Source organism: Acartia tonsa, chromosome 4, assembly GCF_053477335.1.
Source record: "Acartia tonsa isolate MP-2025a chromosome 4, ASM5347733v1, whole genome shotgun sequence".
Classification (NCBI taxonomy): domain Eukaryota; kingdom Metazoa; phylum Arthropoda; class Copepoda; order Calanoida; family Acartiidae; genus Acartia; species Acartia tonsa.
The window spans coordinates 36,544,397-36,832,754 of NC_137263.1; the positions used below are offsets into that span (position 1 = coordinate 36,544,397).

Sequence of the window (288,358 nt, forward strand, 5' to 3'; positions counted from 1 at the left end):
AAAAATGAGATTCTAAATTATTTTTTGTATTTTGAAACATTTGTATATTCAGGGATCTCAATTTACATCCCAACTTATGATGAACAAGATTACCCCTTCTGTAGATTATAATCATTGATGAAAGAGTTTATTCACTGATATGTTTTTTTACAGAGTTGCTATTGCTACGCATCAACCGACACATGTCAAATACCTAAATGCGTAAATACCCTAAAAATAGAAAGTAGGGTACAATTTCACTTTTTCTTGTCAAGCATACAACTTTGAATTAGGCGCGTAAGCTGATTCTGAAAACTTAAAAGATATTAACAAACTATGAAGGATTATTATTATAATTTTTGATTATGGGAGAAAACAATTTATCTACCAGTGACATATCCCTAAATCCCCAAGAAAAGTTATATTTTTTTTCTTAAAGTATATTCTGAAAAAAATATTCTTAAGATATAAATTGTTGTACATCCTCAATGATAGATAATAGAATCACCCTTTCAGTAGATTACAATAATTTGTTTAAAAGTTTGAACACTAATGGATGGAACCAAACAATCCAAATTAAATAAAAGTATTTGAGACAGCGAAGCAGATATCGTGGAAATATTTAGATATTTTGGTTCAGTGTAATTTATAGTCCAATGTTCCACTCCCTCCATAGATATTAACAATTATAAATATTTTTATAGTTAAATTTGCGCAAAGATGGATGTAAAAAAAGGTCTTTTACACATGTATTTGGACCATGGCCAAAGATGTCCAAAGGGGGGAGTATAGTGGGGATTACACCCCCCCCCCAAAAAAAAAAAAAAATTGGGGGGAAGGTAAAAGAAATTTACCACTGCCAAAAGATTTCAGGGGGGCAATTACCCAATTACCCCTCCCCCCCAAGAAAATTTTACCCCCGAGGGGGGGGGGGGGGTAAAAAAATTTACGGCTTACTTCGCGAGCCATTTAAACCCCCCCCCCTAAAAAAATTTTACCCCCCCACCCCAAAAAAAAAGCTTGGACGCCCCTGACCATGGCCAAAAAATGTGCTAAGAATGTATTTGTAAAATATTAAAGAAACCATCTAGAATAACCTGGACATTGTAACTTGAGATAAAAACACAAAGAAATATTTTTTGCAATGTTGTAATAAAATGAGAAGTCCTGAACAGTAGCGTTCACAGTTTTTTTTGCAGAAGGATTGGGGTGAAAAAAAGGGAAGGTTGGCCTTTCAATTTAAATTTTATGGTTATGTTGAGCTTCACATCCCATTTCAGCACGCACATGATGAAAAACATCCGTGTTGATAAGTTATTTTTGCTAAAATAAATAGTGTGTGATTTTTCAACCCAAGAAAACTTTTTACATCCTCATTAGATTAAAGGTTGAGGTGAGATGAGTCTGCTATGTGGGGAGGAGTAATTGGATAATCAGAGGGGGGGGGGGGGGGGGATTAAGGGAATTTTAAATTAGTAAAAAGAAGTTTTACATCATACTCTATTGTATGTGTCCAGTAGGACCTTGTGAACGGTTGGAATGGAGTCACTTTTAAAAAAATTTGTATTAATGCAAGGTAAGTTTGATATTTTGTTGTTTTTTTGGGGGGGGAGGTGATAATTCATAAAATTGGTAAGTAAGGTAAATTTGATATATTTTTTTCTGAGGGTATGTCAACACATATAACCCTACAAAAAAACTTTTTTTGCATGGAAAAGGCTAAGATTGGAGGAAGGCACCAACCTCTGAGCATAGCATGAGCATAAAAATTATAAGATATTCATACATGCACTTTAATTTTTTTATAATTTTTATCCTATAAACCACAGATTTTCCTAGGAATAATGACATGGTGACACCATTTAATGCTGGTAATTTCTAGTTTTTCCTTATTCCTTCTTCTCACAATTTGCGCAATGACATCTGCAAAAAGACATGTTTTCTTATTTAAACCTTTCTTTATCCCAAATTAATCCCATTATATATAAGTACATAGTATGAGTTTTTGTCTGATGAAGTTTTTCAATGTGTTTATTTACAGAGAAGCTTTGTAAATGTCAAAGTGTGTGTTTAGGCTATAATCTTGACCTCCACCGCCCTATCCTAAAGTATCGGGTTAAAGCAACTAGTTATCTTATATACTACTATTGACTTCGCCCCTAACCTTTATGTGCTTAGGGGGGGGGGAGGCAGTTAACCCCAACATTCAAACCACAATGGAATGCATCATACTACTTTTATAATAGACTTTTTCTTTTGGTAATTATATATTTTAATTTGCTAGTTTGTAGATTTATGATGACAGGAAAAGTCATGGTCCTATTTTGTACAGTACATATTTAGAACATTTTTGTTTTTATCGAGTTTTACAAATAATATTATATAGGTTGGTTTAATAAAATGTGGAAAATTAAGACGTTTTTAAAATAATTTACCTTTTGCTAATCAAAAATTCGTGCATTATCAGACTAATGGATCTATTAATTTTAATTTCTGCGCGGGGTTGATAGAACACCATCTTTAGAATATGTAGATTTAGATGAATATTAAACCGGTTTTAATTGGTTAATTTCCATATTAACTAACTATAACCATAACTAACCATTAACATGCTCCTTTCAGATTACCAAACAATAGATTGATTAAAGAGGGATCTTAGAGGGTTAAGACAATGGGCTTGATGTACATCCCATTTATGATAAACAAAAAAATCTTCTTTATATTAAATTTTTGATAAAAGGTACCCAACCCAATCAATATTCAATCAAAGTACCCAAAGTTTTTGATCCAATTGATGAAAGATCACATTTATAAAACTTTGCATACCAATAAAATTTATTAGCCCCCCTAAAATATCCTTGAAATATACAAACTTAAGTCAGTTTTCATGGAATAAATTGACAGTAAGCACCTTATACATATGGTAAGTGTACAGATAAACTGTTTTGAAGCATTTTTGAAATGGATATCAAAAATATACTCTGACTCCTGTGGAATCATACTGCACAGTTAAAAATAAGAACAATAACCCACATAAATTTTTATTAAGATTTTAAATTTAATTTTTCTTATTCATTTATAGGTCTCTTGATGTTTATGTGTCTATTCTTTTCGGGTAAAATTCTTACTATCCAAACTATTCTACTGATAATTTTAATCTGCAGAAGGGGTGTTTATCATTATTTGGCATGTATATTAATGTATCGACCATTGTTTTATACCTTATGATCTCTGACACATATAAATCATTCCTTAACAGTTTTTCATTTGTAAATATATTCTACATTACCTTTTTCTTACAATTTATCTAGCTCTACTTTTTCATTAATAGACGAAACAAAAAAAAACTAATCAAGACAATTCCATTAGATGATTATATGATTATCCTGTTGCATTCTATCGACTATATGACAAGAATAAAAAGGGCTTATGGTTGACATATTAGCGACAAACCATTGTACAAATGACAAAATTTTTATTCATATTTATGTATCCGCGGATATTAGTCTATCAAATAGTAAAATTAATAATATATAGTAATATTTCATTTTATTTCAAATTTTTATTATTGTCTTATATTTTTAATTGGCTAATCATTATGAAATCTTTATTATCAAGAGTTATTGTTCAACTTCTTGTTTTATATTCTTTAATACAAGGATATGCTAATAAAAGATAAATAAATAATGGATATATTATTACTTGGATCTTACTGCAGATTTTCATGTTCTCTAATAAAGTGAAACACATAGCAGTCTAAAATAAAGATTCCTCACTTACTCCCTTTACCCTGTCCTCTCCCCTCCTACTGGATGAACGAATTGACCAATAAATGAGTTCTAAGCTAAATTGGCGACAATTTTTCTCCTGTCATAACATCCATTAAATGAATATTAAAGTAAAACACTAGAGTGGGAAGAGATTAAATAACTGTAATTCCATATTCTAATGACCTCATGCCGACTCTCAAATGGGTCGTCGAAAATCAACCAAAGGTGTCGGGAATATTAACACAGCCAAGTAGCAGAAAACAATTTGCTGGTAGACGAAAAGGGTCATTGGAAAATGGGGAGGGAGGTAGTTATCTGTATATACATCTATACTATAGATCTGTTAAATGAATCCTGACACTTTACCTTAAAGCAACAATAGGATACTTCAGCAGTGTAAAAATTGGGCCAAGATTATTTCTTCTTCCATTGCCTATGCCCAAATCCCAGATTAAACAAACAAACTTTGGAAAATCCAAAATCTGATATGGAATTAACTATGTATGTATATGTCATGTATAAATATCAAGATTTCAAATGCTACCAGGGATCTGAAGGGGTTAGACAATTAAGACTAAATTAATATACATCTCCAATAATTTTTAACATAAATATACCTTCTGTTAGTTAAAAAGTTAGAACACTTCTAGTTTAGAACTAACTAATTACATTCAATAAAAGTAAATAAGTTTTGAAGCCAACGAAGAATATACTGTGGTTATAAAACTTTGGGTACCAGTGTAATTCATTAGTCCAATGTCCCCTCCTCCCTGAATGCTAGATAGTTCTACTTTCTATGTTACTAGTGGCCCCGCCCCTTACCTCTAAAAGCTCCGCCAAACAGAAAATGACACCCCTGTCAAAGTTTCTGCTGCTATTATATTAACATAAGATTATTATCATTATTTTAATAAAATTATGTAAATGATATAGTTTTATAAAAGTTATGTTTTAATTTTGTCATAACATCAACGTATATTAAGTCATCCAAGGTAACTTTTATTAAAAGCAATATAATGTCGACATTAAAGTGTTAATTTGTATTTTAAAATGAAAACATATATTCAAAATTGGAAACGTGTTCCTGAAATCAAGGAACTTTTTCTATTTGTTATGAGCATTTATTATGAATATAGTCATCCTTGTTTTTTTTATATATTGAAGTAATTATATAATTTACATTAAAGTTATATACATTATGATAAACTATAATGTGAAAACGAATGTTTTAACCTAAAAATAGGCATTTGTTGTCAACCCATTTAGAAAAGAATTTCTATTAAAAATGCAAAAAAATATTTGATTTTATAGCCAATTTAAAATTTTCTTTCAGCAGTTTCAAATTACTTTTCACCACCTTTAAAACAACACAATTATTTGACATTTTTATGCAAAGACTAATAATATTAATTAAATTTTTAAAGAGTAAAGACATCGAAAATTGTAGGTCAAAATTTTGTTCAAGTTTTAACAGGGCAAATTAGTTATGGACGATAATAAAAAAAACTTACAATTATTGTTGTTGTGTTAATTTAACTTCAAGCAGTTTTAAGAAAACACCTAGAAGTCAATTTGATGACAGTTAAGTAACAAGGACAAGGTGACCCGGCTCAAAGGTCCTCGCCGCTCCTCCGGTCAACCACTTCTTTTTTTGGGGAGGGGAGAGGAGAAATAAAGGGAAAGGGTAAAAGGGCATGGTTTAGGGGTCAGAGGGGAATTTAAACTATGCAGGATTAAATGGTAAGTAGAGTAGATTAGTTCAAAAATACAATAGAATTTATTTTTAAAATATTTTTAAATATTTAAAGTTTAAGTAGTTCGATTCTATTTTAAAAATATTTTATAGAAAAGAATGAAAATAAAATTAAAAGATTTTTCCAAAAATTGTTGAATATTCAAAAGTACCCCTTTCAGCCTGCCTCTTTTCTAGCCACCATTGGCGCAATGTAATCTCTGAGATCTAACCCTCACCCCTTACCAAATTGTTGGGGCTCTCCATTCCCCACCAAATGCATTCCGGTCCTTTCCCCCCTGATTATGAGTAACGGACCCTCCATGCAAGTGTTTCCCCCGTGACTTAAAAAATAAACAGCAAAAATTAGAATTTAACAGTAAAACTTTAATTATTGTTAAAAAAAGTAAATGTTTTTCACTATCAAAACTTTTTTAGGAATCTACTTATCATATTGCTGTCAAAAGTTACACATTATCATAGGTTTTTTTTCATTTTCATTATTGCAACTTTCAGACTTTAGACTTAACCTAAGTAATAAAATTTTTTTGATTCTTCAATAAGATTGCAATAGATTAAGTAAGTTTAAAATTTTTTTTTTTTTAAATTGAGGAATGAAACATTGGTCTTGGAAATTATATAGTTTCCCCTTATTTGTTGGCTTAAATCTTTGGGGCTTCTTAGCTTTGGTGATTTTTATAACCCTTGATGGTAATTGTGGCTGAACATGGATTTATTGTCCATTATCCTATCCTTCTTGCTAGATTTCCGAATTTTAAAAATTAAAAAAATTAATACTATACTCGTAGCCAACCATGTTCTTGACGAAGCCCAATCTGTACCACTTTTGACGTCATATTCTCCATCTCTTTTTTAGGGGATTTCTCTCTCACTTCTCTTCTCATCTCCCTCATTTTATGCCGTCACAGGAATCAGAAGTGGTGCAAAAGTGGAACTGATTGGGCTTCGTCATCTTCTTACAAAATTTGCTAAAATGTGTGAGCACCAATTTGAAGACCGAACGTAGAATATGCCTATGGTGTATTATATATTTAGTAGATATATTATTTATATTTAACTAATACTAGACCTTATATTTCGGTGGAGCAAAAAAAGAACATCTTAAAGTAAAACATTATATCTCAATTGAAAAAAATGGTTTTGTTAAAATTATTTTTGATTAAAAGCATAGGTATTAGGTATCAAAGTTTAGATAAATCATCAGAAAAGTGTCAAATATGTGATGTACCAAAGGTATTTTTTTATGTTTGTTGTCAAATTTTTGGAAAAAGTAAATTATTTTATAAAGTCATTCTAAAAGTTGGACTTAAATTTATCCACCAGTGACGTCTACACGTCTAAATAATATGTCTAATATACATATAAATATATATTTACAAATAAGCCCTTCTTTAATTCTCTCCTCCTTTCTTAGAACTTCAAGATTATATTATACGTGTGTGGGGGAGAGGGGTGACTCCTCCCCCCTTTCAAGTTATTTAAACAATTCATGAACCACCACCTGCGATATTTTCATTCCAGGGATTGTGTAAATACGAAAGAGAAAAGGAGAGAGAGAAAAAGAGATAGATAGAGAGACAATATACAAACACATACCCCTCCCAAAATTCTTGATTCTACACATACAAACTCACACACACACACACAGGCATCTTGGAACTCCGTCTTCACCGTGGAAAACCATTCAATTCAGATGGTTAAAGGAAGCCTGCAAGAAATACCACGCTTTAACTGCTGAAAGACTGCCACAAGTAGACCAAATACCCTAAATTTGAAGCCTTTAGCTTCTATAACAAAAAAGTTCTAGGCATTTTAAAATGACATTTTATGTACAATGGAAATTTTGAAAGAATTGCAATGCTCATGTTGAAAACTTTGAAATTAAACTACGTGGCCTAGAAACAAAATTATAAGCTTATTTTTGTCAAAAATTTAGGTTTCCAGTAACTAATTATATTTTTACAATAAAAATACCCATTTTTATAGTCAAAATCATTAAAAAAAATTAAGTTTTACTTGCGTTGTACCGAATGTACTGTAGCCAATCAGAAGGCTGAATCAGCTTAACAACCAATCACAGCTAAGCTTGTATTAGTTTACCCCTTTGTTTCCGCTATGATTTTCGTTTAAAAATGCAATTTAAATCGAATTTTTTTTATAGATTTTGACTATGAAATGTGGTGTTTTTATTGTAAAAATATAATTAGTTACATGCAATCTAAGTTTCTGACAAAGATAAGGTTATAATTTTGTGTCTAGGCGACGTAATTTAATATTGTTTTTTTCTTTTATGAGCATTGGAAATCTTTCAACAATTCCATTGTACATAAAATGCTATTTTGAAATGCCTAGAACTTTTTTGTTATTGAAGCTGAAGGCTTTAAATTTGGGGTATTGGATCTTCTTGTGGCAGTCTTTCAGCAGTTAAAGCGAGTTATTTCTTGCAGGCGTCCTTTAATATTGAAAAGAGAGAGAGATACAGAGAGAGTATGTGAAAGGGAGAGTGGAGAGGGCGCCGGGATGACACCTATACACACACACACATACACACTTGTATTTAAGACATATAAGGTTAGAGAGTCAGAAACTGGTAGTAACTGCGCCCCTAGCATCTCGAGATCAATATTTGCAAGGTAATAAAGGAGATTGAAAAAGACTTAAATTTGATGATAAAAAAAGTTTAAAACTCTTGGAACCTATGTAAAGCTTCCCTGAAATTGAAAACTCAAACTGTTCAATAGTTAGCAAGATCTCAATCAACAGACCAAAAAGCCACACTACTGAATAGGAAAGGATGAAATACAGATGTTTGACCATTAAGATGAAGTAAAATCTTATCCAATTTGGAAAAATCAACTTAATTACATTCCAGCAACAAAAAGGAAATTATTTATCATTGATTGTTGCATTAAAAATAGTAAGAAGTTTAAAATCTTTATAGCAGAATTTTAATACTTTCAACTTTGTACGCTGTTTTGATGGAGTATTTATCATTTATGATTAACTATTTCGTAGAGGAGATTAAAAAAAAGATTTTCTAAGAGAGGGTTGTATGAAAATCTATCATTACAACTTTACCTTTATTTTCACAATTGATTAAGGTCATCAAATTTTGTACTAATTCATATTCTTATTATCTACAGAACATCAAAAAATAATTACTCTATATCTTTATAAACAGGTTACAGATAGTTCAAATATGTAAAAAAAACTGTTGTTATTACTCACAAAAAAATACTTAGTTATTAGTTATCTTATTTAATAATTTAATAAGGATCTAAAAAAAGAAATTGTCTGGCTCCTTTTTTTGGTGTTTCATGAAAATTGTACAAAAATTTGAGTTTTCAAGTCAAAAAGAATATTTCAAGGACAATATCCTGGATTTTTACCTAACTTTTTTTCTCTTCCATTTGATTATTAATTCTAGATTTTATTAACAAACTATCAATCTGATGAAACATAACAAAAAAATAAAATTCAACTTTTCTTTCAATAAAATGAATTTAAATAATTTAAATTGTTAATTAAGATTTTTTAACCTATATTAGAGCTTATATTTAAAATGGCAATTTTTCAAATTTCTAAAAAATAAATCTCATGCTGTTTCGCCACTTTTTTAGGTAAAGTGAAGCTTCCTAAAAAACTAAAACTTAGTTCAGTGTTTATTGTCAAACAAGAAAATCTTTCCTATGGAATAAGATTATGCCTTACAAATCATATTTTTATAATTTTAGAATTCTAATTGTACTTAGGTAATGATTTTAAGATTAGAACCCTCTAAAGCTGCTACCTTTATTATTTACACACCTGAGTGAGAGAGAGAAATAGGAGGGAAGGGGTAACTACACACAGAGAGAGAGATTGACAGAAAAGAAAGGGAATGGAGTGGGGGAGGGGGATTCTCCAAGACCAGGGGGAATTTGAAAGATGTCGATTTTTGAAGGCATTAGGAGAAAAGTGGGGGAGTAGCGGCGCGATGGGTAATATAAGATTTAGTGGTACGGTGGGTGGAATGGGGGGGGGGCGAGGGGGGCGTGACGTGACGTCAGTTTAGATGAGTAGGTCAGATCACGAAGAAGTGAAACTCTGAAAATCTGTGCATGCTTCTTTAAATACATTTAGTTATTTATTTATATATTTATCTCATTTGGTGAACTATTGGAAATATAATTTATATTATATGTTACAAAGTTTTTAAAAATGCCTTGGCTCTGAAAATTCTAATCACTCTTCCTCACCAACCTTCTCTCTCACTCCTTTTGAAACTAAAGGAAAGCTTTGTGAAAGTTGAGAATGAAAATGATTGTAGATGAAAGTTTGAGAAGCATGCCAAAGATATGAGTACAGATACACATTCAAGATGAGTGGGTTTAATTAACCTAGTTTTATCAATATCTGAATTGACCAAGTGATAATTTTGTTACACTACAGTCAAAAAGATTCTGTAGAATCGGTTAAAAGTTATTATGAATTAAACAAATAAGTTATAGTTATATTTTAAAATTTTTTATTGAAAAAAAAACACAAACAAAATGGGTTGTTCTTTAGGCATAGTTGATAACGTGTTGAAAAGGGCATTCAGTAGTTTAGGTCGGGCTATTGGCAATAACCCCGGCTACTTTGTAATTATACCCGTCCTGTTGACCGCTTTGTGCGCCTCTGGGTTCCAGAGGGTCAAATTCGAGGCGGATCCCGAGTACTTGTTCAGTCCTGTGGACGGAGAGGCCAAGCTAGAGCGAGCCATTCTTGATAAGCATTTCCCCACTAACTACTCACAGTTTGACCCGACAAGAACCTCCAAGGGCGGACGGTTTGGCCGGCTGATCATCACAGCGGCTGATGGCGGTTCTCTACTACGGACCAAGGTTTGGAGGGAGATTAATTTTCTGAATATGATTGTGACAAACCTTACAATTGAATGGGAGGAACAGAAGAACCTGACCTACAAGGACCTGTGTGCCATCAACCTGGATGGCTACTGCTGGAACAACGAAGTCCTGGACCTTGGAGCTTACATTGGCCGCATTGAGAGGCAGGAGATCAATCTGACCTACCCAATTTGGTTCGACCAGGACTCATTCCGTGCCTACGCATTCCCCATGTTCTTGGGAGGGTTTAACCTAACCGAGGCGAAGACAATTGAGTCTGTTGAGGCGGTTAGCCTTTACTACTTTCTTGACACGTCGGAGGAATGGATGGTGGAGCGAGGCTCCGCCTGGGAGGCTTCCTTCCTGGCCTCCATGGCCGCCCAGGAGTTGCCTAACATCAACATCTACCGGTTCACCTCCCTTACTCTGGAAATGGAATTGGAGGACAATACAAACTCTGTGATCCCCTACTTCTCTCTGAATATCGGCATCATGGTTCTCTTCTGTATAGTCACGTGTATGATGACGGACTGGGTCAAGTCTAAGCCGTTGCTCGGACTTCTCGGCGTCATCTCCGCCATCCTCGGCTCAATCTCCGCCTTCGGCCTGGTCATGTATCTGGGCATGGACTTTATCGGCATCAACCTGGCCGCACCCTTCCTCATGTTGGGTATCGGCATTGATGACACCTTTGTCATGTTGGCCTCGTGGCGTCGTACCTCAGTCCACGATTCTGTCGCCGAGCGGATGGCCACGTGCTACAGCGACGCCGCAGTCTCTATTACAATCACCTCGATCACGGACATGCTTAGCTTTTGGATCGGCGTGATCACGCCATTCCCCTGTGTGCAGATTTTCTGTGTGTATACCGGGGCATGTGTCGTGTTTACCTACTTCTGGCACATTACGTTTTTCGGCGGGTGCATGGCGATTGCCGGTTACGCCGAGAAGCAGAACAGACATGCTATTACTTGCTGTGTCGTCATGCCCAAATCTACTGCAGGTTAGTAATTTTTTTTCTGTGGGAGAGAGGGGGGGGGGGTGATAGTTTTGTTTAACTATTTTATCTATTTTACCTATCCCTCGAAAAGTACTAAAATTAGCCCATTTTTATATTTAAATACAATGATAGATATTTATTAAGATAGTTTCTAACTATTAAAATAGATTTTCAATTAGAAGAATTTAGTTTATTTTTTGCCATTACACTACTCTCTTTTTTATTTCAAAGGCTTATTCAAACGAAAGAGTGAAAAAATTGCTTACCAAAAAAAGAAAGTAATTTTTACCTACATGATTACTTTAAACGGTTTAAACTTCTGGTTTAAGTAGCTTCACGCCTAATTAACAAGTTCACTATAAAATCTTTACTAAAGTTGTTTTAAGAATGGCTAATTCGTTTTTTATTAAACATTTATTACTATTGCAATAATATGCAGAATATAAAACATTTTGTAACAATAATGTTTTTGTTTAATGTTGAAAAAAGGTGGGGACACTGAGCTATGAATTATATTAGTACACAAAGTTGGGTTTACAGCATTTAATCAATCATTATCTTATCCCTTAGATCCCTAAAAATAGCAGACATAAAAATTTTAAAATAAAGTATCTCTATTTGATACCTATATATGCTTTAGAAAACTGAAAGGTCTGAATTAGTTTTTATTGTTTTAAAAATCTTATAGCTTTTTTACAGTGTCCCACAAAAAAGATTTGTCATGATTGCAATTAGACCATGATGTTAAGTTTAGAAAGGATTAGAAATTTTAGTTTTTTTTTACCACGTAAATACAATTCATTTGGGTAGTTATATTTCACGCATAACTTTGTCAATCTTTTCTCATAATGTTATAACGACATTTCACAAACATGTCAGTTATAACCACATTTATTTATGCTATTCATACAATGGATGGACACAAACCTTTTGGTACTTTTAATTAATTTTTCTCGTATTCATTCGAATCCGGTGGATAGGAACCGGTTCTCATCCATACGAAAAAACTATGTCTAGCATCGTATTATATCCAGTTTTCTACGAATATAGAAATGTACAATCATAAGATTAAAACTAGTTTTTTAGCCACGAGGTGCCGAAGGCACCGGCTAAAAATACATTCTATATCCGCGGAAAGCCGTTTATAATACGATACGAGAAATAACTATTATAGGGTATTTCCAAACTAGTAGTGACTAAACTTCTCAATCATAAATTTTAATCTACAGAAGGGAACATTGTGTTTATCACCATTGGGGATTTATATCATTTTATCTACCATTGTCTTATCCCTTAAGAACCCTTTACGAAAAAAAATAATGAAAGTATTGTAAAAATTTCACGTTTCATAATCAGAAAAAATTACCAAAATGAAGTTATCTTGCCGTGGGCATAAAATTGTTTTATTATTTATAGCTTTAGAAATTTGTTATTATATTTTTAAAGTGTACAGAAATGTTCAATAAAGATTACAAACAAGGATAACAATATCCAAAACAAGATGACTTTTGTTAAATTTACTAGCTGCTGTACTAGTAGTTATAAAGTGAATTTAACTAAAGAGTTGATATGCTTCTTTCAAGTTGACAAAATTATTAAATTCAAAATTATTCTTGAAGATGTAAATTACATGTTTGAAATTGTTTTTTTTTGTTACAAATGCTTGACGTCTATAGCAGAAAGACTTACTTCAAATGTAGAGAAGCCTCGCCTCGCTGATAAAAAGTCACCACATGGTTAGTAGTTATCTCATTTACAAAAACGAGATAGTTAGAAGCAATTAAAAAAACTTTTAAAAAATATTATTTAATAACAAGGTTTTAACTTGTATTAAATGAGCTATTTACCAAAAATATCATATAAAGTGTTGACAATAGAATCAAAAATTAACTTCAATATCCTTTTAAATAATATTTATCAGATTGTTTGTTTCAAAAAATAAATCAAAGAAGTTAAAAATGAGCATGTTTTCAATGGACGTACGGATATTCTGGTAACTATTAAAGTGTTGCTACGGTTTCTAACTTGTACCTAACAGTACCACGAATCATCATGCAAAGTTTGAAATCGATAGGAAAATTTTAACATGCCTAATAAAGGATCAGAGCTTATCAACATATGGACGGACGCACAGGCCCTAATTACAGAAAAGCTTCGCTTTAAAAAATGGCAGCTGATTTCTTTAAACTCTTTAACAGGGAAGAAAAAAACAAGCAATAAAAATGTTAAAGTCTATACTGTAAAAGATATATTTAAAGGTTAAATTGAATAAAAGCCGAAAGGTCATGTTTTAAATGTTAATAAAATAAGCCTTTCAAATAATCCTTTTAGATATAAAAGATTTTTTTATATAAAATCAAAATACTTTAAAAAAACACTTTTTAAGTTTCAAACATTAAAAATTGTGATTAATAAAGTATATACATTTTAAAATATAAATCCTTATAAAAAGCTTTACATTTCAAAACATAAATACATATAAAAAGCGTTAAGCAAATTAATAATGTATTTATAGCTAAAAGGTAATATAGTGCATTTTATAATGCATACATAGTATATCTGTATTATAACAGAGGATTTTGAACTTTTTATTTATTAAACATATTTTTATGTTTGAACTAAACTTTATTAACAAAAGACTTTAGCTTTTAAATAATCTATATAGTTTTGACGATTAAAAACAACCATCTTTTAAAAACTTCAATGAAACATAAAAATTAAAATATTATTTGCTTTAAAGAACCCATACTATCCTTTCTTATAACCATACATGCTATAAATGGAATCACAGTAGCAGGCTACACCCACCAACTGTGCTGTGATACCTTTGCTGCATATAACCTCAGGAACAGCGCAGTATAGTCTAATGTAATCCATATGCCATGTTTATTCATAAAAATATTTGTGAATTCAATGCTGCAAAAACGTTTTTCCAAGTCGTTTTAAAATTTAAATTTATCCTGATATTAAATTAAAATAAAATACTCTTTCTGGATAGTTCAATTGTCGATGTAAATATTAGGGAATATAATTTACATTATTGTTTCGAAACTGATAAATATGCAGTGGATTAAAATCGGTTCTCAGCCATACTGAAAAATTATGTTTAGCATCGTATTATATCCAGTTTTCTACGAATATAAGATAAACAGATTAAAATAAGTTTTTTAGCCCGTGCCTTTTGGCATCTCAGGACTAAAAAACTAATTTCAATCTTATAATTGTACATTTTAATATCCGCGGACAGCTGTTTTTAATACAATGCGATAAATAGCTATTTTTGTAAATAAAATGACAGTAATGACCACTTCCATAGAAACAGTAATATCAACGACGTAAACCATTGAAATTTGTAGGTCAACAAAATGTTTATTAGTCTATAAATGACTAATAACATTGATATCGTTTATTAGTGGGAATGTACTAAAAAATATTTCCTAGTCATATGTTGCTTAAATATGACCATTGAAACCTAACTTAAATATTGGAATCAATTTATTATCAACTATCTATTCAAGGTACTTTGTTCTTAGCCTTTCTGGCCCTTAAATTGAACTCATATACCTACCTATGATTATGAAAATGAAACTAAAAAATTATATTTTACTACATAAAAAAATGTTCATCCTTTCAAGGAGCTTTTAAAAATTGTTTATCTTATTAGGGGCTGGGGGGATGGGGGGTGGGGGGGTATATAAGTATTTGTTAAAAGCGAAGCTTTTCTATAATTAGGGTCGGTCCGTCCGTACGTCCGTCCGTCACGGATAGCTTTTTTCGTTAATTTAGACATGTTAGAATTGTCCTATCGATTTCAAATTTTGCATTGTGATTCCTTTAGTAGTTAGGTACGATTTAGAAAGCGTAGCAACTCTATAATCATTACCAAAATGTCCGTACGTCCATTGTAAACATGTTGATTTTTTTACCTTTTTAAATAGCTTTTTTCGTTAATTTAGGCATGTTAGAATTGTCCTATCGATTTCAAATTTTGCATGGTGATTCCTGTAATAGTTAGGTACGAGTTAGAAAGCGTAGCAACTCTATAATCATTAACAGAATGTCCGTACGTCCATTTTAAACATGTTGATTTTTTTTACATTTTTAACAACAAATTTGTATGTGACCTAATTATCCGATTGGTCTGATTTTTGGTATACTTATTCCTGGGACAACAAAGTACAATTTTATAAGCGAAGCAACTCTATAATCAAGTCCTAAAAATGTAAGTATGTCCATAATCATTATCCTGTATCAAGCAGTTTTTCAACAAATTTACTTCCAATTTTACTTTTACTCTTATACATTCGCATTCTGATTATTCAGTTCTGACATTATACAAGTGTTAATGTCCGTTTGTCCTACCGTTTCAGAGCTTCGCTTTTATGGATGTTGTCATCCTTGTTTTACTTTTAAAGGTTAATGCATTGCTATTGTAGAAAATAAATAATAAAATTCTTTTTAAAAATTTCCCTTTTGAAGTTACTTTGATTATTCTACCACCGAATTACATTTTGCATTCTTACACGTAACATTTAACCCTTTGATTTGATGATCTTTGTTTTTAGATCTTAACACGGCCTAATTATGAGTTGTAGTAGTGATCATTAGATAATAATTTTAACGTTTCAATTAAAAATTAGTCTTGTTTCAATCATGCTTCCTTTATTCTAACAATTTAAGAAGTGTGGGTTGAAATTTCAATGACTTTTGAAAAAAAAATATTTTTTTTATTGTCATCGTCTTAATTTCTCTTATTTTTTTCCCCAAGGATAATTTGCTTAAAGCACGAATGAAAAATGCGCGAAAAAGGGATTTAAAAATCATTGATAGAGCCTTTCTTGTGTGTATATTATAAATTAAAACCCTGTATAAAAGTAACTAGATGTCTCTCTGTTCATGCGTAGAAAAATCGCGATAATCGAAGATCCAATAAGGTTTTTTCTTTACATTGTAGCTTCTCATATGTCTTGGAAAGGTTTATAGCTATTATGGGAGACAGTACCTCAAAACTCTTGTAATCGCCCCTAAACAAAGACTCCCTCCCCATTTTTTTAGTTTTTCTTAATACTAAGATTGAAAGTACCTCAAGTGACCTTAAAGGCCTCTTAGCATTGGCGCGAGTTTGTTATAAATAATTTATATAAAACAGAAACAGATTATTATTAAAGCTTCCCCAAAAATATGAAATGTTTCAAATTAATAGCACAATTTCATCATGCTCAATTTTTATAAAATATAAATCAGTAGAAAATACACCTAACAATGCGAACAAAGCTAAAACTTTACTTTGTGTATAGCTTTAACAACGAACGGAAATACTTTAATTTTAAGACCATTACTTAGAGGCGTACTACTACCAGAGGTGTTAACTATAGTGAATGGATGTACAATATGCGTGGATTTTATGACAGGGAAATTTTTTTTTATTCGGTTGCTATTTCCCATGACATTCATTGGTCAGTTCGTTCATTCAGTAAGATGGAAGGGAATTTGGTGAATAGGGTGGAAGTAGAGAATCATTATTTTACCACGCTTCGTGTTTCACTTTATTAGAGAAGATGAAAATCTGGTGCTCTATCCAAGTAAACATATATCCATTGTATTGTGATATATCAGTGACAAAGACAATACGATAATCAACCATGTTAAAAATGGAGTCGTTATTATGTCAACACAAGTAAGTAGTCATGTTAATATCATATCAGCCATTAACACTTCTTGATTAATCCTTATAGTCGAGTCGTAAATATTGTCAAAAGAAATTATGGTACATAGTCAAAAACAGCCAAGAACTTGAGATTTATCTATACAAAACTTTCCTGAAAATTATAGGCCTATCATTTAATTAGTTATCAAGATCTTATACAACACACAGGACATCCAAATTCGATGTGGCATTTTAGAAAATAGGAAATATATAATGCTATGGCTAAGATTATAATCATGGTAAGGTAGGGTGTCCCATAGAGTAGTGGTTAGCGCACTACGCTGTGGTTGGGAAAATCCGAGTTCAAGTCCCCTCATAGATATTGCACTTGGATGACAAATGCTGTTGCAATTTGTCAGAATATAACCACACAACCTTCCCTGAGATGCCCTTAGGTTGTAAGGAGGGAGATTTGTAGGAAGTTAGGATCCTACCTATCAAGTAACTGTAATCGTGCTTTCCCTCGTCCATGCTCCTCATTCATATGAGAGTGCCATTAATTAGGGTGGCTTAATATGGAGCACCTGCCAAAACTCTAGGCCAGGGTGATGTATTAATTGAGTAGCTTCCACGAGAATTGCGGGTCAGCTTGTAATGTAACATAGAATACACTCAGCTGTGCGGAAGCTTACCAATCTATAATTGGCCAAAGGATTCTCACCTCCAATCTCCTCGTGCATCTGAATCCTAACTTCAGAGAATCAAGGCTACATACATACATCATGGTAAGGTGCATTAAACAAATAGTACATACATTCCAGAAATATGTTAAGGACCAAAAATAGGCCTGAAAATGTGAAGCAACAATAAACAAAGTAAGTTCAAGACCTTTTTAGTTTATGGTTACTTGCTAATGGCCCTTTTAGAAGAATGCATTTTCTAAAATTTACTTTTGTCGTGTATCTATATTGTAGTTATAAAATACTGCCTATTTAGTTTTTCAGATGCTTACCCACTCCTTTCATTTGCAATTAATTGAAAAATATAAGGATTAAGTGTTATAAAAAGCACCGTAATTTTATATTAACCTTTTATTACCTTTTAACAGATTACTACAAAATATTAGTAAAGCTTTTTAGGGGACACTAGTTTGCTGGGATTTATTTTTAGTAATATAGAAACTTAAGTTTTCAATCTATTAAATATTTATTTCTTAATACATAAATTTTCAGGAATTTGGGCAAAGTATTTCTTTAATATGACATTCATGGCCACTCTTAATAAATGCCAAATAGTCGAAATAAACCACTAAATCTTAGCTGACACACATACAGACAAACATTATGTTACATCAATTCAAAGGATTGTAAAAATCGAAATAAAAAAAATAATGTAATCTAAGCTAGTGTCCCTTTAGGACTATGAAAATTAACTGTTTTATGTATATATTGCTTCTTAGATTTAACTGCGTTTTATTTTTCCTACTTTTTTTTAGAGTACTAGCGGCTACGCCCCTAGTAGCCACTAGGGGCAATTGCAAGATTTCCAGCAAAAAATAACCTATATATTTCAGAAATTTATGAATAACAGTAAAATTTTAAGCAAAATTAAAATTTTCAAAATTCCCTGAACGATCTTAGCTGTATATTATTTTGGTAATATCTATATAAGGACGACGCTTTTAGGGTTATATGTATTTTTAACTTATGTATAAACTAAACAAAGCTTTTAAACCTGCCTTAGGTCTTTCTTAATACAAGAATGACATCATACAAAGATAACGAAGATAAAAAGAATAATAAATAGACAACCCAACAAACTTTAGTTTGTTTAAAGGTTTAGCTTATAGTTTAAAACCATTTATAAAAAAAGTTTATCTATGCAGGAGAGGGCATTTGAAAATTGTATTTTTCTAGCTTTTTATTTAATTTCTTACTTCTCTGTATAGGTATTTTCATCTTTTTGCCTTTCTATTCTTCTAACTCTATCTTTCTATTTCTCCAAATCTCTCTCACTTTCTCTCTCTTTCCCCCTCTCTCACACATGTTTCACCTGTATGTTGAAACCAGGGATAAAGGAGGGGGGAGGGAGGCAATGTACCTAAAATATTCTACATTCCTTTACCCCCCTAATAACCTTAATCTCTCACGACTAGTAGTCAGGGAGGGGGGGGGGGTACTTTTTTATTCATTGTCATATCCCTTCATTCCTTGTGAAAACTGACCAAATCTAACAGGAATTTCACCTTCGTACACTTTTATATATAAAAAGCAGAGATAGACATACAGAATAAAATAAATTGTAGAACATGGCATACAAAAGTTTATTTTTGTTGATAATATGAGAGGATATTTCAAAATATAAACAAGACAGCCAAATAAAACATTATTTGTATTGATTTCTTTTTTAAAAAATATTTCCTGAGATAGATGGGTATGATTTATAAAATTTGGCCTTTCAAATATGTTTGACGTTTTACTAATGACGTAAAATATAAGAAATATTTCAATAATCATCCCTGTTTAGCAAAAAGATTTAAAACATCCAACTTTTTGAATTTTTGTCTGTGTCCTCTTATAGAAGAGGCCTACTTCCAATTTGCTTGGGGAAACTAAGGGGAAAGTTAAAGGAAAGTGGGCTTATACATTTGGGTGTCTTATACCACCCACCTTTAGTTTTTATTATTAGCCCAAGGATCAGGGGGATCTTAAGGGACAGGATAATGAAAGATAAATTAATGTCCACTTCTAATTATCATAAAAAGTCAACAAAGTCTATTTTTTAACAAAGAAAGTGTTTTTTTTATATAAAATTTTAGCGACCATTTTAATGTACAGTCCAACTGAATGACTTTAAGCGGTAGTGATGTTTTACCATACATTTCTTGGGGGTAAATCTATGTGGGGGGTTATATCGTGGGGAGGGGGCCATCATTTAAGGCCTAGACACTTTCATTTAGACTTTAAAGTCTCATATTTTGTAGTTTAGTAAAAATATCTTTTTTATAATTGATTCAAAACTGTAATTATATGACAGGGAAGCTTCATATTGGTCACAGGCTTGGTTAAATAAAAGGTATAATATACAAACACGTCTAAAATTTTAAATACATTTCAAATCTATCTATTATATAGTCAATTAAAGTATTTTAAATAAATTCAAAAAGCCAACAAATTATTTTATTGAAGAGAGACTGATAAATGTTTACGGTCTGCTAATTTACATATTTTCCAAGAACTTTGCATTTTTTAAAGAGGCAAAGCAGTTTTATAACAAGGTTATGTTCGTCTGTTTAAAGACATTAGGATTACCGGCTAAACAACATGATTATTGATAAATTTTCAAGATTAAAAATATGATTTGCTTAAGATGAATAAGTCATTTAAATTCTACTATTAATGCCATATTCCTTTATTTTCTTACAAAAGCTGAAAAAAACTGGGGTGTTTACCCACCATAATCAAATTTTTTAATTCCCTATACTCATATGCCCCTATAAAATTTTCGGAGGTAAACAAGATAACCCTTCTACCCCCCCCCCCCCAATATGAAATTTTTATTAATCCCTTAATAATAAAAAGCTTGGACGTCTTTGTCCTTGTTTGTATATAGTTTATTTCAAATTAAAACCAGTGGCGTGCGAACCGAAGGGGGCATTTGGGGCAATCGCCCCCCCCCCCTAGCGACCAAAACGCCCCCCCCTGCCCCCCCCTAGCCACCGCCCCCCCTGCCCCCCCCTAGCCACCGCCCCCCCTGCCCCCCCCTAAATGTTGAAAAATGCCCCATTTTGCCCCCCCCCCTAGTCAACAAAAATGCCCCTTTTTGCCCCCTACCCTACAAAAAGCAAAACTATCCCAGTTTCCAAAAAAAGATCAAGAAATACTAAAAAAAAATTTTGGCGCTTCGCGCCAAACAGACAGTTACTGTTTATTTAACCTTACTAAAATTTTTAATTAGTGTAGAAAGGGGGGGTTTTTTCATGCAACCATCTCGTAATCAGTGAGCAAATGACACTTAGAATTCAAATTTCGATCTGAACTTTTGCATGAGTAATCCTTGGTAGGTCTATTTTCCCTAAATCGAACAAAAAGTTGGAAAAGTAACGGCTAGCGGCTCAGCCGTTCAGCCGTTTTTTGTCTATTTTCAGGGTAAATCCATCATCAATTACGTAGGAATCGACTTTTTAAAACATATTTTTGGTTTAATTCATGTTAAATGATAGCAATAACCAATTTTAAAACTTCTAGTACCAACAGCTACCGTCTAGAACCGTTTGATAGCGTTTTGGAGTAGAAAAGAGTATTGTGTTGAGAGAGGTTTCGTGACTAATTTGCAATATAGATGTCAAAAAAATGGCAAAACAGCTGAGCCGCCAGCCGTTAGCTGTTACTTTTCCAACTTTTTGTTCGATTTAGGGAAAATAGACCTACCAAGGATTACTCATGCAAAATTATAAATGGAAATTCGAATTCTAAGTGCCATTTGCTCACTGATTACGAGATGGTTGCATTAAAAACCCCCCCCTTAGGTTATAATCTTTTTTCACTGAACATAACAAACCAGGTAATAGGAAGTATTTTATTTTGTATAAAATAAACTTTTTACCAAAGAAATTTTGTACATCCCCAATGATGATACACTAAATTACCCCTTATATAGATTACAATTAGTGGATGAAATGTATGGAAACTCGACTTAATAAACCAACCAATCAAAATTCCATTAAAGTCCCCAAAGTTGTTGAGCCAAAGAAAAAGAAAATTTTATATGAAATATTGCGGACTAGTGTAATAAATAGCCCAAAAACCCCTCCCTCCCTGCATATTTGAAGAAAAAAATTTGCGCTTCGCGCACTTCCAAATGGTTTCTGCTTTTTATCACATTGCATTGTATATTTTGTTTTTATTTCTATAAAAACATTTGTAAACAACAAATATTTAATCAAAAAGTTATTTTATATAAAAAAGAAACAGCGTTGATATTTATCTAAGCCTTTTTCTCAACACTATATGTCTGTCTAAATGAATAACTATATATGATGTCATATTATTTTCAGGATAAGTTTATCATTTTTTTTGTGTACATACCCTTACAAAAAGACATGTTTTTATGGCAATTTTTATTAAAAACCCTTAAAACTAACTACACTCTATATTCCTAACTTGATAAAATACGCCACTCTTGCTGTCTTTAATTGATTTTAGTTCAAAGGGGGAGTAAATATTTTTAGGTGCGCTTCACGCACCGCCCTTATAAATCCTTGGAAACACCACTTAATGAAAAATTAACAGAGTTTTAAAGTGCCATTTAAAGAGGGTAGGATATGTTGGTTATAACTTTTTAGCTTCTCTATAATTCACTATGGCTGTCAGTACGTAATGCTAAGGGGGAAATGTGATTTTTTCCACTGCAATTAAAAATAGAAGGCTAGAACTTAATGTTAACATTTCCATCATTATGGAGTATAATTAACTATTAAAAATTCATGGATGTCGGACTGCTTTTCAGGACGTTTTTGGCTATTTTTGTATCTTTTAAATTTCGGGTATAGTCCCTTTTGTGACATTGCCTCTTAAGGTGCATTTCGTCGTATTTTCACAGTAACTTTTCCCCTATTTATAGCTCCTGTGGGGCCAATTGCCTAACCCTGCGGGGAAATCACCTGACCTAACTTAACCTAGAATAACCTATTAAAAGCTACTATGAAAATACAACGAAATGCCCCTTAAGAGGCGTTGCCACAAAAGAGACTATATCCCAAAGTTTTCCATATTTCTAAGAGATTTTTATATCTGTATATGAAAGGACAAGTATTTTTTTTATTTTTTACATAGTTCTTTATATCTTGGGTTTTTATGGTACGATAAATTTTTTTGTGGATTATAATATAAAAAAAAATAAAATTTTTCGCTGTTTCAAGCATCCAGTATGTAATTTACTTTGACTGTCATCACACAACATACAAGAAAAAGGATTTGTGACTTTTTCTACCTAAAATATATATTTATTTAAACAGATGCTCTTTAAATCTACTTGTCTGTATTCTTATTAATGATTTTTTTTGTTTTGCTACTTAAAGATGTTGTCTTCCTTGTTTGGTAAATTATTTCCAAAATTAGTGTTTTATCTCCCCCCCCCAAAATTTTTTTAATGGTGTTATTCATCCTTCCTGCTGAGATTTTATAACATCTCCTTCCACCCATAAAAAATGTTATGTAATGGGGGGGGGGAGGAAGGTTAAATTATCTTCTGTACTTTTTTTTCGAAGATGCTTTCTAGCTCCCTTACCTTTGGTCATTGCAGGGTGGGGAGAAGGGATGGGGGAGAAGAGATGGGGGGGGAAGAGATGGGGGATATAAATGGGAAATAGGGATGGGGGAAGGGATGGGGAAGAAGGGATAAGGACTAGAAGGCCCATAATCAAATAATCCCACCCCTTAAAACGCCCTTATTTAAAATTAGTATATATAATCAAAATGCCCCCCCCTAAAGCAAAGTGCCCCCCCGGGGCACTTTGTTTTAGGGGGGGGCAAAATTTTACAAAATCTTCAAAATGCCCCCCCCCTAGACAAAGTGCTTTGCACGCCACTGATTAAAACATTCTAACATTTTTCAAATTTTTGATTTATTGTGTATGTTTTATTTTTTTTCTGTGCAATACATGTTAAAAATGTTGTTTATTAAACCATATTAAAATAGAAATATAAGGCAAAAAAATTGGTTTAAACATCTAAGGGTTGATAAAAGTAAGGAAATTTGATTTTTTATAAAATTTTAACATAGTATTGTTACTTAAAACTAAAACACACTTAACAATTAGATAGGCCAATAAACAATTATTTGCTTAATTTGTATGCCTTCAGAAAAAAGTATACTTAATTCATAAAAAATCTAATTTTACAAATTAATATTAGAGTAAATCACTATAAAAGGAATATTTTAATAATATAAAATTGATATGCTTATTTATTATTATTCCTTTAAACAACTAGATATGGATATACAATAAATTTTCTTAAAAACTTAATAAAGTTAAATTTTTCAGCCGTCTGCTTGAAACATAGGCATATCTATCTATCGGCCTGATTAAATCCAGTTTAGTAAGTTATATTAGCCAGAGGTCGGGTGTTCACAAAAACTAACAGAGAATTGGAAGATTATTTTGCAAAAAATCTCCCGCTAGAATTTTCGTGTATAAAACGACTGATGGTTTTAAATTTAGTCATAATTTTTCAGATGCTCAACTGCATATGGATAAGTTTCTTTGAAATTTAAATTTCAGTCAACATTCGCTATATAGTTTTCGCTATAACTGATTCCAACTATTGGTATGATCATGGAAACATCCCCCATAGGCGTTATTTAACTCTCTCTGAAACTAAAACTAGCTTGATTAAGGTTTATGCCTAACTGCAATTATGCCCTTGCTTTCAGGAAATATTTTTGATTCATTTTTTATTTAAAATAATAAATTTTTAAAGGAATTTTTGATCTTGAAATATCGAAGCATTAATTGAAATTAAGGTTTTATTTGACCTTAATTATTTTTAGCGGATAAATAACTGGAATAAACTAATTAAATCTAGAATTATTGAGTTTTATCTTTAAATTAGAAGCATTATATTAAGCTAATATGTTTATATTAATGAAACTGCTTAATTTTTTTTTAAATCAAAGCTTTTATACAATTAGAGTTAATCCAGAGTATTCTAAAAATATTTTTTTGGCAAGATAGATTATTGGCAAAAGTGCAAAAACATAAATTTTTTGTTGTTATTACATACATATATACTATTTATTATGCATATATGCCTTAAGTAAGTAGAACATACCAAAGAGAAAGGGAAAGGACAATGACTGATAAATAAAATTTTTTTTCTTAAAATTTCTTGGAACAAATTAAAGTAGAAAGTAACACATACAAATTTGGGGAAGATTAATTTATTGTCAATTGTCTTATCCCTGTATCCTAGATATAAAATCAACCTTTACATTTTTGAGCAGGTTTTTCACTTACAATACATTTGTACCTTTCACACTTTTAAATATTCTTAAAAACATTTACATTTACTTTTAAAATTGCTACTGAGTAAGCTGTTTAGGAATTCTTAAGTAACAAATATTAATAGCTTTTTTTCTTTCAATGTAGACTACGACAACTTTCTTTACCGCGTTGAGTTCCCAAATTAGAATAAGTTTGAAAATTATTTAAAGGGAAAAAAAAAGAATTTGGTAAGCTTTTAAGGTTTAGGTTAGGTTATGTGAGGGTTATTAGACACACTCAGGGGCTAGAAGTAAGTTTCATAAAGTTGAAAAGAAAAAAAGTTGGGTTTTCTCTGTGGTTCGTGGGATAAAACGAATTTCTTTCTGAATAAGATACCTTGAACTGCTTAGCCGATTTTTTTTATTGCTTTCAAATAAACCTCTTTTTTTTGGAATAATGGTGGAAGGAACATAAATTTATTAAAAACTTGTTTAATTAACACCCAATGTACCGATATTTCTTCACATTGTCAAAACCTAAAACTTTTTATTATCTTTTTCATAACTTTTTACAGGTATGTTGTATTGAAAAACAAGCAAATTCAGAGATGAGAATTTTAAGTGTTTGAATTATGGAAATAGCTGTATCAGAAAACATTTATGACTTAAAAAATTATATAATGTTAAACAGCCGAACACCAAGCAGAACAGATCATTATTAAAAAAATATATGGGGGGGGGGGGGTGAGTGATTGGGGTTCAGTGCTCGATAGGTACCTTGAGGGAAAGCACGTAAATATTTTTGTTGTTGGGTCGTGGACAGAGCCCCTTCAAATTTAAGTATAAAAATATACATAAAAAAAATCTTCAGACAACTAAATTTTTTTAAAAAAAGGATAGTTTTTGAGAATTTTTAAAACTATTTAAATGATAGAAGTTTTGTGTCTACTTTTGAATCCTCATACAAACAATTAAAACTTGAGCAAATTCTTTAAAATTAAGTAAAAAAAACATTGCATGATAAAAGTTGTAAGCCATCTTTTCCTTCCAAGTATCTCTCCATCTATATATGTCTATATATCCATCTATCTATCTATCTGTCTATTTCTATGCCGGGCCTAGTCTGACCATATGGCACTGAACTTCTCCCCCTACCCCCCTGTACACCCCACCTCCCCTCCTATACACATACGAGTGGCCTTGTTTGATGTGCTTTAATTCACCGTCATATGATGTATGCTTTACACTACCAGCCCCCCCCCCTCTGCGCCCCTGGCCCCAGCCCACTTAACTCTTTTTCTAAACTAATATTGTTAAAAATCAAAATTACTTTAAAAGAATTTTTGCTTTGCCAAAATTTCAAATATTTTTATTAAACACTTAAGACATTATGGCGTTGATATTGATCTACATCTCTTTCTTCCCTTTAATATGTACAGCCCACTAAAGGCAAAAATTAGAGGAATTATTGGTTTAGTTTCTTGCTTTAAAGAAATGATTTTTGTTACTTTATATATCATAAATTCCAAAAACTGATTTAAGTTACCTTGAGGCTAGTTGCGAAGTCTTGTTTTCTATTTTACATAATATCAGGCCTTTTATGTTTGTCCGTTAAGATGTCGCTAACTACTGAAAGATAAGTTCTTAATAATAGGGAAGCTGTACATTTCCCCGAATGAATTTAGGTCTTTTTTCCACCTACCCCCCCCCCCTATTGCTTTTAGAGATCTTAAATGCTAGGGGCGCAGCAGCTAGTATATTTCTAAAGTAACACTTCCCTCCTCTAATATTAATATTTTACTACGTTCTTTTAAAAACCAAAGTTATAAATTTTTATGATTCCCAAGAAGGTTAAGAAAAAATCCTCTAGTTTATTGCAAAATGTTCTGGTAATGCGAATTTAATGCTAAATTTTGAGATATATTATATTATAATTATTTCCTTAACATATTAATACTGTTGCTAATAGATTTAAGCCAAGCTTCCTCATTGCTTACTTTGTCTCTATTAATTCTTATATTTATTATCAATATCGTCTAAATTACGTGAAAAATAGCCTTAAACTATCTAAAGACCTAAACCTAATGTGAACTTACCTAATATGGTGAACTTAATCAGTTCAGTGGTTGACTGGATCTTATCTGGCAAACAACAAAAAACCTGACTACTTTTTACAATAGAATTGTCCTTGTTTTGCTTATCAATAAGATCTCTATAGGTACCTTGTTAGTTTTCTATTTTATTTCAACTTCCTTTTATTTCGTGTCAAAATTTATCAACAAAAAAATCTATTAAAACTTACTTTTGATAACTTTTGAAATTCAATTTTATCATGGGGTTATATCAATGAAATTGCATCTAATAAAAGTAAGTGTAGCTAACATCAATTTATTGTCATATTATTACCTTAAGAAATCTATATTAATATGGCAACACTTTATTTAATAGTATGAAGACCGTGGAATTTACTGATGTAATAAAAACAACTTAGTGATTTGAATTTTCAATATTTCAAATTATGTAAATATCCAAAAAGTATTTATTATTTTTAAACTCTATGATCTAAGTAAGTAAAATAATATATTCGATATTTACATTTATGAGACTTATCAATAGATTTATCTTCTATTGTCCTATTTTTTTCCGTAGGTGAGAGGGGGGGGGGGGGAAGGGGGGAATAAAAAGTGTCACAGACATAAAAAGGATATTATCAGAAAATCTGTTGCTTTTTCTTTCCTTTTGTTGTTGATAAAATTGTGGCATGTCATGTTCTCAAAATATAGTGTCCATTCTAACTCGCGAGATATATTATTTTTGTAAATATAATTTTAGCAAACTCACATTAAATTTTATTGATTTCTGTCCCCTAGAGTGTTGATATTAGTGTGACTAATCATAATTGGGTACAATGCTAAAGTTTACCAATATTCATTATATCAACACTTCTTAACCCCTTTAAAACTAATGTTTACAATATGAGTTTTGTAATGTGTACATTAATTTGAAATGCAAATTTTGCCTCTTTTGAGATGCTTTTATTTTTTTTATTGTTGGCTTACGTTGATGCTTCTAAATATTAAATTAGTAATTTGGCGACAGTGGCGTGGACAGGGTTTTGCCAGGGGGTATAATTCTGGAAGGGATGAAATAGAAAAAAATGGCGCCTTTTCAATTTAAATATTTAAGTTGTGTTTGACATCCCTCTACACTCCCCTCGTACTTGGCTAAAGTGATATTCATGCTATATTGTAGAAACACTCTAGACCAGGAAGCCGTAAGAGTTAAAATGTTGATTCAATAGTCAATTTAATCTTTATCATGACAGTATAATTTACATCCAATTGAACTTGCAGATGCATTGTGATAACAATGTTTTCAAAGACTGTAGAAATGAACTAAGACTTGGATAAGTTAAGGGAAACCTGCTATTATACAGTGTTTATACAAATCTGATAATAATCATAAAATATTGGGAATTAGCTAAATTTTAGTCACTTTGTTGGATTATGTTAGAGGGAAAGAGTATTTCTTGTTATTGACGGATTAGAAAAGTTTGATAACATAGAAATTTAAAATTTAAAACGCTATCTTACGAATATGTCATGATTAGGGATTTATTTACAATACCTTCTTTAGAAAATAATTAAGCATGTTAATTTTAACAAATTTCAATGTAAATTTTAGTCTAACTTGTAACATTTATATGGTTAATGAAATCTAGAAAGCTTTTATAAAAATACAATTATTTATGTTAACATTCTAAAGACACTTTTAAAAACCCAATTAATATGCACTAAGAATTGGCTTTTTCATTCTTAAATTTAAATTAAAGCATAGCATAGGTTGTTTATTCATTTTAACCAAATAAAAATCTCTTAGTTTTGGACATGATAAAAGGTTATCTACCCTACTACAAAAATACACTTTTTCTACCCTGTATCAATATTAAGCTTCCCTTTAAAATCGAATATAATTTTTCTTACCGTTTATGATATTTTAATGAACAGACCAGGACCAATCCACAGCTTACCTTAATATTGTAGGTCTAGCATTGCAGTCGTTATCAAGATCTTAATGAATACACACACACTCCTTGTCATATAATATTTGATATTATCAAAATATCTCTAAGAAAAACATTTATCGCTAAAATTTTGCAATCATTTGCAAATTTGAATAAATATAAATGTTGTATGTATAAAAAGGCAAGGACATATTAGTATCTGACCAAGCGGTCTCCAGGGGTGTAGGGACATTAAAGTAATTAACCTAAATACTAAATAAACATAAAATATTTTTTTTTCAAATTAATTCAGTTGTTGGTTACAGCTGCAGTTTTATCCAACCCCATTTCTATTGTTTTTTGGCAATACTTTTTCCTGCAACCAACCATTTGATTATACGATCTTTCTGTTATTTTTATAAACATCACCCCATCCCATTGGATTTTAAATTTTCCTTTCTCCCTGTAGTATATTGGACCAAAGTTGGCAAGTGTAAAAACATTGTATGCAGGGAAATATAGGGATAGGACATTGGAAATTATATTAAAAGAAATGATTTTACGATATTTGGGTGAGGATATCATGAGACAATTAAATTATCATCCATTCTTCCTTTCGCAAGTACCTAGATTACACTCAGGGAGGTAAGAGACATTGGATTACTGTACATTATTCAAGTTCCAAAGTTTTATAAATAAGTTTTCTCATTAGTTGGCTTAAAAACTTTGGAGACTGTTATTAAGTATTGATTGGGTATTACAAACAAGCAATGCCTAAACTATTTCAACAAAAATTCCAATCTACAGATGGAGAAATTTTTAAAAATAATTGGGGGTGCACATAAATTATCGTCCATTGTCATATCCCTTGAGATCCTTGATGATTCTACAGTATTGCTATTTTTTGCCTTTTTGCCTTGCTGCAAAAAATGTTTTGGCAGCTTCAGCTTAAAGTGGAACGTGCCTGTTTATTGATTAAAATCATAAGCTTGAGTCATAGTGTAGACCTTTTTAAATGTAGCTTCTGCTGTTATGTCTGTCACGTGACTTTGCTTCAAGAGTCATATAAATGTTTGAAGCACAACAGGATTTAATTCAATACAAAGGTCGTGCAATTAAATCTTTGGGTTGTTTGTAGGTTGTTACTTTCAAATTACTTTTAGAATATTTAAGTAAAGGTTTATCCATTGCTAAAAGCATTTTTTTGCAAACCTCATTTTGTACGAACATTGCAATTTCTTAGATAAGAGTCCCTTTGGCCAAGAAAAGGGTTCTCTTCCGGGCCCTAAAAACATCTTGTAACATTCAATTTTAAATTCCTTGCACAAGAATGACAACATACATTAAAGCGTATTATACAAAGCGAAAAATGCAAATACATATATAGCTAGTTTGAAAATAATTTTATAAAATTTACAATAACAGTAGGATAAGATCTCCCTAAGCTAACCAATTGACGATTTATTTTCACATTTACAGAGAAGTTTAATTGGAGTCATGGCCTGGGCAGGATTTTATCTATAGTGGTGGAATGGCCCCTGGAAAATGTTACCTTTCACCCTAATTCTTTGAGATTCCCCAAAAGTTGTAACTTAGAAGCACTTATTTATGAAAACAATATTATTAAAGCCAGGGATCAAAAAGGATAAGATAGTGGCTGATGAGAAGATGTACATATCCAATGATGATACACGAAAATACCCCTTCTTTAGATTACATTTAGTTGTTGAAACGTTTGGACACTCAACTTAATGAACCAACCAATCAAAATTAAATAAAAGTCCCCAAAGTTGTTGAGACAACAAATGAAAATCGTTATTATGATACTTTGGGGACTAGTGTAAACACCTCAATGTCCCCTCCCCCCATGAATTATGGCTCCGACTAACCAGTGCAGTGTAGAAAAAGCTACCTAACCATTTGTTTATAGCAATCAATAATCCATAGGATAGATTTGTATACAATTGTAATACTATACATGATTACAAACTTAGCCTCGAGCTACTTTTATAAACAATAGTAATGTAATCATCAGTACATACAGACAGACAGACAGACAAACAAACATACAATAATTTGAATAATCACTTTATTCTAAATCTATATGAAAAATACATAGACAAATTTTTATTTTGTTTTTCTCTTACACATTAAACGCGCAGAAGGGGGGCTTTGGGATTGTCAACAACCCCTTTAAAATTAAAGTTTGGAAGACCTACCCTTTTTCACTCTCAAACCTTCACATCCCCTTGGTAAAACCCTGTGCACACTACTTCAGTCTTGATTCTTCTCTAGAGCATTTTCAGGGGAGGGGGCAAATATTTAAAATCCCGTAATAATTTAAAATTGCTGTAAATTAATTAAAGTTTATATTCATGAATTACTGAAGAAAACCAAATTAATTAAAAGTAATTTAAGACTGTTAATTTGTGTACTGTTGTACTATTAAACAAAAATGATGTTTATACCCAAAGCGACCAGTCGCTACCCCTCCCATCCCCACAAAAATATGGAAGGGTGAAAATTAAAATTCTAAGGATAAATTCTCAAATCTTTCATATGACAAATAAAACGCTTCCCTAAACCTATCTTATTTTTTTCTTCTGTTTTTTTTTAATTTTAACGTTTTAAAGGTTTTATTTAAAAATAGATTTCTTAAATGTCATTTTTCTTTTTATTTTAATAGATTTCAATTAGTAGGGTAGAGTGGGGTATGTCTAATTGTCATATGAATAAAAACAAAAAATAAGATCTGGAAAAAGCGCAATGAAAGAATAGAATAGAAGAAAAATATTTATTAATTAGTAATTCGGCAGATTTTTATCAATATGTTTCTTTTTAAGTCAACTTTTAATTTATTAAATCAATATATCCCCCCGTTACCCCACAAGTATAAATGTACAAAGCATTGTTTGTTTACGGTCGAACGACCTTTATTTAAATTACTTGGCTATAATATTCTTCTTATATTTGAAATACAAGAAAACAAGAATTATTATCTCCATAAGTACGTAGCGCAGCAAATATAAGATAACAAATGAATCGTTCATATAGTGGCATGCAGAAGTAGGGAGGGGCAGGGGTGTAGATATAACCCTCTAAGGACCCAACCTTCTACATCCCTCTGTACCTTCCTCACAGTGGTCTTCACCCCCCAAAACAGCCAGCGCCAAGTTACCCCCCCCCTCCCCCATCTTCGCGCATCATCATTGCAAAAGACTGAGCACGCCACTGTTTCCATACATTGCCAAATTAGAAAATTCTAAAATGATAGAGTAGCTGGTTTTGCAAGATATGTAAAGATGAAATGACGTACGGACAAAACAGAGTAGCTACGCTCCTTTGAAGATATTGTAAAAATGGAAGGTCATTCTGTGTGACAACACAACCATTCTTAATCATGTATTGTTTTTAAATAGTAATTCTGTGTGTTTGTGTATTTTTATGTGTGTGTGTGTATTTTTATGTGTGTGTGTGTATTTTTATGTGTGTGTGTTTGTGTATTTTTATGTGTATGTGTGAGATGCAGTGTTGCTTGAAAGCTTTAGAATATTCACATGAATAAAAAGTATTTTGATAAACAAATAATTATAGAATAATTTTCTTTCAACTTTTCCGTTGCACAGGTCTCCTTAGCAAAACCTTAGATTAAAAAAAATCTCAAAAGAAACGGACAACGGGGCCTTCAAATAGGGTACAGTGGTGGTCAGAATCCGTTGGAGATTAAATCTTAGCTGCTCCTTCTTGCCAGATATTGCAATTTGAAGTTTTGTGGTAAAAATGCCTAAAATTACAAGAATTTCAAGGATATATGCATAAGTGATAACCTTAATTCTTCAAATTAAAAGAGTGAGTTTAACATTTGAGGAGTTTAGATATCTCTTCATATGTAAACTACACACTTCATCCCCATTTAGAACAATTTTTACTGCTATAAATGATGTTTTTAACCTCAAAGAGCTTAAAGAGGTTTGTTCAATTTACAACTTTATCCTAAGGCTGTTACCCTGGAATCAGTAGAAAAAACTTCAGTTTAAGTTTACATATGGCCCAAGTTACTTTTAGTAATTCTGCCCCCCCCCCCCTTATACTCTCACAACCTACAAACTTTAGGGTGGAGGGGGGGGGGGGCATAGTAATGCTATTATGTGTTTCTCAAAAACTAATTGAAGTATAGTGGGAAAATTTTTATGTAAGGTTTTAAGGCCAAATTTTGCAGAAATTATGTTGACCACCTTCTCTCCCCCCCCCCCTTGTCCTTATATAATTGGGAGGGGGGGGGGGTGTGGTGGAAGATCATTCCAATGTGTTTTAAGAAACTATTAGATATACATAAGCTTTAAGATTAGTATTGTTGTGGGACCAGCACTTTTACATATGTTGCTGACCTCTTTTAGATATCTCTTCATGTGTAAACTACACACTTCATACCTATTTAGAACAATTTTTACCACTATAAATGATGTTTTTAACCTCAATAAGAGTAATAAATAAGGTACTATTAAGCTTAAAGAGGTTTGTTCAATTTACAACTTTATCCTAAAGGCAGTTACCCTGGATCCAGTAGAAATAACTTCAGTTTAAGTTTACATATGGCCCAAGTTACTTTTAGTAATTCTGGCCCCCCTCCCATACTCTCACAACCTACAAACTTTAGGGGGGAGGGGGGGGGGCATAGTAATGCACCAAAATAATTGTACTTAGATTAGGAGGGTTGTAGTTGGAATTTATAAAAGTAAATATGGGCCTTCATAAGTTAAAATATTAACCCTGAATATCTCCAGAGGTTTCTAAATGATATACAATATTATTTACCTATGCCTCTAGCTACTATTTCCAACAGATGGAGGAGGGGGGGGGGGGGTGAATTAAGCAATATTTGTAAAAGTAACTAATATCCTAAAAAAGCTTAAATCCAAAGTTTGCTTAATATAATTCAGTGATTTCAAAGTAACACAAGAGTTCCTGAGTAAAACACAGGTGGTGAGGTTTTCTGGAGGGTAGCTGGAGAGGGAAGGGGAGGGAAAGCAATATTTTAATATTTTTTTATGGGGGTGGAGGAAATTGAGCAGCAAAATTTGTAAAAGTTACTTTTGACCTACCAAAGCATATCTCAAGCATATTGCTTTGCTGCTATAATTCTAGTGGTTTCTTAGTAACACACCATAGTAGTACCCTTTCAACTGCAATTCCCCCCCCCCTTTCTCTCTTTACAAAATGTTATATTTTGAATTATGAGGGGAGGGGAAGAGGTCAGCAATATATGTAAAAGTGCTTTAGGTCCCCCAATAATACTAATCCAAAAGCTTATATATATCTCTAATAGTTTCTTAAAACACATTGGAATGATCTTCTGCCATCCCCCCCCCCCCTCCCCAATTATGTAAGGACAAGGGGGGGGGGAGAGAAGGTGGTCAACATAATTTCTACAAAATTTGGCCTTAACACCTTACAAAAAAATTTTCCCACTATACTTCAATTAGTTTTTGAGAAACACATAATAGCATTACTATGCCCTCCCCCCCTTCCACCCTAAAGTTTGTAGGTTGTGAGAGTATAAGGGGGGGGGGGGGGGGCAGAATTACTAAAAGTAACTTGGGCCATATGTAAACTTAAACTGAAGTTTTTTCTACTGGTTCCAGGGTAACAGCCTTTAGGATAAAGTTATAAATTGAACAAACCTTTTTAAGCTTATAGTACCTTATTTATTGTTAAAAACATCATTTATATTTGATGAATTAAGGTGTTCACTTATACATATATCCTTGAAATTCTTGTAGTTTTAGGTATTTTTACCACAAAACTTCAAATTGCAATATCTGGCAAGAAGGAGCAGCTAAGATTTAATCTCCAACGGATTCTAACCACCACTGTACCCTATTTGAAGGCCCCATTGTCCGTTTCTTTCGAGATTTTTTTTAATCCAAGGTTTTGCTAAGGAGACCTGTGGTTGGTTAATAAAACAGTGTAGGTCGAAATACTTGTTTAAATAAACAGTACTAATTAAATAAGTCAAATATATCTTAAAACTGTAATTATTTTAATATTTTTATAGATGACATAAAAGATAGCAACCTTAACATTTTTATGTAGAAAGATTTGATACCTTTTAAGATAAAATAATAAAAATGAATCAATCAGGAAGTCAACCAACAATTAGCAAATAGCTTAAACCCTGCCAACTACAAATACAAAGCTTCCTTGAAATGTTTAAAAATATTTACTTTAGAACAAATGAAAAAACATTGAAATTTACTAAAATCTGACCATTTTACCGTAAAAACTAAGCAGCTGAGAAAAAAACATATTACATAATGTATTTGAACATGTACATTATCTTTAAACAAGAATAGTTTGACAAATAAGTAGCGCAGCAATCAAAAACAAATTAAAAACAAGAAAATAAAATGTTGATGTTTTCATTAAAAATTTACATGGAAAAATTAGTTTTATTACGTTCTGGAACGTATGGACGTACGGATGTTTATGCTTAGTTAAGAAGTAGCTTCGCTGATGTAAAATACATTCACATTAGCAAAGAAAATAAAATGCTTCTTGAGAAGTTAGTTTTTTAAACTGTTATTTATCACATGTGTGTGTGTGTGTGTGTGTATTGTTTACTTTTCACCGGCCTTCGATCAAATGGTTTCTTATAAATCTGTTTTTGTGTGTTTTTAAAGGTGGTAAAAAATTTGTCAAATGTCGATAATATGTCAGCCATGGTCACTTAAATTTAATGCCATACTAGTCGACATGATAATAGAAAAATTGTAATTGAACACATTGCTTTCTAGTATCACAGTGTGTCATAAAGTTTAACATTTTCATCCATTTTTCTAGCATTTTAATCAATCTTTAATTTTAGGGTTGTCTCCTTTCTATCATTAAATAGTAACTTTAAACACCAATTTAAAATAAAAATCGAGAAAATATTTTTAAACATCCTGTACTTAAAATCTTTATGATACTTTTAACACTGCGTAAAAATTGATAATAATAAGTATGTTTTTGGGACACACTGATTTCGAAAAGTGAGAATTTGATACTGTTTGGACACCCTGTATGTGAAAAAAAGTTTAAATAATTGCATCGATAAGTTCTGACTTGCAAGTCAGTTTTATTTTCTTATCATTTCTCATGCTTTTGTGTGTGTGTGTGTGTGTGTGTGTGTGTGTGTGTGTGCAATTGAAACTGTTTATTAAAATTATGCTTATTAAAAATTCGACATTGAGATTTAATTGATGGATATATAAGACAGTTCAAGTTGGATGTTTGGTAATATTAATCTTATCTTAAAAATAATATTATCTCATAACATAAAGTAGTAAGATTTTTTGTACGAAGCATAAGATATCTATAACTTTTGAGGGAGATTCACATAGGTCTTGGTATGATTTTAGGCTATTTTCTGCCGATTCCTTTCACCTTGAATAGGGAGCCCCTATATGCTATGGGCGGACTAGTTATTGATATTGGACTGATTGTCTGTATTACAAAAAAACTTCATTCTTAATATCAACAGGTATAGATCATCATTATATTGGAAGAGAAATAATTTCATCTTCTCAACTAAAATATATGGGAATATTGATGGTTTATTTCCCGATATTTAAACAGTTTTTCGGTACATTTTAAGATTCGTAGCATCTCCATAATTCACTGTTTTTCTCACTTATTTCTCTTTTATTAACTCTTTAAGTTTTTGTGCATGTTTTTTTTCGGAAGCTTTTATAGTGTCTATAAAAAATGACGTCATACTGGTCTACCATTAGTGAATTAAAGAGTATACTGGCCATTGCCAATTGAGTCCTAAAATTAGCCTATCATTAGTCATTTGTAGTGTATTACGTCATTTTTATAGGCTCTATAAAAGGCTTTATTTTTTATTATTATTTGACATCAACTCATTGTTTTAGGCACTCGTTTGGACTTTTTTCTTACACCATGTTAGCCTAAATTTTTTTCAAATTTGATTGATTGATTGCTGGGTGTAAATATTTTGATTTCTGAACATTTATGACCGCACACGGTCTTGTTGATTTTTAAAAGTTAGGATTATCTAAAAATTAGCAAATAAAGCTTTAAACATGCTGAGTGTGTTCTAAAAAGCATGGGTAACCTTACTCTGTATAGTTTTATGTAACCATTTTTAATCTTTTATTAAGTAACATGGTATTTATTTGTCTGTCTGTTTGTTTGTTTGTATGTCTATTCTGATAGATCTCGCTAACAGCTAGACTGATTTTTATCAATATGAAGAGGGGTACCTCCACCTTTTAAATACCACCCCCCTCCCCTGGAACCCCCTTCATCGCTATTTTTTGCCCTAAATTAGAAAAGTTAGTTTAATTCGTTTTCCAGAATATCAAAAGATGGTGTAATAACAATTGTTTGAAAAATCTTTCTTTAGAATTGTTTTTTCTTTTGTTCAATCATTTCTATTTTCTTCTTACTTTTATTACTTCTATGCTATAGGGCATTTTTAATTGACATTTGTTATAAGCTTTCTATGTTTTTTTTAAAGCAAAGCTTTTTACAATTGTGTTGTGTTCGTAAGAGAACCTTTTTCTTGTTTTCTTGCAAATTTGCAATAATTTTTTTAAGTAAAAAGTTTCTACATTTCCACTTCAGTAACGGAAAGCTATGTTAAATTTAGATATGTTAAAACTGTCCTATCGATTTCAAATTGTGATTTTGTATACTGTTAAAAGCGAAGCATCTCTATAATCAAGTCTAAAAATGTAAGTATATCCATAACAAACATCTGTATAAAAGGATAGATTTATACGAAATTTTCAAACTTATATATAATGTCGAATATAAATGCGTTGTAACTCTATATTTTTAATATTCGTTTGTCTGACTTTTGATACATTAGGCTCGCTTTTATCAATATTGTCATCCTTGTTTTTTTAATTACCTCCCCTTTGATGATGTTTTAACAAAAAAAAACTTGTCCATAGATATAATTTTTTTGTGTTGACATTACATTAGAAGATAAGTTTAAGCTATTTTGAATTTGTCAAAAAGAAAAAAAGAAAAATTGTCATTCTATAAAATAAATATTTACAGAAAACCGTCTTGAATTTGTGTATGTGTGTGCGTGCGTACGTGCGAAGTCATTTACGTAAATAAAGTAAAATTTCAAAATAAGCTGAATGAAGTTAAAACATACACTTAAACGATGCTTCACCCCTATCCTCTGTTTGCCTTTTTTGGTTGTTCATACCTTCTTCAAAATGGCTTTAATCTTCTCAGAGAATACACAAAATTTTCCCAATCAACCCTTCTTTTATGGATATTTTAATACACATACTTCTTTATTATATTAGAAGTGTATTAGAAATATTGGAAGATGGATTGATTGGGTTGTACAAATTAGCTGTGTCCACACGTTTATACCAGTAATCTAATCTACAGAAAGGGTAATTTGCTTATTGTAATTGGATGTGTTATTTTATCTTATTCCATAAGACCCCGCCAAATATAGATTTTAATATTTTTTTTTTGGGGGGGGGGGGGGTGGTCGAAATCGTCGCCAACCTGACCTTCAGGGGATATTGGTGTACGTACATACATAGTTTGAAATGAATATGACCACGGCAATTCATGCTTTACCAAAACTTCAAAGTGTTCATTGAATAACTTAAATTCTAAATAGAGTATCATAATAATAAGTTACCATTTAGTTAAATAGTTAAAACTAAAATAAAGTAACTAATCTGAAAATTTATTTGGTTTTCTATGTCTAATTCTAAAACTCAAAAGCAAATCGAACTTTCAAAATCAATTAATCTAAGGACCATATATTAAAGTAATAAACAAATTTCCTTTTCAATAAGCTTTTTTTGGGAGCTTTTACACTACTAAGGGTTACAATTTAGCTAAAAACTAAAAAGGAATATTTTACATGTTTAAAAAAAAATTGTTCATGCTTTTTGCTTTAATTGAAAGTTAAGGTTCAGTGCTTATTCTTTTACTTTCTTATTATAAAGAGGATCATGTTGATCGTGGAGACAGCATGCTGACATACAATCACAATGCAATGGCTGTTGTCGACTATTTTTCCAGTTGATCTTGGCTGACATAATATCGACATACCTTTGATATGACGTAATACAAATAATGAAATTCCAATATTTACATTATGACATTGTGTGTTTGTTGATATAACAGCAACACTAAAGTTTAATATGGAATATAAACCATGTACATAAACAGGATTCATCCATTAATATCATGGAGGGAGAGGACAGTCCACTGGAAATTATTTACTACTCTATTTTGGTACTTTAAGTTTTATAATCACGCTCTTGCACTCGCTGGGTGTCAAAACTTTTAAACCATTTATTTTAATCTTTGTTTATGATACAAAAATATTTAGATTTAGAAACCTTTAGTATTTTCTTTATTTTCTTTATATATTTCTTGATTTATTGACAAATTTAAAAAGTATTTGAAAGGCCACTTTTATGTTATTTCTGCTACGTGAAACATTTACAAATTAAAAAAAAAATGCCATTTAAGAATATAAAAGAAATTGACAAAAGAAAATGTTTCTTTTTATGCTTTGATATTTTAATATTTTTTGTCAAAAGAAGCTTTAAAATTTGATAAATATGTTTTATGGTTGGGGGGAGGGGTAGGATAACACACCTAAAAAATGGCATTATTAAATTAAGAAAGAACTTTCTAGAAAAGCATAATAATATACATTGATAAAAAGACAAAAAAATATTGGTCAGCTTTCGTAAGCTTTTCTTAATTATATTTTTTATTAAATTAGGGTCAGCTGACAAAAAATAACATTAAAATTACAGTTCTAGATAGATTATGCTGTTAATTAAAATACAATCCTAAAAACGCCCATAAATGTTATTTAATTCGTTCGAGTATAAATTTTGCAGTGAGGTAATTAATATAAAGGGACGCTATTATACTTTTTTTTTATAAAAACAAGGTGTATGATACGTGTCTAAAGTTTGATGGCTAAAGTTTTCAATTAGATTTATGACTTTTAGAAAAATAGTTAAATCTAAAAAGTAATATGTATTTTTGAGGAATAAAAACATAATTTGAACTGTAATTAAATTGATATGTATTACAACAAAGACATGTATGCCCATATGTTGCACAGCAATGTCAAAAAAGGTGTAATTTACTTAAAAAGAATTAAGAAAAATTGTCATGCAATTTTTGTTTTTAGTTAATATATTGCCTATTTACTTTTCAGAATTTTTTTGACAGACCATAGGACAGACAGACGGTATATATAACGAGTAGTTGCGCTATTAAAATAGAAAAATAAATCCTTTCATTAATAAAAAGATTTATTAGCTTATAAAATTTTATAATGTGTAAATTTATGTTTCTTTATTTACAACAGTTTTCCAACAAATAAACTAGTTCAGGCGAAAATTTTCTTTTATTTAAAGATTAGACCTTATATAAAAAAAATACAAAATGATACCTACTTTGTTTACTTGTAGTATGATATCTATTTGTGCGCCTTAAGACTTCAAAAACAGCTGAAATGATTAAATGAAGCTCAACATTGGTTCTTGAAATGTTCTAATTCTTATGGTTATACCTATTTACACTGTGTTTTATAGTCTAGTTTATTGATTATTTTTTGAAAATATCTTTATTGATTACTTATTAAGAGTTTAGTGTTTTTTTTCTTTATAAATTATATTGGCAGTTTGTTTCTACTTTTTTACAGCAACAATATTTTTTCACTTACCCTCTCCCTACACCGTGACAAATAGCCTAAAATATGCCCTGAATCTTTTTTTTTGAAGTTTATTTTATGATCTTAAAATATTTTTCTTTTTCAGTGTCCCGCAACTGGTTGTACCGCGTGTTCTGCAGTGGCGGGATCAACGCGAACGACCCGTACAACCCCCACGACAACAAGGAGAACGGCATGATGGTCTTCTTCAGGTAATACATTTTTTAAAAGGATTTTATCGTCCGCTATTTACCAGCGGCAAAAGCGCATCTTTGGTAACGTGTCGGCTTGCTTTCGAAAAGGTATTTGGTTTGAGGATGGACTACAATCGTGTTATGTTAGAGATGTTAAAAATTATACCTAATGCTTCAATGCTGGGTACTTTCATTAAAAGTAGGGGCAAGGGGAATGGTTTTTTGACATATCCGTCCGTTTCTCCGTCGTTATGTCAAAGTATTTTATGTAAGATGGCTGTAAATGACAATCTCAACAAAAAGGCTTATTATTGCTGGGCTACTTACAACATAATTGACAGAGTTATCACTTAAAAATTCACTATTTTTACTTTTTAGGGACGTGGTTGGCAATTGGTTGAACAAGGCCAGCTCCAAGGCTTTCGTGCTCGTCATCTTTCTTGTCTATGTCTCCTTCGCCGCCTGGGGTGTGACCAACCTGAAAGAGGGGCTGCAGAAAAGGCGGCTGTCACGCTTTGACTCGTATTCTGTTGACTACTATGATGCAGAGGATAAATACTTCAGGACTTATCCTTTCAGAATTAATGTAAGTTTTTTTTATTGTTTTTCAAACAATATTATCCAAGTTACTGGAAGCCATAAAAGCTTTTCAAAATAGTATTATTTAATATAGGAGGTTCGCCAGAAGTTTTTCGATGCATATTTTCAGGGAGGGATTTCCCACCCCCATCGAAAATAGCTTTTCACTAAAAAGCAGAGCAGTTATTTTAAGTTTCAGACACACAGACAGAGATGGTTCTATATTTTATTTTATATAAATAGACTAGATTAAACCAACCAAAAGATGAGTATTGAAGATTTTTATAGTGCGTATAAAAAATTACGTCATACTGGCCTACCATTAGTCAATTAAAATGTATACTGGCTTGCGATTGGTAATTTAGTCTGTGTATTGGCATATCATTAATCATTTTTATTGTATGACGCCATTTATTATAGGTACCATAAAGAGCTTCAAAATGTTCCCAAGATAAATACGATGCTCTCCGAACAAGATCAAAATCATTTTTATAAGCTTACTTTACAGCTTATATACTAGCGACTGTGCCTAAGACTTAAATCTAAAAAGAAAATAACCTAAAACCGTCCTGTGATCTATGTTTCTTAAATGGAAAACTCAGTAGTTATAAAAATCTTAAGCAACAGACATAACAAAACCTTACTACTTTATATAATTTGATTATGTCCAGGTTGTTATCAGCGGGGAGCACGACTACAGCTCTGTGGAGGTCCAGCAGGACGTGGAGAGACTCATCACTGCCATGGAGAACACCACATACATTGATCCAGATTACACGGAGTCATGGCTGAGGAATGGATTAGTTTTCTATTTGTTGGAAAAATTGACAATTGACTAAAATTAAATCTTACCTGAAACTTAATATACTAAATTATACCATATTGGTAGATTTTAATTGATGAAAGATTGGAAGAATACAAAGCAATACAAGAAATAAATATTCAATTTTAAATTTCCAGAGCAATTTTTTCACAAAGGGATGGGTGTTTGGAAGATAATTCTTTGCCGTTATTTCATAACATTTCATCCAAAGAAATACTATTTGCCCTCCAGACTTTTCTACCAATTGAATTAATAGAAATTTCATAGAATTGATAAGTAAATACCGTTTAATGATTTATATACCATATTGGTCTAAAAATAATTGTCTTTGACTGACTGAAAAACTAGAGATAGACTGTAAAATACAAGGCCCCATAGGTTCCTCGCAGGAAACTTAGTCTAAAAAATATAAGATTCTACATTTATAAAACAAAATCTAAGATTGCTACTTGGAGCATTTATTTTATTAGAATACAATTAGAGTAAAATGATAAAACATAAACATAAACATAAACATATTTATTTGGGCATAAAAATTAAACATAGTCATAAAATCAAAAAATAACATAAAAACACAATTCAAATTACTATAACAATAAACAATAAACAACCTAAATCCTAATCAGTTCTGCCCGGGTAGCCATGAATAGATCACTAAGGATCTGTCTACTTTGCCCAAAATATATTAAACAAAGGTATCCTGGATCCCATTAAACTTATAGAACCTAGGTAGTATCGCCAAAATATAAATAACATAAATAAAAAATTACAAAATTTACAGAGCTGGAGACTTAGATTATTTGATAAAAATAGCTATTGCAAGGCATTAATTAATTTAGACTTGATAGATTTAGCAAAAAGGTTTCTATCTTCAATAGATTTAAGGGGGAAGGAATTAAATAACTGGATGTTCTCACCCCGATTACCCTGTGTCGACTTTCAATTGGGTCTTTGAACATCAACCAAACACATCAAAGTCGCTACAAAAGAGCAGAAAGAAATTTGCTAGCAGACGAAAAAGGTCTTCAACAGGGGGATCAAGGTAGTTTTCTGGTTAATCAATTATATTTATAGATTTACTATTATAAAAGTATATTTTATTTTCCGACAAAAACAACCTTATCCATTTGCGAAGATCCCTGCTGGACTATGTGAAAAGATGGAAGGATTATCCCAGCGCCGACACTTCCACCCTCGACATCAGTGATGAACAAAGCTTCATCAGGACTCTTCAAGAGGTATTCATTTATCAGCTATTATCAAGTATTTTTAAGGAGGATGAATAAGGGAGGCGAACCCTTGTATAAATTGAAACATTTTCTGATATACAATTTCAATGTTTTATGTCGACAATTTGCCATTTAATGAATGACATATGACATATAAACAAGATTGTATAATTCTGACATAATTGATTTTATGAAAGGTTGTCTTTGCTGACATATTATCGAAATACCGTTATACTGATTTACAACTGACTTAATATGGACATATTCTAATGACATTGTGGTATTTAAAAAGGTTTACATTTATTCGTTAATTTAGGCATGTTAGAATTGTCCTATCGATTTCAAATTTTGCATGATGATTTCTGTAGTAGTTAGGTACGATTTAAAAACCGTAGCAACTCTATAATCATTACCAGAATGTCCGTACGTCCATTTCAAACATGTTGATTTTTCTACTTTTTTAACAACAAATTTTTATGTGATCTAATTATCCGTTTGATCTGATTTTTGGTATATTGATTCCTGGGACAACAAAGAACAATAGTATAAGCGAATCAACTCTATAATCAAGTCCTAAAAATGTAAGTATGACCATAAACATTATCCTGTATCAAGCAGTTTTTGCAACAAATTTACTTAAATTTTGCTTCGACTCTTTCGATACTTTTATATTCTAATTATTCAGTTCAGACGCTATACAAGTGTTAATGTTCGTTTGTCCTACCGTTTCAGTGCTTCGCTTTTATGGATGTTGTCATCCTTGTTTTAAAGGCATTAAGTAACAAAAACGCAATTAAATACTTTAATATAAAATTTTAAATTTACACAATAATGTTTTGTACAGTTCAATGTTCTTTTAAGGAATGAATTAAAATTTTTGCTTGCATAACTAGTGTTGAAGCTATTATATAACTAACTATAGCCTACATAATTAACACTATTCTAGCTTTGGTAAAATTTGATAACACATCATTTTAGTGTTTTTTAGTGATTTATCGACAATACTGCATTATGTATATATAAGTTTGACTTCATTAAAAGATTAGTATTTTTGCATTTAGGGATCTAAAGGGATAAGACAATTGACGCACATCCCCAATCATTATTTGCAAAATTACTCCTAATGCAAACTTATTATTGATGGAAACGCTTGGACCCTGCTAGTTTGCACCAACCAATTAAGATTTCATAAAGTCAAAGATTGAGAGAAAGTGCTTATCATATTTTAGGGACCAGTATACTTAATATTCCAATGTTTACTCCCTCCCTTCCCGGGTTGCATTACTTTTGGACATCACTTTTCTTGTCATAATGCAATCAATATAAAAAAAGCCAGTTCGTACGTTCGCTTTCTATAATACCATAACTCAAGATGTTTTTACTATTGCTAAGAGAAATTTTATTATGATCAAAAGTTGGCACTTTTTGTTTGTACATTTATAATTTTTTTTTGTAAAATTTCATAATTTGGGAGGGTTAAGAGTTTTGTGAAAACTCAACCGAAACTACAAGTTTTCTTATGCTTGACCCTGCAGGACTTTATTCTAGAAATTACATAACCTAACCTTGCCAAACACTTAAACACTGTTAATTATTAACAAGGGGAGAGGACATTGGAATGTAAATTATACTCGTACCCAAAGCTTTATACAATGTTCTCTTTGGGTACTTAATCTTAATCTTTAATCTAAATCAGCTGGTTGATACTAGAAGTGTCTTAACTTTTCCATCATTAGTTTTAATTACAGAAGGAATAATTTTGTATCCTCAATGTTTGGTTGGTTTCATTGACTTTTAAGCAGTCAGCATTATTATAATTTAAAAAAAAACACTGGATTTAAAAAAAATATTGGAAAATAAGTGCTAGCTCTAGGCTAAAATTGTATAAGTCATGTATTGCTTAAGAATGTTTTCTTCACACAATAGGTTTTATTATTCTTACCAATTTATTTTTATTTGTATTGGGTTTGTGAGCAAAGATTTTGTAAACGGCTGGACCGATGTTCCACAATTTTTCTTTTTTTGTCTGAAGCTAAATATCTCGGGAAATAAACTAGTCCGAATATACTTTCAGGGAAGCTTTGTTGGGGGTTATTGTATACTATTTCCCCCCCCCCCTCCATTCTTCCCTTGATGCTAGGGGTAAATCAACTTTTTGCCTTTAAAAATCAATTAATTTTTTTTGTTGTAAAGTAAGCACACTTTATGGTGAGGAAGAAACTGTTATATAAGAAATGGATTATAAGAAGATGGCGCCATAATAACGCAAGATTCATAGTAACGCCAGACAAAATATATAAACATTAAAAAGATAGAGACATATTGCTTTTTCGTAAGATATTACTAAATGCATGGTTTTATAGACAGTTGTCTGCGGATAATAAAATAAAAATATTAAATTATATTTTGTTGTACCTAAATATCTCCGGAATCAACAACCTGCAAAGTTTGAATTCAATAGGACAACTCTAAGATGCCTTAATTAACACTAAGGGCTATGTAGAAAAGATTAATAAGTAAAGGTCTAGTAACTTTTACGTCTAATATAAACAAGTTGAATCATAAAAAAAAATCAACTTTAACAGAGTTAACCAATTTTGTATCGGACAGATCTAATTCATTGATATTTATCTTTTTGTACCTTTAAGTTTGAGTTGAACAGCTTTTTTTTAAAGGGATAAGACAATCCTTATAATAAAGTAACAGGATGTTTGTCTGTGTGTTTGTATGTTTGTACCGAAGGATCTCGCTAACCGCTGAACCGATCGGGTTCTCCTTAACAGGGTAGCTTCTCATAGGTCCCGGGAAGGTTTATAACTATTTTCTTGGGGGGTGGGACTCCCCCTACCCCCCCAAAAAATGAAAAATCTCCCCCCCGAAAAAAAAATTTTTGTTTGAATTTTTTTAACTAAAATTAAAATTGAGGGTGGGGGGCACCCCCCCCCCCCCCAAAAAAAAAAAAAAAAATTTTCACTCCCCCCAAAAAATTTTTTTTACTTTTACTTTTAAAATCTAAAATAAGAAGTTTAATTATTAAATTCGCCTCTCTTCTCAAGTGCCCCTAGAGGCCTCTAGGGGCGTATCCGCTAGTTAAATATAAATTATGAAACTTTTGGGACCAGTATAATTTTCAGTCCAATTTCTTATTCCTCCTTTTTTTTATTGCTGTAGCAACTCTAAAACTAGCACCTGGCTGTTTGTCTGTCCATAAAAAGTTCTAGAAAAGCAATATGATGTAGATCAAGGTTTCAAGATGTAATGTTTAGCATTTCACCCTATTATCATAATAAGTTCGATAATATGTCAATAATGACCACTTGAATGAAATACTATTTATGAATACAAAATCATTAATTCAACGCTTATAGCTTTAATTAACAAAAGTTAGCTTCTTATATTAATTATGTGATTTAGGGTACATAGACGCTCATTTTTTCATACAGGCTCAAGGATCGTAAGGGACAAGACAGTGTAAAGATGTACCCCCCCCCCCCAATTGCAATCAACAAAATTATACTTTCTGTAGATTAAATTATTAGTTGAGAAGTTCTGACACTAAAAGTTTGTACCAAATAATTAGGATTTAATTGAAGTATACAAAATTTTTAAACCTAACGAATTAGAAATTGAGTATATAAAACTTTAGGCACAAATAAACTTTAAAGTCCAATGTACCCTCCCTTCCTCTACAAGCTAGAATCTTTATTTATTGAATATTTTTTATAAAGTCATTTCTTTAAACATAGATACATTTACAAGAACAAATCATTTATAGACAGCGAAGCTAAAATATAATTTGTTTTTAATTTAAGGTTTATAGAATTGTTATTAATTTTCATAATATATATATAGGAAGTCTAGTTGATCAATCCGTTAATTAGACTATTTGTAGCGCATACTTTCACATTATTATATTTGGTACTAAAGGAAGATTTCATTTCGTCCATCTATAATACATAGTAGAATATTAATAAGTCAGCTATTAGCAGTTTATTTTTTAGGATACAGCTTTTGTTGACTAAATATAAACAATTTCGTAATTTGGGACGTTCTATTGTGTCTGATTGACCATCTAGTGTAATACATCTATCATTTTTATAAATGTACTCTTATGTCTTATCAAAAAAACTATCCCTTCATGACTGACGGACAAGAACGCATTGTAGAGAATCTTTTCTTTGCAAGGGAGTGTCACACTATGCTTTATTCTCTATAACTGCCTATAACTACGAATACTGAATATTGATTACCCGACCAGTGGCATACTCAAGGGTGGTTGTAATTGTGACAGATACCCAGTAGTCAGAGAATGTACGAAAGCTTAAAAAGTACAATGACAAATAACCTCTCAAATATAAATTCTAAACGTTAAATTAGAATATATGATTTGTACATTTTAGCAAGAAATTATTTTGAAAGATATTTGAAAAACTTGAGGGAGCCCATATATATACAAAATCAGGCCCTGAATTAGCCTGTCATCGAAAAGCAAAACCTTTTATCCTTTTTATGTCAAATCTCTGTGCACGCGCCTGATAAGGACATGCTTTGAAGCCAGTTATTTTTTTCTTCAAATTCTTTAAATTTATCCTATAATGAGAAAATAATAATCTTAAACCATCCTAGAAAATTAATTTAAATACAAAATAGCATATAGATACTATGATCTTGAATAGATAATTCAATCGCTTCTTAACGGATAGAGAAAAATAACTGACATACAGATGAATGGACATACGAAGTATTTAAATTATAAAGTAGATCCGCTAAGAAAAACAATAACTCCAGACAGCCCAGTACAGAAACAATTAACTATTATGAATTAAAATGAATATTGATATCAATTACCACCGTCTGATGACTTATAAACCGTTCTCAATTGTTGTTATAATTTGTGCAGACACTCTACAATATCTCTACAGTCTAGTTTGTCTTAAATTAACGCCTAGCACATATCTGTGTTATCAAATACAATGTCAATGTTTATAACAAATTATATTTATTCCGACAAATTCTTATGGTAAAGCTTAATCCAATATGCAAATAGCTTTATTCTTATTTAACATAACTTTACTAATTTTTCGCTAACTTATATGATATATATTTTTTCCACAAATGTTTGGAGTATTTATAAAAAACTGTAATGAAAATTGATTATTAACCTCATCGAATTTATATTCTAATCCGGGGATAAGGGACATAAAATCTGAGAAAACAAAATACGTTGTTAAAAACAAGATTTTTACATTATATAAGATATAAAAATAGTGGCTGCTTCCCTAGAGTCCTATATCTTTTATGATATGTCTTCTCGAGACCCATAAGAAGCTTCTATGTAAAGCTTGTATTTAAAAGTATGAAATTTATCTTTCTTTTCAGGATTGTAAAGTTTAGCCAATCGAAAAAATTAAAATTCATGTTTCACATCCCTCATCCCTGCCAATATAATCTATTTCTCTTCTTTCTCACGATTAACAATTTTTTGTTTTCAGTACATTCAATAGTTTTAAATCATAATTCAAATTAAAAACAATATTATCGCGCGGTTGATGGCTTCAGGATAGCTTGTCCGCTAGGCCGCGAGTTGGAATCACAAACTTTGTCATAAATGCTTATTTTCAGAAGAGATATTTCATCAAAATAAAACTCATTTGACTTTACTAATCTAAACTAAAATAAGCATTTAAATTACGTCTTTCTAAATTTCATTTTTAGTCCATATGAATTGAGGAAAACCGCCTTTCTTTTTGACTGCTGGAAAAGCTAGGTGCAAAATATCTTTTTTATCAAGATTAAACATTATACTCTTATTGATTTTTTTATTTACAGTTATAGTTATTTAAAACCAAATTATTTATGTGCATAGCTTCTCAATAACTAATTTTGATTGTCTATTACTTTTGATTGGGCAGTATATTTAAATAATTAGAAAACTTTTTACCATAGCTAATTTTTAACAATTCATCAGCTTAATAGGTATCACATTAAAGTAAGGTAAACTTTTCAGCTGGGATAGGCTTACATATTTGATAAATTTAATTAGATTGTAATATTTTGAGTTATTTTTGATGGTCCTTTTAATGAGATATTTTTAATTTTGATTTTAATGAAAAGAAACATTTTAATTAATTCTTAAAATAAATTTTGGACATAATTATTCTTGTTAAAGATTAAAGTAAAATACACATAAAAGAATTTCTTTGTGAATATTTCTAATTCTAAATTTGGTTAAAATCCGTAGAAATAGATTAGATTTTATCATATTAAAATGTTTATTGAAAACAGCTAAAAGATTTGCAATATTTATCAAAATAAATTTACACAAGTCCTAAAATATAAAATAAATAAATCCAGGAACCTAAGAACTTTATGAATATAGCTTTATTAAAAGCAAGAACTCCATCGGCCCAGCGTTTATCAAGATCTTAAGTGAAAACAGAGGTGGATTCTTAAAAAAAATGCTCCACTAATCGCTTTTTGGGGCAAATATTTTTAAAGAATCCACCTCAGATATTAGAATGTTTTGCATGATTTTGATATTTTTAGCAATAAAGTATAAACATTTTAATATGTCCAATTTCTTTGTGTATTTATGTATGCTTCTTATTATAGACCCTGTGGCTTATAAATACACTTTTACAATAGATCAGTTTTCATACATTCTAATTATTGCCCCACTATCGTACTTTATGTGTATTAAGATTAAGATATGATTATTGTAGACCGTTTCGCTTATAAATTGACTTTTACAATAGATAATTTTTCATACATTATATCTATTGCCCCACAATCGTATTACTTGTGTATTTATATATGCTTATAGATCAAGTTTGATTAAAGAGATTTATAGAATTGATAATTTTTTTAGCTTTCATTTATTATCCTCCTAATAAACCCGCCAATTTAAAAATACTTTAAGGGGGTAGTTACACGAAGTGCATTTAAACTTGAATTTAGTGAACTGTATATTTTTTTATAATTTAAACTATATCTATAGTACATATACTTGAAAGAATGAAATGTTCTACCAAGAATTTTTTATAAATATAAAGACTTGAAAAATCATATTTTTTGGATATATGCAACATAAATGGCTGTCCAGTTTTTACAAAAACAACATGATGACTATTTTAGTGGTGCCAAATTGATTGATATTTATTGTAATACAAACTATATGATGGTATGCTTGCAATCAAACTTGTTAAATGCACTTCATGCAACTAACCCATTAGATAACTTTCTTGTCCATTTAATTTACTTATTCTCACATAAAAACAAGTAATCTAAAATGATAATTTCCAATTGTTTAAAACAAAATAAAGCTTCTAAGTATTATTAATGTCTTAATTTCGTTCTATCATTTTAATCTAATCTTTAATAGAATTATTAAAAAGTTTATGTTTTTTTTTAAATATGAAAATGATTTTGTACAACAATGTTATTAGGGCCAATTTTGAAAAGGCTGTTTAAAAGTAGCCTAAAACCTTAAACCTAAATGATTTTTTAATTTTAGGTGTACCTTACTGACACAGCATATGTTCAAGATATTGACTTCCAACCCAAGAATTGCTCAGCCGATGAGGTATAATTACTTTCTTAAGATTCAGGGATTGGTGAATAAGATCTGGAACAAGGTATAGCCAACAAGCGAAATAAATTTAAGATATATGGGGTGCAGATAAATAGGTCGTCTTTACTACGAAGATATGCTCCTTAAAATCACAAAAAAACAGCTGAAATAACCAAACATTTTTTCTAAATAATTCCGTTGTTGGTTACAGCTGCAATAAGATACTAATTCTTAAACTAAATTATATTTCTAAACTATCTTTTTTAAAAACGATACCTGTTTATGTTTGCGTTAAAGTTTTCATAAAAGTCAAATGTTTTTTTCTTCCATATATAACTAAATTAAAGTCATAACATCCATCTACCTAACTCTCTAACCAACTGTTTATCTATCTATGAATGCTCTGGCAAGCAGAATATCGTAGGTGTCAGGTTTCTCCTGCAGGGCCTCAATACCCATTACCAAAACCATCTACCCAACTGTCTTAGCTATATAATATTTGTTATGAATATGCAGGACTATAACATCCATCTATTTAACTAGCTAAACATATAACTGTCTATCTATCTTACTATCTACCCATCTATCTATCTATCTAGGACTGCGCTGGTAAGCAGAGTATCGTGGGTGCCAGGTTTATCCTGCAGGGCCACAACATCAGAGACGCTAACGACGAGGCCCAGGTTGTCAGGGACCTCAGACAGATATGCCACGACTCCAAATATAACATCACCGTTTTCCACCCCTATTTCATCTATTTCGATCAGGTAATATAATTATAGCGAAGCTACCCTGTACTTAAATGTCCGCCTGTGTTTCAAAACATTTGTAAGGAATCGTGATTTTCTCGTCTACTATTTAAGATATACTAATGAAACTTTTAGGGGGTATTTCTTACTCCAATAAGCATCCTGTATAGCTACTCATAGGTGTTGTCATCCCTGTTATAATATTATTAAAGATATTTCTCTTCAGTACGGGGATAGGAAAATGGACATCAATCTTTCTCTTCCTCGAGGGGGGAAGAGAACAGTTTTGGTTTGATTAATTTGTAAACTTTCATCTCCCAAGAAATTTCACCAGCCACCAAAAAAAATCTTAATTATAAAAATACGATATATTGAGCAGAAACGTTTTTTCATCCACTGTATTATTACTTATTTCTTGCAGTCTTACTATTAAAAATGCCCTTATTGGACTAAACTACAAATAAAAGACTACAATGAAGTTATAAAAAAATAAATAAAGAAAAATGAAATATTTTCTTGTGTTTGCTTGAATTCAATTAGGATCATAACCAACACATTTATCAAAAGAGTTTCCTAAAATACACAATAAAAAAAAATAATTTTAGTTTAGTATTATTTTTTTCCCCAGACAGGGGCTTTAACTAAGGAGGGGGTATGACTAAGAAGGTATCTAACTAAACCCTACATTTTGCTTTTAAATATGAGTGAAATATTTCTTGTCTCCTGGAAGTTGACTTAACCTCCACACAAAATAGCATAAAACATGACTTAAACGACGATACCTTAAAATTGTAGACCATTCAGTTCAGTTGATGATTTCTGAGATCTTAATGGACACACAATTAATGACAGTTTTGTAAAACAGAAAATAAAAGTATGTTTGAATACATATGTGTGTGTATGTTTGTGTGTGTGTGTGTGTTTGTGCCTTCCTTTGTGTTACATAATTAAAATGTAAAATAAAACCATTCATATTTTATATTCTTATTCTTGTGGTAAATTTTTTTTTAAATTAGGAGTGTAGCTACTCTATAATTATTGCATGTGCGACGTCCGTCCGTCTTAATTTGACATATTAAAAGATTCTAAGAGGCAACTTGCTTAGCATAGAATGAATCAACTAACAAAAATCCAGTGATTCATAGACAAAAGCTTGAAGTCATCAAATATATTGTTAGCTTGTATTTTGTGGGCTTGTAATGCACACTTTTTTTCTTGTTTATAATGCTTACAAAGTCAGCCAATCATCAGTCTAGGATAATTTTTACTCTCTGAAAAAAAATATTTAAATGGTCTATTATACATTTTGCTTTATTCTTTACAATATTAGAGTTTTTGAATGTCTATATTTTTTTGTTTGATGGACGTACTTTGGACATCCAGACATATATAGTTGCTTCGCTCCAAAAACATTACATATCCTTTTTAAAATTTATTTTCAAGTAACATATGTGACGACATTTATATTTTCATATCCTTAAATTATTTTTTTGCATTTTAATTAAGTTTTCATGGTTAAAAAGTATAACAAGGACAATTTCTTTAATAAGCAACAACAATTAGCTTAAAATAATTCATATTATGTACAGAATCAAATGTTTTGACATATTTATGTAGAATATGTAAGATTAACTATAGTAAGATGAAAGCTTTTTTCATGATTTAATAGAACCGCCTATTGAGTATTTTTACTGCAAGTGCGCTTATGTATTAATATTATAGAATATAATGAAAGAAATCCAGCCTATTTATAGAATCGCCTAATTATAGAGTACCTATGCTACTACTTAAAATATATGTTCATAGTCATAATTAATATACAGCACATGGTTATTTAAATGGACTTTTACAATATATTATTGTGAAACAAGGACAATTACAGCCAATAACATGGAAGCTTTTTCGCTTTCTTTACATTTTTTAAAATTTTGATAACTACTATACTGATTGAGTCCTCTATTTTATAAAAGCTTATCATAGGTCCGAAATGGTTTTATGTTATCTTATTTTTTAGTCTTTGGATGGTTTTGGTTTTTTTCTGCTTTTAATAATAAAAATGAAGAAAACAAAAACTAATATCAAACGAAGACTTAAATAACATTAAAGACCAACCACTGACTGCCAAAGGTTGCTTGTAGTGTAGCTTCTCTCGAAAGGATGGACATACGAACATTTCTTAGTTATAGAGTAACTGCTCTATTTAAAAATATAATTATATGTTTGGCTCCCATATGTTATAGTTTTGCGATAGTTCGATTATTTAGGTTCCAATTTTGTACAGTGCATATTTTGTACATTTCTAAAGTTTTACAAATATGTTTTAAAAGGTTTGCTAAAATGTACATAAAGGTATTCTTATAGAAGCAGTGCTTAATGGTATTTTACCTTGTACTTTTAAAACTTGCTTATATTCTTGGTCTAATAGGTGTCTATCATATTGTGCTTCTTAATATAAATGCTTCAAAAACTTACAGATATGAAAATAGGATATGTACTCCATTTTGAGCAAAGCAACTCTATGTTTTACAATAACTAACTTTTTCTACCATGGAGTTATAAAATTTGTATCAAAAAATGGTTTTAAATCTATAATATAAACATCAATTTTTTTTCTGATATCTAAAAAATATTAATAAGACTAAGTATATGTTATATTTTACTAAAAAAGTATTATTAATTTGCTATGCTTATTTTTATAAATGTAAATAATTATCCTTGGTAAGATTTGAATAAGTTTAAATTGTTGATTTACCTTTGTTTATAACCGCAGAAAGAAGTTGTATCAACTTTTTTTTTTATAGCTAGCCGGTTCTTTTAGTAAGTAGTAGATGTAAAATTTTTCATAGAATTCAGATATGCAATCGGTTTTTTTGTAGACCTCTTATTTTTTAAGTAATTTAAGTTTTTTAAAAAAATAATTAAGTCGGTTTTAAGGTACTAAAACGCAACAAAATAAAAGAAGAAAATGGCCAGTAAGAACAAAAATAGTAAGATCTTTAATTTGACACCTTACTTTTAAAATTCTGTTGAGTAATTATTGAAAAAATCTATTTTTTTAACCTCGGTATAATAAAAACTTTAGACCTAAATATTTTCTTAAACAGACATAAAAAACATGGGTTCATATATACCTTCAGAATCAGAAAAATATTACGAATCCATTGTAAGCAAAATTGAAAAAAATTAAAAAATTAAAAAATTAAAGAAATGGCCAATTATTTTTTTTGTTCAGACAACACTATTGTCTTCCCTTTTTTACCCCCTCTTTACCCCCTCTTTACCCCCTTCCCATTTTTATACTCAATTGAAGAATTAAGACGTTGCCTGTACAATATAATATGATATTTTCGGTTCCATCGGGATTCCTCCCACACGGGATTCCTCCCACTGAATTCCTCCCACGGGATTCCTCCCAAACGGGATACCTCCCACACGGGATTCCTCCCACACGGGATCCCTCCCACAGGATTCCTCCCACACGGGATCCCTCCCACGGAATTCCTCCCAAACGGGATACCTCCCACGGTATTCCTCCCACAAGGGATCCCTCCCACGGGATTCCTCCCAAACGGGATACCTCCCACGGTATTCCTCCCACACGGGATCCCTCCCACGGGATTCCTCCCAAACGGGATACCTCCCACGGTATTCCTCCCACACGGGATCCCTCCCACGGAATTCCTCCCACACGGGATCCCTCCCACGGTATTCCTCCCACACGGGATCCCTCCCACGGAATTCCTCCCACACGGGATACCTCCCACGGTATTCCTCCCACACGGGATCCCTCCCACGGAATTCCTCCCACACGGGATACCTCCCACGGTATTCCTCCCACACGGGATCCCTCCCACGGAATTCCTCCCACACGGGATACCTCCCACAGGATTCCTCCCACACGGGATACCTCCCACGGGATTCCTCCCAAACAGGATACCTCCCACGGTATTCCTCCCACACGGGATCCCTCCCACGGTATTCCTCCAACACGGGACTCCTTCTATAAATGTTTCAATTTTTTCCCATTTTCAATTTTTCAGGGTAGGGTGACCTTCCACACCCCCGTAAAAAAAAAAATTTTCAAATTTTTTTTTCATTTTCAAATTTTTGGGGTTGAGGTGACCTCCCACACCTCCTTAAAAATTTTTTTTCAAATTTTTTTTTTTTTTCATTTTAAGATTTTGAGGGGTGAGATGACCTTCCACACCCCCCTAAAAAAAAAAAATTTTCATATTTTTTTTTTTTCCATTTTCAATTTTGTTGAGGGTGGGGTAGCCCCCCACACCCCCAAACAGAATTTCATTAAAATTTTTTTTTCTTTTCATTTTTAAATTTTCGGGGTTGGGGTGACCTTCCACACCCCCCTAAAAATTTTGTTTTCTTTTTTTTTCAAATTTTTATTTTTTTTATTTTCGGGGTAAGGTGACCTTCCACACCCCCCTAAAAATCATTTTTTCAAATTTTCTTTCTTTTCTGGATTTAAAATTTTTAGGGGTGGGGTGACCTCCAAAACCCCCTAAACTTTTTTTTCAATTAATAAAAAAAATTTTAAATGGCAAAAAATATAAAATTGAAAAATTTTTCAGGGGAATGTGGGAGGTTATCCCATCCCCCTGAAAAGTTTAAAATTTAAAATGGAGGGAAAAAAAATTTTTAGGGGGGTGTGGAAGGTCAGCCCATCCCCGAAAATTTTAAAATGAAAAAAAAATTTGAAAACAAATTTTTTATAGGGGTGTAGAAGGTCACATATTTTCATTCATAGTTTGTCCTCTTATATAAACATAGTGTGGTGGAGGAAGTCACATCTATAGTAAACTGTTATATCCATTCATTCAAATTTTAAGTACTTGTGTTTTTATCCCACCTTTTTAAGATTATGGGGGGGGAGGGTTGGGTTGCAATTTACTTTTTTAGTGATTGGTAGAAGAAATAAAAACTACATTCTTCTTCAGGGGTACAAGGAGACATAAACAGACATTAAAATTTAGAGTTAAACATAATAACAGATAATTTTAAAAACAGTTTTATACTTAATTTCAAATTCTAAGAAGGTTTTGTTTTATAAAATTTTCTGTAAAACTAAAATTAGATGGACTTTAAAGACTGCTGTTGTTTTCTCAGTAAGTTAAAATAAATAATTGTTATTTCTTCAAATCTTAGAAGAAGAAGATAACATGCAAGGTGGAGATGCTCAATTTTCAGAGAGAGGAGGTGAAGTCCGAGTGGAAGGTGGATTCCAATATGTGTTGAGGAAAGATAGAATAGGAAGAAATGGTGAGAGGACATGGAGGTGCCGCATGCAGAGGCAACATAGATGCTCTGCATCTATCAAAACAAAAAATGGCATACTTCAGGGAAATGAGGCACCTGTACACTCACACACTGGAGATCCAGTGAAAAATGATGTTTTGAGAGTGCAGTCCCTCATGAGGACAAAGGCCTCTTCAACTCTTGACACAACAAGATCTGTTCTTGCAGATTGCCTTGCAGGTCTAAGTCAAGATACACTGCAAAGGCTACCTAAGCGCCCATCTTTAGATGACAACATCAGGGCTAAGAGAAGAGTGGGCAATCCTGTAGAGCCAAATCCTCAGAATTTAAGCTTTGAAATTCCTGAGAAATACAGGAATGTTCTTCTTCATGACACAGGTATTGCAGATCCTAACCGCATTTTAATGTTAGGCTCCAGGGAGCTTTTACATGTACTGGATGATGAGAATGTGTGGTTGGGTGATGGCACCTTTGCTGTTGTGCCATCAGTTTTCTACCAGCTTTACACAATTCATGCTAAGGTAGGCAACAACTATCCTCCAATTGTGTATTTTCTTTTGCCCAACAAAGAACAAATACATACATCAGGATGCTAGATGCCCTAAAGGAACTTCTGCCTGATTCTGTTCCACAAATTATGTTGCTTGACTTTGAAAATGCTGCTTAAAATGCATTCAGACTGGCGTACCCAAATGCTTCAGTAAAAGGATGCCTTTTCCACCTTAGTCAGTCTGTAATAAGAAAAGTTGGAGAACTAGGTCTAAAGAGCCAATTTAGAAGCAACCCAGAGTTCAACATGGCAGTCAAATCCTTAATGGCATTATCATTTGTTCCATTAGATGATGTGTTACCAAGATTTCATGAACTAGCTGATTCATTTCCAGATATAGAGAGAGTCAATGAGCTGATTGCCTACTTTGAGGTAACTTACATCCAGGGTAGAGATAGAGGTGAAGGCCTAGCAAGAAATCCTCCTAGGTATCCCCCTCAAGTTTGGAACCATTTTACAGATCCAGCTGATAATGTTCCCAGAACCACTAATGCTATAGAAGGATACCACAATGGATTAAATTCACTCTTTCTCTCTAAACATCCCAGTGTGTGGAAACTCTTAGATGGGCTTATAAAGGACATTGCACTCCAACATAAGGTTTATGCTGACAATCAGGCTGTCAACAATCCTGCAGTTAGACAAAAATACAAATTGTTGGCCCAAAGACTTGCTGCAAAAGTTAATACTTATGCAGCAAGCCCAAATAAGTTGATCTATCTCAGAGCAGTAGCTAACATTTTTAGCTCTGTCTGATCCTATAAGGAAACAATTTTTTATAAAAAAAAAATAAAATAAAAAAAAAATATAAAAAATAAAAAAAATAAAAAGATTTAAAAAAAAAGAAAAGCAAAAAAAAAATTTTTAAATTAAAAACATCAAAAATGGCTTGCTATTATACTTGACCTCCTCGTGGTGCAAGCTGGATAAGACAGACGAAGTATAAAAATCATATGAAACTTTTTCAGACATATAGTCAAAATAAAAAACCTATATTTTTAAAATCTTTAGAGGACAATTTATATAAAAAATTTGGAAATAATTTGGAAAAAGAATTTTAAAAATAAAATCTTGGTTTTCTTTTAAATAAATAACTAAAAAAAAGGGAAAATGTTTTTTTTGTAAAATGAACCCATGTGGGAGGAATACAGTAGAAGGGATCCCATGTGGGAGGAATCCCGTGGGAGGGATCCTGTGTGGGAGAAATCCTGTTTGGGAGGAATCCTGGGTGGGAGGAATACCATAGGAGGTATGTGACCTTCCACCCCCCCCTAAAAAAAAAATTTTTTTCTTCCTCCATTTTCAAATTTAAAACTTTTCATGGGGATGGGGTAACCTCCCACAACCCCCTGAAAAATTTTTCAAATTTTTATTTTTTGCCATTTAAAATTTTTTTATATGAAAAAAAATTTTTAGGGGGTTGTTGGAGGTCACCCCACCCCAAAAAAATTTAAATCCAGAAAAGAAAAAAAAATTAAAAAAATTTTTTTAGGGGGGGTGGAAGGTCACCTTACCCCCGAAAAAGTGTGGGAGGTCACCCCAACCCCAAAAATTTAAAAATGAAAGAAAAAAAAAATTATGGAGGTGAGGGAGGTCACCCCAACCCCAAAAATTTAAAAATAAAAAAAAAAATTTAATGAAAATTTTTTTGGGGGTGTGGGAGGTCACCCCACCCTCAACAAAATTGAAAATGGAAAAAAAAAAATTTGAAAAAAATTTTTTTTTAGGGGGGTGTGGAAGGTTATCCCACCCCCAAAAATCTTAAAATGAAAAAAAAAAATTTGAAAAAAAATTTTTGGGGGGTGTGGAAGGTCACCCCCTCCCCCCGAAAATTTTAAAATGAAAAAAAAAAAATTTGAAAATTTTTTTTTACGGGGGTGTGAAAGGACACCCCACCCTAAAAAATTGAAAATTGGAAAAAATTTAAACATTGTTAGGAGGAGTCCCGTGTTGGAGGAATACCATGGGAGGGAACCCGTGTGGGAGGAATACCGTGGGAGGTATCCTGTTTGGGAGGAATCCCGTGGGAGGGATCCCGTGTGGGAGGAATTCCGTGGGAGGTATCCCGTGTGGGAGGAATCCCGTGGGAGGTATCCCGTGTGGGAGGAATCCCGTGGGAGGGATCCCGTGTGGGAGGAATACCGTGGGAGGTATCCCGTTTGGGAGGAATCCCGTGGGAGGGATCCCGTGTGGGAGGAATACCGTGGGAGGTATCCCGTTTGGGAGGAATCCCGTGGGAGGGATCCCGTGTGGGAGGAATTCCGTGGGAGTGATCCCGTGTGGGAGGAATACCGTGGGAGGTATCCCGTTTGGGAGGAATCCCGTGGGAGGGATCCCGTGTGGGAGGAATACCGTGGGAGGTATCCCGTTTGGGAGGAATCCCGTGGGAGGGATCCCGGTTGGGAGGAATCCCGTGTGGGAGGAGTCCCGTGTGGGAGGAATTCCGTGGGAGGGATCCCGTTGGGAGGAATCCAGTGGGAGGAATCCCGTGGGGAGGAATCCCGTGACTACCGATATTTTCATATAATTCCTTTTATTGTAGTTTATATACTATATTGTAAACTTTTTTTTTCAATTTTGCTTACAATGGATTCGTAATATTTTTCTGATTCTGAAGGTATATATGAACCCATATTTTTTTATTTGTGAAATAATGAAATTAAGTTCAAAGTTTTTATTCTCGTGGGTTAAAAAAAATCGATTTTTTCAATAATTACCTGACAGAATTGAAAAAGTAAGGTGTCAAATTAAAGATCTTACTATTTTTGTTCATAATGACCATTTTCTTTCTTTTTTTTGTTGCATTTTAGTACCTTAAAATCGACTTAATTTTTTTTTTTTTAAACTTAAATTACTTAAAAAATAAGAGGTCTACAAAAAAACCGATTGCATATCTGAATTCTATGAAAAATTTTACATCTACTACTTACTAAAAGAACCGGCTAGCTATAAAAAAAATAGTTGATACACCTTCTTTATAAAAAATGAAACATTAAAAAAATAATTTTAAGAAATAAGCAAAGCATATGTATCTTTCTTAGAGGGAGGGAGGAGACATTGGACAGTAAATTATACTGGTATCCAAAATTTCAACAACATCTTCATTGAAATTTTCTTTTTTCACCATTTTTTATCTACAGAAGTAATAAATAATCACTATTTAGCATAAATGTATATTAATTATAAACAGAAGGAAATTTTCTATAGTACTATAATGTAATACTTATTTATTGCATCGTATTATAAACAGTTTTCCATTCCGAAGGCACGGGCTAAAAATCTGGTCTTATTCTTATGATTGTACATTTCATATTCGTAGAAAACTGGATATAATACGATACTATACATAATTTTTCAGTAAGGCTAAGCAATTACGTTTAAGTAGGTTTTTATTGTACAAATCTCAATGTCTTTTTCATACATTGACAAAGAAATTTGAAATTAGCGTAAAAATTAGAGAAATTTATTGTTAAAGCCAAAATAAGATAAAAAATAACCCCTTTAACCAAAAATTAGATAATTACATAGTTATCACTTGGAGCCATTTCAAAGTAAATTTAATTAAAACCACGGATAATGACAAAAGTAAATGACAAATAATATTCTTACATGTCGACGAATAACAGAGGTCAAAACTGACATACCAACGAAAAGCTCCTTTAACCTTTTTTTTTTATAAAAGTCTTTTGTAAGGTTTATGTGAATAGGGGTATTTCATCTAAAAAAAAACATTTCGCCCTCTGATCATAATCTCCTAAATGAATGATGGAAAAATAAAAAGTAAAATAATTTTCTTGTAAAAAAAACTCTTTTTTTAGTACCTATAGTTTGATTTTTTCATATGTAATAATTTGAAATTAATAAAAGAAAAAACTTTTTATTCAATTTATTTCTTACTCAATTCGTGGTTTAAATAGATAAAGAGGGGCTTTGTTACTAATTATTATGTTTATCACAATATGTAGTGGTGCATTTGAATATACCCAGTTCTACTTAATCTACTTCGCCCCAAAGAGGGAGTTCCTGCATTTAGTTTTTGGTTTACAATAAAAGGAAGGAAAATATTTGCTGGAGCATCTTTGTTAAACTTTGTGTTCTAGTATAATTTACAGTACAATGTCTCCTACCTCCTTGAGTTTTTATGCTTTAGAAAACAGCAGTTCAAATATATTCTTCACTAATAAACATCTCTTACAAAGCGTTTCACAACAAATTTTTAAATATATAAAAAAAAGAAAATTTTACACTAATTTAATTACCGAGGGGTTGAAAGCGCTTATTAGCGTTTAAATTCATTTTTTCAGCGGTTTTCAACTTTTCTTTTATTAATTGTTGCAAAAATGTTTCTTTTTGTTATTCAATAAACAAAAGATTTCAAGATAATCATTTAATTATGACGGACTTTTTCGGAAATTTTAAAGTATTAATTGTTTCACAAAATTAAAGTTTTAATTAGAAACTTTAACACTTTTATACAATTATAACCAAAATGGAAGTGTGTTTAGCAAGATCTCGTAAACGGCTAGACTTTTCCGTTATCAGAAAAGATATGTTGCATTGCACAATGATATGTTTTATGCTATTTTTTAGACGGGTTGAAAGTGCATTAACTTTTTGAAGCCACTAATTCTAAAATAAGGAAAAAATACTATTACGTTTACACTTAACTTAGATATCAAATACAACTTTTATGGCTTATAATCTTTAAATTAGATTATTGAAATTAATTTGAATCGAAGGCAAATAAAAAAAATAGTTTTAAAGCAGCCCCTCAGCCATTAATCGAAAATGTATACATTGGCAGGGGAAAATTTGTCATCAATTTAGCTTGATAATATCAACCAAATTTATTGGTTTGTTCGTTCTTCCAGTATGAGCGGAGGGGATGGGGTAAAGGGCCAGCTGTAAGTTTCGCTTTATCAGAGTAAATGAAAATATTTTACAACATCCAATTAATAATATATCGATTATTAAAGTACAAGTTAACCAAAATCTGTCGTGGCAAGAAAAAGATTGCACGACCTTCGTCTGGAATCCTTCGGTTAATACATTAATTTGTGTTTGCCTTCAAAACACAAAATACAAATATATATATTGTTATTCATAAATAATAAATTTTTTATTTAAGATTTTTGATTTGCAGTATGTTTTATGGAATGGCTTGAAATCTAGACATTTTAAAATATTTTCTAAAAATTCTCAACTGAAGGACTTTTCCTTTTTAATATTTCTCCTATGCATTGCATATGCAATTTTAATACAATTGAACCTATTAGAAAATTGGTTCCGGTTTCTTTCAATAAAATTAAAGGTTGTTCCGTTTTTTTCCTTTACAAAATAAAATTGTAACAGTCTTAAAAGTTCTTAATACTTTGGTATATATTAAAAAATCTTTAACGACAAGGTACAGATCTTAAAGACGAGTAAATTTATTGCTGCCCAAAACATTCTCAAAAGTAAGGTTGCCTAGATTTTTCTATTAAAAAAGAAAATAATTTTGGCAGATATTGTTAATAAATCACAGAACATGTCTAAATAGTTATTCTAATTGTTTTCAACTCAAAATTCTGAAGCCTAAAATATGCTGGTACCCAAGGTTTTATAAAATCAAATTCTTTTTTGATGGCCTAAATTTTTGTACTTTTTATCGAATCTTAGTTGATTTGGTCAAACTGGCAGTGCAACAAACTTCACAACCAAATATTTAAATCACAGATGGGGTAATTTTTTGAATGTGCTTATGTATATTTAAAGTCCATTGTCAAATCCCCCAAGATTCTTGCTAAAAAAATAGTTTTTCTTATTAATTTTGGATAAGCTATAACACTTGCAGATAAATTTATTTCCCGAGTGTCCCTTTAGGACTGTAGAATGGCTTGTAAAAACCTTGGGTGCATAGTATGAATAATAGCTGAGAAATTGGTTTGGATTATCATATTTAAAAGTCAATAATCATCATTATTTATACAGCGTTAATACGTTCCCGCAAATATTTATTTAAATAGCAAAAATATGAAGATAAAGATAGGAATGAAGGTTTACATGAAGGTAACAAGGGACAAAGTAATGTTCTTCATTATCAGCTTTAGATTACTGGATTAAGATGATAAAAAATATTTGCTATTTTTTACATTTCTTTGGTTGGTTTGATGTTAATATTTTGCCGCATTTCAAACTGCATTGAAATGCATTGACAGGGTTGATAACATTAGCTGCAGCGAATTTAAAAATTAGAATGCAAATTTTTTATACAGAGGTGGATTCTTTAAAAAAATTTGCCCCACTAATCGCTTAGTGGGGCAAAATTGTTTTCGTAAAAAATCCTCCAAAATCACATAAAAAATCTACAAAAATTAAATAAAATCTTATGTTATTAATTCTTCTATGATTGTGTTTAATTTTTGTAGATTTTTAATGTGATTTTGGTGGATTTTTCATGAAATCAATTTTGTCCACTAAGCGATTATTGGGGCAATTTTTTTTAAAGAGAATCCACCTCAGGTCTATTAGACTTATACACTATTATCTGCACGATACACATAAAAGCTTCCCTAGAAATATAACCCTATTATCAAGCTTGCTGTAAAAAAGAACCATCTCGGTTCTGCGGTTAGCTAGATACTTTGTTACACAGACAGACGAATATGGTGTTACTTTTATATAACATTATTTTCTCCATTTCAGTTCTTGATCGTGTTGCCAACGACCATCCAATGTGTGTTGATAGCCGCGCTGGTTATGATGGTCGTGTCCTTGATCTTCATCCCCAACCCCATCTGCTCGCTCTGGGTCGCTTTCTCCATCATCTCCATCGAGCTGGGCGTGTTGGGCTTCATGACCCTGTGGGGCGTCAACCTGGACTCTATATCTATGATTAATCTTATTATGTGCATTGGGTAAGTTTCATTTTTAGTAGAAGAGCTACTCTATGACGTGTACGTATTAGTCAGTCAGTAATATCCCGTTACGTTATCTGATTGGTAAGGTCCAGAAGTTTAACGACATGTTCCATGCGGAAAGGCACAAATCACAGCAAACGAAATGATTTTCTTAAATTTTTATTGCTGAAAATAATTCATCTTTTATTTTCCTATCCCCGACTTTAATCAACACATCAATAACGTCCTCTATGCATGTTCAACAAATTGTTTTCCAAAATATTTCTTCCTTACTTTTTTTTGCAGTGCAAGGGTCATTTGCAAATTTTCAATAATTATTTCGGACATTTGTTCAACATTTTTCTTTTTTTCAAGGGTGGGTTTTCCCTTTCCTAAGAAAATGGCTTAAAATCAACGCAGGTCCAATAGCTATAATCCCTGAAAGGAAATCTTAAGCTTTAAACAGACAGTCGGACAGACACCGTTCTACTTTGTATTATAGATTAATTATTTCTTTTTATGCATTGCTGAATACTAAGAGGCTATACATATGTATTACAACAATTTTAATATTAATTTAAATTCCAGAAAATTGAACATGAAATTTCCTTTATACAGAATATCAAATCTGCTAGACAAATTTTTGAAAATACTTCTGGTAGTCCTTTTTCATTTATCCAAATTGTGATAAGCATATAATAGACAAATAAATTAGAAAGATAGTGCTATACATATATTTTTCAAAGTTGGCAGTGATAGGTCATTGGCATAACAGATAAAAATAAGCTTTCCTAAATCATTTAAAAATGTCAATTCCTGCAAAGTAGTGAGATGGTTCCAACACGATAAGATCTTTAAAAACCCGCAGAAGTAGGGTCTAATGTATCTCTAATATTATAATAAAACTCCACGACCCGTATCAATAAAATATTCATTTCCTTATTAAAATAATAGATAACAATTTTATAAGGTTTTTTTGTAAGGTTAAATACTTTTAAATATATAAGGTGCGTCCCAGTGATCTTAAGGGATAAGACAATGGTCGATAAATTAATGTACATCCCCAATGATAACACACAAAATTACTCTTTTTGAAGATTAAAATGAGTGGTTAAAACGATTGGACACTTAACTTAATGAACAAACAAATCAAAATTCAATAAATGTCTCCAAAGTTGTTAAACCATTGAATAAGAAAAACGTAATGTTAAAACTTTGGGGATTTGTGTAATGAATAGCCCAATGTCCCCTCCCGAAGCAGCGAGAAATTTAATGCCATTTCTTAGTTATAATACTTTGCAACGACTATGTCACTCTTTGGTTTCCATAATATCCCGTTTGCTTATGTTAGGTTAGGCTAAGTAGTTGTTTGAAGAACCCCGCAGGGTTATAGCTAGCCCCCCTCCCCTCTCTATTGTTTGAGAAAATTATTTTCTTTAAGATAGGCATTGTAAGTTATTTTGAGAAAAATGGACAATTAATATAACGTAACGCATGTTTTGTATGAAAGGGTTAATAACATTTGATTAGAAGCCAGTATTATTTAAAATCTCTAAAATTATACATTTATGTACACTATTGATGACTTCCCCCTAGATAAAAGTGGATAAGGGGGGGGGGGGGTTAAGGCCCCCCAATTCAATTTTAGTGTTACAAATAATAAGTTTTCTCGTGGAAGGGTTAAAGTACCCTTCCCCAAAATAGTTATAACTTTCTCTGGAACTATAAGAGTCTTCATTGTTAAAGAGAGCCATATCAAACTACAGACAGAGAGAAGCATATCCTGTTACTTTTATATAATGATAAATGAAACGGAGGTTGGGTGGAAAAATCCATGTTATGAAACACACAATATCACACAATTGAAAAGATAATTAATTAAAACAAGACAGGAATCAGAATTTCTAAACATGGGCAAAATCACGTCTTTAATTTTGATATCATTGGAATTTAAAAAAAAAGGGTTTGATTGTCAGGGGAAGGGGGTTGACGTTTGATGCAAATATTATGCGGGTCAAATTTCATTAGAAGGTTTTAAAATAACCTAAATCGATAAAATTTTCATTTTTCAGATTTTCTGTTGATTTCTCCGCTCACATCTCCTACCACTACCTGGACAGCGAGGGACCACCAGACGACAAGGTGCGCAACAGCTTGTATGGCCTCGGTCTGCCCATTGTTCAGGGCGCCATCTCCACCATCCTGGGTGTCATCGGCCTCATGATTGCCCCGTCCTACATATTTATCACCTTCTTCAAGATGGTGTTCCTTGTGATCCTGCTGGGGGCCCTCCATGGTCTCTTCCTCTTACCCGTCCTGCTCTCCATTTTTGGTCCAGGTTCCTGCTCCAAAAATGAAAAGAAGCGGTTGAAAACGCCGGCTAGCTCCTACCTTTCCGACACACTGCCCTCGAAGGAAAAGCGTGGCGGTAAAGGAGGCTATGCGTTTGACTTCCCCGAGGCGGGCCTGCGTATTCCACGGCCGGCGACTACAATAAGTCTCAGCACTGCTACGCCGACGGAAATTGACACCAGTGAAAGCAGCCCTAGCTCGGCACAAGCAAGCAACAGGTCGGCGGACAAGCATAGTGAAGCAACTAGTGGCGGACGCCGCCGCGGTAGACCTTTGCACGAGATGTACCACAACAATGGGTATCTGTCTGAGGAAGATCTGGAGGATCAGTCCAACAATTGGTTATCTAATCCGCGCGGCGGCAGCGGAAGAGACACTGGCGGTATCGGCGGGGCTGCATCAAACAAACTCATTAACTATCCGGATTTACTCCCGTCGTTTAGGCATGGCGGAGATGATTTCCTTGGCGGCCTCGGAGACACGGAAAAGCGGGACCACAGACACAGATCCTCTGCTCATCAGCGCTCCTCAAGCGGCGTTCGACACAATACTCATCATCACACATCGGCGTCCAAGAGCAGCGGCAACGGTAGCCGCAAACGTGATGCTCGGCATTCACACTCACGAGAGAACAGCACCAGCACAGATATCCGTTCACGTTCAAGGACAAGAGAAAGCGGCAGCGGTGGTAGTAGCGGCAGTGGATCATTTGACCGCCACAATCATGACGGCGGTAGGACAGGGCATGGACACGGGCACAGCGGACATAGATCGGCGGGAAACAATGGCGGGCACTGTAAACGTAGCAAATCAAAAGAGCACACAAGTCGGAGGGATATGAAGTAAAATATAATATATTATTAAAAACTTGTTTTAGTTATAGAATTATTAAAAATGATAATTTAGATTTATAAAATCTAAGAAAAAGTGAAAAGAACACTATAATCTGTAAATATGAAGAAAAAACAGACTAATAATAATGTGAAAAAAACGAAGGGCAGAAAAGCGATTGTGTTAGTGCGGGCTTAAAAAGACACACATCAGCTTTTTAAAAAACATTAATTTCCATTCAGACAGAACTTTTTATTACTCCTGTAATATAAATAATATGTAAATGTAAATACGTAAATATAATTATATTTAATTAATTGATATTATGTAATATGAATATGTGTCTTATTAAAAATGTTGTTCTAACTAAAATCAAAATATTAGTAATAAATGGTTTCTCTCTCAATATTTTTTTTGGTTTTGAAAATAATTTGTAATTATCATTAATTAATCGTGGAAAGAAGTAGTGGGTTCGTCGTATTTTCACAAAAGCTTTCCAACTATTTCTATCATATATATAATCATGTATCTTTAAAGACAGCCGAGAAAATCACTTTTACCACTCAGTGTTACGGACTGACTGACCGGAAAATGGACAGACAAGTTGATTTATAGAGTTGCTTTGGACTAAAAATAAACACTACCTCCCTGTCAAGAAGTGCAGTTATTGTAAACAATACTAGCGAGACACTTTAAGGAATGTGAGGGTGGGAGAAGTCAACCCATCACTTTTAATTTTAGTTTAAGAATGCAAAAATGTTATTTGTTTTTTTTTGGGGGGGGGGAGGGGGAGTTGAGTCTATTTTTAATGATAATTTCTCTTGTGAAGGTGGAGATATGATCCGCCAAAATAGTTATAAACCTCTCCTGGACCCATAAGAAGCTTCACTGAAAAGAAGAACCCTAATAGTTCAGCGGTTAGCGAGATCCTTCGCTACAGACAAAAAAGTTTACTGCTTTATATAATACCAGCGGCTACGTCCCTAGAGGCCTCTAGTGGCACTTTGAATGTTTTTTTTTTATTTAAAATATCTAATTACAGAAATAATTGATTTATGTTTCGTTGGAGTCTCTTTTTCGAGAGAGGTAATTTTTTCTAGGGGCGTTTTCTCCTGATAGGGTGGTGGTACCCTCCCCCAAAATAGTTATAAACCTTTCCGGGACTTATGAAAAGCTACCCTGTTAAGGAGAACCCGATCAGTTCAGCGGTAAGCGAGATCCTTCGTTACAAACACACAGACATCCTGTTACTTTAGTATAAGAATGTAGGTTATCGATATACCAAATTTAACATTACACTAATGACATTATTTATATCGACTGTATGTCATAAAATAAAAGTGACCGTGGCTGACATGTAATCCACATTCCATTGACAGTGTAACTAATGTACTAATGTTGATATAATGATATTTTGACAGGGCTCAAGTCCAAAACCTTTCATCTGATAAAATATGATAAGGCATATTTTTAAATAGGTGTGGGGGGGTGAGGATGGGAGCTTCTTAACCCCTTCCTTATCCACAGACACTTGGTGTTCCAACAATTTTTTAAATATTTGTTTTTGTTGAAATATCCAAATCAGAGATTCAACACCTTTTTAACAATTTTCTAGTACGGCTTTGAAATAAATTGATATCCGCTGGATTAGAACCGGTTTTCAGACATATTAAAAAATCATGTATAGCGTCGTATAACAGACAATTTCCCATGAATATTGAAATATAAATCATAAAATTAATATCAGTTTTGTTAGGCCCGATGGGTCGCGGAAAGCTGTCTATAATACGATGCGATAAATAACTATTATCTATTTAAATGGAAATCTATGTTTTTTCTCTGTAAAAATTGAATGACTTGTCTAAAATAAATGTCTAGGAAATATTTGCACATACATCCCTGTTACCCCACCCAATTCCCTCCTACTGGATGAAGGAACTGGCCAATAAGTGATGTCCATGTTAGCAACCTAAATTGATGACAACTTTTCCCTTGTCATAATATCTTCTTATATTTTATATCCATTGACAGAGCACTTAATTTTTGATATATCTTCTAAAGACACGTAGCTTGGCGCAAAAATGATTGACATAAAAGTTAGTAGGCCAATTTGTTTAATAAAAATATTTTTACATTCTTAACTGTGGTCAAAAAGCTTTTTATCAAGACTCAATAGCCGCGCGCACCGAAATAACCGTTTTATGATTTTTTTTAATATAGAAAGTCTAGATCCTCATTCAATTAATCGTACCAATAGGAATACAGAGTAGTAACAAACCAATCACATATTGTTTCATACTTCTATAAATTATAAAATAAGTTTACAAGCAAGTGTACCCTTTTTTTGGAAAAATTTTTTTTACCAAAATTTATGAAAAATTTGCATAAATTTCTTGTAACTTTATATGAACAACGTCTTGCTGCTATATTTTGTTTCTCCACCTTCAATTTATTATTGATATTTATCTTGGCGGATTTTTCATTCATTCTTTGTCTCTACTGTCACAATAGAATAACAATCAGTAGGTGATCGATAAAGGGGTAAGATAAACTGTGACTGGGACCGTAGAACAAAAATCTTATCACTGACTTTGGCATTTCCATCCATCCAGACGTCCATCAGTCATTTGTGTAAAGTGCATGGTTAGTAAGTGAGATTTAGTCAGGCTGGTTGTTTGTTTACCATTGAGACAAAGTGTATTGTTTTTCTCTATGTTTGCCTCCAAATAAATTTTTAAATTCGAAATATTATTGAATTTGTGTGTGATAAGTCGTGTAACAGCAAAACCATAAAAATAGACTGCTATGAGATGACTGGTCATCTGTTAAAGTTATAGTTTGTATGAATTTTTAGCCTAGAGCCGCCTTTGCTAAAAAACGGCGGTCTTAAATTGCTGGCATAATTAATACATGTTTGCCTTTATGGACTTATTTTTACTTGGATCTTACACCAGATTATCCTGTTTACTTCCTTTACCCCTTCTCCTTATATCTCTATCTGGATGAACGAACTGACCAATAAGTGATGTCCATGTTTCCCTGTCATAATATCCACGTATATTCTACATCCATTTTTGCCTTTTAAAACCATCAGAAGATTTGCTTACAGGGATACTTTGATTAAAGCACTGAGTCTAATCACCATTCCATAAATCAAGATAGAATAAGGGTTTCTATTAGATTTGAAGTTGGTTTCTAAATAGTAAAAAAAAAATTAAATGTTTAAAATGGACGTACAGACTTTCATTTATGATAACAGCCATAAAAACGAAAGAGAAATGTGCAGGAAATGTGCATGATATAAATGAGTTTTACTATAAACTCACTATTATTAATTCCGTATTGTCCCCTTTTCAAATTATAAACGATTTTAACAAATACTATTAATTGCCGAAATCGTTTCAATGATTGTAATCGTTTTAAGAGTAGAATTGATCTAGTGTGTTCCTAGCCTCGCAAGACAACGGATATTTAGTTCTGGTTAAATGATTTGTTTAATATATTAATGCATATAGTAAAAGCATATAGCATATATAGCATATAGAGGCTCTGTATTGGAAATTAGATTAAAAACATTCCGTTACCTATGTGACCTACCATAAACTACAGAAAAAAATCCTTACTACTTTATATAATAGGATATGTACATGTCGTTGTTAAGTACTCGACGAACACTTTATATAGTCGACATAAACCCTTGAAATGGCATGTCCAAAAAATGACTACATTTTTGACAGTCCCGTCTGTCAGTCCGTAAGAAATAGTTCGATGCAGACGAACGTGATTTTCTAGGCAGCTGTTTAACTAAGTGGTCAACTTTATGTAAATAATTCTCGGTGCTTTCGCACAAAGTACCCTGTTGAGCATTGTTACCCCCCCCCCCTCCTTGTTTTTAAAATAAATTTCAAGTTATAGGGGGGGAGTTTTGTTTGTTTATTATATTAGGTCATGTTAGGTTAGGTTACATTGGGTACTGGGTAGCCCCCACCCACAGGGTTTAGGCAGAGGGAAACCCCCACACCCTCCGACTTATTTTCAATTGATTTTAAAAATGCTGGTCTGGGGGTTAGCACTCAAAAGGCAAATTGCGTGAGAATACCAAATTTCAGATCTATAAACATTTCTTTTTTCATCTGTCCACCTAAAAGCTGTTAGGGAACCATTAGATATGAATTTCTCGGCTATCTTTTACCTCAAATTTTAAATAAATAAATCGTCATTCTACAATACCGTTATAACTTAATAAAACAAAATAGTTAAACAATTTTGTATTTTTCAGATTGCACATACTTTGAAAAAAAAATAAAAATCTAATTTAAGAAGAAACGTTATGTAGGTACATACTGAAGTAATAGTGAGACAAGGCAGAAATTTTACAATGTCGTCTTTGTAAATTGAAATATTAGTTCTTTTTGTTGTTGTTATGGTGAGAAGATGTTAGTTATATATATAGAGCGACACTAAATCAAGTTTTATGTACTTATTTCTCCTCACATGCACCCCACAACAAACAATAGACAAAAGCTGTTGCTAAACCATTTCTGGTGACATTTTACATGATATATATTGCATTAAAATTTAGAGTACATCCCAAAACATTCAGTGAAAACATGTACTTTTCTGAAGAAACTAAGAATTTCTGATATCTAAAGTGTTAACAATATCATGTTGATATTGTCACAAAAACACAAATTTTAAATAATAAATAAACTATAAAGGGGTCATGTAAGAAGAGACCAAAAGGGGAACTTTTTTAAAGAGAGGGGTAATGCCTTAGGGGTAAAATTATGGGGAAGGTTTATTCATTTATGGATTAAGAATATTCCAAAATACTTTGGGCCTTAATATATCGCATTTCTGGACGGGTTGTCAGCGAGTAAGGAGGTCGGTCAAACTCTTATTCGCCCCCGCTCCAATATCAACCCCTGCGGGAAGCATTTATGCTCCCATAACAAGCACCTCTAATAGTTAACCCACACCACACCTGTGGCCTGTACCATGCTGGGTGTAAGGGCCAGCAGCTTGCGGCAGCCGTTGCAGACGCACAGACAAAAAACTGGCTTAAATGTGATTGTCGACTGTGGTGCACCTGTCTGGCGGTCAGCCCGGCGGCCAGTGTCCAGCATACCTGTGACCAGTCCCGGGGCCTATGCCAGGGACGGAGGAGTGGAGAGCATCCATATGTACTCCGTCAAGTGGCACAAAGAGCTTGGACCCATATACAGGTTAGATTTAGAAGTAAAATATTTTTACAGATATATGAAATCAAAATTAAATGTTAATTTCTAATATCTTTTGTCTTGTTTTTGCATTTTGCAAAGATTTACACATATAGGAGGCCTTAGGTGAGTTATGTTAAAATAATATTAATTTTTATATACTTTGGCATTTAAATTGATGTTTTTGTAATTTAATCAAAAGGTATTTTTTTGCTAATAAGTTGATGATAGTTGAATATTATAATAACTATTGAAACAATCCAATATTGTTTGTCAATATTATCCAATAACGAAAAAACGTAAAGGTTTTTTTTAGTAAGAATAGTTAATATGTCACGAAAGCCACATATTTTTTTTATTTCATTCAAATTAAATTCTTTTCAAAGTATTCTGATATCCAGAGTTTTATTAACACGATTTCTCATTCAATTGAATATAAAACTTTTGGGACTCTTATTAAATCGTTATTTTGTTACTAGTGTCCAAACTTTTCCATCAATGATTTTAATTTACAGTAAAGGTATTTTGTTTTATGTTATGTTTATTGGCTTTTTAATTCTAAGTTCAATTTAAATGAAAAAAAATTAAAACCTTAGATAAATCCTCTTTGTAATTTGGTGGGTTATAAGGTAACCTTTGAGATTTTAACTCGTAATGTTTAACTGGGATCTTAAGGGACAGGGCAATGGGCGATAAATCGATGTACAAAATAAAAAACAAAATTACCCCCTCCGTAGATTAAAATTCTTGTTTGAATGTTTTGAACACTAATAGTTTACATTATAACCAATCAAAGTTTAACTAAGACCCCAAAGATTTTAGGCTAACTAGTGAGAGAATTTTTGTTTATAAAACTTTGGGTACCAGCAGCCCATTATCCCATCCCTCCCTCATGATTTCTGAAACTTTCCCTTAATAATAAAATGGAAAAGTACACATATCAAAATCCGTACTTTGAAAATAATCAAATTCGTACTTTTTATATTTTGCCAGAAGTATGGGCCAAGGAAGGTATTAGGGAGGGGGAGGGAGAAGTATGAGTTACGGAACGGGGTAGGGAAGAGGGGAATAAAAGGGGTGTGGGGTACTGGAGGAGAAGTATTGTCGGTCATCTTGCCAGGCCTTCAAGTTATTAAACATGGGAACCAGACAAACCAAAGTACGAATATATAATTCTATTTTGTATTTTTGAAAAATAGTTACTAATACTTCAAAATTATAAATACTTAAAATAGTTATTTATAGCATTGTATTATAGACAGCTTTCCGCGGACATTGAAATGAAAAATAGTTAGACTAAAACCAGTTTTGTTCAACTTGTGAGGCAGTAGGCCCGGGGTAACATACGATGCTATATAGGATATTTCAGTATGGCTGAGAACAGGTTATAATTCTTCGCGCCGGATATTAATCGGTGAAATCTTGAAGTTAAGTGTCGACATAAGATTTTAATAGTTTTTGTCAAATATTGTAGAAGTTGGCCAATGCTAACGTCGACATGCCGTTAATTCATTAGAGTTGATATTATGATTTATAAGCAAAACCTACAATATTAAGCTTGTGATAATGTGCAGATGATGTGTAAGAAGGAGTCTACGCTCCCTTTACAATTTATTAAAAGATAAAAGGAAGGACTAATATTTAGGTACAACATATAGAATAACGGGAATCATAAATTTATTTTCTGAAGTATATTCGTACTTTCCAAGAAAATTTAAGTTTAACCCTTGTTCACGAAGTAAAAAAAATAATCTCCGCTCTCGCTCTCTTTAATCCTTCCGGTTAGAGCAATAGAATTAGGATAAAGGTTATCATGTACTTTCACACACACATTATTAAAGTACGAGTTAGTAATTTTGCAAGCACAGGACCCTGACAATTTAAATAAATAGAAATTAAAAGATTGGGTATTTTATATCCAAAGCCTATTTCATGTGGGGTTCCTAACACAGCGGAGCCATTACCGTGGACCCAATTTAACATAACCAAACCAAAACAAACACACGTAATCCTACCTCTTTTGTTTCCATTTATCTATCTATCTAGGGACCATGATATGAAAGCCATCTTCCTAAGTGACCCCGTGATGGTTGATCAGGTGGTCGGTAGGGGAGAGAGGTATCCAAAATTGTTTGTACCCGCCGCATGGACCCTACACGCAAGGAACAATGTCAAAATAATTATTTTTCCAACATAAAAAAATTTAACTTTGGTTATGAAGTTCAGGATGACTTCAATGATTAATTTTCTTGACTGGTTACTTTCTAATTTTATTATATGGTAGAAGGGGGGGGGGTATGCCTTGGCCCAAACAGGTCCAACTTGTTATCATAGTTAGGACTTACAGCAAAGACCGTGCAAACAAAGGTTTGGATGTCTAAAGAGCGGACGAAGCGAAAGCATAAACTTCATAAGCAAGATTTGGTTTCTAGATCCACTAAAATAAGATCTATTTTATAAATTTTATAGAGAGGTTATCCAGATTATTGAAACTTATTTTGATTTTGTATGTCCGTCCAAGGATTTACGGAGAGCAAAGGGGGTTGTTGTTTAAGGAGGGAGAGGAGTGGTGGCAGGTACTTTTCAGTATTTTTATAGAATCGTCCTATTGATTTCAATATTTTTAATTTTCAAAATTATTTTGTCTTTTACTAGTCAGTTAATCAAGAATAATATGAATAACAATCAAAATTGTATACTTTATGGTAAAAAGTTTAATTTGTCTGAAAGGTTATATTTTTTGTAAGTGGATAATTTAATCAAATAATTTCATATGAAAAATACCTACTGTGTTTTCAGAAGCGTAGCCACTCTTAAACAAGGATATGTCATTGTCCGTACGTCTGTCTGTCCTTATGTCACATCGTTAAAATAATGCAATGTTTCGTGATTTCTTAGTATTTCTTTATTTGTATTTTATGCAATTCTATGTATATTATTTTCTTAATTTAATCAGCTTCCCGTTTTTTTCTTCTGAATAACAGTTTACTGTTTTTTCTATACACGCCATTGCTTCTTAGGGACGCAATTGATCTTCTTATGTTTAATAGCTGTTTTCAAGATCTGTATATAAAAAACAACAACAAACTATTGAATAATTTTAGGCCCGCAGAATGGTGAACCCGTTTTTGTTGAAAAACTCTGCCCTAGCCTCCATGCATACAGTTCTCAACGAGGATATCGAACATTTTATGCAAGTTTTTAGTCGGGGCAAAACAAGTTTGGAGGAAATTGATCTTTACAGGTAATTATCAGGTAGAATGATATAAAAGGATAGGTATATTTATAAGAGGTAGTGGTTATAACCCTACTTTATCGTAAAGTATAACGAATCTGCTTTTTGACTTCATAAAACTAAAAATACACCAACGACCGAAAAAACGTAATGAAATCAATTTTTACTTTAAGGATATATAAAGTTAACCTTTTATACAAAAACATAGATATTTGTAGTTTATTAAAATAAAAATATGATTTGTTCATTTACATTGCATTTAAAATTTGTATATTTATTTAAATATAATGATACTATTATTTATTGTTTGTGCTAAAATCGGCCAAGAAACAAGTAACGGACATGCGGGATACCCTAATCAAAGAGTAGCTTCGAAGCTTTCACTCAAATCTATTCCTTTAACAACGACCACCACCCCCCCCCCCCTCCCCCGGCCCCCATCCCCGTTAATCTTTACTTTTTAGTCCCAGCGGGGCCTTTAACCTAACATATGAATGAAAAATACGTTTTTTTTTCTAAAGTTGGGTTGAGCTCCAGTTGTGATTAGGTAAACTTCCCTAGATTCAATTTTAAATGATTATTTACAAATTTTAACTCTAGGTGGTTAGTACAATCTATGATCAGAATTTTTATCGGAGACAATTTGAAATCATCGGAGAAAAGTATTCCAGAAATTGCAGAACAGGTAAAATCTTCACTTAGGGACTTTGTTCTGTACCTTACAATTATTGGTGGAAAAGTTTGGAATCTAAAGGTTTTTGCAATCCAATCAAGATGTAATAATAGTCCGAAAAGTTATTAAGCGTAATGAGATAACAGGACTTTGGGGACAATTATAATATTAAGTATAGTATCCCTTCCTACCCTGGCATATCTAAATTATTTTTGATTTAGCCTATTATGAAATAAAAAGATATATTTTCAAAAATAAGCATACAAAAAATGTGCTCGTTTACTAAAACTTACGGGAAATCATTTATTTGACTTTCAAGAAAGATTATTTATTCAGGTCGTCTTTGATGTGCGAGGAATTTTTGATTCAACGGCTGCTCTCATGCTGGTCAACGTAGAGGAAGCTGCTAAAAGGTAACATATTTGCAACGTCCAGTAGTTAGCTTCTTTTAAAGTTGTATGAAAAGCAGCTAAAAAGTAACACCACGTCTCTTTAAAGAATCTATATTAGTTTTTTTTTGATTGTGTGAAGATTTGTCATTATTGTCAGAAGTCAGTTAGTCAGGTGATTAGGCAGCATATCTAAAGACTGATAAATTTGATTTAACTGCAAAGCATCAACATACTGATTTAACAATAATAATTTCCCGCATTTTTTATTGAGTCAGCTGTGTTCTGCAAGCATACAAATAGCATATTTAGCATGCTGAAGAACTCAATCAAAGATAATGCGTTTAGTTGATTAACTTGCAAAACATGAGCATTCTTCTTTAACAATATTAATTTCCCGCCGTTTTTAGTGAGTTAGCTGATTGGATGAAGTTTTTGCAAGCATACAAACAGCATATTCAGCATGCTGAAGAACCTATTCAATAATTATTTAAATTGCAAAACATCATCATTCTGTTTGAACAATATTTATTTCCCGCCTTTTTAGTGAGTCAGCTGATTGGGTGAAGTTCTGCAAGCATACAAACAGCATATTCAGCATGCTGAGGAACCTAATCAAAGATGCTGGGGATAACCTTGGCGGTGTGGCTGGGAGTTTACTAAAGTTAGTATCAAAATTCCCTAGTACAGTTTTACAATTTTAGTTAAACAAGTAGATACAGATAGAAATAAACAATTGTACAACCAGTAAGATGTATTAAAATAATATGTATAGATAATGAATTGAAATAAAACAACAGTTTGAAACCAATATATTTTTTTTAATTTAGGGAAATTATTGAATTTAATAAGTAAGAGGAATTACGATAAAGAAAATTGCCCCTTATGTAGATTATAATTTTTGAGGTACACCCTAATCAAGATTCAATCTTATTCCAAGTAATTTAGTGGGCAGTATCTTTTACAGTCTCTAGTATTTCTCTGGTTTTAAACATTGAATCTATAAATAAAAAAATAAAGGATTTATATATTAAGGGGTGGCATGGACCGAGACGAGATAGAGAAGATTGTGGCTGACCTGATGTTGGGGGGGATGGACACCACCGCCATAACCTCCAACTGGATCATATACACACTGGCCAGCAATCAGACTGTTCAGGTTCCATCCTTACTTTATAATAGCGAAGTTACTATGTAATTCCAAATGTCCGTTTGTCCTTTTGTAGAACACAGTATATAGAAAGGTTGATTTTCTCGTCTGCTATTAAAGATAATCTCCGTTTTCATCTATGGTTTGGAGTTTGGACCTAAGACTTTAGGAATAGAACGAGACACTTTTGCATAGCCACTTAGGCCAACTCAAGCTCCACGTTCAAGTATATTATTGCCTCACTCTTGTCGGTTTAAAGGATTGGAGGTGTGGTTACTGTTTTTTTTTTATAACAATTGTATTCTATAACTCCAAATATACTTCCGTCCTCCCGTAGGAAACGACGAAGCCAAAAATACATTACTTTTGCAACACGTCGTCTTCATGTGACGTTATAAAATGAGGTAGATGAGAGGAGAAGTGGGAAAGAAAATCCCTAAAAAAAGAGATGGAGAATATGACGTCACAGGAAGACGACGTGATGCAAAAGTTATGTATTTTGGGCTTCGTCGTAGGAAACGGTAAGGATTAAGCGTTATTTCCTTGGTTGCTATAAATTATATTTTTGGTGAAGATTCCCATGACCAATTCACATGTAGTCTACAACATTTAGTACACGAACCATACTTTAATTACACTGTAGTGCAAATTATTTTTAAAGAAACTTTTTGATTGTTACAGGATCAAGTGCGTGCTGAGGTACAACGTGTGTGCGGCGATAGACGGAGCAGCTGTGAGTTGACCGCTGATATACCTATCACAAGGGAACAGAACATAGTCATACAAAAACGACATTTTCTATTGATCAAATATGATCTTATTGTCTTGCAACTAATGATTACAAAATGGTATTAGAAAATTTCTAAATTATAATATCCTCCCCTAAACAAAAAAAATATGAGGAATTCTAATTTTATTTTGGTAGATGGGGAAGTAATAACCCTTTTTTGTGAAAGAAATGTCAAATATTCAACTGATTTGTTAAAATTTAAAGCGTCCATAAAATTTGGTGGGTTTTAAATTTTCATAATACTTTGGGCACCACCAAAATATTTGGGGGAAGTAGGATAAGACCCCCTTTACCCCTTCCTCCTCTGAGAAGTCCTTGAATGGAGCGCAGTTACTTTACCACTATTATTTGAAGTATGAGTGTTTTCTTTTTCACAGAGGTTTATTGAAAGAGGTCATGAGATTATATCCTGTAGCTCCTTTTCTTACTAGAATTCTCAGGTAAGCTTTGCTTTGGTCCATAGAGGAATATTAAAAGAGGATATGAGATTATATCCTGTAGCTCCTTTTCTTACTAGAATTCTTAGGTAAGCTTTACTTTGGTCCATAGAGGAATATTAAAAGAGGATATTAGATTTTACCCTGTAGCTCCTTTTCTTACTAGAATTCTCAGGTAAGCTTTACTTTGGTCCATAGAGGAATATTAAAAGAGGATATGAGATTATATCCTGTAGCTCCTTTTCTTACTAGAATTCTAAGGTAAGTTTTACTTTGGTCCATAGAGGAATATTAAAAGAGGATATTAGATTATATCCTGTAGCTCCTTTTCTTACTAGAATTCTCAGGTAAGCTCTACTTTGGTCCATAGAGGAATATTAAAAGAGGATATGAGATTATATCCTATAGCTCCTTTTCTTACTATAATTCTCAGGTAAACTTTACTTTGGTCCATAGAGGAATATTAAAAGAGGTTATGAGATTATATCCTGTAGCTCCTTTTCTTACTAGAATTCTTAGGTAAGCTTTACTTTGGTCCATAGAGGAATATTAAAAGAGGATATGAGATTATATCCTGTAGCTCCTTTTCTTACTAGAATTCTTAGGTAAGCTTTGCTTTGGTCCATAGAGGAATATTAAAAAAGGATATGAGATTATATCCTGTAGCTCCTTTTCTTACTAGAATTCTAAGGTAAGTTTTACTTTGGTCCATAGAGGAATATTAAAAGAGGTTATGAGATTATATCCTGTAGCTCCTTTTCTTACTAGAATTCTAAGGTAAGTTTTACTTTGGTCCATAGAGGAATATTAAAAGAGGTTATGAGATTATATCCTGTAGCTCCATTTCTTACTAGAATTCTTAGGTAAGCTTTGCTTTGGTCCATAGAGGAATATTAAAAGAGGATATGAGATTATATCCTGTAGCTCCTTTTCTTACTAGAATTCTGAGGTAAGTTTTACTTTGGTCCATAGAGGAATATTAAAAGAGGTTATGAGATTATATCCTGTAGCTCCATTTCTTACTAGAATTCTAAGGTAAGTTTTACTTTGGTCCATGGAGGAATATTAAAAGAGGATATTAGATTTTATCCTGTAGCTCCTTTTCTTACTAGAATTCTCAGGTAAGCTTTACTTTGGTCCATAGAGGAATATTAAAAGAGGATATGAGATTATATCCTGTAGCTCCTTTTCTTACTAGAATTCATAGGTAAGCTTTGCTTTGGTCCATAGAGGAATATTAAAAGAGGTTATGAGATTATATCCTGTAGCTCCTTTTCTTACTAGAATTCTTAGGTAAGCTTTACTTTGGTCCATAGAGGAATATTAAAAGAGGATATTAGATTTTATCCTGTAGCTCCTTATCTTACTAGAATTCCTTACTATTTAGAATTCACATTTGAACCAAACAAACGAATAAACATTATTTTCTTTTTATATTAAAATTCTGAATTTGATCCACTGAGGAAAGTTTATTGCTTTTTTTAATAGCAGCTATCCGCCTTCTATTTGTATGTTCTTGTTGGTCCCTGAAAAAAAAAGAATAATAAGCCATGGATAGATTTATTTGAGTTCGGTGAAAAAAAGTTTTAATGAAATGATAGTTATTCATCGCATCGTATTTACAGACAGCTTTTTGCAGACATTAAAATAAAAATTCTACGCTTAAAACTTGTAATAGTTATATAATTTTTATTTTAACATTCGTGAAAAAATATCTGTACTACTATACATGGTTTTTCTTTATGGCTGAATACCGGTTTTAATGTAGCGGATATTAATCGGTTTAGATGCCATAATGTTTTAAAAGTGGTTATTTTCAATTCAATTACAAATGTGTTAAGTAAGAATAATTTTTGCATTATTTTAGTGAGCCTGTAGACCTGGAGAATCACCATCTGCCAGCAGGATCATTTGTAGCCATCTCCCTGTTTGTGATGGGACAGAATTCAGACATATTTCCAGATCCAGGACAGATTATACCTGACAGATGGATGAGGAACAGCAATGATGCAAGGTAGTTTCTGTATGTTTATCTTTCTCTCAGTCTATCTTTCTCTCTGTCTATCTTTCTCTCTGTCTATCTTTCTCTCTGTCTATCTTTCTCTCTGTCTATCTTTCTCTCTGTCTATCTTTCTCTCTGTCTATCTTTCTCTCTGTCTATCTTTCTCTCTGTCTATCTTTCTCTCTGTCTATCTTTCTCTCTGTCTATCTTTCTCTCTGTCTATCTTTCTCTCTGTCTATCTTTCTCTCTGTCTATCTTTCTCTCTGTCTATCTTTCTCTCAGTCTATCTTTCTCTCAGTCTATCTTTCTCTCTGTCTATCTTTCTCTCTGTCTATATTTCTCTCTGTCTATCTTTCTCTCTGTCTATCTTTCTCTCAGTCTATCTTTCTCTCTGTCTATCTTTCTCTCTGTCTATCTTTCTCACTGTCTATCTTTCTGTATGTCTATCTTTTTGTCTGTCTATCTTTATGTTTGCCTGTCTAAATTTCCGTCTGTCTTATTCTTTTCTTTTGTCTGTCTATATTTATGTCTGTCTTTATTTCTGTTTGTTTATATTTCTGTCTGGATATCTTTCTGGCTATTTTTATGTCTGTCTTTCTGCATTTCTAACTATCTTTCTGCATGTTTTTCTCACGTTTCTACGTCTTCTGTCTTCTGTCTGTCTTGACTGACTATTTGCCTGTCTATGTATCTGTCTATCTTTCTGTTTCTCTGTCTAACTTTCTGTTTGTCTGTCTTTCTCTCTATCTTTTTGTTTGGATATCAAAATCTGTAATCAATACTAATAGAAGCCGAGAAAATCACCTTTCCCCCTAGCGTTACATACTGACGAACATTTGGACAGACATATGAAAGAAATATAGAGTAGCTTTGCTACTAAAATATATAGTCCTAATATTTTTTATATTTTTTGCACGGATAGTTGGAAATTAATTCAAATTTATTTTAGAACCCGACAAACAATGGCATTATCCGCACTACCATTCGGCCACGGGGTCCGCATGTGCATTGGGCGGCGGCTGGCTGAGTTGCAGATGCTGCTGCTGGTGTCCAGACTGGTGCAGGACTACAAGTTGGACACTGTGGACACTGCAGAGTACATCACCAGGATGGTTGGAATACCCAGGGTCAACCCCAGGATAATGATACGACCCAGGAACTCTAATTAATATAGTAAAAGGATTACAGACAAGGACGTCCAAGGTTTATCCCCAACCAAAAAGTGGGGAAGGGGGGGTGAAGTAACAAAAATTTCTGAGCACTTGGCGCACGTTTTTACCCCCCCCCCCCCTCCTCACACGCACACCAAAATAAAAAGCTTGGACGTCCTAAACAGGGATAAGTCAATAGAAAATAAGATCAATTTTTGCCATTCAATTAAATATATCAGCAATGAGATTCATAACTTTTCTTGTCATCATCGTTTTATTTCTTTGTTGAAAACAATTATAGTATAATTATTCTATCATGTCAAAACAAAACCTCTAGAATTGTCTCCAATTGATCTATTCCTGAAATCTGCAACATCGCATAAATTAAATTTTGTGTAAATCATAAAAAACATATCTAAAATTTAATAAAATTACACCATATTCATAATTGTTTGTTCAACATGATTGTTTGAATAAAAGTTTTTTTTGAAATATATTTTTTTTTATTTTTGCAGCGCAGTCACTTTATACTCTCTTTATAATATAATCCGTATTTTAAGTAAAAGTTTTTTAAATACAAATTAACTCTTCACTTTCTTTTTATACTGACGGATACGCACTCAGATGCCTATTTGGGCACTTGTGGTCGACCCTCCACTTTTAAAGCTAAAGGATGAGCAAAGACAAATTACAATCTTTCCCGATTTTGTATTACTTTTGCGGAACATGATTCCCGTTACGTCATATTTTTCTTTCCCGAAAAAGGGAAGGGGGGAAGAAAAAAAGAGATGGGAGAAAAGGGGGGTTTCCCCATCTCTTTTGAAGAGGTTTTCTTCCCCCCTTCCCTTTTTCGGGAAAGAAAAATATGACGTAACTGGAATCATGTTCCGCAAAAGTAATACAAAATCGGGAAAGATTGTAATGTGTCATGAGCAAAAAATTGCGGACCTTTTTAAAATAAAAATTGGGCGCCTTGTGTTAATAATAGAAAAATGTTATGCATACTATTAGAACTGCTATGAACTCCAGTTTATGGAAAATGATTCCTTTGCTACGTATAGTTAGGGAGCTACGTGGTAATATGTCCCAACTGACTTAAAACTTGACCTGCAAGTAAATCAAGATTACATTATAGGGCCGGTGTGCAAAAGAAATGCAAGTCAAAGTTGGGACATTGGTATAAGAAGCACAGGAATCGTTTTTATGTTCATAGCGGTTCTAACAGTATGCATAACATTTTTCTACTATTAACACAAGTCGCGCAATTTCAATGCATTTTTTGCTCACCATTTAGTTTGTAAAAGAATAGTAAAAATTGTGGGTTGTCATTTTTTCTAGGGACGATTTCTCTTGGAAATTTGGTAGAACCTTCCAACAAAACAGTTTTATAACATACCATAGTTCCATGTATAAAGGAGAAACATAACAGTTCAGCGGTTAGTAAGATGCTTCTATAAAAGAAATATAAAAAATATATCGTATTTTTATCCATTTGCACTAAACTTGGATATCAAAAACAATCTCTATATCATTTAACATTTATTAATCTTAAACAATGTATAATCATAAAGAGAAAAAAATTATGAATTTTAGCTCAAACAAATCACATTTACAAAGTTATTTAATTTTAGTTTTTTTTTAAATTTATTAAAATCAAAATATCAATTAAATTGAAGTAAAAAAGTTCGAAATTAGGAGTCTGTATGCAAATTTGATGTTTATTTGTATCAATTTTTTTTAACAATGTGGTATTTCTTGAAAACCGTAAATAATATGTACATGTTATTTTTTTTTAAATACTTGAACTTTAATTTTATTTAATATCCGTAGTCTGTAAAACAATATTAGAATAGTTGTTTATCTTATCGTATTATAGTCAGCTTTCCGGGAATAGTAAAATAGAATTAAAAGATTAATCTCAGTTTTGTTGGCTTAGAGGGACCGAAGGCCCGTACCAGCACAACTGTTATAAATTTCATTGTTCGGAATATTTGCCCCCTGTACACTCGTTGAAATCAACAATTTTGACGTTTTTAGGAACATCGCATGGGGTTGGGTAGGTTATTCCGTTGTCCCCGCAAGCAAGTACCTAGAATAATATCACATGTGTTACTAACTGCTGCACCCCTAGCATCTAGCAGCTCTACGAAATGGGATAGATAATAGCCTTAGGCCATCCCAGGACCTGTGTAAAGCTTTATTAAAAAAAAAACACATTACTACTTCATAATAGAATGTCAAGTTTTCTTAAGTTGATTACAGGGATCTAAAGGGATAAGCCAATGGCCGAAAAAATCATCTACATTCCCAATGATAATACACAAAAATATTATAAAACTTTGGGCAATAAAGAGCCCAATGTCTCCTTCCTCTCTGGTAAGATTGTATAAATTTTTACCTGGATGCAAATTTGTCCATTTCTCTGTGCAACTGGAGAACAAGTTATAATCGATGCAAACAAGCAAAGGTAGGACAACACAATGATGATAAGTTTTGCGCTTGGTTGCATCTTATCTAACAATAAATTAAAATTTAATGAATGTGTAATGTCATATTTGTCATAAAACAAGGATGACAACATCCATAAGTAGCGAAGCTTAAAATTTATTGATAGACATCGGGAAAAAATAATCTTTTGAGTATGTTAAAAAGACATAAATGAAATAAATCACGAAACCTTTTAAAAATGTATAATATCTTTTGAAGCATCTTTTTAATAAACTTGGAGAAAATATGTATAATGTTGACTTAATTAATCCCTAAAAATTCCAGCTGTTTATCTTAAACAGGAGTCGAAAAAATCATGAAAACTTGAAAAACTAGGAATCGATCTAGCACCCCAACCAATTATCATATCTTTAAAAAAGCTTATAAAAATGTGTAGAATGTTGATTTAATTCATCCCTAAAAATTCTAGCCGTTTATCTTAACAGGAAATGAGATAATCATGAAAACTTGAAAAACTAGTAATCGATCTAGCACCCCAATCAATATACAAATCTAAATGAAACTTAGTAAAATTATGTAGAATGCAAATTTACTTAATCCCTGAAAATTTCAGTTGTCTGTCTTGAAAAGGAGTCAAGAAAATAAAAAAAAAACAAAAAAATCTAGGAATCGTTCTAGCACCCCAATTAACATACAGATGGACAAAACAATGTATAAATTAGATGCGCATATGTCATGGGAAGCTTCACTAAAAATTTCAGCTGTCTATCTTTAATAGGAGCCGAGAAAATCACGCTTCCCCCGCTTTGTCTCGGACAGACGGACGGACGGACATTTCGAATTATGGAGTAGCTTCGCTTCTAAAAAACTGTTGTCAAAAATGTTTAAATGGTTTAAATGACCATATGAACTTTTAGTTCACGATTATAGAGTTGCTAAGCTTCTTATTGGTGCATCTCTGAACCAAATCTGGCTTAATTGCTGTGATTATTTGGTCACACGCGTCCTGTAGACAACCAACCATTGGATTGCATGACCTTTGTCTGGAAGTCCTAACTGTGCATAGTAATTAGTTACGCCTGTTTTTGGCCAAGACATTCTCTATACTCTAACTATTTATGTTGCGCAGTAGTAGGAACTACTTCTAACGTCTTTGGTTATGACGCAGTTTTGGGCAGAGATTCGAACCTATCACCTTCCCGTGACATCGAGGAGCGGGTATACTAAAAATGTATAATACAAAGAAGTTTTCAATTTGCCTGTACAATGAATACTAAAAAAATGTTTAAAAACTACTTTTGGTCTCATCTTGTGACTTTCTAAAAAGTGCAGCAAGTATATAATTAGTTTATGGTCAGTCTGCCTATATGTTGAATGCAGATTATGGACAATTTGTTTGAATACCCAGATTTTAAGAAAAAAGTTTGCTTTAGAAAGAGAAGTAGCGACTCTATAATTTTTACAAGAATTTCTGTGCGTATTCTATTTAAAACATATTGATTTTTAACTTTTTGACAGTAACTTTGATATGATTTTTAAAATAATGATTTTTTGGACAACAAGCTAATATGCCATATTCAAGGCATTTCTATAATCAAGTACTATAAATGCTAGTATGTTCATAAACAGTATCCTGTATTCAAGCAATTTTGTAACAAATTTACATACGATTTTGTTTACACTTCTAAATTTGTATTCGGCTCTTTAAAGTTATAACACTTTTCAAGTATTAAAGTTCGTCTGCCCTACCGTCTAATTTTAGAGAATTACTTTAATGGATGTTGACATCCTTGTTTCTTTAGGGTTGAATTTATCGTTTAATTTCGCGTGGGCTGGCTTGCCAGTAATTAAAAAAGGAAAACAATACCTATTTGTTTTTAAGAAAAAGAAAAATTATCTGAACTAATATCTATAAAATAATTTATACCTGTTTTACTTTATGTAGGTGTGATGAACGCTATGACGATAAGTAGGGAATTAAAGCCCAGCTACTCGGTCAGTCGAGGATCAAATAGGAGCAAGTGCGTCTTGGACCAATAAGATGTAAGCATTATTTTTTAAAGCAAAGCTTATCTATAATTAGGGTCGGTCCGTCTGGCCGTGTGTCTGTCCAGAACGGTTAGCTCTTTTCGTTAATTAAAGCATGTTAGAATTGTTCTATCGATTTCAAACTTTGCATGGTGATTCCTTTAGTAGTAAGTAGTAACGTACAATTTAGAAAGCGTAGCAACTCTATAATCGTTACCAGAAAGTCCGTACGTCCATTTTAAACATGTTGATATTTAACTTTTTTAACAGCTAATTTTTATGTGATGAAATTATTCGATTGATCTGCTTTTTGGAATACTGATACTTAGAACAACAAAGTACAATGTTCAAAGCGAAGCATCTCTATAATCAAGTCCTAAAAATGTAAGTATTTCCTTTTATTATCATTATTAAGTTCTGACACTCTATAAGTGTTAATGTTCGTTTGTACCACCGTTTTAGAGCTTCGCTTTTATGGATGTTGTCATCCTTGGTAATTGACATATATCTAATGTAGACAACAAATATTACGTATTAGTTTTTGAAAATGCTAAAATTTTACAAGGGACTTGCAATCAATTTTTTTTATGTATATCAATATTCACGGCCAAGGACATCTAAGCTTTTTTTTGAGGGAGGTTTAAAATAACGGTTATAACAATTTTAGGTAAAATCAATGTTTTTTGAAAAATTTTGAGGGAGGGGAAAATTGAGGAGTTTCAAGTTTGAGGGAGAGAAAACAAAAAGGGGGGAGGGCCCCTTGGACAACAATACCCATAAGCGCCATCAGACCCAAGGCAAAGGCAAACAATGGGACTAAAATGATGATAAGAGAATTTGTGTGTTAAAAACTTGGGGTACCAGTATAAATTTACAGAACATCCTTTCCAACATGGATATACATGTTTTGTAATTGTTTACAATAATTTTAATATTTTTACGTTAATTTTGTTTATGGATATTTTAATTCTTGTTTGTTGTATTACGCATTAAATACTTAAAATTTCCAACAGAAGAGAAGAAATAACCAGATAAAAAGGGAGTAAATGAGTCCCAATAAAACAAGATTGAACAAGGATGACAACATTAACAAGAATGACAACATCCATAAAAGCGAAGCTTTAAAGCGGTAGGACAAACGGACATTAACACTTGTATAGTGTTAGAACTGAATATTAATAATCAGAATATAAATTATGAATGAACAAGAGTCAAAGCAAAATTGTGAGTAAATTTGTTGAAAAACTTCTTGATACAGGATAATGTTTATGGACAATGACATACTTACCTTTTTAGAACTTGATTTTATTGTTGCTTTGCTTAAAATATTGTACTTTGTTGTCCCAGGAGTCAGTATACCAAAAATCAGAACAATCGGATAATTAGATCAGATAAAATTTTTTCCATAAAATTCTAAATAATCCTAAACATTAAATAACAAGGGAAAAAAATTATAAATTATTTTTGTAGAGCGATGTCAATTATTAGTAAGACAGTAAAGTTTTTCTTCTAATTTTATTATTATTGATATTCTATCAATTTACATTTATGAGGAAGTCCTCTATTTTGACATTCCACTACTTCTATTATATGTAGGCTTAAAAGCCAGTCATGGTAAGACCTACGATTGTAAATAAATTGTAATAAATCAGACGAACGTACATCAACAATTATAAAGTAATAGTTGTTTAATTTCATATGGCAGAACTTAAATACGGGGTCCTTTTTTAAGTTTTTTCATTAGCGCGCACAGAGTTTTACCACAAGGGTGTTAACCATGAGGGGGTGAAAAAGGGAAGGCATTCCTACCAAATATCAATATTATGGGTGATATTGATACCCCCCTCCAGAACTTATGTATTAGGTATTTTACATGGGACAAAACAAAACTACTACTATTAGTATTTTGTTTAAAGAAAGGAAGGCCCAACCTCCAAGATCCCATGTGTATTTCATTTGTAAACACACACTTACACACACACACATACATACACACAATCCGAATGTTTGAAAAACAAATACGAGAATCTTTATTTTTCTCTGACTCATATTTTTCCCCATCTCCCCTCTTTCTCTCTCTCCCTGTTTCTTTCATATTCTCTCTCTCTCTCTCTCTCTCTCTCTCTCTCTCTCTTTCTCTCTCTCTCTCCTTGTTTCTTTCATTTTCTCTCTCTCTTTCTCTCACCAATGTATCATCATATCATACAAAGTAATGGGGAACCAAAGACAAAATAATGTATTAAAAGAGAAGGAGTGGGGATTAACCGCGCCTTCTATTGCCTACCCCTTTCTCCTCTTTCATTCAACTAATATGGCTAAAATATTAAGATTTAAAATAGCGAACTAAAACATATCCATAATAAATGAAGGCTCTGATAGCCATTCGAACACTAAATATCTAATGAAAAATTAAACAAAATCAAAGCTGAAATATTTCGAATAAGTCACAAAAAATTGATGAATTAAACTAAAATTTTACTAATCAATTTAGCTTTTAGTTGCAATAAAAGCAATACTTGTTTTTGATGTTGTGTTTTTTTGTGGGCAAAATTTGTCTCTTTTTGCTTCTTATGAATGCTTCACTCTTTTATTTAACATTAATTATTAAAAAAAATATTTATCGAAAAAAACTATTTTAACAAAACATTATAGGTCTTTTTAAAAAGTAGTAAGAGCTTTACCTGAATATGATTCCCAAGACAATTGGAATGCTTCCCTGAAAAATACAACCCATTGACTTTTAAAGCAACCTTAATAGTCTTGGTACTTTTTATTGCTAACAAAACATTTAACCTTTTAGTAAAAACACCCTTCTCTAACTTACACACATACACACACACACACACACACACAATCTAGAATAGTAGTGGTGTAAAGTTAAAATCAGACTCACTCAGTGCAAATTTTAGTATTTTGCCGGCAACTTGCACATTGCAAAAAAAAAGTGCTATTAGACGTCTTATGAGAAGTTTATATTTGATTCCTTTATAAACTAATTAAAGTTTAGGTTATATTTATCTACGTAAATAAAGTGTATTTTCTTTAGAACAAACGTAGACATTAAACAAAGGATCGACAAAAAATTATAGATTTTGTGCAATAATGAAAGTGAAAAGTGGTGGTTGACAATCATGTAAGAAATTGGGGTGTGAAAATAATCAATATTTCAGTTTGTCATATACAAATTATTGTGATTTAGTTAGAATTGACAAAATAAAGATTCTTATTCCAATAACATTAAAAACCCAAATTATAGTTTAAATGCCATAAAATAATCATATAAAGTGATTTAATAATGCAATGAAATTAAAAACTAAATTGTGAAATGATGATCAAAACCTAACCTAAGAATCTGAGTACATAATAATGTACAGAACATTAGTGAACATTTTTATGTTGTTGTTAATTCAAGTCCCGCGGCTGCAGTTTGATGGTGGAGGTGTTGGGTAGGGGCGCAGCACATTTTTAAAGCAAAACAAGGATGACAACATCATTCTTAGCGTATCAATACCGACCGATGAACAGACCAAATTATAACAAAAGACTAAACTTACAAAATTAATATTTTTTATTTTTTATGAGTGGATAATTTATATTTACAATTTTGATCTAATTTCCATCAATATGGCTAAAAAACATTTCCCTAATTTTGGGACATAGGCCGTTTTGACTTTAGGACATATCCTAGCGATAGAATAACTGCGCTAATGATGATTTATTAGTTAGGGTTGTTGTTGTTGTAGCCCTTTATACTTCTTGTTCATGGGTCTCGTCATCTGTTGCCAGTTTTAGGAATCTGGCAGCGTCAATAGGTTTTTTCCATAGGCTTCTGACATTGAGGGTTGTTATGTTGTTCTGACAGTTAAAAAGGTGATCTGTGGTATGGCATTCGTCACAGTTGGGGCATTTATCACTTGAACTGGGGTCAATACGAGCTTTATAACTATTTAGGTAGGTGCTGTAGCCGGATCTTAGTTGGGCTAGGGTCGATCTGGTGGTTCTAGGTAATTTTCGTTCAGATTTGTCAATTTCTGGAGGACGTGTATTTAACACTTTGTTATTTGAATATGTGTTTAACATATTCTTGACAGATCTGGTGTGAATAGTCTTGAGTTTGGTCTTATAGTTCTCATCTGTCAAATTTTTGGCCAGAGGTTTAACTTCCTTGCCAAATTTTGAAGTGAGTGTCTCCTTCATTTGACGGGGAGGGGGGGGTCTTTTCAGGTCAGTTTTGTTTGGGTGGTCCTTTTTCTGAGTGGCCAGAAGGAACTGCTTGCTGATCATCTCACAGTGTGGTTGTACTTTCATGATTTTTGTTTCGTCATGTAAATGATCAATGTTGGTCATTTTATGGCAGCCCGTAGCAATTCTTAGAGCATTGTTTTGAGCTACCTGTAATTCAGACCAGGATGTTTTGCTGAGAGATGGCGTCCAGATGGGACAGCAGTAGTTTAGCAGTGATTGACCTGTGGCTTTGTACGTGTTGATAATGACCTCTTTCTCTTTACCCCATGTAGATCCTGCTAAGGCTTTCAAGATGTTGTTCTTGGCCTGGATCTTGGTCTTGGTGTTGAGAACATGTTGTTTAAAAGAAAGAAGTCCATCAAACGTGATTCCGAGGATTTTAGGTTTCTTCTCAGTAGGCACTATCTCCCCATCTATATCTACAGCAAGCTCCAGTCCAATTTCGTTGGAGGAGGTGGTGAAAAGTGTTGCTGAGGATTTAGAGGGAGATATGAAGAGGTTTCGTGATTTAAACCAGGTGTTTAAGGTAGATAAATATGAGTTTATTTCTTGCACAACTGGTTCGATCAGTGTTCCTGAGTTTAAGATGTTTCCATCATCCGCATATGAGACTAATCTGATGTTGCCAGGCGGAGAGGGCATCTTAGACATATATAGATTGAACAGGATGGGAGACAAAACACCTCCTTGTGGTACACCCTGTTTCATTTTCCTGAATTTAGATTTTGAGTTTCTAAACAGGACATATGTCTGTCGACCACGTAGGTATGCACAGAGAAACCGTTTAATATAATCGTTCAGATCTAGTTGGTTGATATCATCGAGGAGGATTTGATGGTCCACCGTGTCAAATGCACGGGAAAGGTCGATGGCGACTGAAACGGTTCGTTGGACAGGTTTCTTCTGGTTGAGGCCGGTGTTAATGTGGTCGAGGATGGCTTGGAGAGCAGTTGTCGTTGATCTCCCTTTCCTAAAACCGTGCTGATGGTCGGCAAGTTCAATGGCATCGTTGACTAGAGGTAGAAGTAGGGCCTCTAAGATCTTGATTGCTGGAGACAGTAACGAAACAGGTCTGTAGCTGGGTCCAAGATCAGATGCTTTACCTGGTTTCAGGAGGGGGATGATCTTTGCTGTCTTCCAAATGCTCGGAATGATGGAACTCTGCATGCACTTGTTGAAAATCTCTGTCAAGAAATTGATGGCATGTGGACCAAGATTTTTCAACATGATAGGAGAAAGGTTGTCTGGTCCAAGTGCTTTAGAGTTCTTTGCCTTCTTGATTGCTGCAAGGGTCTGTGCAGGGGTAAAGTTGATGGGCTGGTGTTTAGACTTCTTTTTCATGGAGCGAAGTGTTTTTCTCAGCTGTTTGAGAGGTTTTTTGCTAACAGGCGGCGTGTACTGATGATTAAATTTGTTAGCAATTTTCTTGGCATCCATGAAAGTTTTACCATCAAATGTTATACCTTGATTATCAGGTTGTCGGGGACCATTGTTGAGACTCTTAATTGTTGACCAAAGCTTCTTTGAACCAGAGGGGCAGTTGGCTAGGTGTTCTTGCCATTTACTTTTCCGGTGTTCATTTATCTTCTGGTTGATCTCTTTGTTGAGGTCATTAAGCCTAGGGTCAGCAGGGTTGGTGTTTCTGATTTCATCCCTTTTATCAATCAGTTTAGCGGCATCGGTAGGTAGGGCATTGTAGATTTTAGGGAGTCTACCGGCAGGAATGTATTTTCTGGCAGCTCTTTGGAGGGTTTTCCGGAAATGTTTTTCAGCCTTGTGAACATTAGTGACAGGGCGGGCCTTTGCAAAAATTTTCTCTGTCAGGTTTTGGAAGCCTTGCCAGTCGGCTTTGGAGAAATTAATGTAGGTGTAAGGTTTGGAGCTAGATTTTTTAAGTTCTGCCGTCAAGCTGATGATAATGGGTAGATGGTCGGAGCTCATATTCTTTTCAACAGTCCAGTTGGTAACAGGAAGGAGATTAGATGATGCAATACTGATATCAGGTGATGTTGAAGCAGTGTTAGTGACTCTGGTAGGAAGGTCTTCATTGATGATACCAGAGTCAAGGTTGGCTATGGCATCGACAAGAGCATTTCCTCTAGTGTCAGGAGTGGATTCAGACAGCCAGAGATCATGGTGTGCATTCAGGTCACCAAGAATGTAGTAAGAGTCTCCTAGGTCTAGGTGGAGATCTTCAAGCTTAGGTGTGTAACCTTGAGTGCAGCTGCTTTGTGGGGGAATATACACATTTCTTATTTTAAGGGGTGATTCGTCCCCTGGAATACTGATGGTCATAATTTCCATGTGTGGATCTTGTGCCAAGCTACGAGGTGTTGCCTCTAGTGTGAACTGGACATCCTTATGGACAAGGAAGGCCAATCCACCACCTTTGTCAGTACCTCGGTCTTGTCTGACAAATGTGTAATTCGGTGTGTTGATGGATTTAGATTTAGCAGTCATTTTTGTCTCCTGAATTGCAGATATAAGGATTTTCTTCCGTTCCATGTAATGGAGCAATTCATCAATTTTTCCGATGATGCCATTGATGTTATACTGCAAAATTCTGGAGTTGTAGCCTCTGTTGGGGAGGAAGTTGCGTTGAGAGGGGTTAGGGGGTGGGGGTGAAGGGGGGTTACGTTGGGGGGAAGGGGGGGGTTGTTGAACAGGTGGGGGGATGTTGCAGCATGGTCCGGTCCAGTGGTTGAATCTTCTGCGTTCTTTTGATGTTTTAAATGTTGTACATTTGACGTGGAGCCAGGCCAGGCATGCTGAGCATTGTACTGCTGTGGAGCCAACAGATTTGGTGCATACTGGACAGAACCAAGGTCCTGGATTCTGTTCAATACCAGCGATGATAAGTAGAAGCCGAATAAGAGAGGCTGGTAAGATCTTATTCTTTGTCGGGCATATTAAAAACACTGTGCTGCTGAGGGAAGGTCCTCATTGTCGAATCTAGTGAAAAACCTTTTGACATGATGGTAGTGATGACGATTCCCATGTTGAAGTATGGGAGATTGTAAGCGTTGGCTCTTGGCTCCACGTCTGCTGCTGGTGGTGTTGCTGCTGATGTTGGAGGTAGATGTACTGCGTAGAAGTGGCCAACATAACATCTCTTTAGTTAGGGTTATTCTAATAGACGTGCAAGGGTGGGGGTAAATATGTGTTTATCCCCCTCAAGCTTGTAAACCCTCATTTTACTCCCCTCAAAATTTATAAAAATACATTTGATTAACCGTCTAGAATCTTTAAAACCCTTTATTTTATTCCCTCAAAATAAAAAGCTTGTGGACGTTCCTGTTTATCCTACAATGATTTTCTATTAAAAATGTGCTTCGTCAAGGTTGGAAACCATTTTTTCTACTGCAAGATATATTCGTCAATCTTCAGGAATTTATTCAGTGTCTTTTTTCATTTAGAGTGCTTGTACTTTAAGAAAGACTAGTGGCTGCGGCCCTATAGCACCTAGAGGCTCTGAATTGGTAGATTAAAAAATTAGCCTAATACCATTCAAAGTCTTAAATCTAAAAGTTTAAATAGTCTAAAACCATACCAGGACCTATGTTAAAGTGATCGCGAATTTGATTTTTCAAAATGCATTTTCGTTTACCTTTTCGTATTTTTAAAGTAATTTTCAAAGTATAATGCCTTAAAAGTTCAACTAAGTTAGAAAAAAATCAGTTTAAAATGGCAAGATTATTTCCACATGAAAATAATGTTAAAATTTGAGAATTAATTAAACTAAGAGAAAATTAGCCATTTCTTCGCTTGCAGATAAAAACAAAAAAAATGATACTTAGAAAATATTTTTGTAATATATCTTTATTAATATTTGTCTTCGAACTTTCTTTAAAATGTAATGAAAAAGTTTGGTTTATTTTATAAAATCATTAACCAAAAACCGCTGTGTTTATGCAGATATAGTGACAAAAGAAAAATTGTTTAAATCTCTAGAATCAATAACATTTAAGAATTAAATTGTTTAAAAACCAATGATCTATTATATTTGCTATACATTTACAGCAAAAATTGAGTCATTTTAATAAAATATTTTCATAAAAATGAGCATTCTTTTGTTCTCCCGATCATCGGAAACAAACCAAATTTTACCAACAACATTTACTATATTTAATCCCTAGATATCCAAAATATATTTTTTAATTTAAATTTTTGTAAAGCCTAAAATTTATATATTTATAATTTTAATAAATGTTTTTAACTTGTTTTTTTACAAAACATTAATTTTAAAAGAAAATTGAGATATAAATGAAAATCCAGGGCCCAAGGTATATTTACAATATATAAACATATGGATGATTGTTATTGTTATATGTACATTCAGAATAAACACGAGTGATATCTTACATACAATAAAATTGATTAACAATATTGATTGTATTTTTGTTCTTTTAAGATTTTTATTTGTGTTTTTTATAATCCCTTTTTATTAGTTAATAGATATACATAGCATCCAGGGGCTGACTCTGCAATCAATAGAGACATATGTTAAATAAATAGGCTAAAACCATTTAAAAATATAATAGTCCCAGGGCTTGTAGCTATGAAAAAAAATAAGCTTCCGACAAAAAATTATTCCTTTATTTAGTAGGATTATTTGATATAAAAAGATGATAGCGCATGATGTATTTTTTTACTTTTGCTTATACGCACACTTTTTATGAAATTCTGTATAAACAACAGAGAAATTTAGTCTATAACCTAACACCCTAAGTACACTATGAAAAGAAATTACTTTTAAAACCAAGTACGTCAAAACGAGATATGTGTTGGGGGAGAGTGATTGTAAAGGGATGACCTATATTACTTTAAATATTCGATATTTAACAAACTACAATTTACTTTCAGACACAAAATGAACATGCGTACAACTTTTTAGTGAAGAATTTACGTCTCTTTTAAGGTAAAATTATTTTATTGACGTACATATATGTTTATGATTCAAAGCTCAACAAAGGAAAACAATCTATAATACAAAGAAGAACAATGTCAGTCTTTTTGTCTATCTGTCCGTTTGCCTGTTAGTCTGTCTGTCTGTGTGAAGCATAAGATCTCAGTAACCAATGAACCGATTGGGCACTATTTTTCAAGGAATATACCTACTGGCCCTGTGATGGTTTTAAGCTATTTTCTTGGGGGGTGGGTGAATGTGCAGAACCTTTAATTCAGTTCCGTGCACAGGGTTATACCACGGGGATGGTGCACGAAGCGCATTCGAAAAATTTGACACCCTCCTTAAATTAGAATTGAAGGGAATAAATTAAAAACAAATAGTGGGGGTAGTTTTAGTGCCAGGGGATTGGATACACCCCCCATCCACCCACTCAAAAGTCAAACAATTATCCTCCATGAATTAAAGGGGGGGTTTTTAATGCAACCATCTCGTAATCAGTGAGCAAATGGCACTTAGAATTCGAATTTCCGTCTGAAATTTTACATGAGTAATCCTTGGTAGGTCTATTATCCCTAAATCGAACAAAAAGTTGGAAAAGTAATGGCTAACGGCTGGCGGCTCAGCTGTTTTGCCATTTTTTGGATATCTATATTGCTAATTAGTCACGAAACCTATCTCCACATAATATTCTTTTCCACTCCAAAACGCTTTCAAACGGTTCTAGACGGTAGCTGTTGGTACTTGAAGTTTTTTAAATGGTTATTGCTATCATTTAACATGAATTAAACCAAAAATATGTTTTAATAAGTTGATTCCTACGTAATTGATGATGGATTCACCCTGAAAATAGGCAAAAAACGGCTAAACGGATGAGCCGCCAGCCGTTACTTTTCAAACTTTTTGTTCGATTTAGGGAAAATAGACCTACCAAGGATTACTCATGCAAAAGTTCAGATCGAAATTCGAATTCTAAGTGCCATTTGCTCACTGATTACGAGATGGTTGCATTACCTCCCCCCCCCCCCCCCTTTAATAAATTGACAGGCAAAACTTGCATATTTTTCTAGCATCACTCATTATTTAAGGACGATGTGATTTTTAGTTGTTTTTTTTTGGGGGGGGGGGGCGGGGGAGGGGGCTCAGATCAGTGACGAGGAAGGTGTATCCAAATATATCCACTTAATTTTTCCAGGGGGTTGGATACACCCTTTTTTCTACATGCCTCTGCTTTTATTGTAAAATGGAAAAGAGTAGAAAAACTTGTATATTGTATACACTATACATGTGGACTTTTAAAATTAAAATCAGCCAAAAATTGACATTTATGTTATCTTCCAACCATCTAATACAAATTTTTTATTCAGGAGAAGGCATTGACCATGGTATCATTAGATAAACTGAAACTGAGTATTCAAATCAAGAAGAAATAAGAAAATATAATGTTCCAAAGACAATGGTTCAAAATTTTAACTAGATAATAGTACCTACTTTTTTCTGTTTAATAATGTCAATTTCATTTTAATTATCATGAATTCACATATATGACTATGCAGGAACGAGAGCAAATGATTTAAGCACCTGTTTTTAAAAGTGAATCTTTTCTTTAATAAGGGTCGGTCCGTACGTCCGTCCATTATGGATAGCTCTTTTCTTTAATTTAGGCATGTTAGAATTGTCCTATCAATTTCAAACTTTGCATGATAATTCCTATAAGAGTTAGGTACGAGTTAGAAAGCAAATCAACTCTAAAATCGTTACCAGAAAGTAGAAAAAAATAATATTTTTTGGACCTATAAAGTTTTTGGCAAGGATTATCTACCTTACAGGATTACAGGATTCATCATGGCAATTCTACATCAATAAAACAATATAACATGCCTAAATAAATTTTAAGAGCTATCCATTACAAACGGACGGACTGACCCTCAATGTAGATAGGTTTGTTATTGAAATTAAAAATAAGTTTACACTAAAGATGATTTAATTCTTGGATACAAGGCTTACTTTTGTGATTTCTTTGTTATATATGTGTTTATATTTATTGATATTTTGCAGGAATCTATCTATATATCCATATTGAACTTAAACTTCTTGATAAAGCAGACATAGAAAACCATTTCATATTCAATTTCTCTAAATTCCTAACTACATAATAACGTTATGTTCCTAAAGTTACCATTTGTAAAATTATCTTTTTAATTTAATCCAAAATCTATATAACCTTACTTTAAATCCTTCTTGTATTATATAGTTTCAAAAAATGAAATAAATATTTTAAATGTCAATGTAAAAATGTATATACAGTACATATTGAACTAAACAAAACATTTCATACTCTTTCGACGAAAATAGATTAGCATTTTTTATTTTTTTCTTAAAAAGGGGTAGTTACACAAAATGCATTTAAACTTGACTTTAAACTGCGTATTTTTTCCTGTTCAATGGATTAAATTACATTTATAGATCAAGCATATATTTTTAAAAATTTCAATTTTCTACCATGTAGTTTTAAAAATATCTAGGAAATCGACTTTTTGTGATAAATGCAAATTATAAAGCTGGCTTATTTTCACAAAAACAGTATGACGAGTAATTTAGTGATGTCTAATTGTTTGTTATTTATTGTAAAACAAAATCATATATGTTTTATAGTATACTGGTAACTTCTGCTTCACATCAATTTTCTTAAATGCACTTCATGCATGAATCCCTTAATTTAAGCCCATATGTTATAAAAAAAAACCTGGTTTATCTCTCTTTTACCCAGACTTTCGGGACATTAGTGAATTTTGATAGGTTGGTTCATTTGTTGGGCGTTGAAACGTTTCAACTACTAATTTTGATATTCCGAAGGGATACATTTGAGTATCATCCTTTGGAATAAACATCAATTTATCGGCCATTGTCTTATCTCTTAGGATCCTTGCTCTTACCTCTTTCTTTTATATGTATTTCAGTCAAGTCGATTCCCCTTTCTTGTAAATATTTTAACAATTCATATTTACCGTGTTTACTATGTTTTTATTAATGTTGTAAATCTTATCATTATATCTATTTAAAACATTAATGCAATATTTAATGGCTTTATCTTATCTCTTTTTGTTAATGGTAAATTCTACTTATTTTAATTTTAATATTATTAGAGTTTTTTAATTGAAAATTTATATCCAGAAACAATATAAATATTTTTCTAAAACCAACTTCTTGTTTGTATTTTTATTGAAGATTAAAATTCCTATTATATACATATATATAGATTTTTTGTGCTTTGATAAATAAAATACTTTATTTAGAAAAGGTTTTCTTGGTCTATACATTCTATACGTCAAGTTTAATTTGTTGGATTAAACCTATCCAACTTCTAACTTATTAGACGTTAATAACAAGGGTGAAAATATCCATAAGCAGCATAGGAAAACAAGGCCGGATGAACATCCATAGGAGTGAAGCTTTAAAATCACAAAAGGAACAATAACTCTTGGAGAGTGTAAGAACTTACTAAACAGAACATTAATGACTAAGACTAAACAAAATTGTTCCTAAAGGGGGAATTCCGTAAAGGTGTGTGTTTTAAGACATTAAAATAGGAGTAGAACTCTAAAATTTGGCATAGTAGTTGCTATAATGGGGTTTAAAGTGGATTTTAAAAAAAACGGCGGCGGAATCACTACTCCTGCCGAAAACTGCAAAAACAATTTCCGCATTTTCTCGCCAAATTAGACAAGTTTGAATCATTTGAGACAAACTTTTTTTGATAGAGTTGGGACATGTTTCTAAAATTAAAATCAAAGAAATCACAAGTGTCCAGAGCAAATAAAAGTTCAATTATTTTAGAAAATAATAAGTTTGTCTTAAATTATTCAAATTCGGGTAATTCAGCGAGAAAAAGCAAACAAAAACTTTGTATGGCATACTGCTTTTTTTGCCGGCAGCAAAGGTTTTGCCGCCATTTCTTCACAGTTTTATATAGTACCATATTAGAGCAACTGTCATAACAAATTTTAGAGTTCTACTCCTATTTTTAAGTCTTAAAACACAACCTTTACGGAATTTCGTGAAAAATACAGACTTTTTAATAATGATTATATAGTAGCTACGTTTTTTAGATTGTACCTAACGGTTATAGGAATCATCATGCAAAGTTTGAAGTCAATAGGACAATTCTAACATGTCTAGATAAATTAAGAACAGAGCTAAATGTCATGGACGGGCGGAGAAACACTAATTATCTTAAATAAATTAATTTTTAGCAGAATTTTGTAAATCCTATTACATATAGTAGTCAGGTTTTGTTGTCTGTTGAAAGGGATCTCGCTAACCGCTGAAAAGATTTGGTCCTCCTTTACATTGTAGGTTCTCTCGTGTCCTGGGTTGGCTTGTAACTATTTTGGAAGAGTTTACCACCTACCAAATATAAATCACTCCTAGAAAAAATGACAACCAACCAAAAATTTTACTCTATGAAAATGAGTGGAGGGGGTGGACTAATCACAACTCACCTCAAGAGCCCTCCATGCATAGCTGCTAGTACAGGGTAAATTAAAAGGACATATTTTAGTTTTAAGGATTTGATTACAGATTCCTTGCTTATAATATTATACCTTGTTGTCTTAAGAGTCTTTATTCAAAAAAATTTGATGAATAGAATAGGTAATTATATAATAAAAAAGTTGTTGTCAAAAAAGTTTAAAGCATGTAAGGACTTTCTGGTAACAATTAGAGAGTTTCTAATATATATACTTCCTAAAACGTACTTATCTGTTATAGGAATCAGCATGAAAAGTTTTAAATAAACAGGACAGTTATGACAGATCTAAATTTATGAAAAGAGGTAACCATTACAGACGAACAGATGGAGTGACCCTAAATATAGAAAAGCTTCTCTTTGCTTCTTTTCAAAACAGTATAAACTATCTCCACATGTCATAGGAATCTTCACTGAAAATTTTTGATGAAACTTCAATAACAGGCGAGAAAATCACATTTCCCCAATGAAGTAATGGACAGACAAATTAAATTATAAATTAGCTTTGCTACTTCTAAAATCGAATAATAATAAGCAAACAACATAAGGAAATATTTGATAATAAAAAAAAGGGATAGTTCCACGAAATTCATTTTTTTTAATCATTGAACTTGTACTTACAAGAGGTAAAACTGTTAAGACTTATAACTAATCCCTTAAACAAAAATGGACATTTCTTATTATAGAGTAACTTTGCTACTTAAAAATTATACATCACAAAAAGTAAATATCATAAAAACAAGTCAATCTGTTAAGAGCATTTTATATTTTAATTTCAACTAGAACAATACCTAGTAAAGACATTTAAATTCTTAATTTTCGAAATTTTCAAAAATACAATGAATATTATAAACTTTTTTTATTTCATTTCTTATTTCTTGTTCTCAACAAAAGATTGTTAACTTCTCAACACCTGAAAAAAAAATTAATAAAGAAGATTTGAAAAGATCTCGCTAACCGAAAAGGATTCTTTTTAAATCGAAGCTTATAAAAAGTCCAGGGAAGGTTGTTAAAAATTCTAATGAAATAAAAACCCGAACAAGACACATACACTTCAAACTACCATTCACAGATATGATTCTACATTTAATAACTACCTAGAATTACTAGAAATTATTTACTCATATTTATTAGAAACCGATTAATATTCGGTGGATTAGAACCGGCTGTCATCCATATGAGAAAAAAAACTATGTCTAGCAATCTAAGGTCCGATTTAATTACTCCTAAGTGAATTTCTTCCTGGCCTTTGCAGGGCCTAAACCCTGCGGGGCTAATGTAACCTTTGTTTAACATTCACGAAATTTAATATACTTTATGTAATGAAGGGTATTTCAAGTTTTTAAAGTTAAAAAACATTATTATATACGTATAATATTCATTTATCATTAGACTCCCCCCCCCCACCAAATAAAAGAGTGACAACATCCATAAAAGCGAAGCTCTGAAACGGTAGAATAAACAAACATTTACACTTGTAGAGTGTAAGAACTGAATAATCAGAATATAAATGTATAGAAGTTGAAACAAATTTTTCTAAATGCTGCTTAAATACAGGATAATGTTTAAGGAAATATAAAAATTATGTGATTTAATAGCCTAAATAACATGCTTAAATTAACGAAAAAAGCTATCTGTAAGGGACGGGGCCCTGATTATAGAAAAGCTTCGCTTTTAAGAGGGGGAGGGGGGAGAAGTTTCTGTACTTGATTGGGTTTGGTTGGTATCTTACCTGTTGTTGTGATGCCATAATGTTTTGTAGTTGTTGTTGCTGAGCCATCATATTTTGTTGTTGAATCTGCATTTGTGTCCTCTCTCGCCTTGGAAATTAAAATTATTAATCCTTTTTATAAAGTAACAGGATGTTTGTGTTTGTATGTTTGTACCGTAGGATCTCGCTAACCGCTGAACCGATCGGGTTCTCCTTAACAGAGTATCTTCTCATAGGTCCCAGGAAGATTCATAATTAATTTGGGGGAGGTTACCAACACCCTCCCAAGAGAAATCACAATAAATCATTTTTTTTCTCTCGAATAGAGACTCCTACATAACATTGCGAAGTATCGTATTTTTTTTTAAACACCAAACATTTAAAGTGCCACTAGAGAGAGGGGTGTAGCAAGTATTAAGAGTTTTTATGTCTTTAACTTAAGGTGTCAATAACTACTTAACAGATGGAGTTCTCCCTTTCAGGGAGGCTTCACATAGGCCTCGGGATGATTTTAGATTTTTTTTGTGCCCTTCCCTACTCTTTCAAATGTAAAGCCCCTAGAGGCTAGGGGCACAGCCACTAGTCTTTGTATGTGTTTGTATCAAAGAATCTTGTTTACTGCTAAAACGATTATAGTTCTCCTTTTTAGTAAAGCTTGGCAAAGGTCATAGGAAGGTTTTAACCATTTTGAAGGTTTGAGTAATAGGAAAAAATGACCCTCATGAAATAAAATATTGTCAAAATCTTGCTTACTACTGAACCAATAGAGTTAAAGTTGACAGATATATAACAGCGTTTTTAATTCAGAAATTTTACTAATACTAACCTTTAACAGTTTTTAAATAAACAGACTTCTGTCTTGCGGGTTCATGTTTAGCAGCATCTGTTTTTGATGTTGAGTCATCTGAATGGTATGCCTCTGTAGCTGGACAGTCTGGCCCCATTGACCAGTTGGGTTAGGTATTATCAGTCCACTATAAAAAAATAGTATTTATCTTAACAATCCTTAAAATAATTACCACTATTGGTATTTTTTTTTACAAATCCTCTAGAATACAGGTTAAGGCAATGACCGATCAATTGATGTACCTTCCAATGATTATCCACAAAATTATCTCTTCTGTAGATTACAATTAGTGGTTAAAACGTTTGGACATTTAACTTGAACCAGCCATTCAATAAAATTACCTAAGGTGATTGAGCTAATGAATAGGAAAACAATATTATAAAACTTTGGGAACTAATGTAATAAAAAGCCCATTGTCCACTCCCTCCCTGTCTAGAATAAGATTCAGTGACCGGCCCTATTATAGAAAAGTTATGCTTTTAAATATCTTGATTTAATAGATAGCTAGGTACGCATAACATCTATATAATTGTTACGTAAGTATGCGTACATATAAACATAATCATAACTCAAATTACCAGGTGGAATTGGGCTGTAAATTATACGTGTAAAAAATTATTAGAACGCTCTCATTCATTGCAAGAAAATTTTTGTACTTAAAAATGATTTTTATTGGCTGGTAAAAAATGCAGTGTCCAAACTTTTCCACGTAATTGAGATGCACATCAGATCATTTTCCATACTTTAATTTAATAAAAGATAAAAGCAATACATCCCTTGAAATTATGTATAGTATAATAAAATTACCTTTAAACAAGATTTTACTATTCTTTGTTTGACATATTTGCATTTTGTTAATCTAAAATAAACAAAGTTGGATAAAACATATATAAAAACAGATTATATCGAATATCAATAAAAAAGCAAGGTTTAACCAATCTAAAGCCTCTAGGGGCATTTAAGGTGAGTGTGAAAATGGCCTTAAAAACCTTCAATGGACCTATAAGAAGCTTCAGGAGAACCGTGGCGGTTCAGCAGTTTACTAGATCCATAGCTAAAGATAACAAAGCTTACAACTTTATATAATACCATACATATACCAATACATATAGTGATCAACACAGTTTAATTAAACATGTTATTTTTATTTGATAAGTCCAATACACAGGGATAAGATATTGTATAATAAGTTTTTTTAGAAAGCAAAACTTAGTTATAAATAGATGGGTCGACCTTTAATGTAGAAAAACCTTGCTTTTAATTAATAATGATAAAATAATTTGCGTTTAAATTAAATTGTTTCTAAAAAACGTTTAAATGCATAATTATTTCAATCTACTCTCGACAAACAGACTGGACTGCACTACAGCTGTGCGTTTGTTTTGTTTTGTTTTGTTACACACACACTAATATGCTTTCCTTTCCCCCCTTTCTCATTCAATAATATAATGGTGCCGAGATTCTCAATTTTATGTATTCTATCAAAATATTAACTAATTGCATTTATTTATTTTGTTAGTGGTTATATTATTTAATCATATATATACAAAGCAAATAACTGCCTTCAAATGATTTTTAACATCATATATCTATAGATATGTAATATTTAAAAAATTTAAAATAAATGAAAAATTGAAAATCCAGGGTCAATAATCAAAACTGTTTTTCTCCATATATGGATATATTTTTTCGGTAATCGGGAGAATTTTTAATCACCCCTAGAAAGCTATATACAACCTATTTTGGTTAGTTTAATATGTATGTAACAAAACCTTACATATTTTACTATTTTTCCATGAGTAAATTTCAAGAAAAATAAGCATTATTTGTCAATTTGATAGGTTTTAAGATATGTATAATAAAACACACAAAAAACATAAATGTTTTAATGTGGGAAAATTAATTTTTTAAAAGTTTAATTTATTTTGAAATGTGAAGTATATAAGACTTAATTCTTTTAAAAATACTCTTGAAAAACATTAATCTGTAACATATATCAACTATTTTCCAGCTTCGTGATCACTTTAAGCTTCCCTAGTACTCAATCGGTTCAGTAGATATCGAAATCTTAAGCTTCAGACAAAAAAACCTCATTACTTTATATCATAGGAGGATTGATGATTGCATATTTTACCTCAATTTTATCGAGTGGTAAATTAATATATTAAGATGACCATGTAAAATAATTGTGCCGTCACAGACAATCGCCGACACAAATCATTTGTCTTCTATTTACCTATCTTTGTATCTGTATGATATGTTTTACGCCTATGCCATGTTCATTTTTAGGATTGAATATATTACATTATAAGTAAACAAATGTCAGAGACAAAAAAATCCTCTTATATTTATTTTGAACCTCATTTGTTACATAGATATATGCGACATCGCACTGTAAATTACAATAATACCCAAAGTTATATTCGTTATCTTATTTGTTGGCTCAAAATCTTTGGGTACTTTTATTGGATTGTTATTGGTTGGTTACAAACTTTTCAACCAATAATTTTAATCTACGGAAAAAATTGTTTTGTTTAGCATCTTTGGTGATGTATATCAATTTATCGTTCTTTTTCTTTTCCACTAAGATCCCTTCTTTTTGATTATTTTATGGTTATGTGTCCTTTTTAAAGCATATATAGTCTACCGGTTGACCGCCCCCTTGTGATGTATAGTCCCTTTCTTCCTGTCTTGAGAGCATTATATGTATTTTGTATATTAGTTGTCAGTTCTTGTGTCAACCGTTTCGGAGCAAGACTTTGCTCTGCAACTCGGCACGAACCTAAAAGTGAATACTTGCTGTTATATTTAATATTATTATTGTATGTTTAACTTGTCTTGAATTAATACACTTTATTAGAATATTTAGCTGTTTATTCTTGCTATTACTACACGTCATTTTGGCGCAGTAGTGTAGTACGAACCTACGGCTCAGATTTTCTTTTAATTGTATTATTTCTTTGCTTTAGTTTTGTTCAGGAATTTTTGGACGCCATGAAGGTGGACATTGCTTATTACAGGAAGTTGTCCCCGGTGGAGAAGGAGGAGTATATGCTCGAATTGATGGCCTCGCTGCAGGGTGATATTCATTCCAATGGGGATAAGCTGGATAATCTGACTGGTCGAATGGCGCCGCTGGAGACGAAAATTCAAGAGTTGACGGATAATGTTACTACTAATAGTGCTGCGGTTACAGGATTAGCTATTAGTATGGACGATTTTGAAGCTCGAACTGCTAATGAAAAATTTTGTTTCCTTGAACAAGAAAGTTTGGTGGTGTTGCCAACACTTTCTATGGACAATTTCCAAGCTCCAATTGCTAATGAAAAATTGTGTTTCCTTGAACAAGAAAGTTTGGTGGTGTTGCCAAACAGGTTAGGGGGGGGAGAGTGTATAGGTGGAGAGGACCAGGTAACAGTCAAGGAGATGGTGAACCAGGTCGAACCTCTGGAGGAGGAGAGACATGTGATGCTGGACCAGGTCGAATTCCTGGACCAGTTATGCTTGAAGAATGGAGAGATGGTGAACCAGGTCGAACCCCTGGTGAAGGAGAGATATGTGATGGTTAAGAATCCTATGTCATCATCCTGTCCATTGAAGGACACCACGACACCATCCTGTCTAGTGAAGGACAACATGTGGGTGGAGGACACCAACATAATGTCCAGGGAAAGATATGTGCCGCCCTGGACATGTACTATGTTGGTGGAGGACACCATGAAAGGGGAAAAGGTGCCGCCCTGGACATTGCAGGACAACATGTGGGTGGAGGACACCAACATAATGTCCAGGGAAAGATATGTGCCGCCCTGGACATGTACTATGTTGGTGGAGGACACCATGAAAGGGGAAAAGGTGCCGCCCTGGACATGTATCAGCAGGGAGAGAAGGATAGACATGTGTTGTTAAAAATACATCCTTTTATAGTTTGTTTCTACAGGGAGACGAGGACAGTTGAGTATTGTTAAAAATTGTTAAAAATGTATTCTCTCTACAGTTTATTCCTTTCTACAATTTGCAGGGAAGCAAGGATTACATGTATCGTAAACAAGGACAGACGTATATTGTTAGACATGTATTTCTTTCTATAGCTTATTCAAGACAGACGTGTATTGATTAAACGAGTATTTCTTTCTACAATTTGCAGGGAAGAAGGATTTTCTCTACAGTTTTGGATTGTATCAGCAGGATATACATGTACTACGGCGATTTGACGGCGGTGTGGCGGCGATCGATTTTTGTAGTTTTGCAATTAAGATATCTATAATTGAATAAGTTTTGTATCTGATAGATTTGACGGCTTATAAAAATGTATAGAAGTTGTGCTTCTGGAAGTATTTTTATTTAGGAAATAAAACTCGCAGATGTTATGTTGACATACAAATCATATCAATTATTTGTGGAGCAACTTTCTCTATAATGAACGAAAATTTATCTGCTATTGTAATATCCATGTATATTACTGATCTAACTCGGAGATGTTATGTTACAAATCATATAGATTATTTGTGGAGCAACTTTTTCTAGAATGAACGAAAATTTATCTGCTATTGTTATATCCCTGTATATTACTGATCTTACTCGATTTTTTGGGAATGAACGTCAATTTATTTTCCATTGTTGTATCCATTGCTAAATCAATGTAGATCTCTGATATTATTCGAATTAGTGGGATAAATGTTAATTTATCTGCCATTGTGGTGTCCATGCATAAGGTTAGAATTTATAACATATAATTTGGAAAGCGCTGACATTGTTTAAATAATAAGGAGAGAAACGAAGCAACTCTATAAAGTTTGTGATGGAAAATAATTTGATTTATGGTAATTATTTGAATTCTGGAATATAACATTTTGTTAACTATTGAATACGAGTTTATGAGATTATGTTATTATGAAAATCAAAATATATGCATTTATTTTTTTTTGTTTTGTTACACTGGAATTGGATATTTGGATATATTTATTTTTGTTTCAGACTATTGTGGTGTCTAACAGAGATAAGAATAATAAAAAAAATTGAAGATGGATTAATTTCAACGAAAATAGGAATACAATTTTGTAAAATTGTTAATGGAAGAAAATTGATTTTATTAAATGTTAATATCGTGATTTTATGAAAATTGGATAAAAATTTGAAATTAGATACTTTAAAAAGTATTAGAATTTTGATGAAAGGCTGTAAATTGTTTTAAAAGTTGAGTCAGTTATTATGGTTCTAAGTATTTAATTTTAAAACAATTATATTGCGGTTTATGTATAAATAAGAGTAAAGCTACTCTTAAGTTTATATGTATGGAAACAAAATATTTTGAATATGGTTAAAATGTGCTATGAATAATAACGATTGTACTTGCGTGAAGATAGATATGTGATCTTTGATCTGTGATATATTATTCATAGTACGAAATTTCTATTATAGATAGAACAGAAATTTTGTTTGTTTTGTACTTGTCATCATGATCAGTAGAATGTGATATTTGATTGGTGGGCGGAATTTTTGTGGATTTAACTAGATTTATTTTAAACAATTAAATGGCGATTTAAGATTGGAATGCATAACTCAGCAAAAATTTTTAATGAAGCAAAAATTGTTATTCAGTATTTGATTATGATGTGAGATAGAGAGAGAGAGAGAGAGAGAGAGAGAGAGAGAGAGAGAGAGAGAGAGAGAGAGAGAGTGAGAGAGAGATATGTGTGTAGAATTGGATTGTACAATGGACATATTATATGTGGATTAATTATGATATGTGTGCAGAATTGAAATGTATAATGGACATATTATATATATATGAATGAATTATCGGAAATATTTGTATAGTAGGAAATGAATGTTATTGGAAATATTTGTATGGAGAGAAAAGAAAACTTGTTGATGTGTGTACAATGGATATATTATTTATGGATGTTTGTTGAAAATAAAACTTTGTGCAAGTTTTGACAATAGATCTATTATATATAGGATTGTGTAGGGAAGAGATGTCTATTGTGTATATCTATATCCAATGATGGGTGATGCAATATAGATTAATACTAAATGTGTTGTTTAGACTTGGTGGTTAAATGTTGCAAGTTTAGTTTGACTTATATATGACTTCTATTGTAATTGAAACGTTTTCGAATATGATGTATAAACCAAGGATATTAATATTCATAAAAATGGAGCATTAACACTCGTATAGTAAATGTTGATATATGATTTATATGATATATGATTTTTATTGTAATGAGGATATGATGTATAAAAACAAAGATGACAGCATCCGTAAAAACGAAGCAATGGAATGGCAGGACAAATGGACATCAACACTTGTGTAGTGTCAAAATTAAATAATCAGAATATACGCGTATAAGATTCAATGCAAAATTGTAAGCAAATTTGTTTGTAATAAACAAGGAAGACAACATTAATAAAAGCGAAGTATTGAATGGTAGGACAAACGAACATCAACACTTGCATAGTGTCAGAACTGAATAATCTTTGTAAAAAACAAGGAAGACAACATTAACAAAAGCGAAGCATTGAATGGTAGGACAAACGAACATCAACACTTGTATAGTGTCAAAACTGAGAAAATAAGTGTATAAGAGTCGATGTAAAATTGTAAGTAAATTTGTTAAAAAAGAACTGATTGATACAGATTGATGTTTTACTTACATTTTATGAACTTGCTTATAGAGTGGCTTCGCTTGTAAACCGCTTAACACGTAGCACATCTACTTGTCGTTGGGTAGGTGATAGGTTTAAATCTCGGTCTGACACTGAGTCATAACTAACAAAGTTAAAAATGGTTCCTACTGCTACTATGTGAGATGTGTGACGTAAAAGTTAGAGTGGGGGGGAATGTTTTGGCCAAAACCGGTGAAACTCGTTACCATGGTTCTCACTGCTACTATGTCAGATACTTGAAGTAAATGAAGTAAATAGTTAGAAGTAAATAGTTAGAGTGAGGGAATGCCTTGGGCTAAAACAGGCGCAATTCAATACCATGCACAGTTAAAATTTCTCGAAAAAGGTTGTGCATCTCAGAGTGTTGGTTGTCTGAAGGGTGATTGGATGCTTGACATTGTAATCATAAGTATTGTATTTTGTTGTCCCAGGAATCAATATACATCAAAACAATCGGATAATTAGATCATATAGAAATTTGTGGTCAAATCAACATGTTTACAAATGGAAGTATGGACGTCATAGAAATGATTATAGTGTTGCTACGTTTTCTAAATTGTACTTACCTGCTGCAGAAATCATCATGTAAAGTTCGAAATACAAAAAGTAGATAGATGTAAAGTTTGGAAGCGATAGGACAATGCTGACATGTATTAATTAACGAAAAAAGCTAAAAGGATTGACGTACAGAGTGACGGAAGGACGAACGGTCGTATGGATGGGCGGACCGAATCTAATTATAGAAAAAACAAATATATCAATAACACAGGGTGGTCAATCAAATTGCACTCAAACTTGAAATTGAAACATTATGTGTTGCTAAATTTTGGATGAATCAAAATAAGTTTTTGTTAAGGACACTCGATATAGAATAGTATATATTGCGATTTAGTGATGTTGATTCAGCAAAATTATTTATGAAGCTTAGAATTTCATGAAGCAAAATTGTTATAATGCATTAGATATTTGTGTGGAGCTGTCTCTCTTCATGGAGAAGGGGGGTGGGCAAAAATTTGGCAAGGAAAGTTTGCACTGTCTCTCGGAGTTGGTATGCGCAAGATGGGGTGGTGCAGAGAGGTAGCTGCAATGATGAGCAGGAGTTGGGCGTTGTATGCGCAAAAGTTGAGCTGCGCAAGAAAGTGCTCTCAGGTATAGAGAAAAATAGTTAGTTGTGCTTCAACTTTCAAGATTCTAATACATAAAAATAGTTGTGGATGATATAAGTTATTATTCAGATATTTCATAGAATAATTAGGTAAATTTTTTACTGTATTAGACTAATATATTGTATTAAGAATTATTTTTATGTTGCTCGATTATTGACAAACATTTGATTAATATTATATTTCTTAATACATTTTTAAGAAGACATGTTGAAATTTTATTTGTTAAGTGATAACATTTAAGTATGGCATCTAAAATAATTGTATTATGTTTTAGATTGGTCGAAAAGAGGAGTAGTTGTGATGGTTGAGATACAGTATTACCTGTTGGTGAGTTTTAGTTTGTTAAGATTTTATTTTTAATGATGTTCAATATTGATATACATTTGATTAATGTTATATATACTAATACATGTTAAAGAAATTATTTTATTTTGTTGAGTGAAAATAAAATATGTATTAAATAAGTTTTGGCATCTAAAATGATTGTATTTTGTTTTAGATCGGCCGCAAGAGAAGTAGTTGGTGGTGACTGAAATCTAGTTTTGAATTCGGCCATTGTTTTGTGTTGACATTGGTATTATTTGTAGGTGAGTGATTTGTTTTGTTTTATGATATAGTTAAAAGGTGTGAGAGAGAGTGGAGGCTGGTATATGATACACTTTGCTCTGACCGATTATATGTTGAATTGTTGGTGGAGAGAGAGTGGAGGCTGGTACAGGATACACTATGGTACATGACCGATTATATGTTGAATTTTATCAATATTAAAGGAGCATTATTTATGATTGTTTAGTAATTGGGTCAGTAATATTGTGAAACATGCTATTGCTGCTGTAGAATCTGTTTATAGATTAGATGTGAAGTCTGTTGAAGTTCAGAATGCTAAACAGGAAGCTAAACAGGAAGCTAAACAGGATGCTAAAACAGCTCTCAATAATGCGGTCAAGAAGCTTGGAGTATCACCAGGAAGGTAGATATCAAGTTCAAGGTTCCTGTATTCTCTGGCAACTATAAGGAGATTTAGTGATCATGAAAAGTACCTGAAGCTAACAACTGAGTGCTTGCACAAAACTCCAAAGGAAGCCTGTGCTGGATTGACAACATATTTGGAATGTAAGGAGCTGCTGGAGTTTATGGATGTTTATGGATTTACTGATATTCTGTCTATTGTGCAACAGAATATGTTTCCTCATGATGTACTAGAGCTGAAGAAGAGAGTTGAAAGTAAAAGGAGAGCTGATGATGTTACAGATTAAATACTTGCAAACAATGATTGATGAAGCTATCTTTGAGCTTGAATATGATATCTCTATATATGGGAAGACTATTACTGATCTTGGCAAGAAGAGTCTTAAATCAACCAGTAGTGGCAAATCATATGCAGCTAATGATAGTACTGGTGATAGTGATGATCATAATCCTACTGAAGCAAGTCAATCTGTTGGTACTGTTGTTGCAACCCTTTCTCAACCTGTTACAAATACTCCAATCAACAGTCCAACTGCTGCCAAGGAGAAGAAAAGTAATTTAGATTTATAGATTGCTAGATTTATAATAACTGTTGAAAAGTTTTGAAGACTTGGAGGTGTTAAATTTAAGCATTTAAGCAACAGTTGTGGATAATAAGACGTCGGAGAGTAGTTTTGAAGCTTAATTTGAAAATTGAGGATTCGTATGTCAAGGATAATGAAATAACATTGAGTTAAGCGAAATATGTTGATATTGTAACATTTTGAACAGATGTGCACAGTGTGCCAGAATAACGTAAATAAATGCACAGTGAGTCAGGTAGATACAAAGAGCTAAACGAATTATGTTGATATTTATTTTGAACAGATGTGCACAGTGTGTCAGGATGATGCAAATAAATGCACAGTGAGTCAGGTAGCTACAAAGAGATGTATTTACAGTTGTCAAAATGAGAAGTATTTAGTTGATAGATAATGATAAACAGAGATATACACCATGGGCTAGAAGCTATTGTGAAGTTGTGCAGAATTTTCAATAGCATGCATTGTATCTTAAATATATTTATGACTGATAAAACGGATATTTGTAAGTTGTTAATACAGTGGGCAGTTAAAGTAAAATGCTGGTTAGTGAAATTTTAGCTGTTCTAAAGAAGGCGGGGCTTAAAGATGATGTGGCTGTTGTAGATTTGACTGCCAGGTTGGATATCTTACTTGTCAATAGCTGGTGTTTTTGTCGATAGTTAGTATTGAAAAACGAAATGGATCAGATTTCGAATCAATCTATGGCGAAGGTTTTGGTTGCTTTTGTTCGGCTGCAGTTTTCTCTGTGTTTGTTGTTTCTGTTCATTGTTGTCAACGTTATCATTGGTTGGAGTGTTGACAGTAGCATCATTGTTATAACGAAAATCATTGGCAGTTTCTGTATTTTGAATGACATGTCGATTTTTGGATTCTAACAGAGATGTTAATAGCAGTTATTGTGGTTGTCATTATTAGGCTTAAGTCATGCCTGACTATGCAATAGATATAATCTCCTGGATGATAAATGTGAACAGCAGTTCTGATTTTTGACCTGAGACCTCAAACATTTGGCAGGTTTGGCTACTAGAATGGTTGAGTTAGATGCTCGGTTGGCTAACCTGCAGGATCAGCAACGTATTTTGAATCAGGAAAGGGTGAATTTTGGGAAGTAGCTAGAGTCGATGCTAGAAAGGATTTGATCCCAATTTTTTTGAAGAGATTGGAGGCTTCTTGTGGTGGAGGTGAATGGCTGTTGTGTTGTTTGAGAAAATCACAGTTGCTAAGTGGAAACCAGTTTATAACTAAGTTTATAACTAAGCTAAGGTCAACTGGTATGGTTATATCGTTTGTGGTGTTGTAGCATTGGTATGGTTATGTCATTTGTGAGATGTTGATGGATTGATGGATAATGATGGATTGATGGATATGAATGATACTACTATGGTTGGTATGGTTATATCATTTGTGAGATGTTGATGGATTGATGGATAATGATGGATTGATGGATATGAATGATACTACTATTATCAAGAAAAATCTGGCAAAAGAAAATGAATATTATGATCAAGAATAATTATAGTTTTACTGTGTATTAATTCATATTTTATTTTATTTTTATGTATCAATGTTTAAGTATTTGTTGAGGCAGTAGTAGTCTCGAAAGGTTTAATATTAATGTTTTTATAACAATGCATCTCTAATGACATGTTTTTAAATCAATGCATTCTGATGGTTATATGTTAATCAGTGTTTTTATTTATCATGCATTTATAATAACTATGTTAATCAATGCATTTCCAATGTTTATATGTTAATCAATGCATTATATGTTAATCAATGCATTTTTCAATGATTATATGTTAATCAATGTTTTTTTTTAAAAAAATATAAAAAAAGAGAAAAAAAAACATAAAAGAGTTCTAAGGAACCAAAAAAAAAGAAAAAAAAATGTATATGAAATGTTTAAAGATCTGGAAATAAAATTAAAAAAAAAAAATAAAAATTATGGCAGGTGTCATACCAGATCAATTATTATCTATTTAATAAGCATTCAATGCTATTTATAATATATTTGATAATTAACATGTAATAAACATATTGTTATATTCAATCTGTAATGTTACAGTTTCGAAATTTATGTTCATGTTAAAGCCGGGGAGAAATGTGATGTATAGTCCCTTTCTTCCTGTCTTGAGAGCATTATATGTATTTTGTATATTAGTTGTCAGTTCTTGTGTCAACCGTTTCGGAGCAAGACTTTGCTCTGCAACTCGGCACGAACCTAAAAGTGAATACTTGCTGTTATATTTAATATTATTATTGTATGTTTAACTTGTCTTGAATTAATACACTTTATTAGAATATTTAGCTGTTTATTCTTGCTATTACTACACGTCACCCTCTCCATCCTCACAAATATCTTTTTTAATAAATATGAATGTGGGGAGCGTAAGCTTCGATCATCACACTATTTTGGGTCTTTTCCAGGGGGGCAAAATGAAATAAAATGGAAATTGTCTAGAAAATGGTTTATTTATTTAGTAAATGTAAGCAATGTTGATCTTTCATGTTTCAATATTCAATAACATAATTCAGAGATATATCAACTGTTTTAAAAAGTGCCCACCATAAAAAAATCATTATTGTGACAAAAAGATTTTTTTTTTCTGCATATAAGTAGGAAAGTTGGATTTTGTTGGTAACGTATTTTTAGTATCAAAGCTAATCCATAATTCACTTTTTCTGTACGGAAGCCCGACGGAAATTTAATTTTTTCGGCTGCTTTTTTGATTTTATTTGACATCCCTCATCAAAAAGCATCAAGTATACAACTTATTTAATTCGTCAGAGTGTCGGTCATGCTACAAAATGAGAGTAATAAACCCCCAATTTTTTTTTTGCGGTGGGGGGAGTGAATTGGCCGACAATCTTGTACTTTTTACAAAAAGCCCGTAAAGGCTAAGGGCACAACCGTCTTGAAACAAAATTATAAATACAATTTTGTAAAAAGCGTAAATACAGAATGCAGTATATTTGTATTTTCTACATTACAATATAATGCAGTATATACAACATTTTAATACTTACATAAGTTTAATGATTACATTTTAAAGATAATTTTATGTTATTTTTAAGAAGGGTTTCAAAATAATCTATGAGTCGTAATTTTTATCTAAAGAAGCTGAATGTAAGTTTATTTAAGTTTGTATGTCCATTGATATCTTATAATTGTCTAATTTCACTTACATTCTTAAAATATCTAAGAAACGTTGTACATATTTGCCCTGCTAAGGTTTTAGGCTATTTTCTAAATATTATTTGCATTAAAATAACATTGAAATATTGCACAGAATCTGACGGATGGGTTGGGGATGAAGAAATCCAATATTTAACAAGATTTGGATACCTGGCACAATTAGGCAATGCTCAAGTCTCCGGTGACCAACTCAGCCAAGCTTTAAGGTATGTTTTTTTTCATAGCAGCTACGGATTAGACTAATTTCCGCTGGACACAAACCGGTTTAAAACCGTGAAGAACGAAAGCTTATGGATCCTCTCTCTATGACCAATACTCTCCTAAGTCACTTTCCTGTGCAGAAATGAAGCTAATTCGGAGCCAAACTGAAAAATATCTATAATACAAAGTAGAACGATGTCTGTCCGTCTGTCTGTCTAAAGCTTAAGATCTCAGTAACCACTGAACCGATTAGGCTCTACTCTTCAGGGAATATAGCTACTGGTCCTGTGATGGTTTTAAGTTTAAACATCATGGGGCAAAGCCCCTAGAGGCTAGGGGGAGAAACCACTAGTATAATATATTGTAGTTTTCAAAAACTACCTTTGATAATGGACGATAAATTGACGTACACCCCCAATGACTGTGAATACAATTACCTTTTTTTTAGATTGTAATTATTTTTAAAAGTTGAATCAACAAATCTAGATTTGATAAAAACACCCATTATTTTAAGCCAACGAATGAGAGAGTGTGTTTTTAATATCTATAAGGTACCATAATAGTTTAAACAATGTTCCCCTCTTCCCTGATAATACTATTTATTGATGTTAAGCAAAGACACAGACAGCCAGTTTATTGCAACATATTTGCAGATGGTTCTAGTCTACCAAAAAACAATTAATACTTTTGTTACACAAAATAGTAACTTTAATGTAAGTTTTAAATTTTGTGAACTATTAAACATTTTTTAACATTAAACAGATTATTTATTCTTTACATATTGAAATAAGGTGAAATTAGAATCTCATGTTTCAAGGGCAAAAGATCACAATTTCCCTTCTTGTTCAAGTATAGCATTCTAATGCCCATCCATACACAACAGGAATTATAAAAAAAGATTGTTAAGGGTGGAAGGTGATTGTTAATTACCCCCTCCAATGTAAATTTTATCCCCGAGTTAACAAAAATTCGGACGCATCAAGTGCAATTTCACCTGCCCTCATCCTTTTTAGATTTTTTACCACCCCCAAAAAAAGCTTGTTTGTGTTTAAGTCTTTGACAGGTTAGGTAAAGATATATATTGTTGTAAATTTTTACCTCTGATATTATTGGCTTTATTTATCTTTAACTTATTTTCAGATTTATATAGTATTACATTTTACTTATTAGACATTGACCACAAATTAATGACAAAAACTTCAAGTATAAATATTAATAAAGTATTTTTAAAATGGAAAAGAATAATATAATTGTAGAGATGCTATGCATCTTGAAAATGTTTAAACAGTAAACGTCAAACATTCTGTCTAAATTTTGAATTTTATATGTTTATACAAGAATAGTGTTTTCACACATAAATAAATTATTAATAGTTTTCTTTTTTTCTTTGCCTGAATATTTTGAAAGTATTTTCATATGTTGATCTATTCATTTTATTGTATAAAGTACGTCCAAGGAGAGGGGTGGCCGTGGAGTAAAACGTTTACCCAACCCATTCAAAAAATTTCTGGAAATAAAGTAGATAGGCATCATCCAAAATATACAATATATTTTATTTGAAAAATAGAAATGCATAACTTTTTATTAAAACCAATCTTGTTTGATCATAATTTATATTATGCTATACTAGTAGAAATTATTTAAATACACCTTTTGAATCATTATTTTCGGTCTATTAAACAGTTTAGCAGATAAAATGATAAGATATGCATTTTCTTATCTATTTAACGTTTCTCTTGATAGCATAATACACTTATTTTAATCATATCTAGGTAATTTTAATCTCCTTTAAAAGTTATTTAAGTGTAAATTATGTTTATATTAGGAAATACTGTTTATCTTATACTATTATGTCTGGAACAGTATAAATTGCGTTTCTTTAAAAAAAAGAGTCGGTTTATTCAAATTGTCAGCTTTCCGCGGATATTAAAATGAAAAATTATGAAATTAATAATTGTGATTTTCTTTTTGTTATTCGTAGAAATTTGTCTATAATACGATACAATATATGATTTTTCATTACATTATCAGACTTTAATCGGTTTTAATTTGGATGATACAAGATTATCTGTACTTATGTTCGTCTAGTTAATGATATCCAATAGAAAGGTAAAAACATCCCTGAATCCATGATTAAAACACAAGTTCATATTTTACCATTTAGTATTTTTATGTGGCATTATAGGAACATCTTTTTCTGAAAGGCCATTTGAAACAACTTGCAAAAAACGGAACATGGGTAAAACTCAGGTATAGGCAAATGGTAGATAAATTTGGCCTCATCAGTGTTAAGCACATGGGTTTGCTAAGGGGGTGGCCCCCTTAATGAGTTGTAATGAGTTGCAGCTCTTTTAGGGTTCCCCCGACTCTAACTATAAATGTCGCACAACTGACATGACTGAATTTTAACGCCGTTGGTGATGCTGCGGTGTTGGGCCGAGATTTGAACCCATCACCTACCCGACAACAAGCAGATGGGCGACGTTTTATGCCACAGTGCCTTTTTTTAAAAGTCAGACATCCATGAGGATTTAAGGAGTAGCTTTGCTTTTACAATCAGAGCTGGCTCAAAAGATCAATTTTGTTTATAGTAAAAGATTTGTATATTTTTGCAATTTCGCAGTAAAATTTGCAAATATTTACATTTAAAATCTCATTTTCTTTTCAAATTTAGTTTAAACCCCTGTCAAAATTTGTGTTGGTATTATGACATTGTAAGTATGAAGTCATCATATGGACATTAGAATATCGATAAGCGTATATTATGTTATGTATTCGACATAAACAACTGAAATCTTATATCTTATATATATATATATATGTATATATATCTTATATCTTAAATCTACTAAACAGTAAAGCTTGTTTAAGCAAAATCAGCCAGTAATGTTTTTTTTACACTTTTTATAATTTTTACCACAGGGTTAAATTAACCAGGGAAAGGGGTTCGTTTGCATGCTAAAAAAATGTTTCTGTGTTGATAGGTTATAATCTAACTGTACTTTGCTGATACAGAATTTAATATCAGCACTTTATCTAACTTTCGATAGCGCAGCTATTCTTCAAGGCTCTTTTCACTTACTTGTATATATCATTTTGCTTTTTGTACATATAAAGTTTTTCCGTCCATCAAACCGTAAAGATTAAATCTTAAAATTAATTTAGGCATGTTAGAATTGTCCTATCAATTTTTTGTATGGATATTACTGTAATAGTTAGGAGGATAATGATTCTATAATTGTTACCAGAAAGTCCTAAAATTGAGACAATATGAAGTTATAACACACAAAGATAGTATAAAAAGTTAATACAAGAAATAAAATAAATTGAATTTTAGTTTTGCCAAACATTTCAATGAAATTTTGTCGTCCATGTTTAGCTAGAAGTATTATTGGGTTAAATTCAATATTATTACTTAGAAACTACTATAAAAAATTCTTAAAAATTATCTTGAATATTATTAAGCATCAGCCAAAAAGGCGATGATTTAAAAATTTATACTTAATCTTAAACTAATTTCACTTTTTTCCTTTTCTCTATTTCCACTGAAAAATAAATACATTTGTTCGCACCTACCTTTATTTTCGTATCCACGATCAACTTTCTATAAAACCATACATAATGAATATATTTTAGATTTTATTATTTAGTTTTACATTGACATCTGAAGAGAGCAAACATGCTTGAAACAAATTTTTAATCTACAATTCATATTTTGTTTATGAGTTAACCACTTACATTGAATTTTATACTCTGACTCTTTCTCACTCTCTTCTACATCCCTCTTTATTTCCGAAAAATATTTTTTTTATCAAAATATTATTTTTCACTTTTTATTTTTGACGGTTAAAGGTCAATTTCTTAAAAATGTTTATGTCAAAACAGCCTAAAATGTGTGTAAATTTTATGCAATTACTTCCGCTTATTTTCACTTTATAAATCCGCATCAAGTTTTGCAATAATGACAAGACAATGGAAGATAAATTGATTTCATCTTCCCCCACCAATCACTCAAAATTATAGGCGGAAACGCTTGGACCCTTTTATTATGAATAGCCTCATCATGTATTTCAGCATTTTTTTCTGCTTTGCAGTTCTGCTGTTTTGCTAATTTGACACATGTGCAGAAGTGAATGCACACCCGTGTAAATAATATCGTGCAAAATAAATTTTGCACATCAATAAAATAATTTGGCACATTCATTCAGTGCTTTTAGCGGCGAAGCTACGCTGCAAGTCAGCTGTGAAGGTCAGTTTGTATAAAGGTAATTCTTGCATACACTTGGAGAGGTAGCGTGGTCTTTTTCTAAATTGAATAATTTGTATGTATTATTAAATGGATTTTTTACTTTTCTAATTATTTCTCAACTTCACTTTCTTGTTACTAATTTGTTTTTAATTTTATCTGGTTTTAGTAACCTGATTAAAACTATTTTTTCTTCAGGTACCCTATCCCTTTTTCTGATGAACAATCAGAAATAAAAAAAATAATAAACACTTCTACGAAAATTTTGTGTTTATTGGTAAATTTGAATTAAATTGGTGGAAATTATTTACAGATGTTCTTGATAGTTTTATCTTTTTGTGTTACTTTTTAAAAAGGCAGTTAAAAAATGGGGGGGGGGGTGAGGTTGATCTACCACTAAATATTAGTTAAAACGTTTTTTAAAAAGAAGCTTCACTGTAAAGAAGATCCATATCGGTTGATGAGAACTTTCGGTTTAAGCGTTCAATTTGTATCGGGAAATAATTATTTAAAATATATTATAATGTCAATCATCAATATTGATTGAAGTACAATTTTAGTATATGCGTTTAATTAAACAAAGCCATAATTTACATCATTAGGAACAAAAATAATGTATATTAAAGGCACATTATGTTTGGAATGGCAAAAAAAGCTTCATAGCTGAAAAACCTTTTTAATATAGGAGAAAAAATTTTGGTTTCAAGAAACATACATGCATACGGCTATTACTCATAATTTTAAATTTTTGATACCATCATTCTAAGAACTCATTTTATGGTATATCCAAATGAATAATTTTCAAAATATTTTGCACTAAAACACCAGTACACCCCCCCCTTCCCCTGCCAGGTATATTAGGGGATAAGAAAATGTACGACAAAAGGATTTTCATCCATTTGATTACCAATTCTAAAGATTAAAATAGTTGATTGAAAAGTTTTGATACTGATAGTTTAAACTAACCACTTAAGATTTGATAAAAGTATCCAAAGTTTTTAACACAACCAACGACAATGCGTGTTTTCAAACTTTAGGTTACATTAGGTACCACTATAATTTACAGAGTCCACTGTCCCCTTCCACCCTAATAGTACCCCACTCTAGCTATTTTACTGGCGGCTTCGCCCCTAGCCTCTATAGGCTTTGCCCCAAGAGGTAATTAAAAAAAAATTGAAATTTTTTATCTGGTGCTGCTAATTTTATGTGAAGTTTTTTCCCCAGAAAACTATTTTTTTGGGGTTGATGGAATTGAAGATTTTACTCATCCTTTTGTTTTTTTTTCAGAAACCTGCAAAGATTTGCTGGAATGACAGAGACAGGTCAACTGGACTCACAAACTAGGAACCTATTAACAAAACCCAGGTAACATATGCAATGCGATCGGGATAAGGAAAATCCCCACCCCCGCCCCCTTCAAAGTTTCTTTTTGTCTCAATTTTTGTGTTTAAATGATAGAAGGCTATAATGAACTGAGTTTTTAATAATTACAACGTAATGGCACTTTATTTTTGATTATCACCAACCTGGCGGCCACAGGATGCCAGCAATAGGGCTATTCTAACATTGGCTAAATTAAGCTACAAGTATATTATTGTGAAAAAAACGTATAAAAGTTCTTTAAGTGTGTAATAATTTTTGTTAATTTAGAAATACCTATTATTAATCCAATTTAAGGTGTGTCGCTCATTCATTAAAAATCTACATGGTTCAGAAACAAAAGTTATATCCCTATACAAAAATAACTGGATATGTGCCTGTCTTTACCGAATGATCTCTCTAATCACTGAACCAAATGGCTCTCCTTTAATGTGTAGCTTCTCAGCTTGTACCAATAACGAAATTAATTCGGAAAAAAATTACGAAACCTATACGTGTTTTTCCAGCTGTCGTTGGGGGGCAACACATCGTAAAATTGACGACCTCTCCATTTGCCCCCCAAATATTATTTTAGATTTTTTTCGCTTGTTGGTTATACCTTATACCTGGTACCTTCTATAGAAAAAAAACTCAACTTTTTTCTTTTTAAAACTAAAACTTAAAGTTTTTTTTTTGGGGGGGGGGGGGAGACGGTATATCAATATCTGTTTCATTGGCTCCTTCAGGCCGAAAGCCCAGGCCAATAAAACGAGGATTTTTTCCTATGATCAATCATTTTACTATCCGATGGGAAAATGATATGTATATGATTCAGTATGGCCAAAAACTGGTTCTAATCTTGCTGAAATTAATCGGATTGAAAGCCATACTGGATAGATAATACTTACTCTAGATGTGGTGTACATGATGTATCTACAGGGTTCAGAAACAAAAGACATACCTCTTTACAGGGTGAGTCAATTCTTTTGTCATTTTGAATTCATAATTTTGTCCTAACTATATACACAGCTTCATATTGAGGTTTTAGGGGCTAGAGGGGACAAATTATACTGGTACCAAAAGATTTATAAACACAACTTTCTCATTGGAATTGTCTTAAAAACTATGGGCACTTATAACAAATCTTAATTGGTTAAAAATTTTCAAAAATAATTTTTCAGAGATAATTGGGGATGTACATCAATTTATCGTTCATTATACCTATATTTCTGGCTATTAAAATAATATTTTAATGGCTAAGTTTTTAAAAGCGAAGCTTATCTATAATTAGGGTCGGTCCGTCCGTCCGTACGTCCGTCACAAACGGATAGCTTTTTTAGTTAATTTAGGCATGTTAGAATTGCCCTATCGATTTCAAACTTTGCATGGTGATTCCTTTAGTAGTTAGGTACGATTTAGAAAGCGTAGCAACTCTATAATCATTACAAAAATGTCCGTACGTTCATTTTAAACATGTTGATTTTTTTTACTTATATAACAACAAATTTTTTTGTGATCTAATAATCCGATTGATCTGATTTTTGGTATGTTTATTCCTGGGACAACAAACTATAATATCTCAAGTGAAGCAACTCTATAATTAAGTCCTAAAAATGTAAGTATGTCCATAAACATTATCCTGTATCAAGCAGTTTTTCAACAAATTTACACTTACAATTTTGCTTCAACTCTTATACATTTATATTCTGATTATTCAGTTCTGACATTATATAAGTTTTAATGTTCGTTTGTCCTAGAGTTTCAGTGCTTTGCTTTTATGGATGTTGTTATCCTTGTTAAATTACATTTTCTGATTGGTTGTCTTTGGCTACTTTTATCAAATTGGTCGGATCAAACCTAGAAGTGTTTAAATATTTAAACAAATAATTTTAATCTACAGAAGCAGTAATATTATTTAAAATACTTGGGGATGTACATTGATTTATTATTAGATAATATTATTTGACCATCTTATAAGAATAGTATTTTATTTAGTTTTTTAAAAATATGCTTTTTTAAAGGTGAGAAATGGCATAGAACAAACTTGTCATGGTCCTTAATGGATACATCCAAACTTCCTTACCAGGTAAAAACGTCTTTTATCAGCAAAGCTTCTCTTCACATCCGCGCATAGGTCTTTTTGTATTTATTTACACAATTTGTTACACTTTACAAGACCTAAATATTAGTCAATGAAAACTTAAATATATAAAAAAAAGATTTTACTAGTTAGCATGAATAGTCACCTTGTCGTTAAAGATTCAAAACCTTTGCGAAATAAAACTTATTTCTTAAGATTTGAGAAAATAAAAGAAATTGTATTTCAGAAAGTTTTTTTTTACAGAGAAGCTATTTACTACGGGAGCTGCACCATGCATTGACAGTTTGGGAGGTGGATTCAACACTAAAATTTTCTTTTCTTGGAGATAGCGAAGACGCAGATATCAGGCAAGTAAAATTATTTATATCCTTTAATTGCAGATCTTTGGTCCCTTGTTGTGTCTTATTTAATGTAAGACTAATGTTTTTACCAAAGGTTCTATAATATAGCAATCTATAATACAAAGTAGAACGATGTCTGTCTGTGTGTTTGTGTGTTTTTGTGTGTGTGTGTTTGTGTGTTTGTCTGTTTGTTTGTAACGAAGGATCTCGCTAACCGCTGGGGTTCTCCTTAACAGGGTAGCTTCTCATAGGTCCCGGGAAGGTTTAAAACTATTTCTGGGGAGGGTACCACAACCATATAGTCGACTTATATCAATAATTTCATTTTAATATTTGCATGTCGATAATTTGCCAAAATTAAGCACTTTTATTTAATGCCATATAGAAGAAATAAACAATTGAATTTGGACGTTAAAAAGTTTTTTTAGGGATAAAGTTAATTAGTATTTGAAAAAAAAAATATTTTTCAGAATTTCTTTCCATCGCGGCGCTCACGACGACGGTTATCCATTCGACGGAGTCGGTATAGTCCTAGCCCACGCCTTTTTCCCGGGCGGCGGGCGCGGCGGGGATGCCCACTTTGACGCTGACGAACGGTGGTCCATGACGTCGGGTCAGGTGCGGGAGGACGAGACCAGTTTGTATGCAGTGGCGCTACATGAGTTTGGACACTCGTTAGGTAATCATCTTAATTACGTACCTCCTCGGGGCGATAAAGGCGGGAAAATAGATTAAAACCAACCAAAGGTTTAAATTTAGAAATATCACTGCCTAAAACCATCACAGGGATTCCCTAAAATACTTAGCTTAACTAGTCATGTAGCATCTAGGGCCTCTTTATTCGGAGGAATGGGCCAGAAAAACATCACAATCACAGGGCTCGTTATGCATCTTAACAGAAAGACAAACAAAAACCTCACTACTTTTCTGATCTAACAACTGTGTCCCGAGAGGCCTCTGGGGACACTTTCATTCATTAAACTGCCACTAGAGGCTTCTAGAGGCGAAGTCATTCGTTATTTATATAACTCATATTTCAGGATTGAGCCACAGTAACGTACAGGAATCAATAATGTTTCCCTGGTACGGACATACAGAGCCTATATACCAGCTACCCAGACCTGACAGACAGGCCATTCAAGTTTTGTATGGTCACATACATGATTCTAATAGGTACGTTTCATTTTTACCAGTTTCAATCTTTGTAGACCAATTAATTTTTGTGTGTCTGCGAAACTACTGTATGATTCCAATTGTTCTTCTGTCCGTCCGTATGTCAGTAACGCGAGTTGCTACGCTGTTGTATAGATTTCCACGACCAATGAACATCTAATGTATGTATTACACACAAATTTTATTCTATGTTATTATAAATATTTATTATTTTTCCAAATATTGGTTTCTTAACAGTATTTGCAAATGTGCTAAATTAATCTATCATTCATTGGTCTATTCTCACATTTAAATTGAAAAATAAAGGAATCAAACTAAATTTCCTGATAAAAGACAATAAAGCTTCTATTCCAAAATGATTTTGATATAAATTAGACATTAACATGCAATCTAAATAGTTCCAAGTATACAATGACGAATATGTGCAATAATGGCGAAGCTTTAGTTTAAACATCTAGATCAACTCTCAAGTAGAATTAGTCAAGTTTTAAAGTCTTTATATGATCCTTATTATTATAGTCTTGAAAAAGTTTTTAAATTGTAAAATGTTAATTTCCATGAGGCTTACACGCGTCTGAAGCGCTGCTGCAGAGCCCTCGTTTTAAGTAACAATAAAATATGATTTTAGCAGAGAAGAGTATGAATATAAACCAACATCAGTCACAAGAACTCCTTACACATCCACAGTAAGTTATTTATAGAGTAGCTGCTCTTTAAACTAACCCTGTATGCTTAGTAGACCGACTCAAAATGTAAAAAATTTAAGCGCGCAATTCTAACCCATTTCTTTTATGATATAATGACTATTGATAGCAAAAAAGTGTTCTGTTAGCTTTTTTCAGCAATATGTCAATTTTGATTTTCATAAAAAAGGAGAAGGGTCTCCCCTGGGGAGAATTTTTTTCTTTCGAAAGAATGGCTTTATATACCTTCCTGAATTCGTCTTGAAGAGTACATTTAGGATCAAAAAACGATTTTTTAAAACATTGACCCAAGCAAAAGTTATCCTCAAATAACTGTCAAAATCAGATGATTTTGCTAAAATAGCCAAAATTGACAGTATTTTGAAGATAACTTTTGCTAGGGTCAATGTTTGTAAAAATCGTTTTTTGATCCTCAATGTACTCTTCAAGACGAATTCAGGAAGGTATATAAAGCAAATGAAAAACTAAAACTTTGAATATACTATAAACTTCAAATCAAATGAGCCAAAATCTACCAAAATTTTGATTTTATAATGCTTTGCTTATTTTATATGTAATTCTAGGCTAGAAATAGAATAACTACGGAACCAATAACAGAGAGTGCCCCGACAACAACAGAGCTGCCACCTGGCGGTAAATGTGGAACTAATCTGGACGCGGTGGCTGTTATACGCAATGAGATGTGGATCTTCAAGGGGAAATATTTCTGGCGCCGTAAAGGCGATAGTCAGCTGAAAAGGTTTGTTTCATGTCAGCTTGACTTAAGCAATGTATTTGACCATAATCTATTTTACCCGACAATTTCAAATATACGTGTTTATTTTTTAAAAGGTTCCTAAAATATTTTAGCCAACGATTAAAATAACCTATTTAAAAAACTTTTGGATCATGGAAAGAAAACGAAGTAGCGGGTTTCGTCGTATTTTCACAGTAGCTTTTGATAGGTCAAGTAAATGTTAATGATTGCCCCTTAGGTCTAGGAAATTGGTCCCACAGGGGCTAAAATAAGAGAAAAGCTACTGTGAAAATACGACAAATCCGGCTACTTAGTTTTCCTTCCATGATCCAAACTTTCTACTACAATTGAAATTTACAGTCCAATTTTCCCTCCCTTTCTAGGACAGGTGAATACTGGAAATATATTACATCAGCTTGACTTTAGTAAAACATATGATGTACTTGCTTTTTGTGTATTTCAGTAACGCATCAGAAGAAAAATAAGGACAATTAATTAGATTAAAGTTTTAAATTATTTCTACGATAAATTTATATTGCTTTTGTATAAATAACAAAAGTCAGTTTTAATCACTTTCTTGTTTATAAAAATCTAACTCATCTTTTCCGTTTTTCAGCATTTTTATAAACTTTTGTAAGCTAAAAGTTATAGTAATATCTAAATATATCATTCGTTCTCAGAGTTGAAGAATTGTCTTTTTCTTTAGATATTTAAAAACATAACATAAGAAGATATGTTTTTCATCAAATGACACAACTAAATAAAAACAAATCTTGATTCTAAAAATATTAATTACCAAATAACATTTCTAGAGCAATCACCAAGACAAACTTTTTTTTTATTGAACTTTAGTTATTAATAAATCAAAGAATATAATTTATTCAGCCCTGAACCCGTGGAGATTGCATCCTTCTGGTACGGGCTGCCCCGTGACATCCCTCGGGTGGACGCCGTCTACGAGATGGACAACCATCAGATCCTGTTCTTTGTGGGACCTCGCTATTATATTATGTTCGGGAATAGTCATCTTATTGCGGGACCACTTCCCCTGACAGTAAGTTATCGGGCTAAATTCTTTGAGTCCTCTTAGGAAAGCCTTGGAATTAGGGTTTCGCATGTTTCTTCAGTAATAAGACATTGGTCGATAAATTGATGAAACATCCCCAAGGATGATAAACAAAATAGCCCCTTCTTAAAATTGCTGATTGAAAAGTTTGGACAATATTAATTTGAAATCAGACAATAAAATTTTTTTTTGATTCAACGAAGAAGATAACGTGGTTATAAAACTTTAGGTACCCGCATGATTTTCAGTCCAATGTCCTCCCCCTCCCCGGGGTTCCCTAATTGCCTTACATTGATCTTCCTTTATATTTATGTAAGAATTCTTCACTCCTAGGCAAGCCTTTGAACTTCCTAAAGAATTTGGCTTTTTAATAGTGAAGTAATTTATTAGTCTTAAATATTGTCTGTTGATCGGTAATGCATTTGTGAGTGACCCCTGTCAAAAACTTGTGTGGTCAGTAATTACCGCTTTTATCAAATCTATATTGGCAACGTTAATATTTTTAAATTTAAAAAAGAACTGACATGTGAATATTATGGAAGATGATAAAGTCCCTCCACAGATCATGACGTCATAATATGTGGAGGGACTTTTATCATCTTCATATTACGTCAGCCATGATCATTTATATGAAACCACATAGTCGACATGAACATTTGAATTTGCACATCGACTGGATACTAACTGTACTATATAATATAGCCTCACTAAGTCACTAAGCCTCACTAAGATTTATCAATTTAAATTGCTTTAATGAAAATGAATAAAAACAATATTTAGAATCTTGGTCTACCATCTAGCTTGGACCACATAGACGGAGCAATGATTTGGGGATACAATAGGAAAACTTATTTATTTTCAGGTTATTTTATTCAAGTTTGTAGCGTGGCTACTTTATAACTAGTTCATGTCCAATTGTCCATTGTCTGGTATCTGAACAATTGAACTTTCAAAAGGTATCACTTATTCGTCAGTTCTTTCACCAATTAGGAGGGGAGGGATCATCATTTTAGCCAGCTAAAAGTTTCACTTTGTTAGAGTACATGATAATCCATTTAATAATAAACCCATACCAGTTGTGTTGGCCTAGGCCTAGGTCTAGATAATAGTTATTTCTCGCATCGTATTATAAACGGCTTTCCGCGGATATAGAATGTACAATTATAAGATTAAAACCATTTTTTTTAGCCCCGAGGTGCCGAAGACACTGGTTAAAAAACCTGTTTTTTTTTATAATTGTACATTTTTACATTCGTAGAAAGCTGGATATAATAGGATGCTAGACATAGTTTTTTCGTATGGATGAGAACCGGTTCCTATCCACCGGATTCGAATGAATACGATAAATCAAATTATTTAAACATGTGGGTGATTAAAACTACATCTCCTGTTGGGCTGTTGTAAGTATACTATTGAATATTTAGGCTCTGAATATTAGTCTTATTACCACAACACCCGGCGGGTGATGCTAGATTATCCACGCAACATCTCCTGGTGGGCAGGTGTAATTTATCTATTCTATTATTTAGGCTCTGAATATTGGGCGTATGACAACACAAGGCGGATGGGGCTAGATTATCCACTCAACATCTCCTGGTGGGCAGGTGTTCTTAATCTATTTAATATTTAGGCTCTGCATATTGGACGTATTACGACAACACCTGGCGGGTGTTGCTAGATTATCCACGCAACATCTCCTGGTGGGCAGGTGTAATTTATCTATTCAATATTTAGGCTCTGAATATTGGGCGTATGACGACAACACCCGGCGGGTTGAGCTAGATTACCCACGCAACATCTCCTGGTGGGCAGGTGTACCACACAATATTGATGCAGTATTTCAATACACGGATAAAAAGACATATTTCTTCAAGGTAAAATAAAGAAGTGGAGTAGTCTAGATGACAAATTCCTTAATTGGACAATAGGAATATGATGTACAAACAGTACGACTACAAAATTGGTTGGAACTTTCAATAAAAGACAGTATTTTATTATTTGTAAATAGTTTAATTTCACAGGATAAAAAATTTGTTGGGGGAAATTATATCGCCCATAAATTTGGTCGCTTTTATTATGGGATAAAATCTATGTGACTAAGAACGAAACATTCACCTACTTTCCAAGTAAATAGTGTCTAATTGATCATCTAGGGTAATAAATCTAATAATAAAACACAATATACAAGGGCTGCAAATTCTGTTGCAAAATTGATCAAATACAGGGAGATCAATAATAAAGGACATATTTAAGACTTGATTATGCAGATGGTTCATTAATAACAATGCAACAAGTTGTTGGCAATAAGTAAAATATCACTGTTTCTAAAACAAAATGGATCTGAATCTTCTTTACTTTTCAGGGAAGCAAATTTTGGGAATTTGACGACGCTCGCAAACAAGTTGTGACCTCAACTGGACAGAGTATTGCCGAATATTGGTTCCTGTGCCCTCCTAGTCATTTAGAAGTTTCTACAAACTATGGCAACTATGCTCAGTCAGATTTTCTAGTGTTTAGTGTGGCTACTTTGTTTTTAATAATCCTCATATAAAAGTAACACAGTGTATTTTTGTCTGTAAATACATCAATAACCGCTGAATGAAAATTGCCATCAGTAAAACTTCACATAGCTTAGGTTTAAAATGATAAAATGACCCTCCCGAAAGAAATTGACCTATAGGTAAGCTCTAAGCAATGGGCTTATAATTACACTTGTCCCCAAAGTTTTATAATAACGTTTTTTTGTATTCATTCGAATCCGGTGGATAGGAACCGGTTCTCATCCATACGAAAAAAACTATGTCTAGCATCGTATTATATCCAGCTTTCTACGAATATAAAAATGTACAATCATAAGATTAAACCCAGTTTTTTTAGCCCGTGCCTTCGGCACATCGGGGTTAAAAAACAAATTTTAATCTTAGAATTGTACATTCTATATCCGCGGAAAGCTGTTAATAATACGATGCTAGAAATAACTATTCCTTATTCGTTGTTTTAATAATTTGGGACTTTTTGTGATTATTTTGGTAATTATATTAATTTATCGACCAGTCTTATCCTTTTAGAACCATGGCCTCTAGGGGCTTCGCTACTAGAATTATGTTAAATGGTTAGATTTCCAATATGTAACTATCTGCTTCAACTGAAATTAATTCTGGTTTTAAAACGATTTAAGATTTTAATCCGTAATAGCAGCGCTACTAAACAAATTTTACTTCTTGCTATTCAAACAATACTATTTAATGTGATATTTGTTCATAAATGTAACAATTTTTTTAACTTGTGATATTAAAATAGATTTTATGAAATAAAGTGTTTATAGTAGCTAAGCTATTATATGTATAATTCGAATTGCCAGTACGTCGAAATTTAAATAATTAGCGGCTATTTTAGGCAGACAGCTAAATTTTTCAGGATAAAGATAAACTTCATAAATATTGTACCTAAAGATATTGTAACTATTTTATCAGTTATATTTAATCCCATTTCCTTTCATATTTTATTATTTCCACTAATGGGATATTGTCAGTGTCATCCTTTTTTAGTAGCGAAGCTACTCTACAATATGAAATGTCAGTCTGTCCGAAACGTTTTGGCTCCTACAAAAAAAAATAATAGTTTGAAACTTTTTAACATTTCCATTATTAAGGAGCATAATGAACAATAAAACATCTATCGGGTTGGACACATTTTTAGCAGGTTTTTGATATTTTCATTAATAATCTTTAAATCTACTTGTACGTATTTCATCCACGATTTTTTATGCTTCGCTACTTATGGATGTTGTCTCCCTTGTTTAATAGACTAAAAATTTAAGCACTAGGGAAATCCAGTGGAATAATAAAATAGAAAATTATTATTTCATAAATATTTATTTTATAAAAATAAAAATAACAAAATTTTACATTTGTATAATAGCTACGCTTTTTTCATCCACGTGTGTATATTTCCCTCCCCCCACCCTTGGTGGTAGAGAAAAAAATAAAGCAACTTTGTAATGAAATATATATTCCAGCTTTCAGCAGGGGTGTATTATAATCTGCACAAGATTCATTTTTTTCCCTCTCTTAGTTTTTCCCTGCAAGGAAGGAAATAAAATGGAAAAATATTTTCAAAACTCTTTATTTTATTCATATTCCCTTCCACATATTCTTTTACTTTTTTCACCAAAAAGGTGAGAAAAAATGGAAAAAAGCTTTCAGTTCTCTTATTTTTTAAATTTTTTTCCCCCAACCACATATTTTTTATTTATTTTACCCCCACCCTTTCAGCAGGGTCAAATTTGAAAATATACACCCCTGGCGTTCAGTAAAAACACTGCGTATTAAAAAATATTCAACTTTCCGATTTCATCATAGTATTGCGTTAGGGCCCTGAAGAGAACCCCCAAAAACAAACTCAAAGTACTAGTAGTAAGTAGCATTTCTGCTCAGTACTCAAAATGACTCGTGTAGATTAAATTAGACACTCTTCAGGCTGCTGGTTCACGCATCCTGGCAGAAAGCCTGAAAAATGAAAAAGATATTATTATAGAATAATAACCAAGTTTTGAATTAAAGGCTTAAATTAATCAGTTAAATTAGTTCTCATCAAGATTCAGGAGAACGAAAGTTTAAGGAATCATCATTCGAAATGTTATTACTAAATTAGTTACATAAAATATATATGTATTTGTATTGTGCAAGATCTTGTTTAAACAAGGAAAGGGGGGGGGGGGTGGAGTTAAAATATTATACCCTATTAGTACGACGCTACTAATAAAATTATTTTACCTTTATGTAATGTCTTCTGCCATCGTTAAGATCTTTCTTGACAATATTTAGGTCCCTGCAGTCGCATATCCCCTGAAAATAATAACTATGAGTAAAAGTAATAAATAATAAAAAAAATTAAGATATTTTTTACTTAATCAGTTAAATAAGTTCTCATCAAGACTCAGGAGAACGAAAGTTTAAGGAATCATCATACGAAATAAAGTTAACACTTAACCATATTTTTGGAGAAAGCCTTTTAAGTGCAAGGACAAATTGATTTACCTTTCTGTATTGGCTGGCACCTGCCATCGTTGAGTTCTTTCTTCACAATATTTAGGATACAAAAGTCATGTTTTCCCTGAAAATAATAACAATATTAGTACAAAGTAATCATTAATATAAGAACCTAGTGATTTTTGTTTTATCAGTTAAAATAGTTCTCATCAGGAGGAATCAGGAGAACGAAAGTTTAAGGAATCATCACGCCAAAATTATTAAAGGTTATTCAATAAAGCCAGCAAGAAACTGAACATTGAACTGTAAATTTCACAAAACTTCAAACAATATTTATAAAATTTTTTGAATAAATATTTAAGTTGTACTCATCAGAGATGTTTATCAATTTATCGTTCATTGTCTTATCCAAATTTAACAATGGTTTCTATTTTCAATTTACTTTTATTACAAAGAAATTACTAAAAGATGTAGGATATGCAGACTCGTTTAGTATTAAGTAAAATTATGACATACATAATTGTTCTAGTTACAGAGTAGCTACTTAATAATCTTTTATACCTTTTAAGATTATTGTATAGGCCATTGCAGGAACAGGACATCTCCAGATAGTAAAGCATTAAGGCAAAACAGGCAGTTTTAGTGTTTAGTATCCTTCAAAAGGAGACAACTGCAGCTTCCGTTCTCATAATGCAGACAGCGGCAATCTTCGGCTTGTTTCTTCTATCTCCGTATTTTACAAGTATTAAAATTGTTGGAAGATTTCCAGTTAAGATTTTAAACTCTATGCATCTTAAATAGGGCGACAATGAACTATAAAAGTTCATAATGAAGATTAAAATAAACATAACCTTTAACAGAAATTGATTTCTGAAACTTGCTAGCTTAAAAATAATAACTATTCATCTAGCTCTAGAATAACCCAAAGTTTAAGAACTTAAAAAGTGAGATATAAAAACCTTATGTAGACCATGGTTTTAGATATCCAAAATACAAAAGACGAGAAAGCATTATTCTTTTAATTGGTAGAAAAGGTGAAAACAATAAAAATTTAATTACATTAGTAAATCCTGGAAACCAAGAACATATCAGACGAACCAACGAAATAAGAAATAAGAGCAGTTTCACGCAATTTTGTATTAAAACAAATTTAAATTTTTTTAATTGTTTATTTTCATAACAGAAAAGTTGTTGACCATAGATGATATTATAAGAATGAATGGACACATTTACAGAAGGGGTCTGGGGGTGGTCCTGCGCACCTGGGCGGCAATTCTGTCCAAGTCACGCTGTCCCTGAACAAATTTGTACAAATTAAAAATTTGATAACAAGTTTCATATTAAGAATTATTAGAAGCTGTTTCAGTTAAGTTTGTTCTCATCAGAAGTCAGGAGAACGAAAGTTTAAGGAATCATCATACAAACAGGGTTAGTAAATAAAGAAATATTACTCATTCAAATTGCCAGGGGTCTTAAAATGAAGTTAATATACAATAAATTAGGATAAACCAAAATTATAGATTTAAGAAGAAAAATGATTTTTAAGTATCTGAATTTTGAAGCCAATTAATGACAAAACGTGTTTATATATGTATCTGAAGCACAATAATAATTTACTATTTAATGTCGACCGTAGTACAATAATAACTTTAATATAAATTTTAAGTTTAATTTAGTTGGGTATACAAAGGAAAGAACCTAGATTTTTCTAATTTGCATCTTTGTAAAGGTCAAAGAAAGAGGAAGGTGGTGGATTTAACTTTTCGTAACACAACATACCATCAATTTTATTTTGGGTGCGAATCCCTTAGTTTTAAGAGATATTTGAATAATCCTTTAGGTTGGGCCAATAATTGGTATCTTTCATAGAAGGCACGGGAAAAAACAAATCTTTGCCGCAGCCATTTTTCATTATAGGTCGTTGGTGTCAAACCAATGATAATAAAGCATTAAAAACTTTATTTTGAATAAGTAGAAAAAGTAAAGAAATATTTCTTTATTATAGGACAGGAAGCAAAGCATCTCAACAATTTACCTGGCTGGTCAGTCTTCTGCCACCGTTAGGGTCCTTCTCAACCAGCTTCAGCTTCTCCAGAGCCTGGAGGGCCTTCCTGGCAATGGAGGAAGAGCTTCTAGCAACATGATTAGGGCGAGAACCAGCGTTCTTCAACTCTGAATAATACATCAAATTTTAATAACTAGTAATGCGTACAGATCTTTTCCTCAAAAAAAAAGAGAAGTAAGACTAAAAGCAACTTTTTGGAGATTAACTGGAAGCCTGCACCCAAATTTACGGAATTCCACGACAGAAAATGACACTCTTACTTTAATGAAATCTTGTTATTTCTGTACCAATTGAAAGTTGCTCGTTTTTTTAGATCAAATAAGAACTTACGTCCATAGATAACAGTGAGAGCACCAACACCGACAGGAGACCTCAAGTAGATGTGTCTGGCAATACTAGCAGTTCTAGTGTAGAACCAGTCCTCGTCGAAGGGGGCCAGCTGCTTGGCACGACCGTCCTTGACAAGGTCAACCCACTCGGGGACGGGCAACTTGCCGGACCTAAACAAGCACAGTCATTGAACAAAAAGTTTTACTTTTTACGGATTGTAAACGATAAATTGATGTACTTTCACGGAACAAAATTACCCGTTCAAATGAATTTGTTTAGTTAAATAAGGGGGGGGGGGGGGATGTGGTGACTCGTCACACGACATACCAGCAATTTTATTTTAGCACCCAAAATAAAATTGCTGGTATGTCGTGGGACGTGTCACCACTTTGAGATATAAGTTTTCCGGAATTTTAATGTAGGGAGGAGATTTGAAATCTGCATCAAATTTTAAGGAATTTTTTTTATAAAATTCGTTTTTTGTATAATTCTTCATCTAAAAGCGGAAATACAAATTAAGTTAATTAATTTTGGCATCCGTGATTGGTGGATTTTAAAAATCTGCGCTCTGATTGGATGTCGTACATCATTCAACCAATTAGAGCGCAGGTAGTTTAAAATCCACCTATCCTATTGGTCAAAATTAATTAACTTAAAATGTATTTCCGCTTTTAGATAAAGAATTATACAAAAAACGAATTTTATAAAAAATCCTTAAAATTAGATGCAGATTTCAAATCTCCTCCCTACATTAAAATTCCGGAAAACTTAAAAATTTTCCATCCCCCCCCCCTCTCCTTGGTGAAAAAAACTAAAAAAATGTGGGGTAGGAAGAAAAAAATAAATAAAACGGAGTTCTTTAAATATTTTTCCATTTTCCCCTCTACCCCTGCATTGGACTGTAAATAACACTAGTACAGAAAGATCTCCCACTTAAAAATAAACCTACTTCTTCAAGAAAGCAGCAAAAGCAACAACAAACTTGTGCTGGTCAACATCCTTAACTGAACAGGGAGCCATCTTCTCTGAAAAATATAACAGTTTTACATAAGCAATACAACATAAATACAAATTTTGCAGGTTTACGAGGAAAAAATAAATTTAGATCACTACTGTTTTTTCCTTCTATTCTTGCCCAACCGTTTCGCGGCTCCGTTTTTGGAGTTAACCTTAACGCCTTTTTTGTATTTAATTTTCTTGCCGCCGCTGGAGCCGCCAGTTCTGCCGTCGAAAAAGCTGGAAACATCGTTGAGACTGTCCTTAGTGTTCTTCTTTACTTTCTTTTTGCCACTACCATACCTTTCGTCCTTGTATAACCGCTTTTTGCTGGGACCCCTGAAATTATTGAAACATAAATCAACATGAAACCTATGTAGCGAAACAGTTGAGATTAAACAAAGCAACAAAAAGTATTTGATATGTAAATCAGGAAAGTTATGGCATTACAAAAATTGGGACAGACAGTTTTCAAGGACAATCAGGGGTGTATGTTTTCCTCCAACATCCTTATGTTTCCAGAATAAATACAGCAAAATAACTGAATGTTTCCACCTGGGAGAGGGGAGTGATGGAAAATATACACCCCAGAGGCCATATAAATAAGAAAGCAAAAAATGTAATGGTGGAAGTTAAAAGCTAGGAGATATTCAATACTTATATTTTGAGCTTTAATAGTTATTTCTCGCATCGTATTATAAAGACTAAACAGCTTTAAGCGGATGTAAAATGTACCAATTTTATGCTTAAAACCAGGTTTTTTAGCCCGGAGATGCCGATGGCACGGGCTAAAAAATTGGTATTAATCTTATGATAGAAAACTGGATATCAGTGTTTCGGAGAAGGTAGCAGCAACATTTTTGGTGGAGCCGGAGCCGTATTTTTCGTTAAAAACGGCTCCGGCTTCGGATTAGCTAAAAATGATTTTTTAAAGTAATATTATAATTTTGCAACGGTCTATTTCCATATAATAAACTGAAAAACTATTGTTACTTGAACAAATAGACACACATCCTTCTACTTTTATATAGCTTTAATCGAGTAAAAGCAAAATATTTTATATTATTTAGTTTATTTCATCAAATTCAATAATGAACAAAACTTGATATATTAATTTTAAGGTAGGAGCCGGAGCCGTATTTCCAGATACAGCTACGCGGAGCCGGAGCCGCATCAAAATTAAACAGCTCCGACATCCTGCTGGATATAATAAGATGCTAGACATAGTTTTTTTTCGTATGGATGTGAACCAGTTCTTATCCACCGGATAGGAAATGAATACGAGAATAGTTATTTCTCACATCGTATTATTAACAGCTTTCCGCGGATATAGAATGTACAATTATAAGATTCAAACCAGTTTTTTAGCCCCGAAGTACCGAAGGCACGGACTAAAAAAACTGGTTTTAATCTTATGATTGTACATTTTTATATTCGTAGAAAGCTGGATATAATACGATGCTAGACATAGTTTTTTCGTATGGATGAGAACCGGTTCCTATCCACCGGATTCGAATGAATACGAGAAAATTTAATAAAAACTTACTTTTTGTGTTGTGCTCCGTGAGAATACTCCTCCTCCAAATCTCTGTCCGCGTTCAAGAAGTCCAAATTCTGTATTTTTCCCTTGCGGAACTGTTTAACTTTTTCATCTAGCTGTTTTCTGGCCTTAGCTTTGTTTTGTTCCGTCTCAACCTGCACCTGTTTGCCGAACTTCTTGAGCTCGCGGAACCTGCGCACCTTCTGCCGCCTCTCCTCCTCCTTCTGTTTGCTCAGCAACTTTCCGCGGATTTTCTGCATGTGGTCGTCGGATTTAACCATCTGGGCAAAGTAGTCTTCAGGTCGGCGTGTAGGAATATTCATAGAGTTGAGTCTAAGGAAAAAATAACATACATTCGAGAAATATCAAATACGCAAGAGGTTATAAGAATGACGTAGTAAGTATTCACAAAACACACTTCCATTAAACAAAAATTTGCTAGTCAACTGTTAATTTCAGTTTGCCTTCGGCAGATTTCCGGAGCTTAGCTCTTGTGGATTTTAACATGCTTGTAGTTAAGGCAAATTAATAAATCCTTATAATGAAGTAACAGTATATCAGTCTGTTTGTCTGTCCGTACCGAAGGATCTCGCTAACCGCCGAACCGATCGGCTCTCTTTAACAGGGTAGCTTCTCATAGGTCCCGGGAAGGTTTTTAACTATATTGGGGGAGGGTACCACCACCCTCCCAAAAGAAATCGCCCCTAGATTAAAATTGCTCCCCCTCCCAATTTTAAGGAAATAAGAAATTTGGTTATCGATTTAGACTCTTCCCTTCTAAGTGCCCCTAGAGGCCTCTAAGGGGGGAGGGGGAAGAGATAGCCGAAAGTCTTTAATAAAGTAGGAAGAAAGCATCCATAAGTAGCGAAGCAATAAAATAATAATGAAGACTAAAGTGGCCAAAGAAGGTTCTACAGCAACTTTTGAATTGTCATTATAGAAAAAAACTAAACGTTGAGAAAGAAACATTTCTTTGTCTTTTTAAGCATGATCACATGGGAACAAATAAAAATATTCTGGTTACAATGAAAACTTTAGCAGACTATCTTAAACATCAGCAATAAAAAGTTACCCCATAACGTTAGACGGAAAAACATAACATATCATAATAGTAACTACACTACTTAAAAAAACAAGGGTGTATATTCTGCGTGGAAAACCCTGCCAAAAGGGGTGGGGGGGAAATGAAAAAATTAACAGCACATTAGTGAAATAATTTTTCCCCTCCTTGAGGGAAAAATAAATCTTGTGCAGCATATACACCCCTGAAAACATGTACTATGTACCTGGGAATTGCTTCTAATACTGCTGCCTGGGCTTGTCGATAGAACATCATCTCCCGTTTGAAATCGTTGTGGATTGGGTCGTCATCGAGCTGTGTTTCGTCCTAGAGAAATTAATGATTTCTATTTGAGATTTAAGAAAAGACTTACGCTTTAATAATAAGATCTAAATAATCTCAATAATTGTGCTAAAATAACCAAAATTAAAATATAAAACCTATTGGGGAAATGTGTTAGGAATTCCATGAGCAAAATTATTGTTAATTTTACCCAAGAAGGAATTTCTAAATTTTATCTTCCTGATCTTTACTACCAAAACTTTCATCAGTAGAAAGAGTTGGCGAAAAAATCAGGGTTTTCAAATATAATCCATTCCATACCTCAATGATCGTAGTCTTGTACCTTAAAAATTACCCTAGCTAAATTATACTTTACACCCCGCAGTACTCGCGACCATGGCTCAACACGTAGCGCATACGTTTGTCGCCGGGAAGGTGATAGGTTCGAATCTATGTTTAAAACCGCGTCATAATTAAAGACGTTGAAAATGGCTACTACTGCTCCTATGTCAGGTGCGCGACATTATTAGTTAAAAGTAAAAGGAATGCCTTAGCCCAAAACAGGCGCAACACATTAACATGCACAGTTAAGACTTCTAAGACAAAGGTCGTACAATCTAAGTGTCAGTTGTCTGTAAGGCGAAAGGACGATTTACACCGCAATTGTAGAACGCGGCGTATGTTCCAAGGAGCGAGGATAGAACCCGAAGCGATATCAAACCCCCTGGATATAATCCTACTGCAGTGCTAACTCACAAAAAAAAGTTTAAGAACAATCTTTAACCAACCTTCGCCTGGGCCATAGTATTCTTGCGAATTTTTGCGTGTTCTTCTTCCTGGTAGGCCAATTCTGGAGCTAAAGGTGCGGGCGCATTAATCATGTCTAGTCGTTCAATCTATAAAGAGTTCGGTTAAAACGTCTAGGTTAAAATGTTTAATCCATGAATGACGATCCTAAGATCAGAGTGGTCACAAAATCGGATATTAGTCAAAAAGGAATTTTAACATTTTACGGATCCGTATTTTTATCACTGCACTGATTAAAACAAAGACTGGCGAAGTCTCGTTTAACTTATGAAAAACATCTTAACTGGAAATGTTTAATATTAAAGTGTTATCAAAATTAAGTACAGGAGATATGTTTTCTTTTGCTTTCAAAAGGTTCATAATCTGTGATACAAAAGGAATGTCAAACCGTCTAAAGCTAAAGATATCTGTAACCGCTGCACAGATTGGGCTCTATTCTTCAGGGAATATACTTATTAGTGATTTGGTTTTAAGCCTTTTTAGGAGTGGGGGAGGTGGGATTATAATAATTGTTAAACACCATTACTGAAATCCATAGCCGATATTTGTATTTATCACTTATAAATACAATTTTTAGGGATTTTTAAATTTTAAAAATTAAAAAAAATATTTCTAACAGGATAACACCGACTATTGCATTAGGTAAGTGCATTAAACCTAATTCAACCAGTGGCCGTGGGTATAAAACAATAAGCAGATAATAAGCATAAACATAGTTGACGAAATCTTAGTGGAAAGACACACATCGTTAAGCTTAGTTTCACAAGGAAATGAGCTTTATCAAATTAATTAGAAATAAACTGCTCACCCACGGCGTAAATTGTTTGATATCTAGTAGTTTTTTCTCCAATGCCTCTTCATCAATATAGAACTTCAACCTGGTCTCTGGCACACGGGTCATAATATTCAAACCAGGCTTCAAGGCACCACTAGCCAAGGCGGCTTGTAACTAAAAATTAATATGAAAATAAAAACCTGTATAATGACTTTAATTAAGAACAAGGATGATAACATTCATAAAAGCGAAGCACTGAAACGGTTGGACAAACGTACATTAACACTTATATATTGTCAGAACTAAATAATCAAAATATAAATGTATAAGAGTCAAAGCAAAATTGTAAGTAGATTTGTTGAAAAACTGCTTTATACAGGATAATGATTATAAACATAACTACATTTATAGGACTTGATTATAGAGTTGCTTCGCTTATAACATTATACTTTGTTGTCCCAGGAATCAATATACCAAAAATCAGATCAATCGGATGATTTGATCACATAAAAATTTGTTGTTAAAAAAGTAAAAAAAAACAACATGTTTAAAACGAACGTACGATCATTTTGGTAATGATTATAGTTGCTACGCTTTCTAAATCGTACGTAACTATTAAAGGAATCACCATGCAAAATTTGAAATCGATAGGACAATTCTAACATGCCTAAATTAACGAAAAAAGCTACCCGTTACGGACCGACCCTAATTATAGAAAAGCTTCGCTTTTAAAGGGTAGGTGGAAAAAAACTTGGTACTGAATCTTTCGCCTTTAAAATAAAATAAAAAAATACCATAAAACGGTCTACTTATATAAAAAATGTTTTCACTTAAAATCTCTATAAATACACCCTCCCAGATAAAATTCTCCAAGTTTAATTACCTCTCGTTCCTCTAGCTCTTCATCGTCCAAGTCTTCATCACTTTCCTGCATGTCCTCATCTTCAACTTGCTGTCCGGCTTCGCCCTCTGGTGAGACAGCTTCCTCGTCGGAGGATTCCTCCTCCTCCTCGCTAGAATGCATTTGTTCAGCCTCTGTCATTTTGTGTCTGAAACATGTTTCAGGATTTTAGATATTCATTAGGACCTGAGGATTTCATTTGAATAGGGAATAAACATTTTATTTTATATCTAATCCATCTTCTTAAATCCAATGTCGCTGGCGTACTCGCGGAAACACTGACGGCACATGTTCAGGTGGTACTTCCTAAAAAATGCAGTTTTATAAATATCTTAATAGTTCCAAATGTAACAAGGACCTAACAAACTTTACATTATTCCAGATTTTGATACGTAATAACTTTCTTACTTGCTGCATGGTAAAATTCCTCTTTTATTTGAGCTTTTACTATTATTAAATGCAACTTAAGAGGAGGGATAAGATTCATGATAATGTGCAGATCCTACTAATGTATTAAACGAAGTGTTTAAAGAAGACACGTTTCCATTTATACACTAGCTAATATAATAGAGGTCAAGCAATTTCAAGCAGCAGACAAATGATCCTTTAAATAAATTCTGTCTTGAAATGTCTGTTTGGTAAGGTCATTTGTCCTAAGTAATGAACAGAGAAAATATCAATCCCCCATAGCTACTTAAATAAAACATACTGTACAGCTAACGGCAGGACTACCAGCAAACTATAAAAAAAAACTTCACCTGATGATACCGTGTCTGTTGCTGCAGGCCCTGCACTTTCTGGAGCCAGGTCCGTAGTTACGGGGGTGAGAAAACCAAATGTTATCGTGTCCCATTTTAACCTTCTCTGAAACAGGTTCATATTTCATGTTTGTATTTGAAGATACAATTTCCGAATACGGAAATTAAAGATGGTTCATACTCCAATTAGCGATAAGGTGGCAATGATGTTATATTATAACTGAATAAAAAGACTAAAAGAAGAAGCCGAGGATCTTTCCTCCCAAGTGCTTTTTCCTGGCCTCCTCATGGTCCATGATACCCCCAGATGTGGTCATAACAACAAATCCGAACTGTCTGGAAGGCAGAAGCTTAGAGGTCCATCCCTCAATGTCCCTGATACCAACGTCGAATCTGAAATAAAAAGAAAAGTCACCCAAAGACAATAAAATAAATTACCAATATTAACTTGTTTATATCAGAAAATAATTTCACATCAGATATCAGGAGAACGAAAGTATTTGATAACATCACGCTGTAACAGGGAAGTTCTAAGTATATCTATCTAATTTTACTTCTAAAAAATCTTTTAAATGTTCAATCTAAAAAAGGCCATAAACATTAAACACCATAGACTATATATAAAACATTGTGTGATTTATACAGGAATGTCCCTGGAAAAAGAAAAGATTGGATATTAACCTGGGAGAGATGACACCACACTTGTTAAGTCTACCAATAAGATTGACGACGATCTTGCCAGCACGGTGATCATCAATGATCTCAAACTCTCCAATGTAACCGTGCTTCATCATCACGGTCAAGAATTTAATCACAACCCTAGAACTGGGTCTCAAAATGACCTAAAACATACGTCAAATTAAAACACAACTCTTTTTATTAATGCAAGCCATAGACTAGACAACAAGTGTACTTTCAAGATAAAAAAAAATATTACTTGCAACAAATTTTACCAGGATTAGATCAAATAAAATTGTAAATAGTCAGGTTTTTGTTGTCCAACCAACTCCCATAACATAATTAGAAAATTTGGGAAATCTTTACAAGAGTCCCAGGTTAATTTCATACTCAAATGTTTTTGGTTTAGAGTTTTAAAACGGTTTTAATATAAATTTCTTTCACTGAAAACCTTTAATACATATACTCGTATTAAAACAAATAATGTTCATTAGATCTAGTAATTTCGCCCTCATCTTAAGGGAACTTCGGCCCCAGAGAAGTGTTTATACACCCATAACTAACAAGGTTACCTGGCGTTTACCGCCCTTCTCTGCGTTGTTTAGGGTACGCAAAGCGTCCGCAAGTGAATTCATACGAACCATCTTGTCTTCTGAAAAATTGTACAATAATTTCAATAAACTTTCTGTCTCGACTACGGAGAAGCCTCTTATTACACTACAAAGCAAATGAGAAGTCACGCCACCTACAAAATAAGTGGCATATGAAATGTAGAAGAGTAAGAAGGTTACTAAGCATAACTGTAGAGCCAAGTCAGCCCAGCAGTTTATGCAAACTACCAAGCAAAACATCTCATTTCGTGCAAAGAACGTAGTTCAAAAATAAAGATTCTTACTCTTTAATTGAAACAGACTTAAATTATATGTTAAGAAATTATGTGGTCAATGCTTAATATCTCATCGATTGCGGAGACAATTTATACCTTTCGAAGTGAAGTAACAGGCCTTATAAGATGATAAAAGCTTTAGTCTTGCATCTTCAAAATCAAGCCCCTTAAGGCTAGTGCCGAAATTACAGATAGAGGAACGCATAATTATCAAAAATTTCAAGATTTTGTTATTGAAGATTATCGCAAAATTTCATTCAATAAATTATTTAAATAAACGAAATATTCATAAAACATGGTATATTATACATTTATTTTAAAAAAATATTCATCACGATATGTATAAAATAGTCAATTGCATATATTTTGTAAAAATTCCTACTGAATAACACACGTGCCCTCTCGCAACTACTCGGCAAAGCGCAGAACGCGGCATTCAAATGCTCTACCTTCCATAGACAAGTTATTTACAATATTTTTGAAGGAATCAATTTTCTTTGAAAATGGAAGAATATCCCCTCCCCCCCCCCCCTCCAATAGAAATATAAGAATTTCCACTGTTTAATTTTGAGCTATAAAGATTTTAAATTTTAGATAGATATTTCGGTAAATACATATACATGATATATTGCAGACGGCCAGATCCTTTTATTCAAAAGCACACACATACATTCTTGTCTATATTATATTAAAAAATCAATAATTTACAAAATATAATCATCCTATTCACTTAATTTTCGATTTATGTTCTTTTAGGATCAATATTTGTAGTATAATTTTTTTAGCTTTCGCCGGAAATAAGCATATCTAAATATTATCGCTCTATGGTACCAAGAAGAATAAAATAAACCCCATTTTGAGTTATTTTTGCAATTTTAGTCTTGAAAAAAGCATAGAATTAGATTGCTAGAATAAATATGTTTAATTTATATGCTAATTGTACGTATTTTAATAGTTCTAGTTATGTTTTTGCATTTATTATAAGGGAAGTGACGTCACATGTCTACTCTATGGATTATACCAAAACGAAGCTGCCAAACAAAACTTAAAATAATAAAAAGTTTTTTTTAAATATATATATTTTTAGAATTTATCATTTTAACTCGAATAACTATTTTTACGCTAAAATTAATTTTATAATATTTATTTCATAATTTTTTAATGTATTACATCAAAACAAAAAATATTTTGTGTTGGCAACTCTGTGTTACTCCGCCATTTTTATTCATCATTTATCCGCTATCGGCCTGAGAGGAGGAACGCCGCGGCGGTTGGCAGAATATTCAAAATATATTTGAAAGTTTTGGATTGATGTTTTTACATTGTAAAATGCTGTGATTTGTGTTTTTCTTGGATATTTTATATCAGGTATTATAAGTTTAATCATTTGTATTCTTCAAAAAACGTTTTTTATTGTTGAAACTGATTTTCTAATACAATTGCTGTTAAAATTACCTGTTAATTCTACTATTATGCAAATTTTTAATTTTGATCAATTTGTTAGAGATTCGGTTAAAGTTTGACTATTTTATAACTTTTTTTTCTATTTAAACACAAATACATATAATGGTGCTACCAAAAGAAATAATTCTACTATTTACAGATCTTCCACCACTAAAAGAGAAAAGTGTATGCTGTTCTGCGCTGCTCTACTCTGCACATTTATTATTCTTCTTATCTCAATCTTAACTCTTAACTTAATCATTTTCAACGTACTTTTATTCATCTGAAAGTGCTTAACTATTTATCTTATTGTAAAACTCTTTGCAAGCTATTTTTTATCAAATAAGTGAAGCTTCTCTATAATTCTATTTGTTTGCCTGTCTGATAGAATTGGCATAGAGCAATGAATGTTTCTTGGCTGCTATACATCGATAATCATATAAATTTGGTCTATCGGTTTGACAGTCATGTACAAACGTGTAACGGTAAAAGTTAAAACATACGGATGATTGTGTTATTTTGTACATATATTTTATACTCTATGTTTGATTTGTGGCCACTGAGCATCTGCTCTTCAAAAACGCTTTTTATATTTATCCTTGTTTTATATGTTCTTCGCCACTTTTGAATAGTATCGTCCTTGTCTACATACATTCCACCCGTAATAAGTTCGTCGTATTTTTTTATATGTAATTTGTAAATTATATTTATCTTGCTACTCCAAAAATTTGTTAGCTATGATTTTTACTAATGAAGATACTCTACACCATCTAATTTTAATATTTATTTGCAGGTTGTGGAGTCAGAAGTAAACCAGCATTATGGACGACTACAATAACACAAAGGTTATTCAGATAACCAACATAGCCCCCCAGGCCACTAGAGACCAGATGCACCTACTCTTCAATAACATTGGCAAGATTGAAGATTTGCGGTTGTATCCTTCCATCCGTGATGCTTCGGTGCAAATCCAACAGCGGTGTTGTTTCCTTAAGTTTGTGGACAATTCTTGTATTCCCTTGGCCCTGCACATGACTAACACTGTCTTTATCGACCGGGCAATCATTGTGCAGCCCTTTATTAATGGTGATATCCCGGACGAATGGTCGGGACTCGAGTTTGCTAACGCCTCCCAGGCCATTACAAGCAACTGCCTGCCGTCTCACGTGACCAATGAGACCGACAATGGCGTGTTGACAACAAATGATCCAACCCTGGCGGATTCGGGACTGCCCAACTTCCCCGGTCTGCCGGCGTCCACGAACGAAAAGGTGGTTGAAGAAATTCGTCGGACAGTGACCGTTATTAATATTGATCCGACAATGAGTGCTCAGGCGTGTCTAGAATTTTTTAACAAAAACGCGGGAGAAGTTAAATATTTCCGGTGGTGTGTCAAGGAGGGCGACGAGAGAAAAATTGCGTTGGTGGAGTTTTCTGATTATGGTGCTGTTGTGCCCGCCATGAGGCTGAATGACACAGTTATGGGTAGCAATACCATCAAGGTTTACTATGCTACACAGGCAATTACTAAGCCACAGACAAAAAGTAATGAGATGGCTCAGAAAGAGATTGAAGACGCCATGAAGAAGGTTAAGGAGGCACAAAACTTGGTATCTGATGCTGTTAACCCGTTGAAGGAATGGCTTGGTGTTAAAGGCGGTGGGAGGATGACAAGATCACGAACACCATCTCCTTACTATAGACGATCCAGCAGACGCACCCGTAGTCGTTCCCGGTCAAGACACAGACGCAGATCTAGGTCATCCCGCCGTCGCAGATCTCGTTCCCGCTCTCGCCGTCGTCGTTCTAGATCTCGCAGACGTTCCCGTTCACGCAGAAGGTCAAGGAGCCGTTCTAAAGATCGTAAACGTGACAGAAGATCGAGGTCAAGAGATAAGATAAAGGAAGAGAAAGAGGACAATAATAAGAATGGTGATGGTGATGTCAAAAAGGAAAAAGAGGACAAGGAGGTTAATGGAGTCAAACAGGAGCCTGCAGAAAACGGCAAAGTTAAAAAAGAGGGCAGTCGGTCACGGAGCAAATCCCGTAGGCGCTCCCGCTCTCCACGCAGACGCTCCCGTTCACGGTCAAGAAAACGTTCTCGCCGGTCCCGTTCTCGCTCTAGAAAACGTCGTTCCCGCTCCCGCCGTCGTAGCAGGTCACGAGATAGGCGCAGGAAGTCTCGCTCCAGGTCCCGGTCTAGATCCCGTGACAGAGGCTCTAAAAAGAGCAAGAAAAGTAGGCGGGGTAGCGAGGAGAAAGAAGTGAAAAAGGAGAAGATATCACGAGACTATGACGCCGAAGAGGCCGGCTATGAAGCGGAGAAGGAGAAGGGACCTGTCCCTATGGAAATTTCAAATTCTCCATAGATTTATTAATTTTGTTTGAGTGTGCATTTTAAGTCTCTTTACCAACCACATTAAAATTCTGTTTGCTCCTTAATAATGATGTTTTTTTTCTGCTGTTCCAGATGGCGACCCGCAGCGGCTGACAAGAATCCCAAGAAACCTGTATCTGATTCTGTTTCTATCATCATGAAGCTGTTTGTTGCCGTCTTAATAGTGGCTTCTTAAAATTGTGAAAGATTTTTATTAAAAAAATCAATTTTAATTTCTTTGCTTGTAGTGTGAACTGTGAAATGGGCTGAGACTATCTCACTCTATCTATGAGAGGGAAGCAAGATAGAGAAGAAAAATCAAGTGAAGTCATGGTTTATTATTTTATTTTTTGTGGGTATCATCTTCATGACTAGCTATAGCACATATTTCATATATATTAAATAATATTACTTTAATTATTTATTAAATCTTTGAATACTATGACCTTACTTTAAAATATCATGATTTTTTTGTATTACCATAATTGAATTTGTCGAATAGGGTATCTAAATGTTTATGGTTGATAAGAACAGACAAGCATGAACGCTAGAAAAACTTTGATCATGTGAGAAGCCTTTTGCTTTCAGTGTGAGACTAGACTTGGGGGAAGACAAGAAACAAACCAGGGCCCAAGCTCTTCGTACTCTTAAAAAATCCAGGGAAATTTTATCTGATGAAAACTATTTTGCTTTCAATTCAGCCCTACCTTGACTTCGTATTTTTGCAATCTATAATATTGCAATCTAGATCTTGATTAGCTGAAGCAAATTGTTATTCTTCAGATATAACATACCTCCTTAAGCATCAAATTAAGAAACCAAAACATTTAATCTTGCAATATTTTTTCTATCAAAGTAATAGTCCTTTTTTATCCTAGTTTTAGGGTAACAAACGCTAAATAATATAGATTTGGGATTTTCATTTAATATTTTTACTCAGATATGCAGCTTTTTCATAAAGAAAAATATTTAACCGTAAACTTTTCCTAATTATTAAAGATTCTTCTTAATAAATTTGACAATTCGCCCAAAGATACTGTTGAATGTCTTACTTCAATTGAATTTATAAACCTTCAATGGCACTGTATTTCAAGTTTGTATAAATATATGATAAAATACAATTAAATTGTTTGTTTTATAAAGTTTTATTTTGCTGTTTCAGATTCCTTGTACCTCTCGGTTTTGGAGGATCTTAGAATGGTAATATTATACATAGATAAGAGTACAGGGTGTATATTCTCCACAAGGTTCATTTTCCCCTGCTGCAAAAATATTTTTTGTGTGTTAAAATTAAAGGAGTAGTTACACGAAATGCATTTAATCTTGAATTTAGTGAACTTTTTTTTTTCCTGGCCCAAATGGTTTAAACCACACTTATATGGCACATATTTGAAAGAATTTCAATTTTCTATCATGTAGTTTTAAAAATATCAAGAATTGCAATCGTATTCTTGTGATCAATGCAATTTATTTAGCTGGCTTATTTTCACAATAACAGCACGACTACTTATTTATATATGTTTGATGGTATACTTGTAACTTCTGCTTGAAATCATTTTTCTGAAATGCACTTCGTGCTACTATCCCTTACTCTTTATTCTAAGGGATTTTTTGTGTGTGTAGATGAGGGTACAAGTACCTTTTGTTGATATTTCAAATATTTTCCCCATATCTTAGGTGTTTAAGGTCAGAATTTCAGTTTTATTGATAATGGTTTCGGCTGATATTTGCTGTACACTTTAATCATTAAATTCCATCTTATGCTAGAAATAATCGGTACAATACATATAACAGGGAAATGACAAGGAACGAATATAAACCTCATAATTCTTATCTATCTAAGTAGGCTAATTATTTAATATTTTCTGCTATATTAATCTGTAGTAAACTATTTGTTAATTCATAATAATAATCTCATAATCACCACAAAGTGATGAGGATACGTTTAATTCAATTTACCATGTTCATTTTCCTTAGAATCCTCAATGCTTATTTTTGCATCATTAATAAAACATTCATTTCATATTGAACTATGGATCTAAACTAATTTTTCATTTTATTTCAGAATCAACAAGTCTTGGTCAATACTAAGTCCAAAAACTTGTAATAATAAATGAAAATGGTAACAGCTACTGCTCCAGCCGTTGACATGGACAAAGCTGAGCGCAAGAAAAAGCGCAAACTCCAGAAATTGGAGGTTTGTTTGATTTTAAGTAGCAATTCTAATCTGAAAGTTTCTTTCATAATTAATTTCAATCCTGCTTTCACAGACCTGATGTTTTCCATTAGTTGTTTTAAAAAATTACGTTGGTTTAATATGGGTTACCTGACATTCAATCATGCCCGGTACAAAACATTATGCAATGTAGGAGTAGCTTTCATAGCGACAATTAAGCTGCCACATTTGGCCGTCGGATTCTCTTATCCAATCTTAATTTTTTTGGAGTGGGGTGGGGGTTAGTGCTGGTGTAAACTACCTGTCTGAAATTTTCCTCGGACCAGAACTAAACTTTCTGGAAAATTATAGAACCTTTAGTTCAGCCGTCCAATAGATCTATCGGGACATAAACACATCCTGCTCATGTAGAATATGATAAGTTTCACGTGTCCATTTATATTTTTCACAATTTTTAAAACTGACAATGTTTCAGCTAGTACTTTTAACCTCTTGGGAGGGAAGCGGAAGGTACATTAGACTGTAAATTACACTGGTAACCAAAGTTATAAGACTATGTTAATTATGGGTACTTCTATTGTATTTTGTTTGGTTGGTTTATTCTAAAGTATTTAAGTCAAAACTTTACAAGTAATGATTTTAATCTACAGTAAGGGGTAAGTAGGGATATATATATAAATTAATCTCCATTGTATTATCCCTTATGATCCCTGGTAATCAGCAAACATCGGAGGGTCAAACGAACGAACTAACACAATTCTCCTCAGTGTCACATTAAAGTAATAGTAGAGTTGTCCCTGACATCAGTGTGGTTTGTATTACAGGGGGGGTGGGGGATACAAATTTTTTTGTTTCGCTACTTACATAATTGACCTTGATAATTTAGGAGGAGGGAAAGGAGAAGGTAGTTGAGAATCAAGACAACGAGGAAAAAGTTCCCAAGAAGAAGAAAAAGAAGAAAGGTACTTTATGTCTCTAAATCTTTCAAATATACGTATGTGTCACTTGAATTGAACCAGTTCATAACTGTACAGTCGCACAAAAGAATACAAAATATAGATTCGCCTTCAATACTGAAGAAAAAGAATTATACCTTCCCAGAAAACGAAGCAAAAATTTGATTTAAATATAAAATCGCCTTATTGATTGTATGAACGTTTTACACTTGACTGTAGAGTATCTTCGTATCTATGATCTTGATGACTCGTTTTGGGAATAACTATTGCAAAAAATAGTCCTATAATGTCTTGGAAAAAAATCAGTATATGTATATGTTTGTTTATATGGATGTACGGAATTTCAGACACTTATTTTAGACTTGCCCACTTTTATTTTTACCTTATTGTCACAGAAATTCCAAGTCTAGATATTTTATCATTATTTACACACGGTCGGATGTACTCTATATGAAGATTCCTTTTGTAAATATAATCACTAAACCTCATCTTAAGCAATAAATGTTTTAGACACCGAGAAAGCCGAAAATGAGAACAATAGTTCTGCTGAAGATACCAATGAGCCTGAAGAAAATTGTCCATTTAGAAAGAAATTCTATACCATGAATGAGACAACTGAAGCACTTAGTAAATCAGCCATCAAGGAAACTCATCATACATTGTCAATGATTTTTCATTTTAGATATTTTAATGTATGACCATAAAGATGGGCAATTAAAATATAAATATAAAAATAGGACAAAAAGCCTAAAACCATCCCCCAAGTCATTAATCATAAATCTAAAAATATTACAACCTTAAACAATCATGGAGGTTTTCCTTAAAACGAGAACTCAAACAGTTCAGAAATTATTGAAATCTTAAGATTCAGATAAAAAACTTTACTAGGTACTTTATAAAAAAAGATACATATATCTAAAACGACCAAGCTAATATTGCTTGATTCACTTCTACAAGAGATGCGATTGATAATGAAGATTTTTTTCTTTGAAATATATTTCGTTATGAAGCAGCAGTAGTTACTAATTTATAAATGTTATGGTTGAGATAGATTTATAACTGTTAAAAATATATTTTTTGGTATACTGAAATATCTTTTTCAGACATAATTCCGTGGATGTTAAAATGAAAAATATTAAGATAAAAACCAGTTTTGTTAGATATTATCGATAACAGTTTATAGGACTAAGTTAAATGTATGATAATTTACATAAACAGGAATTCCGCGAAAAGCACAGTATAACTTTGTACGGCAAGGGAAGAAAGCAGTACAAACCATTATTTTCCTTCCAAGAGCTGGGTTTTCCTAAATCTGTGATGAAAATATGTGCTAAATTTGACAAACCAACTCCAATTCAGGTATTACAGCTCTATTGTAACTCTATTATAACGAGTAGATGCACCTGTGTTGAACCTGCTGTTTTTTTTAGATGGAGCTCTAAATTCTAAATTTCTCCTGCCAAGAGATTTATTTAAGCCTTCATGTACAATAGATTTATTACTCTAGATGGCCGTTAGATATAATAATCCATACAAATTATAAAGTATTTCTAGCTGGCAAAGATTTTTGTATTTTTAGTCCCATATCACCCAATCCAATAATGCAGTGATGAACATATAACTTCCCGAAAGCTGGCTTTATCCTAAGAAACTTAATTATTTATAGATGACCTACTATTTAAAATGAATTTGAATAAAAATACCTGACGATTCAACCAATAAGATTATAGGGTTATTTCTTCACTTTATTCCTATTGGTCCAATTTACAGACGGGTGTAGATCTACAATATTTACTTTATGAATATTTATAAACATGGCTGATTGTTAACTTTTCATTGAAATAATCTGATTGATTTTTTAGTCTGAATGTTGGCCAATTCTTGGTTCTGGGAAGGATATCATTGGTATCGCAGAAACTGGTTCTGGAAAAACTCTCGCATTTACCCTACCAGCACTTGTACATATTAAAGAAAGGATAAAGGTACACCCCCAAGTTATTTTTACTAACCAAGAACACATTTTTGTATTTAATTACAAGTCTGCAATTACGTCCATAAAAAAAGAGCACAGAAATAATAAGCTAGCAACATTTTTAAATTTTTTGTTAGAAAGTTATGATTTTAACAATTGGAAGGGGGAAACTTACTTTTCGATCTGTTAAAGCCAAGTATTAAGTACATTTTAAAATTAACATTCTTTTATCTCCGCAAAGCGAATGATTCTAACAGTGAAATAAGTTTAACAAATTGTGGTAAATGGTGGTTAAGATTTGATAATATTTTAAAAATTCACACAATCTAACTAAAAAGTAAATGGCTGACTTTCCTTTTTTTTACTTCCTATTCCTGTGCATGAAATTGTTAGTAAAGTTAACTAAAGTAGAACTATTTCAGAATGAAGCTATGGAAAGAAAGCAATTTGAAAGCAAAGGAAGGTTGACAAAACCCTCCAGAAAATCTTTTCTTCCTTTGGCTTTCCTTGTAGAGAAAAGTATGGAAGCTACAAAAAATTTAAAGCTATGTCTGAAATTCATGAGTCTTTCATACAGCTAAAGATATAAGGATTTGAAACCAAAGCAACAAAAATAGTGACAAACAACCTTGATTTTTAAAGGAATTATTCAGTCTATCCTTATACTAAAGTAACAGGATGTTTGTGTGTTTGTACCGAAGGATCTCGCTAAAAGCTGAACTGATCGGGTTCTACTTAACAGGTTATCTTCTCATAGGTCTCGGGAAGGTTTATAACTATTTTGGGGGAGGGTACCACCTCCCTCCTAAGAGAAATTACAATAAATCGAAATTTTTTTTCTCTCGAATAGAGACAGAGACTCCTACGTAACATTGCACGGTATCGTAGAATCTTGATAGAGACTCCTACGTAACATTGCAAGAAATCGTATTATTTAAAAAGAAAAAAAAACATTTAAAGTGCCGCTACAGGCCTCTAGGGGTGTAGCCGGTAGTTATCTTTAAAATGAAATAAATCCCAAGAAGGAACAGCTATGATTTTAAGAAAATTAGTTCCTGGCCCCCCAATGGGTATATTTGATGGCCATATATCCCATTTTTCTGGAGGGTTTTGTCAAACTTATTTTGCCTTCAGGACCAAAGTGGAAACGACGGGGTCCTATTCTCCTCATCATTTCACCCACCAGAGAATTGGCCATGCAGTCCCAGGTTACACGATTAGATTTTTGGGTTCCTGCAGATTTCATCAAGATACAGATTGGACGCCGGCGGCTTCCCTCATAGTATCTAGTGGAGAACAAACCGTCCCTCCTCTTATTTGAAATGAATTAAAAATAATAGGTGGTGGGGGGAAGATTTTTGTTTACTTGTGTTATTTTAGGTCAAGTAAGGTTAGGTTAGATCATATTGGGTACTTGGTAGCCCCGCATGGTTTGGCACTGCAGGTATAGACCTAAAAGGATATTTGCGCCGGCCCCCGCAAAGGTTAAGCATAAAAAATATGCCCCCCTCCCCTATTTTCAATTCATTTAAAAATTAGGTTGGGTGGGAGGGTTTACGCACTGCACTTCAAGGGAAAGCACCAAAGATTAAAAAGCAGAGAGTTAGGTATTAAACTTCTATGAGTATTTTACTTCCTTATGTATAGGACATAGGTATGGAATTTTCCAAAAATCAAATATTTTTTTCTACCAATTTTAGTTAAGTTAAAAACTATAACAGTAATTCCATTTTTGTTGTCCCCGAGGAACCGAATCCCGAGCAAACAAAACTGAAATTGTTTTATTTATTTATATTTTGTTATTCGTGGGGAAAATGTATAGAATACGTTATGATACATGAGTTTTCAGTACGGCTTAGAATCGATTTTAATCCAGCAAAAATGAATTGTATCCAGGTCCATACAGTAAAAATAATATTAAGCTAAAAATATGGTCGTTTGTCAGGTTGTTTTGGAGGAGGCTGCGGACGCTGTCAAAATCTCCAGTGTCTGCGTGTACGGTGGAGTTGCTAAAGGGCCACAAATTCAGGAATAATAATTATGGATAAATTGATAAGATATGAAAAGATCAGTATTGAATAGCCTCCAGTCTTTCCTAAAAAGCTATAAAATCATATATCTAGCTTCTTATAAACAGATATTAATTCTCAGTTGGAATGAATCTCCTTTTTTATTCTGCAATTTATCGCTATTTCTTTAATGCATTTAAGATCAAATACTTGGAAATTCTAATAAATATATTTACCCATAAAAATGATTGCTTGTCCAGGCTATCAGACGTGGTGTAGAGGTTATTGTGGCCACGCCTGGCAGATTAATCGACCTCATGAATGTAAGTATATTATTTCTTAATATGCCAGGGATGACAGGAACAGAAATTGCACTATGAATTGAGTTAAAGTTTATCAGGGATAAAGGAATCAGATAATGGTTTGATAATTAACCCCCTAAAAATGATAAAAACAAAATTTAATTTTGGTATATTAAAACTATTGGTAAAGTTGGTAGAATGTCATTCTATAAACAATACGCTCGATTAAACATATAAAATGTGAAGATTAGATATTCAATAATCACTATCAATATATCCATATCCTGTGTAGGATAATTGCTGTCAATTTAGCTATCTGGTTGTGGCTGAAGATATCTAATTTCAACTATCTATCTATTTCGATCATTGTTGTGACTTGTCACAGTTTAGCTATCTGCTTCTAAATGAAGATATTTAATTCTAACTATCTATCTATATTTAGGATAATTGCTGTGACCTGTCACAAGTTAGCTATCTAGTTCTAGATGAAGCTGATCGTATGTTAGATCAAGGCAAGTGATAATGATTTTTTAAAACATTCAAATATTGTGTTTTAACTATACACTGCGAATTTTAAAAGAAAAAAAGTTGACCCTCAAAATTTCACCTTAAAGTGATACTTTTCTAATAGTTTATAGTCCACTAACTCGTAAGCAGTAAGAATTCAAATCTATTAAGTCCCTTCTAAGTTCTAACGAGATATTGGCAACTTTTTGCACACATTTTCGCAAACGGCAATTATTTCCTTTATTTGAAGTTTTGGATAATAACATTTTCATAAAAGTTTTCAGTAATAATCATTTAAGATCCATTGTTGAGAAAAAATAACTGAAAAAATGTGTTTCCATGCAAAATAAGCTTAAAATCTAATGATTTTAAATATTTGCGATTTAATGGTAAAAAAGAATATTTTTTGCTTTTTGATAGCCTGAATATGTTTAATTTTCTTTTTTTTTTATATAATCTATTCTTTGAAAAGACATGCATATTCTTGTAGATTTTTAAAAAAATTTAAAAAATCAAAAATCGAAATTAACCAAATTTATCTGTAGCCTTTGAAAAATACTTTTGATATTTTTAACCTATATAATCAATAAAATCAATGAAAAATAAAAAAGTTTTATAAAACAAACTTTTGGAAAAGGTTTAAGATAACTTCATAAAATTAGCATTTAAGTAGGATATTTTTCTTGTCTATTTTAAAAATGCAAATTAAACATAGTTAACGAATATTTAATTAGCAAGAATAGTAATAAAATATTTCAATAACTACTTAAACCTTTTTGTGGCTATGTTATTTATTTAAACAGAAAATCTATTTTGTCAGAATCATAAAAATAATGAAATATTTTCAAACAAGCTTGCAAAATAAACGTAATTTTATCAAACTTCCTCACAGTTTTTAGAAGATATTGTTTTAAAATATTAATTATTAAAATAAAATCTTTAATTTACAATGTTTAAAACACCTAAAAGTAAATTCTAAGCAAAATTAGATTTATTCTCTAGATTTAGAGTAGCTGCACTACTTAAAAAAAACATCTAGTATTGAAACCTACAGCTGATCAAAAATCAATAGTCATAAATTGGTGGTTTACAGATATCTAAACATATATATACACCTTACAGATTTATTTTTAAGATGGAATGTAAAGTATATTATACGAGATGTCATTTAGTCTAATTTTAAACAAAATAATTTTCATTAATTCATTAACAAAAAATAATGTTATGAATTTAAACTCACAAAGAGACTATTGTGTATTTTAATATTATGTTCTTTCTGCAATCTGATTCAAAACAAACTTTTTCTCTCATTCAAGTCACACAGTGCAGCAAAGCTGGACATTTCAAAAATTTTAACCATCGAATTTGAAACTTATCTTTTAATAATTATATAATATGAGCATAATGATGAAACTAGCAGTTGAAACTTTTAGAAAATATTTAAAATTGACTGAGTACCAGCTCGTTGAAGTTGGCTACCTAAACAAGAAATTATCTCAATTCAAGGAATTTAAAAATTTCGACCTTATGTCAATTGAGCAATGTTTTAACATATAAATTAATTTTCTAGACGCTTTTAATTGTTAAAATCAGTAATGGCAATGTTAGTACTAAATAAAAAACCAGAAAAAGATATATTTTTTATATCATTATCATGAATTAAAGGCATTTTTTCTAAAATAATTGTTTTTTCATACGTTTCATTTTTACGTTTATTTTATGTTCTTTAGGTTATTTCTCAAAAAAAGCCGCTTGGGTAACCTTCCCACATACATTTATAATTTAGCAAGGTTATAATAATGATAAAAAAGTGGGTCCAATGTTTACCCAAGAGGCTTTTTTTCGTATATTCACATTTTTATACAGTCCCTTCTTAGTGAGAAAGTGTGTAATATTTGACTTTATCAAAGCATGCGTTAATTTATCTTAGCAGTAATATTTAGCGTTCTAAAGGAAAACCAACATGAATAACCATATTTCTTTATAAAAGAACAATAAAAATACAAAAGGAAATATTTATGTCCCCTTTATTGAAAGGGAAGGGTAGGTAATTTAAATTAATATTATACCTGCAACGATTTAAGAAAAAAAAGTTTGGTTTTCATTATAATAAAATCATTTACAATTCTATTAGCGAAGATAATCTTATAATTTCAAATGTCAAATATTTTTCTTAGGTGCTATTTAAGATAGAAAATTAGTCTTTGTTTTAACATTTCCCATAACAATTATATAAGCATCATTTATTTATCTCACTTAGTCCGTCAAGAATGCTCAAAGAGTCATGGAAATTCTCTGTGAAAAATACTATTTCCTTGCTTCTTTAGATTTGATGTTCTAACATTGACATACGGGTGAAATTGATCTCTTTAGTTGTGTATGTGTATAGATTGGAGAATTTTTTTATGATGAAAACTTGACTCTAACCTTTTTGGCGCATCTACACTGTAACTCATTTGTTCGTCTGTTTGTACAATTCTTTAATATTTTTATTGCTTTCTACATATGGAAATTTTAAATTTTTTTATCATTCTAGTCGCCTAGAGAAGAGAGAATGTCACGACTTCTCCTTAGTTTTTGTTTTAAATTTAAAACTTGGGTAAAGGGTTATTTTTTCAAGGACGGTTTATCTTAGTAGGGTGAAGCAGTATACACACAATATTTTAAACTTGAGCCTAACATTAAGAAGCTGCATGAGCATTTAGCGATCTCTCTTAAATTCTTAAATACAGGCAGGCAAACATTTTTTTAACTTATTTATAAAGGGTTGTTAACATTTAATTTTAGATTTTTAAAATATATTTCAATGTATTGCATATTAATTAGCAAGAATGATAAAGTCTATAAGTACCAGACCAATAAAAGAAAGTCATTTCTTGGGAAGTTTATTAATAAATCAACAAGTTTGACACTTTTTAGAGATTCCTAAGATAATTTTAAGTTTTTAAGCATTTAAAGATTTAAAATCTGTCATCAAACAACGAAGTATAATTATTTTACTGCTTATCTTTTAGGGACAGATAGACCTACTGACAACTCCCAGTTAAAGAATAGTTGTGGTACAAACCGCTAGACTAAACAATTCTGTTTTATTTATAGCTAGTATATAGCGGCTAAATGGGACATGCGATAGTGGGGGGGGGGGGGGTGATGAATTTGACCCTTCCCATTTTTTATTTTAGTTTTTAAAATTAAAATTTGAAAAAAAAATTTGGGGGTATGAGTATTTTTTTCTAGGGGCGATTTCTCTTGTGAGGGTGTTGGTCCCCCCCCCCCCCAAATAGTTATTAACCTTCCTAGGATCTGTGTGAAGCTACATTGTAAAGGATAATAATATCAGTTCAGCGATTAGCGAGATCCTACAGTACACACTGACGCACACAGATCCTGTTACTTTATTAAAAGGGTAAACTTAAACAAAATTTTATAATTTATTTTAGGCTATGTTTTGACGTTGAAAAAATAATAAAATTCATAATTAGCTAATTCAAAAAATTGATCTACTGTTTTCTCAATGCATTGTCGATTCTAAATTGGTATTCTGCATTGATTTATCCCAAGAATTGATCGATTTATAAAGCTTTTAGTAAACATAGTTAAAATGTCCAAAAAAACGTACATTTGCTGCATTGTGAGTCAGGGATGAGTTTAGTACCAAAAAAATAAAACAAGTTGAAATACTTTTGATTTAATTTGATATTATTGTATAATATTTTCTTTTATATATAATTTAAGAAATATATTTATAAAATATTTACCTGTCATAAAGACGACATATAAAAACAACATCCTTATAAGGAAATTAAAATCTATTTTCAAAATTTTCAAATTCATTTTATGCTTAAGAAGGGACGAGAAGGAATTGAAATTCATCATTAACTTGTTATTTTGCTTGTATATTTATCATATTTGTTTACAGTTTATTGGTAAAGTTTGGTAATACTTTACTTCGAGTCTATGCCATTGTGTATAGGTTCCATAAAAGATTTTTCATCCAAAGTTTGTAATTCTACAGGGTGTTTTTTTTAATGGAACAAAAGTATTGCTTATTATAACCCACTTGCCATTGACAGAAATTAATAATCTATACCTTAATTCTTTCATTGGGTTGGGGAGTTTTTTATAAGAAAAAAATACTTGTCGATTTTCAACAAAATATGCCTTAAAAACCGGTTTTTCCAAAGTACCTATTTTTGGAAGATTTTTGGATCATGAACAATTTAAAGAGTGTGCAAAAATGCGTACATTTTAAAAATTCAAATTGCGTGGCTTGTGTTTATAGTAGAAAAATGTTATGCATATCGTTAGAATCGTTATAAACTCTAGTTTTTGGGTGATTAAGAACTATTCCTGTGCTACGTATAGTTTAGGTGCTACGTGGTAAAATATCCCAACTTACTTAAAACTTTTAACCTTTCTCACATTTTTCAACGTAGCTTCTATACTACAAATAGCATGAATATGATACATATATTTCCAAAAACTAGAGTTTATGACAATTCTAACGGTATGCGTAACATTTTTCTACTATTAACACAAGCCGCAAAAATTGATTTTTAAAAATGTACGCATTTATGCACACTCTTTAAATTGGTCATGATCCAAAAATCTTCCAAAAATAGATACAAATAGCATGAATATGATACATATATTTCTAAAAACTAGAGTTTATGACAATTCTAACGGTATGCGTAAAATTTTTCTACTATTAACTCAAGCCGCACAAATTGATTTTTAAAAATGTACACATTTATGCACACTCTTTTAAGGGGGGGGGGGGAGTTCTGACACATTTGCGTAAACCTGGTTTGTAGGCTTCATCTTTAGACTGAGAGGATAGGTTATTAGGGATAAAATCATTCTTATATGATGAATTTCCCCCAGATTTAATATTTTTTGGATAGGCCTCCAGGTTCCGGAGCTCCAGGCCTCCAGGTGGTCTCTCTACAGGTAAAAATGAAAAAAAAAATTTTTTTTTTAAGAGTTAGATGTCAGCTTATGAGACAAAATATGTATGTTTTTTCTTCAAATATGTGAATAACAATCAAAAAGAAGCATATTTTGTTTTATAAGTTAACCTCTAACTCTTCAAAAAAAAAATCTTTTTTTAATTTTTACCTGTACAGAGACCACCTGGAGGCCTGGAGCTCCGGAACCTGGAGGCCTATCCAAAAAAGCTTAAATCTGGGGGATATTTATCATATAAGAATGATTTTATCCCTAATAACCTATCCTCTCAGTCCAAAGATAAAGCCTATACACCAGGTTTACGCAAATGTGTCAGAACTTCCCCCCCCCCCTTGGTCATGTTCCAAAAATAGGTACTTTCGAAAAACCGGTTTTTGAGGCATAATATGTTGAAAATCGCTAAATAGTTTTTTCTTATACATAACTCCCCAACCCAATGAAGAAATTAAGATATAGATTATTAATTTCTGTCAATGGCAAGTGGGTTATAATAAGCAATACTTTTGTTCCATTAAAAAAAAACACCCTGTAGTTATTTACCATTTTATTTATCTCTCTCCAAAGCCCCCCCCCCCCTTATTTTTCAACAAATATATTTCTAGTACCTTTAGGGGGTTCTGTGGTCTATTTGCTTTTTGAAGGAAACCATCTTAGTTCTGAGATATAACAACTAGGCTTGGCAATTTTTGGACCGGATTCGGATTCTTACATAAATCCGCCCAAAAATGAAATGGATTAGTTCGTGGCTTCCGGATTCTTATTTTTTTACGGGTTCCGAACTCTAGCAATGTTATAAATGGCCATATTAAAAATAGATTAAGGAATTAAATTTTACTGGGTACTGGGAAGAATCTAAAACTACGTTTTTTCATATTTTCATAGTAGCTTTTCTCCTATTTCTAGATTCTACAGGGGCCAAAATGACTTTGTTAAAAATTGAAATATATATTCAGACCTAAAAAAAACTTAAGACGCTAATTTTATCCTTATAATTAACATTCCGAATCCGCTATCAAAATAACGGATTCTGGATTCTAAAATTGTCCAAAAATTGGACGGATTCCGGATTTGGATTGCCAACCATAATAATAACATCTAATTCATATTTTGTAAACTTCAATATATGGTTGTTTTTTAATAAACCTATATTTTGCCAGGTTTCGAGCGTGATATCCGACAGATTATTAGCCAGACCCATCCGCAACGCCAGACTGCCTTATTCAGCGCCACCTGGCCAGATTCTGTCAGGTACAGAATACAACTATCCAGAAGTAAAAGTAGCTTGTATCCTTAATTTGAATCATCATTTATCTGATGTATGTGTCAGGGATCTAAAGGGATAAGACAATAGCCGATAAATTGATGTACATCTCCATTAATAAAACACCAAATTACCCTGAGATTACAATTAGTAGTTAAAACGTTTGGACCTCAACTTAATTAACCAACCAATCCAAAATTCATTTAAAGTCCAGAAAATTGTTAAAACCCAATGGCCCCTCCCACACTGTTAAGTGTGTACTGTATCTATCATAAATAAGGAAAATTATTCTTGAAAGATATAATTTTTTAATCAATCATGAAAAATCTTTTATTTTTCTTTTCTATTAAACTTTGTATGATTTTATGCATTTAAGTATTAACTTATTTTTTCTTTCTCTCTTATCTTTTTTCCTTTAATTTATATTTGTGTTCTCAATGTATAATAAATTAACTTCTTTCTATATTAACATTATAAAAGCATAAACGATTGATAATTAAAATTATATTTAAGGGAACTTGCCCACGAATTTTTGTCGCAGCCCATCAAGGTGACCATCGGATCCGACGACCTCGCGGCTGGAACCAGGATCACGCAGATTGTCGAGGTCATTGATGACAGGGCTAGGCTGTCGAAATTGAACCAACTTCTTAAGGTTTGGTTTTACCCAATATTGGTCATTTTATACCTACTCTATATTTACAATCTTAAAGAAGAAAAAACGATATCTTCTGTCTGAAGCTAAAGATCTCGGTAACCGCTGCATGAACCGAATGGGCTTTTAAGGAAATAATAAGTAGTCTCCCCCCTCCCACAACTTTTTGGGTAACAATACGACCCATCGCAACCACTTGGTGCCATTTTGTCTCTAAAAATCATGAAAAAATATTGTGCATTATTTTTTCTGTTATTATCATCTACGATTTTAACATTAAAATTTTCAATTAGGTCATTTAAAATGGCAAATATTGTTATGATTTGACTAGCTTTTGATTTTTAAGATAAAGTATACAGCATGACCCTCGAAAAAGTATTTTTAAGCATCTGCAGCCCATATTTCTCAATGAATTATCAAAAAATGTATATGTCCTTGTTCTCTGTAGATTTCCACATAAGTAGATATAAAAATATTTTTTTTACATCAATTAACAGCTGAGATTTTTAGAGCCAAAGTTTTGAAAAAGTAGCTGAGAAAAAAGTAACTTTTCAAGAAAAATGTTTTTTTAAAGTGAAATGACGTGTTTTCCTCATAATTTCAATACTTTTTATAAAACTTATATAAAGATGTTTCCAAGAAATTTATTATGCTGAAAGCACTTTTTTCACTTGCTCTAAAAGGCATTTTTAGATTAGTGTAAATTGCAAAAACACCCTTACAGAAAGAAGTCCTATAAAAAATAGTAGCAAATTGAAAGTTTACATAAACAGAAATCAAACACTTTTTATTTTATCAAAATAAGTTAAAAAACCAAAAAGTTACAGCTACAAACTTTTATTAAACGTTTAACAATTTAAATGATTTTTATGTGTCTTAGATTAATTTGATGAGTGGGCGTGAATTTATTGGTAAAGGTAGCGCTAATTCTTCCGGTAATGAGCATAAATTGGGGAGGGGTTTATTTAAGGTCATATTAATAAGTGGGAGATATTATAAGATTTGAGGGAAAATGGTTATAAGAAAAATGTATTCAGTAAAATTTGAAAAGTATTTTTTTATAAGTTAAAGTAACGTTTTTTAATGCAATAAAAAATGCATCAATTGTAAACTTGCTCTTCTTTCTTATTTGTTTTTTAACTGGTTGATAAAAAGTAATATACTAATAAAAAACTAAGAAATATTTAGCAATATCCAGTTTCTCAAGCACTTTTTCCAAACTTTGGCTTTAAAAATCTCGGCTGTTAATTGATGTAAAAAAAATATTTTGATATCCTTTGATGTAGAAAATTATAGAGAACAAGTACATATGAATCTTTTAATATTTTATTGAGAAATATAGGCTGCAGATGCTTAAAAATACTTTTTCGAGGGTCATGCTGTATTTATTACAGATGCATAAATTATTTTTAGAACTATCACAAATCCCGAACCAACAGAATATTGATATTTGTGCTGTACAAGAAGGAGGCTGCTCGTATCGAGGAGAGCCTGCAACAATCTGGCTGGAACTGCACCAGTATCCATGGGGATAAAAGTCAGGCTGCCAGGTAGAACATTTTTAATAATCCCCATTCCCCATTGGTTGGCGTCAAAATTTTTATTTTTAAAGGGATAGTTCTATGAAGTGTATTTAAAGAGTTAAGGTACTTAGAGTAGTGAACTTTTATATGTCCTAGTAGAATATATTAGGCATTGGATAGATATGATTATATGTTAAAGAATTTTTAACATTGACCAGACCAAACTTTTTTTATTTGACAATATCGAAAAAAGTTTAAGTGATTTGCCACATAAATTACATGAGAATGGTCTATTTTTTTCCAAATATGTATAGCCAAAAGACCAATCTCAGAGAATCTTTTTCCACATATTTCACAAGAGTTATAAAAAATTTAACAGGGGTTCCCCTTGGGACAAGTTACTTAAAAAACATAAAAAATAACGTCCGGTTCATTATAGGACAGGTTTTCTATAGATTCTCTTTAAAAAAATTAAGAAAACCGTCCGGTTTACTTACAATATACACATTATCTCACGCGGAAATACCAACTAACCATACAACATATATATATATATAGACCATTCTCATGTAATTTATGTTGCAAATCACTAGATATTGTTAAATAAAAAAAGTTTGGTCAGGTCAATGTTATAATTCTTGATCACAATCATATCTATCCAATGCCTAATATATTCTACTAAGACATATAAAAAGATCACTACTCTAAGTACCATACTAAATATTTTATTGATCATTCTTTGTTGTTATGTGTATTTTGTTGTATAAAAAGTTTGAAGTTCTATTAACTAGTAAATGCTATCTAAAGTTGTATTTATGACAAAAAAGTTTTTGCCATATATAACATGCAACGAAGTTGAAAATAAAAATGAAAAACTCTTTTTTTAAGGAAAATCCCTGGTCAAATCTTTTAATTTTAATCAATAAATTTATATTATGCACTACTACGTTATTTAAAATAGAAAAAACTTACAGTTCACTATTTTTTTTTAAATGCACTTCGTGAAACTAGCCCTTTGGATTAGTTGGTAGTTTTCATGAAATATCCTAGTAAAAGTAATTGAATCTTAACCAAAAATATCTCACTGGAAAGTTGAAATCAATAAACTTGTCGGTTATTTTCAATTTTGTTGTGCCAATTAACTTGTTTTACCAATCTAATTTTTTATGTTAATGCGTGGAGGAAGTTATAGAAAGATATCTTAATCCATAATTTTATCTTTACCTGAATAACTTACAAACATTTCAGGACCACAGCTGTTGAAAACTTCCGGTCAGGTGACATTCCTCTGCTGGTAGCTACAGATGTGGCCGCCAGAGGCCTGGATATTCCAGATGTTGACTATGTTATCAACTATTCCTTCCCTCTCACCATTGAGGATTACGTCCACAGGTGAAATTTTAAAATCCTTACATAAAAGTAATAGGGTGTCTTTTTGGGTAGCGAAGAATCAACTGAAACGATATGAATCTTCTTTACAGTAAAGCTTGTCATAGGTCCAGATTATATTAATGATTATTTTAGAGGAGGTGACTTTCATCCTCCTCAGAGAAATCGCCCCTAGAAAAATTAACAGTCCTTTGGAAATTATTAAGGTTTCTCCCTATCTACTCATTGACATATATATTGGTCATTGCTATTTCTGAGATTCATAATTTATACATATCTAATTTATTTCAGAATTGGCCGAACCGGACGTGCTGGAAAGACCGGAATAGCCCACACATTCTTCCAGTCTTGCGACAAGGCATACAATAATTTTATTTGAAATCACTTGAATTCATTGATTAGTCATATATACAATAGATTTATTACCCTAGATTAGAGTTGGGCCGGATATCCGGCTGATTTTTCACGCCGGATATCCGGTATCTAGCCGGATATCCGGTACCCGGCCGGATATCCGGTATCCGGCTAAAAAAGTATCCGGCCCAACCCTACCCTAGATATTGGACAATACACAATATTCCAACCAGACAAATATTTGTTGAAATGTGGCCCCATATGATTTAATAAACAAAACGAGCGACGAAATTCTGGGATAACTAACTGACGGCTACGCTTCTAGAGGCCTCTATTATTATATTTTTTTCTAGGGCGGGTTTTCTTGGGTGTCAAGTGGTACCCTCCCCTAAAATAGTTGTAAACCTTTCCTGGAACTATAAGCAAGAAGGTTTACTGGAAATGAGAACCATGTCTTTTTAGCAGTTAGCAAGATCCTTCGCTACAGAAACACAGTCACAGAGACAGAATGACTTCCTGTTACTTGTAAATATATAAAGATTATTGTTTGTCTCCAGGCCAGAGCTGGTGAGCTTGTCAAGGTTCTGAAGGATGCTAATCAAGAAGTTCCAGCGGTATGTATCTATACCTAAACCAAGGATGAAAGGGGTAGTTGCACGAAGTGCATTAAACTTGAATTAACCTAGTATTCTGCATTTTTTTTTCAGTGCAATTCTTCAAACTACATCTATAGGACATATATTTGAAAGAATTATGTTTTATTATAACTATTTCCCACTTCTTTGCTTTAACGCGTTTGTGACTTAATTAAATAATGATTGGGTTGTACAAACTAGCAGTGTCCAACTTAACAAAAATCCATTCATAGATGATAGATTAATATTTCATTATTAGGAGATGAACTCATTCGATTTGAACATCAAGAAGAAGGAGCACAAGTTATATGGTGCTTTTGGACCCAAGGTATGCGGTTTTTAGATTAACACATTAAATTCCATATTGTAGGTAGTAAGAGTTGTGTTCTTAAAAAAAACAAGTATCGCTGAACCAGCTATTTTTGGGTAAACTTACAATTCACCAAATTTTATTTGTACAAATCCAGCTACGAACTTCAAAAGTGTTTAAAATCATTGAGGGTTAATTTTGAGATTTTTTACAAAAGTAACCCTTGGGTCCCCCATCCCCACTCCCCCCTCCCATTGCTGATTCGGCAATATTTTTTTACACAATCCACCTGAAGACAAATTAAAGTAGTGATAATAACCTGAGGTAATTTTCACAAAACCGATTTTGATTGAATTGTCCAAAGTATTGGCGGATTCATCCGAAACGGATTAATGAATCCTGGCAAAAATTCAAAATTTTGCCAGATTTCAGATTTAAAAGCATCAAAAAAAATGGAAAAGATACAAAAATAACTAGTAGGGCAGCTACGCTTCTAAAAATTAAAACTTGTATGTTTTAGGACTACGGACAGCCAATGAAGAAAGCCACCAAGATCACATTTGATGACTAGAACAAAACCTACCAACGGCCTTCCAGCCTCTCAATCTACCTATCAATCAATCAATCATGACCTCGTTAGGTTATTCGGTTGTTGATTCAGCAAGAACTCCTTATTCCCCGTTATTTTTGGACTTAAATAAATTTTTTTTTCTGAAACGTTTTCTTCGATTTTTTAAGTCAGTCTTGTAGAATAGAAGCTAATGCTGTGTTTCGTAACGCGTTTGAATACAGACGGTATTTTTAAATAAGAGATTAGACAATGGACGATAATGTACGCCCCCAAACATGGTAAACTGAATTACCTACCACTTCTGTGGATTCAGATAAGAAGGACAGCGACGGGTTAAAGGGATAATGTTTGCAATGTTTATATTACGCAATCACTATTTGATAAAATGCCCCAAATTTTGTAGGGCAACGAATGATTACATATTTATTAAATATTGAGGATCTTTATTGGTCAAATGCAAAATTTAGAGGTTAAGTAAATCCACAAATCGTTTCATACTAAAGACAAAAATTAGCCAGGTAGTGATAAAAAAACTACAATAGCACTTATAACAGAGCGAGTGAATTAAAGCTTAAGAACCGATTCTAATTCAGCGGATATTGATCGGTTTCGAAGCCATGCTAGAAAATATTTTTTTTGGTGATCACGGTTTTAAACTCTGTTTTCGGTGACTGTAATTTTAGAACGAAGATTTATTATTCTTGTACTTGGTTCCTAGACAAAGCTGGTTTTGGTAGATGGTCATTTGTTTTTAGAGGATTTTTCTACAAATTTTGCCAGATTTACAAGAATTTAGAAGCACCAAAGAAGAGTAAAAAACAAGACGGTAGAAAAAAAATTATTTGCCAAATTCATTTAATAATAATATGAAATATTAAGGATTTTTTTAACAAAATATATTTCATGAAGATTCCTATGCCTATAAAGTAAAAATAATGGACATATTTTCAGATAAAAAAAAAGAATTAAAATGTCTGTGGGTGGTAAATTTAGCCAAGATTGTCACTTTTTCCTCAGCTCATACTGTTCTAAAGGAGATGTCTGTAACTTTAGGTAGGTATCTTACAATTAAGGGATTTGACAAAAGATGTTATGTTCTTTTTTTTTGAAGATGAATGTAATATTAGGAATTTGTCTAAGACTTAAGGAATTTGACAATGATTGATAAATTAAGCTTCCCCTTAACCTTATGTCCTATTATTCTATGAGAAATGTATTTAACTTTAGGTTTGTATCTTAGACTTCAGGAATTTGAGAATGGATAATAAATTAAGCTCCCCCTAACTTTATATCATATTATTAAAAGAAGTTAGGAATCTTATAATGAATTGATTGGACAATAATTGATAAATTAAGCTTCCCCTTAACTTTTATGTCATAATATTAAATAAGGTAGGAAGGTAGCTTAGACTTCAGGAATTTGACAATTGATTATAGATTAAGCTTCCCCTAAACTTTTATGTCATATTATTATTATAATAAGAGAGATGTCTGTAATTTTAGGTAGGTATCATAGAATGAATTGATTGGACAATGATTGATAGATTAAGCTTCCCCTAAACTTTATATCATATTATTCTAAGAGAGATGTCTGTAACTTTAGGTAGGTATCCTAGAATTTATGGGATTGGACAATGGAGGACATGTTAATATTTCCTAGAATCTGTGTCTCTTACATTCTTAGGCAAATGCATTTAACATTGGTTAGGTTAGAATTAAAGGGATGGTAGAATTGACGATAAATCAAATTACCTTGAACGTTAATCTATTATTATTCTAAGAGAGATGTCTGTGACTTTAGGTAGGTATCTAAGAATTATGGGATTTGACAATGGATGATAATTAAATCTTTTTCCTAACTTTTTGTCCTAATGTTCCAAAGTTCTTTGGTAGGTAAATATCAAGAGGGGGCGTAATGACATTTAAACGTAAACCGTGAGCAAAATTGTTTAAATATTAAACTAGACACTTGAAACTTGGTACATAAACCTAGTCCTCTAGATGCGGAAATGGGATTTTTAGGCCTTTTTAGCCTGTTTTGGTGTAATTTCATGTAAAAACTCACTGTAAATTTTTTTTCTTAAGTTATTTCCTTAGATACTGTATAAGGACTTTATAAGGACTTTAATTAAGATGATTCAGCAAGTTTGGGACCAAAACTCATAAAAACCTATATTTTAAATATGACACAAACTTTATAAAAAATGCACTTTACTCCTGCGAGCCACCCACCTAGCCCGTTGGAGTCGGTCCCCGACTTGCTGAATCATCTTAAATAATGTCCTTGTGTATAGACACAGTGTATTCCAGAGAAAAAACCTAATAAAAAACAATTAAAGGTAAGGTAAGAAAGAAAAAACCTAATAAAAAACAATTAAAGGTAAGTTTATAAATCAAAATAGACTAAAAAAGGCCTAAAAACCCCATTTTCGCCTGTTTCCGCAGGGTTTTTCTTACCTAACTTAACCTAAAAATAAAAAATTTTGATTTTTTTGCCATCAAGATGTAGTACCTATAGGACTAGGCTTATGTACCAAGTTTCAAGTGTCTAGCTCAATATTTAGACCATTTTGCTCACGGTTTACGTTTAAATGTCATTACGCCCCCCCCCCCCCCTTTAAGATATAGATTGAAGAATGTTCCTACAAAAACCTTACTAGTTGGTATAAATTGTTTTTTTCATCCATTAACATATTGCCAATATGATAACCAATGCATTGATATAAATGAAAATGTATTTTTAGACATTGTCCCCAAGCAAAACAGACGGAAACAGTATGCTACTATTGGCAGGTATGTTATCAAAGTAAATTGTCCGTCGTTAGTTACTCGTGAACAAAATGTACATATTAGGTTGAGTAACTATTTTGCTAATAATTTTGTGTTAAGTTTGGTTTCATTAGAATTGAAACCACGCAGGATTTCAATTTTCCAGCAAAGTCTAAAGTCTGTTAGAAGAGCCTAATTTTATGCGGGTGTAGGTAGTAAATATAATTAAAAAGAATTTAATGAAACCTATTAATTAAAGCTAGTTGTTTTTATGGCAGTGTGGGGCAAAAATTATAGGTATATATATTATAACAAAAAGGCCTGTTTTTGTGTTTTATAGATTTTTTGAGTAAGGAACCCATTTTTCGACTTTAGAACCTATGATATTTTTTTTATTGAACCAAAAATCTAATTTCCTATACCCGCACCCTACGCAACCATACTTTAAAAGGACTCTCCACAGAAAAATCAACTTTGGATTTTTGAAAATCTAACCTGAAACTATTATTCTCTGTTCAATTTTAGGCATTTTTTGTTTTTGTGGCATCGCGATCGAAGCCCTTTGAAAATTTTGTCCGCCGCCTATTTGTACTGCCGCTATAACAATATATACTACACTTTCCTCCACTCAATATGTGTTCGCCGCTAAAGAACATTTGCTCCATTGCAACCGGCCGCTCTACGATTTATCCTCTTCCTTGACTGGACAATCCTGCCGCCTCCATTTTGTGTTCGCCTCCGCCAAATATAACCATCTTTTGCCGCAGTTGCCGCATTCATCGCCCTTCTCCGCCACTACTCCGCTATACATTGCGCACGTAGTTATACACAACACCCCCAGCCTCCATTTAATTTCTGAACAAGGGAGAGGGGAGCATGTATTAAAAAGCGACGTACAGCGGAGTAGCGGCGGAGAAGGGCGATGAATGCGGCAACGGCGGCAAAAATAGAAGCTAAAAATCACTAAAGCAGCACAAATTAAATGGCGGGAGGATTCACTTAAAGGAGGTAAAAAATTTCAAAAGGCTTCGATCGCGATGCCACAAAAACAAAAAATGCCTAAAATTGAACAGAGAATAATAATTTCAGGTTAGATTTTCAAAAATCTAAAGTTGATTTTTCTGTGGAGAGTCCTTTTAAACATATTTTTGCCCTGCTGTGCATAAACGAACTGGCAATTCAATGTCAATGTCCATGTTTGCAACCTAAATAGACGACAATTTTCCTGTCATAATATCTACGTATATTTTACATCAATGTATTCACTGTATGCCCTTCCTTGAAAATTACGTAAAATGTTCTATTTAGAATTCTGAGTGTACAAGATACATGTGTCCCTACCGCCATTCTGAGGTTGCCGGCACAGGGGTACCAACCATATATTCTGCTCCAATTACCACACCTGTTGCTCCCAAAGTGGGGGAAGTTACCGAAAAGAAGGTATTTAATGACTAACAATAAGTGTCAACAACATGTAATTAAGATTGATGCAAATCTATGTATGTAATATGTATTTATCATTTTATTTACCAAAAAAACTAATTATAATTATTAATTTAATTACCTACCTGATTTGATTTTCATTTTATATTACGATGTAATTTTTAAGACAAAATGTTTTTTTTCTAATATTGCATGCTGTTATCGTTGTCAATAATAAAATATGAAAAGAGGAGCTCCAAATTTTTTAAATAAAAGATGAAATGACGAGTGTATATTCTCCAGCCAAGTTGAATCATTTTCCTCTCACCCCAATTTATACAGTAGAAAAAGGAAATATATCTTTATTTTAAATTATGGAATATATACAATACACTCCTGTCTCCAAAGTAATAAATGAACTTATCATTAAGGTGAACAAGCAATGTTTTTGGGACAAACAGCCGTCAGGCTGTACCAGAAGGTTCTGCTCCTATCTACATTTCTCTTCTAGTCAACATAAAGATGATAGCAAGGTAAGATAGATAGATATAGATATATACTTTATAGTATAATAGATAGATAGATAATATTTGTGACAAACAGATATCTCGTTGTATTAGAAGGTTATGTTCCCATCTATATTTGATTTCTCTTTTAGTCAACATAAAGATGATAGCAAGGTAAGATAGATACATAGAGATATATAGTTGGATAAAAAGATGGAACATATAATTTGATAAATAGATAGAAATGCATAGTTGGATAGATTATAAGTGGATAACTCACAAAAAAAAACATGAATTTTACATATTTATTCAGACATCACATTGTTCCGAGCATGTTTACACTCTTCATATGTCAATGTAATTTACCTAATGAATAGATTATATAATATATATTGATGCAAAGATATACCCTTTGGATAGACATATCTTATTAAGCACTGAACCTAAATAGTTTTCTATTCATAGAGGTTCCTGGCTGGTTTGAAGCCAGTTTACTGCCACGGCTTTCCCTCTCCCATGTGTTAGGCTTGCAGCCGCCAGAATTAAATAAATTGATATTTTTCAGGTAAATAACCAAGAAATGGAAGAGGTGAGAACATCGTCAGGTCAACTTATCAGTAGTGGTAGCATCATTCTCAACAGAGAAAAACTAAATTCAATCAAGGAAAAGAATTTACTTTCAGAACCAAGTGCACTTTATTTTTTTTATTTTTTTTAAATCTTCGAATTAGTGAAGATCAAATAAATAATAGAAAATTACTTAACAAAATAAAATGTTTCATTATACCTTTTTTATAATGTACAAATGTAAAAGAGTATTGCCTATCTGAAAAACTTAAAGTAAATAGGTACTAAATATTAAATATGTAGGATATTATCCATATCAGTCCAGAAAGTTTGGGATCTGAGGTAAAATTTTATTATATTTTATCAATTTATTATATTCATAAAGCCTTTACCTAGTTATAGCAGAAAATATTGATTTTGTTATATTTATTTTATTTATTATTAAATAAAATCTCAAGTCTATGCTACCTATGTTATTAACATTCAAAACAAAAATGGTTTAGATTATTTCATTATCTCTTATTCATTAATATTCAAATAGGATTATTTTGGTTACTTTAATTCAATTAGGAATATTTTCTTCCTTGCCAGTTTTAAACTTAAACACTCGCAGTGTTTAGGTGCACCCTGCCATTGTTAAGTTACTCACTTAAAGAGAAATAATTTCCTTTTTTGTTTAGAACTCGGTGCCACGCAGGGTTGTGGTTCCTCCAGCGGCTGGGTTACTTGCCAGAAGAGAGATCACCGGGGGTATCAAATCAAGACTGGGTACTGCAGGTTGGGTTTTTAGTAATTTAATAAGTTTGTTGTTGTGTTCACCGATATACCTATAAAAAGAATATTTAAATAACCCCCTCCTAAATTTCAATTTTGAAGAAAAAGTGAAATTAATAAAGGGGGGGGTTTTTAATGCAACCATCTCGTAATCTATGTATAAATGGCACTTAGAATTGGAATTTTGATTTGAAATTTTGCATGAGTAATCCTTGGTAGGTCTATTTTCCCTAAATCGAACAAAAAGTTGGAAAAGTAGCGGCTAACGGCTCATCCGTATAGCCATTTGTTTGTTATTTTCAAGCGAAATTCATCACGAAACCTCTCTCCACATAATGCTCTTTTCCGATCCAAAACGTTTTCAAACTGTTCTAGCCGGTAGTTGCAGGTACTAGAAATCTAAAAAATGTTATTTTGTATCATTTCACATGATTTAAAGCAAAAATATGTTTCTAAAAGTTGATTTCTACGTAATTTATGACAGATTTGCCCTAAAAATAGCCAAAAAAAAACGGCAAAACGGCTGAGCCGTTAGCCGTTACTTTTTCAACTTTTTTTAGATTTAGGGAAAATAGACCTACCAAGGATTACTCATGCAAAATTTCAGATCAAAATTCGAATTTTAAGTGCCATTTATACATTGATTACGAGATGGTTGCATTAAACCCCCCCCCCCCCCCTCCCTTAAAATGGTATAAAAAAATGTGTAAGAAACTGTATCATTTCCTACATATTAAAGGTGTATAAAGTTTTTGTTTTGTTTAGGTGGTCAAATTCAAGACAGATTGGGCTCCAAAGGAGATGATTTATCCATCCTCTCTGATGAGTCTAGAGAAATGTCTCCAGTAAGTGTATATGTTTTCTCGTATTCATTCGAATCCGGTGGATAGGAACCGGTTCTCATCCATACGAAAAAACTATGTCTAGCCTCCGGCACCTCGGGGCTAAAAAAACTAGTTTTAATCTTTAAATTGTACATTCTATATCCGCGGAAAGCCGTTTATAATACGATGCGAGAAATAAATATTATCTCTCGGGGGCGAGTTGACGCTTATGCACCAACGGGTATTGGGTAACTCAACAGACAAGCAACCCTTTGATTGCACGACTTTCATCTGCAAGTCATAACTTTGCATGGTAATGAGCTGGACCTTCCCATACTCATACTATTAGTGTCTTGCGCCGGATACAAGGGAAGTAGGTAGAATTTATAACGTCTCTAGTATGACGCAGTGTAGTCTAGACTCGAACCCGTTAGCAAGCAGCTCAACAAATCAATGGCAATTGGGTAGATAATCTTTTTCAGAACAAAAACTATGATTAAAATTTTTAAGTTTGATTTAAATGTCTACAAATAGTTTCTTATTATATTGAATATAGCTGCTACGCACCTAGAAGCCTCTAGGTGCACTTAAGGTAGGAGGGGGGAAAAGTCGACCTCGTCCCATTTTAAATTTGAGTTTCAAAAGAGTACAAAAAATATTTTTTTGGGGGGGGAGAGCGTGAAGACACCCTCCCCAAAAATAGTTAAAACCTTACCAGGACCTATAAGGAGCTTCACTGTAAAGGAGAACAATATCGGTTCAGCGGTTAGCGACATCCTTCGGGACAGACAAAAAACGCTTACTACTTTATATAATAGGATATATGTCTATTGCTTTAGGATCTTGAAATCATTGAAGAACTTCGCACAAATGCTTTGAGAAGCATTGATCTAAGAAACAGAATTGAAAACAAGGTAACTTTAGTAGTCCTATCTTAACTTAACTAAGACCCTTTTTGATTATTTTTATTTCCTTGGTTTTTAATATAAAATCATTTACAGTATCAAATTAACGACATTTTTTTATGCAGTTTTAAAGTTTTAATGTTAAGATTTTTTTACATTTATTTCCCCGTTTAAAATATGGATGTTTATATCTTTGTGTATAATTCACACCTTATATTTTAGTTGGTAGCCAACAGAGTTAGTACCAGCGAATCTCCAGAAATATTAGAGTATGACAGTGATTTTGATTATAAGAGAAGCAAAAAGAAAGCAAAAAAAGAGAAAAAGGAGAAGTCAAGAAGGAAGAAACACAAGAAATCTGAGAAATTAGGTATTTATTTTTTTGTGTTAAGTTAATTTTCTATTTGTGTTAGTGTATTATTGCACATAACTCCTAACGGTGGCATCATGGGGTTGATTAAAATTAGTAAACAAAGAAAAAGTGTGGTGAAAATATGTTAAACTTCTTTCAAAGTTTAAAAAAAATTGTATTTATATTTTTTTTTTTAAATGAGGTATCCTTAAAGATAGAATAGATCAGGACAGGAATCAAAATAGTTGTTATTTTAGTTGTAATAACGTTATTATTTAATTTACTTTTAGAAAAAGAAGAGAAATCCAAAACTGTGGCCGACCTTCCGTCTGCCAGTGATTACAGCGATCTGGACACTCCAGCTGGATCTCCAGGTATAGTTTCTAGAGCATATATACTCTACAATTACAATTTAGGTTCACTTGTCTGTTCAAGAATTTTCTTCAATATTGTTAGACAACATCACATTTTATTGAATTTTATTTATAATAAAGTAAAAAAGATGTTTTTTTTTATATTCAAATGCTAAACTTAAGAACGGTCTTATTAGTTTTGATTCCCCTCCAATTTCAAAGAAACCCAGGATAAAATTAATACTCTACCAACCCAGTCGTTTATGTGCCTTAAGAATAAAAATAACTTTATAACATAGCATTTTATCAATGAACTAGCGGCTTCGCCCCTAGCCTCTAGGGGCTTTACCCAAAGAGGTATAATTACATCTTCTATTACTTACCCATCAGAACGGATCGCAAATTTTCGCACCTACCCAGCAGGAAAACATTTTCTCGATTAAATAACGAATTCGCAAAATTCATAAAAAAATAGAGATTAAATAACGTATTTGCAAAATTCATAAAAAAAAACAAAAAATGGGGGGAGGATTTTTTTTGTTTTTGGGGGGGTTGGGAGTGTCCCACCCCCCAAGAAAATAGCTTAAAACCACCGCAGGACCAATAGGTATATACCCTGAAGAGTAGAAAGCGATCGGATCAGTGGTTACCAAGATCTTAAGCTTCAGACGGACGGACGGACAGACAGACAGACATCAAGCTACTTTGTATTATAGATTGTAATATTTAGACCCAACTGCTATAACTGTGATGAGTTGTACTGCAGGGATGTATGCAGATACAAATACTATCAATAAATTGCAATATTTAGACCCAACTGCTATAACTGTGATGAGTCGTACCGCAGGGATGTATGCAGATACAAACGCCATCAATAAAAGTGCCAAAATTAGGCTGGGTAAAAGAAAGGTAAGTAACTTTTAGGCCTATTTTAATTTGGCCTAGTAGAATGATTCGAGAGGAAAAGTGCCATTATTTTTGGTTTTGAATTTTGCATGTAGAAATAATCTTTATCAATTTTAGATATCCTTTAGTATAGTATAGAGCATTAAGTTTTCGTCTGAAGCTAAATATCTTAGAAATTTCTGGTTCAAAATAGTTGTTCTTTTCAGTTAATCTTTATAAAGGCTTTGGGGGGTATCAAGATATTTTCCTGACCTCGTTCTCTCTCCTCTAGAGGCTAGGGTCAAAGCAACTAGTATATTATAAAGAAAAACTTAGAAATGTTTGGAAAACCCTTAAAAGAACGTCATGCCCTTATTGAGCCACATTTTAGAATGTTTTCTCTCTTTTCACATGCTGTTGGATATAATTGTACTTGTTTATTTTTAGGCAAATGAAGAGTTGTTGATAGATCTAGAAGCTGATAAGCGGAAAATTTTAATTTCCAGACTGGGAGATAAAATATCTGATGATAAGGAATGTGTTTTAAATAATAAAATTTAATTAAAGAGTATTTACTTGTAGGGGGTAGGGGAGTTGTAAATCTGTAAAGAATTTGATAGACTTTTTTTTGAAACGCAATATTTCAGTTGTCTTAAAAATTGACAGTTGCAGTAAAAAAAAATAATCACCCCTCCCAACAACCATTCTATTCATATTCTAATGCTTCTAATGCAGAATATTACAAATTACGTGGGATGAAGATTACATAATTGATTTTCTGTAGTTCTTTTCTTGTTTTTAGCTCTAATTTGGGTACTTGCTTACATGTGGTAGACTGGAGCACCGAAACCCCCCCCCCCCCCGCTTAGTTTTGACAAAAATCCAAAATAAGGGGGGGGTAGTTTTTTAATGTCTGGAAAACGGCAAGGAGGAAAAAAGCAAGGCAAGGCAAAGACTTAACCCCCCCCCCTTAATTTTGAATAAAATCAAAAATAAGGGGGGGGGGTAGGTTTTTTACTGTACAACACGCCAGAAAGTTGAGTGAGGTAAATCAAGTAAATTCAGTATGCCAGAGGGGAAACCTTATTACAGGGATATTCATGTTTTGGGGCATAATTTCCTTATTTATTGACTGATTTTAGTAATTGATGTATCCCTGAACAGGTAGTCTTAAGGAGAATATATCAGAAGTGTTTTCATGGGGACTGTCCCCAAATTTAAGTGGGGGGTTAAGTCTTTGCCTTGCCTTGCTTTTTTCCTCCTTGCCGTTTTCCAGACATTAAAAAACTACCCCCCCCCCCCCTTATTTTTGATTTTTGTCAAAACTAAGCGGGGGGGGGGGGGGTTTCGGTGCTCCGGTCTTCACATGTAAGCAAGCACCCTAATTTGATTGTAAATACAATTTAAAACACTATATATTAGCTCGACCTAACCAAGCCACGAAGGGGATCACTAGACGCTTCATTGGACCGCAACCCTTCCCCTCCTCAGCCAAGCACAACCACCAAACGACCATCCATCCCTCCACAAGTCTCACCCGGCTCCTCCCCCTCGCCCACCCCCAATGAGGATGAACAGGAAGAGAGGAAAGTCCGGCGACTGTATTCCCGGTCCCCATCTCCTCCTCCACTCAAACGATCCCTCGAGGCCAGGTCTCGATCTTTGTCCCCTGTGTCGTCAGCAAAGAAACTAAAGTTGTCAGAGGAAGTTCTAAGAGCTTTGCAAATGCCAGGTAAATCTAAAGTGTGGGTGGAGAACTCTAAGGAGGATAATAAAAAGTTGCAGCAGTTACAGCCTTTTTTTAATAGTCTCATATAGTCTAACAATAGAGCAACTGCATTGCATCATCACTGTACGCTTTCTAGTTTTTTAAACTGGATGCCAAAAGTGGGAATCTGCCCTCCCCATTCTAACCTTAAAATGTTGAATTAGTTCCAAATATATAATAAGATTCATAGCTAGCAAAGCTTCTGTACAATGTTACTTTGGTCAGGCACTCAATCTGACTGTTAGTAATGTTCGTAATTAACGTGTGTTTTGTATAAATGCGCAAATACTCTAAACAGGCGTTAAACCTGCTTGAGTAGAGAAACCAATATGGGAGGGGGGGGGGGGGGCTTTATTTTTGTTTGTTCATTCCTTAAGGTTAGGTTATATTGGGTACTTTGAAGCCTCGAAGGTTTAGGGCATAACAGGTTTGAACCAAGCACTGCAAGGTAAGGCAGAGAAAAAATACCCCACATGCCTTTATTTTCAAATTTTGTCATAAACGGAGAGTGGGGTTTCAGTCCTAGACAGGCACTTCAAGGGAGAGCACTCATGTTTCTGAATTGTTTACTTTGGAATATAATCGTCCTTGTTCATAATGACAACTTAAAATATTAATTTTTTTATAGATTTCCAAAAGAAGAAAAAAGTGAAGGCAAAGAAGAATAAAAAGGAAAAAGAGGAGAAAAAAGTGACAAAGAAGTTAAAAGAAGAGAAAAGATTAAAAGAGGAGAAGAAGAAAAAGAAAATGAAAAAGAGAAAGTCTAAAACTGTGTCGAGTCCATCTCCTAGGTAAGAAAAACATTTTTATTTTTAATCTTTACATGCTATATTGCAGGGATAAGATAATTGACAGTAAATCGTTCCCATAATTGATCTGCATGCGAATTTTCTTTTAGTAACACTTGTAATTTATAGGAGAGGGGGGATGGGTTGATTTATCTATGATTTCTATCTTTCGTTAAATGGAGTTACTAGTAGCTTCGCCCTTGCCATCTAGGGGCTTTGTAATTGTATTCATAGGGTCAGTGGAGCTAAAAATGGCTTTAAACCATCCGAAGATTTATATCTGAAAAAAATTGCCTAAAACCATCACAGGACCAATGTGAAGCTTGATCTGTACACATTCCTGCCACGCCTCTATAGTACGGATGGCTTCAAAACTTAGAAATGTTTTATTTATTTGATGGTAGAACAAACTAGCATGGTTTAAACTTTTCTGTCAGTAATTTTAAACTTATTGCTAAAGGTAATTAGTTTATAATGATTTGGTGTTTACAATTTATCGTTCATTGTCTTATCCCTGAAGATCCCTGCTTCTTTACTAAAGATTTTAATTAAAGGGTAAAGATCAAGACCTCAATGATAAAAGATTTACCTACTAAAGTTTATTTTTAAGTGTCTGTGGTTTGATAAAATCTTACTTGTCTCTTTAAAAAAAAATTTTGGCTGATTATCATTATCATCATCGCCATTTATCTCTTCTTTCCAGAGCATAGGCCACGCACACAAAGGTTCTCCATTTTTCTTTGAATTTGGCCTTAGTAGAGGCATTACTGAAAGATGATAGTTTCTCCTCTTTCAGTTCACATAGAAATCCTCTTCTCCAGGTTATTTTTGGTCTAACTGGTTTCCTCTTTCCCGTGTTGATGTTCCAAGTCAAGGCTTGATTGGTTAAATCATCATGCCCTTTCCTGTGTGCCCCAACAATCTTCATTTTGTCTGTTTTATTTGGCTAATTGTAACAATCTCTTATTTTTTTTTGTAAATAATCATTTTTTATTTTAGTCCACCACCGTCCCACAGTGTAAAGAAGCTAAAACCCACAACTACCAAAAAGCAAAAGAAGACAAAATCCAAAGGTGATGAGAAAAATTTGTCAGCCGCCAAGGGAAGTGGGGATAGGTCAAGATCACCTTTACTGGACGATCCTGAACTAGAGAGACACATGAGAGAGCTTCTAGGGGAATAAGTTTCTCCCATTTTTTTATGAATTTGCATTTTTTGCTTTTTATACTATAATAGTGTGCAATTATTGTTAATCCATTTAAATTTTTATATGTCTTTCTTCCAAAAAATTTGTATATACAATTTAGGTAGCTATTTTATTTCAGCAAAATTAGAAATTATTATACATGTACATTGTACATATCATTGATATAAGGTTGTGATTTTTATTTATGGGTAAATTATAAGATTAAGATTGGCTTTACCAATTCTATTTGTTTATAAAATATGTGTGCCTTTCATTGTGATTTATATATATTAAATATATATTGTTTTATTTCAATAAATGTTTTTTGTTTGCATTACTTGTATTTTTAGCAACAAAGCTTTTCTATAATTAGGATCGGCCCTTCTATCTGTCCGTAACGATAAGCTCTTTTCGTTAATTTATTAGAATTGTTCTATCGATTTCAAACTTTGCATGATTATTCCTATAACAGTTAAGTTCAATCTAGAAAGCGTAGCAACTCTATAATCGTTACCAGAAAGTCCGTACGTTTATTCAAAACAAGCTGATTTTTTTAACACTTTGACACATTTTTCTGTATGATATCCTTTTCATCTGATTTTTAGAATAATGATTCTTGGGACAGCAAGGTAAAGTAATATAAGCGAGGCAACTCTATAATCAAAACCTGAAATTTATGTACAATTTAGACTTAATTAGAAATTAATGTTCTGCTCATCATGTTCTTGTTCGTTTGAACTTCCTTCTGGTTAAAAGAGTCTCACTTTTATGGATGTTATCAGTATTCTTAATTTAACTTTTAAGTCTTGTAAGAAATGAAACATGTCATAAGAGGAAAATTAGATCTCAACAATATTGAGCATCCTTATAATAAAGTAACAAGATGTCTGTTTGTCTGCACCGAAGGATCACGCTAACCGCTGAATCGGTATGGTTCTCCTTTACAGGGTAGCTTCTTGTGAAATAAAAACGCCGCCCTGCGGATATTTTTTTGCAATTAGCTAAAAACACAACTAACACTAACTAGCGGCGAAAAAAAAATTTTTGGTAAATGTTTTAAACATAGATTAAAAAGAAAAAAAATTGGGTTTCCCTAGAGGCCTCAATTTTTTTAAAACTGCCTTTGGAAAAGGCCTAAAAAATATCTTTTTTTGTCCCTTTTTTCACTGTTTATAGTTACAACTTATTAAGATATTATTCTCATTAAAGGGCGAATATAGGTTTGATATAATATGAGCTTATTTCAAAGGTGCCATTATATAGATTATAAATAACTTAAAGATATTGACATATCTAATTGTATAAGTCTGTTTATAGCTTAAAACCTTTCTAACTCAAGATAATATTATGTAATAAGTGTGGTTCCCTAAGAACTCAATTACCCTAGCATCACACAAGGCTTCGTAGCAAGGTTGAATTAAAAAGCTTTCGTTAAAGGATAGTCGTAATAACGTGGAAACCAATTAATCAGGGGTAAATATACCCATCTTCTACCTTAATACAAATTATATAAAGTAAAATATTTAAAAGTTTAAAAAAACATCAAATAATGTAAAAAGTAAAAAAAAAATAATTGATAAAATTTTCTTGGAGGAAGAATGATTTCAAATCCCTGTTTTTTTAAGGTTCGTGTGTGTGTGTGTTAAAATTGCGTACATCAGGGTTTTTATATTTTCCAGAATCAACCAATGATCTTTGTACAGAAAATAAACTTTAAGACGTATTATTTACCCTAGTCAAAACTTTTACGCAAATTATTTCTACGCTTTTTAAAAATTGAATTAAAGAGTATATAATCTAAAATAATAAACATTTAAATTATCATTTAAGATGCGTGCCATTGTAATAGTCAATCAAACTTAAGCAAAATAGTCAAAAAAAAGTCTTGTAAAGGGCTAAAATAAACCGTTTGTCGTCAATCTCATTTATCATATGTTAAATTGAAACAGAAAATTGCAAAATCTACTTAAGGATTTTTTTGAATTTTTAAATTTGGCATAGATATTCTAAAAGTATGAAATGGCACCTTTCATATAAGCTCATATCATATCGAACCTATATTCGCCCTTTAAACTGTTTTTAACCTATTTTTTTATCATTTATCAAAAATATACTATGACACTAGTAGAATCAGACTGCAGAGCCCAAATTTGAATTAAGTCCCCAATAAACTTTTTTGGGGGGATTTAAAAATTAATTTTATATGTTGCTGTGATCATTTTGATGGAAGCAAAAGCATTTTTTAGTTTGGGGTTAAATTGTTTCTTACAGAACAATTTTTATGTGATTAAGATTAAGCAATACAATAATAAAAAACTCTACTCTGTTCGATGCAAATATTTTTTTTCTAAAACAATAATTTAGATAGAAGAAATTTAACATGAAAAAAAAAGAGCTTTTTCTAAAATCTAATACATTACGCAATATAACATACGGTTGTTTTTTAGTAAAGAAGACGACATTTGTAGCCAAACCAAACCACCGCCGGCTACTTTAAACAACAAGTTCAGAAAATAAATATTGCAATTTTCGTGTTATATTTTTGTCTAAAATTATTTAGGTAATTAAGGTTCCAGATAGTTTTAGGCTGTTTTTTTTAAATGTAGGTCTGGGAATTAATTTACATAAAATCTTATTGAAGTGAATTTAAAGTTTTATATGTTTATTTAATTTGAAGTAAATTTTCAAAGATATTATTAAAAATGAACGAGTATATAAAGAATGTAACAACTCTAGATCCATACAGAGGTAAAGTGACAGTCTAAAACTTATACTAAATATTAGAAAGTCAGTAAATTATCAAACTTAATCTTTAATTCTATTTACGTAGTCGTCTTGATTCGTCTGTTTTAATAAAAGAAATTTAGTCCTTGTTTAATTAATGGCAGGCTTAAAAGAAACAAAGTACTTTTTGGTTTATTGGGTCATTTCAAAAATTTAAAGATGCATTTTTTAAAATAAATACCTAAATTTACCTATTATTTGTTTTACAATAAGTTTTATTTCCATAATTAGGTTTGGTTCGTACGTCTGTCTGTGTAATTGCATAGTTAGAAAGCGCGCGTCTGTATAATTATTACCTGAAAGTCCTTATAAGACACGTAATTTTTATAAAATTGATTTTTTAGCTATTTTGACGTGATTGTTTAATTCCTATTATATATATAGAAAGGTTAATGTAAGGAATGTACGTTTGTAAGCTTTGAAAATTCTTTATAAAGTAACAGATTAACTTGAATTGTTTATTATTTTGCTTTTTTTGCAGGCTTTAAAGAAACAAATTATTTTATGGTTTATTGGGCTATTTACAAAAATCAAAGACATTGGCTGTTGATTAAATGACCCGAAATTTCTTTTTATTTCTTTATTGAACAATAAAATCACTTTAGGAAGTTTTTTCCTCAGGGAATGTATTTCATGATTAATATATTTTCTTGCAGCTGATCCCATTGGAAGTCGAAATCAAGAAGAACAGGATGGACATCCAGATTCAGGTATACAGCTAGATGTTATTAAAAAATAAGACAATTTTTTATATCTTTCCTCTGCGAGGCTACCTTGTACCTACAGATTCCTATCGACCTAATTAGAAAAAAAACTCAACCTTTATTTTTCATTATGTTCATAAGGTTATCAAGGATGTCCCTGGGTCTAAATAGTAAGCCATGTGTCTGTCTGTATTAGATTTGCAATATCTGTCTTTTGCTATTTTAAATTCATTTGACAAAAACAATTGGAATAATTTATAAAGCACTGCAGTGCGAGTTCTTTTTGTCTTACTAATTGTTTTAGCCACTTTCTTTTGTTTCTTTTTTAGTTGTTAATTTACATAAATTTTTCTTAATTCAAAATACCAAATTAAACATATAATAAAATAATATCTAGGTATTTGATTATGGCTTCGCAACGATAATTATCAGCTGGATTATAACTGGTTCTGATCAATACTGAAACATTATCTATGCTATATTATGGATAATTTTCCATGAAAATGAAAATAAAATTATAATAATATTGCCACTTTTTATCTCTACCCCTAGGGGTTAACAAAACTGGAATTAATATTATATTTTTTTATATTATTATCTGCGGAATTCTTTGTGTAATTTGATGAGATAAATAACTATTATATCTTTTTCAATTAAATTTTTTAGATGTATTAATGAAGATAAAAAAGAATTCAACCAGGTGTGTATGCGGATGTTGTACAAATGGTCCGTGCTGTGAAAAAGGTAAAATAAGTTATCCTGAACCTTTCAATCTTTCTTTTTTTTAAACCTTTAATAAAAGTTGCAGGATATCTTCCCGTCTATCTGTGTCAATTGAAGGATCGTCGAATCCTTTACAGAGTAGCTTCTCATAGTTCATGCGAAAAAATACATTCTCATTTCCAGGAGAAAGCTCCTCTAGAATAAAATACCCTCATTAATAAAAGATAGGTATATTTAAAACTGAAATAAAAAGTTGTGCAGAGTCAACTCCCGTCAACCTACCAAAAATGCCCGTATATATGCCTCTAGGGGCGTAGCTGTTAGTTATAGATAAATCATCAACAATTTTAGTTATGCCACAGTTTTGCGTTAAAAAATTTAAATGTAAAACGGGTTGTGTAGCACATTCACCACATCATTTAGGTTTGTAGTGAGATTTCAGTATGTGTTGTTATAAATAAAATTATGAGTTTTTTAGGTGAAGAAAGTAAGCATAAGACTAACCAGGTGGTCATGTGGGTGGCCAGCAGGGCCGGGATTAAGTGCGTTTTTTTTTTAAAAGTATGTGTTGTCATATATGCATATCAAATTAGCAGCGGTGCCCCCAGAGGTCTTTAGGGGAACGTAATTTTTTTCTGCGTAGTGTAGTATTTTGCCATTCCAAATCACAGAGCTGAAACTCTTTATTTAGTTGAGTTCCTTTGACTTTTAGTTTTGGTTTTAAAAAGTGTCACTTCCGCCTCCCCTCTTTTTACTACTAGATATGATGAATGATTTCTCACATATATTACAAGAATATGGTTTCTCTCCAGTATGTTTTATTATATGAGTGTCTCTATTAACTTTCTGTGAGAATGTGCTTTGATCCGAGAATGACTTATCATATATATTACAAGAATATGGTTTCTCTCTATTATGAGTTCTCATATGAGTAACTTTTGGGCCTAACTGTGACAATGATTCATAACATATTTCAAATGTCTTTATGATAAGAACGACTAAAGGATTTACCACATATTTCACATAAATATGGTTTCTCTCTCGTATGATTCTCATATGTGAATCTAATTTCTAGTCGTGAGAATGAGAATATTTACCACGTATCTCACATGAATATGGTTTCTCTCTAGTATGATTTCTCATATGAGTTTCTTTTGGGCCTAACTGTGAGAATGATTCATAACATATTTCACATAAATATGGTCTATTCCTGTATGTTTATTACTTGACTGTGAGAATGATTTACCACATATTTCACATGAATAAGGTTTCTCAACAAAATTAATTGTCATATGTAGATTTTAACACCAGACTGTGAGAATGAATATGGTTTTTCACCAGTATGTATTCTCATATGAATTTTTTATAAACAGACTGTGAGAATTATTTAACACATATTTCACATGAATATGGTTTCTATCTAGAATGAGAATCTAATTTCTGGGCGTAAGAATAATTTACCACATATCTCACGTGAATATGGTTTCTCTCTAGTATCAGTTTTCATATGTCTATTTTTAGCAACAGACTGTGAGAATGATATACCACATATTTCACATGAATATCGTTTTTCACTAGTATGTATTCTCAAATGAATTTTTTAAATCTCCAGACTGTGAGAATTATTTAACACATATTTCAATTGAATATGGTTTCTCTCCAGTATGAATTCTCATATGAATGTCTCAATTACTAGTTGTGACAATACTGGCAAGTGTTCTTTTTTTCACTCTCCATTATTCTATACTTTTAAAAGTAACTTTTGCATTATAGAAGCCTAAATCCAAAGCTAGAGAGAACTCATACGACAAACCTTATTCATGTGAAATATGTGGTAAATCATTCTCACAGTATGTTGTTAAAAATAGACATATGGAACCTCATACTAGATAGAAACCATATTCATGTGAAATATGTGGTAAATCATTCTCACAATCTATTGACAACACATTGTGATGGGAAACCTTATTCATGTTCTCACAGTCTGTTGTTAAAAATAGACAATTAGAAACTCATACTAGATAGAAACTATGTTCATGTGAAATATGTGGTAAATCATTCTCACAGTCTGTTAACAATTCATTCTGGTGAGAAACCTTATTCATGTGAAATATGTGGTACATCATTCTCACAGTCTGTTGTTAAAAATAGACATATAAAAACTGATACTAGACAGCAACCATATTCACATGAGATATGTGAAATATGGTCTATGACCAGTATGTGTTCTCATGTGTGTATTTTATTACTTGACTGTGAGAATGATTTATCACATATTTTACATGAATATGGTTTTTCATTAGTATGGGTTCTCATATGGCTATTATTGGCTAGAATGATTTACCACAAACATTACATAAATATGTAATATTTCTCCCCAGTATGTATACTCATATGAATGTCTTTATGATAAGAATGATTTTCGACATATTTCACATGAATAAGATTTCCCACCACAATGAGTTATCATATGTCTATTTTTAACACCAGACTGAGAATGATATACCACATATTTCACATGAATGAATATCACCAGTATGAATTCTGATGTGAATCTAATTTCTGGGCTTAAGAATAATTTACCACATATTTCACTTGGATATAGTTTCTATCTAGTATGAGTTTCCACAACAGACTGTGAAAACATTAATATCATATGGTTTCCCACCACAATGAGTTGTCAACAGACTGTGAGAATGCTTTACCACATATTTCACATGAATATGGTTTCTATCTAGTATGAGTTTCCATATGTCTATTTTTAACAACAGACTGTGAAAATGATTTACCACATATTTCACATGAATATGGTTTCTATCTAGTATGAATTTCCATAAGTGATAAGTCATTCTCGGGTCAAAGCACATTCTCACAGAAAGTTAATAGAGACACTCATATAATAAAACATACTGGAGAGAAACCATATTCTTGTAATATATGTGAGAATTTAAATCATTCATCACATCTAGTAGTAAAAAGGGAGGAGGCGGAAGTGACACTTTTAAAAACCAAGTCAAAACCAAGTCAAAAGAACTCAACTAAATAAAATGTTTCAGCTCTAGGATTTTAAATGGCAAAATACCACACTATGTATAAAAAAATTATGTTAGATTTCAATTTTCATCCCCTATAAAAACAAATCTTTAATCAACTTTTCTTATTTTAGAGGTATGTCTCACCATGTCAGAGACCTTCAACTTCCTGTTAAAAAAGGAATCATTGGAGGTAAACCTGTTTTTTAAAAACTTCTCTACAATTTCATTACATTTCTTTTTTTGTTGGTGGTGATGGGTTTGCCACTTTTCAAAATCAAATATAATTTAGAAATATGATGAATATAAAAGGGGGGGGGGGGGCGAAAGTGACACTTTTTGAAACCAAAACTAAAAGTCAACAAAGGAACTCAACTAAAAAAAGAGTTACAGGTCTGAGATATTGCATGGCCGTTGCTTTATATGGTTACAATATGGAACTGTGAAGAAACGGCGGCGCAACCGCCGAAAACCGCCGTTTCCCGCCGAATTTTTTTTGCCTTTTCACGGCGGTTTTCGGCGGTTGCGCCGCCGTTTCTTCACAGTTCCATATTGTACCCCTATAAAGCAACTGCCATGCAAAATCTCAGACCTGTAACTCGTTTTTTAGTTGAGTTCCTTTGACTTTTAGTTTTGGTTTCAAAAAGTGTCACTTTCGCCCCCCCCCCCCCTTTTATCATACAAACCATATATTTTTTTATTTCTTCCCCCCCCCCCCCTTACGCAGAGTCAAGCATGCAGAATATACACCCCTGTAATCCCACAAAGTTATATAGGATTTAAGGTTTTGTTATTTATTTTAGTTTAGTGTTTATTTCTATGATGATGGGAAACAATGATTTTCGGCGGGAGCGGCGTTTCCGCTGTAGATTCTCAATGGTTCCATATTGTACCTCTGCCATAACAAATATGCATGCAGTGTATCATCTTTATAGGTTCTAGGAAGTATTTAACTCTCCCAAGAGAAAACTACCTAAACTTTTTATATTTGAAAATGCTGTGATTTTAGTTTTTTTTCTGCGATACATCAACTAAAAATGGTGTCATTTTTTAGCGTTAATAAACAAAATATAATTTATTGTATTTTCTAGTTGTTGCAGCTGATTGGATGTTTCTATTCCAGGGTTGTATATTTTCAAAATTGACAGTGCTCAGGGGGGGGGGGGGAATAAGAAAATAAGTGATTAGAGGGGAAAAAATGTAAAATATGAAGAAAAATTAAAACATTTTTTCCATTCCCCCCCACCCTCCTTGGTGAAAAAACTAAAAAAATGTGTGGTAGGAGGAATAAAATAAATAAAATGTAGAGTTCTTTAAATATTCTTCCATTTTCCCTCCTACTTGGTGAGAAAAAGCTAGGGGGGGGGGGGGGGGGAATAAAAAAATTTGTAGTCGGGGAAAAATAAAATCTTGTGCAAAATATACACCCCTGTTCTATTCAAGAAAACACTTGGACGGACTAGAATCTCCAGAATGTTATAGATATACAGCATATAGGTGATTTAACAATTTTTATAATATCTAAAAATACATAAATTTAAAGCTCATGGAGTCCATGGAAATGTTTAAATTGGATTGAAAATTTGCTTTAAGTTAAAAAGGAAAAGGATGTTGTTATTAGTTTTTAATGAGATGAAAAAAAGGAAGTTCAGGAATTTCACATGAATGTGTGTTGGGCCCAATATCAATTTTTTTTTATATAATGAACTTGTCTCTTTTTTAGAGCAACATTTTGTTTGCTGATGAAAAGTGGGTCTTCACAATGGAGGAATAGGTAATTAAAACTAAAACTGTTAGTAGGTATTGAAATCAGAGTGGGATTATGGAGGGATATAATTTTTTATGACATTTGAAAAAAAATATAGGTAAGTTAACCAAAAAGTTTGTCTTTGTGTTCTAAATACTGAAGTACATATCCATTCTGTATAAATTCTATTGGCTAAAATTTTTAATTAAGATTCCTATTTATATGTGTATACATTATTTTATTCATCTGTCTATCGGTCATGCTTAAAAAGACAATAAAAACTTTTTGTTGCAGATGTGTGATTTTAGATATATAGCTGAAATTTTTAGTCAATATTACTAATATTCATATGGATCTGCTCTATACATTTTTTGTCCTTGTCTGTCAGTCATGCTTAAAAAGACAAAAACCTTATTATTACAGTTTAAAAGTCCCCAGTTTTCATGAAAATTATTATTGTTTTTTTTAATAGTGTCGTATGTACTTTTATAATTATGATTTTTTAGGTCCTAATTACTTTTTCCGTATCGCTTTTGGTGGATTAGAACCAGTTCTCAGCCATACTCAAAAATTATGTCTATCATTGTATTATATCCAGTTTTCTATACATATAAAAATTACAATAATAAAATTAAAACCATTTTTTTAAGGGCCAGCATTGGAAGGTTGCTTAAAAAACGCATAATGTTGCCGAACTGTTGCGTAAATAAAATAAGGTAGGTATTATTTTTTACCAGACCTTTTATAATTTATAAATGTGACTTCCCACAATATTCAACCAAAAACAAGTGTTGAAGTGCAAATATTATGTTAACAAAAAAAAGTTTGTCTTAATCATAGGGTTAGCAATCTGTCTAATTTTTTGACCGGATTCGGATTCTTACAAGAATCCATCCAAAAATAAAACAGATTCTCTGCGGAATCCAGATTCTTATTTTTTTGACGGATTCCGGATTTCGGATTCTAGCAATATTATAAAAGGCTTTTTTAACAAATTAATTAAGGAATTATTTTTACTGAGTACTGGGAAGAATCTAAAGCTGCGTTTTTTCATATTTTCTGATCTCTCCACTTAATGGTGTAGGTGGGGAGAGATGGGGGTAGGTGATCTTTGCCTTCAAAGAGGGGGGGGTTGAACGAAAAATCTCAAAAGGCTAATTTAAGCCTAACAATTAAGAATCCAAATCTGCTATAACAAAACAGATTCGGATACTGGATTCCAAAATTGGCCAAAAATTCGGCGGATTCAGGATTCACATTGCCAACCCTACTTAACCGTCTCAAATTGTCTAAATTCTTTTAAATATATGCCATATAAATGTAGTTTAAACAATCAACCAGGAAAAAATATGCGGTTCACTAAATTAAGTTCAAATGCACTTCGTGAAATTACCCCTTTGGGTAAAATATCCAAATACATTTTTTTGGATTAAGATAAATTTAAATGTTTCAAATTCTTTTTTTTTTTTAGAGAAACCTTTCCAGATCCCCAGGTATAGTTTTATCTTCAAATGCTTTCTTGTCATTTTTATTTCCTCAATGACACCTAAAATAAAGCTATTCAGATAATTTTTCTGTCTGTGTCTCTCTGTATGTCGGCCAGTCACTTATACTTCATATTTAACATTCTTTGCTAATTTTCATTTCTTTTTCTTTCTATTTTGGTGGGCAATTTAAAGTTGTTCTAGAATGTAATTGAAGAATATAAATCTATTATACAAATTTAAATTTAATTTAAATTAGAATGATGTCTCTCTGTCTTTCTGGGTACGCAGATTATAACACACATAACAACATTAGAGGGGGGTGGTAGACTTACAATGATGCCGAGAGTTAGATTGTTATTCGGTCCCTCCTTTACGGTACGGGAGAAATGTGAATTTATCGGCTGCTATTGAAGATAGACAGATGAAAATCATAATTTGAGATTCCCATTATACATATATGTGCATCTACATTATACATATATACTTACTTTTATTGTCCTCCTTTAAAAGACACAAACTTAATTTTTAAAGGTTTTTTGATTTTTTCTCTGATTTATGAGTTATCTTTTCATTTTCAAAGTTTCCAATCAAATTCTATGAAATTTATGTATAAATTTTTATAAAAAAAATATAGGTACAATTTTTAAACCAATACACTTTGTCTTTATAGGGAAATTACAGAGGATTCCAAGAAAATCAAAGTGAAGCATCTACAACCAGGAAAAAGTTTTAAATATTTCAAATAAGAAAAGCTTAAAATTATAATTATAACTAGTATTTATTTTTATGAAAGTAGATTTTGATGTTAATTATTACTAAGTAATTACTTGTATTTAGAAATTTTAAAACTGCAAATTTAGGAAGGCAAATTTAATATCTGGTCAGGTAGACAACAGTTCCACCCAACAGGGCCAGTAGGTAGCTATGGTGAAAGGAAATAGGTAAGTAAACGTTATTTTGCATTGCACAAATTAGGTAAACATTTTGGTAAATGAAATAGGTAGGTACCCACTTAAAATTTATATTAAAATTAATAAATTATGCCTGTTGTCCCCCTGACCCCCCCCCCCGCACAAAAAGAAATATTTCTTTTAAAATTTATATTAGGAGGAATGGTTGAGTTCCCCCCCCCCCCTTACGTTAAGTGCCAAAGAGGCTTCTAGGAGTATGCGGGTACTATAATGATATATACCATAACTTCTCAATTTCATATAAATTATAATCTTATTTATTAATTTTTGGTCACTATTGATATTTCTTCTAATTTCTAATCATGCAATTATTTTTAGACCTTTTGAGCTGTCTCATCCTGGAATGCAAACCCCATCAGCCTCAAAATAATAATTCTTTTAGTAGCGAAGCTACTCCATAATTCCAAATGTCCGTTCATCTGTCTGTCCGTCAGACAGGGTAAGGGGGAACCGTGATTTTCTTCAGATAGCTGAAAATTTTTCCAATATGCCTTTATAATTCTTAAGCTTCGCTACTTATGGATGTTGTCATCCTTGTTTTATATCAAATTTCAAAGGGTGTAATTTTTTTGCGCGGATTTCCATTCAAGATATGTTAAGAATATTCTTGCTAAATTAGACAAAGGGAAAAGTAGGTTGCGGTTAAAATCTCTAAAGGTGTGTGTTTTAAGGCTTAAAAATAGTAGTAGAATGATAATATTCACTAAATATGTGTATTTCTTATTGAAAAGAACTATAAACAATTTTTTTTTAAATGTTAACATAAATTTTTATCGTTCTACTACTGTTTTTAACTAAAAATACAAAAACTTTACGGTTTTTACCCGAAACCTACTTTTTCCCTTTTAAATATTTTACATAAACTTATTATTTTATTTGCTCTTTACACTTGTGATCTTATTTATTTTAATATTAAAACAAGCTTTTACTTTACCGAACAAAAATAAATATTTTGTTTTAAAAAGTTTGTCTGAATGATTTAAAATTGTCCAATTTGGCAAGATAAAGAACAAAAATGCGGCAGGAATAGCGTTGTGGGCGCAATATTTTTTCACAAGACATCTGTTTTCTCTGTTCAAGCTACTGTACACTGTTTAAAGTCATGAAACAAATATCTTAACAAAAAATCTACGCTGAAATGACCCTCTTTTTCTTTTTCAGATTTCAAAATGTTTAATTTTAAGAAGAGGAAAGAAGATACAGGTAAATTAAAATTTTGTATAATAGAAATTTGGAGTATCCAAAACATTTTATTATGCAAAAACTTGTTAATATCCAATGAAACCAATTCTATAGTAATTATATTCATTTTTATTAACAATTAAGTTTTAACATATGAGGGGGGAGTTTGTACATTATTAGGAAATGAAATTTTACAATAAAATTTTTCACTGGCAGTTCGGGCTTGTTGTTTTAGTTTAATTATCAAACTAATTATTTTTGCAAAATCTTTCATGTGATTGGATCTATGGGTAATTCTTTGCCAATTGAATTTTGGCACTTCCCTTTTATGACCTAGTGAGGTGAAACACCTCCTCAAACAGTAAAATTATGTGTTTTAAAGTTATTTCTAAAGATATAGACCTAATTTTTGTTGGAAATTATTTTCACATTACTGAAATAAGTAGTAACTACCTACAGATTTAATTTATACACAATCTTTTTAAGGGTTTTGGGGGTAAAGAAACGACCCCTAATACAAAATTTAATAATCATGAGCTTTTAAGCACCTAGAAGTAAAGTGCAAAAATGAAATCTGTACTTAATGACTACTGAACTCATTTATGTGAAGAAAGGTTCCATTAAAAAAAATGAAGATCAGTATCTTTACAAATAAACTCAGAACTTAAAATATTTATAACAATAAGTGATGGCAATCCGTCGAATTTTTGGGCCGGATTCGGATTCCGGATTCTTAAAAGAATCCGTCAAAAAAAGTGGCGGATTCCTTGTGGATTCCGGATTCTTATTTTTGGCGGATTCCGGATTCGGATTCCGGATTCTAGCAGTATTTTCAAAGGCTTTTTTAAAAAAAATTTAAGTGCTACATATGTCCTAAAAATTAATGTTCTTGGTGTTCTCTATAATTCATTTCCGAGAATCGAACCAGATTTTAAAAATTTTTATATGTTATGATGATAATCTTTGACTTCAAAAAGCGAGAGTTGAAAGAAAAAACTCAAGACGCTAATTTTAGCATACCAATTAAGAATCCGGAATCCGCTATTAAAAAACGGATTCCGGATTCGGATTCCAAAATTGCCAACCCTAATAACAATAAGCACAAACGGCCAGTGGCAATTTTTTACTAAAATTTAATTTCCTTGAAGTTTACAAACTTTCCATTCCCCCCTCCTAAATTTAGATTGGCGCCAAAGTGAGGAGGAGTCTTTTGACGATGAAATATTGGATGATATTCCCGAAAAAGGTATGAGTTATTTTATACATTATTATTTTATTTTTCATTGCAATTTTTGATTAGGTATAAAAGACAACAAATGATGACAAATCCTAATATAATGATTTTATTTAAAAAATTACCCATAAAATGAAAAAAGTGATAATGTTAAGTAATTCTTGTATTTAGCTACAAAAAGAACGATAGTTAGCGAAGCATCCTTACTCTCCCTTTTTGAAGTTTGTAGGTAACTTACATAGTCTATAATACAAAGTAGAATGATGTCTGTCCATCCGTATTCTGTCTGTTTGTCTGTCCGTCTGTCCCTTAAAATCTTGGTAACTACGGAAACGATCGGATTGTACTCTTTAGGGAATATACCTATTGGTCCTTTGGTGGTTTTAGGATATATTCTTGGAGGGTTGGACACCCCCACTCCCCAAAAATGAAAAAAATCTCCCCATATTTTTTATTATTTGAAATTATTTGGCATCTCCAGAGGTACCTAATTATTTTTTAATAGTACTAATGTAAAGGAAATACCTACCCCACCTAAAAAAATATTTTTGGTCTGGTTGTTTGCTTTTAGTGATGTGACCTGGTTTTACGGGTTCTTTACATTAATCCTGTTTCCCATTCTCATGGGGGAAAATGTTCGGGTAGTGAAAGTCTTTTGCTAATGTTAAAAAAGTATGCATAACTTGAGTTTACATTTTTGTAAGTACAAATTAAAATTCCCATATTGGTGCTGTCATCATCCTTTAATACTAAACTTTGAAGACAAAGGGAAATCCTGTCATTTTGTACATTCATACTTTTCTTTAACTATATTTTTATTCAAAGAGTTGTAAACTGTGGAAGTAGGATTCTCCGTGACAACATAAAAATTGTCACTCATGGACTCTACATTCGGGTATGTAAATGGTATTTGTATCCTAATTTTACATCCTCACAATTGTTTTCATAATTATAAATACTTTATTTTAACTGAGGGATTTATAGGAATTTTTAAAAATAAACGTTAAATTAGTTAAGATGCTTTTTAAGTGGGTATAGCAGGATATATAATATATATATATATCTTTATAGCAGAAGTAATAATCTATGGGGAAAAGTGATTCAATATATGTTTTCAAATTTCTAAACAAATACTTTTAGATTTTTTCAATCATTTCGATTACTGATTTTAGATTACCAGTTACTGTGAACACTGTAAAGAGACATATGAGTGGGAGTCAAATAAAAAAGGTATGCATTATTAATATACTTCTCTATTCTGTGACTGTGCATACATAAGTGTGTGTGTTTTAGTTTTTTTAGGAGTTCTGGATTAGGAGAGTGGGGAAAGCAGAAAAATAGCCTAAAACAATACCAATTTTCAAAAATCTTTAAATTAGTAAGTGTAAAAATCATCCTGGGACCTACGTAGAGCTTCCATAAAAGTTTAAATATACTAAGGGAAGGTAGGCTGTGCTACAATTCCTTGAGGGTGAGAGTTTTAATCCTTAAAAACAGCAGTAGAATGAAATTTTGTTCTTTTCAATGAGGAATACATATATTTAGTGAATATTATCGTTCTACTACTGTTTTTAAGCCTTAAAACTCACACCCTTATGGAATTTTAGCACAATCTACCTCCCTCTTATAAAGATTCACATAAACTGAATTTGACTATTGTAATTTCAGTGCGTGGTAATGTTTCTGAAGCAGATCTTTCTTTTTTGAGTGAAGCCAAGTTAAATGGTATACCTACAAAACAGGTCTGTTTTTTTTCTATGCATTTTCTATTAATTCTGTTATGCAAAAACTAGCATAGGTATATTTTTTACATTTTCCAACAATTCAAAAAGAAAGTTTTAGGCTTTTTGTCATTTGTAGAACATGTGGGACCTAAATTATGGTCTTCATTTCATTTGTCTAATAGATATTTTGCATAAATTATCAGACTTTTAACAGATTTAGAAATTTCGTATGGCCTTAAAATAGCCTTTAATCACCAAAGGACCAGTAGTATATTCCTTGAAGACTAGAACCCAATCGGTTCACCAGTTACCAAGATCTTAAGCTTGAGACAGATGGACAGACAGATACCATTCCACTTTGTGTTATAGATGGTGAATTTTATAACAATATGTTTAAATGATGCTGTAAAAGATTACATATTTTAAAGAAACATTACTATATTTCAGTTGCTTGATTTTGCACAAGGTATTGACCTACGAGTCTTATCAGGGATAATATTTGATTTTCTTATTAGTTTTTAATAGCGAAGCTAATTTATAATTAACAATGTCCGTCCGTCCGTCCGTAAGGTTATGAACAATGAAAATGGAACTATACCTACTTTGACTTAATTACTTATTTTACAAATCTTCTATTTTATCGTTTCAAAACCTGGTAATTATGGTTATTAGGTTTTTTTGTTAACATCACATAACCTAAAAAAAGCATCCTAAACCAATTTTTTATTGATCTATTCTGGTCTGGTATGACTTTTGTAAAACTAATAGTCTTCAAATATTATATTTACTCAGCTAAAACCATCAGTCGCATGGAGCAACACTATTTGTATCCAGCTATAATAGGTAATTATGTGACCATGTTTATTTTTATAAATTGAAAGTGGCACATTATTATTTTTTTATTTTATTTCTATGTGCATTCAATTCTCTTGAAAATTTTAAAAATTTTGTGTCTATGTTTCGTTCAAGTCTCTAGAATATTTTTTAAAAACCGATTTTTTGTAATTTCTCTTAGGAGGGTGGAGGTATCCTCCCCAAAATAGTTTAAACCTTCCTGGGACCTATGAGAAGCTACCCGGTTATGGAGAACCCAATTGGTAAAGCAGTTAGCGAGATCCTTTCGTACAGACAAGCAGACATCCTGTTACTTTATTATAAGGATTAGTTTAATCAATATATTTCAGACCTTTGCATAAAGTCAGTTCTACTTATTCCTTTCAAAATTGTCATTTCTAAAGACCCCTGAATGTAAGGAATTTGCTGGATTATTTGTGATATGTAACATGTTTTAAATTTTCTATGCTTTAGATGTATATAAAGAAACAGAGGAACGTGCAAGAAACTTTTCCAAACAATTTGGATCACCAATTGAAGTGTGCGGAGATGGCAGGTATTTGCTCAATTATAGGTTTTTCATTGACATCACATATCCTTATACTAAAGTAACAGGATGTTTGTCTGTGTGTGTTTTTGTGTGTTTGTACTCAACAGGGTAGCTTCTCATAGGTCCCGGGAAGGTTTATAACTATTTTTTTAAACTTTTTCTTTTAAATCTAAATTAATAAATTGGGTTATAAAATTCGACTCTCCTGTCCTCAAGTGCCTCTAGAGATCTATAGTGGCGTAGCCGCTAGTTACTGCATATTGCAACATTTTTTATTCTTTCCAAGTAATGTACTAAACCTTAACTAATACAAAAATGGCCTATAAATAAAAAAAGGCCCATGTTCTCTTTCGAAGCAATATCAAGTTCTGAAACACAAATTGGATCCAGTAAAAAAAAGCTACCCTTACTTTTCATAGTTTTGTTTGGGTGGATATTGACCTAATTTCTTTTTCAGATTTGACTCCATCGGCTTCAATGCTTTTTGGTAAACATTTATTATAGTTAAGTTGGTTTGTGAGAGGTTGGGGGGGGGGGGGGGGGTTACAGGTATGGGAAATACTATTTAGAACTGTTTGTACAGGCTTTTTATAAAGTATGTATAAAGCTCAAGATATTGCCACTACTCTTACTATTGTTGCCATGGACCTGACATAGCAGCAATATAAGTAATTTTTAATATCATTAGTATGATGCACTGTGGTCTAGACAAGAACCACACATCTGTTATATTTACGTTCATATTTTCATCTACCTGTAAATACATCATATGATTTAAGGCACTTTATTAGCTGGGACTAGAGTGGTAAATCGCCCAAATTTTATCAAAATCTTAAATTAGATAAGTATTCAGAAATAAGCTTCATTTATTTTTATTCTAGGCATTGCTATATTGTAATCGACAATCGTACAAACTTCGTGATTGGGTTCCACTTGATTGAGAAAAAGGTATTATTACATTTTTGCTTAATTGTATGTATTGTAGGGTTGGCATTCTGCTGAATTTTTGGGCCGTTTTCTCATTCGTACAAAAATTCGCCCCCCCCCCCCCCCCCCCAAGAAACGGATTAATCCATGGATGACGGATTCTTTTTTTTTGTGGATTCAAGGTGTTCGGAACGTGGTTTGTGGTAAACAAAACAAAGATGACAACATCCATAAGAAGCAAAGCTTAATAATTATGAATGGATAAAGGGGAAATCCTTATAATAAAGTAACAGAATGTGTGTATCTGTGTGTCTGTACCGAAGGATCTCGCTAACCGCTAAACCAATCGGGTTCTCCTTAACAGGGTACCTTTAATTTTAAGTTAATTAATTTTGACCAATAGGATAGGTGGATTTTAAAGTACCTGCGTTCTAAATTGGTTGAATGATGTACGACATCCAATCAGAGCGCAGATTTTTTAAATCCACCAGTCACAGATGCCAAAATTAATTACTTAAATTGCATTTCCACTTTTAGATAAAGAATTATAGAAAAAACTAATTTTATAAAAAATCCTTAAAATTTGATGCAGATTTCAAATCTCCCCCTAACTTTAAAATTCCGGAAAACTTATATATCTTAATGGATATAAATGCTCGTTTGGTCATGAATTAGGCTGAACTTGAGCACTTTCAGGGGAATAAAAAACTGTACTAGTTAGCTCTATGTTCATGGGCCCCTCAACTCATCATGAGTTGGTTGAGCTCTCTGGTGAAAATTTCATTCCTTACTGATCATGGGTTAATGGCGCAGTGGTTAGTATGTTGGACTGGTAATCTAAGGTTTCCCAGTTCAAGCACAGCCATGTGCAAAATTAACTCTGATGAATTGAGCCATACTGATGAGCCCTAAAAGGGCGAAACACTATGTCTATAGAATAATATACCCTTGCATGACACTTTTAAAAAGGCATCAGTTTTTATGAAAATGATTCTTGTATAGGTATAACTTATTTTAGGCTGGAAGAGGCAGTGCAGCTCTGGAGCCCATAGCAGCAAAGGTGATAAAAATTCCTATAGTACTACATAATGGGTTTATAATTAGGAGAACCTCAAAAAAATTTATGTTTATTTGAAGGACGATTTCTATGTTATTTTGTGTGAAGCAAACTCTTATATTTGTCAATTTTTATTGTCCTACATAATACTTCAGTTTACTTTTATCAAAATTGTCATTCTTGTTTTTATTTGCTTTTTACTTGAAACCTATCAATAATGTATTATTTTCTCTTGTAATAATAAAATTTATTTTAGGTTGTTCTGGAAGATTTGATTTCATCTGGAGTGAGGTAATAAGGGAGGATAAATATGTGAATCCATTTGGTTTTTGCACATTTAATAATTGAAAGAAATGGATATATATTTTATCAATAATATTTATATAAGCAAAGCTATACAACATTCTAGTTAAGTTTCAAATGATTTCAAAGTATTCTTATGAAAGGGGAAAACGTTTATATATCAGAAACGACTAAAGCTTCAGTCCTCACAAAGAACATTTCTTTTTATCTTCAGCGCTATGATTCAATTTACTGATTCATTTGATGAAGCAACAGCTAACTTTCTGCAATGGTTCAATTTTAATTAAGTGACAAAAATTAACTATAAAATTAATGATTCTGAGGCAACATACTAAGGTTAAAAATTCTGGACACAAAATTCTCCTTTTTTTAATTTTACCTATGCTCAACAAACCTTATTTTAGATTTTCAAGAGTTGTCACAGACCGTTCTTCTTCAATGTCTAAAGTCATTGAAGGTAAATATGCAATATAGTGTTAATGAGGAATCCTATTCAGTCATCTGATGTTTCAGAGAGGTAGACTGTTTGCCTGTGTACATTTCTACCCAAAAGGACATTGAGCTTTATTTCCTTTCAAAAAGGGATTTCTTTTATGAAAATTAATCTTGCTAAAAGGATGTTATGTATAAGTTCGTGCTAAATTACATGGGTACTCCAACTTTTATGTCCATGTCATTTTTTTAATGGCTATAAATGTTTGGGTGTCTTTATTTGATTTAAATTGAAGAGGAGGTGGGGGGGTGTAAGGGGTGAGACACATTTAAGACCCCTAGAGATTATAATAATTGTAACATCATTTGTCAAAATATTTCTAAGAAAGAAATTCCCATTGTTAATTAACTTTGTTTCTGATACACTCCTTTTCTCAATTGTATTTGGATCGTTGAATTTAAAATATGTTTTTTTAGACAAAACTAAAATTTTATCTAGTGTGAAGAGTTTAGTCTTGAATGGAAACAGAAACTTAAAGGACATTCATTTCAGACATTGCGAAGGAGCATTCGATGCTTATAGAACATGAATATGACATTTGGCATATAGTCAAGAGGTTTGTTTTGCCACTTACATGCAAAAAACATTTAATGGGGGGGGCATATCTTATCCACCCTTTGTAGCTAAGACATTTTTGAAAATGCTGTTTTAATTGACATTTATACATATTATCGAATTTAATTTAGATATTATATTAAGTTCAAAAATAAAATAACACTGCAAAAATCAGCAAGGTGCCCGAACTCACTTGCTCTCGTTTGTGCATAGTCCCCCTTTTCACATTTTTTGTTTGTAAAATTCTTCAGTAAAGGGTGGGGGGGGGGGTTAATGAAACCATCTCGTAATCAATGTATAAGTGGCACTTAGAATTTGAATTTCGATCTGAAGATGGTTCCATTATCCCCCCCCCCCCTTTTTTAAAAATACAAATGTATTTGTATGAAATACTTTGTTTAGTATTATGAAGCTTGTGAGAGAAATTCATGACCTAACGGATTGGAGAGAATCCATAAAGAACTTCTTATGGTATGCGCTCAGTCATGCTGAAGGTAATTATTAGGACCAGAGCTGGATCTTTAAATGTGTAGCCGTTCCCGCTGCCTGAGGTACTGCCACTTACCTAATAGCGATCTTTAAATCAAATTGGCTACGCTTTTATTTAGGCATAATAATTTTATTTCTTTGATAAAAATGATTTATTTTTTTGGTAGTGGCGACTGATATGGCAACGGCTACACATTTACACAGGTTCACCAGCATATAAGCTTTTGGAGAGTATTTGTTTCTGTAAATGTGTCTTTATGCAAGTCATTTTGAACATTGATAAGAATTTTGTTAGCATTTTTGTAACCTATCTGACCAGTATGTAGATGATAAGAGGTTTGATTTGGCACAGGCATGGCGTTATGATGGATACACTTAAAACAATTGAAAAACTGGAAATACATTGCCCAATTTCTTTTCCATATTAAAAGGGATAGTTTCACAAAGTGCATTTGAAAAAAATTAGTGAACTTTTAATTTTTATTATTTTAAATAACATAGTAATGCATAATATTAGGTTATTGATGAAAAGAAAAATAATCGACCAGGAATTTTTTACAAAAAATGAGTTTTAAATCTTTATATTCAGCTTCTTTACATGTGATTTATGGCGAAAACTTTTTTGTCAGAAATGAAACTTTAAAGAACATTTACTAATCAATAGAACTTTTAACATTTGGAACAACAAAATACAGGGACATTTTATTGGTTATGGAAAAGAAAAAAATCGACCAGGGATTTTTCACAAAAAATGAGTTTTAAATCTTTTTATTTGGCTTATTTACATGTGATATATGCCGGAAACTTTTTTTGTCAAAAATCAAACTTTAAAGAGCTTTTACTAATCAATAGAACTTTTAACATTTGGAACAACAAAATACAGGGACGTTTTATTGGTTATGGAAAAGAAAAAAATCTACCAGGGATTTTTTACAAAAAATGTGTTTTAAATCTTTAAATTCGGCTTATTTACATGTGATATATGGCAAAAACTTTTTTGTCAAAAATGTAACTTTAAAGAGCATTAACTGATCAATAATACTTTTAACATTTGGAACAACAAAATATTTGACATTTTATTGGTTATGCAAACAATTTTACCCAAACTATATTTATCTTATATTTTTAAAATTCAAATTTCACAGCTTGTGATAATAGTAGAAAAATGTTACGCATATCATTAGAATCGTCATAAGCTCTAGTTTTTGAAAATTTAAGTACCGTTATTGTGCTATTCGTAGTTTAGGAGCTTCTTTGAAAAATGTGAGAAAAAGGTTGAAAAGTTTTAAGTAAATGGAACATTTACCAGGTAGCTCCTAAACTATATGTAGCATAGGAATGGTTTTTATTTATTGAAAAACTAGAGCTTATGACGATTCCAACAATATGCATAACATTTTTCTACTATTAACACAAGCTGCGCAATTTTAACTTGAATAAGTTGCGCATTTTTGGCACAAACTTTAAATCCATAAATCTTCGAAATGGAGGCCTTTGGAAAAACCGGTTTTTAGGGCATGATTTGTTGAAATAATCATTTTTAAATTTTTAAAACATAAATGTCTCATAGGTTTTTTAAATATATAAAGCATTTTACATAATTGTTTTATTTTCAATGCATAATTAAGTTTTGAAAAAAAATCATTTCTCTTGGATGACCCTGTATTAGGAAAAAAAGACCATTCTCATGTAATTTATGTGGCAAATCACTTTAACTTTTTTTTTAGAATTTGTCAAATAAAAAAAGTTCTGTCAGGTCAAAGTTTAAAATTCTTTTACAGATCATCATATCTATCAAATGCCTAATATATTCTACTAAGACATATAAAAGTTCATTACTCTAAGTACTTTAACTCTTTAAATACACTTCATAGAACTATCCCTTTAGATAACAACACTTTTTGTAATGCAATAATGGTATATATTGTTACTAGCAGCTGTGCCCCAACTTGTAAGGGCTCTATATACGAAGGTGAGGGGAGGATAGAGGAAGAAATATGATAGATACCATCCAAAGACTTCAATCTGCAAAACAAAATAGCCTAAACCTATAAAAAGGTTTCCATAATATGTAAAATGTTTAGGTAATTATGACAAGTTGATTGAGTTTCTGGATTCTATCCCCTTCCATATAAGTGGTGTACACAGGTATATTTTTAAATGCAAAGTTTTTCTATAATGACGGTCAGTCCGTCTATCCGTCCTTAACGGATACCTCTTAGAAAATTCTAGCTGTGCAGGAAATGCATCTCTATCTCTAGAAGGGTGTTAGTGTGTCAGACTATGATATTGCATATCATATCCACTAGCTGCTGAAAGTACTAGAAAATAATTTCATGTCAATCGATGGAAGAAAAGTAGTTTAATTAGCTAAGTTGGTCAATAATTTGAAGTATTGGTTATTCTGTCTGTTTGTTGAACAGTATCAGCATTTTCTTAAAAATTCTATATGGATACTTTAATCCAATAACTTTCAATATTTTTGTACTATTCTGTTAATTTTATAGTTATAACCTACCTATGTGTTTCATCTAGTTTTCCAAACCACACAATTGTGAAAACATGTACCCATGGACAAGAATATGACCCAAATAACAAGAAATATTTGAGTCCCAATTCAGCAGGTGTGTAAAATAATTTCAAAATGTGTATATTCTTTTTTTTTTGGGGGGGGGGGGGGAAGGAATTGCCAATTACTTGCATATAAAGTAAAAGTCATTTAAGATGTCAGTTTTAACAAAGAATTCCCCCAATTTAAGAAAGTGATACATTTAGATTTCACTGGTAATATTCTCTTAGAAATATTTTTTTCAATTTGGATAATTTTTATAAAAATTTTTGGTGGCGGGGGAAAATGGCAGTGAACGGCGGGTGAATATACAAAAACTTTGGGTAATAAGTGACACAATCAAAAAGATTTTACTGAATTATCACTAAAGCTAAGGGAGTAGCACCCAAAATAAAATTTGCTATTATGTCGTGGAACAAGTCACCACATCCCCCCCCCCCTTTCAAAATCTCCCCTGGCTTATATCCTCTGGCGGCAAATTTTTTTGTAATTGTAAATTTTACAAAAATTATTACAACCTTCAATCTTAAATAATGCTTTTTATTTATACCTATCCTACTTTAGGTGTCCAGAAACTCACAAAAATATTAAAGAACCCAAGACTTTTGGAATCCCTGAAGAAGGCGACGAACTTTAAACACACAGGTAATTATAGTTAATCAATTTTAATGTTTTTATTAAAGGGAACGTTCTCCTTTCTATATAAATGTAAAGTATTGTGACTTTACATAGGTTACGCCAATGTCTCTTCATAACGTTGTATCTCATTAAAGCAACTACCATGAAAAATCACAGTGCTGTAAATCAATCTATTTTTGTTTGATTGGTTTCCCTATTGGTTCGCGTCAGGTTAATAAAAAGTGTCACAACCATCAAGACATTCCTCCTGTTCCTGTAATTTATTTTGCACACCTGTAGCTGTAGTAGGAACATTTTAATTAGTTGGAAAATCTTTAGTTATGATATTTACCCCTCCTCTTTACTATCCCTTTCGGAAAATATAAGAAATTTATCATAAAAGTTTGTTTTTCTGTCTAAGCATTAAATGATTTACAGTATCAACTCATTTTCCATTTTTAAGTTTTTTTTTACATGTTTTTCAGGGTTTGTATATATGATGCAAAATTGGCAAGGATTGGGTTATAAACTTGGTTAAGGTGTCAAAAGAAAGGTCTTTATATGCCTCATAAAAAAACTCGAAAAATTATGGAGTCTATCTACAAGATTTTAAAATATGAATGTTGTCATCGTTGTTTTATTTTATTTGAATATTTATAAGTAAAATAGATCTTTATTATAGGCAACAATTTTATATAGATTTTATGGATTTGTGACTTTCGTCATTATGTTTATTGTTTCCTAATTTAATTATTCATAAATGTTCAGGCCTCGTGGAAACTGTCAACTCTGTGATTTGTAAATATTCCAGCAAGAGAATATTTTCAAGACGTAGGGCTATGACTGCGAAAAGTAAGATTTGTTTATGGCATATTTACAATAGTATAATTTTACTTTACAGGGTAGTTTAAATATATCTTTAATAGTTAACACCTTCCCTGCAAAGGAGAACCCAATTAGTTTAGTAGTTAGCAAGATCCTTTGGTACTTTATTAAATATAGTTAAATTTGCAAACAGCAATATAGTGGGAAAACGATTTTTTATTTCTTCATAATGATGAATTTAGCATTTGTTGAACAATCATATTTTTTCAAAAAAGATAGAAATAATACATATGGGTAGGATTCACCCTTTGGATATTTGTTTTAAAATAATAAATTGTTGTTCTTTAAGTTTGCTGTGCGGTTATGAGTTTCAATGAAAACATCAACAGGAAGGTGGTCGTAGAAGAAAATGGCCATCCAAAGATGTACATACAAAAAAAAAGGTTGACTTTAATTTGTATTTCTATGTTCTAGATAATTTTAGATAATAGTTTGATTCACTACACATCTATTTTAGTCCCCTTTCAACCATGGAATAATTCTTGATTCTCAGTGAGTGTTAATATAACAAATCTTTCATGAAATTACAAATTTCTATTGACTTTTAGTGGCTAAATATATGGGTAAAATATACATCACACCTTTTAGGGACTTTATCCTGGCTGTCATTGAGTAGGTTGTGACACTTCAGTATAGCCACTAGGGCCAGCTTAAGCTGAATGTTCAAGCATACGATGACTTGACTTGTTATCTCATGAAAATTCCTCACTATTACCACACTCTCGCTGACTATGGCAGGTGTCTCAAATAATCATTGATGCTCTCCGAAGAGAAGCTTGTGTTAAGGGATGCAATGATATTATCTAAATGTAAATTATCAAAACAAAATTTAAACGCCACAATTCACACCTTACTGTACAATTAAATGAAGCAGAAAATTGTTCTCGTTATGGATCTACATTGTAAAGGGATGGTTATACGAAGTGTATTTAAAGAGTTAAGGTACTTAGAGTAGTGAACTTTTATATGTCTTAGTAGAATATATTAGGCATTGGATAAATATGATTATGTGTTAAAGAATTTTTAACATTGACCTGACAATATCTAAAAAAGTTAAAGTGATTTGCCACATAAATTACACGAGAATGGTCTATTTTTTTCTCCAAATATGTATAGCCAAAACACCAGTATTCAAGAATCTTTTTCCACATATTTCACAAGAGTTATAAAAAAATTGAACAGGGGTTCCCCTTGGGGCAAGTTAAAAAATAACATCCGGTTCTTCATAGGACAGGTTTTCTATAGATTCTTTTTAAAAAAATAAAGAAAACCATTCGGTTTACTTACAATATACACATTATCTCACTCAGAAATACCAACTAACCATACAACATATCTATAATACAAAGTAGAACGAAATCTGTCTGTCTGTCCGTCCGTCCCTTAAGATCTCGGAAACCACTGAACCGATTGGATTCTACTATTGGAGACCATTCTTGTTTAATTTATGTGGCAAATCACTTTACCTTTTATTAGATATTGTCAAATAAAAAAAGTTCGGTCAAGTCAATGTTAAAATTCTTTATCACACAATCATATCTATCCAATGCCTAATATATTCTACTAAGACATATGAAAAGTTCACTACTGTAAGTACTATACTATATATTTTATTGGTCATTCTTTGTTGTTATGTGTATTTTGTTGAATAAAAAGTTTGAAGTTCTATTAACTAGTAAATGCTATCTAAAGTTGTATTTATGACAAAAAAGTTTTTGCCATATATAACATGTAATGAAGTTGAAAATAAAAATGAGAAACTCATTTTTTGAGGAAAATCCCTGGTCAAATCTTTTAATTTTAATCAATAACTTTATATTATGCACTACTACGTTATTTAAAATAGAAAAAACTTACAGTTCCCTATTTATTTTTAAATGCACTTCGTGAAACTATCCCTTTGCAATATCAAGGTTTGGGCCCCCAAGAGCGAGACAAGTACGTGAAGCGCCAACAAGAAAATGGAAGAACTGCTGCAAAGCAAAATTCCTGGAGTACCACGCAGAAGACAAGAAGACTTTAATTCAGGGATTGACTGCTGCCCAAAGGTAAACATATACTAAAAAAGGGCGGGTGGGGGGGATTGTGCGCAATGACATGTGACCGTAAACCGTGTGCAAAATAGTATAAATATTAAGCTAGAATTTTGAAACATTGTACATAAGCCTAGCAGGGGCGTCCAAGCTTTTTTTATTTGGGGGGGGGGTGTAAACATATTTTAAGGGAGGGGGTAATTTGCTTTTTGGGGGGCTAAATTTGTGCGCGAAGCGCGCTGCAAATTTTGTTTACCACCCCCACCCCCCCCCCAAAAAAAAAAAAATATCCCCGTGGTTAAATTTTCGGGGGGGATAATAATGTAAACAGGTACCTTCCTAATAATGAAATACTATTAAATATTTAGTGATAAAAATGTGCGCAAAGCGTGCCAAAATTTTTTTTTGTTAGGGTTTTTTTTATGTTGAAGGTGTTATTTACCCTCCCCCCCCCCCCCCGTTTGGACGTCCTTGAAGCCTAGTCCTATAGGTACTACATGTAAATGAAACAAAATCAAAAACATTTATTCTAAGGTTAGGTTTGGTAAAATTCTCTCAACCCACCTAGCCCAGTAGGGTTAGATTTGGGTTAGTCTAATACTTATTTTATTTCTGAATTTGAGTTTCTTGACCTAAAAAAACCTATAATTTAATGTATATCAATACACACTTTACAAAAAAATGCACTTAACCCTTGCGGGAAAACCCACCTAGCCTGCTGGGGTCGTCCTCCAATTTGCTGAATCATTTTAAATAATATCCTTATAAGTAGACAAAGTGGAATCAAGGAAAAAACCCCATTTACGCAAGGTTTTTCTTGCCTAAACTAAAAAATTATTTATAATTGTCATTAACATGTATTACCTGTAGGACTAAGTATATGTAGGAAGTTTTAAGATTATAGCTCAATATTTAGACCATTTTGCTTACAGTTTATGTCAGATGACATTGCGCACCTTCCCCCCCCCCCCCCCCCCCCTTTACTTAGATGTTGCACTATATTTTCAACTACTGTAATAATCCCGCCGGCTAATATAATGATCCCCAATCCACCCCTTTCACCCTAACTCATCCTCTTCTTACTGAAAGAAAGCACTAACCAATAAATAAGGACTAAAGTAGCATTTTAACTCGACGACAAAATTTTCTACATATAGGCCTATGTGTTATATTGTGGAAAAGGGGAAAATTAGTCATATTTATTAAGTTGAGGTTTAAAAATAAATATTTTCAGAGAACAAAGCAAGAAATTAAAAGAAGAAGTCATACAAAAACACCAAACCAGGTTTAAAAGACAGGTAATATTTGTTAAATGATTTTTTTGAAGAGGATGACAATATCCATAGGTAGCATGGTAAATAATTAAGTAATTTTAATTTTATAGATATTTTACATACCCAAACAAAGACAAGAAAAAACAGAATACCTTAAGAATTGGGCACAAAAATAGTATTAAAAAGCAGGGTTTCGGATCCGGATCCGCAAGGATCCGCATATTTTTGAGTCCAAGGATCCGGATCCGCAAAAAAATGCGGATCCGGATCCTTAGACTCCTAAAAATGCGGAAAAAATGGAAAAATCTACCTAAATTTATATAAAATCTCAGACATTCTCTTGATGAGAGCCAATCTTTAAGGTTTAGGTTCAGACTTGAAAATTAAAAGTATTTTTGACTTTGAATTAAAGAATAAATTTTTTTTAAAAATTTGGTGATTTTATTTTTATTGTCAAAGATCCGCATCCGGATCCGGATCCGCACTGACCAAATTTTGAGGATCCGGATCCGGATCCGCATAAAATCAATGCGGATCCGGATCCGCATAAAATCAATGCGGATCCGAAACCCTGTTAAAAAGACTTGATAATCCTATTATATTGAACAAAAACAGCATCCCTCTTAAAGCTTGGATTCTAAACTGGCCAGAGCATGGCAGAAGCTATATTGTAATCTGTAAATCAATAAAATATAAAATAAAGTCAATTTGAACACTAAAGTAATAAATTTTTTAAAGTGAAATATGTTTGTTTTTGTTTAGGCAGAGATTGACAAGCAAGTTGATGATGCATCATACCAAGGTTATTTTTTAAATCTTATTCAATTTAAAAACGATTTTTAAGCTTTATTTATCATTTGGGTCTGTCTGTCCGTAGGTTTCTAGAAATAATTATGTACAATCATGCAAGCAAAGCTATCTGTAATAAAATACCAAAAAATGTGTCTTTAAACAGTACATTTAGTATTTATTTTAGGGTTGCCAATCTGACCATTTTTTTGGTCGGATTTAGATTTGGATTCTTACAAAAATCATCTCCCCAAAAAGCGGATTAATCCATGGATTGTAAATTCCTTTTTTTGAATTGCGAATTTTTTGGATTGTGGATTATTGTTTTGGTCATTTTAGAAATAAAATTTTTTTGCCCATACAGAGGCCATATTTGAACACTTATTTAACCTAAATTTTGGCAGTTTTCAAGCACTCATGATAGAGTTTCAATATTAAATTACGGCAGGTAGATGCAATATTATGAGGTTATTTTGGGCACAACATTAGAATGCCAGTAACTGATAACATTTTTACAATAAAAGCAATCCTTTTTCTAGTCAAAATCTCTTTTAAATCTCAGTTTAATTTCTGTGTATAAGCGGAAAATGCTTGAGGAAAAAAGGAAAGTAATACAATTATCTACAAAAGCTAAGCTGTTCCTTGTTCACAGAAGTTAAACCAAATTTCTAAAAGAGATTTTGACTACAAAAATAGTTGTTTTTATTGTAAAAAATGTATTTGGTTACTGCGATTCTAACATTATGCCCAAAATAAGCTTATTTATTCCTTATAGAGGTCGTAATTTAATATTTAAATTTCTATCATGAGTGCTGAAAAAATAGATGTACTTTACTTCCCCCCTCCCCTTTTCTCCTATATATAAACTAGTACACTTTACTGCTTCTCTTTTTAGAAGAAGATCTTGAGGAGCTTGTGCAGCTGGAAAGAAGGATAGCTGAAAGTGAACTAGGCGATGAAGACACTATAGAAGAAGACGTAGAAGAAGCCATGCAAAACCACGATGGCTTAGTCTCTGATGATGAAGAAGAAGAAGATTTGGCCTTCAACCTAGATAGTAACAGCTCGGATTTATATTTGTCAGGAAATGATTATAAGTGTATTTTGATAAAAAGAAAAAAAACAATTTATAAATTTATTTTTAAAAAACTTAACCTTACATTAAAATCAAAAAGGGGAGGGGTTGGCGTCACACTTTTTGAAGCTAGAACTAAAAGTCAAATAAACTGAACTAAAAAAAAGAGATACAACACTGAAATGAGGCATGGAAGTTGCTGTAATCGAAAACTGCCATTTTTCACTGCCATTTTTTTGCCTTTTCTTACCAGATTGTACAATTTTCAGTTGTTCCAAACAAAATTTTGTTTTAAAAATATTTCAATATATTTGCTCTAGACACTTTTCTTTAAATGTAAAAATGTTTGAATATTGAAAAAGGTGTTAAATAAAAATGCTGTTGCTCCATAGTTAAACCTCTTAATAGCTATATCCATACCTGTTTCAATGCTGTAACTCTTTTTCGTTTTCTTTGACATTTACTTGCCAGAGCTGTTATGAAAATTAATTCTTAGAGTTCTGGGGAAATGATTTAAAAGTTGGTTTTTAGAATTCATCCTTCGCTTATAAAAGTTTTATTACAATAACTTATATGATTAAATTGTAGGTGAACAAGATCATGATTCTGATTCAGATTCAGATTACGAATTTGAATTGTGAATTATGAATTCTGAGTCAGAAAATACAGTTTGAGGAAAATCCTTCAATATTGAGTCCAAAATTAGTATATAAGTGATAACAATTTATTTCTGGTGTTGAAGTTTCAATTAACGAGACAATACTTGTTTATAAAATATCATTATGTGTTTTTTTAGTAGGCTTTGGAATTTTTTTATTTTTCACATTTTCCAACATATGTTTTGTGTTTATGGTCCAATTTTCAAACTTTTTTGGGGATACAGAATTACAATATTTTTTCCAACTGTTCTAGGCATCAAGTATGTTATTTACTTTAAATGTTGGTCTGTCAGTCATCATAAAAATTAAATAAGGTTTCATGTTTATTTTCTACAATGAACCTACAGGGTCATTGAAGAGAAATGATTTTAAAAAAATGAATTATGCATAGAAATAAAATACAATTATATACAATTTTTTCAAGATTTATGGATTTGAAAGTTGTGCAGTATAATGTGCATATTTTCAAAATTAAAATTGCGCAGCTTGTGTTAATAGTAGAAAAATCATATGCATTCCGTTAGAATCTAGTTTTGGGATATATATAACAACCATTCCTGTGATACGTATAGTATATGAGATATGTGATAAACTTGTCAAACTTTCTCACATTTTTAAGCTTAGCTCCTAAACTACAAATAGCTGAAAAGTGGTAATTAAATTTCAAACAACTACACTTTATGACAATTCTAATGGTATGCATAACATTTTTCTACTATTTATGCAAGCCTCGCAATTTGAATTTAAAAGATATGCACATTTTTTGTACAACCTTCAAAAACATAAATCTTCAAAATTAAGGCCTTTGGAAAATCCGGAAGGCATAATTTATTGAAATAATAATTTTTCAATATTTGAAACATAAATGTCCCATAGCAAGTTTTCAAAATACATAAAGCATTTTATATAATTAAAATACTCTACTTGTATGTATTCCCATCTACAATTTTTTGTGGTTCATTACCTATGGATGTTGTCATCCCTGTCCTTCATAATTATTTATTTATATATATCTAAAATACATACATGGAACTAATATTTTACATTTTGATTTATTTTAAGAAAAAATATTTTCTTTTTACCCAAAATATCTTTCAATTTTTAAAGTTAAAGTCTACTTTTGATGATAAAATTAGCATTTAAAAGTCAAACTATTTATACATTACAGAATCAAAAATGGATAGCTTGTTGTTACAGCTAGATTTGTTCGCAAATCTTCCAGAGATGCTAGCGGATGGGACTATCATCTCAAGGTATTATTTTTGTCTGAAAGTATGTCTGTCCGTTCAACATGATAAGCTATTTTTGTTACTTAATAAATCTTACATTGTCCTCTTCGTTTTAAACTTTCCATGATGAATTCTATAACAGTTAGATACGATTTAGAAAGCCTAGCAACCCTGTAATCGTCTGTGCATCTATTTGAAACATGCTCATTTCAAACTTTTTTTAACAATAACTTTTTGTATGAATTATCCTTTTCTTCATGTTTTTGGAATAATGGCTCCAAGGACAACAATGCAGAATAATATAAGCTAAGCATTAAATCCTATAAATGAAATACAGGGGTGTATATTCTGCAAATTTGACCCGGGTGAGGGGGGGGGGGGTTAAAAAAAATAAAAAAATATGTGGTTGGGGGGAAAAAATGTAAAAATTAAGACAACTGAAAGCATTTTTTTCCCTTTTTCTCTACTCTGGTGAAAAAAACTAAAAAAAATATGCGGGAGGGGGAATAATATGAATAAAATAAAGAGTTTTGAAAATAGTTTTTCTTTTTTCCCCTTCCTTGCTGGAAAAAAACTAGGGTAAGAAAATAAAAATTTTGCAGCAGGGGAAACAAATGGATCTTGTGCAGAATATACACCCCTGTACAAATATGTCCTTCTACGGTTTCATATATCTCTGCAATTTGGCTAACAAAAAAAATAGAACTGCAAATAAATGTTCTGCTAATTAAGTTCTCACACATTACATGAGTTATTGTTTGTTTGTCCTTTTATAGAGGTTGTCATCCTGGAAGGGGGCAGTTGAATGAAAAACCCAGATTTTTCATATAGAAAAGAAAGTTAAAAAAAATTTGGGTGTCAACCATCCCCTTCCCAATTTTAGAGGGAGGAGGCGGAAGTAACACTTTTTGAAACCAAAACTAAAAGTCAAAGGAACTCAATTAAATAAAGAGTTACAGCTCTGAGATTTGGCAAGGCGGTTGCTTTTAATAGGTACAATATTGAACTGTGGAGAAACGGCAGCGGAACCGCCGCTCCCGCCGAAAATTGCTGTTTCCAGCCGAAATTTATTTTCTGCCTTTTCTCGCCAAATGAGACCATTTTCAATCATCTGAGGTTAAAATTTTCCCTTATATTTCCACTTGGAATTTAGGCGGAAAACGGCGGTTTTCGACGGGAGCAGCGGTTCCGCCGCCTTTCTTTACAGTTTTAAGTTGTACCTCTTAAAAGCAATTGCCATTCCAAATCTCAGAGCTGTAACTCTTTATTTCATTGAGTTCCTTGATTGGTTTTTAAAAGTGTCACTTCCGCCAACCCCCTTTTAATGTTCAAGAAAGGAGCAAGAAATATGTGGCCAACAATCTGCTGTCCAAGACTCAGAGCCTTGTCAGTCACAAAAATCTCCTGTCCCAGACTCAGAACAACCACAAGAAGAAATACAGGAAAGGTAATTCAATAAAGTTCTCTATGAGGCCCATTTGTTGGATACAATATTTGTACTTGCATCACGTTTCAAAAATACACTTGTACTTATTTAAGAAATGGGTAATGGCCGCAGCTCAGCTGTTACCTATTTTTTTTAGTATAACAAAGTTTCACATTTTAACTTCATTTATTTGACATGTTGCTATTAATTCTTTTTCTTTTTTTTGATGGCTTTTGACATGTACATATACTGTAAAGAGGTAGGGTTTTCTTGGTGCTAAGCTCAAAAATACTATTAAAAATATGGCAGTTGTGTAACAGCCATATAGGTTAGTAATTTTTTAGACTATCTTAAGATATCTAATCATGGATATTTTTTTCCAATTAAACTTCTGTTGGTAGCTATAATGAACCTTTTTCTTCTGAAATTCTGATTCTAAGTGCTATGTGCGTACTTTAATGATGGTTGCATTACCCCCCTAACCCCCCCCCCCCCCCCCCTAGTTCACATTATATTTGCAGTGTTGCATGTGATTTTTATTTTCATAGAGTAGTAAAACTTTTAAAAAATAGTTGGTATTCAATGATTGAAGTTGTATAAATGAAGGTTGTTGTCGGCATCCGGCTTCATAGTACAACATTATATCTAAATAAAGCTACTACTATGCCTAACTTTAGCATTCCTCTGTCTTAAAGTCCTAAAATACCTAATTTTTCTTGATACTTAATATTTGTGACTATCTAATTTTATAATATTTATAGCAAGAGAAAGAGAAGGGGAAGAGATATACTTGATCCATCACCCATCAAAAAAGAAAGAAAGAAAAAAAGAGGCCGCCCTGTGAAAGTAAGTTTATTGCTTACTTTTTGGCAAAATAAGTCATATATCTTAAGCATTTACATTTATTTTTTTATTCTGGTAGCCTTTTCTTATGTTACTTTTTATTAAGATTTTAGTATTTGGGCCGGGTAATACTAATTAACTAAGTGAGTCATCCAGAAAAAAAAAGGTTTTGCCAAATTTTCTTTAAGATTAAGGAATAAGCACACAAAATAAGATTGCTTGTTAATCCTGTGGGGGGGGGGGCATCTTCCCCCCCCCCTCCCCTCCTTGCATTGAAGCATTACCTTATGATATTTATGTTTCAGAAATACATCTGCATGCTGTGCAAAACACCTTTGACGACCAAAGGAAACTTAAAAACACACCTAAAAAAAAAGGTAATACAAGTTATAGCATGCATTGCTTTTTGTTTAAACTTGTGTCGAAATATTCCTGTTTTCTAACACCAGCAACTGTGACTCAGTACGTAGAGCATCCACTAGTCGTCGTGATAGGTTCATTCTCGGTACAACAACGTGGCATAACTAAAGACGCTAAAAATAGTTCCTACTACTGCTTTGTCAGATGCGCAACATAAATAGTAAGAGTAGGGGGAATGCCTTGGCCCAAAACAGGCGCAACCCATTACCATGCACAGAGTATAGAAATTGCTTTTCAATGTTGTTGTCAAGCTTATTGTATAGATATTAAACATGTTATATAATACATACTTTATTTGCTTTAGGTTTGTACGAGGATTGGCAGGGAATTGGTTGGAAATTGTAAGTATTGCCAGAAGGTAAATACCAAACATTCATTTAAGGCGAGGATAAAAAATTTAAAGAGATAGTTCCACGAAGTGTATTTAAAGAGTTAAGGTACTTGTATTGAACTTTTATATGTCTTAGTAGATTTATTAGGCATTGGATAGATATGATTATGTGTTGGAATTTTTAACATTGAACTCACAGAACTTTTTTTATCTGACAATATCTAAAAAAGTTAAAGTGATTTGCCTCATAAATTACACGAGATGGTCTATTTTTTCATAATATGTGTACCCAAAACACCAGTATTAGAGAATGATTTGCCACATATTTCATAAGAGTTGAAAAAAAATTTAATAGGGGTTCCCCTTTGGGCATGTGACTAAAAAACATAAAAAATAACGTCTGGTTCTTCATAGGACAGGTTTTCTATAGATAGTTTTTAAAAAATAAATATAATAATCCTGTTTACTTATGATACACACATTATCTGACGCGGAAATACCAACTAACCATACAACATATATATATATATATATTGGGGCAAGTTTTTAAAGTAGTCCCTGTTCAATTTTTTTTAACCTCTTGTGAAATATGCGGCAAATCATTTTCTACTGATATTTTGGGTAGGTATACAATATACATATTAGGAAACTTTTTTAGATATTCTCAAATAAAAAAAGTTTGGTGAGGTCAATGTTAAAATTCTTTAACACATAATCATATTTATCCAATGCCTAATATATTCTAATAAAACATAAAAAAGTTCACTACTCTAAGTACTTTACTATATATATATAATATATTTTTTTGGTCATTCTTTGTTATGTGTATTTTCTTGTATAAAAAGTTTGAAGTTCTATTAACTAGTAAATGCTATCTAAAGTTGTATTTTTGACATAAAAGTTTTCGCCATATGTAACATGTACAAAGTCTAAAATAAAAATGAAAAACTCATTTTTTGAGGAAAATCCCTGGTCAAATGTTTTAATTTTAAGCGATAATTTAAAATAGAAAAAACTTACAGTTCACTACTTTTTTTAAAAATGCACTTGGTGCAACTATCCCTTTAGAATTTTTTTGAGGGGGGTAATCTTCAAATCATATAGGAAAGGACGTCTAACCTTATTTTTTTGTGGGGGGGGGGGGAGGATGTTAATTAAAATTTTACGAAGGCCTAGTCCTATGGCACCCTCAAATTCATTTGTAGGGGGGGAGGGGGGGGAGCTAGAAAAATTTATAAGATTTTCAACTTTATTGTCATTTTAATTCATTTTTTGGTGTCTGCCAAAAAATAAAGTGGATTAATCCGTGGATTGCGGATTCTTGTTTTTTTGCGGATTTTCGGATTCCGGATTAAAGCTATATTGTAAAGGTCTTTTTATGAATAAAAAAGGATTAGCCTCTACAGCGGCCATTCTATAACCCTTACTTAACCTAATAAAATAACAAAAAAATTGGATGCTCCCCACCATTTTCCTTAAGAAAGAATAAAATATTTTTTTGGATTTTGTCTGCCACTTTTTAAATTTCTTTTTTAAAATTTGAATTGCGGATTCGGATTCTGTGTCCAAAAATTGGGCAGATTCGGATTACAAAGGTTAAATTTTTTCATTATTTAAATATAAAAACTGACATACTGAATACTATTGTAGGCATTTTATAGTGGTTTGGGTCTGAAACGCCACATTGTAACCAGAACATGCAGAACCCAGGCCAAAAATGCTATTTTATTTAAGTAAAATGTTCCAGTTATGTGCTTTCATTATTATATCTGAACTTAAAGCTGAAACAGTTTTGAGTAATTTTAAAATTGTTGCTGTGTAATCATCTACCTCTGATTAACTTTCTTAAAACTTTATCAAATTAACTTATTAAATTTTTGTTTTGTTGAAAAGTTGAGTAAACTGCCATTTATATTTATTTTTACTCCTTATTAATGCCAAGGTCTATGATATTATCTTGTCTTAGTAATAATTAAACTTAATTGTCCCAATGATCATGTTCATGTAATTTAAATCAAGTTATGACCAATAGTTAATAATTTCTACCTAATAATTTTTATTGGAAAATTAGAATGATAAGTATTTCAAATAATGCCAGAACAAATGGGGAAACGAACTATACACTACAGTGATCCTGTAAAAAAAAATGTTGAAAACCTAGAAAGCCTGTAATATAGTTTGTTATAAAACATTTATTAGGAAAGCCAGATAAAATGATTATAAGTAGTGTCATTTTTTAATTTTTCAAATTGTTAGATGTTAATATCAATTGATTGAAATTCTAACATAAACTATGAATTGCAACATTTTTACAGATAAACGTAAGATTTTTGAATCAATTTCCACAAAACGTCCTATTGTTTGTAGGAAGCTTTAACATTTTGTTTTACGGGATCTCTGTATAGTTCATGTCCTCCTATCATACTGATCTCATCATTTTATTGTATATAAATTATAAAGGGGGGAGGCAGATGAGACCTTTTCTGTAACCAAACCTAAAACACAAAGGAACTCAACCAAAAAAAAGTTATAGCTCTCAAACTTGGCATTGCAGTTGCTTTAATTTAGTACAGTTTAGAACTGTGTATTAAGGGGGGTGATGGAACTACCCGAAAAGCGCCGTTTCCCGCCGATATGTTTTTCTCATGAAGAGTAAAGGCAAAATTATTTCGGCGGTTCAGCCGCTGTGTGTTGTTTCCACAGTTGCACATTGTGCTACATTAAAGAAACTGCAATTCCAAGTTTTAGTGTTGTTACCTTTTCTGGTCAAGTTTTTTTTGTCTTTTAGGTTTGGTTAATAAAATTAAGTCTTCTGCCTTCTCCTTTTAAAAGAATTGTTTTCCTTAATTAATGTTTCACATTTAATATCTCAAATCATTTAGTTAAAAGGTAATCTTTTTAAGCCTTGGAGTTTAAAAAGGTTACTTTATAATAATAAAACAAGGTGTGGGGGGGGGGGTAATGCAACCATCTCGTAATCAATGCGCAAATGTCACTTAGAATCCTAATTTCGTTATGAAACTTGGCGAGAGTAATCCTTGTTAGGTCTATTTTCCCAAAATCGGACAAAAAGTTTGTAAAGGCTTAAGGTTCAGCCGTTAAGCCATTTTTGGCTATTTTCAAGGCAAATCCGACACAAGTCCTACCTACACATCATACTCTTTGCCGCTCCCAGACGTTTTTAACCGGTTCTAGTCGGTAGCAGCGGGAACTAGAAATCTAAAAAAAGGTTTTAAGATAATTTCACTTGAGTTAAAGCAAAAATATGGTTCAAAAAGTTGAGTCCCATGTTATTGATAGATTTGCTGAGCCGTTAGCTGTTACATTTCCAACTTGTTGTTAGATTTTGGGAAAATAGGCCTATCAAGGATTATTTATGCCAAGTTTGATATCGAAATTCGATTTCTAAGTGCCATTTGCGCATTGATTACGATATGGCGCATTAAAAAAAACTTATGAATATTTGAAAAATACTTATCTTTCTAATTATTTAATTTACTTAGCCAGCTATTTATTATATTAATTTAAACAATCAATTCATTGATTATAGGGATTTTGCATCCGAAATAAAAATATTTTGCTGCATATATTTTCAGATTTTTATTTATGATATGGTAGATTTTTTAATTGATGATAACCCATACTTAATAGTATAAATTTGATTTTATATCGCAGTTAGAAATATTTTCAGCTAAGTAATTTTATTTGTATCCCTCTTATTCAAATAAGTGTAATGTGTTTATTTTTTTGATTAAACCTAAATATTCAAAGAGCATATATTACCCATTAACTAAAACTTACTCGATAATTACATGAAAATTTAATAACATAATTGTCAGCATATCCTCCTATTTTATTAGTCTATTTGTGATTTGTGCAGTCTAGTCTGTGTAGACTAACCTATACAGTACACACATGGTCGTACAGACTAACAATTATGCTTTCTTTACAACATAAAGATATAAAATGTTCCAGTTATGTGCTTCGTATACTTCTATAAAAAATTGTTTGTTTGCTTTTTTGTTATTTATCAATACCATCTATGATATACTTATTTTTTTGTGATAAACTATATGTGATAAAGCTTTAAAAGCTATAAAAAATTCATAGTCAGATTTCCAACATATATATATATTTGATCATCAATTGTACCTGCCTGTATTATTATTTGGATTATTTTTCAAAATTTTAAGTACCCGTCTGATTTTTTTTACATTTAAGGTAATTAAAAAATATTTTTTTATCAATCATTTGTTAGATTGTTTGTGATTATTTTTAAAATTTTTTTTTAGTTTCTACTTTGTATGTCAGTCAATTTTTTTTACATAAATAAACTTTAAAATTGTTATGAAAACATTTGTCATTTTTATTAGCAAGGCTATTCTGTAATTCACTTTATCTGTATAATAAATTAACAAGATGTCATTTTGAAGTATCTCGCTTACCCCTGAACCGATCAGGTTCTCATTAACAGGGTAGTTTCTCACAGGTCCTGGAAAGGTTTATGGCTATTTTAGGGTACCACCACCCTCCCAAGCAGCGTTATTTTTTTAGGGTCAGTCTGTATGAATGTTCAGAAAGGTTAGCTCTTAATTGAAACATGTTAGAATTGTCCTATCAATTTGGATCTTTGCATCAAAACAAGGTACAATGTTATAAGGAAATCATCTTTATAGTCAAGTCATAAAACTGTAAGTTTGTCCTATATTTACTCAATTTTACAATAAAGGGGGGGGGCGAAAGTGACACTTTTTGAAACCAAAACTAATAGTCAAAGGAACTCAACTAAAAAAAGAGTTACAGGTCTGACATTTTGCATGGCAGTTGCTTTATAGGGGTACAATATGGAACTGTGAAGAAACGGCGGCGCAACCGCTGAGAAAAGGCGAAAAAAATTTCGGCGGGCAACGACTGTTTTCGGCGGTTGCGCCGCCGTTTCTTCACAGTTCCATATTGTACCCCTATTAAGCAACTGCCATGCGAAATCTCAGACCTGTAACTCTTTTTTAGTTGAATTCCTTTGTTGACTTTTAGTTTTAGTTTCAAAAAGTGTCACTTTCGCCCCCCCCCCCCTTTACTTACAATTTTATCTATACTTGTACGTTTATATTATGCTTGTACAGTTCTGCGGCATAAATGTTCATGATTGTTTGGCTTGCCGTTTAGGCTTTGCTTTTATTAATGTTGTCATCCTAGTTCTATTTAGTCAGGAAGTAATGGAAGAAACACTTTTAATTGGAAATTTATTTCGCTTGTTGGTAATACCTTGATCCTGGGAAATATGTACCTCATTTATTGGTAAGTTCATTCATCCACTATAAGGGGAGGGGGTAATTGGGGTGGATTATCTTAGCCATCTGTGAACAACACTTTATCAGTGTGCATGAAATCTCGTACATCAAAGTAATTGTTAACAGACTTAAAGAGATATTAAGATTGTAGAGTTGCCATGCCTAAATTAAGATATTACTTTCTTATTAAAATTTATTTAAATTAAAAAGTGAATAATATACCAAATACTTCATATCAATAATATATATGAAGTAGCTGTGCAACTAAATAAAAATTAAACAAAAACATATCACAATAGCATTACATAATTTATCATGAATTCACAGGAGTAAAGGAGCAATACAATAGACAAGAATTGAAACTAAATCTCAAATTAACCATCTCGTAATCAATGCGCATATGGCACTTAAAATCCGAATTTTGTCATGGAACTTCGCATGCGTAATCCTCGGTAGATCTATTTTCCCTAACCATCCTGGGACATATTTGAATATTCCTTGAAAAGGATAACTAAATCAGTTCTGCGGTTAGTGAGATCCTTCGTTACAGAGAAAAAAAGCATATTACTTTTATAATAGGATAGCCAAATTTTTAAAACAAAACTAAAATTTTTTGAAATCTTTGGAAACCTAATAAAATCTTAGATTTTACAAACCATTAGTGTCAAAACTAATAAAACACCAATAAAAGGGGGCAATTTTGAATATTGAAATTGGGTTTGTACTTCATTTTATCATCGATTGTCTTAGCTCGTAATATCCCTGGGTACTTTTACTAGAATAATTTTCAAAATCACAATGAAAGATTGATCTACGTAATTTATATACTCAAAAGGAAAAAGTAAATAATAACATCAGCAGTTTCCCCTCAAAGTACCTAGTTGAGTACAGATTATCACCAGAGTTTTTGTTTGTTTAGGTCAGGTTAGGTTAGATTGGATACTGTTTGTTCCGTAGGGTTTAGTCATAGGAATACATGCAGGCACTTTGAGGTAAACCACAATAAAACAAACTTTACTTTTGAAAGCAAGGAAGAAACGAAAACTTAATGGAAATATACAAATGTCATAATTTTAATAAGATTTTTAGAGATAACAAAAAGAGTTTTTGATAACTAATAACTTCTGCTTTCGGTATGAGTCCCATTTGCTCGGCTATTAGCAGGTGGTCCCTTGATTGGTGTTCCTGAAAGTAAAGATATTGATTGGGTTGTACAAAATATCAGTGATAAAAAAGTGGGGGGGGGGGGGGTGCAATCTTGCACTTTTTGAAACCAAAAGTAAAACGCACATGATCTCAGCCAATAAAAGAGTTACAGCTCTAATATTTGGCACAACAGTTGCTTTTTGAAGAAACGGTGGCGGAAACGCCGCTCCCGCCGAATTTTTTTTTGCCTTTTCTCACCAAAATAGACAATTTTCAATCATCTGAGATAAAGTGTTTTTTTTTTCATAAGAATTTCCCTTATAGCTTAACTTGACACTTTTTTACAATTCATTTGTAATATTGACATGTTTGAAATATTAAAAGGGTCACATGAAAATATAATTTTTATGAGAAAAAAAAATTATCTCAGATGATCCAGAACTGTTAAATTTGCAAAAAAGGCAAAACAATTTCAGAGGGAAATGGTGGTTTTCAGCGGAAGCGGCAGTGTTTCTTCACAGTTCCATATTATTCTCCACTAAAGCAACTGCTGTGCCGAATTTTAGAGCTGTAAATCTTTTATGGGCTGAGATCATGTACGTTTTACTTTAGGTTTCAAAAAGTGGCATTATCCACACCCACCCCCCCCCCCCTTATCTTTTCATCAACAAATTGATCTAGAGAAGGGGCAATTCTATATGTTAGACGGTATTCTTGTAACTTATGCTTACAATCATTTTTATCAAAATGTGACTTATCATCACAAATTAGACAGTTTTGGATTAAACACAAACACCGCCTGGAAAAGTAATTTTTCATTTAATTATCTAAGGGGGGGGGGGGGGGCACATCTGACACTTTTGCATAAACAGGGAGCATAGGCTTTGTCTTAGGAGTGAGAGGATAGGTTATTTGGGAAAAAAGTTTAGTTTTGGGGTGTATTTTCCTTATATTTAAAAATTTTTTTGATGGGTCTCCAGGTTCAGGTGCTGCAGGCTGGAAGGTCACTTCTGGACAGGTATAAATGAAAAGAAAAAATTGTATTAAGAGTTAGAGATCTACTTATTAAACCAAATATGCATCTTTTGGGATGTTATGAGCATATATGAAGAAAAAATCAAAATCAGCCTCCAGGTGAATTCTGGACAGGTAAAAACTAAAGATTTTTACTTTTGAAGTTAGAACAAAACTTATTTAAGAGAAGTTGCTACTTTATGGAAGTATTAACTCATTTGAAGAAAAATTCGAAATCGGACTCCAGGTTCAGGTCCTGCAGGCCTCCAGGTAAATTCTAGACAGGTAAAAACTGAAAATTTTTACTTTTGAATTTAGAACAAAACTTCTTTAACAAAAGTTGCTACTTTATGGATGGTATAAACTGATTTGAAGAAGAATTTGAAATCGGGCTCCAGGTTCAGGTCCTGCAGGCCTCCAGGTAAATTCTGTACAGGTAAAAACTGAAAATTTTTACTTTTGAAGTTATAACAAAACTTATTTAACAAAAGTTGCTACTTTATGGATGGTATTAACATATTTGAAGAAAAATTTGAAATCAGGCTCCAGGTTCAGGTACTGCAGGCCTCCAGGTGGATCCTGGACAAGTAAAAACTAAAAATTTTTACTTTTTAAGTTAGAGCATAACTTCTTCAATAAAAGTTGCTACTTTATGGATAGTATTAACCTGTCCAGGATCCACCTGGAGGCCTGCAGTAACTGAACCTGGAGCCCGATTTCAAATTTTTCTTCAAATATGTTAGTACTATCCATAAAGTAGCAACTTTTGTTAAAGAAGTTATGCTCTAACTTTAAAAGTGAAAATTTTTATTTTTTACTTCTCCAGGATCCACCTGGAGGCCTGCAGTACCTGAACCTGGAGCCTGATTTCAAATTTTTCTTCAAATATGTTAATACCATCCATAAAGTAGCAACTTTTGTTAAATAAGTTTTGTTCTAACTATAAAATTAAAAATTTCCAGTTTTTACCTGTCCAGAATTCACCTGGAGGCCTGCAGGACCTCATTCTGGAGGCTGATTTTTATTTTTCTTCATATATGCTCATAACATCCCAAAAGATGCATATTTGGTTTAATAAGTTGATCTCTAACTCTTAAAACAAATTTTTTTCATTTACACCTGTCCAGAAGTGACCTTCCAGCCTGCAGCACCTGAACCTGGAGACCCATCAAAAATTTTTTTTAAATATAAGGAAAATACACCCCAAAACTAAACTTTTTTCCTAAATAACCTATCCTCTCACTCCTAAGACAAAGCCTATGCTCCCTGTTTACTCAAAAGTGTCAGATGTGCCCCCCCCCCTTAATCTATACTTATTATATTCTGAAAAATAAGATTCAAAGGTTAAGTACCCAAACTCATGAAATGAACTTTACAGTTTATATAACAATTAACTACCTCACCTTCTCCCCAATTAGAATCATGATATGAAAATTGAATGTTGTAGACTTCTCCAAGTAACGTACACCAGTTGCAACTCGAACCTAGATTACAAATTAGACAAATTACCTATTTGCGTTGAAAATAGCCAAAAATGGCTAAACAGCTGAGCCGTTAGCAGTTACTTTTCCAACTTTTTGTTCAATTTAGGGTAAATAGATCTACCAAGAATAACTCATGCAAAATTTAAGATCGAAATTCGAATTGTAAGTAATATTGAGACATTGCCACAATTTGGTACCTAAACCTTTAATATTTGTTAAGCCTATTTGTCTGACAAAATAATATGTTGTAGAAGCCATAGAAAGTATAAGTGCACTTGTTTACAGTTTGAAACTTGATTTTAATTAACTACCTATCATTTCAAATTACTATTAATAATATTGATTAGGTACTGTATCAGACCTCTTATTATCAATCCAAGCTTACTTACATATATAATTTTTTCTTCTTTTGAATTGACCAAAAATCTGAACTGTAGCATTTGTCCATTCATATGATGTCTACCATTTTTAGCTATCAAATACCCGTATATCTACCTATCTATCTATAAACTTACTTATCAGCCCCATCCCCAGAACAGGATACAAGTTGACAAGTCATACAGAGTCAGTATCTCCCTATATTCCAAGATTATTAATACAAATTGGGTTTTTTTTTTATAGATTTTAGTGAAAATAAAAAAGGTTGTCAGGGGTGTTGTATACACTGTATATTCTGATCAGGATAATTTTATTACTCCTGCTGGACAATATTTCATTCATCCCCTAGTTTCCCCCACCCCCCTTTAGCATAGGATGTTATGCAGAATATACACCCCTGAAGGTTTTTTAAAAAAAGCCTTGAATAAAACAAGTAGGTAACAATCCTTGTTAATAACAAGTAACAATAAATAATCCTTTCCTGAAGAATGCAAGTACATAATGTTAGCATACAGGTCAATAACAGCAGCGCAGATCACCAAAGAAGAAATAATGTTAGAAAATCCTCTAGGCAGGACCTGTAGATTCCACATCTGATTAAATTAGACTTTCTTACATTTATATTTATAAATAAAAAAATATTAATTCTCAAAAAAATCAATCTTGTGTAAATTGGTTTTATTTCTCTCTTTCAAAAAATTGATTACCTACTATTTTTTTATTCTAAATTATTCATTATTAATTGCTTCGCCCCTAGCTTCTAGCCTCAAAATAGCTTAAGACATTTATAACGCTTCACTTAGAAGTACAACCCATTGAGACCAGTAATTTATAAGATTTTCAGAAAAAAATATTGTATTACTTTATAATACAAATACTTTATATAATAGAATATAAACAAAGAAAGTCCCTTTAATGTTAGATCTGAAAAGCAGTGATAAGAAATGGTTCACAATAACAACAACCAGGTCTTACGGAATGCCTCCTGTTTTAAGATGGATCCTTAAAATTTTGTTATGAATTAAAAAGATGTGCATTTTTTTGTTAACAAGATCTACTCTCTCAATCAGTCCTTCCAATCTAAAGGCACTTCCAAGCTAGACTCGTCTACATTCGTCTTCAGAGCCATTCTTTCTTTAAATCTACCTAGTAAAGATCAATTGAGCAAAAATAATTCATGGTGAAAGGGGGAGGTAGGTTGTGCAAAAATTCTGTAAAGGTGTGAGTTTTAAGACTTTAAAATAGGAGTAGAATTCTAAAATTTTGTATGGCAGTTGCTCTAATATAGTACATATCCATGTTATACTCCATGAAAGCAACTACCATGCCAAAGGGGTAGTTTCACGAAATGCATTTGAACTTAATTTAGTGAACCGCAAATTTTTTCCTGGTTAAGGGGTTTTTTTTAATGCAACCATCTCGTAATCAGTGAGCAAATGGCACTTAGAATTCGAATTTCAATCTAAACTTTTGTATGAGTAATCTTTGGTAGGTCTATTTTCCCTAAATCGAACAAAAAGTTGGAAAAGTAACGGCTGGCGGCTCAGCCGTTCAGCCGTTTTTGCCTATTTTCAGGGTAAATTCATCATCAATTACGTAGGAATCAGCTATTTAAACCATATTTTTTGATTAATTCATGTTAAATAATAGCATTAACCATTTTTGAAACTTTTAGTACCAACAGCTACCGTCTAGAACCGTTTGATAGCGTTTTGGAGTGGCAACGAGAATAAGGTGGAGATAGGTTTCGTGAATAATTTGTACTATAGGTATCCAAAAAATGGCAAAACTGCTAAGCCGCCAGCCGTTAGCCATTACTTTTCCAACTTTTTGTTCAATTTAGGGAAAATAGACCTACCAAGGATTACTCATGCAAAATTTCAGATGATTTTTCACTGATTACGAGATGGTTGCATTAAACCCCCCCCCCCCCCCCCCCTTGGTTAAACTACATTTATATGGCATATATTTGAAAGAATTTAAACTTTCTACCACGTAGTTTTTAAAATTAAAAATAGACATAATTTGCACATATCACAAAAGGACGATTTTCAAGTCTTGACATTTTCAAAACTACATGATAGAAAATTTAAATTCTTTCAAATATATGCCATATAAATATAGTTTAACCCATGAACTGCCTAGCAAAAAATATGCGGTTCACTAAATTAAGTTCAAATGCATTTCGTGAAACTACCCTATTTATTATCAACACTGGTTCTTATAGACTGGTATGCAAGCTGCTAGTATGATTTTACCTTATCGTGTCCAAATCCTTCAAATCTACCTTGGTAAAATAACTAACTACCAACACCCCTCCCCCACTCCCTTTTATGTTCATGTGGGATTCTGAATTATTCGCTTTACCTAACCAATTATGTGTATTTAACTTTAATCAAGAACACAAAGTTTATTTACCAAACTGGAAAATCTTTGTATAAAAACGTTGCCCGTGTATTTACAAAATTTCGCCTGGAAAAAATATGTAACAATCAAACGAAACAAACACATTAATAATCTTTTAGAAGACCAATGTTTTGTAAGATAAAAGGGCCATATAAATGAGGATAAAGATTAATAATTTTTTGAATTGGTGGTAAGTTTTTAAATTGTGGTAAGAACTAGTGTTTTTCACATGGCAAAAAAGTACTTTAACCATTCTTTTATTATCTATCTTTGTGACTATCTATGTATGCTTTACCTTGTGTACCCGGCTATTCTGAGCACTGTAACCCCAAAAGCTGCGGTTATAAATCCAAACACATTCTATACTTGAACCTGTAATAGTTAATTTTAGTATGGCTTCAAAACCGATTAATATCCACTTGATTAGAACCAGTTCTCAATCACACTAAAAAATATACATACCAATTGTGTTACAGACAATTTTCCTCGAATATTTTTAAAAATCATAAATTAATATTATTTTTATATCATTTTAATTTTCTAATATTATTCCTTTCCTCATAAATAGTGGTCTTTTTTGTAGAAACTGTAATTCAGGGAAAAGATAATTGTCAATAAAATGACGTACACCCAAATGAACAAATAAGTAAATAATTACTAGAAATGATAATAATAACTTAAGTTTCGACAACTAGTTTGATCATTTGATGAAACAAAATTCAACAACAACATTGCCCTTCAGTGTACACTATTATTTCATATTACCGTTTTTTCTCTACCTTTTTTTCCTCCAGATTAGACAGTAAGGAAAATAGCGAAAACAAGGGAAATAAATGTACAAAGTTATTTATCCAGAAACCAATAAAACTCCGCTGATTCAACGTAACAAAATTTCCGTATTTTTTTCACCCCTATTTTTTTCAAGGACGAGTTATTAGGTTACTAATTACAATGAAGAAAATGTCCACATTTTATTATATTGACTCAAGCAAATGGAAATATTTAAAAAATGTTAATTTTGTAGCTCAACGATAGTGTTGAAAAAAAGTGTTTAATTTTCATGAATATTTTTGATTTAATATATCCAAAAAAGGTCATAGTAGAATGTACAAATGTAAACAAAGGAAGAAAAAAGCAATTAATCTAAAAAATGCTTTTGCTTGCGTCAAAATGATCACAGCAACATATAAAATTAATTTTTAAATCCCCCAAAAAAAGTTTATTGGGGACTTAATTCAAATTTGGGCTCTGCAGTCTGATTCTACTAGTGTCATAGTATATTTTTGATAAATGATAAAAAAATAGGTTAAAAACAGTTTAAACAAAAATGGCGCTTCCAGCACCAAAACAGGCAGTTAAACTTCTGTACCCCTACTTAACCCCCTAACAGACCCCCCCTGTATCTTGGCTCCTGTTACAGATAGAGACGTAAAACTTTTTTTCTGGTGGTTCATGTGTATTTATAGAGAAATTACTTTTTCTAGTCATAGCGATCAGACCGCTCCTTATCCACTTTTTAGCGGCAAGCCGCTAAATATTAAAACAGCTGTAGAGCAGCCAATTTTAAAACTAAGAAAACCAAATTTTATGACGAACTATTATTTTTTATAACAAAAAAAATACCTTTTCTGACCATCGCCGAAAAAATGACAAATAACGGAAACCGCCAATTTTGGCAGTAAAACGGCGGTTGGGGGCACTAAATATTATTTTTATCTGTTTATAGTTACAACTTATTAAGATATTATTCTCAGTTAATAAAAATTGGCGCCTTCAGCACCGAATCGGCAAAAACAGGCAGTTAAACTTCTGTACCCCTACTTAACCCCCTAACAGACCCCCCCTCTATCTCGGCTCCTGTTACAGATAGAGATGTAAAACTTTTTTCTGGTGGTTCATGTGTATTATTAGAGAAAATTACTTTTTCTAGTCATAGCAGTCAGACTGCTCCTTATCCGCTTTTCGGCGGTAAAACGTTTGGCGGCGCTAGTTTTATCTGTTTATGATCACAAAAAAAGACTACATACAAAAATTGGCTGGTCTAGAGCTGTTTGAAAATTCCGCAACTGGCAGCTTAAAAACGGCAAAACTACATGTAGGAAATAAAAAATCAGTTAGAAATCGGTCAAGGAGTGGTCAAACGGTCATGACCTTACTATTCACAAAAGTTCATTATTGCTCAAGAAGTTACAAAAAAAAATCAAGGTCTCTAGCTGTAATAGAAGCCACGATATTCATGATATAAGTCAGTCCTTTAACAGTCTTTTTTTGTGATCATAAACAGATAAAACTAGCACCACTAACCGTTTTACTCCTGAAATTGGTGGTTTCCGTTATTTGTCGTTTTTCGGTTGGTCAGAAAAGGTATTTTTTTTGTTATAAAAAATAATAGTTCATCATAAAATTTGGTTTTCTTAGCTTTAAAATTAGCCACTCTACAGCTTTTTTAATATTTAGCAGCTGGCCGATAAAAAGCAGATAAGGAGCGGTCTGACCGCTATGACTAGAAAAAAGTAATTTTCTCTAAAACTACACATGAAATACCAGAAAAAAGTTTTACGTCTCTATCTGTAACAGGAGCCAAGATACATGGGGGGTCTGTTAGGGGGTTAAGTACAGAAGTTTAACTGCCTGTTTTTGCTGGTTTTGGTGCTGGAAGCGCCATTTTTTTTAACTGAGAATAATATCCTAATAAGTTGTAACTATAAACAGTGAAAAAAGGGACTAAAAAGGCAGTTTTGAAATCCCGTTATTTAATAAAAAAATTTAAAATGCTTAGAGAATGGCTTGGAAGGTGAATTTAGGTGTTCTGCATATTTCAACTTAAACACATAAGGCCTAAGATATGATATCCCAAAATTAAAAATCTTTTGTCAAAGTCTACTCTACACCTAGCGCTGGCGATTTCATTTTTCACAGGTATAAAATGCATGATTTTAGAAAACTGACTGGCACTAGATGTAGAGTAGACTTTGACAAAAGATTTTTTGGATATAATATCTTTGGCCTTATGTGTTTAATTTGAAATATGCAGCAGAGCTTAAAACCTGCACATTACTGAGATATTGTTAAAACTGCCGTGCTACTGTTATCTGTTGATATTTATATGCCTGGTGCTAGGTCGCCAGTACAGATAAAGAGCTGAAATTTTGTACATGTATTTCTAGGCCCCTAAAGTATATTTTAAGGTTAGCAGAAGAATGAAATTCGAAAAAGGGTATTTTCATGAAAAGGTCTACTGTATAGTATTTCTTAAACTTGTTAAAGGACGCCTGCAAGAAATACCACGCTTTAACTGCTGAAAGACTGCCACAAGTAGACCAAATACCCCAAATTTGAAGCCTTCAGCTTCTATAACAAAAAAGTTCAAGGCATTTTAAAATGACATTTTATGTACAATGAAAATTTTGAAAGAATTGCAATGCTCATGTTGAAAACTTTGAAATTAAACTACGTAGCCTAGAAACAAAATTATAAGCTTATTTTTGTCATAAATTTAGGTTTCCAGTAACTAATTATATTTTTACAATAAAAATACCCATTTTTATAGTCAAAATCATTGAAAAAAATTAAGTTTAACTTGTGTTGTACCGAGTGTACTGTAGCCAATCAGAAGGCTGAATCAGCTTAACAACCAATCACAGCTGAGATTGTATTAGTTTCCCCCTTTGTTTTCACTATGATTTTCGTTTAAAAAAGCAATTTAAATCGAATTTTTAGTAGCGAAGCTACTCTATAATTCACAATGTCCGTCCGTCCGTCCGTCCGTCCGTCCGTCCGTAATTAATGAATTGGGGGAAACGTGATTTTCTCGGCTCATATAAAATATAGAGAGCTGAAATTTTTTGACAGCATTCCCATTATTAAGGAGCACAATTAACTCTTAAACATTAATAGCGGTCGGACTGCTTTTTAGCAGGTTTTAGGCTATTTTTATATTTTCCAAATTTTACCCATATCTTTGGTGTTTATGGTCCGATTTTAAAAATTTTTTCAGTTAAAGATATCAAAATTAAATTTCCCGTCATTTTAAGAAAACAACGATGACGGTCAGACTGCCTTTTTGCAGGTTTTTGGCTATTTTTATATTTTTCACATTTTCCCCCATATCTTTGGTGTTTATGGCCCGATTTTCAAAATTTTTGAGTTAAAGATATCAAAATTAAATTTCCTGTCGTTTGAAGAAAACAATAATGATGGTCAGACTGCCTTTTTGCAGGTTTTTGGCTATTTTTATATTTTTCAGATTTTCCCCCATATCTTTGGTGTTTATGGTCCAATTTTCAAAAAGTTTTCAGTTAAAGATATCAAAATTAAATTTCCTGTCGTTTGAAGAAAACAACAATGATGGTCACACTGCCTTTTTGCAGGTTTTTGGCTATTTTTATATTTTTCAGATTTTCCCCCATATCTTTGGTGTTTATGGTCCAATTTTCAAAAAGTTTTCAGTTAAAGATATCAAAATTAAATTTCCTGTCGTTTAAAGAAAACAACAATGATGGTCAGACTGCCTTTTTGCAGGTTTGTGGCTATTTTTATATTTTTCAGATTTATCTTTGGTGTTTATGGTCCAATTTTCAAAAAGTTTTCAGTTAAAGATATTAAAATCAAATTTCTGGCGTTTTAAGAAAAGAAACAATGGCAGCCAAACTGCCTTTTAGCAGGTTTTTTGGCTATTTTTATATGTTTGACATATTTCCCCATATCTTTTTTAAATTCTAAAACTTTTTTGCATTAACAGTTTCAAAATATTTTTCCCATTGATATGTGCATCTAGTATGTAATTTACTTTAACTGTCTTGCTCATACAAAATAAAACAAGGTTTCGTGTTTATTTTCTCCAATAAATCTATTCTTGACTTTAATAAATTCACTTTAAATCTACTTATACGTATTCCTATCCACAATTTTTTGTGCTTCGCTACTTATGGATGTTGTCATCCTTGTTTTCATAGATTTTGACTATGAAATGTGGTGTTTTTATTGTAAAAATGTAATCAGTTACCGGCAATCTAAGTTTCTGACAAAGATAAGGTTATAACTTTATGTCTAGGCGACGTAATTTAATATTGTTTTTTCTTTTATAAGCATTGGAAATCTTTCAAAAATTTCATTGTACATAAAATGCTATTTTGAAATGTCTAGAACTTTTTTGTTATTGAAGCTGAAGGCTTTAAGTATGGGGTATTGGGTCTACTTGTGGCAGTCTTTCAGCAGTTAAAGCGTGGTATTTCTTGCAGGCGTCCTTTAATCTGCCATTTAAAGATTCCAAAGATGATATGTATTTGGGCAAAAATTATTCATCAAGGAATGGAAAACTGGAAAAAACCAGGGTTGAGATGATAAATCTCTCTACAAACAAATCTGATGGTGAAATGAACATAAGTATTTAATTGAAAGGACTGAGGAAGGTTAATATGACTCTGGAAATTAAGATGATGTAAAGATGATTCAGATGCAAACTAAGAAGATTAAAAGCCTTTCTAGTAAAGAATAAAGAACTTAATGATCTATCTGGCTTGGACTACAAGAGATTAAAGGGGCTACATCAGTTCTGAATAGTCTAGGAAAGATTTACTTAGCCTTTACCAACTCAATATAAAAGTTAAAATCACATGAAATTGAAAAGCAACCCTTTGAGAGAGGGTCTCATCTATTATTCAAAGACAACTATTTAGGATGCCTATTCCTAAGTGCCAAGGAGGACTATGCAAGAACAAGTACAAGTGATGTTTAACACTTTCCAGTAACAATTTTTGCTTTTATTTAAAAAAACTAGAGTCGGCTTGATATAACTATCTCACTATTGGCTAGTTTTCTATGAGTTCATATCTATTTATCTATTTCTCAATAAATCAATTTTCCTCCCCCGCCATTACTATCTAAAAGAAAGAAGTAAATATTTAATAATTTAAATGATTTTAAAAAGATTTCTTCAATTATATTTTTTTCACTTTACCATCACCAAAGGGTTAATATGATTAAAATTTTAGTTTTAATATTTGAACACACAAAAGGAAGTGTCGCCACAATTGAATTCTTTTAAAACAGAGTTTTCTTAAATTTACTAAATTAAAAATTAAAATTTTCTTTTTTATGATTAGAAATTAAAATAGAAATAGAAGAATAGAAGCATTCTGAACCCTTTTTTCGTCAAATCTAAGAAGGAACATTTCTAGCAGACAAAAGTATTGTTTACTTTCGACTCAAGCTGATGTGGATTTTTAAAAAATTATAGACTCACTACTCGATAGTGAGGCAAAATTATTTTTGTGAAAAATTTTCCAAAAGCACATTAAAAGCACCAGCGAGTAGCCACCCTAACTTTTTTTTAAGAATCCACCTCGTTTTGAAGCTTTCAAATTTAAACGAAATTTTTGGGTAATTAATTCTGATTCCGCAAAGCTTTCTACTAAGAAAATATACTGTTTTCAGCTGACTTTTATGTATGAAATGAAAAAAAACATGCATTCTTAACAAGATGTGTACAAAATTTCAACCAATGAAATTAAATGTATGTACCGATGTGATTCTCCTATTGGCTCAATCAGACATTCCCTTTCTGTCTAAGTACCTTTATTGAAATTAAATACTTCAATATAATGTAGATAGCAACATAAAATGAAATAAAGAATTTATTTTTAATAAAGTAAAATAATGGGTCTCATCATTCTGGCCAATGAGAGTTTATTATGGATTATCAGAGCACTATGAGTTTTAAACATTTATTCCTTGGAAAATTTGAGCTCATTTATAGACATTTATTTCCTATATAGATCTGCCATGGATCTTGAAGCAATAAAGCAGGCTGTTTTGTAAATGTTAAAAATTGGAAGAATCTATGAAATAAAAGTTATCACAAATATACTTAGTAAATAATCCAGAAAAAGAAATTAATTTTCACCATGTTTTTTATGTTAAATAATTGATTTTTAAAACTTATATTTTTGTGAAATATGTGATTAACATTTTTCTTTGAACACTTGACATAATTGTAGATATTTGAATGGCAATTAAAGACACCTTGTACTTAACAAAATGTTTGATAGAATTTTAACTAAATATGCTGGACATTTCACTTTTCTTCAACTAACAGTGTTAATTAATAGTGAACTAGTGTAATCTGAAAAAATACTTAGGTTCCATGATGGAAGGTATTAAGACTCACTTCATTTGCTCTCATTCTTGCAAAGTCCCCTTTTAAACAAAAGGTGGAAAAATGAAAACTAAGTACACAAAGAACCACATACATCTTAATTTTGGAACATTTATTTTCTGTTAAAAGCATAGAATAGTCAATATTATAGGTTTTTTTAAACTTATTTTTTGTGTAGATTCGATATTTGAAGCCAGATTAAATAGAGGATTTGTAGTTTTTGAGATATTTGACCTATTAAGAAGCCCCTTAATGAAAAATTTAAATACCAAGAAAGCCACTAAAAATAATACCAAGAATATAGGCTTGATGTAAAAATTATAAAGTTAATGGTATAAATTAAAGAAATAATAGTTATAATTTGGTTTACTTTACAATAAGCTTTGGCTACCTGATACTGGGTTTAAACATCCTCAATATCAGAATTACAGTAAAATATAAGTCTAATAACAGTTCATCAGTCCAAAACTTTTTGAGAAACACCATAAGTCACCTTTTTTTTCTTGAATCTCCAATATTCCTATTGATCTCCTCTCTTTCTCCTTCTACACTATATTCGAAAAAATGGCATACCTTGCCTATGTCTCAGTATGGAAAGGATGTTGAGGTCTTTCAATGCATCATATATAGAAAAGTGGCACAACTTAAGTCTGTATTGCATCTATGAGGCATGCACACTCACAAAATAAGAGCTTATTTTACAATTTGAGGCTGATTGTTAGGTCTAGTGTAGAAAAATAGTTGAATTTATATGAACAATACTGAGAACCCTTAAAGGATAGAAGCTTTGCCCTATAAATACTTGGGATGACTTTCATCTTCAACATCCTTTCCATACTTAGACATTAAGAGATATAAGTTTTCCGGAATTGTAATGTAGGGAGTAGATTTGAAATCTGCATCAAATTTTAAGGATTTTTTATAAAATTCGTTTTTTGTATAATTCTTTATCTAAAAGCGGAAATACAAATTAAATTAATTAATTTTGGCATCCGTGATTGGTGGATTTAAAAAATCTGCGCTCTGATTGGATGTCGTACATCATTCAACCAATTAGAGCGCAGGTAGTTTAAAATCCACCTATCCTATTGGTCAAAATTAATTATCTTAAAATGTATTTCCGCTTTAAGATAAAGAATTTTACAAAAAACGAATTTTATAAAAAATCCTTAAAATTTGATGCAGATTTCAAATCTACTCCCTACATTACAATTCCGGAAAACTTATATCTCTTATTAGACATAGGCAAGGTATGCCATTTTTTCGTATATGGTGTAGAAGGAGAAAGAGAGGAGACCAATAGGAATATTGGAGATTCAAGAAAAAAGGAGTGACTTATGCTGTTTCTCAAAAGGTTTTGTACTGATGAACTGTTATTAGACTTATATTTTATTGTAATTCTGATATTGAGGATGTTTAAACCCAATATCAGGTAGCAAAAGCTTATTGTAAAGTAAACCAAATTTTGAAAGATTTTTGTTGCTCATGGTGGAAATTTCAATATTAAATTACGTCATCTGGAAGCAAAATTAAAAGCGTAACTTTGTCTAAAACTTAGACCATCAGTAACTGATAACATTTTTACAATAAAAACACCTTTTAATATAGTCAAAATGTCTTTTAAAAATTCAGATTATGTACTCATAGTGAAAAAAAATTAAACTTATTTAAGTAATATAGATGCTCAGCTGTGATTGGTTATTCAGCGGACTTAGCCTTCTGATTGGCTAGAAATCCTAAAAGCTGGCATTCTCACACTACAGTACTCTCAGTACAACGTAAATTAAAATGAATTATTTTCATGATTTTGACTATAAAGAAGGGTGTTTTTATTGTAAAAATGTTATCAGTTACTGGCATGCTAAGTTTCTGCCATCAATAAGCTTAAATTTTATTTTCTAGGCAACATATTTCAATTTTAAAATTTTTATTAATAGCAATAAAAAACTTTCAAAATTTTCATTGTACTAAAAATATCATTTTGAAATTTCTATAACTTTTTGATATTGAAGCTGGAGGCTTCAAATTTAGGGTATTGGGTCTACTCATGGCAGTCTTTCAGTAGTTAAAGCGGTTTATGTCTTGCAGGGTTCCTTTAAAATCCCAATATTCTAGTTGCTTCTTATCAAGAACTTCTTTCTGTTCCCCTTCCATACATCTGCGTCACCTCCTAGGCAGTTTTAAAGTCAAACATCATTTAATTTATTTCTTAAAGTTTTGACCTTTCAACATTTTTGACATGTGATTGCAAATTTGAAATTATCTTCCTTACCAAATATCCCATCTCATATAGAATACCTCAATCCCCCTAAAGGGGATTATTAAATATGAGGAAGCATAAATAAACCTGTACTTCTCTGTAGACTTTCTTCAAATATATCCTCTTACCCATTCCTCTTTCTTCCACATCTGGAAAGAAATGTATAAACATCACCATTACTAGACTAATTTATAACCATTTTTCTTAGTTTTTCTCTGTGTTCTGGGTTATTCTGAGACACAAAATTCGTTTCAGTGTTTTGTTTAAGTTGTTATGAACAGCTTCGGTTGTTTCCTCTTAATATAACCCCAGTGGTCTTTGGCTCTTTACTTAATCTTAATTTTCTTAATCCTAACAAAAACTTAAAATTCTAATGTATAGCTTGGGGATTACCCCCCACTTAAAATTTACTCCTACCCAACCATTTAGGAGGGAGTATTTAACCCCCCCCCAAAATAAAAAATCTCTTAACATATAATTTCTTTGCGCATTTCACGCGCATTTTTAATACTAAATATTTAATAAAATTTAAATTACCCCCCCAAAAATATTACCCCGGTGCTAAATTTTGGGGTGGGGGGGGGTAAACAAAATTTGCAGCGTGCTTTGTGCGCCATTTTAACCCCCACCCCCTTAAAAAATCTTTACCCCCCCCCCCCCAAAAAAAAAGAAGCTTGGACGCCCCTGCTTGATTTAACATATCTTTTTTTAGTTCATGAAATTTGCTTCAGTATGGAGCTAAAAGAAGGTTATGGAGAGAAAAATGAAAATTTTGTGTCTGATGCTGAACATTCATATGAAATGGGGCATTACCTAACTCTATGGTGGAAATTCCACATACCAAAGTTTCATCTTGTGGATTTTCTAGTAAGGAGACAAAGGCCTCTCAGGTTATATTCAGAGCAAACAACCAAAGCTGTTCACAAGAACATTAACAAAACACCACAACGTTTTTCAGTGTCTCAAAATAACCCAGAACTCAGAGAAATACTAAGAAAAATGGTTGTTAATTACTCAAGTATGAGGATATAGACTTGTCCATTTTAATTATTGTTAATGCTTTAAAAATAAAATTTTTTTGTTTATATCTATAATTCAAAATTATATTTCAAAGAGTTATATGTTTTTGCTGATAACAAAATTTGATATCAAAGGTGCCTAATTTGATAATACTTATATTTATTATATTTATGAATCAGTTATTAAAACACCAAGTAATATTTTCTGTCTATTTAGTTTAAATTTTGGGTACCTTTAATTTTAGCTTATTTAAAAATAGTATTTAAAATGTGAACAGTTTCTAGTAAATGCCAATTTTCAAAAAAGTTCTTTATTACAAAATTGGAACAATGCTAGTGTTGAGCAATATATTTTTATGAATAATTGTGCTATTATTTATACTAATTTTCAATTAATGAATGCTATTCTTATATAAATTAATCAAGTGATATTCATATGACTTCTAGGAGCTAGGCAACAAGATTTTTAAAAGGTTTGTGTAATCAAGTATCAAACTTAAAATTCTCACATGATCTTAGGACACGCGCCCATAATGGGTATTCATAAGTTCATGGAAGGACTTTACAGTGGCTCCAAATGGTTTAAATCTCCCTCAAGTTTCATTCTCATATACTGCTAGAATTGATGAGGGTCAAATATCTGCAGGCCTTTTAAATTTGTCTGACACAGCTTTAAAAGTTAAAATTCCTGCCTTATTGTAGAATAATGGTGTTTATTCTTTTATAACTCACTTGGAGTTTACGACAAATTGTTTAGGCATATTTCTCTTCCATACATTAAATTAAACATGTATTTTTTTGTTTATAATGTTTCATATTCAAAGTTGTAATTGATCAATAAGTCTTTTTTAAATAACAAATAGAATTTCTTGGGGCAAATTTATAAATAGGTGCTAACTAAAAATTGCTAGTAAGGTTACAACCATCATAGGACGAGGAACTAATAATTCAGGTCAGAAGTGACAATTTTTATTTCTTTGATTAGTTTATTAGGGCTTTTTCTATCTTTAAAGTGTGATTATTATGTTTTATGTTTATACTAGCTGCTTCGCCCCTAGCCTCTAGGGGCTTTGCCCCAAGAGGTTTGATCAAACAAATTTTTCGTATTTTAGATTTTAAATAAAAAAGAAAGAAAAAATTTTTTTTGGGGGGCGATTTTTTTTTTTTTTTGGGGGGGGGGGGGGTAGTCGACCCCACTATTTTAATTTTAGTTTTAAAAAGAAAAAAAAATTTTTTTTTTTTGGGGGAGGGGGAATTTTTCATTTTTGGGGGGGTTAGGGGTGTCCCACCCCCCAAGAAAATAGTTATAAACCTTCCCGGGAACTATGAGAAGCTACCCTGTGAAGGAGAACCCGATCAGTTCAGCGGTTAGCGAGATCCTTTGCTACAAACAAACAGACAAACACACAAACAGACAGACAGACATCGTTCTACTTTGTATTATAGATACTATATTTAGAATTGGCGAATAAAGAGAAAGCCTAAGATATTAGAGTACCCCTGCCGACCTCCAGTCCCCCAGTTCAGCAACACGCTAGTGACCCCCAGCCGAGGTCCATGTCCGTGGCTAGGCGTCCGTACGCGTTCAATAGAAGCTTTCCTGATTGCTACAATTGCTAGGGTAGTGCGGGGTTATTCCGGTAAATTTTTTGCTTCAACTGAAAAAAAATCATACTTCCCAAAAACTTTTACCGGTTTTTAAGAGTGCAAATGAAAGATATGGCAATAACGAAGAAGCCTGTCTTGGTCCCGTTAAGATCTCGCAACTAGAAGTCGGTCAAAAATCGGTTTTAAGGGCGGCGGTTGGCCTATACCGGAATAACCCCACCGGTGGGGCTATTTCGGTCAGTTGACTTTGGGGGGGTGGAACACCCCCTTAAAATATTTTTTTTAACATTTTAAACTATGAGTAGAAAGCTGAGGTCATTAGCTTTCTAACGGTACTAGTCGCATGCAGATCAGAAAATTTTTTGACCACATTTTGCCCATTTTAAAAAAGTCGGTAAAATCGCAAAAAAAAACATCGATTTTTTTCATGCAAACTTTAAAAAAAAAATCATACTTTTTATTATATGATTAGGTTTTTTTAAGCTTTATACATAAATTAGAGGCAATTTCTGATTCGCAGGTCTTGGAATTTCTTGAAAAAAGTGATTTTTTCCAAAAAAAATTTTAATTTTAAAAATCCTGCCAGTTTTGACAGCAGTTTTTGATACATTTTTTCTTGTCTCAAATTGGCTAGGATTGACCTACAAGGGTGGTTAAGGTGTCTAAAGATGCAAAATTACATGCCTGACAATTAACTCGAAATGATATGGGGTCTAACTCCAATATTTCAACACATTTTATGCAACAGGAATTTTGAAAATGCAAAATCTTGAATATGTACTCTAAATCTTGGAGATAGAACCCATATCCTGGGGAGTTTTTGTTAGGACATGCAAAGAGCTTTCTATAGACACCTTAAACACCTTTCTAGCTTAATCCTAGCCGATTTGATATAAAAAATCCAAACCGCGCAAAAATCGCGAACACCCTCTTATACGAAAAAGATGCAAGGGTTTCATATGGAATTTTAAATCTTCTAGCGGTCTTTCTAATAGACATACCCCTTCTTACATGAGCCAATGCAGCTGATACATCTTCAGGCAAATATTTAAGGCGTTCCTTTGGGTGATATACTCTTCCCATTACTATAAAAATGTGTCTGAAAAATTTTTAATGTCTTTACAAATTGAAAAGCTTAGGCAACAAAACATGACATAATACAAGCAGTAAAATGACTAGTAATGTACATCACACAACAGGCAAGGCAATAATTAAAGCTTAGGTCATGCATTTAGGTTGTTCATGCTTCCAGATCACCTGAAAAAAAAATTAGGGTATTATAAATTTATAAATACAGTAATAAAAAACAGTAAAAAAAGTGACCGGAATAGACCCTTTTTTTGAGACGAAAAAAAAATTATGAAAAAATCAAGTTAGAACAACGCCTCCAATTGCAAACGATAAATGAATGCCATATCTTTCATTTTACAAAAACCCGGGGGTCAATAGGACTTACCATTTTTTCACAATTTTAGATTGAACATGGCCTATTTTGAAAATTTTTTTTTGCAAATTTTTTGCAACTTTTTGAGGGCAAAAAAAATCATAGAAGGAGTGATCTGACAAAAATTTGCTGAAGAAAGAAATGAAAGTATAGGCAATAAACTACAACTTTGCTTTTCTAAAGATCTCTCGCAAACGTTTAGAAGACCGTTAAAAAACGGTTTTAAAAAAGTTGGTCGAGTGACCGGAATTAGACCCCCCTACCGCATTAACCCCGCACTACCCTATAATCCTGTTAAAATATGAGGTACTGCAGAGTAAATAAAAATATGCATTTTAAACTGTTCTTTTTCTTTCTTTATTTAATTTATTTTACACCATTCAACTGAATATTCGTCCTTGTTGAAACAACACTTATCTAGTTAAGACTAATAATCATAAAATCCATCTTATGTTTATCTTAAACTGTCTTTAACATATTTTTGAATGGGGGGTCAAAAATATACTCTGACATTTTTAGAATCAGACTGCAGGGCCCAAATTTTAATTAGGCCCCTAAGTTAGTTTTTTTGGGAATTTTAAAATTAATTTTTTACTATAGATTAAGTAATTTTTACAGCATCCAGAGTGTTAATTTTTTTTGTGGTAAAATTGTTGCTTACTGAAGAATTTTTTTAATTCACTTTATATAATTCCATACAAAAAAACATTTCTCTGTTCAATGCTAATAATTTTTTTTCTAAAAAAATTAATTGCATTGAAAAATTTAATATAATAGAAAAAAAACTTAACGGAGGAATAACATTAGTTATTTTTCCATTTATTCTCTAACACTTTTTTTCCCCTAAAAATTCAGAGACTATAAACAAGAATAAAGGGGAAATAAATGTACAAAAGTATTTACCCAGAAACCAATAATTTACGCTGCTATTTTTTAAAAACAAAAATCCCGTATATTTTCTCCCCCAAATTTTATAAGGGAACAAGATATTAAAATTATTTTAATGAAGAAATTGTCCACAATTTATTTTAATTACCCATCCAGACTGTTACGTTCACAAAAATGCAGATTTTATAGCTGAACAATATTGTTTTAAAAAAAGTATTTAATTTTGACAAATATTTTTTATTGATTAATCCAATCAAGGGCATAGCTAAGTGTACAAATCAAAAGTAAGGTAGAAAAAAACAATTCAAATTAAAGATGCTTCTGCTGTGGTAAAAATTACTGAATCAATACTAAAAAATAAATTTTAAAATCCCCAAAAAACTATCTTGGGGACCTAATTAAAATTTGGGCCCTGCAGTCTGATTCTAAACAGGGCAGAGTATATTTTTGATCCCCCATTCAAAAATAGATTAAAAACAGTTTAAGGTGAAACTCTAAGCCAGGTAAGAAATTGAATGCAGTATCAGGCTTTACACTGCCACCAAGACTCTATTAGACAAATTATTGGTTAATAACTAAAATATTATTATTTTAGCCATAGAATTTCCAGCAGCTTTAGATGATTATCAATTTAATTTCCACCATATCTGATTTAGCAAATACCTTATTACGTTCCTACCCATTTGTTTACTGTGGCTACTAAATTTGCCGGATATCAGGCATTTGCCTGATATCCGGCCCAAACCTAGTAGAAATAACAGACAGAAATGCTAACAAGAAAGGTTCCAGGACCACTAGGATATCAGCAAGGCACATAGCAATGATCCTCCTAGAAGACTATCTCTGTCTTGCTGAGTCGCTAGCCAAGGCAGCTGTCAAAGCCCACAATATGGGGTGTTACACAGCTCTTGCTATGAAGCTGCCATCAATGGAGTGGTAATTTGGCAAGCACCACAGCATTCCACCAACCATCATCCACCAACGCCTACCTTTAACCAGCAGGTGTACTACAACTTGCAGTTACCACTGAAACTTAATGTCTGCAGGTAAATACCACCTGCTGTTATCACAGAGACAGCTAACCACAGTTACAGAGAGATCTTTATAAAAAGAGAGCTAATTTGGCCAATGACTGGATTAAATGCAACAACATTTTAACAGCTTTTTAATCAGTAATAAACAAGAAAAGGCCATTTGATGCTAGTTCCTGTAGGCTCTCTATGAAAAAAATTATCAATTGGATTGAGTGTACATAGGGAAATCAGGAAAAAGACGAATTTTGGTTGCATTGGAGGTGTGAAGGTAAGAAAATATTTGAACTTATAGGAATATTTGCTTAGTATTATAAATTTGAAAAGTTTCTCTGATTATAATTTTCAATGGTTTAAGATTGACAGAAGCTGAGATTATTTTACCTGGAAATTTTTTGAGAGGTTTACTTCTTCCTGTTATGTAGAGTGGTCTCTGTTGATGATAAATTGATAGAGTTAATGGAGAGACTAGGTATAATAAACACCAATTGAAGTAACAGATGCTATCCTGCAGATTCAAATAAGAAAGACTCATTAACATCTAGCCAAATGGACCCTATGAATACAAGAAATTAAAATTAAAAGCAAAAAAAAATTATGTGGGATATTAATCATTTTTTTGACTCTGCAATATGTATAATTCTACTGGTTTAAAATATGAGATAAAAGATAGTTTTCCTATTGATTTTCTTTTCATTTGCGTATCTTTTATAATTCACCAATATTTCCCCCCAATGCACTGTTAGATATCTTGTGCTTGATTGGTGATGATATTTAGCAAATTAACAATGAAAACTGGTAATCTGAATCTACAATCTATTTTAATCCTAATTTATCCTAAAATTCAGATTTACCTATTTATTTGGTTCTCAGAGTATTAAGAAATTTTATTCTTATTAAACAGATGTTAACAGATAAATGACCCAACAAATTGGGGAAGCAATCTTCTCATTTTACCCCCCCCCCAAAAAAAAAAAAAAATAGATAGCTTGGTTGTACATGGTGGGAAATAAAATTTCAAAGCCTGCCAAGGATTAAAGTAGGTATATATTTAGATGGGTTTTAGCATTCAAACACATTTTTCCACAACATACACATTCGCTTCTCCAAAAACAAAAGAATTATGCGCACTCGGAGAACGCGCATCTCACTATGGATGCCGCACGCACTCTGGGAAGTATCTCTGGAGGAAATGTCGTCGTCTCTGATTTTTCAGAGTAAGGAAAAAGAGGCTTGGGAATTTTCATTTAGTACACGACACAAAGACTCAAAGGACGCTTCCTTGCGGCGATACACTTGCATACTTTCTAGGTCTACTGGTTGTTTTTATCATCTATTGATAGATTATTATATATTTAGAAGATATAAAGAAAGTACAAATAAGAAATGCAGGGAAGATAAATGGAAGATAGAAAAGCTCCCAACAAATAATTATTATCTCAGAGAAAAGTAAAATTTCCACTTCAACCCATGAAAAGTACATTTCATTGAAGACAGCTATATAACTAGCAGAAAGTAATTCATATCTTTCCCTTTTTACAATAAGGGTTTCGTTCCTTGCTTTAATGAATACATAATTAAATTTTATGTTAACCAATAAGAAGCTCACCTAATCTGTCTAGGAGTTGCTAAAATCTTTGGTGCTAGACCAACGGACAGACATTATCTTACTTTGAAAATTTTAATTATATAAAAAAAGTGTACTTTAAAATATGCCTTTAATATTAAATCATGAAATATTTCCGATTATATAAGTCCAATTAACGAAGCTCAAAAAATATTGATTCAATAAGTCAGTCCTACTATTTGTTAAAAGCGATTATATTCTACATTTGGTGTCGGACCGTCCATCCGTTACGATTAATTTTGTTTGTTGATTAATAGATTTGGTAAAATAGTCAATTATCAATTTAAAAAGTATTGATTAGAAAGAACAGCAACTCTATAATAATAACCAGTATATAGTTTAACATCGAAAATAGACATGTTATTATTTGCGCCTTTGAGCTCAAACAATAACTTTTTCAATTGTGTTCCTCAAAGCGCCTAGCAGACACAGAAACCTCTCCCACTTACTTATAAAATGAATTGAAAATATGGGGTAGTTTTCTTTTTGCCCAACTCTGTGGGGCTACCCTGTACCTTATATAACCTAACCTAAAGTAGAATACAAAAAAAATTACTTAACCCTACCCCTTTCCCACTTATTTAAATTTTTTACAATAGGGATATGGAGCTTCTGTGTACTTTGAGTTAAACCGCCAAAAATTGTCAGTTTGCAAAAATTTAAGAATTTAAAGATTTCATAAAGAATTTAAGCTTCTATTTATTTGGATGATTGTAAAGAAATTCTAAAACGAAACTGATTTATTAGCGCAAATACTCTGTGACTGTATGTCCGTTAGTCATTCGGTCAGAGAAGATTATGCAAACTAAGAATATACATTCCTTGTTTACAAAGTACATCGTATTTCAAAACATGCATACAAGTATCAAAGCTCAGAAGTATAACAATCCTTACAATAAAATAACAGGATGTCTGTCTGTCTATTTGTCTGTACCGAAGGATCTCGCTAACCGCTGAACCGATCGGGTTCTCCTTTACAGAGTACCTTCTTATAGGTCCTGGAAAGATTTATAATTATTTTGGGGGAGGGTACCACCAACCTCCCAAGGGAAATCGACCCTAGAAAAAAATAACCCCCCCCAAAAAATTTATTTCATTTTTTACTAAAAATAAAAATGAAGGAGCGTCAGCCTTCCCCCCTTAAAAAATTTGGTAATATCCTCTTAGAAATTTTTTTTTTCAATTTTGAAAATCTGTTAAGCAATATTGGAAGTCAAAATTAGAAAGCAACATAAATCATATTTCCAAACAAGGATGACAACATCCATAAAAGCGAAGCTCTGAAACGGTAGGACAAACGGAAATTAACACTTGTATAATGTCAGAACTGAATAATCAGAATGCGAATTTATAAGAGTTAAAGCAAAATTGTAAGTAAATTTGTTGAAAAACTGCTTGATACAGGATAATGATTATGGACATACTTACATTTTTAGGACTTGATTATAGAGTTGCTTCGCTTATAATATTGTACTTTGTTGTCTCAGGAATCAGTATACCAAAAATCAGAATCGGATAATTAGGTCATATACAAATTTGTTGTTAAAAATGTAAAAAAAAATCAACATGTTTAAAATGGACGTACGGACATTCTGGTAATGATTATAGAGTTGCTACGCTTTCTAACTCGTACCTAACTACTAAAGGAATCACCATGCAAAATTTGAAATCGATAGGACAATTCTAAAATGCCTAAATTAACGAAAAAACTATTTAAAAAAGTAAATAATCAACATATTTAAAATGGACGTACGGACATTTTGGTAATGATTATAGAGTTGCTACGCTTTCTAAATCGTACCTAACTACTAAAGGAATCACCATGCAAAATTTGAAATCGATAGGACAATTCTAACATGCCTAAATTAACGAAAAAAACTAATTAAAATTTTTTTAAAAATCAACATGTTTAAAATGGACGTACGGACATTTTGGTAATGATTATAGAGTTGCTACGCTTTCTAAATCGTACCTAACTACTAAAGGAATCACCATGCAAAATTTGAAATCGATAGGACAATTCTAACATGTCTAAATTAATGAAAAAAGCTATCCATTACGGACGGACGTACGGACGGACGGACGTACGGACGGACGGACGGACCGACCCTAATTATAGAAAAGCTTCGCTTTTAATAACCCTTATGAACAAACATACAAAAAAAGTTAAGGAGTAAGATAGGTTGTATTGTAGATTCTTATATATGATTAGGAAATTACCACTAAAGTTTTATCTCAAACATCAGACGAGTTAAGACGGAATAAAGTTAGAACAGGCGGACTTATACATAAACAGACATACGGACAAAGTTAGATATAGAGATGTTTTCTCCTAAAATACTGGAATTATCAGGGACATTGAGGTAAAAGACAATTAATGATGAATTTGTACAAACCCAATTACGATAAACAAAATTCCTCTTCTGCAGAATTAGGCCAACAAATGAAAGACCGTGATTATAAAACTTTGGGAACCAGTATAATTTACAGTCCGTTGTCCCCTTTCGCCCTGGGAATCACTAACTTTATGATAAAACTACCCTTTAATTAAAAAATCAATGAACTGTGTTCTTAATTTTATCTAAATGATAAAAAAAGTTCAAAGCATGGCAGATACCAAGAAGTCTGAAAAAATACTACAGTTTTAAAAGTACAAAAGCAAATAACTACATAAATTATACTGTCACTAATAGTTTAATGAATGCTTTAATTTTTACATTTTAGAAATAAAAACACTTTAAAAGATTTATGAAAACTCGGTATTAAAGAATAAATGTACAAAATCTAAACCCGAGTTTGCCCTCCACCATGAAAAGTCAATCAACTTTAGTTTATAGGTTACAGTTTGACTTTGACGTTCTTTCATCATTTTTAGATTATGTGTTTATTTTGAAGTGCAACTTTACTATTAATAGGATGTTTGCATCCGTTAAGTATTATTACTATCTTGTGTTTAAAATAGAAAGGATTGGTATTAGGCTGCGCCTTTCAAACACATTTTTGTTCTTGTTAAAGATTTAAAGTACAGAAAGTACAAATAGACCCCCCCCCCTCACCAGCAAATAATGCAACTTTCGTGGGGATGACAAACCTATCCTTTTAAGGGAGTCTTTCAACTCCCCCACCCCACTAATCCCAATAGAAAAGCGTGCATTTGCAAATTACTGTTTACAATTACTTTGATTTATAGCAAGCAACAAGTCAGGATGAAATTTATCAAGGTTTTAAAATTAAAACTCTAAGTGATATACTTTTTAAGTGAATAGTAAAACACGAGCTTAAACAAATAATTGGTTGAAAAGTTTGGACTTAGCTTGTTTAACCCACCCAATTAGATCTAAACAAGGATGACAACATCCATAAGTAGCGAAGCACAAAATCTATTATGAAATAGACAAGCGGACAAAGTGATTTATAGAGCTGATTTACTGTTATCATAACAAAGAAAAGAAAGAGAGATATGTGCAAATAAATATGCAAAAAATTTAAATCATGAAACCTTAAAAAATAAGGTTTATGTCTGAAAGGTTTAAAAAGAAAAGCAGCTAAAAAGCTGCTTAAAATCAGTCAGACTACCATAGATTTTTATACCTAATTATGGATCATAAAGAAAGGAATATAGGCAAGGGAATATAGCCGTGTATCTTTTGTAGGAACCGAGAAAATCTGCTGTAAAAAGTAAACGCGGCTAAAAAGCAGTCCGACCGCTATTAATGTTTAATACTTAATTAAGCTCCATATTGATAGGAATGTTGACAAGAAGTTTTAGCCTTCTATCTTTGACATGTGCCGAGAAAATCAGTTTTGAAAATAAAAGAGGCTAAAAAGCTGCTTATAAACAGTCCGACCGCTATTAATATTTTCTACTTAATTATGCTCCATATTGATTGAATGTTGTTGAATGAGTTTCAGCCTTCTATCTTTTATAGGAGCTGAGTAAATCCCATTTCCCCCAGCGTTACTGACTGACTGACTGACGGAAGGACAGACAGACAAATTGAATTATAGAGTAGCTTCGCTACTAAAAAGAAACCAACAGCCAGCAAATAAAAGATCTTGTTTCAAAGTCTAGGGAAGATTACATAGATTAGAGGTTTTCCCGCAAGGATTGGGCACTCATGGATATGCCCACATGGAATGAAACTAGTAGATCCACAGACTAAAGCAACTTAGCAATCTAAAGCCAAGCAGCCCATTTTTGTTGTCGAAAATCTGATCCGAGGCCGCTAATTAAACCATATAGCAGCAATTACACCACAGCGGCCCTTTTTAAAACACCCACAGCGGCAACCAATCACTTTTACGACTTCTTTATGGCTTTTTTATGCAGATTACTGACACTTTGGTACAAAATCAATTGCAACCTGTTTGAATTATACGCAAAAAAGCGCACCTAAAGTACTTGATAAGATAAAAGTTCTAAAGGCATTATGTAACAGCTGTATGTCATCACTTTAAATAGCCATAACAGTCTAATTTTCATCTGTTATATTAGCAAATTAAAGACTAAAAACCCCGACTTAAAAAGCAATAAAAAGGTGTTCTGTAAAAAACCTCAATTAAGAAATTATAATTGCGTAAGTTAAGTACACAGAAACAAGGATGACAATATTCAATAAAATTTGGTATGATTAATCAGAAGAATCCTAGGAATCACCATTTAAAAATGAATTTTAATAATAAAATGACAAAACACCAAGTTTAAAAAGTAAGTTCTGAATTTTTAAACTAATAAATGATTATGAAATATTATTTTGGTTGTTTTCAGGTTGCTATACATCCTAGATTATGCCTTATTGTTACAGAAATGTCAATATTATATATTTTTCTTATTCACATGCATAATGGAATGTCATCTTAAAAACTAAGATGGACGTACGTACTTTTTTGGTGAAGATTATAGTTTCTACGATTTCTTAATTGTTTCAGGAATCATCATTAAAAATCTAATTTTATAGCACTATTCTATCATGACTAAATTAATGATCTGAACTAACTGATACGGACTGAAATACGGATGGCCGGATGTTCAGACAAAGTATAAACAGAACAATTCTAATTCTAGAAAATCTTCACATATTTTTCTTTCATTTTTAAAAGCGAAGCTTTTCTATAAATAGGGTCGGTCTATACGTCCGCCCGTCCGTGACGGATAGCTTTTTCGTTAATTTAGGCATGTTATAATTGTCATATCGATTTTAAACTTTGCATGGTGATACCTTTTTTAGTAGTTAGGTACGATTTAGAAAGCGTAGCAACTCTATAATCATAATGAGAATGTCCGTACGTCCATTTTAAGCATGTTGATTTTTTTACTTTTTTAACTACAAATTTTTATGTGATCTAATTATCCAATTAATCTGATTTTTGGTATATTGATTCCTGGGACAACAAAGTACAATATTATAAACGAAGCAACTCTATATTTAAGTCCTAAAATGTAAGTATGTTCATAAAAATTATCCTGGATCAAGCAGTTTTTCAACAAATTTACTTACAATTTTGCTTCGACTCTTATACTTTTATATTCTGATTATTTAGTTCTAAAACTATTCTAGTGTTAATGTCCGTTTGTCCTACCGTTTCAGTGCTTCGCTTTTATGGATGTTGTCATCCTTGTTACGATAGAATCGTCATTACTAAAGGAGAGATTGTCTATAATTAGGGTCGGTCCGTCCGTCCGAAATTGAAAACCCTTATCGTTGAATTAGGCGTGTTGTAATTGTCCTATCGATTTCAACATTGACATAATGCTTCCTAAAATTATGCAATTTAGAAATCGTAGCAACTCCATAATCATTACCAGAAAGTCCACAGGTCCATTTTAAACATGGCGATGTTTAGCTTTTCAAAAAGCAATATTTTATCTTCGCTTTTATGGTTGTTGTTCTCCTTATTTTTTTATATATAAATAATTAGTTTATTCTTTTTAAACTTGGGTTTGCCCAACGGTTTACTTTGTTGTTACTTACAAAACACCATAATTTTATATTTAGCCAAATTATACATGAATTGACCAATAATCATACTTAATTTAAAGAAAAATGCACGATTTAACTAAAAATCATAAAAAAAGAGACGAATGCCAATTTTAGGGCATTCAAAGTTATCAATTTTAACCATATCAATAAATAAACAATGAACAAGGGTAACAACATCCATGAGTATCAAATGAAAAAATAATTAATGGAGAGACGGACAAAGTGAATTATAAATGACATGTTGAGTGATTATACAAAAATATGAGAGGAAAAGAAATAACGAGAAGAAAATATAGCTAAAATTTATACAATATTTTTGGCTGTTTTTTAAGACAACTCAACTCAATCAGAATATTTAGGTTCTTTATTGTTGCTTTTGTACTTAGTTTAGCAAGCAACTTTCAGTGAACAACATTTGGCGAAAATTATGCTTATTCAATTGTTAATTTTCAGGTTTTTAAAAGGCTCAGTAAGTTGCTATTATCGTTAGTTTAGACATGTTAAAATTGTTCTTAGTTTAGACATGTTAAAATTGTTCTTAAGTCTTAAAACTTGGCATGTTTATTGTTGAATCCTTTGTTACATTTAAAAGCGTTGCAACCCCATAATCATTACAAGAAAGTCTGTATGTCTATTTTTTACATGATTTGATTTTCTTATTAAAAGCGAAGCTTTTCTATAATTAGGGTCGGTCCGTCCGTCCGTACGTCCGTCCGAGATAGATAGCTTTTATTCGTTAATTTAGGCATGTTAGAATTGTCCTATCGATTTCAAACTTTGCATGATGATTCCTGTAGGAGTTAGGTACGATTTAGAAAGCATAGCAACTCTATAATCATTACCAGAACGTCCGTATGTCCATTTTAAACATGTTGATTTTTTTTACTTTTTTAACAACAAATTTTTATGTGATCTAATTATCCGTTTGATCTGATTTTTCGTATATTGATTCCTGGAACAACAAGGAACAATATTATAAGCGAAGCAACTCTATAATCAAGTCCTAAAAATGTAAGTATGTCCATAAACATTATCCTGTATCAAGTAGTTTTTCAAAAAATTTACTTACAATTTTGCTTCGAATCTTATACTTTTATATTCTGATTATTCAGTTTAGACACTATACAAGTGTTAATGTCCGTTTGTACTACCGTTTCAGTGCTTCGCTTTTATGGATGTTGTCATCCTTGTTCACTTAGTTTTTATAGTATTGATTCCTACTTTCAAATTTTCTTGTTTTTTTTAATAGGGTTCGTTCCGTTAAAACGTCCGTACGTCCGGAACAGTTAATTTAGACAAGTTTGAATTTTCCTACAGATTTCAAACTTACAGTTATGTACGATTTAGGAAGAGTAGCAACTCTATAATCGTTACCAGAAAGTCATACGTTCATTTAAAACATGTTGCTAACCTTTTCACCAACAAATTTTTATTTATATATAATTATCCTAATCATCTGATTTTTGGAATACTGATTCATATCACAACGAGGTACAATATCACAACGAGGTACAATGTTATGAGCAAAGCATCTCTATAATCATATAAGCAGTTTTGCAACAAATTTACTTACAATTTTGGTAATCATTATACATTTATTTTCTTCTTTTTCAGTTCTGGCACTCTACAAGTGTTAATGTTCGTTGGTCCTAACGTTCCAGAGCTTTGCTTTTATAGATGTTGTCATCCTTGTTTAAACAAATTTTAAAGGATCAAAATCTATTCAGAGGGACTTATCTATTGTTACCCTTGTACTTTTTAAACACAAAAAGCGTATTAGGTTTCTATTTTGATTTTTTAAAAGCGAAGCTTTTCTATAATTAGGGTCGGTCAGTCCGTCCGTCCGAGATAGATAGCTTTTATTCGTTAATTTAGGCATGTTAGAATTGTCCTATCGATTTCAAACTTTGCATGATGATTCCTCTAGTAGTTAGGTACGATTTAGAAAGCGTGGCAACTCTATAATCATTACCAGAATGTCAGTACGTCCATTTTAAACATGTTGATTTTTCTACTTTTTTAACAACAAATTTTTATGTGATCTAAATATCCGTTTGATCTGATTTTTGGTATATTGATTCCTGGGACAACAAAGAACAATATTATAAGCGAAGCAACTCTATAATCAAGTCCTAAGAATGTAAGTATGTCCATAAACATTATCCTGTATCAAGCAGTTTTTCAACAAATTTACTTACAATCTTGCTTCGACTATTATACTTTTATTTTCTAATTATTCAGTTCAGACACCATACAAGTGTTAATGTCCGTTTGTCCTACCGTTTCAGTGCTTCGCTTTTATGGATGTTGTCATCCTTGTTTACTGTGCGCTTTTGGTAGCTAAGCTAAAATTAAAATATCTTTCGGTTTGACTAGCTGTCAGCTAATTTAAAGGAAAGGTGATTTTATTGGATTCTATTGAATAATATACATAGATGTTAACAATTTCCTGTGAAAATTCTTCTCTATTACCAGAGATTTAAAAGATAAGACAATGGCCGATAAATTAATGTACATCCCCAATGTTAATAAACAAAATTACCCCTACAGTAGATTACAATTAGTGGTTGAAACTTTGGACACTCATCGTAATAAACCAAACAATGAAAATTCATTAAAAGTTGTTAAGCCAACGAATTAGAAAAAGTTGTTATAAAACTTTGGGGACTAGTGTAATGAACAGCCCATTCCCCCCCCCCTCTGTCTCTCGCTCTCTCTGTCTATAACTCACTTTGCTTGTTCGTCCGTTTTTAGGTCTGCAGAGGAGAATTTTTTTTTCTAAGATAAAAAAAAATTCTCGCCTGTAAATGATTATCTACTATGTAATTTTTTGACCGTTTGTTTGTTTGGCGTTTCCTTATATTTAAATATTTGTCATCGTTCTTTGTCTAATTTGTCAACAAATTTCAGAGATCTTACAGAACAGACATAATAGAATAATGTTTTCAGAGAAAATGATAGGGGCATTAAAAATAATGATGTTGTGTACCTTTTGTACAATAGGTCTCGTATCTGCTAGATTTCATCCAAAATATTCAGCTAACTTCTCTCTTTTTAAGGTATCCCTATACCATGATGCCTGTCACTCTCTGTGTCTGTCTGTCTGTAACCTAAGATCTTGCAGACCGCTAGACAAGATTTAGTGAGCTTATCATATGTCCAGTGAAGGTTTATAAGTATTCTAAGGGAGAGTACATCCACACTCCCATATATATAGCCACTAGAAAAAATATCTCCTAATAAATTTTTTTTATCAAAAATTAAAATTTTAAGTATAGGGTCGACACTTGCTCCCTCATAAGTGGAGTCGATATTTTAGATAAAACTATCAAGTATTTATTAGCACTAAAACATTTAAACTTCTTTGAATGTGATACTTACGGAAGGACGTACAGACAGACCGGCCCTACATGTAGAAAAGCGTAGCTTTTAAAATCTAAATAGCCACAAAATAAAAAATGATAAAATTGTCTGAAAATTTATCATGATTTTAATTCAACTAATTTTATTTAGACAAAGTACAAAATTGTTTATAGCAGTTTAGAAGAAGAAGAATTAAGATTTCAAATATTCAATCAAAATCTCCTGGATATCAATAAGTTTAATGCTGAAAATCATAGTTATAAAAAAGGTAAAATATACTTGTACACAAAGCTATTTTTTTATTTGTGGCGCAGATACTTCATAATCAGGATATGTCATGGAGATAGGAGACAATAGGCTGTTTATTAAACTCGTCCCCAAAGTTTTATAATTACGTTTTCTTTTGGCTTTTTAACTTTGGAAATTTTATTGAACTTAAATTGGTTGGTTTATAAAGTTGAGTGTCTAGACGTTTCAACCACTATTTATAATCTACATGGGGGGTAATTTGGTGTATCATCATTGGGGATGTACAATTCTGTCCATACGTAAACTACCATTAGCATACTTACTTTAACCTGCGGCTTCAGCCGTCGGGGAGGTGTCAGGTTCGAGTATTGTTAAAAATGGTACCTACTGTTGCTCTGTCTGGCACGTGACACTATTAGTGAGGGTAGGGGGAATATCTTAGTTAGAACTTCTAGACAAAGGTCGTACAATCAAAGGGTTGGTTGTCTGTTGGATGTTACTGAACCAAATATCCGTGGGCGTATCGCATCCCTTTACAAGCGGATAACGCTCTGGATTCTCTAGATGATAACTTAAAAATTATTCATTTTTTTCTGATTTATTTTTCTGTGGGACTTTTAAAGTTGTATTTCCCCTTAAATTCTCTATAAGATAGCTAATCTTTTAATGTAAAGATAAAGATAAATAAATCATCTATAGCATCTATATTTTTAGGTATTAACAAATTCTCAGATTTAACGGAAGAAGAATTTAGGTGTTATGATGTTGTAAATTTAAAACAAATATAACAATGCAATCAATGGACAGACGGACAAACTGAATTATTCAGCCATCTATATCTAATATTTATATCACTGTAAAAGACAAAATTTCCCTTTTCTGTAGATAAAAATTGTTTGTCGAAAAGTTAAAAAAACTGCTAGCTTGAATCAACCAAATAAAATGTAATAAATTTATTAAAGTTTTAATCCCAACAAATGAGAGATAGCGCTTAGAATGTCACCTCCCTGCACCTAAATGCTAATGCACAACAAAACAATGGTAGTACCAATACATAGGTCTTTCTAAAATATAAACTTTACAATATTGAGGAACAATTAGGAAAAAGGTTCTCGGCTGCACTACAGAACCTTTCATAAAAAGGTCACCAACTCTATCAAATGATATTCCCCAAAACCATGTAAAAGGGTTGAAAGCTATATCTACAAATTTCTCCTCAACACTCATAGATTGGAGAGATAAAGAGGTGATTTCTCCTGTAAAGGAAAGGTAACTTTTGCAAAGACAAAAATATTGAAAATCTAGATGATCAGTCCTTTATTGAATCAATGGGAACACTGTAATGGAACAATCTGCCCACATAATTGGGAAACAGAGCAGTTATTTTTAACAATATCCATTTAGTAAGTCAGTTATATAATGTTAAGATTCCTAAGAATATAGCTTTTCTTTGGGAAAATTTATGGCCTAATTGTCCATCTATTTATATAGGTGTATAAAGATGTAAATAATGGATGAGAATGAAAATTAAATGAAAAAATTATTACAGTAAGACAAAATTATTTAATTTGTGTTTTTGCAAAAGAATAGAAATAGGATCAAGGTAGATGTGGCTCCTGTTGGGCAGTTACTGTCACTGAATCTATAGAATCACAAGCTGCCATACAAGCTGGACAATTAGTTCAACTTTCAACTCAACAGGTATGCGACACATTTAAAGAAAAGAAGAGTATAGTGATTTTGCTATTTTCCTTTAAAATGAAAAATTTTAAATTTTTGATCAAGAAAGCATGATAAACCAATATGTATGATATAAAATAAAATTTAAATAATGTATCAATCCAATCCTATTAGAAAAACTTTTAGATTTTTTCGTTCCTAAAATACAGATGTTTATAAGTAAGATTTATAATATATCCTTTTTCTATACTGCGAACGACAGGTGTCATAAATAAAGCTAGTGCCCATATAATTCAATGATTGGAAATCAAATTTAGCTAGTATCATGCAGTCCCTCACTGCTGGCCTCTGTTGAAGCTGATGGTTGTCAGGTATAAAGGTATATGGAATAACTATAAATTATCATTTGCAAATAAAATTTTATTAGGCTACACTTTAGGTTTGAAGTATTAATTAAATAATTGAATCTGTTAATTTTTCAAAAAAAAATTAAAATACATATTTAATAAATGATCACATTATTGTTTCATACCCAATGGCAGTTGTTTAAACAGACTAAACTGAAGGTTGGGGGTGGTGGGGTTGGGGTGATAGGTAATTAAGAAGATTTTGTAAGGCTTCCCTTGAACACTTACCCTCAGCTTTAATTGTTGTAATTATTGGATGGTATTTTTAAATCAATTGGTATATATTTTCTAACTCCTACTAATTTAGTTATAATGATAACATAATTTCTAATTATCCTGAGACTTTTATGAGTTACTTATATAGTTATTCTATAAATCTTGAAAAGTGAATTTATAAAACTAGGGATCTTTCCCGGAACTTGGGCTGGCCCACGTTTCTCTGTTTGGTTTGGCAGCTGACAAACAATATCCGTGAGTATTTTAAAAATGTCGTCTTTTTACATACATAGGTAGATTATACTTGCAGAGTATGAACAATTTTCTTTACGTTCTGTTACTCAACAGTCAAAGAATATAAATTTCTAGATTATTTAATAATATTTTTCAAAAACAAGTTTCTAACAAGTGTCAAATAATTGCTTGAAATGATACTTTTAGAGGTAGAGTGTGATAAATAAAGGAAGGAGAAAATAACTTTAAATATGTTTAGATACTCCTCTGGAATAATTGGAAAATCTGGAAAGTGTGAGATCCCTAAGCTGTTTCCATCTGCAGTTACAATCAATGGCTTTGATTCCATCAATAATGACCTGAACAAAACCTTGGAGTACCTTCACAATACAGGGATAGCTTTGGTCTTTAAATTATCATATATATACTTTTTGAAGACCGTTAATAAACAAAAAAGTGTAGGGATATGTGTTCTATATTTCAGACCAACCAACAGACATAATATTAAATAATGTTAGGATAGTTGTGCATCTTACAGGATAAGAACCCGGGGAGGGAGGGGTTATTGGACTGAAAACAAGTTTAATAAAGACAAATTCTCTTATTAGTTGGCTTAAAATCTTAGGGTAATTTTATTAAATCTAGATTGGTTAGTTCCAAACAACAAGGCCAAAACATTTTAACCTATAAATTACAGAATGTTTTTTGTCAATATATCCTTAATTGTCTTATCCCCTAAGATCCCTGATTATAACCTAAGCTATGTTAAATGTTAGGCCCACTGGGAGTTAGCGTGGATGCGACTAAGTGGCAGCACTATGATAGTGGAGTTTTTGACGGCTGCCTTTCTGCCTCTAATTTAGGAATATTTACATAAAAACTAGTACAATCATAATCATAGGTAGAGCAATAAGAAAGATAAAATTATAGCATTTTAGATAATAGGGAATAAATATAATGTGATAAAAAAGTGATATAACTCAGGGAGTAAGGGAGGGGACAATGGATCGAATATTCAATTTTTAGGAGTCTCAGACTTTGGGTACTGGCTTAAAGGGAATGTGCAAGAATTTAGCAGTTTCTGACTGAGTTTGGGTACTTGCGCATGAAATGCCGCTACTCGTTATGTATGTTTTGAATATTGCAGACGGGGAGAAGGGATAAGGGAAGTGGGGGCAAGGGAAATAAACACTCATTGTGTTAGTTTGGAATGTAGCAGACGGGGAGAAGGGAGAAGGGAGGTGGGGGCAAGGGGCAAGGGAAATAAACAGAATATAAAGGGGAAGTCATATTCTTGCTAGCAGCTGGCCGGGTCCAATAATCTTTTAATATAAAAATCACACCAAAAAACCTCAATATATTTCATCAAAAACAAGTTGTGATTTCACTTTACATGACGCTATGGAAATCTATTATTCAATTAACAATCCCTTTATAATTTCCTACAAATTTATTGGATTAAACTGGATTTCATGCCCTTTCTTTGATAACTCTTATATTGAATTAATTGCCCATTGTCCCCTCCCTTACTCCCTGGATATAACTATTGAACAGATAAATCAATGGAATATTATAAAAACCAGATATAAACCATGCTGTACAACTGGTTGGTTATGGTTCTGACACAACACATGGAGACTTCTGGATCATCAAAAACAGCTGGGGAGAAAAGTAGGTTTTTTATTAAGTAGCAAAGCTTTTATTCATTTAGTAGGGCTGAAACTGGATTAGGATGTAATCAAAGGGATATGGGTATTGAGGGGGAGAAATAAAGGTAAAAAGAAAATTACTTAGAATTGTTTGCTAGAGTCCTGGTTCCTTCTCCTTTGGTACAAAGCTACTCTTCAAAACGGACAAAGTGAGTTTTAGAGCAGATATTCATAAAAAAAAGAAGGCGAGAAAAAGAAAAAAAGAATGTTTAGACAAATAAACCACGAAACCATTACAAATCAAAATAGATTTTTTTTATTATCATTACCAAAAGACTGACGGACAATGTTAGTTCTATACTGGATGCTTTGGTAAGGGTATCTTCAAACAAAATCTGCAAGGATCCTAAGTAGCAGCATAATCATAATGCTTTTTTTTAACCTTTATTTTCTTATTTTAGGTGGGGAGAGAAAGGCTACATAAAACTGAAAAGACACAATCAGTTAAAGTGTGCCAAATCCGCGAGTGGAAAGGTAATGAAATAACACTGCTGCAATATTATCAGCTTTTACCAACAACGAAGTAAACTCAGAAAAAAAATCACAAAACCTATACTAATTTCAATTGTCATTGGTTGGGGTCAACACATAGTAGAAATGATGACCTCTATATTTGCGTCCCAAATATTATATTAGATTTATTTCGCTTGTTAGTTATACCTTAGTCCTGCAATATTCTTACCTCTGTTAATGGATCAAAATAGACTTTTCACAAAAATAGTTTAATATGCTTACTTTAGGTTAGGTAAGTCAATTAAGGGTAAAGGGAGGGGGGGGGGGGTAGTTATAATCTCTAAAAAAAATAACAGACTGGGAGGGGTTGTGGGGATGGAATAAAGGATTTGTGTGGTCGTTATAAAGAGGAATGAATATTTGTGAAAAATGTTGATAATAAAAAATGCTTATTACATATTTTTTTATGACTCACAAAACTTTGGAATAAATTAATTTTTTTTGGGTGCAATCTAATCTTATTTTATTTTAGGTTTACTGTGGAACTTGTGGAGTTTTATCCAATCCAATCTTTCCTTTGGGGACAAAATTACAGCAACATGATGTACTGCCTTAATCTAATATATCCTATTATATACAATAGTAAGTTTTTTTGTCTGTAGCGAAGGATCTTGATAACCGCTGAACCGACATGGTTCTTCTTTATAGTCAAACTTCTTATAAACTATTTGGGGGGAGGATGTCCACACCCTCCTAAGATCATATCTAGAAACAAATAAATCATTTTTACTCTTAATTACCCTAGAGTACTTTTTAGAGGAGAAATACATATATTATAAACGAAAAAGGGGACATTTTAGTGTTTATTAACCTGGCCCCTAAAGTTTTTTTATTCATGAACTTAAAAAACTTTGGAGATTTTTTTTTATAAAATCTTTATTTGGTTGTACAAACTAACTGTGTTCAAACCTGTCCGCCAATAAATATAATATATGTATAGAAAGGGCAATTTTGCTATCTGAACATTTTTATGAAAATTAAATTCATTAAACCTAAAAAACCTAAATTCACAATATTGAATATTAAAACATGCCTCTAATTAAATAAAAATTTTTTTCTTTATTTAGTCCATTCTGCAATGTTATAATAAATCTGCAGTATAATGATTATATGTAATTTGAATCAATTAGTACCCTTTTATCTTAATGCTTCTTATATATGTAATTTTTAGTAGCGAGGCTATTCTATAAATTACTTTCTTCGTAAGTCTGTACGTCGCTCTGTTATTAAATCGTAGTAGAATACCGATTTTTGGCAATTTTTTTAATAAGCTATCTTTTTATTAGCGAAGTCAATCTATAATTCACTTTCTCTGGCAGTCCGTCCGTAACGTTATGGGGGAAATGGGATTTTCTCGGCTGCTACTTAAGATATTTGGAAGTGGTTCCCTGTATCAATGAACATCCAGTATATAATTTATTTGGTCCGTCTTATAAGACATTTAATATTTTTTTTCGTATTCATTCGAATCCGGTGGATAGGAACCGGTTCTCATCTATACGAAAAAACTATGTCTAGCATCGTTTTATATCCAGCTTTCTACTAATATAAAAATGTACAATCATAAGAATAAAACCAGTTTTTTTAGCCCCGAGGTGCCGAATTTAATCTCATAATTGTACATTCTATATCCGCGGAAAGCCGTTTATAATACGATGCGAGAAATAACTATTATCATTTTTTTTATTGTAAAGTTATCAACTGAACATCTTCTATATGATTTACTTTGTCCGCTTGTCCTTCAATGATTTTTATTGTACTTCGCTACTTATGGATATCTAAACTTATATATGCATTTATCTAGTCAATCAATGTAAATTTAAATGCTTTTTAAATTATGTATTTTAAATAAAATTAAAATTATTCTTTTTTATGTTTTTTTCAATAAAAGGAAGATGTTGATTTGTCTATTGCATTGGTTAAAATAGGTCCTGGGACAAACGCAGGAGTCCCAAACGTCAGAGTGGACACTTAACCTAACCTAACCAATTTTGGACCATCTTTTAGGTTTTTAAAATAGCCAACTCCCGTTAGGGCTTATTTCATTCGTATCTTAACCTAACCTAATCTGTATAGAAATAAATAACCTAATAATAAATCCATTTTTATAGAAGCAGAAATATAATCTATGATTAGGGTTTTGACCCTCTAAAAACGTAATCTACATTCCACTTTCCCCTCTCTTGGCGATGATATCATCAACGCCGATATGATTTTTGTAATCTACCATTCCAATTTTGCCTCTCTTGGTGATGATATCATCAATGCCGATACGATTTTTGAAATGTACTATTCCACTTTCAAGAGAGGAGAAACTTGAATGGTGGTTTACACTTTTAACATCAACATTATTGAAATCATACATACTATTTTTAAATTATGTTAATCGTAGGAATGTATAAAATACTATTTATAATTAAATTTTTTTGTAAAATAAAAATAATAACTAGAATATACCATTAATATTATGTCGATTTAAATAAGGAAATCAATGTTTATGAATACGCTGCAGATATGTCAACATAAATGTACCATTCCAGTTTCGCCTCTATTGAAAGTGGAATGGTACATTTCAAAAATCGTATCGGCGTTGATGATATCATCACCAAGAGAGGGGAAAGTGGAAAGGTAGATTACGTTTTTAGAGGGTAAAAACCGTAATCATAGATTATATTTCTGCTTCTATAAAAATGTATTCAACTCCCCAACTGGTAAAATATATTAAATATTTTTGCATGTTTCGTCTTTATTTACCTTGTCTGTAAAATTCAGGATGAAAATGAGTTTTGCAGTATGAACTTGTAAATAATAACATCACATTTTTCATTATAGCATATTTTCCTATTTACATTATATACAACCAACACCCCCCCCCCTTATTTTGAAAGAAATTGAAATAAATACCACTTAAGGTGGGGTGGGGTATTTTTGTTTGTTTGTTTTTACTTTGGGCCAGTTTACAGGGAAGACCCGCCAGTAGGTTTGGGCCCCGCTGATTTAGGGCCATCCGCAGGGATATGGCAAAGGAAACCTATCCTCCTTATTTTATATTTATTTCAACAATAAGGAAAGGTATTATGTGCTCGCTAGACACTTTGAGTGAAAGTATTCATGAACTATTAGGATTTTATTCCATTTCTTCTAGTTTGTAATCCATTGGATTTTCTAAAAATAAAGTTTAACTGGTCTAGGTATTGTATGAGATATCCAACTTGGGAATAGTCCCTTTCGTGGCAACGCCCCTTAAGGGACGATTCGTCGTATTTTTAAAATGGCTTTTGATAGATTATTTTATTTAGGTTGTATTGGGTTAGGGGATTGCCCCACAGTGTTAAGCAATTGGCCCCGGCGGGGCTAGGAATAGGAGAAAAGCTACTGTGAAAAAACGAAGAATCGTTCTTTAAGGAGCGTTGCCACGAAAGGGACTATACCCTCCAACTTTAGCTACAGTGCTAGAAGCACGTAATATTTTTTTCTTATTTATTTTTAAGTTTACTCTGTACCCAGTATAACCTAGCCTAAGGTGAATAAAAACGCACGGAAGAACTAGCTCCTATCCCTTATTTATAATTTATTCCAAAATAGGATTGTGAGGCATTATTTGCTGTGCTTAGGTAGGCACTTTGAGGGAAACCACCGAAGAATATCATTTAAGTAGGAAGATATTATCCAACATCCCAACTGTAACTTGTTGACAAAGTAATTGTAAACAAAGTGTTGTAATAAACAAAACAATTTGTATCTTCAAAAACTTGTTCTAAAAGTAGCTGATTCCCTTTCTTTATTGCACACTAAAACTTAAAATTGAACTAACTCTTTTTTCTAGTATAGCTTCGAAACCGATTAGTATTTGCTGGATTAAAACCGATGCGATTGATAACTATTAAAAATTTATTTTTATATGACAACAGCTATAATAAAGTATATGTATATAAAGTAATTTTCTATGTCAATGAAATTTGTTGCTCCTAGAGGTAAAGTGTATAGATTAGGGAACTCAAGGGATAAGATAAGTTAATGTACACTCCAAATTAAGATAAACTCAACAGAAAATTACACTGGTACTCCATAGACGTCCATAGACGTTGGGGGGGGGGGGTAAAGTGGGGATTACCCCCCCCCCATTTTAAATTTACCCCTACCTTAGAGGTGACGTAGGCACCCCCAACCCTTTAGGAGGGGGTATTTACCCCCCCAAAATAAAAATCTCTAACAAAAAAAAATTTTGCGCGCTTCCCGCGCATTATTAATACTCAATATTCAATAAAATTTTAATTACCCCCCCAAAAATTTTACCCCGGGAGGAAATTTTGGGGGGGGTAAACAAAATTTCCCTGCTAACAGATTTCAGGGGGGGTAATTACCCCCCCCCCCCCCCCCCCCCCCCCCAAGAAAATTTTACCCCAGGGGGGGTAAAAATTTTTGGGGGGGTAAAAAAAAGTTTGCGGCGAATTCACGCGCCATTTTACCCCCCCCCCCAAAAAAAAAAAACGAATTACCCCCCCCCCTTAAAAAAATTTTACCCTTCCCCCCCCAAAAAAAAAGCTTGGACGCCCCTGTGGTATTCTATGTTTTTCAACAACATTGGTCTAATTTGAGTACTTTTAATGAATTAGTATTGGTTTGTTCCAAACTTTTTTACCATAAAACTTTATTTCACTAAAGGGGATATTTTGTATATCAAGATTTGTGGTTATATCAATATTTCTCCATTGCCTAAACCTTTAACCCCCGGATTATATGATATTTCACAAAAGACATATATTTGACATAACATAAAGTTTATGTCGATACACTAAGCTTTTTTTCTTGTTTTCAGTTACTTTTGTTTAGAAGTTATATTTGACATAACATAAAGTTTATGTCGACACACTAAGTTTTATTCCTTGTTTTGAGTTACTTTTGTTTAGAAGTTATATTTCAAATACTCTATTTAGAGACTTAGAGAATGTATCCTTGTGCAACTTTATACCTAGGAACGGCTATAATATATAAGTAGTTCTTATCAGGTAGGCTTTTTACTAACAATTTGAAATTAGTTTTGAGAAAAGTGTTGGGGGAAATATGAGCAATTCTATTTCTTTCTGAAATTACTGCTATCCTGTTCTTGTTACATTGAAGTAAAATAATAGAGAGTACATGAGATATATGTAACCTTGCCCTCAGGGCTGTGACCCTGTCCCGATTTTGTATAAATTAAGTCTTTGAAATCAGGTAATAGCGTTGGAAATTTAAACACAGCTGAATCCCTACAAAATAACATAAAACAATTGGCTAACAGACGAAAATGATCTCCACTACTTATACCAAGTATTTATGCATCAAATTATACATTTTTTTCTTGCTATGCTGTTTATGGACATAAAAGACCTAGGTTTTCAACATTAAACCAACTTACAGCCATATTTCAAGAACCATTTTTATTGCTATGCGAAAAATAGGCATAAAGGGACATTTTATCCATAAGTAACAAAGCAATAACAGACATACCCAATTTTCTGACGAAAAAAAAGCAATAGCAGGCAACCAGCCTCAAAATATAAGTATTTTTTGTTTTTTATCTATATTTGGCAAAAATTTACAAATGTCTTTGTCAATTGAAATCTAACATGGTATTTACTCCTTTAATTATTTTATGTTCAGTGACCAAATTAAATTCAACATTTTCAAATGTTTAAGAAATGTACAATTTTACATTTAATGAAAATAACGGAAATATTTACTGGCAATCTACATAATTCACAGGTTAGGAACACAAATGGATATACTTACCGTTTCTAATTATAGAGCAGCTGCAACTTTTTTTTTTAAAAAAAAAGAAGGCATGTAAAATGTAATAATTCATATTTTTATTATTTTATTATGGTTTTGTTTATAGTGTTTATGTTCAGTGTAGGAGCGTGTGGATTGGGGGTGTAAGTTGGTGGTTTCCCCACCCCCTCATCTGTAGAAAGTTTTATTTATTTTTTATTCCTACTCAAAACTACCTTCCAACAATTCAGGGGAGTGTAAAATTTCTAGGGCGCCCTACAAACCCCTTTGGAAATATCCTGCGCACGCCCCCCGGTTCAGTGTTCCCATATTCACATAAACAATTTATATTTTATTACCTTATTTACTTTTTTGCAGAATAGTTAAAGAATACTTCAAGTCGTTTATATTTTAACATGGATGACAGCATCCATAAAAGCGAAGCTCTAAAAGCAGAAGGAAGGACAAACGAACTTAAGTTTAAACGAAATTGTACAAAAATTTGATGCAAAATTGCGTAAATATAGAATACAGATAAATGACATACTTTCATTTTTAGGATTTGATTATAATCTTTACCTTGTTGTCCTAAGAATCATTATTCCAAAAATCAGATGAATGGGTTATCATATAATACAAAAATTGTTGTTAAAGTGTTCAAAATCAGCATGTCTAAAATGGACGTAAGGACATTCTGGTAATGCTTATAGAGTTGCTACGCTTTCTAAATCGTACCTAACTACAACAGGAATCCCCATGCAAAGTTTAAAATCGATAGGACAATTCTAACATGCCTAAATTAACGAAAAAAGTTATCCGTTCCAGACGTACGGACTTACGGACTGACCCTAATTATAGAAAAGCTTCGCTTTTAACAAGGACAATTTTGTTATTATTTAACGTGGAAGTTTTTTTATTCTTAAATGTTTAGAGAATTCAATAAGAGGGATTTTATACTATTTTTTTTAGATTTAAGCTTTGGTATGGTCTTAAGCAATTTTTTTGTCTATTTCTTACCACTCTGAATACAATGCCCTTAGACACTGGATGCTCGGGGATCAGCTGCTAGTTTTTCATATATCATATGTTTGTAAGTGTGTGTTTATCTTCATGTGTGTGTGTGTGTGTGTTTATGTGTGTATATGTGTGTGTGTGTGTGTTTATGTGTGTGTGACTTTGAGAATGCACAGTGTTTTTGTTAATATGTGCAAACATAGTTAATTAACACTCACTAAAATATATCTTGTAAAATATCTATCTATCTATCTATCTCTCTATCTATCTCCTTATCTAACTCTCTATCTATCTCCTTATCTAACTCTCTATCTTTCTCTCTATCTATCTCCTTATCTAACTCTCTATCTATCTCTCTATATATCTCTCTATCTATCTCCTTATGTAACTCCCTATCTATCTCTCTATCTATCTCTCTATCTATCTCCTTATCTAACTCTCTATCTATCTCTCTATCTATCTCTCTATCTATCTCCTTATCTAACTCCCTATCTATCTCTCTATCTATCTCTATATCTATCTCCTTATCTAACTCTCTATCTATCTCTCTATCTATCTCTCTATCTACCTCCTTATCTAACTCCCTATCTATCTCTCTATCTATCTCTCTATCTATCTCTCTATCTATCTCCTTATCTAACTCCCTATCTATCTCTCTATCTTTCTCTCTATCTGTCTATCTCTTTATCTATCTATTTAATCTTCATATTTTTGTACCTATCTATACATATATTTTTGTATCTATCTATCCATTGAGATATATAAGTTGGAAATGTTAGAGGAAGATTTGAAATCTGCATTAAATTTTAAGGATTTTTTTATAAAATTAGTTTTTTGTATAATTCTTTATCTAAAAGCGGAAATACAATTTAAGTTCATAAATTTTGATATCTGTGATTAGTGGATTAAAAATTATCTGCGCTCTGATTGGAGAAGCTTAAGTGTCGCACATCATTCAACCAATTAGAGCGAAGGTAGTTTCCAATCCACCTATCCTATTGGTCAAAATTTATGAACTTAAATTGTATTTACGCTTTTAAATAAAGAATTAAGCAAAAAACGAATTTTATAAAAAATCCTTAAAATTTGATGCAGATGTCAAATCTCCCTTTAACATTAAAATTGCTTTCAACTTATATATCCTACTATCCATACTTGAAAATGCAGGGTATTTTTTTAGTAGCGAAGCCAAACTATATAGTTGTGTTGTCCCGTGTTGAACATGTTGGACTCAACAAAAAACCAGTTTGTATCACGATCGTCCTGATCAATGAGTATCTAATTTCTCAGCTACCATTTAAGATAATTATAAGGAAATCATTTACTCTACACATACTGTATGTCCGCCTGTTTGTACATTATGCTGTAGGGGATAAGAAATGTTCTTTTCAAGGTTTCCATAAGTGATAGATGTAAGATATTTCTTGTGTATTTTCCAATGATAATCTACTCTGCAACTTACTGTGTCCGACCCTGGACCGTTTGACTGTTCCTCCATGTTTTAACAAGCATGAATCTCAAAAGATAAGACAATGGACGGCAAATTGACATACCTAAAGGTACACAAATGAATTAAAGTTTTTGTGTACCAATGTCCCTTCCCTGCCTGTTAATAAGTGTGCAAACAAGGTTAATTAGTCCTAATAAGATGAAACCAATCACACCCCCCCGCCAGTGTTCATACAGACAGGTAAATCACAATCCACAGAAAAAAATTGCCCACAATCAAATAGTATTCATCATTATTTAGAAGTCTAAACGAGTATTCTGTATAAATCTATCATAAAATTGCCCAAATACAAGATGCTTAATACGAGAGCTATTCGTTACGGGCGGATGGACGTACGGACGGATCTACCCGTATAAAGGTTCGCTTTAAAGATGAAACTAAATAAGTAATTTGAAGGTAGTATAACAAATCTAGGTACTAAAGTAATAGGATATTCATATGGTCGTCTTTTTATGTGTCAATTGAGATCTACTAAACGGTTCAAACGATCATTCCATAAATTTCATAAAAGTTTTGTTTAGTCCAGGGCGGTTTTAATAGCCTAACACCCCCTTTGTAGGGTAAATTTCCAGGCGTGGGTATCTTAATAAAATAATTGTTTAAAGGGTTTAAACATTTTATAACTAATTTGTAAAAATTTGTTTCTGATTCAGTTTAACTAGCAGTATAAAATATTAAAAATGTATTAATGGCCTTACGATATAGATTATTTAAAATAAATTTAAGTTATAAAAAAGTTCAGATTTTCAAAATAAAAAAAAGATTGCTTAATTTCTTACTTTTGCTAAAAAATGTGTGAGATAATTGTCCAGTTCAAGTATTAAAGATTCAATGTTAAAGAGTTGGTAGTCAAAAGGGCGTCACCAAGTCAAAGTCAGGTATAATTATTTCCAGCAACATTGCTGGAACACCTGGCAATTAATTGTAGAAGTGCATCTACAAAAATCATCTGGATCCAGGTAGTCATAGGACAATAGAGTTTAAATTAATCTCCATACATTTTTCAGCTCAAAAGTTATAAGCTACAATGTAAATGAAAATAAGGAAAGATTTAATTTATTCCATTGTCCTCTCCCTTAATCCCTGTTCGAATACACAAAAAAAGATCCAACATCCAGCAGTTTTTTCTTTCGTTTGCTTTTCAATTTTCATTATATCAATCTTCATTAGCAATGACCTTCTAGTTATCTATCTATCTAATCTACCTAGCTATCTATCTATTTAATTATCTAGTTTCTATCTATCTAGCCTTCTATCTTTCTGGCTATGAACTAAATATCTATTTATCTATCTATCTACATATCTTCCTATTTGTCTACTTATCTATCTACCTATTTATCTACAGGAGTGGGGACAAAACACCTAATTTAAAAATGCCTAACTAAAAATGCCTAACTAAAAACACCTAAGTTTAAAAATACCTAATGTTAAAAACACCTACGTTAAAAACACCTAATTTAAAAACACCTAATTTATAAATGCCTAATTTAAAAACGCCTAACTAAAAATGCCTAACTAAAAATACCTAATTTTAAAAATGTCTAATTTTAAAAATGCCTAATTTAAAAATACCTAATTTCAAACTATCTAAACGCCTAATTTAGAAATGCCTAATTCTAAAATATCAAATATTTTTACTAAAATACCTAAAATTTTGATAACATTAATCCAATTGGCTGATTGTTATTGCTAAAGGATCTTGCTAGTCGATGAACTAATATGGTTCATTTTTACATAGATGTCCAAGGGGGGGGGGTAAAGTGGGGATTTCCCCCCCCAAACGAATTTTTTTTCATTTTACCCCCCTCATTTAAAATTTACCCCAACCATTTAGAAGGGGGTATTTACCCCACACAATCAATTTTGGGGGGGGGTAAATACCCCCCCCCCCCAAATAAAAAATCTCTAACAAAAAAAATGTTTGTGCGCTTCGCGCGCATTTTTAATACTAAATATTTAATAAAACTTAAATTACCCCCCACCAGAAATTTTACCCCAAGGGTAAATTTTGGGGAGGGGGGGTAAATAAAATTTACCCCTGCCAACATATTTCAGGGGGGGGGGTAATTACCCCCCCCAAGCTAATTTTACCCCCGGGGTAAAAATTTTGGAGGGGGGGGGAAAAGTTTGTGGCACGCTTTGCGCGCCATTTTACCCCCCAAAAAAATGAATTACCTCTCCCCTTTAAAAAAAAGCTTGGACGCCCCTGCATTTTTACAATGAAGCTTCCCGTATGTCATTGGAAGGTTTTGGGGAGGTTACCAACACCTTCCAATAAGAAATCACCCTTTGAAAAAATCCCCCCCTCTCCGTTTTTTAATATTTCTTCAATCTTTCTTTATCAAACTAGAACAAAAATGGGGGATGATTAACTATCACCCCCCAAGAAAAAAGGGATGCTACGGCTACTTAGGTTAGGGAAGAAACCAAAAAAATTAAAATTCATTTGTTTCCTTGTCTTTCAACCTTTTAAATTCTGGAGGGGGGGGGGTCATGAACCCTCAATCCCCCCCCCCCTCCCCCCAAAGACTTAATTGAATTCCCCTCCGCACTGCAATCGCCCCTAGAGGCCTCTAGTTGGCGTAGCCGCCGGTTTAATATATTTAACAACAGTTTTAAGATATACTTAAAATTAGTTTTTTTTTAGATTAGGTTTTTAAAATTAGGTATTTTTAAACTTAGGTATTTATAGTTAGGGGTTTATAAAATTAGGCATTTTTAAAGTTAGGTGTTTTGTCACATTAGGCATTTTTAAAATTAGGTATTTTTAAATTAGACATTTTTAAATTAGGTATTTATAAATTAGGTGTTTTGTCACATTAGACATTTATATAATTAGGCATTTTTAAATTAGGTATTTTTAAATTAGGTGTTTTGTCCCCACTCCTTATCTACATATCTATTTACATATCTATCTGACTATCTATCTATTTTCCTATCTATCTACCTATCTATCCAGCTTTTAATCTGTCCTAAGAGGGGGGAGGAGACATTATTCAGTGCCAACTTTCCATGGATGATTAATCTATCATAAATAAAAATAGCGTAAACCCTACGGATATCAAGGCCGTTTAGAGGATATTTTAGACGTTAAAAATAAACAACTTATAATCCAACTATAGTTTCTTCCATACTTATAGCATCTATATGTAAAGTATTTACATAAATAAATTGAAACAACTTCCCAATTACAGCTTTAAACGTTTTGTAAGGCTATAACAGAGGATATATAACATACAAGCTGGAAAATAAGTTTAGGTTCCTTAATTGAAATTATTTTCCGATATACATTTTTTGTTGGACATAAATTGAATAGTATTTAAAGTTTGTTTCATTTAGCTTCTTATAGAGTAGCTTCGCAGTTTCATACTGTTACAGATACCAGAAGCAGCATATAGTGCTTATAAAAAATGACGTCATGTCATACAATACAAATGATAAATGAAAGGCCTGAGCTGGATCTTTAAATCATTTCAATGGCGATCCCCGATTTAGCGCACCATTGAAATGATTTAAAGATCCAGCTCCGTATACATTGTAATTGACCTATGGTTAAATGTATACTGGCCTATCATTGGTCAATTGTATTGTATGACGTCATTTTTATTAAGCTAAAAGCTGCTACCATAAACCATCGTAACAAGTTTGAAAATTAACATGAATAAATTAATCATTCGAAGTTTTATGAACAAGCATGGACCGGCCCTAATTATAGAAAAGCTTTTGTTTTACCAAACCTTATACAAAGAACCTTGATTAATGGTAAACCAAAAACCTAAATCCTTGTAAACAGCTTTCTAATCCTATTTATAGGTTTCACAGTCGGCTTTTCAAATTACAACTCATTTTACCTATCTATATTTTTTGTATTTATCTATCTAGAATATCTATCTACTTATCTACTTGGTGTATATCATTTTTCTTATCCTATTTATAGGTTTCACAGCCGGCTTTTCAACTTACAACTTATTTTATCTATCTATCTATCTTTGTGCCAATCTATCTTTCTATGTATATACAGTATCCATCTGTCTGTGTCTATCTACCTAATGTGTTAAATTTTTAATTATAGTTATATAGGTTTTATGGCTAGCTTTTCAGACTATAACTAATTTTATATATCTATCATGCTTTCCTTCGTTTTTGTTTGTTCATCTATCTAATTTTAGTAAGACAGGTTAAGTTAAGACTCAAGGGGGCTAGGTGTCGCTTTGGGTACTAGACCTAACTCTAAGCACCTTGGAACATACATACAATACTTATGATTGCGGCGTAAAGCGTCCATTTACCCATCAGACAACCAACTCTCTGAGATGCACGACCTTAGACTGAGAAGTCCCAACTGTGCATGGTAGCGAGTTGCGCCTGTTTTGGGCCAAGGCATTCCCCCCACTCTAACTTTTTACGTCGCGCATCTGACGTAGTAGCAGTGGGAACCATTATTAACGTCTTTAGTTATGACACGGTGTCGGACCGAGATTCGAACCTATCACCTTTCCGTCGACGAGCGGATGCGCTACGTGTTGAGACACGGTCGCGGGTATCTAATTTTAGTACCTATTCATCTACATATTTTCAAAGCTTCTATCCATCCTATTTTTACTTATCCATTTTTCTATCAATCCATCTTAAGTTTACCTACCTACCTACCTTACAACTCTGTAGAGTGGGTTTTATAAGTAAATATTCTAGTTATAGAGTAACTACGCCTTCACAGAATAGAACCAATTAAACCTTAAGAACACTAGGAAAATAATTTGACTTGAAAATAGTTATATATAATAACATTTCCAAAATGAAATTATAATCTAACAAAAAGCTAATAAAGGTACATTAGGGTACGATTTAGCTGTACAAGGAAAAACAGTGTACCTTACAAAAAGTACAAATCCCTAAAATAGTTTGTATAGCCGATATTTTTAATATTCCGTTGCACATAAAACTTTTACCAATTTGTGTACATCTTTGCAGCGGGAGGGGACATTGGAGTCAATATTATACTGATAAACAAAGGTTTACTAGCAGGTTCTCTTATTTGTCGAGGCTTGAAACATTGGGAACTTATATTGGATCTTCATTAATTGGGTCAAACTTTCGATAATGATTTTAATTCACAGATGTGGTTGTTTTGTTTATCATAATTGGGGTTAGCATAAATTTTTCGTCCATTGTCTTATCCCCATGATCCCTGTATCTATATAATATTTTATATAGCCAGGGTAAAGTTATCTGCAAATCAAATAGCATCAAAAACTATTTTGTTATTGGGCAAAAATTTATTAATATTTAAGTCATAATTCTACTTTTTTACGATTTAATAGACAAATCTTTTAAAAAATATTTATAAAACTTGTAAAAATGTAGAGGATACAAAATCTGAGCCTGAACTTGATTGCCATCAATGGAAATTATCAATTATATGCAATTCTTAATTTTTAGCTTGCAGACAGGCACACACACATCCTTTTGATTAACTGTAATACCAATATCTTATTATAACTTGTAAAAAATGAATTTTGTCATCCTTGTTTCTATACACACTGAAATGCCAAAAAAAGGAAAAGGAAAAAAACACGAAACCTTTCAATTTACCAAATAATCTTTCTTATATTAAAACTACTTTTAAAAAAAATATAATGATATCCATACACAGCACAAATAAGACAATATTTTATTGATAAAAAAATACATAATTGAAATAGAAAAAAACTTATTAACATATTCAGTAAATGTATGATATGTTTAGACAACCTAAAGTCTTAGTGTAATTATAATTTAAAAGCTTGCTATTAATGTTACTTTGTGTTTGGAGCATAAAAAGGCATAATGGATGGATGAAATTTAGTGGTTTCCTGCGGCCGCCAGGAATGCAGAATCCCAAAGTTTTTACCATTTTGGGAAGCATTTTATTACCAAGCAACGTAATCTATCTCGAATATAAAAATTGAAAACTATGATTAGGATCAGAAAATACTTTAAAATAGACAAAACAAAAAAATTTAAGCCAATTTTATTTGCTATGCTAGTGCGTACGTCAAACACTGAAAAACGCCGTCTAACCAATCGAACAATAAAAATAATTCTAGAATAGCACCGCCGAAAAAAAACATTAATTGATTATTGCAAAAATGTGTTTTCATTTTTTATTTTCTCTTTTCCTTCTCACTTCCTTTTTCTTTTGTTTCGTTAATTTTTTTTCGCACTCTCTCCCTCTCTCTCTCTTTTTTTTTTTTCTTCATATTTCGCATTATTTTTTGCAACCTTTTCATCACTGGAAAAGAGGAAACCACAGCTATTTATTTCCACCATTTTTCTCTCCACTCCCCGACCACACACACGTGCCGTACTTACTACTTTTCAACACTTTCCCGCGCTTTTTTATCAACACCCAGCGGAGTTTTGGCGGGAAAACACACGGAACCACACACACACACACATTGTCCAACCCTTCCCTTTCAAACTATAGGGGTGTTTTTACAAAAACAAAAAATGCAATATATCTAAAATTTGTTTCCTTTCTCAGTGATAGATACTTTAGCAGAAAATATCCATTTTGCCTCTAACTTTTCCAACAAGCCAAAAAACTATTTTTCAGGCATATGATAGTTTTATTTTAAAAGAATGTGTGTGGTTATGCAAGACCTCCGAGTAAAGCAGAGCCATCAGGCAGCTAGTCAGGAGGGGTGTGATGTCCTAAGGAGAGTGGAGGCAAAATTTCGAGGGGGGTGAAGTTGCCTCTATCCTTTACTTACCCTTCTGCTTCAGTTTCAAATAATCTTTCAAAGTTATTCAACCAAAACGAGAAAATTTTAAAATCTTCTAATAAATCAAGAATTTTGTGGATTTATCTTTTATGAAAAAGTGGTTATAGTTACTTATTTAAATTTTTAATGATAATTTCTTTAATTAAATTTAAAATCAGGATTTAAAAAAGAAATCTAAGAGACATTGACATTGCAGGATAGTTAAAGATTTAATTAAAGAATCTATAAATGTTGAATTTCTTTAATAATTCTATTTTGTAAAGTTGTTAGTTTTTTTAAATTTAAGTCAAGAGATGGTTTTATGCTACTTACCTGCTTTTTTTAGGATACAGAGACTCTTAATGCTTGGTGCGCAGCTATTAGTGAGAAATATACAGCCTACTCAAAAGTTCACCATATATGATTATAAAGTAGTAAGGTTTTTTGTCAGTTTATTAAGATCTTGCTTGAGTTCGCCATTTTAGGGAAGCTTTTCAAAGATTGGGTTTAGGCTAATTTACTCTAAAATTTTAGGTCCTGACATTTTTCTCCCCCTTCGAAAACAAAGCCTCTGTAGACGCTAGTAGCGACAATAGTGATCTTATAAGCAAATTCTAAGATTGAAATAGAAAAACACGATTAAGTCTTACTATTACAAATCTGTATATGCCTTAAAACGCTATTCTTATAAATAATTCCCTATAGAAATTTTTTAGTAATATACATTTAAAAAGAAAATAATTGAGACGAAAAAAATGTATGAAAATATATCATTATATAAATATAGAGCTTGTGAATGTTTTTGTCGGCATTATGGTTTACTTCAAGAATCCTGTACTTTCATTATATAGCGCTAATCTAATAATGAAATAAGAAATAACAAGTGCACCCTTATGTTGATTTTATTAGAAAAAATTTGAATTAAGATTTTTTTATTAGCAACAGCAAGTATAATATTTGTAAGTTTGAATTCAACAAAGCATTCGACAATAATTCATTTAAATTATCTTGGTTGCAGTAATGCACACTGTAAATAGGATATTTAATATAAAAAAAATCTGAAAGTTTATCCAATTTAGTAATATTTTTTGGTTGACAATAATCACAGTACAATTTATATTGACTATATAGAAAACTATACTCTTGTCATTAATATCGTAGATTTATAAATTAAATTCTGATAAATGAAAACTCATTGAAATGTTTGTTGAGTATGTCTTTTTTTCCCTCTAATTTTTAACCTTATAAAACATTTAAAACTTTTGTAAGTAGGTTATTATTTTTTTGTCCATTTTAGGGAAGCTTTATGGCTTTTAAAAAATCTAATTAGACCTTCCCTCGCCTGATACAAGGGGCACAGCAGTAAGTACGGTAAAATGCACATTTTGTTTAATGCTACCAACCCAAAAGAACCAAACTAAAAGTAAGATTAGGATTGTTTGACTATTTTTAAGGCATAATTTTTGAAGATATTCTGTTGGTTAAAAATAAAATTATTGCTGAAATTTTTTGACACTGCTAGTTTAAACTAATTTATCAAGATTTAAAGTTTTTTAGACAACTAATTAGGGAGCATTTTTATAAAACTTTGACTTCTAATATAATTTACAGTCCAATGTCCTCTCCCTCTCTGGTTAAATGAAAGTATAATTAGTTAATACCCTTTAATGTACCAATCCCTTTTAAATATTAAGATAGTTGGGTAAAGGGTAAACTCGTGTATATGAATGAAATTGTTTGTTAACAATTTAGATTTAGTAATTCAAGGCCCTAATACATACATACTCATAATATTATAATTTCACAGTTAACATTCATCAGAAGCATAAAAGAATAATTGATTGATTTAAATTGGAGTGTGAAATTTTATCATTTTGGAGAAAGAGGGGTTGTAAATTAATAAACACAGCAATATCCTATCTATACCCCCCACCCTCTGAATCATTGTTTTTTTTTTATGTATTAACAATTTTAGATGAATGGATATGGAATATACGTGGTTTAGTTTTTTGTTGGTCAGTTCGTTCATCCAATAGGAGGGGAGGTAAAGTGAAGTAAAGGGAGCGAAAGGGGGGAGTATTTTTATTTTAATCCGCTGTGAGTTTCACTTAATTAGAGAATATAAAAATCTGGTGTAACATTCAAGTAATGATATATCCATTGGCAGATGGCTTTTTTATTTGTCTTTTTTTAACCATTTTTGACACAATACACTTTTTTTCCAACAAAAAAACAATTTAACTATTTTAAAAACTATTCTTTTTACCTAAGTAGCAATCCTTGGGGGTAACGTTAACCCTAAAACTAAAATAGGATAGTATAATCATAATTACCTTTTGAACTACCTTCCTTCTTACCTAAATAGCCTAAAACTTGCCGAATATCAAGCTTTCCATGGAACAAACCAACGCATATCAAGCTACTTATGGTTCCTTACTTATAAAAGACATTCCTGAGAAACATAAAAATATATTCCCTGAAAATTACAGCTTTATACGCACTTAATGTACACAAATTAACACACACGCTCACACACACACACTCTTACACACACATAAACACACACATGCCCAGCCTATTACTTTTAAAGATGTAAAGATGATAAGATGTAAAGATTGTATTATTCTTGACTCCACTTGAATTAAACTGTGTTTACTGTGGACACATTCTTGTTCTCTGGGTCACAGTTAATCTATAGTCAGAGAATGTACACAGGTTTTAAAATACACGGGCAAATATTACAAAGATATTTCTTCTAAAAGTTGAATAAAAGTGAAGTTTTAAAAATATGCTTTTTTTTCGTAAATTCCAGTAAATAAACCTTTTAGAATATATGTAAAAATAGAGGAAAACCTATTTTGTACAAAAATCATCTGTACAAAATATGATCCTTAATTTGCCTGTCATCGTTCTGTGTGTGAACATACATCACGGCAAGCTTTAATACAATCAACACATTTTTACATGTCCCCAGGGGGACAACGAAAATTGGGCTATTACCTCATATGGGCGGGGATGCTGTCCATGACACTCCAACACCAGGTCCAACAACCAAGGAAAACTAAGGGGAGCCAAATGTTTCCTTTTCTGTCCTAACACCTGGGGTATTAGGTTAAATAACACCCATCAGACAGCCAACTCTTTGGTTGCACGAACTTTGTATGAGAAGTCCTAACTGTGCATTGTAATGAGTTGCGCCTGCTTTGGGCCAAGGTATTTCCCCTGCTCTAACTAATAATGTCACGCACTTGACATAGTAGCAGTAGGAACCATTTTTAACTCTTTAGTTATGACGCGGTGTTCAGCCGTGATTCGAACCTATCACCTTCACAACAACGAGTGGATGCGCCACGCGTGGAGCCATGGTCGTGGGTTAATTTATATTATTTTAAATTGGGCTATGAATTATACTGATGCCCAAACACGTACTCCCATTTGTTGGCTTCAAAATTATATGTACTATATTAAATCTTGATTGGTTGGACCAAACTTTTCTCCTACAATTCATTTCCACAAAAGTAATTCTATAGTTGGATTATACAATTATTTTATCCTTGCATTAAATTATACATTCAGTTGTAAAATTTCGTACAAAAATTTTTAATTTGTTAAAGATATAATTAGAGATATTTTACCTTTAAGTGGTTTTTAATTTAACATTTTTAGTCAAATACTTAGCCAATATCTTAATTTTTTTATGATTTCATAAATATTATTAACAAAGCGTTTTTTTTCAGAATAATTTTATCAAACAAAATATTTTAGAAGCAGTATGATATGTGTTAATTTAGTTGTACATTTAAAACTTGCGTTTTGGTCTATTCGATTCGGTTTATAGGGTGTATTTTAGGTGGTATGTAAAAGTTTCTAGATTGCAATGAGGCAGTGTGTGACATACATGTTCTGTGTGTTGCTAGTACATAATTTGATTTACAGGGATGAAAGGATAGTTCTGTATGTTGCTAGTACATAATTAATTTACAGGGAGCAAGGGATATGTTACTCTTAGTTCTGTGTGTTACCAGTACATAATTTAATTTGAGGGATCAAGGCATATGTTACTCTTAGTTATGTGTGTTGCCAGAATATAATTTAGTTTACAGGGATCAAGGAATATGTTACTCTTAGTTCTGTGTGTTGCCAGTATATAATTTAATTTACAGAGATCAAGAGATATGTTACTCTTAGTTCTGTGTGTTGCCAGTATATAATTTAATTTACAGAGATCAAGAGATATGTTACTCTTGGTTTTGTGTGTTGCCAGTATATAATTTAATTTACAGAGATCAAGAGATATGTTACTCTTAGTTCTGTGTGTTGCCAGTATATAATTTAATTTACAGAGATCAAGAGATATGTTACTCTTAGTTCTGTGTGTTGCCAGTATATAATTTAATTTACAGAGATCAGGAGATATGTTACTCTTAGTTCTGTGTGTTGCCAGTATATAATTTAATTTACAGCGATCAAGAGATATGTTACTCTTAGTTCTGTGTGTTGCCAGTATATAATTTAATTTACAGAGATCAAGAGATATGTTACTCTTAGTTCTGTGTGTTGCCAGTATATAATTTAATTTCAGGGATCAAGGGATATGTTACTCTTAGTTCTGTGTGTTGCCAGTATATAATTTAATTTCAGGGATCAAGGGATATGTTACTCTTAGTTCTGTGTGTTACTAGTACATAATTTAATTACAGGAATCAAGAGATATTCTACTCTTAGTTCTGTATGTTGCCAGTATATAATTTAATTTACAGAGATCAAGAGATATGTTACTCTTAGTTCTGTGTGTTGCCAGTATATAATTTAGTTTACAGGGATCAAGGAATATGTTACTCTTAGTTCTGTGTGTTGCCAGTATATAATTTAATTTCAGGGATCAAGAGATTTGTTACGTTCTGTGTGTTGCCAGTATATAATTTAATTTCAGGGATCAGGGGATATGTTACTCTTAGTTCTGTGTGTTGCCAGTATATAATGTAATTTCAGGGATCAACAGATATGTTACTCTTAGTTCTGTGTGTTGCCAGTATATAATTTAGTTTACAGGGATCAAGGAATATGTTACTATTAGTTCTGTGTGTTGCCAGTACATAATTTAATTACAGGGATCAAGGGATATGTTACTCTTAGTTCTGTGTGTTGCCAGAACATAATTTAATTTACAAAGATTCCTCAAATTCCACAATCCATATCCGTTGTGTGGCATAAGACGTAGTGCATCCGCTCGTTGTTTAATAGGTTTTGAGGTTCGAATCCCATCCCAACACTGTCATAACTAAAGAATTAAAACTGGTTCCTACTGCTACTTTGTCATATAAGCGACAAAAAAGTTAGACTTGGATGTCTTGACTCAAAACAGACACACAGTTAGGACAGTCAGATAAAGGTTGTCCAAAATAAATATAGTGTTTATATACTCTTAATGTATGATGTATTTTTTTACCCTTTCTATGCATTATTCAATTTTGTTTATGGTTTAAAGAATCGATTATTTATGAAAATATTTTTCTTTCAAATTGTACAAAAATATTTTAAGACAATACAAAATATACGCACACAATAAATTGGTTACCAAACTTTTTCAAATAATTTGTCTTTGATCATTTTTATAAGTAGTGCAACAATTGTATAAGAAGGATATGTTCTGTTAAGGATTGGGCCAGCCGCTGCAGCTGGCAGTCGGCAAGTAAACGGCAGCCGATCTTTATGAAGAATTTTTTTCGCTACTTCAATATCCGGTTATCTTTAGGTTTTTCTCATAAATCTTAGTTTTCTATAATAAAAAGTAGAACGATGTCTGTTTGTTTGTCTGTCTGTTTGTAGCGAAGGATCTCGCTAACCGCTGAACCGATCGGGTTCTCCTTTACAGGGTAGCTTCTCATAGGTCCCGGGAAGGTTTATAACTATTTTCTTTGGGAGGGGGGGGGGACACCCCCAACCTCCAAAAAATGAAACTCCACCAAAAAAAATTGTTCTTTTTTAAACTAAAATTAAAATAGTGGGGTTGACTACTCCCCCCCCAAAGAAATTTTTTTAAAAATCTAAAATACGAAAAATTGTTTGATCAAACCTCTTGGGGCATAGCCCCTAGAGGCTGGGGGTGAAGCCGCTAGTAATAATATAACGTGAAAAAGTCCCTGATGGTGATGAAGATGGGACGTACAGTCAGACTTAAATCATATATCATCTACGCTCATAAATATAAAGGATGATAAAACATGGTAAATAGCATCTGTTTCAGCATATTATTAATTGTGCTTGAAAGACTGGAAAGATTAATGTCCTCTATAAAATGGCCAATTAAACAAAACTTGGGACATGTATAACAAATGGGTAATATGGTACATTGGAGCAGTTATTTATCGCATCGTAATATAGACAGCCTTCCGCGGATGTAACATCAAATGGTAGGCGCGGAGAGCTAAAGGAAATGGTCAACCAAACTTTCATTAATCTTATGAATTTTCTTTTAATATTCGTTGAAAATTGTCTGTAATACGATACAATACATAATTTTTCACTATGGCTAAAAACCAATTTTAATTCTGCGGATATTTATAGGTTTCGAAGCTAAAATGTAAAAAATAATACACAAAGGTTACATAATTAAAATTATTTTAGTGATTTAGTTTACTCAAAAAATCATAATGGTTTATAAAAATTTCTCTCTTGTCCATTTTAGATTTAAAAAAAAAACTCCCCAAGATACTGGACCTAAAAACTGATACATTTGCTAGATTTTAAGGCTTTAGACAAAAAAATGTTTTAAAAATGTCTATCGAGTACGGAAATCCTCCCCATCTCTCTTATTTTAAAAACTAATTGAAAATAAGTAGGGTTGTTAGTTATTTCCTATGCCTTATTCTTGCGGAGCTCCCATGTACACAATATAACCTAATCTAACCTGACCTAAAGTAAGAAACAAGTGAAAACCTACCCACCTTGTTGTTACTTCGATTTTATATATAACAAAATTGCATAACCCAAAATATGGTGGATTACACTATATTGAAAATGAACCAACAAAAAACCTAACAATATTAAAAAATTTATACCATTGGATAATTTTTCCTTTGAAAACCTTTCTCTTAAAGAAGTTGTATCAACTTTTTTTTTATAGCTAGCCGGTCCTTTTAGTAAGTAGTAGATGTAAAATTTTTCATAGAATTCAGATATGCAATCGGTTTTTTTGTAGACCTCTTATTTTTTAAGTAATTTAAGTTTAAAAAAAAAAATTAAGTCGATTTTAAGGTACTAAAATGCAACAAAAAAAAGAAAGAAAATGGCCATTATGAACAAAAATAGTAAGATCTTTAATTTGACACCTTACTTTTTCAATTCTGTCAGGTAATTATTGAAAAAATCGATTTTTTTAAACCCACGAGAATAAAAACTTTGAACTCAATTTTATCATTTCACAAGTAAAAAATATGGGTTCATATATACCTTTAGAATCAGAAAAATATTACGAATCCATTTTAAGCAAAATTGAAAAAAAAAGTTTACAATATAGTATATAAACTACAATAAAAGGAATTATATGAAAATATCATATTATATTGTACAGGCAACGTCTTAACTTTTGAATTGGGTATAAAAATGGGAAGGGGGTATAGAGGGGGTAAAGAGGGGGTAAAAAAGGGAAGACGATAGTGTTGCCAGAACAAAAAATACAATTGGCCATTTTTATATTTTTTTACTTTTTTTCAATTTTGCTTACAATGGATTCGTAATATTTTTCTGATTCTAAAGGTATATATGAACCCATGTTTTTTATGTCTGTTTGAGAAAATATTTAGGTCTAAAGTTTTTATTAAACCGAGGTTAAAAAAATAGATTTTTTCAATAATTACTCAACAGAATTTTAAAAGTAAGGTGTCAAATTAAAGATCTTACTATTTTTGTTCTTACTGGCCATTTTCTTCTTTTATTTTGTTGCGTTTTAGTACCTTAAAACCGACTTAATTATTTTTTTAAAAAACTTAAATTACTTAAAAAATAAGAGGTCTACAAAAAAACCGATTGCATATCTGAATTCTATGAAAAATTTTACATCTACTACTTACTAAAAGAACCGGCTAGCCATAAAAAAAAAGTTGATACACCTTCTTTATAAAAAAAAATTAACCTAAATTCGAAAGTAATGTACGTGTGTGCGTGTGGGGGGGGGGTTATAGTTGGTCCACTGGTGAATGAATAATTTGCCCAATTTTCTTCTTTTTCCCTTAAGCTAAAATAAATTGGTATAAATTACTTCTCATCAAAAGTTGGTTCAAAAGTTTAGAATATTTTTATTTAAGAGGACACTGTATAAATTTATATGATTTTTCAAAGGAAGTCTTATTGATTTTACCTTATCTACTAATGAACATTTTTTGATTGGTCTCCCATTATTTGTATGGTCATAGGGACCTCCAAAGAAATGGTCCCTGAAAAGTTTGTATGTCTGTCTGTATGTTTGTCTGTATGTCTGTATGTATGTCCATATACATCTTACAGAATTAACATTCACTGTCAAAGTTTTAAAAAAAGCCTTTATCTTAAAAAGATGTGTGGTAAATGTTATTTTTAAAGCTTAGTTATTTAAGAAAAAAAATCTAATATTTTTAGTCATTTTGTTTCAAATCCTGTATTTCCTTTTAATATTGCAAGATAAAATATTGGGGGCTTTCTCTCAATGTGCCTAGTGACCACAGAACCCCCCCCCCCTTATTCATCAAAAAAATACAAATTTAGGGGGGAAGTTTTTCTTTTTGCCTAACTTTGCAGAGGGCCCTAACACTGTGGGGTCAGTACATTCGGTGCCCTAATCCAGCGGAGCTACCCTCTACTAATATAACCAAACCTAAAATTAAACACTAATAAACAAAAGACTATTACCCCCCCCCCTTTTTTTAAAAAAAATTTTGAGTCAAAAAAAGGAATGGTGGGGAAGGGGTTCTTTTTAGTTTGATAGGAGACCATTGGATATTGAGCCCTATAACTTTGTTTCATAATATATTGATTTCATTTCTATTTTTCAACTTGACAAAAGTTTTAAATAAAAGATTTAAGTTAGTATAAATCTTACTCAAAGAACGGTGGTTTCCTAGCTTAAAGTGTCTATTCGAGCAAGGAAAAGACTTCCCTTGTTTTGAAATAAATCAAAAATAGGGTGGAGGGGTTTCACTTTCATTTGTTTATTAAGTTAGGTTTGGTTATTTGGTGCTGTGTAGCCCTGCACCGAAGGTATAGCCCCTTAGGGTTCTCTCAACCCCTCCCTATGGGTTAGAATATAAGTGGCGGATCAGAACTCGCGGTTAGCGAATTTTTTGGTTACAATCACACAGAAAAACATCCTGCTACTTTTATAAAAACAAGGATGACAACATCCATAAAAGCGAAGCACTGAAACGGTAGGACAAACGGACATTAACACTTGTATAGTGTCTGAACTGAATAATCAGAATATAAAAGTATAAGAGTCGAAGCAAAAGTGTAAGTAAATTTTTTGCAAAACTGCTTGATACAAGATAATGTTTATGGACATACTTACTTTTTTAGGACTTGATTATAGAGTTGCTTTGCTTATAAAATTGTTCTTTGTTGTCCCAGGAATCAATATACCAAAAATCAGATCAAACGGATAATTAGATCACATAAAAATTTGTTGTGAAAAAAGTAGAAAAATCAACATGTTTAAAATGGACGTACGGACATTCTGGTAATGATTATAGAGTTGCTACGCTTTCTAAATCGTACCTAACTACTACAGGAATCACCATGCAAAGTTTGAAATCGATAGGACAATTCTAACATGCCTAAATTAACGAATAAAAGCTATCTATCTCGGACGGACGTACGTACGGACCGATCCTAATTATAGAAAAGCTTCGCTTTTAAAAAACTATTTCATTTTTCAAATTGATAAGAATTAGAATCAATGTAAAATTCTAAAATTTTAAAAATCCTAAGATTTAAAACTTAATTATATGAGACTGTAATTAGATCAATTTATGTCAGATTTCTTGCTTCACAGCATTTTATGAGAATATTCCCTGTAGAACTTTGTAGCATCGTGTTGACACACATTTTCGATGGTTTATGTCGACATATGGCAGTCCATAAAAGAGGTCATGGCTAACAGTAACATGTTACTGAAAGAGCTCATTGTCTGGTAATTACGTTGATATAATCCCCCCCCCCATACTGTACCCACAGAGATGGGGTTAGATATGGTGATACATAAGCAAAATTTAATAACGAATATTTGACTCTCCTATTCATATGCAAACATAAATCAAAACAAAATCGCTCTCCCCCTCCCCACCTTAGATAGAGTTAAACATGGTTTCTACTTAGAATGAGTTAAATATGGCTCAAACCTTAGAAAACATAGCCTTAAATAGATAGGGTTAAATATGGTACAAAATTTAAGCAAAATGTAATCAATTTCACACCTTCCGCCATCCCTCCCCTAAATAGAATTAAACATGGTTCAAGCCTTGGAAAATGTAAAAAGTTAAATCCACCCTCCCCACGTATGTAGGGTTAAATATTGTGAAAATGTAACCAGACAAAATATAAATACACATTTTAGGCTCTCTCCCCCAACCCACCCCACCTAAATACTGCAAAATATGGTTCAAGCCTTGGAAAATGTAAAAAGTTTAAACCACCCTCCTACGCATGTAGGGTTAAATATGGTGCAAACATAAGCAGAATGTAAATACACATTTGCATTTCAACATTTGGTATTAATTTCTGCAGGAAAAAATCTGTATATTTATGCATACAATGTAAAATAAGGATGAAAACATTCATAAGTAGCGAAGTAAAAAATAATCTTGGATGGAGAAACGGCAAAAGTGACTTATAAAGCAGATGTTCAGTAACATACATATGATATAAATAATGTCTTTTTAAGCATGGCCAATGGACCGACGGACTAAGGAAATTGTTTAATGGATGCCCAAATGTTTATCAAAATATTCAGCAGACTATCTCAAAAAGTAGCCAAGAAAATAGCGTTACGGACCGGACAATATTGCTATTGAAATTTAAAGGATCATCGCTACTAATAGAAAATTGTTTTTACTAAAACAATAGGATGTTTGTCCGTCTTTTTAAAACCATCTTTGTTGACTAGGAATAAGACTGCTTTATAGCTGATTTGTAATTTTCTTGCTCAATTTAAGAATCTTTTTTGAAATCTGAAAGTGGTCGGTTTGTAAGACACAATATTAAAAAGTGACTGCAGCTAAATTAATAAAATAAAATAAAATCCTTGAAAAGATGTCCAAATTGTATGCTAAAATGTTGTAAGTATGACAACAATTGTATACATAAAAATGTATATGACATTTCTAATATTCTTTAAAGTAAATTTCTAATACTTTAAATAAACGTGCTAAATAACCACCATGAGGACTTTTACAGTTAAGTTTTTTTCATAAAATCGTAAAACCAGTTCCATGCAAAGTGGCATAATGATGAACAAAGCCTATTTAAAAGCCATGCTTTAAAAAATGCAAGTGTTATTACATATATACACTAAAACATCCCTTAACACAAGGAATATAAAGGGATAAGACAATGGCCAATAAATTGGTGTACAATGATGGAGCACAAAATTTCCCTTCTCTATATTAAAATTAGTGGTTGATACGTTTGAACTGAACACTTAACTTAAGAGTTAACCATCCAAAATTCTCTAAAGTCACAAAAGCTGTTTAGCATACGAATAAGAAAACGTTTTTGTAAAACTTTGGGAACAAGTTTAATAACATGCCCATTGTCCCCTCACACTCTTCCTTAACACACACTTTCAAATATCCCCCATATACTCTACCCTTGCCTAAATTTGAGGTTGAATTTGTTCCACTGGCAAGAAATTTTGGTTTTTTGATAACTCGTTTTACCCCATCCCTTATCCTCTACCCCACTTTCGCTTTCATTACAAAATTCTTCCATCCTAACTTAACAACGCTACTCAATAATGTAGCTCACCAAATTTACACATAAGGTGACGTTAACATGGGAAATACATATAATTAATTATGAAAATAATATATCCAAGTGCGTCTGTCGATAAAAAGAGAAAGACGCAATCACTCATTTAGCTCTTTATTTTTAATTTTTTGAGTTTAAAACTATTGTACTCAGCTAATCCTTGGCCGACTTAGGCTTTTAATTATATCCTGGCCGAGACAAATTTAGATCCGTTGACTAATCAAAAATCGGTTCAGTTAGAGGGATACCCAACGTCTCATTTTATTGCTTCCTAAGTCTTATAACTACGTTGTAATAATATGTAACCCCCTAAATTAAGTTTAAATAAATGTGTACTATATATATTTAAATCACGCCCCTACCGCGTGGGTTAGTTTGGCACTCCTTTGTCAACAACCAAATTTGAATTATTTTGAATAAGGAGATCAGAGATAGAGGGATAAGACAACAAAAGATAAACTTATATTTTCCTGATTTTTATTCGCAAAATTACGTGATTATCTAAATATTTGGGATATAAAGAGTTGTACAGTGTGTTTTTTTATGAGAACTTTTTTGAAAGCAATTTTACCCCACTTATAGTTATCAGAATTAAATGATTAATGGCTTATTTTCTTTGTTTTTTAAGGCAATTAATAGAACAACAAAAAAATATTTCAGTTTTGATTTAAAAAGTACAGTAAAATCTAAATTTCAAAACTTAGGTGTCAACATATAAAAATGGTTTTAGCGCATTTTTCTTAAAAAAATGGATTTTCTGTAGTCGACTTTGGGGGGCCAGTACTCCCTCCCTGGTTGAGATATGACCTTTGATATGTTCTAGTACATGTCCCTAATAGTATCTGTATACATTTTTAGCTCTATATCTCAACTTTGAAGTGTTTAGCAGCCATTCTTGCAAAAGGTTGATTATTTGAGCATAAGAAAAATGCGCTAAAGCCATTTTTAGATGTTGACACCTAAGTTTTGAATTTTAGATTTTACTGTACTTTTTAAATAAAAACTGAAATATTTTTTTGTTGTTCTATTAATTGCCTTAAAAAACGAAGAAAATAAGCCATTAATCATTAAATTCTGATAACTACAAGTGGGGTAAAATTGCTTTCAAAAAAGTTCTCATAAAAAAAAAACACACTGTAGTTTAATGTAGAAACTATTGTCCTCTCCCTCCCTGTATGAGATGAACAAAAGTTTGTAAACTCAAGTATTCAAGGACAACTTTTTATTCTGCAAAAGTTGCTTCTTTCAAAAGATGCAAAATTTTGAATATTTCCGGCTACCTACTCATCTACCTATCAATCAATTTTTCCTATATATGTATGTAAAACTTGTATTCTTTTGAACAAAAGCAGTTTTATTTTTTTTCTGCGTGATACTCAAAGTTTCTGAAAAAATGTCGTGAGGCAAGAAAGCCGCTCAAACAATCAGCATGTTACGTCTTAAAAATGAGGGATTATCCATCTCTTTTTTAGGGGTTTCTTTCCCACTTCTTCTCTCTTCATCCCTCATTTTTATGACGTCAGAAATTTTCGAGCAATTTTCTCCCCTCACAAAATGTTTACAAGTTTAAATTTGGATGATAAGTCGATCATATTAGTTTTACTGGTATAGGTTTATCTCGCATATAGCATAGTCAAATATATAAGTTTTTTTTATCAATTCTTTTATCACAAATATGGATGAATAATCTTGCCCTCCCCCACTCCACTTTTCCAAAAATTGATACAATTTATATAACAAATAGATATGAAATACATGTTTTTGTGTACCTTTTGATGATTTAGATATTCAAGGTACTAAAGTATTTATTAAAAAAATATATTAATGATGTGGTTTGTTAGGAAGTATATTTTATCTTATATAAAATTTTATATTTTCTTTTTTAATTTTTTAGATTATTTCTATTCTTTATTGATTGAAGGTTTTGCAATGAAAGAGCTGGTTTGAAATAAACCAAATAAATGAATTGTTATGTATCTAAAAATAGAATATACTAAATTTTTTATTTTGCTAGGACAGGAAATGTAGAAAGTTGTTCAAAGGTTGGACAATTCTATTTAAATCTTAAATGTTGAGTACAAGAGTGGACTCCTGGTTGTGTATTTGATAATCTGCTTAAAATTTGAAATTGTAATACAATCTTATAACATGCACATAACAGTACAATATATATTTACATTAATACCTGTTTAGGCAAATTTTTTATACAGGTTTAAAATATGTTAAAGAAACCAGTAAAAACTATCTTTTTAAAAATAACAAATTATTTTCTTTTTCATATGTTTCATTTTCAGCATAAAAACATTATTTAATTGAATGTTCTTTGGTTTATCTATTAAGTATAGGAGAAGCAGCTTGTAGCGCTTTATAAAAATGACGTCATACAGTTCAAATGACAAGTCAGAATACATTTTTACTGCCCAGTGGTAAATATATACTGGATCATCATTGTTCATTTGTATTGTATGACGTCATTTTTTATTTTGCACTAAAAGCTGCTTCAGTATAGCACTTACATAACATTAAGTACACAAAACTACATCTAATTATGTAAGTATTTGTATACTTTATTGTACACCTCTGTACACCAATTCTCCAAGTGATAAATCATGAAATAATCCTTTTAAATGCATTTGATTTCATTGCATTTCACATTCGCTTCAATTTATTGCACCAAGTTTTTTTT

At 32.2% G+C, this 288,358-nt stretch overlaps 14 protein-coding genes and 6 long non-coding RNA genes across 31 annotated transcripts; 12 read left to right on the plus strand and 8 right to left on the minus strand.

Annotated features, from left to right (window-relative positions):
• The first annotated feature begins 9,549 nt into the window (after positions 1-9,549).
• Positions 9,550-68,166, plus strand: LOC145317004 (patched domain-containing protein 3-like). Its single transcript, XM_080157863.1, has 9 exons — positions 9,550-11,373; positions 40,841-40,946; positions 41,307-41,514; positions 42,179-42,298; positions 43,464-43,568; positions 51,073-51,141; positions 51,729-51,896; positions 64,384-64,595; positions 66,650-68,166. Exons 1-9 carry the CDS (start codon positions 10,035-10,037, stop codon positions 67,773-67,775), a joined length of 3,453 nt encoding a protein of 1,150 aa, XP_080013989.1. The 5' UTR covers positions 9,550-10,034; the 3' UTR covers positions 67,776-68,166.
• Positions 68,167-72,027: 3,861 nt separating this feature from the next.
• Positions 72,028-83,316, plus strand: LOC145317023 (cholesterol side-chain cleavage enzyme, mitochondrial-like). 3 transcript variants are annotated; one of them, XM_080157883.1, is made up of 14 exons: positions 72,028-72,186; positions 72,729-72,985; positions 75,026-75,138; positions 75,497-75,555; positions 76,084-76,223; positions 76,815-76,899; positions 77,224-77,300; positions 77,824-77,940; positions 78,312-78,435; positions 79,108-79,188; positions 79,592-79,609; positions 80,126-80,172; positions 81,521-81,667; positions 82,605-83,316. In XM_080157883.1, the coding sequence occupies exons 1-14, from the start codon at positions 72,184-72,186 to the stop codon at positions 82,822-82,824; spliced, it is 1,488 nt and encodes a 495-aa protein (XP_080014009.1). In that variant the 5' UTR covers positions 72,028-72,183; the 3' UTR covers positions 82,825-83,316. The 3 variants fall into 3 exon arrangements, with proteins under 3 accessions (XP_080014009.1, XP_080014008.1, XP_080014007.1); XM_080157882.1 differs by lacking the exon at positions 80,126-80,172 and adding an exon at positions 80,900-80,946; XM_080157881.1 differs by lacking the exon at positions 80,126-80,172 and having other exon boundaries at positions 79,592-79,656.
• Positions 83,317-84,330: 1,014 nt separating this feature from the next.
• Positions 84,331-87,259, minus strand: LOC145317024 (uncharacterized). Its single transcript, XR_013878842.1, has 3 exons — positions 87,182-87,259; positions 85,205-85,320; positions 84,331-84,895 (listed from the first exon to the last, which is right to left on the minus strand). It is a non-coding gene; the product is annotated as an uncharacterized LOC145317024 (long non-coding RNA).
• Positions 87,260-90,181: 2,922 nt separating this feature from the next.
• Positions 90,182-131,342, plus strand: LOC145317025 (matrix metalloproteinase-2-like). 4 transcript variants are annotated; one of them, XM_080157884.1, is made up of 15 exons: positions 90,182-90,728; positions 94,868-94,911; positions 116,195-116,309; positions 121,838-121,915; positions 122,823-122,881; positions 123,931-123,995; positions 124,254-124,357; positions 124,822-125,030; positions 125,392-125,524; positions 126,153-126,210; positions 126,792-126,967; positions 127,850-128,018; positions 128,811-128,892; positions 129,765-129,904; positions 130,393-131,342. In XM_080157884.1, exons 1-15 carry the CDS (start codon positions 90,649-90,651, stop codon positions 130,579-130,581), a joined length of 1,701 nt encoding a protein of 566 aa, XP_080014010.1. In that variant the 5' UTR covers positions 90,182-90,648; the 3' UTR covers positions 130,582-131,342. The 4 variants fall into 4 exon arrangements, with proteins under 4 accessions (XP_080014010.1, XP_080014011.1, XP_080014012.1 ...); XM_080157885.1 differs by having other exon boundaries at positions 126,156-126,210; XM_080157886.1 differs by lacking the exons at positions 129,765-129,904; positions 130,393-131,342 and adding an exon at positions 129,560-129,675.
• Positions 96,374-98,493, plus strand: LOC145317027 (uncharacterized). The gene is made up of 3 exons (XR_013878844.1): positions 96,374-96,445; positions 97,801-98,048; positions 98,371-98,493. It is a non-coding gene; the product is annotated as an uncharacterized LOC145317027 (long non-coding RNA).
• LOC145317026 (uncharacterized) lies at positions 101,708-104,454 on the minus strand. Its single transcript, XR_013878843.1, has 4 exons — positions 104,327-104,454; positions 103,499-103,646; positions 102,694-102,781; positions 101,708-101,874 (listed from the first exon to the last, which is right to left on the minus strand). It is a non-coding gene; the product is annotated as an uncharacterized LOC145317026 (long non-coding RNA).
• Positions 131,343-131,895: 553 nt separating the features above from the next.
• Positions 131,896-133,533, minus strand: LOC145317034 (uncharacterized). The gene is made up of 3 exons (XR_013878846.1): positions 133,070-133,533; positions 132,806-132,877; positions 131,896-132,538 (listed from the first exon to the last, which is right to left on the minus strand). It is a non-coding gene; the product is annotated as an uncharacterized LOC145317034 (long non-coding RNA).
• Positions 133,534-134,170: 637 nt separating this feature from the next.
• LOC145317032 (small ribosomal subunit protein eS19-like) lies at positions 134,171-136,494 on the minus strand. Its single transcript, XM_080157894.1, has 4 exons — positions 136,366-136,494; positions 135,417-135,586; positions 135,057-135,193; positions 134,171-134,316 (listed from the first exon to the last, which is right to left on the minus strand). Exons 1-4 carry the CDS (start codon positions 136,434-136,436, stop codon positions 134,251-134,253), a joined length of 444 nt encoding a protein of 147 aa, XP_080014020.1. The 5' UTR covers positions 136,437-136,494; the 3' UTR covers positions 134,171-134,250.
• Positions 136,438-141,918, minus strand: LOC145317029 (putative rRNA-processing protein EBP2 homolog). Its single transcript, XM_080157891.1, has 6 exons — positions 141,760-141,918; positions 140,910-141,050; positions 140,083-140,190; positions 139,239-139,339; positions 137,959-138,285; positions 136,438-136,751 (listed from the first exon to the last, which is right to left on the minus strand). Exons 1-6 carry the CDS (start codon positions 141,916-141,918, stop codon positions 136,526-136,528), a joined length of 1,062 nt encoding a protein of 353 aa, XP_080014017.1. The 3' UTR covers positions 136,438-136,525.
• RpS29 (ribosomal protein S29) lies at positions 141,918-142,795 on the minus strand. The gene is made up of 2 exons (XM_080157895.1): positions 142,536-142,795; positions 141,918-142,083 (listed from the first exon to the last, which is right to left on the minus strand). Exons 1-2 carry the CDS (start codon positions 142,661-142,663, stop codon positions 142,008-142,010), a joined length of 204 nt encoding a protein of 67 aa, XP_080014021.1. The 5' UTR covers positions 142,664-142,795; the 3' UTR covers positions 141,918-142,007.
• LOC145317030 (small ribosomal subunit protein uS8A-like) lies at positions 142,638-144,507 on the minus strand. Its single transcript, XM_080157892.1, has 3 exons — positions 143,786-144,507; positions 143,217-143,377; positions 142,638-142,928 (listed from the first exon to the last, which is right to left on the minus strand). Exons 1-3 carry the CDS (start codon positions 144,062-144,064, stop codon positions 142,769-142,771), a joined length of 600 nt encoding a protein of 199 aa, XP_080014018.1. The 5' UTR covers positions 144,065-144,507; the 3' UTR covers positions 142,638-142,768.
• Positions 144,508-145,310: 803 nt separating this feature from the next.
• LOC145315453 (uncharacterized) lies at positions 145,311-167,653 on the plus strand. Its single transcript, XM_080155436.1, has 20 exons — positions 145,311-145,467; positions 146,336-147,908; positions 150,036-150,116; positions 150,982-151,057; positions 151,562-151,693; positions 152,268-152,410; positions 152,914-153,033; positions 153,446-153,480; positions 154,156-154,231; positions 154,969-155,049; positions 155,290-155,355; positions 155,777-155,846; positions 161,967-162,057; positions 162,584-162,725; positions 164,139-164,275; positions 165,497-165,640; positions 165,929-165,995; positions 166,549-166,605; positions 166,886-166,954; positions 167,457-167,653. The coding sequence occupies exons 2-20, from the start codon at positions 146,364-146,366 to the stop codon at positions 167,505-167,507; spliced, it is 3,183 nt and encodes a 1,060-aa protein (XP_080011562.1). The 5' UTR covers positions 145,311-145,467; positions 146,336-146,363; the 3' UTR covers positions 167,508-167,653.
• Positions 151,749-193,216, plus strand: LOC145317031 (P2X purinoceptor 7-like). Its single transcript, XM_080157893.1, has 13 exons — positions 151,749-152,008; positions 183,295-183,354; positions 184,047-184,100; positions 184,761-184,838; positions 187,984-188,042; positions 188,941-188,970; positions 189,291-189,346; positions 189,573-189,623; positions 190,247-190,312; positions 191,068-191,089; positions 191,754-191,801; positions 191,942-192,024; positions 192,373-193,216. The coding sequence occupies exons 2-12, from the start codon at positions 183,309-183,311 to the stop codon at positions 191,999-192,001; spliced, it is 570 nt and encodes a 189-aa protein (XP_080014019.1). The 5' UTR covers positions 151,749-152,008; positions 183,295-183,308; the 3' UTR covers positions 192,002-192,024; positions 192,373-193,216.
• LOC145317028 (uncharacterized) lies at positions 151,973-180,940 on the plus strand. Of its 2 annotated transcripts, none has more exons than XM_080157889.1 (17): positions 151,973-152,013; positions 168,465-168,560; positions 170,252-170,300; positions 171,585-171,716; positions 172,130-172,231; positions 172,770-172,866; positions 173,073-173,113; positions 173,452-173,548; positions 174,311-174,390; positions 175,209-175,283; positions 175,497-175,644; positions 175,917-176,000; positions 176,710-176,888; positions 177,312-177,396; positions 178,285-178,596; positions 179,261-179,423; positions 180,420-180,940. In XM_080157889.1, the coding sequence occupies exons 2-17, from the start codon at positions 168,478-168,480 to the stop codon at positions 180,601-180,603; spliced, it is 1,911 nt and encodes a 636-aa protein (XP_080014015.1). In that variant the 5' UTR covers positions 151,973-152,013; positions 168,465-168,477; the 3' UTR covers positions 180,604-180,940. The 2 variants fall into 2 exon arrangements, with proteins under 2 accessions (XP_080014015.1, XP_080014016.1); XM_080157890.1 differs by having other exon boundaries at positions 176,791-176,888.
• On the plus strand, positions 193,216-211,286 carry LOC145315455 (uncharacterized). Its single transcript, XM_080155437.1, has 26 exons — positions 193,216-193,257; positions 194,420-194,482; positions 194,642-194,699; positions 195,296-195,365; positions 195,643-195,700; positions 196,139-196,212; positions 196,642-196,680; positions 196,983-197,037; positions 197,503-197,584; positions 198,036-198,065; positions 198,460-198,526; positions 199,524-199,565; positions 199,819-199,853; positions 200,270-200,322; positions 200,851-200,914; positions 201,316-201,407; positions 203,487-203,550; positions 203,938-204,026; positions 204,536-204,616; positions 205,358-205,441; positions 205,764-205,857; positions 207,388-207,522; positions 208,742-208,805; positions 209,544-209,583; positions 210,466-210,669; positions 211,234-211,286. Exons 1-26 carry the CDS (start codon positions 193,224-193,226, stop codon positions 211,284-211,286), a joined length of 1,824 nt encoding a protein of 607 aa, XP_080011563.1. The 5' UTR covers positions 193,216-193,223.
• Positions 211,287-212,476: 1,190 nt separating this feature from the next.
• Positions 212,477-219,574, plus strand: LOC145317005 (uncharacterized). The gene is made up of 6 exons (XM_080157864.1): positions 212,477-212,557; positions 213,867-213,980; positions 214,721-214,805; positions 215,108-215,179; positions 215,527-215,580; positions 217,204-219,574. The coding sequence occupies exons 1-6, from the start codon at positions 212,481-212,483 to the stop codon at positions 217,288-217,290; spliced, it is 489 nt and encodes a 162-aa protein (XP_080013990.1). The 5' UTR covers positions 212,477-212,480; the 3' UTR covers positions 217,291-219,574.
• A 1,449-nt stretch (positions 219,575-221,023) lies between these two features.
• LOC145317006 (uncharacterized) lies at positions 221,024-225,455 on the minus strand. Of its 6 annotated transcripts, none has more exons than XR_013878813.1 (5): positions 225,347-225,455; positions 225,004-225,063; positions 224,408-224,488; positions 221,863-222,029; positions 221,024-221,250 (listed from the first exon to the last, which is right to left on the minus strand). It is a non-coding gene; the product is annotated as an uncharacterized LOC145317006 (long non-coding RNA). The 6 variants fall into 6 exon arrangements; XR_013878812.1 differs by having other exon boundaries at positions 221,024-221,671; XR_013878811.1 differs by having other exon boundaries at positions 221,024-221,711.
• A 27,778-nt stretch (positions 225,456-253,233) lies between these two features.
• On the plus strand, positions 253,234-254,653 carry LOC145318312 (uncharacterized). Its single transcript, XR_013879305.1, has 3 exons — positions 253,234-253,345; positions 253,800-253,917; positions 254,613-254,653. It is a non-coding gene; the product is annotated as an uncharacterized LOC145318312 (long non-coding RNA).
• A 262-nt stretch (positions 254,654-254,915) lies between these two features.
• LOC145315456 (cathepsin L-like proteinase) lies at positions 254,916-257,052 on the plus strand. The gene is made up of 6 exons (XM_080155438.1): positions 254,916-254,939; positions 255,495-255,599; positions 255,896-255,949; positions 256,389-256,456; positions 256,695-256,839; positions 257,044-257,052. The coding sequence occupies exons 1-6, from the start codon at positions 254,916-254,918 to the stop codon at positions 257,050-257,052; spliced, it is 405 nt and encodes a 134-aa protein (XP_080011564.1).
• On the plus strand, positions 257,006-260,474 carry LOC145318313 (cathepsin L-like). Its single transcript, XM_080159618.1, has 4 exons — positions 257,006-257,296; positions 258,017-258,106; positions 258,546-258,618; positions 259,130-260,474. The coding sequence occupies exons 1-4, from the start codon at positions 257,205-257,207 to the stop codon at positions 259,211-259,213; spliced, it is 339 nt and encodes a 112-aa protein (XP_080015744.1). The 5' UTR covers positions 257,006-257,204; the 3' UTR covers positions 259,214-260,474.
• The last annotated feature ends 27,884 nt before the right edge of the window (positions 260,475-288,358 follow it).

Bases quoted from the DNA above. Each gene is read 5' to 3' on its own strand.
- LOC145317004 (XM_080157863.1), top strand. From the start codon at position 10,035: ATGGGTTGTTCTTTAGGCATAGTTGATAACGTGTTGAAAAGGGCATTC. The intron at 41,515-42,178 runs GTAAGTTTTTTT...GATTATGTCCAG, and splicing joins CTTATCCTTTCAGAATTAAT to GTTGTTATCAGCGGGGAGCA. The intron at 42,299-43,463 runs AGGAATGGATTA...ATCCATTTGCGA, and splicing joins ATTACACGGAGTCATGGCTG to AGATCCCTGCTGGACTATGT.
- LOC145317023 (XM_080157881.1), top strand. The intron at 77,941-78,311 runs GTTAGTATCAAA...TTATATATTAAG, and splicing joins GTGGCTGGGAGTTTACTAAA to GGGTGGCATGGACCGAGACG. The intron at 78,436-79,107 runs GTTCCATCCTTA...TGATTGTTACAG, and splicing joins CCAGCAATCAGACTGTTCAG to GATCAAGTGCGTGCTGAGGT.
- LOC145317025 (XM_080157884.1), top strand. From the start codon at position 90,649: ATGTACAGAACATTAGTGAACATTTTTATGTTGTTGTTAATTCAAGTC. The intron at 126,968-127,849 runs GTTTGTTTCATG...TAATTTATTCAG, and splicing joins GGCGATAGTCAGCTGAAAAG to CCCTGAACCCGTGGAGATTG. The intron at 128,893-129,764 runs GTTATTTTATTC...TTCAATATTTAG, and splicing joins GAAAACTTATTTATTTTCAG to GCTCTGAATATTGGGCGTAT.
- LOC145317032 (XM_080157894.1), bottom strand. From the start codon at position 136,436: ATGGCTCCCTGTTCAGTTAAGGATGTTGACCAGCACAAGTTTGTTGTT. The intron at 135,587-136,365 runs GTAGGTTTATTT...GTGCTTGTTTAG, and splicing joins TTTGCTGCTTTCTTGAAGAA to GTCCGGCAAGTTGCCCGTCC. The intron at 135,194-135,416 runs GTAAGTTCTTAT...TGTATTATTCAG, and splicing joins TCTCACTGTTATCTATGGAC to AGTTGAAGAACGCTGGTTCT.
- LOC145317029 (XM_080157891.1), bottom strand. From the start codon at position 141,918: ATGACAGAGGCTGAACAAATGCATTCTAGCGAGGAGGAGGAGGAATCC. The intron at 140,191-140,909 runs GTGAGCAGTTTA...AACTCTTTATAG, and splicing joins TCAAACAATTTACGCCGTGG to ATTGAACGACTAGACATGAT. The intron at 136,752-137,958 runs GTAAGTTTTTAT...CAATAATTTCAG, and splicing joins CACGGAGCACAACACAAAAA to GGGTCCCAGCAAAAAGCGGT.
- RpS29 (XM_080157895.1), bottom strand. From the start codon at position 142,663: ATGAAATATGAACCTGTTTCAGAGAAGGTTAAAATGGGACACGATAAC. The intron at 142,084-142,535 runs GTGAAGTTTTTT...TGCATTTTTTAG, and splicing joins AACAGACACGGTATCATCAG to GAAGTACCACCTGAACATGT.
- LOC145317030 (XM_080157892.1), bottom strand. From the start codon at position 144,064: ATGTTTTGCTTGGTAGTTTGCATAAACTGCTGGGCTGACTTGGCTCTA. The intron at 143,378-143,785 runs GTAACCTTGTTA...CGTATGTTTTAG, and splicing joins AGAAGGGCGGTAAACGCCAG to GTCATTTTGAGACCCAGTTC. The intron at 142,929-143,216 runs GTTAATATCCAA...TTTTTATTTCAG, and splicing joins TGTGGTGTCATCTCTCCCAG to ATTCGACGTTGGTATCAGGG.
- LOC145315453 (XM_080155436.1), top strand. From the start codon at position 146,364: ATGGACGACTACAATAACACAAAGGTTATTCAGATAACCAACATAGCC. The intron at 151,058-151,561 runs GTACTTTATGTC...TAAATGTTTTAG, and splicing joins GAAGAAGAAAAAGAAGAAAG to ACACCGAGAAAGCCGAAAAT. The intron at 155,050-155,289 runs CAGGAATAATAA...TGATTGCTTGTC, and splicing joins TTGCTAAAGGGCCACAAATT to CAGGCTATCAGACGTGGTGT.
- LOC145317028 (XM_080157889.1), top strand. From the start codon at position 168,478: ATGTCTGTGGGTGGTAAATTTAGCCAAGATTGTCACTTTTTCCTCAGC. The intron at 173,114-173,451 runs GTAAAATTTTAT...TTTTTTGTTTAG, and splicing joins CAGAAAGTTTGGGATCTGAG to AACTCGGTGCCACGCAGGGT. The intron at 178,597-179,260 runs GTAAATCTAAAG...ATTTTTTTATAG, and splicing joins AAGAGCTTTGCAAATGCCAG to ATTTCCAAAAGAAGAAAAAA.
- LOC145317031 (XM_080157893.1), top strand. From the start codon at position 183,309: ATGAACGAGTATATAAAGAATGTAACAACTCTAGATCCATACAGAG. The intron at 189,347-189,572 runs GTGATTTAACAA...TCTCTTTTTTAG, and splicing joins TATAGATATACAGCATATAG to AGCAACATTTTGTTTGCTGA. The intron at 190,313-191,067 runs GTAGGTATTATT...TTTTTTTTTTAG, and splicing joins TGTTGCGTAAATAAAATAAG to AGAAACCTTTCCAGATCCCC.
- LOC145315455 (XM_080155437.1), top strand. From the start codon at position 193,224: ATGTTTAATTTTAAGAAGAGGAAAGAAGATACAG. The intron at 193,258-194,419 runs GTAAATTAAAAT...TCCTAAATTTAG, and splicing joins GAAGAGGAAAGAAGATACAG to ATTGGCGCCAAAGTGAGGAG. The intron at 195,701-196,138 runs GTATGCATTATT...TTGTAATTTCAG, and splicing joins GTGGGAGTCAAATAAAAAAG to TGCGTGGTAATGTTTCTGAA.
- LOC145317005 (XM_080157864.1), top strand. From the start codon at position 212,481: ATGGATAGCTTGTTGTTACAGCTAGATTTGTTCGCAAATCTTCCAGAG. The intron at 214,806-215,107 runs GTAAGTTTATTG...TTTATGTTTCAG, and splicing joins AAAGAGGCCGCCCTGTGAAA to AAATACATCTGCATGCTGTG. The intron at 215,581-217,203 runs GTAAATACCAAA...ATACTATTGTAG, and splicing joins ATTGTAAGTATTGCCAGAAG to GCATTTTATAGTGGTTTGGG.
- LOC145315456 (XM_080155438.1), top strand. From the start codon at position 254,916: ATGCTAATGCACAACAAAACAATG. The intron at 255,600-255,895 runs GTATGCGACACA...AATCAAATTTAG, and splicing joins TTCAACTTTCAACTCAACAG to CTAGTATCATGCAGTCCCTC. The intron at 255,950-256,388 runs GTATAAAGGTAT...TTATAAAACTAG, and splicing joins TTGAAGCTGATGGTTGTCAG to GGATCTTTCCCGGAACTTGG.
- LOC145318313 (XM_080159618.1), top strand. From the start codon at position 257,205: ATGTTAGGCCCACTGGGAGTTAGCGTGGATGCGACTAAGTGGCAGCAC. The intron at 257,297-258,016 runs AGGAATATTTAC...ATTATAAAAACC, and splicing joins TGCCTTTCTGCCTCTAATTT to AGATATAAACCATGCTGTAC. The intron at 258,107-258,545 runs GTAGGTTTTTTA...TTCTTATTTTAG, and splicing joins AAAAACAGCTGGGGAGAAAA to GTGGGGAGAGAAAGGCTACA.